At 36.6% G+C, this 246,968-nt stretch overlaps 38 protein-coding genes, 4 long non-coding RNA genes and 1 pseudogene across 90 annotated transcripts; 20 read left to right on the forward strand and 23 right to left on the reverse strand.

The window, feature by feature from the left end:
- Window positions 1-12,051: 12,051 nt before the first annotated feature.
- On the forward strand, window positions 12,052-13,681 carry LOC148167201 (uncharacterized). Of its 2 annotated transcripts, XM_088046957.1 has the most exons (3): window positions 12,052-12,290; window positions 12,342-13,291; window positions 13,369-13,681. In XM_088046957.1, the coding sequence occupies exons 2-3, from the start codon at window positions 12,351-12,353 to the stop codon at window positions 13,442-13,444; spliced, it is 1,017 nt and encodes a 338-aa protein (XP_087903083.1). In that variant the 5' UTR covers window positions 12,052-12,290; window positions 12,342-12,350; the 3' UTR covers window positions 13,445-13,681. The 2 variants fall into 2 exon arrangements, with proteins under 2 accessions (XP_087903083.1, XP_087903082.1); XM_088046956.1 differs by having other exon boundaries at window positions 12,342-13,681.
- A 2,363-nt stretch (window positions 13,682-16,044) lies between these two features.
- On the reverse strand, window positions 16,045-21,292 carry NfI (Nuclear factor I). 5 transcript variants are annotated; one of them, XM_088046953.1, is made up of 9 exons: window positions 21,023-21,292; window positions 19,511-19,666; window positions 18,624-18,999; window positions 17,683-17,748; window positions 17,467-17,511; window positions 17,257-17,412; window positions 17,008-17,207; window positions 16,620-16,961; window positions 16,045-16,560 (listed from the first exon to the last, which is right to left on the reverse strand). In XM_088046953.1, exons 1-9 carry the CDS (start codon window positions 21,101-21,103, stop codon window positions 16,189-16,191), a joined length of 1,794 nt encoding a protein of 597 aa, XP_087903079.1. In that variant the 5' UTR covers window positions 21,104-21,292; the 3' UTR covers window positions 16,045-16,188. The 5 variants fall into 5 exon arrangements, with proteins under 5 accessions (XP_087903079.1, XP_087903078.1, XP_087903077.1 ...); XM_088046952.1 differs by having other exon boundaries at window positions 17,467-17,562; XM_088046951.1 differs by having other exon boundaries at window positions 17,467-17,568.
- Window positions 20,337-21,066, forward strand: LOC148167203 (uncharacterized). Its single transcript, XR_015770853.1, has 3 exons — window positions 20,337-20,433; window positions 20,507-20,781; window positions 20,832-21,066. It is a non-coding gene; the product is annotated as an uncharacterized LOC148167203 (long non-coding RNA).
- Window positions 21,293-23,241: 1,949 nt separating the features above from the next.
- Window positions 23,242-29,352, reverse strand: LOC148167204 (E3 ubiquitin-protein ligase Siah1-like). 2 transcript variants are annotated; one of them, XM_088048288.1, is made up of 6 exons: window positions 29,097-29,351; window positions 28,698-28,750; window positions 25,039-25,326; window positions 24,815-24,990; window positions 24,279-24,535; window positions 23,242-24,229 (listed from the first exon to the last, which is right to left on the reverse strand). In XM_088048288.1, the coding sequence occupies exons 3-6, from the start codon at window positions 25,298-25,300 to the stop codon at window positions 24,049-24,051; spliced, it is 876 nt and encodes a 291-aa protein (XP_087904414.1). In that variant the 5' UTR covers window positions 25,301-25,326; window positions 28,698-28,750; window positions 29,097-29,351; the 3' UTR covers window positions 23,242-24,048. The 2 variants fall into 2 exon arrangements, with proteins under 2 accessions (XP_087904414.1, XP_087904415.1); XM_088048289.1 differs by lacking the exon at window positions 28,698-28,750 and having other exon boundaries at window positions 29,097-29,352.
- A 251-nt stretch (window positions 29,353-29,603) lies between these two features.
- Window positions 29,604-32,210, forward strand: ari-2 (E3 ubiquitin-protein ligase ari-2). The gene is made up of 6 exons (XM_088048285.1): window positions 29,604-29,677; window positions 29,730-30,030; window positions 30,077-30,325; window positions 30,373-30,623; window positions 30,670-30,964; window positions 31,394-32,210. Exons 2-6 carry the CDS (start codon window positions 29,743-29,745, stop codon window positions 31,802-31,804), a joined length of 1,494 nt encoding a protein of 497 aa, XP_087904411.1. The 5' UTR covers window positions 29,604-29,677; window positions 29,730-29,742; the 3' UTR covers window positions 31,805-32,210.
- Window positions 32,211-32,296: 86 nt separating this feature from the next.
- On the forward strand, window positions 32,297-33,982 carry LOC148167206 (lysosomal Pro-X carboxypeptidase). Its single transcript, XM_088048286.1, has 3 exons — window positions 32,297-32,434; window positions 32,488-33,051; window positions 33,103-33,982. Exons 1-3 carry the CDS (start codon window positions 32,337-32,339, stop codon window positions 33,917-33,919), a joined length of 1,479 nt encoding a protein of 492 aa, XP_087904412.1. The 5' UTR covers window positions 32,297-32,336; the 3' UTR covers window positions 33,920-33,982.
- On the reverse strand, window positions 33,903-35,982 carry rtet (major facilitator superfamily domain-containing protein rtet). The gene is made up of 6 exons (XM_088048287.1): window positions 35,221-35,982; window positions 35,014-35,172; window positions 34,778-34,960; window positions 34,483-34,732; window positions 34,267-34,434; window positions 33,903-34,218 (listed from the first exon to the last, which is right to left on the reverse strand). Exons 1-6 carry the CDS (start codon window positions 35,548-35,550, stop codon window positions 33,992-33,994), a joined length of 1,317 nt encoding a protein of 438 aa, XP_087904413.1. The 5' UTR covers window positions 35,551-35,982; the 3' UTR covers window positions 33,903-33,991.
- A 361-nt stretch (window positions 35,983-36,343) lies between these two features.
- Window positions 36,344-40,854, forward strand: Cdc14 (cell division cycle protein 14). The gene is made up of 9 exons (XM_088048207.1): window positions 36,344-36,504; window positions 36,774-36,897; window positions 36,947-37,212; window positions 37,262-37,468; window positions 37,724-38,042; window positions 38,092-38,230; window positions 38,286-38,567; window positions 38,617-38,745; window positions 39,627-40,854. The coding sequence occupies exons 2-9, from the start codon at window positions 36,822-36,824 to the stop codon at window positions 39,994-39,996; spliced, it is 1,788 nt and encodes a 595-aa protein (XP_087904333.1). The 5' UTR covers window positions 36,344-36,504; window positions 36,774-36,821; the 3' UTR covers window positions 39,997-40,854.
- A 259-nt stretch (window positions 40,855-41,113) lies between these two features.
- On the reverse strand, window positions 41,114-50,615 carry RhoGAPp190 (Rho GTPase-activating protein 190). Of its 8 annotated transcripts, XM_088048205.1 has the most exons (28): window positions 50,483-50,614; window positions 49,928-50,165; window positions 48,737-48,884; window positions 47,928-48,690; window positions 47,661-47,873; window positions 47,497-47,508; window positions 47,253-47,439; window positions 47,089-47,204; window positions 46,887-47,039; window positions 46,598-46,712; window positions 46,227-46,552; window positions 46,029-46,184; window positions 45,730-45,981; window positions 45,499-45,677; window positions 45,261-45,453; window positions 45,075-45,214; window positions 44,902-45,030; window positions 44,798-44,842; window positions 44,501-44,634; window positions 44,392-44,454; window positions 44,184-44,301; window positions 43,912-44,133; window positions 43,467-43,738; window positions 43,182-43,415; window positions 42,996-43,134; window positions 42,817-42,948; window positions 42,612-42,768; window positions 41,114-42,563 (listed from the first exon to the last, which is right to left on the reverse strand). In XM_088048205.1, exons 2-28 carry the CDS (start codon window positions 50,096-50,098, stop codon window positions 42,365-42,367), a joined length of 4,968 nt encoding a protein of 1,655 aa, XP_087904331.1. In that variant the 5' UTR covers window positions 50,099-50,165; window positions 50,483-50,614; the 3' UTR covers window positions 41,114-42,364. The 8 variants fall into 8 exon arrangements, with proteins under 8 accessions (XP_087904331.1, XP_087904327.1, XP_087904325.1 ...); XM_088048201.1 differs by having other exon boundaries at window positions 43,912-44,118; window positions 44,184-44,454; window positions 50,483-50,615; XM_088048199.1 differs by having other exon boundaries at window positions 42,612-42,762; window positions 44,184-44,454; window positions 50,483-50,615.
- Window positions 50,602-50,880, reverse strand: LOC148167210 (uncharacterized). The gene is made up of 2 exons (XR_015770912.1): window positions 50,744-50,880; window positions 50,602-50,693 (listed from the first exon to the last, which is right to left on the reverse strand). It is a non-coding gene; the product is annotated as an uncharacterized LOC148167210 (long non-coding RNA).
- A 3,261-nt stretch (window positions 50,881-54,141) lies between these two features.
- LOC148167211 (transketolase) lies at window positions 54,142-57,735 on the forward strand. 2 transcript variants are annotated; one of them, XM_088048100.1, is made up of 5 exons: window positions 54,142-54,403; window positions 55,694-56,029; window positions 56,083-56,851; window positions 56,903-57,169; window positions 57,228-57,735. In XM_088048100.1, the coding sequence occupies exons 1-5, from the start codon at window positions 54,279-54,281 to the stop codon at window positions 57,627-57,629; spliced, it is 1,899 nt and encodes a 632-aa protein (XP_087904226.1). In that variant the 5' UTR covers window positions 54,142-54,278; the 3' UTR covers window positions 57,630-57,735. The 2 variants fall into 2 exon arrangements, with proteins under 2 accessions (XP_087904226.1, XP_087904227.1); XM_088048101.1 differs by lacking the exon at window positions 54,142-54,403 and adding an exon at window positions 54,537-54,759.
- Window positions 57,736-57,801: 66 nt separating this feature from the next.
- LOC148167212 (uncharacterized) lies at window positions 57,802-69,756 on the forward strand. Its single transcript, XR_015770903.1, has 2 exons — window positions 57,802-58,414; window positions 69,663-69,756. It is a non-coding gene; the product is annotated as an uncharacterized LOC148167212 (long non-coding RNA).
- Window positions 66,388-66,784, reverse strand: LOC148167213 (uncharacterized). Its single transcript, XR_015770904.1, has 2 exons — window positions 66,690-66,784; window positions 66,388-66,509 (listed from the first exon to the last, which is right to left on the reverse strand). It is a non-coding gene; the product is annotated as an uncharacterized LOC148167213 (long non-coding RNA).
- Window positions 69,741-73,818, forward strand: LOC148167214 (trehalase-like). Of its 2 annotated transcripts, none has more exons than XM_088048098.1 (5): window positions 69,741-69,929; window positions 70,147-71,063; window positions 71,115-71,671; window positions 71,722-71,981; window positions 72,870-73,818. In XM_088048098.1, the coding sequence occupies exons 1-5, from the start codon at window positions 69,838-69,840 to the stop codon at window positions 72,997-72,999; spliced, it is 1,956 nt and encodes a 651-aa protein (XP_087904224.1). In that variant the 5' UTR covers window positions 69,741-69,837; the 3' UTR covers window positions 73,000-73,818. The 2 variants fall into 2 exon arrangements, with proteins under 2 accessions (XP_087904224.1, XP_087904225.1); XM_088048099.1 differs by lacking the exon at window positions 72,870-73,818 and adding an exon at window positions 72,040-72,832 and having other exon boundaries at window positions 71,722-71,986.
- Window positions 73,819-76,484: 2,666 nt separating this feature from the next.
- dop (microtubule-associated serine/threonine (MAST) protein kinase dop) lies at window positions 76,485-84,231 on the forward strand. 6 transcript variants are annotated; one of them, XM_088048216.1, is made up of 15 exons: window positions 77,003-77,384; window positions 78,189-78,268; window positions 78,316-78,491; window positions 78,611-78,719; window positions 78,770-78,954; window positions 79,006-79,297; window positions 79,350-80,086; window positions 80,138-80,208; window positions 80,256-80,483; window positions 80,532-80,759; window positions 80,804-81,096; window positions 81,146-81,233; window positions 81,282-81,667; window positions 81,718-82,047; window positions 82,096-84,231. In XM_088048216.1, exons 1-15 carry the CDS (start codon window positions 77,252-77,254, stop codon window positions 83,308-83,310), a joined length of 4,551 nt encoding a protein of 1,516 aa, XP_087904342.1. In that variant the 5' UTR covers window positions 77,003-77,251; the 3' UTR covers window positions 83,311-84,231. The 6 variants fall into 6 exon arrangements, with proteins under 6 accessions (XP_087904345.1, XP_087904342.1, XP_087904343.1 ...); XM_088048217.1 differs by having other exon boundaries at window positions 80,804-80,956; window positions 81,005-81,096; window positions 81,146-81,667; XM_088048218.1 differs by having other exon boundaries at window positions 80,804-80,956; window positions 81,011-81,096; window positions 81,146-81,667.
- A 100-nt stretch (window positions 84,232-84,331) lies between these two features.
- On the forward strand, window positions 84,332-98,879 carry Oatp30B (Organic anion transporting polypeptide 30B). Its single transcript, XM_088048220.1, has 10 exons — window positions 84,332-84,563; window positions 93,730-94,013; window positions 94,064-94,184; window positions 94,231-94,804; window positions 95,925-96,029; window positions 96,075-96,488; window positions 96,534-96,902; window positions 96,952-97,168; window positions 97,223-97,560; window positions 97,614-98,879. Exons 2-10 carry the CDS (start codon window positions 93,790-93,792, stop codon window positions 97,832-97,834), a joined length of 2,583 nt encoding a protein of 860 aa, XP_087904346.1. The 5' UTR covers window positions 84,332-84,563; window positions 93,730-93,789; the 3' UTR covers window positions 97,835-98,879.
- An 8,336-nt stretch (window positions 98,880-107,215) lies between these two features.
- On the forward strand, window positions 107,216-108,828 carry PRL-1 (protein-tyrosine phosphatase 4A family member PRL-1). Its single transcript, XM_088047195.1, has 3 exons — window positions 107,216-107,338; window positions 107,389-107,687; window positions 108,325-108,828. The coding sequence occupies exons 1-3, from the start codon at window positions 107,216-107,218 to the stop codon at window positions 108,434-108,436; spliced, it is 534 nt and encodes a 177-aa protein (XP_087903321.1). The 3' UTR covers window positions 108,437-108,828.
- A 31-nt stretch (window positions 108,829-108,859) lies between these two features.
- On the reverse strand, window positions 108,860-110,456 carry LOC148167218 (protein phosphatase methylesterase 1-like). Its single transcript, XM_088047194.1, has 6 exons — window positions 110,255-110,456; window positions 110,027-110,204; window positions 109,867-109,976; window positions 109,578-109,817; window positions 109,466-109,531; window positions 108,860-109,419 (listed from the first exon to the last, which is right to left on the reverse strand). Exons 1-6 carry the CDS (start codon window positions 110,428-110,430, stop codon window positions 108,903-108,905), a joined length of 1,287 nt encoding a protein of 428 aa, XP_087903320.1. The 5' UTR covers window positions 110,431-110,456; the 3' UTR covers window positions 108,860-108,902.
- A 1,047-nt stretch (window positions 110,457-111,503) lies between these two features.
- On the forward strand, window positions 111,504-113,486 carry LOC148167219 (uncharacterized). Its single transcript, XM_088047757.1, has 4 exons — window positions 111,504-111,720; window positions 111,761-112,255; window positions 112,305-112,434; window positions 112,480-113,486. The coding sequence occupies exons 1-4, from the start codon at window positions 111,517-111,519 to the stop codon at window positions 112,563-112,565; spliced, it is 915 nt and encodes a 304-aa protein (XP_087903883.1). The 5' UTR covers window positions 111,504-111,516; the 3' UTR covers window positions 112,566-113,486.
- Window positions 113,487-114,251: 765 nt separating this feature from the next.
- Fim (plastin-2 fimbrin) lies at window positions 114,252-119,821 on the forward strand. 2 transcript variants are annotated; one of them, XM_088047946.1, is made up of 5 exons: window positions 114,252-114,594; window positions 117,313-117,743; window positions 117,790-118,472; window positions 118,520-119,055; window positions 119,103-119,821. In XM_088047946.1, the coding sequence occupies exons 1-5, from the start codon at window positions 114,526-114,528 to the stop codon at window positions 119,271-119,273; spliced, it is 1,890 nt and encodes a 629-aa protein (XP_087904072.1). In that variant the 5' UTR covers window positions 114,252-114,525; the 3' UTR covers window positions 119,274-119,821. The 2 variants fall into 2 exon arrangements, with proteins under 2 accessions (XP_087904072.1, XP_087904073.1); XM_088047947.1 differs by lacking the exon at window positions 114,252-114,594 and adding an exon at window positions 116,221-116,358.
- A 4-nt stretch (window positions 119,822-119,825) lies between these two features.
- Window positions 119,826-120,679, reverse strand: LOC148167221 (peroxiredoxin 2-like). Its single transcript, XM_088047954.1, has 2 exons — window positions 120,343-120,679; window positions 119,826-120,298 (listed from the first exon to the last, which is right to left on the reverse strand). Exons 1-2 carry the CDS (start codon window positions 120,468-120,470, stop codon window positions 119,842-119,844), a joined length of 585 nt encoding a protein of 194 aa, XP_087904080.1. The 5' UTR covers window positions 120,471-120,679; the 3' UTR covers window positions 119,826-119,841.
- An 802-nt stretch (window positions 120,680-121,481) lies between these two features.
- LOC148167222 (UDP-N-acetylhexosamine pyrophosphorylase-like protein 1) lies at window positions 121,482-123,290 on the reverse strand. The gene has a single exon (XM_088047948.1). The coding sequence runs from the start codon at window positions 123,196-123,198 to the stop codon at window positions 121,738-121,740; it is 1,461 nt and encodes a 486-aa protein (XP_087904074.1). The 5' UTR covers window positions 123,199-123,290; the 3' UTR covers window positions 121,482-121,737.
- A 1,680-nt stretch (window positions 123,291-124,970) lies between these two features.
- On the reverse strand, window positions 124,971-131,410 carry Dcr-1 (Endoribonuclease Dcr-1). Its single transcript, XM_088047945.1, has 5 exons — window positions 129,920-131,410; window positions 128,817-129,869; window positions 128,560-128,770; window positions 127,911-128,516; window positions 124,971-127,862 (listed from the first exon to the last, which is right to left on the reverse strand). The coding sequence occupies exons 1-5, from the start codon at window positions 131,192-131,194 to the stop codon at window positions 125,617-125,619; spliced, it is 5,391 nt and encodes a 1,796-aa protein (XP_087904071.1). The 5' UTR covers window positions 131,195-131,410; the 3' UTR covers window positions 124,971-125,616.
- On the forward strand, window positions 131,407-134,227 carry LOC148167224 (palmitoyltransferase ZDHHC15). Of its 4 annotated transcripts, none has more exons than XM_088047949.1 (9): window positions 131,407-131,502; window positions 131,576-131,741; window positions 131,793-132,041; window positions 132,088-132,209; window positions 132,574-132,918; window positions 132,967-133,096; window positions 133,144-133,270; window positions 133,418-133,498; window positions 134,038-134,227. In XM_088047949.1, exons 3-9 carry the CDS (start codon window positions 131,906-131,908, stop codon window positions 134,135-134,137), a joined length of 1,041 nt encoding a protein of 346 aa, XP_087904075.1. In that variant the 5' UTR covers window positions 131,407-131,502; window positions 131,576-131,741; window positions 131,793-131,905; the 3' UTR covers window positions 134,138-134,227. The 4 variants fall into 4 exon arrangements, with proteins under 4 accessions (XP_087904075.1, XP_087904077.1, XP_087904078.1 ...); XM_088047951.1 differs by lacking the exon at window positions 134,038-134,227 and adding an exon at window positions 133,788-133,922; XM_088047952.1 differs by lacking the exon at window positions 134,038-134,227 and adding an exon at window positions 133,791-133,922.
- Window positions 134,228-134,547: 320 nt separating this feature from the next.
- Window positions 134,548-138,987, forward strand: Ca-Ma2d (Ca[2+] channel Muscle-specific alpha2/delta subunit). Its single transcript, XM_088047573.1, has 18 exons — window positions 134,548-134,745; window positions 134,792-134,873; window positions 134,922-135,032; window positions 135,100-135,334; window positions 135,379-135,510; window positions 135,556-135,678; window positions 135,725-135,975; window positions 136,019-136,247; window positions 136,300-136,436; window positions 136,484-136,663; window positions 136,713-136,787; window positions 136,830-137,206; window positions 137,252-137,397; window positions 137,448-137,938; window positions 137,987-138,229; window positions 138,279-138,535; window positions 138,588-138,816; window positions 138,861-138,987. Exons 1-18 carry the CDS (start codon window positions 134,657-134,659, stop codon window positions 138,948-138,950), a joined length of 3,477 nt encoding a protein of 1,158 aa, XP_087903699.1. The 5' UTR covers window positions 134,548-134,656; the 3' UTR covers window positions 138,951-138,987.
- On the reverse strand, window positions 138,942-140,679 carry LOC148167226 (ionotropic receptor 21a-like). Its single transcript, XM_088047574.1, has 2 exons — window positions 139,713-140,679; window positions 138,942-139,668 (listed from the first exon to the last, which is right to left on the reverse strand). Exons 1-2 carry the CDS (start codon window positions 140,402-140,404, stop codon window positions 139,032-139,034), a joined length of 1,329 nt encoding a protein of 442 aa, XP_087903700.1. The 5' UTR covers window positions 140,405-140,679; the 3' UTR covers window positions 138,942-139,031.
- Window positions 140,680-141,508: 829 nt separating this feature from the next.
- Window positions 141,509-142,736, reverse strand: LOC148167227 (ionotropic receptor 21a pseudogene; annotated as a pseudogene).
- A 303-nt stretch (window positions 142,737-143,039) lies between these two features.
- Window positions 143,040-148,901, forward strand: LOC148167228 (dual oxidase 2-like). The gene is made up of 21 exons (XM_088046982.1): window positions 143,040-143,187; window positions 143,245-143,445; window positions 143,494-143,655; window positions 143,703-143,884; window positions 143,933-144,176; window positions 144,220-144,914; window positions 144,964-145,139; window positions 145,186-145,310; window positions 145,361-145,549; window positions 145,597-145,728; window positions 145,778-145,980; window positions 146,026-146,531; window positions 146,576-146,818; window positions 146,867-147,090; window positions 147,136-147,366; window positions 147,413-147,506; window positions 147,552-147,762; window positions 147,812-147,932; window positions 147,980-148,209; window positions 148,255-148,689; window positions 148,735-148,901. The coding sequence occupies exons 1-21, from the start codon at window positions 143,100-143,102 to the stop codon at window positions 148,855-148,857; spliced, it is 4,815 nt and encodes a 1,604-aa protein (XP_087903108.1). The 5' UTR covers window positions 143,040-143,099; the 3' UTR covers window positions 148,858-148,901.
- A 741-nt stretch (window positions 148,902-149,642) lies between these two features.
- LOC148167229 (sodium channel protein para-like) lies at window positions 149,643-166,517 on the reverse strand. 17 transcript variants are annotated; one of them, XM_088046980.1, is made up of 31 exons: window positions 166,479-166,517; window positions 163,242-163,286; window positions 162,202-162,378; window positions 161,794-161,826; window positions 160,487-160,642; window positions 160,237-160,442; window positions 160,056-160,184; window positions 159,352-159,443; window positions 159,092-159,304; window positions 158,834-159,042; window positions 158,625-158,789; window positions 158,337-158,576; window positions 157,721-157,961; window positions 157,424-157,617; window positions 157,282-157,375; window positions 157,168-157,230; window positions 156,029-156,285; window positions 155,811-155,984; window positions 155,602-155,764; window positions 155,371-155,558; window positions 155,115-155,319; window positions 154,474-154,596; window positions 154,201-154,428; window positions 153,713-154,152; window positions 153,540-153,662; window positions 153,372-153,494; window positions 153,132-153,326; window positions 152,948-153,085; window positions 152,791-152,898; window positions 152,166-152,741; window positions 149,643-152,120 (listed from the first exon to the last, which is right to left on the reverse strand). In XM_088046980.1, exons 3-31 carry the CDS (start codon window positions 162,346-162,348, stop codon window positions 151,317-151,319), a joined length of 6,027 nt encoding a protein of 2,008 aa, XP_087903106.1. In that variant the 5' UTR covers window positions 162,349-162,378; window positions 163,242-163,286; window positions 166,479-166,517; the 3' UTR covers window positions 149,643-151,316. The 17 variants fall into 17 exon arrangements, with proteins under 17 accessions (XP_087903106.1, XP_087903102.1, XP_087903104.1 ...); XM_088046976.1 differs by having other exon boundaries at window positions 155,085-155,319; XM_088046978.1 differs by having other exon boundaries at window positions 156,029-156,306.
- A 1,328-nt stretch (window positions 166,518-167,845) lies between these two features.
- Window positions 167,846-169,410, forward strand: LOC148167230 (venom protease-like). 2 transcript variants are annotated; one of them, XM_088047570.1, is made up of 7 exons: window positions 167,846-167,974; window positions 168,019-168,122; window positions 168,166-168,299; window positions 168,362-168,477; window positions 168,525-168,702; window positions 168,749-169,154; window positions 169,202-169,410. In XM_088047570.1, exons 1-7 carry the CDS (start codon window positions 167,899-167,901, stop codon window positions 169,364-169,366), a joined length of 1,179 nt encoding a protein of 392 aa, XP_087903696.1. In that variant the 5' UTR covers window positions 167,846-167,898; the 3' UTR covers window positions 169,367-169,410. The 2 variants fall into 2 exon arrangements, with proteins under 2 accessions (XP_087903696.1, XP_087903697.1); XM_088047571.1 differs by having other exon boundaries at window positions 167,884-167,944; window positions 167,999-168,122.
- A 303-nt stretch (window positions 169,411-169,713) lies between these two features.
- On the reverse strand, window positions 169,714-179,782 carry LOC148167231 (atrial natriuretic peptide receptor 1-like). The gene is made up of 15 exons (XM_088047704.1): window positions 179,460-179,782; window positions 179,018-179,195; window positions 178,787-178,970; window positions 178,540-178,745; window positions 178,148-178,271; window positions 177,820-178,100; window positions 177,565-177,771; window positions 177,247-177,331; window positions 177,064-177,193; window positions 175,941-176,442; window positions 175,739-175,891; window positions 171,035-171,215; window positions 170,587-170,926; window positions 170,172-170,537; window positions 169,714-170,114 (listed from the first exon to the last, which is right to left on the reverse strand). Exons 1-15 carry the CDS (start codon window positions 179,694-179,696, stop codon window positions 169,890-169,892), a joined length of 3,399 nt encoding a protein of 1,132 aa, XP_087903830.1. The 5' UTR covers window positions 179,697-179,782; the 3' UTR covers window positions 169,714-169,889.
- A 1,752-nt stretch (window positions 179,783-181,534) lies between these two features.
- Window positions 181,535-185,807, reverse strand: LOC148167232 (BOS complex subunit NOMO3). The gene is made up of 14 exons (XM_088047895.1): window positions 185,727-185,807; window positions 185,539-185,676; window positions 185,391-185,490; window positions 185,217-185,345; window positions 185,016-185,170; window positions 184,806-184,968; window positions 184,516-184,752; window positions 184,297-184,465; window positions 183,985-184,243; window positions 183,753-183,940; window positions 183,527-183,705; window positions 182,762-183,478; window positions 182,522-182,715; window positions 181,535-182,469 (listed from the first exon to the last, which is right to left on the reverse strand). The coding sequence occupies exons 2-14, from the start codon at window positions 185,670-185,672 to the stop codon at window positions 181,596-181,598; spliced, it is 3,498 nt and encodes a 1,165-aa protein (XP_087904021.1). The 5' UTR covers window positions 185,673-185,676; window positions 185,727-185,807; the 3' UTR covers window positions 181,535-181,595.
- Window positions 185,808-186,158: 351 nt separating this feature from the next.
- LOC148167233 (very long-chain-fatty-acid--CoA ligase bubblegum-like) lies at window positions 186,159-191,224 on the forward strand. The gene is made up of 10 exons (XM_088047896.1): window positions 186,159-186,177; window positions 186,254-186,292; window positions 186,864-186,913; window positions 188,031-188,238; window positions 188,286-188,420; window positions 189,328-189,523; window positions 189,574-189,675; window positions 189,725-190,122; window positions 190,171-191,012; window positions 191,059-191,224. The coding sequence occupies exons 3-10, from the start codon at window positions 186,892-186,894 to the stop codon at window positions 191,130-191,132; spliced, it is 1,977 nt and encodes a 658-aa protein (XP_087904022.1). The 5' UTR covers window positions 186,159-186,177; window positions 186,254-186,292; window positions 186,864-186,891; the 3' UTR covers window positions 191,133-191,224.
- An 11-nt stretch (window positions 191,225-191,235) lies between these two features.
- ptc (protein patched) lies at window positions 191,236-199,299 on the reverse strand. The gene is made up of 5 exons (XM_088047893.1): window positions 199,180-199,299; window positions 196,109-196,635; window positions 194,478-194,958; window positions 193,804-194,418; window positions 191,236-193,143 (listed from the first exon to the last, which is right to left on the reverse strand). The coding sequence occupies exons 1-5, from the start codon at window positions 199,297-199,299 to the stop codon at window positions 191,347-191,349; spliced, it is 3,540 nt and encodes a 1,179-aa protein (XP_087904019.1). The 3' UTR covers window positions 191,236-191,346.
- A 2,029-nt stretch (window positions 199,300-201,328) lies between these two features.
- Arf6 (ADP-ribosylation factor 6) lies at window positions 201,329-203,643 on the reverse strand. 2 transcript variants are annotated; one of them, XM_088047897.1, is made up of 2 exons: window positions 203,551-203,643; window positions 201,329-202,962 (listed from the first exon to the last, which is right to left on the reverse strand). In XM_088047897.1, the coding sequence occupies exon 2, from the start codon at window positions 202,923-202,925 to the stop codon at window positions 202,398-202,400; it is 528 nt and encodes a 175-aa protein (XP_087904023.1). In that variant the 5' UTR covers window positions 202,926-202,962; window positions 203,551-203,643; the 3' UTR covers window positions 201,329-202,397. The 2 variants fall into 2 exon arrangements, with proteins under 2 accessions (XP_087904023.1, XP_087904024.1); XM_088047898.1 differs by having other exon boundaries at window positions 201,329-202,956; window positions 203,551-203,640.
- A 1,115-nt stretch (window positions 203,644-204,758) lies between these two features.
- Window positions 204,759-206,071, reverse strand: LOC148167236 (GILT-like protein 1). Its single transcript, XM_088047053.1, has 4 exons — window positions 205,952-206,071; window positions 205,544-205,889; window positions 205,320-205,493; window positions 204,759-205,272 (listed from the first exon to the last, which is right to left on the reverse strand). The coding sequence occupies exons 2-4, from the start codon at window positions 205,805-205,807 to the stop codon at window positions 205,033-205,035; spliced, it is 678 nt and encodes a 225-aa protein (XP_087903179.1). The 5' UTR covers window positions 205,808-205,889; window positions 205,952-206,071; the 3' UTR covers window positions 204,759-205,032.
- Window positions 206,072-206,412: 341 nt separating this feature from the next.
- Window positions 206,413-208,084, forward strand: LOC148167237 (ero1-like protein). The gene is made up of 5 exons (XM_088047052.1): window positions 206,413-206,514; window positions 206,561-206,809; window positions 206,856-207,656; window positions 207,703-207,839; window positions 207,889-208,084. Exons 1-5 carry the CDS (start codon window positions 206,413-206,415, stop codon window positions 207,938-207,940), a joined length of 1,341 nt encoding a protein of 446 aa, XP_087903178.1. The 3' UTR covers window positions 207,941-208,084.
- Nup188 (nuclear pore complex protein Nup188) lies at window positions 208,071-213,914 on the reverse strand. Of its 3 annotated transcripts, none has more exons than XM_088047051.1 (13): window positions 213,813-213,914; window positions 213,542-213,758; window positions 212,917-213,494; window positions 212,613-212,832; window positions 212,289-212,567; window positions 211,551-212,240; window positions 210,985-211,503; window positions 210,667-210,939; window positions 209,523-210,620; window positions 209,192-209,476; window positions 209,006-209,145; window positions 208,744-208,957; window positions 208,071-208,697 (listed from the first exon to the last, which is right to left on the reverse strand). In XM_088047051.1, the coding sequence occupies exons 2-13, from the start codon at window positions 213,659-213,661 to the stop codon at window positions 208,098-208,100; spliced, it is 5,016 nt and encodes a 1,671-aa protein (XP_087903177.1). In that variant the 5' UTR covers window positions 213,662-213,758; window positions 213,813-213,914; the 3' UTR covers window positions 208,071-208,097. The 3 variants fall into 3 exon arrangements, with proteins under 3 accessions (XP_087903177.1, XP_087903176.1, XP_087903175.1); XM_088047050.1 differs by having other exon boundaries at window positions 213,542-213,768; XM_088047049.1 differs by having other exon boundaries at window positions 213,803-213,914.
- Window positions 213,915-214,003: 89 nt separating this feature from the next.
- On the reverse strand, window positions 214,004-216,266 carry LOC148167239 (uncharacterized). Its single transcript, XM_088047425.1, has 7 exons — window positions 215,765-216,266; window positions 215,555-215,716; window positions 215,411-215,503; window positions 215,084-215,361; window positions 214,870-215,039; window positions 214,524-214,823; window positions 214,004-214,478 (listed from the first exon to the last, which is right to left on the reverse strand). Exons 1-7 carry the CDS (start codon window positions 215,814-215,816, stop codon window positions 214,088-214,090), a joined length of 1,446 nt encoding a protein of 481 aa, XP_087903551.1. The 5' UTR covers window positions 215,817-216,266; the 3' UTR covers window positions 214,004-214,087.
- Window positions 216,267-217,053: 787 nt separating this feature from the next.
- Ssdp (Sequence-specific single-stranded DNA-binding protein) lies at window positions 217,054-222,676 on the reverse strand. 3 transcript variants are annotated; one of them, XM_088047392.1, is made up of 12 exons: window positions 221,809-222,676; window positions 221,496-221,568; window positions 221,387-221,448; window positions 221,250-221,334; window positions 219,688-219,729; window positions 219,547-219,633; window positions 219,324-219,500; window positions 219,224-219,272; window positions 219,033-219,062; window positions 218,479-218,675; window positions 218,050-218,421; window positions 217,054-217,707 (listed from the first exon to the last, which is right to left on the reverse strand). In XM_088047392.1, the coding sequence occupies exons 1-12, from the start codon at window positions 221,862-221,864 to the stop codon at window positions 217,696-217,698; spliced, it is 1,242 nt and encodes a 413-aa protein (XP_087903518.1). In that variant the 5' UTR covers window positions 221,865-222,676; the 3' UTR covers window positions 217,054-217,695. The 3 variants fall into 3 exon arrangements, with proteins under 3 accessions (XP_087903518.1, XP_087903516.1, XP_087903517.1); XM_088047390.1 differs by having other exon boundaries at window positions 217,054-217,973; XM_088047391.1 differs by lacking the exon at window positions 219,033-219,062 and having other exon boundaries at window positions 217,054-217,973.
- Window positions 222,677-223,956: 1,280 nt separating this feature from the next.
- On the reverse strand, window positions 223,957-227,146 carry Alas (5-aminolevulinate synthase). The gene is made up of 9 exons (XM_088047881.1): window positions 226,831-227,146; window positions 226,621-226,775; window positions 226,467-226,574; window positions 226,207-226,420; window positions 225,361-225,545; window positions 225,110-225,309; window positions 224,882-225,059; window positions 224,371-224,831; window positions 223,957-224,323 (listed from the first exon to the last, which is right to left on the reverse strand). Exons 2-9 carry the CDS (start codon window positions 226,763-226,765, stop codon window positions 224,201-224,203), a joined length of 1,614 nt encoding a protein of 537 aa, XP_087904007.1. The 5' UTR covers window positions 226,766-226,775; window positions 226,831-227,146; the 3' UTR covers window positions 223,957-224,200.
- A 519-nt stretch (window positions 227,147-227,665) lies between these two features.
- On the reverse strand, window positions 227,666-230,224 carry MAPk-Ak2 (MAP kinase-activated protein kinase 2). The gene is made up of 7 exons (XM_088047651.1): window positions 229,996-230,224; window positions 229,809-229,948; window positions 229,695-229,759; window positions 229,443-229,649; window positions 228,952-229,027; window positions 228,693-228,903; window positions 227,666-228,645 (listed from the first exon to the last, which is right to left on the reverse strand). The coding sequence occupies exons 1-7, from the start codon at window positions 230,158-230,160 to the stop codon at window positions 228,427-228,429; spliced, it is 1,083 nt and encodes a 360-aa protein (XP_087903777.1). The 5' UTR covers window positions 230,161-230,224; the 3' UTR covers window positions 227,666-228,426.
- Window positions 230,225-230,293: 69 nt separating this feature from the next.
- LOC148167243 (FUN14 domain-containing protein 1-like) lies at window positions 230,294-232,041 on the forward strand. Of its 3 annotated transcripts, none has more exons than XM_088047653.1 (4): window positions 230,294-230,373; window positions 230,838-230,995; window positions 231,048-231,243; window positions 231,493-232,041. In XM_088047653.1, exons 2-4 carry the CDS (start codon window positions 230,838-230,840, stop codon window positions 231,670-231,672), a joined length of 534 nt encoding a protein of 177 aa, XP_087903779.1. In that variant the 5' UTR covers window positions 230,294-230,373; the 3' UTR covers window positions 231,673-232,041. The 3 variants fall into 3 exon arrangements, with proteins under 3 accessions (XP_087903779.1, XP_087903780.1, XP_087903778.1); XM_088047654.1 differs by lacking the exons at window positions 230,294-230,373; window positions 231,493-232,041 and adding exons at window positions 230,529-230,790; window positions 231,329-231,456; XM_088047652.1 differs by lacking the exon at window positions 230,294-230,373 and adding an exon at window positions 230,530-230,790.
- The last annotated feature ends 14,927 nt before the right edge of the window (window positions 232,042-246,968 follow it).

Here is a 246,968-nt window from a genome sequence, read left to right on the forward strand (position 1 = left end):
TGGACTTGTCAACGATTGCCACTATGATATATGGCTTTTTATTATAACCACGCATGAAATTACCCATCTGGAAAATTTTCGTGTTCTTGTTAATTAAATAAATGCTCGGGCTTGTTAGGATTTCATGTAGAAAATTGGCACCGGTGACAAAGACACGGAAATTTTTAGCGCCTGCCAAGCACGGATTTCGCAGTTAAACTGACAAAAATTTACAACACGCTTCATTTAGTAAAATTGTCGCAAAATTGGAAATTCACCCCATTATTCAAATTTTCCACCTCCCCCGAAAGGGATTTGAAAATAATTCTTTTTCCTTGTATAATAATTTTCAACCAGTTGAGGTTATAGCAAAGGATTTTAGTTATGGTTGTTTTATCGGAAATCTACAAAAAAGCTTTTGGATCAAAGTTTTCATTTTTACTTTCATAATACTTTAATAAGCGTCGAATTTACCTTGAATTTGAATTATCCGGGAAACGGAAGGGGGTTTAACGCAACACCTAATAATTTATTGATTTTAGTCTCTAATTGTTAAATTTTTTGCATTTATTTTTATTTTTAAAAACTGATAGAAGCTAGCCGCTTCATAATCAGGATATTTTTTTGTTGTTATTCGGAAATTTACCACTCCGTGACTTAAGAAGGTTGTATACAGGGTGTTATTGTCGTCACTACTAAAAGTTTCTTAAAATTGTATTTTTAAAACCTATTTTTGATTTTTTAAAAGATGTAACTTGCCAATTTTTTTTAAGTTGCCAAAGCACTGTCAAGGTGTCAAAAATATTTTAAACCTGCATAACAAAATATGTATTTGGCGTCAGTGTACATAATGAAAAAAATAAGTGAAAATTGCATCAGATACAATTCGGGAAAACCAAAAAACATCGGCAACATCAGCCACGTCAGAAAGAAAACTGATAATGTTTTTTGTTGATTTATTTATTTGATTATTTAATCACTTGATTTCATGAAATATTTTAGTTGTGATTTTGCCGGCTTCGGAAGCAGACCATTGTTTTACGGAAAGCGAAGTGAAAGTGAATCTCAAAAAATGGTTAATTTTGCAAACGTTGAGTTAACCGACATGATGTGAATTTACGGGGTGTTACATGGTGGTGTTGTGAAAATAATAGTGGTCACTTTAAACATCTTCTTTCATTTCATTCCTGGACTGGTGAAGATTTATCAACACGAAAAAGGTACGATTTCTTGTTTTTCTTAGTCAAATTTGATTTTTTTACTTATTTTCTGTTCGAAATTTGTTCATAAATTTTTCATAAAAATGGCAAGTTTCTAAATATTGCGTTGACAAGATTTGGAAAATACTTGAGAATTTTGAAAAACCGAAGAAGAAAACATTGTTTGTTCTATCGAGATCTATCTACCACTAATTTAATGCACTTATTTCTGTTACACCTTGTTTATAGACATGAAAAAAATGTGTTTGCCGTCAGTGTACCAATGCGACAGTTAATGAAAATTTGCTTCAGAAACAATTTGGGAAAACCAAAAACCGTCGCGAGGGTAAACTGTTTCAACAATTGGAAAATCTCGTTCAATACATTGCGGACATTAGTTTAAATAATTAGGATGAATTAATTAACTAGCATTTATGCCAAAATTGAGCTTTTCCATTTTTTTAAGTGAAAAAGTTGTTCCGGTCAACAACTTCAAATTTTGCAATTTTTTCAGTTAACACCCCTGTATATATTCATTTTTAATATTATGTATAATTTTAAAGTATTTGGAACAAAGAAATATGAGAAATCAAAAAATGGAGTTAGGATAATAAAATGAGCTAATTATAAATTGTATTTCTTTAATTCTTTCAACCCTTTCTTTGCCTCAGCTAGAAGTGTCATTAATCAGTGATGGCAGTGTTTTCGTATCCTTCAATTTCTTTTGGCTTTGGGGGAATAGTGTGAGGATTTTTTGTGAGTAAATTGATATAAGCCATAATAGATTACTTATATGGGCATAGAAGGTAATAATTAGTGGCTATCGGTTGGTTGTGTTTAAGTAAAGGTGAGAGCTTTTTATGGTAGACTTAGGCGGTCTTTGCAAAGAGACCCTGTAAATAATGAGGCTATGCGACTTACCACAGGGGGTATTCGAGACTTTACCCCAGGAGGGCGTATTCATTTCCAATCACCACTGGATACTGTTTTAATTTTCTATGAAGAAATATATTGTTTTACAGTACTCGAACAAGACAATCTAAATATTCTGTTGAAGCTTTTTCCAAGCTTTTCCATTACAGGAAGAAAAACTCTTGTCCGTCAAATGTGAGATTAAGTATAAGCTTTGATTTGCATTTTATTGATCATTCTCGAAAAAGATGCGGAAAAGCGTTGCAGGTAAACTGACAGTTTACATTAGGATTTGTACGGTCAGCTACTTTGACAGAAACATAAGTTTTAAGTCTACCGTCAATAGCGAGTCCGGTTTTTCTAAATCTACGCGAATCTAATCAACTTATTGAGTTTTCTGGCTGCGATGCAGACGCTGTTTCGGACAACTTTAAAGACTTTAAAAGCTTGTTTATGGTCCGCGTATGTGCTAGTAATAAATTTTTCTAGGGCAGTGTTAACTCACCCCAGAAAGAGGGGAAGAATTAATTTCAAAAATCCATTAAGTTCGAGTCTAACTATGAATTAAACACGTCGCAAAGAAAATCCTTTTTTTCAACGAAAGTAAACGATCCTCCCTGCTTTTGTGTACTTTACCTAATTTTATTTAGTTGTTATGCAAAAGAGCATGCATAAAATGCACCGGTCGCTATACAATTTGCATGCTTTCAAATTTCGAAAGGATAACTATGTGAGCGCTTCGGCCAACCCTCGCCAACACCGATTTAATCAGAATTTCGTAATTTTTGCAAAGCCGAAAAAGGGATGCTTATCGACGAACAACTCCACTGATAAAACTTCTTTTAAACACCGCTTAGCTCCCAACTCTGTGAGGGTGGATATGGACTGGATAATGTATCAATCAATCGGACATCAACTTTGCTCCATTTCTACCAACACTATAGAAATGTTAATTCAGACGAACGAGCAAGTTTTTACTTCGGAAGTTTTAGTGTTGTGACAGTTCGATATCTAGAGCGGTTAAGCTACTAGAACCTCTAGAATTTGATGTCATCAAGTGCCGTGATAAATGGGGCTATATTTTACTCAGAGACATAGGACTTTAGCAAAGATGATATCTTCCGCTACGCTTCGTCTTAACTCGGACAGTGGTTATTTACTGACCGTGCAATCTTATTTATAATTTATATATAGATATTATATATCGCCGCCATTCGACGCGCATTCATAAATCCGCTTGGTAATTGATTAAACAACTCATTTGTGCCGACGATTTGTGACAAAACATATTTGGATTGGCGTGTATACAGAAATTTTCCAGATATTCCCAGTTTTTCAACGCAGGAATTTCAATAACAACCGATTGATTAATAAAATTAAAAAGGGTGCGGCGAAATAAATCTGATTTTTGTTTAATTGTGTAAGATTCATCTGACGATGAGCGAGCAGTACTTGGAGCAATGTAATGCCATAATTAAGATAAATCTAAGGGCTCGGAGGTGAGGGTAGAGTGGGTCGGCAGTGTGGTGTCTAAGGGCACGAAGGGACCGGCGGCCATACGTCATAACAGCCACAATTCCATATTTCACGAGAACGATAGTGAGTTATTGATGAGAATGTATATGTAACACGCGTCTTCGTCGGCTTCCCTCTTCTTTTACATTGTTTCGCTCTCCTTTGTCACTAATACTCCAAAGTCTCGTGGGATTTGCAAGCGGGTTTTTCTAACTGTTCATAGAAGTTTAGTGAAGAATACGAAATTGACGAATCACCTCGCTATCAACACGTTCTCAAGAAAATGTAAATATGCGTGACACGGGGAAAAATCTCGAGGGTGGGTGTGTTTAGTTGTGAATATTAACTCATTAATATACATACAGCGTAAAATATTCTATGACTTGGGGTAACCCAATTCAAAATATTGATGGTTCTTATTTGGTCGAACGATTTAATTATGCCCGAGGACTTGAAGAGTTCAACTGAAAATGTAAATGAGATTCGAGGGGTTGAAAGGACTACAAGAGAACATCCTTCTGACCACAAGATAGATTGATTTTGTATTTATGGTAGCTCTTTAGAATAACGAAGCGTCATTGTTACTTTCCAGTATTGGAAATCAGAAGATTCACAAAGTAAGGGTTGCAGTTTCAGCTGTTACCCGTTTCTACCGCGCCATTTCACTTCGCCATCAATTGATTTATTTCCTCTCAACTTCCACCACCCTGGAAAAATTTACAATTTTCACTTTATTTAATTAACGAACCGAGTGTCTTCCAGCAACCCTTAAATACTAAGTGCTAAACCTTAAAAGTTGTCTAAGTAGCTTGACTAAATACCTTAAATAATTGATGATATTTATTGATTTATAATCCTCGTCTCATCGTTGTAGCGTTTTTCATCCATAATCAAGGCTCATTATAATAAAAATTCTATCGCTTTCATATTGCTTGGGAAGCAGCTGGAATAAATTAGGTGAAATTCTAATGAAGACATTACAATTTGCATGTTGACGAGATCTGTGAATCACAAGCCATGAGCACCTGTACTTAATGTTTTTGGTAACTGTTCCTCTCTTCAAAAATCCTCCTCGTAATTGCATAATTTTAATTGAATCGCCAGTGCCGTTACAGTTTCCTTTTATCTAATTATAACTGTCATCTTGTTCCGCTACCAAGAACACTATTTTGTTGATGGTAATAAAATTCGAGGTCATTTTTCACTTGCCTTCGATATTTTTGGACTGTTGTATGCAAACAAAACAGAAGTCACCCTACCAACAGAATTTCCCACTTTGTGTGGTCCATTCATCCTAGAAATAGTTACGTTCGTGCACACTGATATAAACTTATATAATGTTTCATGGTCTAATAAAGTGGAATTTAATTTTATTATAAGCTATGCTAAATTTACAGTCCACTTTTTTTTCGCTCAATCACTTCAGAATGTCTCGTCTGAATTGTTTTACACCACATAAATTATACGAGAACAGGAAATATGAAACACGTTCGAAATGTTTAAAGATCAATTATATGATGGGGTCTTTTCTATAAAATAAAAATTCTTGTTCACAAAGTAAGTCGACAAGCAACTACATATTAATATTGATTGATTTTCAAAGAATGCCGCTTACGGTAGGAGTGATTCCGAGCTATAGATCATTAGATCATTCTCCTGCTACTGCGATATGCAATAGTAATATATCAAAGTATTTTGACATGTGAAAAAGTAGTGGATACATTAATACAAGTTGGAAGTTTATAAATGACACTGTTAGAATATCCCAGTCACCAAATGTGAATTAGAATAGAATAGTTTATGGGTTGAATCTCCAAATATTTATTCTCATGTGATATAAATAATTCAGAATATCAGAATGTCTGCTTTGCGGGATTGCGAGATTAGTTTTTAATTAAATGACTTGATTTAAGCCAGATTTTGGATCATCAATTGACTGCTTAGTTATTATAAATTGTAAATCGATAAAGAATAAATCACAGACGCTTTATTTCCTTCAAATCCAGTCAATTAACGTGTATTTTACAATCAGCACTGCTGTTGTAAAGGTGTTTTAAGCACATGTGTTTTTATGTAGGGAGACGAGCTGTGCGTGCTATGGCATTCTAAACATCACAACACAGAACACCGCCAATAGGTCCTCATTAGGATGTTTACCTTAAACCATAATTCAACCTTGATGTCAAACTCCAAGCTCAATAAAACGTTATTACCACATTTATGAGCTGTCAAATACTCGAAAGATCTGTGTTTTGCCTTTTTGCGACCTATAATTACCGCTCTTCAAAATTTCCAGACTTTTCTAAAATGCCCTTCGTCTGAAAGAAAAATTATATGTAATCACACGACAGTGACATGTGACACCTTGAAATATGTGTCAATAAATAACCACGATATCAATCATTTTTCAACTCCAGACTCTATCATTATTTTTTAATATACCCCATTCCTCATCATCTCCTCAGGCACAATACCCAACTTTGCGCCGAATTCTAATCTTCTAATTAAATGCATTTTTGAATTTTTTACGACTCTAATCATTGAAGGGATGCTAAAACATCTAGAGCCGTTAGAACTTCTTGATGAGTCCTCGTAGCGCTCATTATAGGTCAATGTTCTCTCAATTTTGCAGGAGAAGTGAATGTTATTAGGTTTCATCTAGTAAACCTAATGATCAAAAAGATTCTTCCGTTGATTTATGCACGTAATAATTGAATATGGTTTTCAACTGATTTACTATTCTACACTGGACGTAATGGAGGATTAAACACATTAAGGTCGTATTCAAATATTTACACGTCCTCTTTTATCATTTTAATTGTGGCGACACAAATCATGTTTAAAGATCAGTCATTATCCTTTCTGGAATTTAATATGACTGCAAAGACCTGAAGTGGCGGAAAGCTCTTATGTTTTTATTTTTCCCTCAGGAACAGTTTTCCAATGCAACGTCCATTCGGCCTAGCTTAAACTAGTAGGGGGAAAATTTAAAGTGACAGCAGTGAAAGCGGGGATTTCTTAAGTCTGTCCCTTTGTCAAAAATATTGTTTGAATCCTACGTTATCCAAAGGAACGCAAAAATATATTAGAATGGAAATTGTGGAGGTTAACCAAAACTCTTTAATAACTTCTCTAGATTGATGACGGATATGACTTTAAAATGACAGTAGATTGCGACCATCTGGGTGGTCACTATTCAATGGAATACCGCACGTTCATGTTTAAATAATGACAAGTTTTATTTAGTTGGGACGAGAAAGGCTACTGTACTGATTTGTAGCTCCCAAGCACAAAGAACTCCATTTTTATATAACACAATATGATCGTTACTACATCGCGGACATTACAGAACAAAAACCAATTAGGCATCAACCCAAACAAACTTGCACTGATGAGTCTCAACGCCAATTTCATAGAAAGAAACATTGTCCAATGCATTCATGCGTGATGCATACCTTCCACTGTAATAAAGTCATAAAACTTGACTTGAAGAATTTCGACCCATAAATTGTGACAACCTTGTACCTTTACGTAAAAAACCAAACGAAAAGTCACTGCTCGCAAGAAATTAAATCACCCAACTTTTCTATAAAACTCATTCCTGTGAAATAAAATTGTGATTAATTTGCCGCCCGCGGCTGTCAACTACAACATAGTAACGCCAGAGAAAATTGGATAATTTACCAAAGCACCAGATCCAACACGACAAAAATTAATTTGTAGTTTTATTACCTATAATTTCTTCTTGTTTCATTCAAACCTGCTGTTTTTTACTAATTTAAACACATTTTATATGCGGCTAATGCGGCCTCCATGGGCGTGTGAACATTATGGGACCACCTTTTTCATAAACACAACAATAAGCTTGTAAAATTAAAAGTCGTACTTATTTAGAACAAATTTATGAACACTTATGAAAATCGATAGTACCATAATACAATACCTCTAATTTACACCTGGATAATCAGATATATTGATGTCCGGAATCTGCACTTTATCGTGAAAATATTAAAATAAAGATTTGCAAACAGTTTGTCCCCGACTATTTGTCCTTTTTCGTCCTCGACTTTTTAGCCCTCGGTCAATTCGTCTCCAGGATAATTTGTCCTTAGTTATTTCCTCTTTATGAAAATTCGTCGCATGCAAAATGATCCCTAAAAGCTTATTTGCTTGCATTCATGGTAAATAGACCAACTGAATGTATTCGCGGCCACATAATCCGCAATTTATTATCCGCACAGGGTTCGGTTAATTGTAGCCACCCCCAAAATTGTCTTTAATTTGCAAATGTGTTTTTTGTCTTCAATAGTTTAAACAACAAGTATTTATTTTACTGTTATTGCGCTCATTCAAAGTTAATTTTTTAGATGTTCTCTACATCTGATCATTAAAAATGTTCTCCAAATATTAAGAATTTACTACTTTTATCGCTTTTTATTGAAGCGGACATAGACAGGGTTAGCAAGGGCTTGATTTTAGAAGAAACAACACAAGCGGGAACACTAGGCCCCGACTGTTTCTTTTAACCCTTTCATTCATGCAATACAAAGTCGATTTTATTTTTGTTAAAAAGAGCATTGACCATTTCTCTGTTTTATGACTTTACCGAAGAGGAAATAATCCCTGAACATTGTAGAATATTCGAAAAATGTGCATGGTTAGTTTTTTCAGCGGATAGATTGTTGGGTTGAAGATCATAAACTACTTTATTCAACAATTCTTGGATTTGTTTTTGGGCTTAGGTTTTTGATTTTGTTACCACTTGCACATAAGTACTTTTTGACCATTCTTGTACCAAATGTATATGTTCTCGTATTTTTTATGTTGTTTTTTAATATTTAGCATTAGAATACATTATATTTACATTTATATATTGGTATTTCAAATATGTTCCATAGAAGTCCAAATGATGTATACAGGTTGGCTCACCTAAGATTTTCGAGCCCTATATCTTTGTTATTAGTGAACGGATTTTAATAACATTTAAAACAAATATTACTGAATACGTGAGGTAGAATTTGACATTAATTAAACTATTTTTAACGCTAAAAATGGATTTTTCCACCTTTTTAATGAATAAATGTATTCAGAATGTTTACTATCACGTCAAGCATAAAAAATTACAAAAAAAAAATGGCTGGATCCTTGTTTCCGTTTGAGAGAATTCGTCGATTTTGCCATTAAAAATATTTATTTTCTTGAAACAATTTAGTAATGATATCTTTGAAATAACAATTAAAAGCGTTGATTTTGTGCACTCTTGGTGACCCTGCTTTTTGACAAGTTTGAATTTCCACACATTTTAACAGTTTCAATTCATTGCAATAATTTCCAAAATATCGAAATAACAAACCATAATATAGACGGAATATCTCTCTGTACGTTGAAAGCAGTCATAATTTAAATGAGAAATTTCAAAAACGAGAGAATAAATCAGTTGTCAGGAAGTCCAAAATTGGCCATAGCCAGAGATGATTTTGTAGCTTTTGAAAATGTTGACTTAGTTTTTTGTCTTTTTCTTAGAAACTAGCCCAACTTGACGGTTGATTTTCAGCAAACGCCTGTTATTATTACCGCTTAATAAGATAAGTGTAATTTTAAATGATTTAAAATTGAATTAAAACAAATAAAATTTACAAGAAAAGGGTGTCAGCTGCAATATCAAATCAATCTTCACATTTTCAGTTATCTTGATTTTAAATTTTATTAAATGCGTTCACACATTACATAGCTCGAAAGTTTTGTTAGGTAGCCCATTCTGTATAATCGAGATTTTTGGCTAATTCGACAGGGAGCTGGTCCGATTATCCGTACATTACTGTACTACTTTAACACAATATTACTAGAATAAGACAATAAGAAAAATGAAAACTCGTGCCAAAGAATCCAAGAAAAAATTATATCACGAGAATCAGATATGTTAGGGATTGAGGAGGTCCTTTATCAGGATATTATCAATCAGGTTGAACTGTTTTTGTGTCACGATCGCTCACACGAATGGGTTTCATCATTACCATAACACAAACTACTCAGAACATAGCTGGTCGCTTTACAAGAAAGAGTTTACAGTTCTTCAGTAGTCATAATGAGTTGTATAAAAAGCCTTGTGCTATTAAGGAAGGACATTTGTAATTTCAGGGCAAATGCCAGAGTTGAGTCTAATAGTAATTTTAATAAAAAATTTCATTAATAGTTCCCTACTATGTAGTTTTATTTCAGAAATATAAATTAGTTTTTGTGCCATCTCTGGCTGGGTGTATTGTGGGGTGTAATGATCGAGGAAAGCATATATGTATATGATACGTATAATTGTAATTTATTTTGGTCTACAAATAGGAATAGCGTGATCAGATAGGAGTTACGAGGTCTCGCATGCACAGATGCCATCTGCAGATAAGGGTAATTAGCCGTGCTGGGTTCTAACTGTGTGTTGTGCGCCACATAAAGCAAGTTCCGATTCGAAGCGGACAAAGCGTTAAATCACAGCACACGGCCTAACGATGACCCAGCCCGGTGATCTAATATTATTTCCAATAATACGAAAAAGACCACAAAAAAAAACTTGGAAATTGCTTTGTTGGACCCACACATGAATTTGTGCTTTGGTTGTTGAGTAATTAGAAAGGAAATTAGCTAGAAGGAAGCTTACATTAGACATTTCGATGAATTATCTTCCCGTCAACATGCGACTCGAACTCGTTTCAAGAGTTTATTTAATGGTCTTGTCTCAGAATCTGCGCCGACACGAAAGAACCTTTGGGAAAATCATAATGTAACGCGCTCATGATTGCAGCATCGCATAGGTAGTCAACATATAGCTGGTCTAAATTGCAGATCAAAAAACGAGTATAATAGACCTACGATGACGGTAAGATATAGTGTGTCAAACCGTTCGAATTTTCATGTCTTTTTTTATGTAAATGCGTCGGAGCTTACAAAATAGACAACTGCAATGTTGTTTTTATAACAAGGTTCAGAACCACACGCGATCAATTTCAGAGTCGATCAGCTGCTCAGGGGGCAGACAATGAGAATTTATTGTTTTCGTAGCACAGCATCAATTAAAAAATTGTAATAACATCATCACTTTCTTCGAGTTTTTCCCTGAACTGAACGAGTTGCTTCGAAGATGCACGCTGCATTCCTTAATTTGATGTTACCGAATCGTTAAGGCTTGATTGTTATGGGTCATTATTATGTATTTAATGTTTTGCCAAGCAGGTCGTTTAATTTGTGTTGTGTAGAGTGGCCCGCATAGTTGAGAACGATTGTGATACAGTGGGCGTGGAAGTTCTTAGTGCCGCTTGCCGACCAGGTAAAACCTATGATTGCTGCTTACCTGACAGCTGGTGATCTATTCTCCAACATTAATGGTCCCATGTTCATTTAGTGCACGGTATGAGACGCACGTTATACTTAATAATATCACGATTTTTTACCAACTTTTTAAGTAATACCACCACTTCAAAAACGCGCTAATGGCGCTTGGTTCTTGTACACCCCAAAGACTTTTTTCGCACAATTCCAAAAAGCGAATTTCGAAGTTTCATTGTCTAAAAACCGCCATTAAAAAGCACAGCTTTTTTAATGGCACACACTGACATTTCAAACAGGTGGTAGGTACAATGTAACATTATTTACGACCAAGACCAATAATTATAACATAAAGCAAAATCACAAAAATGGCATAAACAATGTTTACTTTGTCATTCTTCATCCATAGAACAAAAGAAAATTTCCTTCTCTTCATTTCCATCAAATCGCAGTTTTAACATTCTCACCTTGACGTCTTTTTATCTCAAATATCTAATAAAAACTTAACTACAAACTTGCTGGAATCTAGAGTCAACGAAGTAATGGTGAATATGCGACTGAATGAGACATCAGAAAGCTCCCTACAGAGCTTGAATATAAGTTCCATAGTTTTATCGGCTGACTTAGCAGTCTTTTCAGCATGAAAATTACGAGTGAGAAATTTATCCAACATCCACGACCAAGTGCGCTGACAAATCTAATTTGTACATTACATTTACTATCCGTGTAAATACTCATTACTAGGAAGTGTATTAAAATTTATATGGAAACAGTTGACATTTTTAGTTACCTTTTATTTCAATGCTATTAAAACCGAAACGCATAAAAATTAACTAAAGAAGTTCAAAAAACTAAGCTTGATCAGTATAAATTATTCAGTTTTAAAACGCGGAGATTACAAAGCGTTTAGCTAAAACTGCGTTTCTAACTTGGGAAAGCGCTGAGCAAAAAATTATCTTTTTATTGTCTCCTAAACTTAATCTATTGAGATTATATTACTGCAAATCATAAAACTACTCGATGACACTATCTTATCGGTTGTCTGGACTTATCCTTCAAACCTCCGGACTTGGAAAAAGCTCAACTTTCATCGCAGTGTCGCCCTCTGACGGTGTTAAACTAGTTTAAACGTTACAGTTTTCTATGAAGATCAGCTGATCATGACAATATGGAAACGAAAATAAACAAATAGTAAAAACGCAATTTCATTGTTTATGTTCGTGTAAGTGCAGAATGAAGTGATTTCATTCATAAACAAAATAATCAGTCTCGTGTATGAGTTTGCAACAACTGCTTTGGTAACAATAGCTTGAATTAATGACAAGCAAACTGGTGACTGACAAAGAAAGTTAACATATTGTTACGTTACAGGTAAGTGGGTGCTTTTATGGACAGTAAAAAGAATTTCGGTGTTAATTTTAGATCTAGACAATGAGTAAGGAGAGTACTCCTGAATTAACAAAATCATGGGTCTTTGTGGACCAAGAAGGCCCTGTAAATGGAGATGCACCAAATACTAGTGGAGTGCAAGAAGTAGCTGAAGTTGAGTCTCATGTAGATTCAGATACAGACAGTATTAGCGTTATCAGTGAAAGTGGATGTTCCTACAAAACTGATGAAGAAGAATATACCGCAATTGAAGAAGTTATCAACAATGAACTTGAAACTATCAAAGAAGATGAGCCTCCAGAGTTAGAAACTCCAACTCAATTACCGACTGACATCGGCGCCGACATAGTCTTTTATTTTACAACAAGCCTCGTTTGTGCTTTGGCTCTACTATGTTTTTCATGCGCCATACAACGTTACCTCCAGGGAGATTCTAATGCAAATAAATTTGAGCATGAGCAAGAAGTCATATTTTCACAACTGAAAAACCAAGAGACCGTCCTTAAAGAAGAACCTTCCACTAAATTCACTTTTAAGAAAATCAAACATATTAAAACTGAGCAAATACCAAAAATTGCCAAATTAGAAGAAGAGAATTTGTCTGATAATAGCGCGGGGTACAAATACAAGATGAAACAGAAGAATTTCCCAAGGTGTGAACGCGAAAACTGCGAAAAACGCGGAAAGTACCATGACGATAAGCGACCTGACGATATTAACGAGAAAAACGAGAAAACCGACGATGAATATGATAAGAAAATAAAGGAACTCAGGATCAAAGAAGACTACTTAAAGGAGAAGGAGAAATTTTTAATTGAGAGGGAACACGCTTTGTTAAAGAAGGAAATGAAGCTAAACAAAGAGAAGCAACACACCAAGAACAAACATGACAAGAAAAGTTATAAAAGGGAGAAAGAGGAGGAAATTGAAGAACCCAAGACTAACGACAACAAAAATTCGAAATCCCAGAATAAAAAACGCAAGTATGACGACAAAAAGAAATTTACTGCTGAAAAAAGAAAGTTCTTTAATGAACAGGATAAAAAACGGAATATTTCAGGACAATGGTATATCAATCTGCACGAAGCAAGAGACAACATGAGACAAAAAAAATATGCTTATTTCAAAAGGAATAAAGCACATTGGTATTTTCAATGGATGGTAGATAGAGCACGTCTTCGTGGTAAATAATAAAATTTGGTTTTGAGTTTTTCAGTTTGTCGAATTTTGGTTTTAACTAACCCGCAATTATTTTTTTTTTTGTATCATTTGACACTCTCGAGTATTATTTCTTTGTATGAATAAGATGTGATATTTTTATTTTATAATTTTTAATTATACATACTTAAATTAGAGTTTGGGCTAACGCAAAATGTTGTTTTATTGAACCTTGAAATTTTGGATCTGAACGACAAATCGATTTGCTTGCATTTTCTAAAATTTGCTATCAATTCGTCTCATTGCCCCAAATATTTTTGGGCATTTGAATTCGATCTAACTAGGGGTGCACTAAAGTCGTCTACCTAATGAAATTCGACATAATTTAAAGATTATTTTAGGGTTACATATTTCAAATGGCTAAAAGATGACAGTACAAAAAAGTTTTTTATGGAACTGCTGTTATTGCAAATAACTACTTTAAATTAAGTAATCATTAAACCAATTCTATGACAAATGCATGTTTTATATTTAAGACGTTTTCTGTATGATATTCAAAATAGTTTTTTTAACGGAAATTTAGTCAGAGCCGGTACCACTGCACGTGGCCAATTCTACCGACTTTTTATTGGATTTTTTATCATAAAATGAGTTTTATGATTTTTCATCGAAAAAAGAAACGAAATTGACGCCTTTATCGTAATTTCTTAAAATCTATCCAGTTAACACGAATAACATCTGGCGTCGAAAGATATTTTTCTTAGCATGGAAAATAAAAATGTTCTAAGAGCGAGTTATTAAAATCCCGATTGAAAAGATAAAATGCACATATTTTGATAATCAAAACTTTCGAAAATGTGCATATTTCATGAAATTTATGCACAATTTGGTCCATTTTACGTGCATCTGCGTGTATTTTAGCAAATTTTCGTACATGGAAATGAAGTTTAAATTTTTGAAGTAATTTTAAAAACACTCTATGTAATAATTTATATTTATTTAAAAAAGATGCGATAAAGAAAAATTCAAAGTATTGATTTGAATTGGAAAGTGGAAATGAAGGTAAAATTAATAAATAAAAATCCAAAGTATTAAATAAACCCTCTGATTTATTCTTAAAATTAAGGTCATACAATCGCTTTGTTAAGCATACTACTTAATAATAATTGTAATAATAATAATAATTGTAGTAATAACCACTACTGACGCTTACACGTCCAACAATTGAATCAAAAATATCAATGGCACTGGTTAAATATCACCCGATTCTATAAGTATATGCGTAAGTAACAAATACTTTTTGTTATTTATTTACGTTATAATTGTAACATTGGAGTACATTAATAAATTTTCCAAATTATTAGATCTTCACGTGTGTTTATAAATAATAATCGGATAGAATTAGTAATTAAAAAAGCTTGAATTAGTTAAAAAATATCATTACAGACTTGGTTAACTATACTCGTTAGGTATTAATGTTTAAACTCTTAAAAGAATTGTACTAGAATTACGTATTAAATAAATAAGTCGACGGTGTATAGGTATAATAAGTTCGTTTCGTTTTAAATTTAGTATAAAAATCTAGCAATCTACAGTCGTACACCGAAGAGCGAATTAGTTTTATTGACTTGTGTGTTACGATGGATGGATGGTTGCACGATTCGATGGTATTACGTATGTCATGTAGTGTACCTACACATATCACATTGTTATATTTCTTAACCAAATAAGCTTTTTGCTAGTTTTCGTTCGTCGACAATGAAGGTCTAAAAATTTGTACTAGGGAGATTTAGGGAAGTAGGTAAACGAAATGCAGAGTGCCCAGAAGAGCAATACTTGTTAATCAGAGCGGAGGGATAGGTACATCAGTCGGGGTCACTCTGCCATACGCGACTAGAAATGAGAAGATAAAGGAGTCGGGATGAGCGTGACCTGGGGACGCCCGGGACCTGGACCTGTCCGACGCTCCCTTCGCGCTCCCTTCGCTCGGCCGCGGCTGCTTTAAAGGTACTCAATCACAGTAGATTTAACAACCTATCACGAGACGCCACCAGCAGTCGCCTGAAAAGACTAAGAGAAAATTTCCAAGTTGAATTTCAAAGTGAGGAGACTGTTGGTGCGTGGTGACGTAATATACAGTAGTATATAAATATATGTTATATACATGTGAACTATAATGCCATTTGGTGCAGCTGGCAACTCACGTATAGTCGTAATATACAGTTGAGCTGGCGTTGCGCTGTGAGCAAGCTCGGTTATAACGTCTCTAACTAAGCTACAGTAACAGTTTAACATTATTGTAATACTAAGGCACAGACCCAGCTCATTGCTTGTTCGCTCAACAAGCACTTTTGTGGAAGACAAGCATCGCTGGATATTCTACCCAACATAGGAACGGAATTGTAACTAAGTTGACCACCGTTTTCAGGCCGTTTTACTTTGGAACAAAGCACATCGACGTGTGTCGTCGTCGACGTGCTAAGTTCACAACAATTCGCTCGATTCGTAGGATTCGAACGATTCGCACAGCCTGACTCTGGTCTTGGCACCGGACTATAATAAGTACAAGTGTACAAGTATACAAGTAAACTATCCTACGGCGACTATGCTAGTTGAGCAGCCTAGTTGCGCACCGAGTCGCGAGAAATGATCAAAATCCAACATAATCGTTACACATAAATTGGCAAGAAAGCTGCAAGATCATAAGGCAGTTTGTCGACGATCACGGAGACTTCGGTGCGGTGGGTAGCTGATCGGACTCTCGAGGCCCAGAGTTCTCTAAGCCATCGCCCGCTTGAAAGAATCGCTCCGTATCGCACATTAGATTCGCACTGTTGCAGCACTGTCCGTGTTCGGAACTGGAAGTCGCCGTTGTTCCGTCGTCCATCAAAATGATCGCGTTGGACTCGGGGTTCGTTTGATGCGCTATCATGTTAAAGTCCTCTTGGTCTAAAGTGAAGAGCGGCGTGCTCCATCTGGGGATGCTGCTAGAACGCGGAGTACCTCTGGACGTACTCACGCTGGCCGAGTACATGCTGAGATTCGTAGGACTGATAACTCCAGACATCCCGCTCATACTGGGGTAGCTGAAGAGCTGCAACAAAAACGGCCGTCATTTTTTGGTTCTAGGGTCTCTCCTTTTACACTACCAACATGTCCCGGCTGCCCATGAAAGTGATTGAAGGAGTAGTCCCTGGTCGGCGAGTACGGACTGCTGGTGGGGACTGAATTCCTCTGACTTGGCGATTTGCGCCGTTCGTGATTTCCGGGACTGAGTGGCGGTGATGAGCTGATTTCTGGAACGTCATCAGCCGGCGATGCCTCACTGCAAGGAGGCGTTATACTCGCCGGCGGCGAGTTCGTTCCACTCAACGTCACGTCGCCGGTCGATCGAATTATCGCCACCGGTCTTGCCATAGGCGGCAACGGTGGCGGCGGCAACATCGTCGACGGAAAATACTGTGTCTTCGGACTCCTCGATATATTCGTTTGCATCTGCAATCAAATTATAGCAGCGAATCTTCACTAAAACGTGACTTACTTGTGCGTTTTGATTGTTGCTGTCGGTCTCTTGACACACAAACGTCACAAAGTCGGACAAGGTGGTGTCGTGACCGTTTTCGGGGTACTTTACTTGATTTTGGTGCTGATGTTGATGTTGTTCTGGACTATGTTGATAAAATATTGTACTTGGATTCTGTTGAGAACTGGAAGACACTAAAGTGGTGTTTTGAGGTATAGCTGAAAACCCAAATTTCTAACACCAAATGTCGTTGAATTTTTTACTTACAATAAGCTGCCGATACTACCATAGCGTCGACGGACGTGGCTCTATCGGCGACGACAGGTCCTTGTTCTGAGTAATTATTGCAATAGTAAGCTGGATGTTCTAATTTGACACTGTTCATCGTTGGTTGCGAATCCGACAATTCGTGCAATATAGAAGCTAAAAATGTTTAAAATTAATAAGAAATTTAATGCAACATTAAAATAAAGTTACATTTGGATAACTTCCATAATTCCTTTGATGAAAATACTCCTGTGGCTAATATAATGTCATTACATATTACACCGTTGTACGGATTGTGGGTGTAACCTGTAACTGGAAATAATTTCATTTTTAGTTTGTGATTCATTGATGTTTGCAAAATTTTACGAAATTGTTACCAATTACCTTACACTTCGTACCGCCACAACATTGAGTTACAATGCTCACCTTTATTTTTTCGATCGTCTTCTTTTTTGTTGTTATTATTATTAAAGCAAACTCCACTTAATATTTCTGAAAAAAAAATCTTAAATGTCACAGCGTACTCAGTAAAAGCGTGCATAACTAAGTATATAATTAGAAGTATCTACACGTGGAATTTATGTGGAAGATTTTGTCTCGTAAAACATACGATCTATTTTTAATGATAATTTTATGATGAAAACTCAGATGTTCTAGGACGCGTTGCTAAAATTCGATCTTCCTGTTCGTCTCATTTGGAACCACGTTGCGAAATTTAAAACCTTGTTGTCCAATTCAGAACCCTATTTTATTGTTGAAATCAAACAAATTAGAGAATGTTTATAGAACGGGATGAGATATAGCGTACAAAGTGTTTTACGCTACCAATTTAAATGTCTGGGCGAGTTTCCAAAATTCGCGAATAAGGCCGATTATTCCCTAACTCGTGTCAGCACATATCGATCGCTTGTTTTATTCAAAATAGTTAATATTTTAAAAGCTGGATTAATTAAAATAGCGAGCGAGAAGATGTAATGTTTTTTTTAACATTTTCCTTGACACAAGTTACGCTGTCCAAAAAAAAAACAAGCGCATTTTGGCATGTCTCCAATATTGGCATTCTCATGGCTGTTTATCAGATCATAAGATGCTGCGGGAAAAGCTGAGTAATTCGGTGACAAGGCGTCGATATGGACATAAATCGATTTCAGAGGAAAAGCACGAAGCGTAAAGATATGGTCAAAACGAGGCGATAAATTATAAATTTTCAGTCGTGATTGGAAAAATTATGTATAGTCGAATTGATTCAACGTGGTCCAAGAGGCGGAGCGTAAACTCAATCTGATTCCAAGCGAGTGGTGGCGCTGCTTGAATGAATAGTAAACAAGACTACAACGAGTGGTAATAAAAGCGGAGTGTTTATTTACCGTGGCTGTTGATGAAGTTGGCTAGATAAAGATCCAGTTCTCGCACTGACACGTTAATATGATATGGATTTACACAAAGTCCAGGTTGAGAACAGTCCGGATTTTTCTCGAGTCTTTCGCCATCCGTACTTTCGAGAGGTATTGCTTTGAAAAGTATCACCATAACGAGATCCAATCGCCAAACTTTATCCGCTTGTCGAAGACAGTCTATTCGGCGCATTTTGCCTTTTTGATCAGGATTGGAGAGCACACAGACCGCGGGACGCTTGCCCGTTATACTTAACACAAAATCTTCACGACATTCTTGTGTGATATCCTTCCGAAGCTTTCCCAGCAGACGGGAGGCCCATTTTTGCTTAACTTCCGCTTTTTCGTTCTGAAAAAAATCAACATTAGATAATAGGGCGCGTTGTCCTGTGGTTACAGCTCCACCCAAAAACCGGGAGCGAAAATGGAATAGTCGAGAGCGCATCCTAGTTTCAACGTTCTACGAACACACCTTTTCCTATTTTGAATGTTTTCATGTTTTCCCGATGATCAACAACGAATTCAAATGAGGCTGATTCTTAGAATATCAAATATCTACTTGTCCGAGCAACAAAAGATAATTTTAAATTTGTCGGTAAACAAATTTCGACGGACCAACTTGGGTTCACCTATTTTCCAAAAATACCCACTGACTTGCAAAAACTAATTTCGAAAATCTTAGAGTAAAATCAATGTCAATTTGCAAATGTTTCGTTTATTTTAATGTCAAAGCAGCAGTCCACTTACATAATAGCGTTGAAGTAAAAATAAATCAGCTCTTGAATAGCGACCGTAAAACAGTTATCAAAGGCATAGAAATTTGAAAAGCGCGAAAATGTTGATCGAGAAAAATCAAATACCTGTAAAGCTTCTTTGCACTGTCTCTCTTCCTCCAAAGACATCCGTTTTTCATGTTTTTTGTAGTATTTTCTTTTCGCAGCTTGGAGATTAAACCACGTGTACGAGAAGGACTTGACAAAAGGCAGGAGTGCCTCGATGAATGGGTGGAACTCGTCCTGGTAATACATTCATAGAATAAATTTGCTACACTGCGCTAATCGAGCGTTTACAGTATTATTAAGCAAAAACTTGACAAACTTTAGTAACGGAATTGATACACGTAAACAATGACATCTTTTCAAATGCTAACAAAAATGTCCCTCCGTCTAGAAAAAATCCGAAATCGCATCTTTATCGATTGTACGTAGCCCATGAAAGCTAGAGTAAATCAATTTAATTTATTGGCTGCAGCGAGTCTGCACCATTGTAGAGAGATGAACGTTTTCGAAACAGAGAGACGAAAATTGTCTACGGAATCTAATCGATATGGTTTGCATGATATTGCAGAATATTGCAGTTATGAAGATAGAGAAAATAAGGATGCAGCAGAGGTGGTCAAAATATTGTGTTTGGTGTGAATGTCGGGCCATCGGCGGCAATAACGGCACGTACGGTCACGTACAAACTTTGCATGCATATAACAACAACTGCATTGCACAAACAACAAACGAATGAGAATGTGTCGCGAAATGTGGCGACGTAGTGCATTTAAATTGGTGAGTCCGTCCGACGCCTCCAATGATCCTACAAAATAGCCAGTAATGCAAGCTTTAGATGTGGATGTCGCCGCCCCCAAAACGCCGCCACTAACTCTTATATTGCCACGTTCAGCCCTTTTGTCCTTAAGATCTAGGACTCGTGTGGTTCTAGCGTATCTATAGTTGAAAGCGCGCGCAGGAATGCACTGCAACCCTCGATCTAGAATTCAAGTCTGGTCTGGCAGGTTCGTAATAAAATGTTAATTACTAGCGTACAGGACGAAAAGATCGAATCAAGGATTTGTTTGTTTTGAATAGGATCGGGTGGTGGTTGGGTCGTGGCGGCGAGTGGTGCGATCACATGGTGCTGGTTCTATAGCACCAGCCGAGCACCGAGCAGATGGTCCTCGAGTTGTCTACACGGGATAGACGCGTTCGTCGTGGTCTTTGAATTCCGCCTATTTATACGAGTGTATTTTTAGCCGCTAGCGAGGAGTAGCGGTGAACTGTGGATTAACAAAACGAAAAGAGCAATGGAGGATATGACGAGCGTCCGAGCAGCAGAGCAGCAAACAATCACATCAAGACAACAGGTACGACGGTGCAAAGATGAACAAAAACAGAAAAGAAACGAAAGAAAAAGTTACAGTCAATAACAACCAAACATGTCAACATCGAGGACCTCAGCCAGGTCGGGCGGGGGTTCCCGCGGGGGTTCCCTATCCCGAACCAGCCGGAGTTTACAGAACAGAATAACACTCATGTTAATCATGTTAATTACATATCACGCATGACGGCGCGGGGGGAGTAAGGAGGGTAGCAGCGGGTAGGCACCTGTCCCGAGGACGGCGTCTGGAGATACGAGGACACATCGGGCTCCACCATGCAGCTGCGCAACGTGTCGGGGATGAACATTCCTCAGGTCACGTCACCGTCACCGGCTGGCGGCGCGCTGCGTGCCGAGTCCCATCACCAACGAAGGCCGCCGGTTACTGCGCCTTCCGCGACTTCACCAATTCCACCGATTCCACCAAGAGCACGAGAAGAGATTCGGGAGAAAATCGCACGATCTGCCACCAGCAGCTTCCTCATTGATTGCTTAATGCGCACTGCGGTCGCAGACGCGGACACCATCCACCGTCGTCCCGCAGACTGCAGCTGTAGATGTCGATAATTCGGCGTTCCGACGACACTCACTCATCACTAGAGTCTCGCACATGCACATGCCACCATCCAGCCGCGATCCACGAACCTCTACGTCTACACATACCCCAAGACCTAGGCTCTCTTCCACTGCAAATGTCCGCTTGCAGGACCCCGCTCTCGCCTCTCGTACGCTATACGCTATTAATAAAAGACGCGGGACGTCGGCAGCGCCGTATATATTTATATATTGCTACGACGCCAATGACGTTTCGTTGCGTCCGGGCGCTACCGTTGCCGTATCATGTTGTTTTTCCTCTGCCGTCATGTGCTGGTGTTGGTGCTGGTGCTGGAGGAAGCACTACCACACTTAGTGGCAATCGCGATCGACTGGTGCTGCCATCGACGGAACGCGGCGACGCAAACTACCAGCGTCGTAACGATCGCTGCCATGATGCAAATGCGAAATGCACCACCGCAGATTTACGCTTCTTGGCAAACGCTCCCAACTCCCAACTTGATTATACGTTGAGCTTAATACGTCGCGTAATACTTCGCGCCGCCTCCTCCTGCTACCTGCAGTATATGCTCCATGTTCCTGCTAATACTTTGCGCTAAACTTTACGACGACACCTATTTGACCCTAAATATCCTAAATACAAATTATGCAGTGCACGATTCTACTGCATGTGTCGTCTAAATTCTATTCCTAATACCGCAATTTTAATCATCACACCACTACGAATATCTATCCAATTGCGCTTCCTCATTTTTTTTTCTTTTCAACTTTACCAACTCCTAATGCGCTGACCTAAAAACGAAATGGGATACTTTTCATCCCTTTTTGCTCTCTACGCGTTCTCTCCCTCGCATTTTACAAACATTACTCTCAACGAAAACCAATTCCGGCCACATTACAATATTAGAGACCTTGACAGTCTCTGTTTTTCTTCGTCTCTTTTTCTTAATTTAGTTTTATGACATCATCAAAACATGCATAAAAATATTGATAAAAAATCAAAAATGAATTATCAGATTATTTTTAAACCTATTCGTCGACATTAAGGAATTTTATCATTCACGTTCGCTATGTAATTGTAATTACTCATTGCTGATGCAGTTATTTTTCGTCCTCAAGAATTGCTAAAACTGAGCCAAAAATTGTTTTTCTAAACGTTTAAATTAGAAAATCTGCATGTCGCACTATCCCTGCCTGCACTTTGACCAATTTATTACAACGAGAAATTTGACTTATAAAACACAGAGAATGCGCAAAAAATGACTTTTTTGTAACAATCAAAGCAGCAGCGAACGTAATTGTTCATTCATGTCAATCATAATAAATGCCGAATTAAAAAACTTTGGATTTTTTTTACAAATAAATGAAATAAGATCGTTTATGCAATGATTTTAAGTTATTATTGAGACGTCCACTTTCAGTCTTTACTAAACCCTTATGCTGATCAATACGCTTATTTTGGCAAGTGAAGAATTGTCAATCTTAGATTCATTTTCACGTAAGTAGAATTCTTTTTGTATTATACAGAGTGATCAATTGAATTATTTATTCAGTTGGCTTGTATATTCCAATCGTGTGTCTGAACTTGACATAAGAATGTCAAATTGACACATGTCGGATGATTGACAGATACTAAGACATACGTTCAGAGTTCAGAGTAGCAGCTAACTAGATAAATAATTCATTGGGATCAGGGTGGAATTTTAATGAAGGTTCGAGTTAAATAAAATCCGATTGATTACTTAACGTTTCTATTTTATGAAAATATTTTCTTTTACAACCATCATAAAATATCTGTCAATACATTTGTGAGAAATAGACAGAACCCTTGTGTAAGAATCAAAGACAAGAAAAAAGGTAAAGTCAGAGGAAAGAAGAGAAACAAGGATAGTTTACAAAGTTAAACAAAATTTATTGCATATTTTACAAAAGCAAAGGCTAAATAGGAAATTTTCGTAACTGAAAGAATTATGTTAGTTGTTAAAGAATAAATAGTGCTCCTTATTGTATTATACAAGGATAACTTTAACACAACTATTGAAATAATGACTTTTATGACCTAAAACTAAAAGCCATTTCGCAAACGAAGTTGAACACACATCAGTTTAATTTTGTTATTATAATCGTGTACTCTAAATATTAAATAACAAAATATAATGAAAAAATATATTACATATTCAAAATTAATACTAACTTAAACAAAAGAAACTACACTGTAAACTACATGTAGTAAAACAGCAAAACCTGCTACAGTCAAGTACTTATTAAGACAAAATGTAATTTTTATCACAATTTAATTGATGCTTATCAAGTTAAATTACTTATGTATCAAGTTATTCTTTGATGACAAATGTCAACACTGAGGTAATAAATCACTGAATTTACTGATTTTGATTGAAATTTATTATATAGTAACGAAAACTCCATTAAACACAGTCAGAACAAATATAATAATTAAATCTAAGGTTTAATATTGCCTATTTCCACAAATCAGCAAATGATATAATGTACTTTAAGCATTTACACAGTTGTTACATATTCTATTTTGTATGAAAAAAAAAGAAACTGTATATATGTTAATAAAAACAAAAGAATGACTCATCACACAAAAAATCATAAAACAATATAGTATAGGATATGTATGTTAAAACGTAAGTTCTAGTCGTTCGAAACAAACTAAAACTAAACTAAAAACTGTTTAGCATACTAACGAAATGGTAACATTAATACCCAAATTTCCATTATCAGCAAAGTGCTGGGCAATAGAATTATCAAAAGCTAAGCAATCGGATGCCATAATAGCGGAAGCGACCCCTTCATGGCTGGATCTCGGCATAGCTTCCCAGATAAGGCGTCTCCTATTCCCATTCAATTCCAACCTAAACCAAAAAAAAATTGATCATTAACACACTCCACAACTACACCAACCTGTAAGCGAAATGTTCAGCCTGTTTTCTTGAACCAATCAATTGAACGATTGCGAAAAATTGGGTGTGTCCATCATTTTTCTCCTGTTTCTCCAACACCAGCATGAAATGGTGACCAAAACAACTTTGCATCATCACCCAGTCTACTGCTCCGGCAAGATTGATTTCGGTTGCCAGAAAAACTATGTCCTCGCCATTCAAAGTCGTTATGTTCTTGTGTGAGTGTTGGAGGTGTACCATTACTTTATCCAATTGACCCTGGAAAACGCGTCTTAATTTTAGGAACGAACTCGGAGACAAAACCCAGGATTTGGTCTTCGACTCATGAAACAATGTGTCGTTAAAGTTAAATTTATTACCTCAATTGAGTACTTTAAGCCAAAACAAGAAACAAACGTAATATCTGATAAAAAACAAAGGAATACAAAAAATTTGAAACTTAAACCTAAGCAAAGGAACAAAACAAGTTTGAAACTTAACATCTAGAAATTTTGAACTTGATCGAAGTTTTTCCGTTCGTGTGTTCTATTCTTTTACCTGCCAAGAACAAGAAGCACCAGGACAGGGGCAGCTGTAGGGACGAAACTCGCAAATTTCCTCATGTTCGGCTTTCTCGTTCAACCCTAAAGACATTCTACATCCTGTGGACTTATGCTTGCAAGGAAACATGAGGTTATTTGCCACTTTTTCCATCGCCAAGTTCCGAATGTTCCCTAGACAAAAATGTTAAAACAGTGCGCTAGTAGAGAGATTAGGCTTACCAAGAGTTCCGCGACAAGTTGGGCAGCAAGACAATTTAGGACGACAACTAGCACAGACCAAATGACCAACTTGACATTGCATAATAGGGGGTAGGACGATCTCAAAGCAAACAGGGCATTCAAATAATGCAGCTAGTTCGTCGGTTAAAGTACCGGGAGTTGTACCACCGGGGAGAGTTGGTAACTGGCAAGTGGAGCTCGAAGAAGCGGAGGTTTCTCCACTGCTAATTCCACGTCGTTTATGACCTATTACTTGAGCCATTATGGCGAGGGGGCCTTCAATATTACCTAAAGACAAAAAAATTAATTAGTACATCAGCAATAGCAAATCGTACAGTAAGGTTTGAAGAAAACTCTCGGATTTTCGTCAGCATATTTCGTAATAGCTTGACAGATTAGCCCCTTAGTTTCGGGGTCCATTGCGGTTTAATGAACACAAGTTTAATTCGTAAAAATTCAACACGTGCTACTTCGAACGAAGACGAGAATCAACTGAACTTTTTCTTCAAAGTATGATGAATCAGGACGATGCGAGTTTTAAAATCAAAGAACTTAAGTCATATCAACACAGCGCAAGTCCCTCTTTTGGTTGAAACTTGCCTGTTACAACTCCGTTTGTTATTAGCAACTCCGCTACAGCGTCGACTAAATATTCGGGAACAGTAACTTTAATTCGTGGCATTTTGGAGACTGACGAAACAAAATTAAACTTTTAAAATTCGCGTGTAAAATGGCTGCTCATGCGCTTCTTTGACGACCACCCCGTTCCCGGCCCACCGGAACTACTGCACACACAATTGGCCATATAATATTTACCAGAAATACAAAATAGAAATGTTTAATTTACAAGTAATAAAGTCTGAAATTCATTGTATCAAATATTTCACACTTTTTAGGTGTCTTTGGCAAAAGAAATTTTCATGCCGAACTCTTTTGACTAACAATGGTGATGTCACGTGATTAGCTTCTTTTCAGAACTTGTGAATAGATGCTGAGGTGCCGGCGACTCCTTTGAAAGCTCGCATCAGTTTCCCGTATTTACAAGCGATTTAATAAACAAAGATATCGTAATAAATTGATTGGAATTTACCAGATTGAAAACTGGAAGAGCTGGGAAAATTTATTTCATTTCATCGACATAATTATTGTTCATTGATTAATGTATCTTTATGTAAATCAACCCTTACAAATTATTATTAAATAAATACCTGCCTTGAGTCTTCAGCTGGGAATTTCTTTTACGGCGCCCCATAACAAACAATTACCACAATTTTATTCACGAGTAAGAAAATTATTAAGGGGAAACAACTAAAAAAACAAAACCCCCCAAATAATGTCGAAAGTGTGAATTTTGTTGCCAACTGTAATAAGTGAAACAGCATCCTGGAACTTTTACCATAAATAAAGGATCTCATAAAAACGGGCAAAATAGTTATTATTAAAATTAAAAATTTGTTTCTTAATTACCGGTAGTTTGGCGTCGCGACGCTTTAAAAATGTAATTTTTAGCGATTTTCGAACGTTTGTGGATTTTTTTTCAATATAAGTGTAATAAAAATATTTTCATGTTCATTTTAGATTTTATGTAAATTGTGTTGTAAATTTATGACGTCACAACTGGAAATTACGTTTACACCAAACTGTCAACAGTTTATGTCAAAATGTCATCTATTCTTTAATCCGCTTCAGATTGCAACAAGTCTTATTTGTCGCTTTTAATTAACGATTTTAAGTGTCCAAAAAGTGACACAGGGTCGGCTTGATCAAGATTTGTTTTTAAAAAAATGAGTGAATTTTGCTTACGAAGTTATGATAATTTGGTGTAAACGTAGTTTGCAACTATCCCGCGATGTTTTTGAAAACGTTTTTTTTAAATTTAAACAAAATTACCATTAAATGCAAAAAAACTGAGAAATATGTAACACAGTTATGTTAAAAAATTGAATTTGCTACAAAAATTACACTTCCTAGGCGTTGCGACGCCAAACTATCGATGATAAATAGCAAATTTTTGAGTCGATTCTTGATACAGTCGACTCCGCTTTATTGGGACATTTTGTAAAAGACGGAATCAAATATAGGTAAAGTTTCTCCTCTTTATTGGGACAAAACATCGGATAATCGGGACAGAATGTTCTGGAATTCCAGATTTTCCGAGAAACAAAATATAAAACGCATTTTTCCAGAAGCAAAATATAATCAACTAGACAATTTACGACTTCCCACTAAGAATTTTTAATGTTTCGGAAGTATTTAAGCATTTTAACTAGTAAAAACATTGGCATTTAGTTTTTTTGTACAAATTATTTTTGTTTTATTTATAATGAAACGTGAATTAGGAAAAAAACATCATTTTCTTCGAGGTTTTACTGATCTCTGGTTTATAAAATAATTGGGACAAAATACATTTTGCCGATGTGTCCCTATTAGGCGGAGTCGACTGTAATTCAAACTGAACGCCGGCTTTCGTAAATTCGAACAAATCATGCATATTTACTACTTTTTTTAAAATAAGGTCAGGAACGTTTCATAATTCGAACAGAGGCCTTTTTACGACTTTATAATTTAATTTTTTCAAAGTAGTAAAACATTGTTCTTATATTTTGCCAAAACTCTTTAGCGAATCGTTCTAATGTTTTTTCTGTGGTTAATTTTCAAGTTTTGCCCCCTTAGTCTAAACTTTTCATAAAAAATGACTTTAAAACAGTCGAATTATCGATAATCGTTTTTCTAAAAACTCTCAAAAATCAACGTTAATTTTTCTCGGGTAAATTAAGATACCTAAAGACCAAAATAAGATTTTTACTTTTAATTAAATTATTATTAAAATGAGGGGTAACATTTTAAAATATTCTGGATCTGCAAAACTATGATCAAGAGTTTGAAAAACTAATTTGAATCGAATTTATTTTCGCCCATTAATGTGACTAACTACTAAAAAATTAGATAATTAAAAAACTACCTGTTCTGCTGTTCGGCTGTACTGATTTATTGCAAGAAAATTTGTAATGAACTAAATGACTAACTATGTATTAAATGTGTTTTATTGGCAACTAAATGGAACCAGGGGGCGCAATGTTACAAGGTGTGGAGGTGAGTCTTTTGAAATGAATTAATTTTTCTATTAATCCCAATGTTACTTGGCAGAGTTTGCATTATCAAATTAAAATTTTAAGTTAAAACGTAGTGAGTTTTTTACCTTGAACTTTGCTCTCTTGAGGGTTTCTTTTATTAAAGGCACAACTGGAATACTCACGTAGAAACAATCAAATTGTTATGTACATTTTTGTTGATACGCTTGATGATTCAAAGATTGTTACAAATCATTAGAATTGGTCATTAAAAAGGTAATGTGTCGATAAGGTGTTATGAGAGAGCAAATTAAAATTCTTTCCAATTACCTTTAATATGAAAATTTTTATTTTTTTGCGATTTCATTAATTACTTGCTAGTGCTTTTTTAAACGATAACGACTCAATAACAATTGAACATGTAACGTGTTAGAAATGTTAATGATTGGAAATTCGCCGGATATCATTTGTTTTAGTACTACCAACTGAAGAACAAATATCGTGGCCTCCCTGTAAACTAAATGTACCCCCAAAACCACAAATTTGAATCTACTTTCGTAATATTTTCAGTTTAAGCTGAAAACTTACCTTACAGAAATGATACTTATGCCCTCTTTTAATCCATCGTTTAGAATACTCCTCTAAAACACGCAAAGAAAGACGGAATTATTATTCATTAATCACTGAATTTTTTTTTTTTAGTAAAAATGCTTTGCGTAGAAAAGGTTTGTATTTTTGCTGGACTTTTTAGTAAGCTGGAAATATTTTTTCCCAAGCATTCGGCGAAGTGCGTATTTTGTTACTAAGGAACATGCATAGCAACTTTCTGGTTAGGATTTCAGGCTGACATGAGGGACAAATGGTGAATTTGGGAATCAGGTGGTGGTGCCATAAACGGGATTTATGCAAGACAACAGTGAAACGTGCAGTCATGTATTTAAACTAAAATTCAAACCAACACCACATTTAATTATTATTATCACTTACTTCGTTTATATAATGCTCCTAAGATTAATAATCATAAACAAATTATATCTTTAAACCGTCAGTACGAAATTTTATTTTTCGTCTGCGGATATTCGGTCGGTCCACCATAATTTACTGCAGCTTTTCCACACAAACAATTTTCCGAGCGAGATTTCACCAAAATGTTTCCAAACTCTTTACCAAGATTGACGCCATAATACACATTATGACAGCTCACGGTTCTGTAATGAAACTAGGAATTTTGGAAAAGTGCTTAGGGACTTTTTCTCGAACGACCAGATTTGGTCACCAAATCCATGACGTCACCGAATATAAAACCTTCAAAATGAAACAACTTTCGTGCTCAAAACCTCATAAATTCATTAATAAAGACGCGAAAATAATATTCGAATTGAATCAATCATTATTTACGTGTAGGATCATTAAACAACTCCGGAAAGTGGGTGGTATTGTGGTTCTCGACCGGAATCTACCACAGCTCGCGCTGAAATTTCACTCGGTCGATAACACCCAAGTTACAGTCTGTCGATATGTCAATGTCAATTCGTGTTTATTTTTACAAATGGCGGTGTCAGTGTAATGTAAGTAAACAGGTGATCAACGTCCTGAGAATCGAATTTTCTTACATTTTAGCAACAATGTGTTCATGATCAAGTTTTCGAATAAATTCACAACAATGGAAAACACGTTAAATTTGGGGTCGCAACTCGGAGAATCAGATATGGAATGTTCAGATAATGATAATGATTGTTTTGATGATGATGATTATTATAATGAACTCGATGATAACGACATAGAACAAATTGATCCAAGTAAATCTGACCCGGAGGTTTTTAATTACCAATGTTTGGGTGAGGAACAAGTGGAGCGACTACTTAATGAGAGCGTCGAATATTTAAGCTACAATCTTAAAATCACCCCTTCTTTAGCTAAAGTAAGTTGTCTTGGTAGAGCCACATGGTTTCTTATCATTTTTTAAGGTGTTGTTGTTGAGTCACCAGTGGCAAGTGAACAAGATTATTGAAAAGTACAGACAGGATGCTTCGGAGTTGTTGGTTACTTCAAGAATTAAACCACCCACAGCACCTGCTGCTTTACCAGTTTCAAGATATATCACTTGTCCAGTTTGCGTGGTTCTTCAACCATCTGAGAAATTTTTCAGTCTGTCCTGTGCACACTTATTTTGCAAGGACTGTTGGATTACTCATTTTGAAGTACAAATTAATCAGGTAATTTCCTTTGTTTTTAATTGAGGTACTCAAGTTTGTTTTACCAGGGAATTTCAACTGCTATAAGTTGTATGGCACGTGATTGTGTAGTATTAGTACCAGAGGATTTTGTTTTGAGGCACTTATCCCGCCCCAGTTTACGCGAGAAATATCAACAATTCACTTTTCAAGATTACGTCAAGTCACACCCAGAATTGCGTTTTTGCCCAGGACCCAACTGTCCTATTGTTGTACATAGTAGTGAAACTAAGGCAAAAAGGGCCATTTGTTCCAAATGCAAAACCGTGTTTTGCTTTCAGTAAGTTTCAAACACTGGACGTATTTTCTCTAGTTTTTTTTCCCAGATGTGGAATGGATTACCATGCACCCACTGAGTGCTCCATTATTAAAAAATGGCTCACAAAATGCGCGGACGACAGTGAAACTGCTAATTACATAAGTGCACACACCAAGGACTGTCCTGAATGCCACATTTGCATTGAGAAAAATGGTGGATGCAACCATATGCAATGTTACAACTGCAAACATGACTTCTGCTGGATGTGCTTAGGGGACTGGAAGTCCCACGGTTCAGAGTACTACGAGTGCTCCAGATATAGGGAAAACCCAAATATTGCTCACGAGTCGGTTCACGCTCAGGTATCTTATCTCTGCTAACAAAATGTTTTTTTTATTTGACAATACAGTAGAACAGTATATTCATAATTAAGGTAACTGAAAACTCAAGAGGCTGAGAAAATTTTGGGACCAAAAAAGAAATAAGTAAATGAAAGTACTGTATTTTTTACTACAAAAGAGTTACTTTTATTTAATATGTCTGTTAAGAGTTTATTGTTTTAATTTCTTTTACTATTTTACTATTTACTAAAATCGTTATTGTTAAGATGTTGATAAATTTTGTTAAAGTTTTTCTATAGGGTGATTATTAAAAACGCCTCATTTTTTTCGTGATATTAAAACCATTTTGCTGCTTTGTTGGCTAATTGGGGTAATTGTGTAAACCGAAATCGAATCCAACCCTGACCTTTAAGGGCACCTGTGAGAAACTAACCTTGTGTCTAATTTCAGGCTCGGGAAGCATTAAAAAAGTATCTTCATTACTACGAGCGATGGGAAAACCACTCAAAATCTCTAAAACTGGAAGAGCAGACATTGGAGACTTTGAGGGCACGAATTAATCAAAAAGTGATGGCTGGGGTGGGCACATGGATAGATTGGCAATATTTATTTACCGCGGCAAGTTTACTCGCAAAATGCCGTTACACGTTGCAATATACATATCCATATGCTTATTATATGGATGTGGGTCCAAGGAAAGAACTGTTTGAGTATCAACAAGCGCAGTTAGAGGCTGAAATAGAAAACTTGTCGTGGAAAATCGAACGGGCTGAGACGACCGATCGTGGTGATCTCGAAAATCAGATGGATATAGCTGAAAAGCGACGTACGACTCTTTTGAAAGACTTCCTAGATGTTTGATACTTTTTTTATTTATTTCATTGATTTTATCCAAGTTCTAGCCTTTCGCAATGTTGCCATTGTACGCTTTGGAGAAGTGCGAATATCAAGGCGGGTTTTGTGTTTTTTGTGTGTTAGTCAACGTAAAGTTTCTACAGTGTTGTAAGAGCTAGAATTCGGTTGTTTTGGTTTTAAGATACGCGTGCGCATTTGACGTACGCGTTGTTTATTGGAACATCATTTACGGCGCGTAATTACCGTTTATAAATTAAGTATTTTTATATGATAATGTTAGTGGTTTCTTTGAGAAAAGATGTGTAGTAAGTCACTTTGACTCTTGAAATTCTTGTCATCCCATTTAATACTTCGTGTAATACAACTCTGACTATATATTTTATTTCATCGCAAATAAACACTTCTAATTATATCATAGTAGTGTTAATTACCATAGCTGATAGAATCGGCTCTCCCCACTAACTCCAAATAACAATCTTATCCTCTCACTTATCAAGGGTCAAAGAACATTAGTTTTTGTCACCAGTTCAGTTACAAGATGAAGCTCGCGGTGGTTCTCGTGTTGTTACTCACCAAAGACGCCTTGTCTTACAATTACACAACAAAGTACATAGAACTTCCAGTCGACCACTTCAGGTAATCAAAAGAATGATAATTGAGTTGATTGACGCAATTGCTTTAAATTGTAGCTTCACTAACAATGCAACTTTTAAATTGAAGTATCTTATCAACGATAGCTTTTGGATTGACGATGGTCCAATTTTTTTCTACACAGGAAATGAAGGCACTATTGAAAACTTCGCCGAAAACACTGGTTTTATGTTTGATATCGCCCCCATGTTCAACGCCTTGTTGGTTTTCGCAGAGCACCGTTACTACGGTGATTCTTTACCTTTCGGGAATTCTTCTTTTAGCTCTCCGAGTCATGTGGGGTACCTTACATCAAACCAAGCATTGGCAGATTATGTCTTTTTGATTAACCACCTCCAGACGGTGCATGCACAATCCGGGTTTTTAAGTAAAGTTCCTGTGGTGGCTTTCGGCGGGTCGTACGGAGGAATGTTGTCGGCGTGGTTGCGTATGAAGTTTCCCGCCTCCGTCGTGGGGGCTATTGCAGCTTCTGCCCCCATTTGGCAATTCCAAGGCCTCACTCCCTGTGAAAACTTCAATAGGATTGTGACTGATGTCTATAAAGCTGCGATGGAAGACGGGGATTGCAGCGCGCCTTTGCAAAAGTCGTGGAAAGTTATTAGGTTTGTCAATTAGAACAGTTGGGGGTGTCAGGGCTGTTATTTTTTTTCTAGAAATCTCACATCGACTGATGCTGGTAAAGCGTGGTTATCAACGGAATGGGACCTGTGCACTCCTCTAAAAACCGCCGCTGATGTTGATGTCCTAATTGGTTGGTTTTCGGAAATTCTTATCAACATGGTAATGGTAAACTACCCCTACGCAACGAGCTTTTTGGCGCCACTACCACCTTACCCAGTCCGAAGTTTCTGCTATAGTTTAGACCAAACCGCGATTGTTGATGACAAGACTTTACTCACAACCATCGGAAAAGCTCTAGAAATCTACACGAATTACACCCAAACGACTAAATGTAATGTAATAAACCAAACGGCTGAAGCCTTGGGGGAAAACGGTTGGGACTTCCAAGCTTGCACGGAAATGATAATGCCAATGTGTTCGGATTCTAATGACATGTTTGAAGACTACGCGTGGGATTTCAATGACTTCTCAGCGAAATGTTTCCAAAAATGGGGTGTGCAGCAAACTCTTGCCGAGTTACCAATTCTGGAGTATGGAGGGAAAAGCATAGGAGCTTCAAGTAACATCGTCTTCAGCAACGGATTATTAGATCCTTGGTCAAGTGGAGGCGTATTAAGTAACGTCTCCTCGACGGTATCCGCGGTGATAATTCCAGAAGGTGCTCACCATCTTGACTTGCGAGGAGAAAACGCTCAAGATCCAAAGTCTGTGATCGCAGCTCGCCAATTTCATGTTAACAGTATCAAATCTTGGATCACTGACTTTTATTCCAACCGTAATACCGAGTACTTCAAAAAACTTTCGCCGTTTCACGAAATCAAGTATACACATCTTGCTATGACTACATAGATTTATTTCGTATGTGGTAACATTGTAATAAAAAATGTATAAAATAACAATACTGAGTTGAAATACTGTTAGTTAAAGCTTCCGAGTTAGAGACAACACCGGCCAGAGCAACCCCAAAGCCCCAGAAAGATATGTCACTTTTGAACCAACGCTCCAAAATGCGATACTTGCGAAAATGGGTCCCAACGCGCGGGCTAGGGCTCCCAATGATCGAAATATTCCCATCACAGTTCCTTTTTGATGGTCTTTTCCGTGTTCAGACGCCATCGTCATGATGCACGGGACCACCATCGCCGTTGCTGCAACGTCGTTATAATTCTGTTCTAATAAACGAACGTGGTACTTACAAACAGCGAAAAGGAACAATCCCAGGTAGAGTAAAAAGGGACCCTGGGCCAGCCCTACGCATATGAATGAAGGCACAATTATCCATAGTCCATATATGGCAGTTGATTTGATTTTTTGAGGAGGCAACCTTCTTACGTATCCTCCTTGAATTAAAGCCATCGTCAAGCCTGAGAAGTAATTTTAAGTTTGCTTGTCTTGCAGTCTGGGACTCTTACCTATACTGAAAAACATCCAACCCTGTTGCATTGAAGTATAGTTAAAAACATGATGTGTTAGGAATGTAAGAGTGAACTCCAGTCCGCTGTAAAGAAATAAATACACGAAATAGACTCTCCCTAGCCGCCGCAATTCGTATAATTCGGACAGTTTCAAATCAGTCACAGCAGTAAACTGGAATAAATCCTTCCAGTTAATAAAAGACGTTGCTGTATTCAAACTAGTCGTCAAACTTTTGGCACGTTTTTCCTGCGAAACAAAAATAAGCTTGGAGTTAAAACCGGTGGATCTCACCTTCGGTAACGTCTCCTTAAAAAATACAGCGAAATAAATTAAATCAGCTACAGAAAGGAACAGAGCAAATAATGCAGGTACAATAAACCAGTCTCCAACTTTTTTCTTCGCCCAGACAGCGAAAAACGCCCCGATCAAAGGACCGACGATAAAACCTAAAGAAAAGGCGATGCCAACGAAGGCCTGCAACGAAAATTTTCATTCTTTTACTATTTTATTTATATGGGGGCCTCTACCATTCCCTTCCCTCTCGTTCTGATGGAGGAAACATCGGTGATGATCGCCATACTCAATGACACGTTACCTTTGCTGAGCCCCCCAACAAAGCGCGCCAAAATAAATAAAATTAAATTGTTCGATAACGCCCATAAAACGTACGATGCTGATATTCCGATCTAGAGTTTAAATATTTAGTTAGAGGAAATTAAGGTTTTATTACTTACCAAGCATATCAGCATCACTTTTTTTCTCCCCACGACATCAGAAACAGCCCCCACAATTGGCGAGACGACAAATTGTAAAAAACTGAACATGGACCCCAAAAACCCACCGAAAAGAACCGAGTTGAATTTTTCCGGTGCTCCTACTAGTTCTTGGAAATATAAAATTTTGTTCGAGAGCCATGAGTACAACCCCATGCGGTCATCCGTTTTGTAGTATTCCAATAAAGAAGGCAGTAAAGGCAGGATCATGGTAAAAGCCAATAAATCCAATAAAAGCGATAGAAAAATAATATAAACCGTAGAATTCAGTTTCTCTACGTTTGGCGACATTTTTAACGTTTATGAAAGTAAGTGTAACTGGTGCACTTTCTAATCCTAGTTCTCGATTTTGAAGGTGAAGATTTATCACAACCGCATCACTAACATGGGGAATGTTCACCAAAAAACGGAAATTAACAATTTTTAGGGAAAACTACTATTTTTTACATCTTGAGAGATTTAAATTTTGAAACACAGAAAGAGGTTAACTAGCTGTCAGGTTGACAAATGTTATTTTTTTGTACACGTGACAGAAAAGATCTGCGCATGTGCACAACTTTCTTTTCGGTCAATTAGCATTGAATTTAAAAAACGGCGCCAAAACAGTCGGCACAGAAATAAACAAGAAAAAATAGGTAAAGTGAATGAAATCAATCTCTGTGTAAAAATGTGAAGAAGGTAAAACTCGAACTGATAAAAGTGGCGTCATTCTTTTGTCTGTGTCCATATCATATAAAAAACCGGAGCTGTGAAAAAACGTGATACCTTATAATTATTATAATTATTATGTAAATACTCGTTTTATAGTGCAGCAGCCCACGCAGGTTTTACTTGTTTGTTGTACATCACATTTATGACCTATTTTATTGCTTAAATTAAAATGTAACGACTGGTAACACGCAACAACCTAGGGATTTTTTTTCCGAAAATAACTAAACCGCATCAACAATAATGCAACCAATGCACTTTTTTTAGGATGTGGAGCAAAATTACAAACCCTCCAATGATTTTGTAGTTAGCAATATAAATTTATTGATATCAGAATCGCAGGTGATCGTAAAATAATCCCAATTTTTGTTTCAACCTGGTTTAAATAAAAATGTGTTGGTACGCCTGAAATCTCCACGGTCGCCATCTTAAGTCAGTTTTGTAGTGGTGGAATTTGTGTACCTGTTTGTTGTTAAACAAATATCAATGAAATTGTTTATAATTGTGCACGATCTTCATAAAATGAAATAAAATTATGTAAGTTAGAATGAACATTACTTGTGAACATTTTAATTGTTGAGTACGTAGTATGAAACATTTCTAACGGGATTTCTCCTTTATATTTTAAATTTATTTTTGTTTACTTTTGTTGTGACCGGAATAATAGTAGATGATTCGTAAATACCAAAAGTTTGGGTTGTTGTTTTCATATCCTGGTGTGCGACTTTCAAATTTCCGCCCACATTATAAAAACTGAACACCTACTTTATTGTGTAGGTTTCCCTCAATTAAAGTAATCTTTTCAGTACTTAGAATTGACGGCGAGAAACCAGTTCAAATTTCTAAGATCACATATGAAGAGGAAGAGGGCAGTCCCAAAAATGGAAGACTTTTCCAATATCCTAGTCAACACTGGCGAATTTATCCCAGGTAACCTCAATTTTGGTGTTTTTTCTATGTTTTGATTGTGTTGTTTTAGGACGTCTGTATTTTGTCACCTTGAACACTGATGTTTCTCCAAAAGCTACATCCTGTGTTCATTATTTCACTGTAAATACAGAAATTTGTTATGACAGCTTTTATAATGATTTTGGGCCTTTGAATCTTGCTATATTATGTAGATATTGTGGGAAATTGGACAGGAATCTAGCAGATGCAGCTTTACACAATAAAAAAATTGTGCACTACACTGGCCTTAATGACAGGAATAGAGTTAATGCAGCTTTTCTCATTGGGGCCTATGCTGTAAGTTCACTTGCCACAAAAACTGATACCATAGAGTTTTTTTTCTTAGGTAATTAAGCTGAATTTTGAACCAGAACAAGCCTATGAGGTGCTCACCAAAGGGTCTAAGAGAGATTATATTGAGTTTAGAGATGCCTCAATTGGCGATCCTTACACTTTGTCGCTTTTGGATTGTCTCAGAGCTGTGAAGAGGGCTATGGAATATGGATTTTTTGATTTTAATAATTTTGACTTCTTTGAGTATGAACATTATGAGGTAAGATATCAAAAGTAGGCGTTGGATTATTTTCACTCTACTGCGCTACAAATACAATTACCAAAGCCTTGACAATGCAAGTTAATTTTTTTATATAGATTTTTACAATCTAAACTTGTCTATAGAAAATCTCAAGGATGATTGGTAGATTCTTGCATAACTTGAAGTAGCGCCATGGCAACACCAATCAGGTCGCCGCTGCCATAGCAACGAAAATTACGTAACTTACGTCATAAAAACACCCTTTGTTTTTAGCGTGTGGAAAATGGAGATCTGAACTGGATAGTACCAGAAAAATTCATTGCGTTTTGCGGCCCCCACGATAAGTCTGCTATCGAGAAAGGTTATGCCATTCACTCCCCTGAGACTTATTTTACCTATTTCCGCAATTATAACGTCAGTACTATTATACGCCTAAACAAGAAGGCTTACGACTCAAATCGGTTTGTTCAAGCAGGATTTGAGCACAAAGATCTGTTTTTTATTGATGGAGGAATACCTAATGATCGGATTTTAAATAAATTCCTTTCAATTTGTGAAACCGCGAAGGGCGCTATCGCCGTGCATTGTAAAGGTATCGCTGTAATTCTTAAAAAAAATTGTTTTTATCAATCGAGTTGTAGCTGGACTTGGAAGGACCGGGACGTTAATTGCATGTTATATTATGAAACATTACAAGTTTACAGCGCAGGAGGCTATAGCTTGGATTAGGATCTGTAGACCGGGTTCGATTATTGCGCACCAACAAACGTGGCTTGTTCAGTAAGTTCAATTGAGATTTAATAGACAATCAAAACGTTTAACGGCACTTTTACAGGAAACAGAAACAGATGTGGGCGGCGGGTGATGAATACAGACAGAAAATGAAAATAGCAGCCCCTAAGAAACACACCATAGGAATATATGCGAGTGTGAACAACAACAATAAAGCTAAAACTAACGATAACGTCACTGGAATTATGAAGAAAGTGGATTGCATGGAAATCAACGACAGAGATGATGAGTTTGAGTCTGAAGAGAACACAATCACTCAAGGGGATCGTTTGAATGAGATTAAAGCACAAAGGGCAAAAGCAAAGCAGCCTTTGAATACAAATCTGTAAGAATACATTTCTATATTTGGATAACAATTAATTATAATTTTCCAGAACGGATCGTAAAACGTTTCGTTCCAAAGTTATTGTAAATACAACAACAACTTCACCTGTTAGAGTTGGGAGAATAGTTACAAACACAACTAAGAGTACAACTTCTACCACTAGAGTTTTAACAAAAAGGTTTGTTTAGGATTTTCACAGCTTTGTCGCTATGTTGTCGTTTTTTTTGTTTTACATAATTTACATTGGTATATCATCACAACTTGGCATGGATTTTTCTTCACATGCATGTTGAGTTTTTTACTTTTCCTATTCACAACATGGGAAAATATTGATACATTTAAGTTGAAACTAAACCAGTAATCTTTTCCACCAGCCATTTTTTAAAACTAAGTTAATCCTTGACATAGAACGATTGGCATTTCCCGGAGCACACAAACGGATTTCAAATTTCCAATAAGTAAGTCAATAATCGTAAATTCGTTGCAATTTTAGACTAAATTGAGTTGGCATGATCAGATTTTGTACTCGAAATTGTATTTTATCACTTCTAGATCTAACTTTGTTGCATATACAGAGTGATACAGTGCTTTTTGGGGAAGACGGACGGTTTGCACAATCCCGCCGACATTAGGACCAACTTTCACTGTTTTTGATGCAAGTTTATTAGTTCGAATATCAGCGGGATTACAAGCGTGTGATTTTGGAGCACTCTGTAGATGCAATGCTCGATTATGGTAGCAGAATCTCATCCAAAATTCTATTATTAAATGTGCTATCATATTGTGGCCCCGAAATTAGATACAATGAAGTAATTAGTGTTGAGTACCGCTGCTGGGTCAGCGTAGTAGGTTTGGTAAAAACTTGGTGAATAGCCGAATAGTAAAGGAAGCTATCAATAAGTTCCTGTGTGTGGAAACGTTGTGGTGGGTGGATTTGTAACGCTGTTAATTTGTTTTGGCGTAGTTTGGCGGTAGTTGTAGCGCATGGTTTACAGTGCACGGTCAGCTTTTAGCAAGTAAAAATGGAACTAATATCTACGCCGCGATTTTTTTTAACAGAAACGAGCTGAACGAAAGTCAGACAACACGGCGTTGCAGTCAGAGAAAAATCAACGCTTCCCTATTAGCCGTAGGCAAAAATAAAGTTCCGGAGGCAAAATGCATACCCAAGAAAAAAGAAAATTTAAGTTGGTTGCTTAAAAACGGCGCACTCACACACGAAACGAACTTAGCCAAGTGCAGTTCTGATCCTAAAGTTGAAAATACAGTAAAACGATGTAAAAGGACGCTTGCTTTGGAGAAAGACAAAGCAAGTCCTCATTCTGTTAAAGTGTTACGGCGGTCCCATGGACAAACTTCTAAAGACATTAATAAAAAGAATGACGGCAAGTTGCACTTACCGTCGGTTAAAATAAACAAATCTATTTAAAGTTGTATATGTTTTTAATGCTTGATAGATTTTAAAGTTTAACTAAAAAAACACTCAGTGTTAGGTACTTATGCTATGAATGTAATTAGATTAGCAGGGGCAGTATTATTTGTGCTTTGAATTTTTTTGTTGTTCATCCAAACTCTATAATTGTTTCTGAACAAATTAACTGAGTGTTTAAATTTCTTTTAAATATAAATGTAAATAATGTTAAAGATAAATACGTCATAGATGTCTATTTTATGTTAACTTTTGGACTGTTAATACAATGTAAACATTGTTTATAGATATTAGCTGTACACTTACATTTTTTACACACTTGACACTACATTTTTGTTTAATTATTCTTATACAAACTATATTTTTAATTCGTGTAAAATTTGCTACACGGCATGTTTGGGATTTTGGGTGCTAAAGATAAATTTAGACAAACAATGGAATTTGTTGCGTGACTTATCATTTTTTTGCAAAAAAACGTTTATTTATACTTTGATAATTTAATCACCACCAATATATTATTTAGTTAATTGTCGACTTTCGTCCGGGAATGATTGTGATGACAGAACGTGTTATTTTAGGGTGAAATACGAAAAGAAGTGAGTCGGTCTGCTGTTCAGTAAAGTAAGCGTCGATCTGCTGTTCAGTAAAGTAAGCGTCGGGATCATTGGTTACATGTCCAATAAACACATTTTGATGTCAATTCAAACACTAAAGTTTGCCACCGAAAACTCCAAACATTCCGTAGATTCACGTTAATTGCCATCCTAGTTTTAAACTTCATTCGTTAACTTATTACAAACCATAAAATTGTTTCCAACGTTTAAAATTAGTTCTCTTCAATATATGTTCATTGCTAAACTTTGTTGTTTTATTTCTTAGTCTTAGGTTTTACAAACGCGTCCCATGATTCTCCGTTTTAAAAGTGTGTAAACCAAACGACTTTGTAGCCAGAGAATCATAAAGTTTATAGAATTTAACACTCAAAGTTATAACCGCACTAAAACATTTGTTGCCGAGTTGGCCTTTATATACGTTACAAAATAAAATAAAAATATCTCTTCCAAAGACCATTGAAATTTTAACTGTGGCAGGAATGAAGAGGAATTGAAATCAGCTCTACGATAATAAAAAACATTTATTCTAGCATACAATTATTATTAGGCAGTTGATAAATATTGATACAAATCTTTCGTTACAAAAACAGAGTTTTAACCCTTAATGGGGCCATTACTGCATGATACAGCCCAGAAACGTAATCTACGATATATCCACATATGGTACATTGAAATTATTTAGAGCCTAAGAAACATATCTTCACAATTCATGGGTCTTAGTAAATGCAAAATAAAGAAAATGGTGAATGATATATACAACACCAAGACCCACAAGCCGTTAAGCGAATAAAAGCTTAAAACTATGTTCAGTCTGACCAAAGTCTGAAGCCAGAGCTGATCTGTTGTTCAATTCCTATTGTATACAAACATTTTTTTTTGAATTGCACAATACTTCATATTGCATAGATATACATACAATGAAAATATTAAATAAAATACTTTATAAATTACAACATAAAATATCACTTGAATGAGATTAGCTAAATAAAAAAAATCGAGTGCAGGGTGGCATAGGCCATCAACATCCAGACTAGAAATTAGCTTGGCACACCCCCGTTTTGTCATGCAGCGCATCACACGAATTTAAGACTCAGTTCCACACTCACTCTGGACAATATTTATATTGTACTAATCCAATTATAGTCAATTAGTAAAGCTGTTTTAAACTTCTCAATACCCAAGTTACTGTATAATACAAGTTCAATACTATCATAAAAATAATACAATGATAATAGGAACATTAATATTATCTGAGTAATGGACACGTAGCCATTGCCACAATCTCGTTGATATTAGGAGGGCAACAAATTTTTGAACGGATGTAACACTTACTACTCTAGAAAAGACACTAATAACTGAATGTGGGGAATTACATTAAACACAGATCATTAAATGAAGGCTTACATTCAAGCATTTTCTCAATTCCTCACATACTATTTTATAAAATTTTTCATACGACTACTTTTCAATGAAACGACCTACAATAATTGTAAAAATACAAATCACCACTGGTGTCACAAAAATTATTAATAAGGTATCACACAGTAATTATTAACATCTTTGGATCAAAAAAGTTAAGTCATGTTTAATTCTAAATGTACTAGTAACATCTTAAAATAATTTTTTGACACATCTCTACTGCAAATACATTAATTAGAAAATCAAGGCCTCTCCAAATATAACAACAAATGATGGAATGCCAGAAAATCAGATTACTACAGCAAATTGTGCGTTTTTGGCATGTTATTATATTACTAAACCATTACGAAAGCCTCTTTGCCACAGAACAGGAATGGGTATTGATTTATCATAGTTTGTACAATATCTTCCAAATATGGCCGCATTTGCTCAAATCTACCCATATCGCTGAATTCTATAGGTAACAACGTCGGCCACCAACATATTGCCAGATTCTTACTGTCCATGTTGTTCAGCTTGGAATTCTCAGCCACTCTGAAACTCTCCCATTACCATTTTCACTAAACAAACATTTAAACTTACTTCACAAAATGTTGAAACACAAATTTTAGAACTTGGAAATTAACCTTCGGCAACTTCTCCAACATACTACGCAAAGCAAGCAAACGGCAACTTCTATCAGTTTTCACTTCGACATTTCCCGTTGTCGTTGCCATCGGCTTGATCCTTGTACCTGGAACTTAAAATTATCGATCACAACATCAATCTCTTCTATTTTCAAAAATACCTGCAATATCCTCCAATTCGGACATGACCTCTTCTTCAAATAAAGGCGGCAATCTCTTTGACACAAAGTCTTTCAAAGCAGTGGCTACGGCGTTGACTGGGATGTCAAGTTCGTGGATATCAACATTCGGATCTAAACACGAATTTATAAAGTAATTTAATGTTAGTTAAAAGTCGTACCTTCATCAAACTTCTGGAAAAGCAAATCCACATGAGCTCTGTTACCCGGTACCCTATAGATCCCTTCAGATTCCAAGCCTTCACTCTCTATGAATTTCACGCACTTCTCCAGGAAAATGGGTATAAAATTATTTTCATTCTAAATATTTCAAGAGTTAGACAAGTTTGATGTGGAGTGATACGTACTTGAATAAAGTCAGACAGTTTCGATGGTGCGGAACCGAGCGAAACTGCCTTTTGTTTGATCTTTTGCTGTTTTTTCTTATCTCGCTCCTTTTCTTTATCAGCGACTTTGCGCAACTTCTCTTCTTTTAACCGGCGTTGCTTTTCAATCTTGGAGTCATCTTTAGCCTTTTGTTTCTCCCGTTTCCTGAGGAGTTTCTCTCTATCAGATTCCTTCATTTTTGGCAACACTCCAAACTGTAATCACCCAACTTAGTCCAAACTCGTTTAAATAAATGACAATTGTACCATTGGTGAATTATTGTCTCTAGGCGATGAGACATCCAAACTAGATTCATCATCGTGTATAATACCATAAGAATTGGGTTTTATTGAAAATAAATCAGGTGAATGCAACTGAATATTTAAATTATGGGTGTTATGCAATTCCGACACAGGCACGCGTTTCTTTAAGCTAAAAGATCGCTTTTGGGAAATTCTATTGCGGCTATCAGCAGTCCCCGTCCTTGCTTGCTCCACATCGCTTCCTTCCGATGAATCAGAGTTCGATTCGCTTCCAACTAAAATTTTTACAATAAAATTAAATTTAAGGGGTACTGATTCCACAAAAAGTTGTTGCACTGTAACACATAATAATTACGTGGCAATGGCATTGCAGTAAGAATTACAAACGAAATTCTCACGGTAATGACGCAAAATAAAATTCTCCAATAACCAATTAGTACAGTCTCACCATTAGTTTTGTCAGCTTCTAATTCTACATGAGACGTTGAATGCACCGACGGTAAAGTCAAGCCTCCAAGTTGTGGCACTCTCGGTGGCTGCACTGGAATAGCGGTGCGCTTTTTGCGCTGTCTTTTGTGGGTTCCCGATTTTCGATTAACCTTGGAATACACCTCGCTGGCTCGCTGCCTTCGTTCTAGACTACTCCACTCACTATCTGTATCAGAATACGCTAAAAAATTTATTACCAAAAATGCGCCGGCTTATATTTATCAGACTTACATGGTTGCCCCTTCTCCCGGCGTTGTCTCAACTTTGTTTTCCCACTAACAGCATCCTGCACCAGAGTGTACATGTATTCTGCATCTGGTGGGTACATGTTGTGAACCATATCTTTAACCTGCGCATATTCACATCCTAAATCAACTACCTCTGGAGTGGCTAAAGGAGCATTTCCAAAATTAGTATTGCGTATATCTTTGCCACTTACGTTCATCCTGGCTATGGCTTCCGTCACCACGGAATAATTTTTCAAGTTGAGTTTTCCGGGTTGCTGCAAACAAGCAATAACTCAAAGAAGCAGAAATTTACAAGCGTACTTTTAGCGTCTGTGAGATTCCTTTCGGCCGCGACTCTGACACTGTCACATGTCTTCTTCCAGTGGTAAAAGCATGCTGCCCGTAGTTGTTCCACGCACTGCCAGAAATTGACACCGGCTGATCGCCCTCACCGTCTATAAAAAGAAAACAAGCACTTTACCATATTCCAAAAAACACGTATTAATAAAAAGAAGTAGATGCCGATATAAATATAAATAAACAACCCAAAGAAAACGAAAGTATGAACATCTACAAGTTCTAATACTACCAACAATCACAACGTCATCACTAAATCACCTGAATCGTGAGTTGCTAGTGATTCTCTTGATCCGCTAATGTCGGCTGCATGAATTGATTACAAAACATTCAATTGTTCCGCAACTAACGTAAGTAATACTCACATGTGATTTCATCCAAACTTGTTTGTGACGCCGACAACATGGGGCCCCGCTTCGGTATTCTGGAAATTAAGTGATGATCTGGAGGTGCCGGCTCGGGTGGAGTTGTTGGTGGCGGATATACCTGGAAGCCTAAAACCACACAATAAAATTGAACAAACAGCTGACTTTCTCACCTTGATGAAGCAAGCGTTTTTTCGAAGTTATATCACCGTTTTCGTTCCCATACATGTAAATATGAGAGTATTTATCACTGTGGTCACTAGAACTGAGACGTTCGTCGGGGCCATTCAGTTCGTAGTTTTCACTACCGCTCCTAGAAAAAAATGTTAAAAATTCGGTGATATGAAGACACAACCCACCCATCATTGAGTTTCAACTGATAACTTTCATGTCTCGGTGGAGGCAATGGATGACCATGACGTTGAGATCGTGGATGTTCGAGGGTTCCTTCGCCACTGTCATCCAAACCCGATGGTTCCTCCATGTGGAATGCTTGTTCAATTTCCGGTTTCTTCTCCCACACTTCTTTGAAAAATGGTGTGAAAAAGGCAGCTAAAACCAAAAATCAACGGAGAGCCCCACACTAAAAAAACGTACTTTTCTGCTGATTCGATGACGATGTTGTCATGAAGTGCGCGTGTAGTCTATCAGCAGTGGCATTCCCTTCAGTAATCAAAAGATGGCTCAAGTCGTTGTTAAAGAACGCGTTCGCTCCACCGGAGTCAGTAACTGCCAAAATTTGAATCGGGAGATTCGGAATATTCATCGAAAACGCACTGAAATGAACAACATAAAACTAAAAAACTAATCTCGACAAACACAACGTACTTTAATGTGGCCAACGACGCTTTTCTTTTAGTGGAATAAACTAAAATGAAACCGTGAACGAGTTCATCGCGGAATGCATTTGCTCCATGGAATGACGAAACAATAACTTCAACTTTCCTCTTAGAATCGCCCAAAAAAGTCTCTAATATAATACTTCGTTCTGCCGATAAAAAGCAGCATTGGTGTGATAGTAGCGGTGCTAAAACGTTTTCTATTGAGTATGAATCACCGCAGAATGTACACATAATAATCCTGTAAAACAACGATGAGTGAGATTACGATAAGTGAAAAGCACTCACCTAATATCAGGTTCGACACATTCAATCACCGATTGATAAATATTTAAAAAACCTGCCCTATGGTGAATGCTCTGAACGAGTTGGTGTAATGCATCAGAAACTAATTGTTCTTCAGATATTTGGTCGAGACAAACATCCATGAAAGGACACTGTAAACTATAAGACAATTGTTTGATAGTTCGTTGAAAATTCACGTACCTATCAGCTAAACTTTGGCCTTCTTCTCTTAATTTTATCACATCTTTTTCTTCAATATACGAGTCTTGTAAAAACATTAAAACAATTGGTAAGCCTTGGAATGGAAGTTTGTCTTCCTGCTCTAAATTAGATAACAATGTCTTTTCTAAACTCTCCCGAATATATTCGAACGATTCTGCATTCGAATATACACAAAAGCTCCCATGTGGTACAAAATCCGCCGTTCTAAAAGAATTATGAGGCAAACTAACGTCCCCGTTAATAATTCTATAATCCAAACTGTAAAACTGACAGTCTATTTCGTATTCATCGTCCTCACATTGGGCCTAGAATCATGCATTAATACAAAAAATTGTACCCACAAAACATACTCTTATTTTAGCTGCCAAATTCTCAGCCAAGTTGTCTGCTCCCAGAATGAGTAGATGAAGCTGATTATTGTCTGAACTTATTAACCACTGGTTGCTGTGGTTCCAAGAAGAGGGTCTAAGAAAAAATCCCACAAATTAACAAATTGTCGGTCTAATTCTGCCAGCTGGCTAAAATGTTGTACGAAACACGAAAAAACTAGTGTGTCTAGTTGAATCTATCCGGTGCAGTTTACATTGAAATCACATGTGAAAAATACAAGTTTCGAACTAAAAGCGAATCAAACAATACCTGTGTGCCTTTGTTGCTAAGATTCTTTCTATGAGGGCATCCATACAATTTGGAAATGCGGGACAGTGCTCTCTAATTGGACAATGGATAAAACCTAAGTGCTGAAATAGCATAACTTTTCTATCTTGATCCAAACGATCCAACATCTTATATCTGAATTTATAAGTTTTAGTTACTTGATCGCACAAACATCAAAACTCACCTAAAGTCATCTTGTAATACATCAATAATCTCCTTAATATCGTCTTGAGTTATTGTTCCAGTTGGTGCAATACTTTTAAAGTGATAGAACAAATCCGCGTGTTCCAGAAGTAATTCCTGTAAAAACTACAATGATCTAACTGTTTTCAAATGAAGAGTTCCAACCTGAAAATTGTGTTTGGCGTTTTCTATGAGCTCTCTTTGGTGTGCATCATAGATCTGTTGACAGTCGTGTTCTGACAACGCTTCGAAACATTCTCTCCCCATGAATAAAACTCGAACCTCTGACAAGTGTTTCCCTGGCGTCACGTATCCAGTGTCTTCCAACAACTGTTTAAACTGCTTCTTCCACCTATAAACCGTCGAAATGTTGGTACCGAAAATTTTCAACTGTTAAACTACACCTCACCTCTTTGGCATCCTTTATTAATGAGTGAGCAAAAAGAAATAGGATTAGTAAATGTTGTTAGAGCCTTAAATTAATAACATAAAATATTGCATTATGGTTATACACAATAAAGCCTAAGATAAGAAACCAAGCCCCCAAAAACACAAAGGAACATTAAATCATACTCTAATCGTTTTTGCTCCTGTTGCAGGACATTTATGTGGTTTTTGAAGACAGTTTCAGCATCACTTATTTCTAAAACGTCAAAGGGAATCCGAGTTTCTTCATTATCAGACTCTAACTCGCACTCAGTCCATGGCATATCCTCCGGGCACTCATAAAAATATTGATTAAAGTCTGGGTGAGTTTTCAGGTACTGCTGGATAGATGGCCAATCGCTGAAAATCAAAATATTCCAAACTCTCCCGCCAAAAAAAATAACAATTTCTTACCTATCAGTTAAAGTATTGATATCAGGGACTAGTTCATGTAAAACATCAGGCAGCATTTCCATATAATGCGCAATGCGCTTAGCAAGTTGCTCATCTTTTAATTTTTTGATGTGTCTCCTAAATAATCTTTGAGTACCGTCTAATCCAAATAACTGAACAAAATAAATCCACTCTTTGTGGGAATTCAGCTTTTTCACGGTGTGAGACCAAAGCGCTCGACAGTCTGTAACGTGTAGTCTAATGAGTCTCATAAAAGCCTCACTAGCTACATCCATCAATTCCTTTCTTGCTCTTGCAGCTTCAGAATATGGTATAACTTTACATCTAACTTTACTTCTATCAATTATTTGTGCCAGTAACATAAATGCCAACTCAACATTGACGTTATCGTGCGATGAAGTTTCAATTAACGGTATAGCACCTTTGTATTCTTTCCTTTGCAATAACTTATCTGCTTCTCTGACAATCAACTCATTTGCGTCGTCATTCTTAGTAGTGACAAATACTATCGGTTTCTTTGTTTTAACTAAATTATTTAAAATTGCCGCAACTATTTCTACTTGTTTCTCTAAAGATCTGCTTGGCACAATACTGACATCAAAAACACAGACAAATCCGTCAATATTTAATTTTCCGTCTGGCAAAACTTTTTGTTCATATTCTTTCTCTATACCTAGCTGGTTCTTGCAGATATACATTAGTTTCTCAGCGGATGTGATCTTCGTCGCTGCGCATCGTTTTATATACGGCTCCATCTTCCCACCTGGAAGACCTCAAAAGTAAAGACTGTAATAAACACCGAACTTTACCTTTAAAGGGTTGGAATGATGCGTCATCTATAAATTCCGTCTGTTCTATTACACTGAATTGATAATCGATGCCTTCCTCTGATGATTTAATCACTTCTCCCCAATATAAAAAATGATCGTTATTGACGACGCGCCCGCTGAAGTCCGTCTAGCAAAAAAAATTCTATTGTAAAAAGTTTATACCGGCGGCAATAAAATGAAAATATATTATGAAATGCCACGTGTTTTATTGCTGGAAACTTAAAACAGAGAAGTAAAGCTTTTATACCCCTCAGCAGTGCACTGAAAATATAAAATTCCAAGTGAAAATGCAAATACTTCAGCCATGTTTATGATCTGAAAGTCTAGGCATTTTTTTTCATATATTGATAACACTTCAGTTAGTGATATTTAAACTTGTTATCTTTAAAATGGCAGTTTTTAGGTATCTTCGATTACACGTTACATAAGAAACAGTCCCAAAAAGATTAACTTAAGGTGAGTTTAATTTCAGTTCACTTTGTTACATATACAAAAATATAGCTAGTGATCGATTATTTTTTCTTTTTGCATCCTAATATGTTTTAATTTTGCTCAAAGTACGTAAAACAAAATCAATTTTGTGCATTTTTGTTGATGTTAAACCTGAAATTTATGAACTATATATGCACAAAACTGTTTGTACTGTATTGTCTTGTTAATAAAAGTTCCAATTTTCGCTTATCTACTGTTACATAAAACATGTGGTTCTCGATATTTTTCTCGTTATCTAATTCTTAGCACCAATTGTGCTGCTCTTTGAAAATAGCAAAAATCCATCGTTAAAATTCAGTTTAATACAAAATATCCACAGAGCGGTTATCTCTGTCGACCACAATCCTTTATTTACCAATAATTAGATTCATGGATTAACAAAATTGTTGAATCTATTTCACCAAGTTGCTGAATGAGAGTTCAGAGATGCCAACCACGCAAATTTCAATAAGAGATCGTTTCAACCTTCAAAAATAAAATAAAGACAAGCATCTAAATTTAGTGGATTAATTCGAGATTTCCTTAATAGTTGTGGTTTGTTGTTATCTCTGACAACTTGGTTGGCTCAGCTGATTTGAGGCCAAACAAAACCGATTTTTTTTTAGGTTATGCTGGAGGTTCTTCTAACGTGACAGGGTGCTGTGCCCCTGTATTGTCATGTTATGATTGTTTTTTTACCTGACTGAGGACAGAAATGTGGTCAACATTGTAGTCATCTGCGTGTGATCTCATGAAGCGGTTACAAAGACAAGATTTTCCAACTCCTGCGTGTCCTTTGTCCTTTTCCATGCCAGACAGGCCGACAACGGCCACATTAATTGTACGCACAGTCTCAGCTTTTCGTGCCATGTTGTAAATTGGCTTCTATCAACTTCTATGTGTCATAACGTTGACGATAAAAATTCATTTGAACAATCTGAAAATAGTGTTTTAAGTTGATTTTAATGATTTATTTACGTTAGAGTGTGAAATACCATGGAATCTTTGAAGTTTTCATGAGTTGGAAGTATGTAGGCTTGGGATTTGACAGGCAGATATTTAATCTAAATTGGACTACATAACGCGGGATGGTTATGACAATGTTGAATTGCGAATAATAAATAATAATGCAACGTCTTTCTCAATGTTAATTGTATGACAAGATGATTCTTGCAAAGGTGTCTGATGAATGTCATGATGAAAAGACAGTCAAAGACGGGAGACATGCAAAGGGCTTTACACACTTAAACTCACCTTAATATCCGAGATCAAGAAAATAGATTTTCGTGCTGGTTTAAAGCTCATTTTAGTCGTAACATGTGAAAAACAAGATATGCCATACCATAATTGACCTGTCACAACTTAATTGCATCAAAATTTCGTTCAGTTGAGGGCAAGGGCTCGAGATTGTTGATTTTTTTCGAGATTGTTATTTACGTGAGAATAACACATTAGATAGTAATATCTATAACAAAATATAACACTGTCAAATTCACATAACAGCCGACCACCCACCGCCTTAGCAAGACGCCATTACAGTATTGGGGGGAATGGGAGGAGAGAGAACGCTCAATAGTGATAGCACAGGCTACTGGGATTATGGCGGGCATTCCTGGGTTCCATGTGCTCAAACGGCTCAATTTTCCCTCATCTTAATCACGCAAAAATCCCAATCAAACCCCACATTAACTCCCATTCCGCAAAAAAACATCTTTAAGGCCCTCTTACTCGAATTTTCAAAAACCCTCGATAAAAGACAAAAATTCAAACTCGAATCATTTAAAACACAAAAAGGACATTATCACAAGGTTTTTACATAACATAAAAGACGAGCGATATAAACATTTAAAATTGTATTATTTTACTTGCAAGTTATTTTGGTAATTTGAAAAGTAAAACTTAAAATTGAACAAAGTACCATAGGGAAAGGTGGGGCAAAACGGACAGTGGGTATAGAAGCTCAAGTTCAGTAATTCCAAGAGAGATGGTGCTGCAATCAAAGGTAAAAGTATAGTTCAGCCACGTTCGTCTGAGCCACCATAAAATCATAAATAAATAATATAATATAAAAAATAGTTATCTGTCAGAAGCACAATTTCCTGAAATTATTGTACATGTAAACGATGAAAGTGACGATAGCGAAAGCGAGGTGGAGGATTAAATTTTCATTTGTATAATACAGAATTTTTATTACAACCCAATCTGCAAATATTTAAAATATCTACCTGATCTTTATTTACCAAAGCACCCTGCAATATAAGAATCCTCCCCAAACAGGCCAGCTGTCTGGTCGTCATCGTAAATCTGAAAATACCACGAGCTGTCCCGTTGCGGTCGCCCGCAAATGTTTATGATTTTATGGTGGCTCAGACGAACGTGGCTGAACTATAAGTATATGATAAGATTGATAAGTTATTATAATATAATACCTAAATAAAAAAGAAATAAACTAGAATTACAAAAATTAATTACTTGTTCTCAAGAGCATAAACTTACAAACAGCTTCAATAACCATTTTAACGAAACTTGAGAATTCAGTTTTTTCTGCTTGCAGTATAATTTACTGTTTACATTAATTGTTAATCAACCGCAGCGTTTCTGCATTCAGACCTTGACATTTCTTCGTTGAGGGCCCAATTTATTTTATTCAATGTTAAATATGACGAGTTCTACTGTTTGGTCCGCTTTAATTTTAAAATTTGGTGCAGAAAGCCAGCTCTCATCTGTTAGCACCAGATTTCATACGAGCTCAGAATTGTAAAGGCCATTTAAAAAAGTGCGTGATGTCATTACGTCGCCGAATTTCCGTTGACTAATAAAGCGTGACATTATTTCAGAAATTTTTGATTAGTACTCAGTTAAAGTATACGACAGCAAAGATTAGAGTTTGAAAAACGCACACCAAGAGCTCTCATTGCATATCTAAGAATAATATTCATTAAATAAACAAATTTTGAAAAAAAATATAATAGAAAAGAGAATTTATGCCTTCATTGATATTTTGGGCACTATTTTGGCCTATTATAGACAGCTAAAGTGAATTAATATTACACGCATTCACGCAGAAATAATTTATAATCATAAATAAATATGAAAATTTTACAGTGGAATTCAACATGCTCATTGCAGTGTGTCCTCATGTTTACTGAAAAACGGCAATTAAAAGGTCAACTAACTACTGAACTCGTGGAAATGTAACGTGAATAATCTTCGTCATTTGTAATTGCCACTTGTGAGAACTAGGTCTACGTTCAAATTTGTCTAGAACTTCAGAAGTTTAATTAAAATTTTACACGTCCAATCACAAACAATAATAATATCAATACAAGAGAAAATGAAAAATATTTTTTGATCAAGATTAGCGGACCCCCATTACTCTGTTGTATTATATGTTGCATATCTTACGGCGCAATTAATATAAATATTTGTAATTATTGTCACTTTCTTTAATTCATACAAACTCTCAGTATCTCATATTGGTTGTATCTATTAGATTACGTAACTTTAATTAGCATCTACTAATTTTATTAATGGTCGCTATGTCGGGACACTTTAAAAATCGTGACTCAGCAACGGCCGGAACTTCTCGCTTTTTTCAAGGATAAATAACAACAATAATTGTAGTTGCATTAAAGTCCCTTATGTCATCGTCAAATTGCATAATATCTGCACCACATAAAGATGTGGGATAACCATCAATTTTATAATTTCTTGTTTTGTTAGTAATTTTGTTATAAATAAATTATACGTACAGTAATTAAGCTCTCCCAGCATTAGAATTCGAAATGCATGTAATAAATTGTTACCAAATGCAGTTAACGTCGTGATGCTTTATACCGATTAGAGAATGGAATATTTACTGGATACTCTAACAATTATCTTAATAACTTGTTTTTTCTGTATTCCATGAATATGGAAATTTATTATGTTTATGTTTGGTTTAATTTTAGATCTTTGCAGGGGTTATGTATTATGAGTATATGATTAGATAATTTTGAAGTATCGTAGATCACTTTGAATGAGAATGATCGATTAAGATCACTTTACGTCTGTAATTATCAACAAATTTTTCCGTGAATTATGAAATTGAAATGAAGACACGCATTGAAGGTCTGGTTTATTGAGTTAACAAAATGAATTGGCATTATTTTTTTAATATTTGTAGCGATATGAAGACCCCTGCAAAGAAAACGATTTCGCAACTAAAAATAAACTTTAAAATTGTTTTTTATCAGTTAATTTTATAATTATTGCTATTAGTATCTCCAACAACTAAGTAACATCGTTCCTAATTTGTAGTACCCATCTAAAAATCTTGGTAAACATTTTCATTACATTATTAATGAATGAGAACAAATCCTGAATAATAATTTCGTATTTTTCTAGTAGAATTTGTAGAATTGTCTATACGATGTTAGATCTTCTAAAAAGCAAGCAAGAAAGACTTCTCTTGCCTCTTGTGAAGGTAATTGCTAATTAGTATTATTGGAAAATCTCTCTTTTACAATCTGCGAATAAACCTGAAGTATTAGTTGTGACGCAAACGTGCCCATAAAACAACGTAATATTAGAATTGTTGCAATTTCTGTAATTGGATTTGAAACATTTGAAAACCTGAAAGTGTACGCTCAACAGTATCGTCCAAGCGCCATCTGCTGGACGTAATCGCAACATTCGAAGATTTTTTTTGAAAACTTTTATTTATGCTTTGATTAAATACGATTGCGCATGCTTGTCGTCACGACGCGTCGTCGCTTTTCCAGTGATGACCATGATAACCTTGTCCGAAGGAAAAGAATGTGGAGGAGAAAGTGGAAAAGTTTGAACTTTTTCGTTAAGTCCACTTTAGGACTATCGTAGAGTTTGGTTACGTAATTGTTATCTGGTCCAGCTTCCAATAGCGTCAATGTACGTAACATAGTTTGATGTTAGCGAGGTCCGCATTGGCTGTCCCTCAAGGTGTGTGTACGCCTGCCATTTAACCACTTGTTGACTGCATGCTGGTGCCAAGTGATCGGGTTAGCTCCGCAGACCGGTAATTCTCTCGTCCATGTCCTCTGACATAATGGCAAATCAATACCATAAACTCGAAGCCAAAGCTGTCCAAGAGCTGAAGGACATTGCTAACAAAATCCGCATCCATTCCATCACTTCCACGCAAGTGGCAAAGTCAGGGTAAGTCTGAAAAATGTGCAATTACCAGTAATTACTCCACGTTTGCGCGGTCGGTCGGTAGTGGCGCCAATGTATAAGATTCGAAATTCCTCCCATGACCCAACACTTTTTTCCATTGATTGTTTTTGTGTAGATGGAGATAACTGCTGACCCAACTGATAATTAATTTCGAGTGATAACATCACAATATTTAACTCTCCAGTTTCTGGCAATCTTTCTTAGTTGTTTTTGAGTGGTCTTTCCGATTTATTCAAAATGCCGGCTCAACTTACTCAAGCAGATGTCAGAGCTCTGACTGATATTGCCAATAGAATCAGAATTCATAGTATTACATCCACCGCTGCTTGCAATTCAGGGTAAGTCACAAAAACCCCTTTTCTTCGAAACTAATTTTTAACATCCACGTGTTGTCCGAATTACATTTTAGCTAATAGAATATAACGTAGTAATTGTTAATAACTCTGATCAATTAAAATGATCGACCTTTATATGACTCTTTTGTCATTCATTTTATTACTTTGGCTGTCTTTTACTGTGGGTGATGCGTCCTTTGAATGTCATAGGTTGCCCCTTTACAATTGAAGATCAAATAAAGCACAAACTTTATAATCACAATAATTAACAAATAATTACATGATTCTATAGTAAACAAATCATGTTATGAATCTTCTGAGTTTACATGCATCGAAATGTTTGCTTTTTTCCGTGATGCATTACCCAATAGCCTGCATTACGCATCACTTTTTACAAACATGCGGCTACTATTTCCATACATACGTATCAGATTCCATTTACATACAATGCGTAGATAAGCTTATCACCGCTTGGACGTATTAATATTACACAATCGAGAAATTCCCACAGTTTTTAAGAATGAAATCGATCCCTCTGCGAAAAACTAGTAAAACTAATGTTTTCATAACTGATAACCAAAGTTACCGCGGGTATTATAATTTCAACAAATACCCACGGTTTTGTTTGTATATTAAACATGAAATGTTTAGCGAGCACAAATATACAAAATGGTCGGAAAAACGATCAGTAAAAGCGGTGGTACTTCCATGTAGATAGGCAGTTTAAAAACTTATCTCTGCGGTTTTTTAATTCGTTTAATCATTTACGACAAACCACTTATTATAAGCAGAGAAAATTAAATAGTACTGTGTTAATCAAACACTAAATCAGAAATAGCTTTGTTATTGTCTTTATGACCTTGGCTGTAAGTACGCTAACGTAAATCGAGATTTTTTTCTTTTGGAGACAATTTTTAATTCTTCGTTTCCTCTTTAGACATCCGACATCATGCTCCTCGCTCGCCGATATTCTCTCAGTTCTCTTCTTCAACACCATGCGTTACAAAATTTCCGCACCAAGAGACCCATCGAGCGACCGATTCGTCCTTTCGAAAGGTCACGCCGCTCCTGCATTATATGCAGCTTGGGCTGAAGCTGGTTTATTCCCAGTGGAAGATTTGAACAATCTAAGAAAACTAGGTTCTGATTTGGAAGGTCATCCAACTCCTCGTCTTAACTTCATTGATGTCGGCACTGGTTCTCTTGGACAAGGTTTGGCTATTGCTTGCGGAATGGCCTACGTTGGGAAAAATTACGACAAAGCTAGCTACAGGTGGGTTTCCGCCCGTTTTAATTTATTTTCTTTATTTAACGTGTGTTATGTAGGGTATATTGCCTTGTCGGAGACGGTGAGAGTGCCGAAGGATCAATCTGGGAGTCCATCCACTTCGCCAGCTATTACAAGCTTGACAATCTTTGTGTGATCTTCGATGTTAACCGTCTGGGACAATCCGAACCCACTTCTTTGGGTCATGACATCGACACCTACCGCAAACGCTTGGAATCATTTGGTTTTAACGCCGTTGCTGTCGATGGTCACGACGTCGAAGAGCTCGTCAAGGCTTTCCACGTTGCTGCCAGCACCAAAGGCAAACCCACCGCTATCATCGCTAAGACTTACAAAGGGAGGAACTTCCCGAAAATTGAAGACTTGGAGAACTGGCATGGAAAGCCTCTAGGCGATCATTCTGATAGAGTCGTGCAACATATTAAGGGTCTGTTGAAAAATACAGGACCACTTCAAATTCATCCCCAAAAGCCTTTAGTGGACGATGCTCCTAAAGTGGATATTTCCAATATCAAGTTGTCGTCGCCACCATCGTACAAAATTGGTGAAAATATTGCTACCAGAGTTGCCTATGGTACTGCATTGGTTAAAATCGCGCAATCTAACCCAAGAGTTATCGCTCTTGATGGCGATATGAAGAATTCTACATATTCTGAAGCGCTGAAGAAATTTGATCCTACAAGATACATTGAGTGCTTTATTGCTGAGCAAAATCTCGTTGGTGTTGCTATGGGTGCTACTTGTAGAGACCGCACAGTTGCCTTTGTTTCTACTTTTGCCACTTTCTTAACTCGAGCTTATGATCAGGTAATTCTACATGAAAAACTAAGAAGTATCTTCTTACCATTTTTATTATAGATTCGTATGGGTGCTATTTCTCAATCTAACGTGAACTTCTGTGGTTCCCACTGTGGTGTCAGCATAGGCGAGGATGGACCAAGCCAAATGGGATTGGAAGACATTGGCATGTTCCGCAGTATTCCTGGAAGCACCATCTTCTACCCTGCTGATGCCGTTGCCACAGAACGCGCTGTTGAACTTGCCGCCAATACCAAGGGTATTACTTTCATCAGAACAAATCGTCCCACTACAACGGTTATCTACCCCAACAACCACGTTTTCCAGGTACGAAAAAAATTCCTTGAGCCAATTGTTCCCAAATGCTAACCAACTTTTTTTGTAGGTTGGCAAAGCTAACGTGGTCAAGAAATCCAACAACGATCAAGTTCTCGTCATTGGTGGCGGGATAACTCTTCAAGAGGCCATAACTGCTGCCAACGACCTAAGCAAAACCGTGGGTGTGAGAGTGTTGGATCCCTTCACCGTGAAGCCCATCGACAAGGAGGGAATCATCAAAAACGCCAAAGAATGCGGCGGAAGAATTCTTGTCGTTGAAGACCATTACTATGAGAATGGTATTGGTGAAGCCGTGCTGTCCGCAGTAGCTGCAGAGCGTAATATCGCCGTAAAACACGTCGCTGTGCCCCGCGTTCCACGCTCAGGAACCCCAACCGCTCTTCTTGACTATTATGGCCTTAATGCTAAGCATATTGTCAATTATATCCAAGAAACTTTGAAGCTGTAATTTGTTAAAATTTTGACACTTATATTTGTAACGGATTTGGGTTGAAGGAGTGTAACATTCCATTTGCAATTTGAAGTTTTAATAAACTTTTTTCAAAAAAAAAAAATTTTATTTGGCCGCCCCCTTGGGAAGGGTTGTAGCACTGACCAACATGGTGCTTGCGCTCATGTGAGCGCCGCACATGACGTAACGTTTGAGGTTATATTTCCACGATGTTGTAAGCCGAGAACACAAAACCACAGCTGTGCACTTTACTCAAAATTTCCGCTATTGTAAGTTTTGTGACAAAACTGTGCCTGTTTCGTTGCATTTAACTTCCTACTTTTGTGACAGTCACGTCAAACGTCATCATTGCTTTACATTTCTAGAAAAAGTAACGCGATTTTTTTTAATTTCCTTTCGAACTCTTTGCATTTAACAACTATTCAAACGCAGAGCTGTGTTTAACAATTGTAGTTTTAACCATCGGAGCAACAATTTTTTTTGCAATGTTGGCTCAACTGTGCGTGATATTAACCGCGGCTAAATTTAACAGTAATTGAAATCTCGGTGGAATATTGGTATTAATCGCGCGATGGTGCTGGTGTAGCCCCCCAAAATTTATTTACTTGTTTACTACTGGTAAATTAATCGAGACAACAGGTCTGTAATTACTGTAATCCTCGGTCGCCCCTCATGAGTCTATTTGTAAAAAATCAGTGCACGTACTTCAGATTTCACCATATCCTCCACGGATACTTAAAAACTCCGAGTTATTCGCCAAAACTGAAGAAGCTCGATTATTGGTGAGTACACTTTTTAATTTCCGCTTAAAATGCAAAGGCTTACCCATCACGCTCTTTCACTGCAACGTTTTAAGATCACAGGTTCTAACAAATCACGAGACTTTACATAATCCTGAAAATGGTTATCTGGAAGTTAATCGGGTGATCTAAATAACTCGGGGTTTTCAATACCTATGGTTAGTCTAATATAACACGTGCTTTGACGTCACTTCCGACTAAAATATAAGTTTTAATTAAAATTAATTTAGACGTATTGTAACTGGATTTCTTTAAACCTGCGTTTTTGGAAAAAAAACAAGAAAGCTTACTTATCATAAAACCTTGATTTGAATGTCAACCGTGCACTTGACAAATATTTCATTAACAACAGGAAATTGTAATGTAGTATTAAACAATCATTCTATCAAAAGTGGCGATGGAAAAATGATCTCCGTTTTATTTAGTTTCAGATCCATCAAAATTTTGGCATAGAATCCGACCTAATTTTAGTTCCTGTTTCGTAATTCAAAAGCAGTCACAGTGACATTTTCGGTAGTTAAGATGATAATTTAAAGACACTCAAACTCGGAGTCCAATAAATTGTATTTTTTGAACAGGGCCAAGTTAAATTCGAACGCAATTTCGGAGTAATGTTTCATACAAAACCTTCGTTTTGCTATGGAATCTTTTTAAGTAAATACATTCTCAGGTGTTGCTTAATTACAACCTCACAATTAGAAAATTTATCTAGGGATAACTGTCTCATCGGTATACACGTGCTTGAATGCTGAATGCAATTTAATTTATTTATTACTATTTTTTTAATATTTGCAATTTATACCATTCTTTGTTTGTTTATTTTCCTTCCAGCGCTAACAGCAGCATTAAGAGTTGCAACTAAATTCTTCCTTGTGAATGACAAAGTGTTTATTTAACTATCGCCAAGACGTGTAAGCGGATTTAACAGCACGTGTGAGACATGACATTAATAGTAAACAGAAAATACGAAGAAATGTTTTATAAATGATCGATCAAGTGCTATAATTTACCTTTGTTGTGCTTTAACACACGAAAATTCGAAAAATTCACTTGCATATAAATAATCAAATAAATTTGTTCGGCCAGTTTTGACGTGCTAGTTAAACAGTGAGGAGTACTGAATCATTTGTCAAGCAGATTTCGCAAGGTAGGATAAAACTGAAATCATTTGCAGTTGTAGCGGTTTTTTATGGCGCAATATTGTTTAATTTTGCAACGAAATAGGCCAAAAATGGTAAACATCGGTGGTTGTTCATTAATAAACTAAATTAAATTCAAACAGATTTAACTTTCTCTTCGTCTTCGGCGTCTTCAGCTTCGCGCTACGTGAGATAACGCATGCACCCTTCAGGTCTATTTCACTTTAAATATGTTGTAAATATTTCGACTTGTTATCACAGGAGACGAATACATTTTTGATAACAAAACATGGCGATTTGTCATTTTACGACGAAATTGTTTCCGGGAATCCGAGCAAGTTTCATGAAATCTACACTTTCTACTAATGTATTTGTGTTATCATTATTACATAACATGCAAAAACCGTTGTACTGATCGAATGAATATATCAATTCCCCAACTATCGTTTTATCGAATAATCTGCGCAAATATTTACGTATTTTTATCAGAATTCGTTTTACAACAATTTACTATGGCTATTAAAACGAAATGTTGAGTGGTGAAATGATTCAAAATAAAATTCATTGACCTGAGTGGAAATTGCTGTTGGTTTTGCGCAGTCTACCAACTCTCGGCTAGACGTGGTACATTTCTATAATTTGGAGGACGAATCAGAAAATCAGTTATCAAGGGCAGAGGTAACTGGCGGTCATTTGCGTAAGATTTCCAAGGAAAATCACAAAGTAAACAAATGAAAATGTTAATTAAAACATGGAAGCAGTCACGTTGTGCTCCGAACCACGAAAAGACTTGTAAGGGTTACGTATTTATTAGGAATTTCAAAAACTAATCAATCAAAATCGGATCAGGGCCCTGGTAGGCTTAAAAATTTTCGCAACTTAACATGAATTTTCCAAAATTTAATCTCTTTAATCCAGATAATTATTGAGAAACCATTTATCAGTACATGTAGTATTAATATTATTGTCACCGTTTGATTCAGTACTAGTTTTTAAGAGCTTGAGTCTTTCGGGTGAGTTTTAGCAAATTAAAAGTGCGAAAAAAGTGGGCTTGGTGACAAGTTTTTAAAACAGGTTTATAACAATATGCTAATGTATAATGTGTTGCCTAAGTCTTCAACATTCCTATAATAAAACTGGTTACTATTTTGCACTATTCCGCAAATCATTGACATTGACCATAAAAAATAAAGATGAATGAATGTCGCCCTTCAGACTGTCAGGGTTGTCATTTAAAACTGGTATGTGTGAAATTTGATTTGTCACGTGAAAGTGATTTATTTTCCATTTTGAATTCATGCCAAATTCATGAATTTATAAATAAATTCATTGTTAGGAACCATCAATTATTAAACATAGTAACTACATTACCCGTGGTTATAATGTACTAATGCACCGATGCAAATGTTTCTATTTGCACGTGCTATTGAAGCATGCTGTCGTAAATAAGCGAATTTAATTGACGTAACCACGTAGAAAATTTCCTGAGAAAATAAACTAGTTCGTGTCATGGAAACCCTAGCAACGCTCTTAATGGTTAATGAACAAGTTGTTGGATTTTTAAAAAGTGGACAACCATGGTGGTTTTATCTCAACACACTTTTTGCATTATAAGCAATTAGGATCGGTTTTTCCCAGCAACTTTTGGGCATATGACTACAACGTGGGTTATTATTTTTTTTTATACAGACGCAATTTCTCCAGTGATTTCTATCTTGATACTTTAAAAAAATTATCAAGTTCGAGGTCAAAACTTGTTTGGGATGTTTACATGCGGCGTCATCTTAGTTTAAATATTTCGTGGTCCTATAAATTTATCAAGACTTTTTATTTTGCGATGTCAATAATAGTTAGCTTGACGACAAATTATATGTTTAAGATAGTAGGTTTAGTTATTAAATTTTTACGATGTGTAAATGGTTATGACTTGGTTTTATGAAGAATTTAGAGTTCTAACTTTGAAATGTTGACAAATAAAAAACGCGTGATAAAGTTTTATTAACGTTAATTCTAGTAAATTTCACAAAAACTATAAAATGATTGAAGTTTTTTCATGCATTACTAGTTCAAAAAGTGAAGGTCATAATCTTGCGAAAAAATTTGTTGTTGTAAAACGTTCCAAACTTTCCAACAAGACCAAATTTATTAAGATCCGATGTGTGGTTTTTAAAATATCGAACTTCAAGGACGGGGAAACTTATCAAGAAAAAAATTTAACGGTTCATCTCTATTGGGAATTCTGCAACAAGTCAAAATTTTTCATTGTACTTGTTAATAAAGCCTGCCAAAATTATTTCGAGCCTATGGAGTTTACTAGTGATTTGATCTTGAAATGATCACAATCTTAAAATATTTTTGGTGGCGTTACGTTTAAAATTCTTCAAAACAAAGTAATGAGGATGACAAAATTTCTTGGAAACAAAAGCAAATGAGACACTTGGGTACTTATTCACAATGAGCAAATTAAATAATCTCAAGCTTAACCGCAGCTAAACTCTATAAAAAACGTCATTCCCACAAACTCTGGTATTTTGTGGCTTGTTTTGATGTTTTTATAGTTGTGGGTGACATAATTATATAAATATTACGTTTGTTGTGATTCGGAACTGACACGAATTGTCGTTTGATTTGTTTTTTGAAAGACTTCTCTTGATCACTTCAAAACTACAAAAATAACAATTACTGTTTTTTGCGCTGTTCTAACCACAATAAATTGATTAAAGCGGATGTAATTACGCAATTTTTTCACTTTTATTTCATTTGGTTAAAGTATCGTTCAGTGGTATAAATCACTCAATAACATTTAAGGACCTTGAGGAAGTGTCTTTAACAACACAGACGACCTTGTGATTGTACACTATAATTTCAGACAAAAATTTTCTAAACTACGGGAAATGCTCTCATTTTCTTATTATTACGTCAGTTCATCTACGTCCTGTGCTAAAATTTACATATCAAAAATTAAAATTATATATTGCAATTATTTACACACAGTGGAAATTTTGCCAAGTTTAAGCCAGGTGTGAACTTTTGAAATTCCGCGAAGATCATTATTTGAGTTATCTTTTAACAACTTGATGAAATTCTTTAACATTGACACATTCTTGCAAACATTTGATTTTTTAGCTAATTTGGCCTCAATTAGAAAAGAATCAAAGAAATACGCACAATATTTGTTGTCCATCCATGTGCGCACATTTTAAGGTCGACAAAAACGCAGGGAAGCGCATAATTATCAGTATCACAAAACAAAGTGCTTTCAATGCAAATTGATACAGACATACACCACAATACACACTTTAATGAATCGCTTTTAGTAACTCATGTCATGACATCTAGTATAAACTAGTATTTACCTGTTAATTAAGAATCTCCGACACTATTATTTCACTACAAGCTGACGTCAAAAAATAATTCGTTTACAAAGATAAAAACACAAATTCGTGTATCTACATTCAGTAACACAAACATGTTTCGTGGAATTCATATATTTTTCAAGCCTCGTTCCAATATTTTGCGCAATGTTAAAGCAATTAGTTTTTGGTAAGTACAATTTAAAATTGAGTAAAAGCTCAAATGGTGACTCATTCGTGAGTTTCCCGACTTTTTTTCCGGTTAAATGACTGTCCAAAGTAGACACAGTACCGAAATAATTTGCCAATTATGTTCGTTTAAATAACTGACAATATGACACGGATCAATTGTAATCATTGCATTGTTTGTAAAGATAAATTATTATTCTTTTCGTCTGCTGCAATAGACCAGTGTTATGATGATTACACCTCATATTATAAACACTCAAGAGGTGATAATTTGTGGCGCTGTTTATATATTCGATGGTTTCGAATTTGATCTGGCCAACAAACATTTTTTCCGTCGACTACATAAAGTTCAATTGCCGTACTTGAATTAGGAAATGAATCTGTTCAATTCATGATCTGATTACCTCACATGATCTGTCCCAATCTGTGGCGTAACAAAACGTGTCAAAGGCTGAGCACGCCTCTGAAAAAATTCTAGAAGTTTGCAAAAATTGCACTCAGCTTGCAATTCCAATGAATTGCGCTTTTCACTGAATCATAGTAATACAATTTTGAAATCCTGTTTTCTTATGGGGCTTTAACGGATGCTCAGATTTGCAATATCATAGTATAGACAAGATAAGGTCAAGGTTAATCACTATAATTTATTTGTGGAAATTCTCGGCCAGGTGGAACGTTCGTGTACTTTGAACCGTCAACAGAAACTTGACTTTTTTACAGCGTGTATTTTATAAATTGTGTGGTTACTAGTTTCCGAGTTTTATCAATGTAAATTAGAAAATGGCCAATTTATATAATTTGTGGACTTCATAACGATAAGGCCAAGGCTAGCTGAATTCCTGCTTAAAAATTGCAGTGCCCATTTATTACACTGTACTATGGAAAATGCGAACTCATCATCTCAGCAATGATCAAAGTATCATTTTCATTATTGAACTAATCGTGGAAAGATCAAGAGGGCTGACGTCAGCGTCCAACAATCACACTTTTGAAATTGCAAATTTATTTTTAATGTTTTAAAAATGCTTCATAAAGTCACGATAACATTGCGAATAGCCGTCATAGAAAATGCTAATTTACTAAGCGTCATTGTTATGACAAAAACAAGGACTGCTTAAAAAATCGTGACTATTGTTATATACTAGCACTATTGTCGGCTGATACATATTTAATATAATTACAAAACAAGTCAGATCTTATGGTTTAGTTTTCGCTATGACATAATCTGACTTTGTCACGATGGGCTTCTGGTGAGAAGATATTTCAGTTTTTAAGTTTTGTGATTGAACGGTGCTTAAACGATAATTAGAAATTATAACTCTTTACAATAGCACAATGGTTGTAATTCCCTGTAATTATTCATGCACGTGTTAGTGTAAATTTGTGACTAGATAAAGCGATAGCAGCCCCCACCCTCAGCATATTCATTTCTCCTGAAATCAGGATCATCCACAAGCTGTCAATAATAAATTTACAGCAATTAAAAATGATAATGGATTTACCTGGTAGTCTTTTTCAGAATTTATAGTGTGTCAGAAATGTGGGAATGACCTTTATGTACTAAATTACCTGGAATATTTACAATAAGATAATTACCGGAAGGCACGAGTGACCGGTTTCGCTATGTGGAAATTTATCACTTATCACTTCTTTTTTCTTTTGATTTCCAGTTTTTAGAAACCAATCGTAGTTTTTTACTGAGTATTTACTTTAAATATTTATAACTGTTACTAAATGATAAAAATTATTTAAGCATCAATAAACAAATTTTAATTTAATTGTAAGTAATTCCAGCCGTATTTCCCTTATGGGAACTGAAATCTAAAGTTATAACAAAATATCTGAAGAACCAAAATAGGGACCCTAAATATTCTACAGGAGCTCAATTTGACAACAAATAACTGAGTTATGACCGATTAAATTTGCGGATAGTTTTAATTTTCGGGTTCCTACCTCTATTATGGTGTTGTCACTCAAATATAGGTCACATTGGCTCGACGGGTTATAATTTTTAGGCTACGTCGAAATTTGTGTTGTTAGCAATTTTACCATTATCTTTCGAACAGAATCCCCTTAATGATTCATAATTCGTGTGATGAGCCTGTTTACCTGGAATTCGAGGGTCATCGCGGCAATTTATGCTTATAGCAAATTGACAATATTTAAAACTGTTGTCGGAAAAAAGAATAAATAATGTTTTTCCATAAACAAAAAACGAGCAGAGAAAAGTGTATACAAATTATGTATTTTTGCTTTCACTCACGCGCTTTATCGCTACATAAAACCCAACAATTGGTATTTATAGGGTATTTCCAGCTTTTAGTTATTTCAGTGCAAAACATAAATTATGTGTGACGCAAATCATTTTACATGCGATTTTTGTTTTGGTGATGAAAATGAGAGCAGTGTTTTCGATTTAATGCCACCTGGCAGTTACCACAAAATTAAAGGACGAGTGTAATAAACCGTTGTTTATTATAATTAAATTTCGTAATGTCAAAATCTCTATCCATGCGTTACTCTCAAACTGGTACATATTTCACGTTTGAGTCAACCGTGTGAAAAAGTCATTATATAACAATCGAATTTACATTTCACTGTTGTGAAGAAAAACAAGGTTCTTGGTCTTGGCGTGACACAGACGTCATGGAGCATCTGTAGTTATGTATAGAAATAACTCCTGAAATATCAAGTGCTGATTGTTGTCACGTTATTCACGTAGGTGTTTTAAATACATTTGTTCACTCGCTAGAATTTGGGGTGTGTCCTTCAGATATCAGCTCTTTCATATCACTATGATCATCCCTGATAAAGGACAGCGGAATCTCCTTGAAAATACCATCAACATAAACAATAGATAATTAAAAACGATCGAAAATTCAATCTAACTTCCGTAGTGAGTTTCTTGGAAGTTCCATCATCGGCCTCCATATTCACCAGTCTTGACCCCTCGAGATTCAACACACCGCTCACGTCACGTTGTGTTCCAATAATATTTTTGGCATCCAACGAAAAAATCACGTGTTTTGAAAAATTCCAAGCTCGTTTTCGTGACTCCCATTTCTATTAGCAGCACATTGAATACAATGTGATATCTTCCTTGCACAATAATTAATTTTCTTTATCGCTGTATACCTTTTCCGGAAGAGTATGAGTGAAAGACACAGTTGAAGGGCAGCAAAAGCAATTATTTTGATTTATCGACAATGTTATCTATAGTTTACTTCTTATTGATTCAATAGTGGTACTAACCTAGATGCTGATTTTTCACCGCTTTTCTAATTATAATTAGTCGGGATTTCCACGTTGTTTTTACAATTTAATAGGTAGTTTTCTAGTTCAACACCTGCCATAATGAAGTTTATTTTATTTTCATTGCGCTGTATCTCTTCTCTACTGAAATTAACAGAATTAATTAATTATGACGACACTCATACTGTACTTAGTTGCACTTAATTTGTTACTTAAGTTAAGCTCAGCTTCAACGGAAATCCGCTGAATCTTGACTTTACCTGAGTAACATTGGTGCAGGTGAGGGAAGTTTCTCTTTTCATGACATAAAATTTAGAGAAATACCTCAAATATGTAGCCAAACAATGACCTGCAATTCCGGACGCACTTTTTCCAAGAAATCCGCGCCAAGAACGAACTAACCTCTTCATCAAGACCACTAAATCCAACGTTAAATATGTCTAGAATGAATGATCGGAATGCACTGTATTGCTTTAATTAAAATTAATAATTTCTAATTGAATAATTAATAAAAAACTTCTTTTGGTAAAAAGCACGTAACGGTTATAATTCAAACTAGTTACTTTGTACTGCCAACCTAATTAATCATGTAACCCTACAAAAATTTGAATAAATGTTTTGGATTTGGGCGATTTAAAAAAATAAACTGGTTAATTAAAGTGCTTTAGTAAGTTTTTGGTGGTTACTTCTAAACAGTCGACCAGTAAATACTTTTTTTTTAATTTTTTTAATAAATCTGGGGATACGCCGAAGTCACTAAAAATTATTCAACTGTTGGTAATCGACGCGGCGTGGGTGGCAAATTTAAATTCTTACTAAATTTGAGCAATAAAAACAATTTTCAGAAAAGGGAGTTTACGGAGATAAGAGTATCTTTATGGTTGGCATTTTTACAATGCTCATTTTGTAATAGAACAAATATTTTTCACAGAATAACTGCCATTAATATCGCTTTTGGTATCAGGGACAAGTAATTTTCAAGAAAAATTCCTGCATCGCGGTTTTTTATACTTTATTATCAATCGGATTCGAATAACAGGCAACTATTTCAAAATAATGAGTCATATTAATAGGTAACTGTTTAAATCCTTAACGTTTACCTCGGATAATAATCATTAATAGGAAACGATGAGTAAATGAGCATTGTCAAAGAATTATTATTGCAAATTGATACTGTTTCTACAAAGTAATATTTTTAATTTTTAATTATAACCATTGAAAGTTCTTCCTGCATACAATATCATAAAATTTCAAATATATGGGCATTAGAATATAATTAGCAAAATAGCATGTTCCAGTCCCCATTGTTGCAAATAACTCGAGAATGATTCATGAAGACAAAAGATTTTTTATAATTATAGACACCAAGACTTGAAATTGATGTTATAAAATGATTAGTCATCCACATATTTAGCATTAAATTTCAGACCAAACCCACTTACATTCCATTAAAGAGAAAAAGGTACGATTCGGTCATTTCTAAATTCAAACAGTCAGTTTTCAAAATCAATTAATCTCGAGTGGCAAAGAAAATCCATCAATCATAAGGTATGAAGCATTTTCAGCAGCTTTCAGCTCTAATTACTGTTCTTCACTTTTGTCTAGACAAAATGCGTTATATAAGCTGTCACAATGTTTTACAAAAGACGTAACTCATGAATTGATTTCATCAGAAACTTGACAAGTTTAATAATAGTCACTGCTTCTGTTTACCATTTTTAATGAACTGTGGAAACTTTCTGCAGTTGAAAAATACGAATAAGGGATTCAGCCTGCAAATTAACTCGATCAAAAATAGGTTTCCACAAACAAACGGAATCCTCCCAGGGATCAGTGACCATGATAACCTTTTAATTAATGAGTTGATTTCAATAATTTGCAGGAGACACAACAATATTGGGAGACTAATAAGTATCATGTAATGAACAGAGTTCGATTTTTCACAGCAAATTATGAATATGCAATGTGTTAATGTCGCAAACTTGTTAATCAAACCGCTTGAAACCAGTTAATTCTTTATTTCTGCAACTCAAAAATTGGGGATTTTTAAAAAAGCGCTAAATTAAAATTAATTAGTAGTTTGGTGGAGGTTGCGTGCAAATTCAAGTAGACGTTGCCTGACCTGATTTTTTATTAAAACATTCCTTTGGTCTAAACAACACATTTCTTATTTAAACACTCGAAGAAGTATTGTCTCCAATCACGCGCACTCTCCATGAATTCTTCACAATAACTACGTTTGTCAAGTTAAATAAAATCACTGTTTTTTCACACTGTTTGTTCTGATTCGTTACTATTGACCTTCTTCACGCGACAATTTGAGCATCCTTGACAATCTCAGTTAAATCAAAATTTAGTCATGTTTTTGTGCGAAAAGGAGTCCGGTCACACTTTTGGTGGATTTTGACCCCGTTTCTGTGCAGATTTCAAGGTTTTCAACTAAGTGAGTGATATTTAGTTTAATTAGAAGGAAGAAGTGCCCAACCTTGCAACGGGAATTTTTTGACCAAGTACTACTTTTTCTATAGAATTTAAGTTCGAAATTCGCAACATTTTCGCTAAACTCCGATCTATTTAGAAAGGTAATTCTGATTACATAAACCGATTTTGAATCCTGTAAAGCAGTTTGATTACGTCCGCGGTTTTTACTTCAAAAGAATTTTACAAGTGACGTAGTTTGAGATGATGTAATGAACGGATCTGATATCAGCAAATTTTGAACGAAACTAATCTACCTATTTTTTTATCTTATTAGGATATTAGGATAAGTAAAGTTCAGGATGATGAAACATTTCCGTCCATAGTCAAAAATCTGATCTTATGAGTGCTCATTGTTTCATTAATTATGTAGTTGAGTCTAATTTGCCTCTGATTCTGACTTAAGTCATTTTGCCTACTTTGAGTATTGCGTCATTTCGGCTTTAGTTCATGACTTGCATTTTCGGAATTCCTATGAAGTCTGTGATGGAGATGCCTGGGAGATCGTGGCGTGAATTCCAAGAGCATCCGGTGCATGTTTTTATAGGTTTTCCTTTTATTGTTGATCTAGCGATTTCTTGAACAGGTGACTAGCTTAAGTATTAAGTGGGTGTGTTCAACTTAGCCAATGAGACGTGGGGGGCTCGACTTTACGTCATAAAACGTCAGCGCATCAGCTGTTGCTCAGCAGCTATATCAGTCCGTTCGCCTTGCTTATTGCGGTTGTAGAGCTAAGTCATTCAGACGGAAGTGTCAGAAATACGCGAGCGTTGCCAGTGATTTTTTTTATTTATTTGGACAACGATTTTGTATCCACAGGAATGACCCGGAGAAATCTGTGTTTTCTTCAGCTACTGGAAATCGTCGGCTGAGTTGTAAAAAAAAACCTGGAAGAACTTACTCCAGAAAGTAAGAGTGACCAAATACCAGTGTGACTAACTGTGGTGGCAGTGCTAATACTTCAAGACTTTTAAAATAAAATAAATAAACAGACATGGAGAAAATTTTGTGTTGTGCGGTGGTGCTCAGCCTGGCCCTAAATTGCATCTGTGATGATCTATCTTCTTTATCCCCACCATGTGACAGGTAAGTTATTCTCACCTTGCAACTGCCCTTCCGTACCGAGGCTCTCCTTGACAGCAAGACCTTGTCCATTTCACTTCGGAATCTTGCATGTAGATGATAATAGGCACAATGCAAGTTGACATGGAGCTCTCATGTCAGGGGGCCAGGTTGAGCGGTACCATCTTGCTTAACTCTGGCTCACCCTTTTTTCCGGTCACTAATTCCAGAAATTTTACAGTGATATCTACTGCTACGGCCCTCTCCTCGATACTGTCCAAAGAGCAAAACTAAACAAAGATTCCAAAACCTTCGTCGACATGAAAATGAAATTCTCACCGAAAGAAACGCTCAGACTCTTCGATGAATTCATGGCAAGAAATAATAACAGACCTGATAAAATTGCGGTAAAGGGTTTTCTAAACGACACGTTTGAAGCCGAGGGACAAGAATTCGAAAAGTGGAAGCCTAACGACTGGACTGAAGCCCCTAAGTTTTTGGATAACATTGAAGATAAAGAGTTTCGAGCGTGGGCATCTAATTTAAATGATTTCTGGAAGGTTCTGGGGAGAAAAATGAAAGAAGAAGTGAAGGGCAACCAAGAACATTACAGTATTATTTGGGTTCCTAACCCTGTGATAGTACCTGGTGGTAGATTTCGGGAGTTTTACTATTGGGATTCGTACTGGATCGTGCAAGGACTGCTATTATCGGAAATGCACCACACTGTAAAGGGGATGCTTGAGAATTTTCTCTACATTGTGAAGCATTACGGACATATTCCCAACGGTGGTCGTATCTACTACCTCCAGCGATCTCAACCCCCTTTGATGATCCCGATGATTAAATCTTACGTGGAGTACACACACGATAGAGGGTTTGTCAAAGAAAACCTCCCGTTAATGGATAAAGAGTTTGAGTATTGGATCACTAAACATAACAAAACCATCACTTTCAACGGAGTTAATTACATCCTGGCGACGTACGGCGATCGATCGAAGGGACCGAGACCAGAGTCGTATTCAGAGGATGTGGAGGCCGCGGAACAATTCCGACATGACGACGAAAAAGAAGCTTTTTACGCAGAATTAAAAGCTGCGGCGGAATCGGGATGGGACTTTTCCAGTCGGTGGTTTATTGCCAATGCCACTAACAAAGGTAATTTGCAAAGGCTAATCCGGTGTTACGTAATAACCGCATTGTTTTTAGGCAATTTAACCAACACTAAAACTCGCTTTATTGTTCCGGTAGACCTGAACGCAATAATCTACTGGAACGCTGTCATATTATCTGAGTTCCACGAAATGGTGGGTAATACAAGCAAAGCTCAGTACTATGACAAAATAGCCAAAGAGTGGTTGGAAGCCGTGACGGCCGTCCTCTGGCACGAAGAAGTCGGAGCATGGCTTGATTACGATATCATGAATTCGGTAAAACGGGACTATTTTTATCCAACCAACATCGCGCCACTTTGGACTGGGTGTTACAACAAAAACGACAAAGACAAAATTGTTCGACTTGTCCTCAAATACTTGCAGAATAAAAACATCAATAGCAACAACCCCGGCGGAATTCCAACGACTTTCGAACACACTGGTGAGCAATGGGACTATCCCAACGCTTGGCCGCCACTCCAACACATAATGATCGTGGGGCTGAACAATACCGGAGATGCCGTCGCCCAAAGACTCGCCTTCGAAATAGCCGAAAGATGGGTGCGCTCCAATTATAAAGCATTTAAGGAGACTGACGCCATGTTTGAAAAGGTTGGTTAACAATTCGTTACTTTGAACTGTGATTATTTGCGGTGTTACAGTATGACGCAACCGTCTCGGGAGGTCATGGCGGAGGAGGGGAATACGACGTCGTGGTGGGTTTTGGATGGACCAACGGCATCATCATGGATCTGTTGGATAAGTACGCAAACAAACTCACCGTGGAAGATCCGCCGGTACCAACACCAAATCCAGTAAATGCACCAAATGCTTCCGATGCCACGACAACCACCAGTAGCGTCAGTCAGATATCCGCGGTTCTGATAGCGTTAATGGTATCATTAACGGCAGGATTTATAGGGTGAGGTAGGTCCAACTTCACCCTGGTGGTGACTGGATTCTAATGTTGTTTGTTTCAGATTTTTCTTTACTTGGAGTTCTTTTACATACCGTGATGACAATTGTGGTTTAGCCGTTGTGGTTAAATCCGTGATATTTATATTCTCGTCAATTGTTGCTTGTACTCCTCCGTTGTTATAACGTAGTCCAGGGTACAAGAAGATCAAATTATTTATTATACGATATTTAAAAGTATTATTCTCAGTTCCTCATAGGGTAGTGATTACTTAGTAGAGTAGGACAAACCAAATATAGAATTGACAGTGACTTCGTGCAATTGTGATTTGTTTTTCGTTATTAACTGATTCGAGTTGTTTGCCTGTTTTGTGGCATGTTAATGATCTGTTAGATATTTGTAGTAGTAAGATTTAATAAAAGATGATTTTCGTAATAAACCATTCCTTATCCTTATCCTCTGTGCTATTAACCATCAGAATGGACACTTTGGTGCTTCCATTATTAAAATAATTTTGAGTTACGTAACAGAAGTAGTCTTGCATGAAGCATACAAATACTAACAGTTAAATTTAATTGCAGTCCTTGAAGTTTCATGCGAATATAGACGCAAACAATCATTTTACTATCGATAAGAAGGTGTCGCCGACACCGCTTGACCGTCTTTTTCAAGTGAAATTTTAAGTAACTGTGGAGGAAATGCGAATTTGTGTGTAATTAACAATGTGTGAGACTCCCACACTCCAACTTATCCCACATAAGTTACACTAACCCCAAGTCTGCACTCCTTAATTCCCTTAATAACATAATAAGGGTCATAAATACTTTCGATTAGTTTAGCTTAGTCAGACAAAATCAATTTTCTATTCTCTATTTAACGATTTTCTCTGTATAGAGTGTGCATCTATAAGAGACGCAGTGGTCTGCAAAGTGCTCTCTCCATGAAGAACAACCAGAGACCTTCGAGGGCGCGTTACACGGAGCTCAAGAGTATATCATCGAAGCGTGGAAGGAGCAACAGATAAGTGTACGACCCCCTTTAGTGAGTGGTAATTAACGTGCAATTTCCTCAAAAATAGTTACTAAATAGATCTGAGAAACCCAACGACGTAATGAACAAAAACTGCGTGCTACTCTAGACTCTTGCAGTTTTTATTCAAGTTTGACGTAGAGCCTTCCTTGGATTTTAATTTAGAATTTTATGAAACGACGAAAGTGCCTACGTTAGACAAAATGTAAAGTAGTACAAGTACTGAAATTTTGGTTCGGTGTCATTAGTTTTCATAATCATTTTTGTACACTTGTATCTTCCTATTATTGTATGAAATGTGATATCTAAGTCATATCTTTTAAGAACTGTAAATAGCCATCTTGTAGTCACGTGTCTTCACCAATTGAGCATGCATGAAAGACAAACGTGGTTGTGATCGCTATTAATTTATTTATACTTTCGTGTGAATGCGTCATGAATTTATTTATTTGTCGACTTTTGTCGTTTAGATTTTCATGCCCAATTTCGTTGAGCCAAGTGACATTACAGTTTAAGATTCGCTTAGTTTTAACATTTATTTATTCAGATTCGTAGATTTTAAGTAGAGGAGTTTTGATTACAACGAAACTGACAGGAAGTGAGCGGTAGGATTAGTACTACCTTACAATTTGCGAACCAGCAAGATGCCAAATGTATAAAATAGTTAGAATGTAAATGCCAATTTGTGTCTTCTACTCAAAAACAATGTAAAATGATAAGTGTACAGAAATGCATGTTTCATGTTATAAAGCATTTGCTGTGATTCGAGTTCAAATATATTTGATAATTGTGTGAAAATAAAATCTTTAAAGTTTTTCCATGTTCATTTGACCCTTTCCGATCTTGCGAATTAACATTCTTTTCCGAAGGACATACAACTTTTATTATCTCACATCAAGTGAACTTTATGAAACCATTATGCAGTAATTTTTGCACTCTGGCTAAAAAACGACATTTTAACTCGAGGAAGTAACAATAGGTTGACCTTAAATTTTCTTATTTAAATTATTGCCCGGTCTATTTTTAAACATAATGCTTATATTATTAACCCTAATGTAATAAACAAAACAGCGTCACTTGTAAATTTTTAAATATAAGACCTCGTGAGCAAGGTTGATAAACCCATTCTGCTTCTTGCTAAAGAAATGAACAAAATCCTCCACTGTCGATTATAATTAATTTTTTCATTTGATATAATTACAGAAAAAATATAACTGACTTGGAAATGACCATCACGACGTTTTTAGAAAATTTAATTGGAGTTGGATTGTCCTTTGGTCGCTTAACTTTGCTAAAAAACTTCATAATCGGTTCTAGCATGCTGGAATGTTTTAATAACTATAACAATTATAGTAATAAACACGTAATTACCTAAGTTTCATTTTGCAAGGCCACATCATCTTCGATTGATTGTGGGAAATCCGAACGAGAGAGCACAAAAAAATTATGTCTTGACTGCAGGGCTGATTTTTGCTCTTTCCCCTTCAAAACCTGGTCAAGGCAACATTTTTTTGTAGCACAAGAACTGAGTGCCAAAACAATCACGGTTACTTTTACTTTTTTTCAAAGAATTTTACCTCAGTTTTTGCTTTAGCACACTCATGACCCATATAAGGGGCGTCAAAATTGAAACTAGTCCCATTAAAACCGCCAATTTCTATCGTTTATTTATTTTCAGTGTCCCATCGTAACTTTTCAAAACCACTTAAGGTACAAGTGGAATAAATAAATCTGCGGTTCTGTTTTACAAGTCCTAAGTTTCGTTTGTTTAAACAATGTCACGTACATAAACAGACACGCCGTGACCAACATTTTTCTCGTGAAAGAACCGGAAGGTGTTATCAACACGAGTCTAATTTCGCGGTCAACGCAAGTCGTCAGTAATTTCCCTAATTGATAAAGCTCCTTGGCGCAATCTGATAATCACTCTTTTCAGAGTTAAATTGGCGGAGGGTTAGCTGCGGAAGAGGTACACAAAGGAGGAATAGCCGTCACAAAAAAGGAGTAAAACGAGGAAATATTTTTGCAGGTTCAGCTCGGGACTCTCAATGCGAACGTCCAAATTTGGTATTTCGTCAAAAATTGAAAACAGAAGAAGGACCTCCAAATGAAGCTGCTAAAATGTAGAAAAAAGCAGAAAATGTAAACTTTTGATCTCTAGTTTTGTGTTGACATTTTTTGGTGGTTCATTGGTTCATACTTGTATAAGCCAAAAACACGATAAAAACATATTCACAAATGGTATCATCAACTCTTTAAGGGATGAAAAATATTCTAAAAATTTTTAATAAATTTAAAAATGTTGGTTCGTAATTTTGTTTTAAAGTTTTGTCGTTTGGCACAGATAATGAACATTTTAAAAATAGTAACTTCTCCAAATTTCATTGACATAACTTAAAAACTATCAAAAATACAAATTTTAATAACAAAAAGTTGAAAACATTTGGTTCATTTTAAAATTAAATTTTCTAAAATCTCGATTTCTTGTTCTAAAATTTTGCACTTTGGCATAGTTAATAAACACTTTAGAAATATTAATTTTCCCAAATTTTATTAACAGAACTTAAAAACTAACAAAGATACGAATTTTAATAATAAAAGAGTTGAAAACACATATTTGATTCGTTCTAAAATAATTTTTTCTAAAATCTTTATATTTTGTTCTAAATTTCTAGCGCAGCTAATGAACATTTTAGAAATATGTAGTAACTTCGCTAAATTTCATTGACATAACTTAAAAACAAACAAAAATACAAATTTTAATAACAAAAAATTTAATATAATTGGTTCGTCCTAAAATCAAATTTTCTAAAATCTTTTTTTTTTGTTTTAAAATTTTGCACTTTGGCACAGTTAATGAACACTTTAGAAGTAGTAACCCCTAATTTTAATAAAAATAGGTTGAAAATATTTGGCTTTTGGTGCATATAAAGGCGTCAGAGATGTTTATGTATAGAAATTTATGTCTAATTTAAGACCAAAAACATGTTGGCTTTTCGAAAATCATGTCATCAATTTCTAGTTTTGTTTAAAGTCAAATACAAAAATGAGGCGGGTACAAGACTTTTGAACGTTACTGTAATTACAGATACCAAGATATTTATCTTCCTTGATTAGTCATTACTGTATCGCTGTAATGTTACCCAACACCTTGTATAAATAAAATAAGATATCTTAAAAAACATTTAAATGCGCACTTGTTTTGTTCTGGAAAAATTACAGTTAAATTAGTTTAATATTATAAAACCTTTTCGTCTCCAGACCCTTCCATTCTAAAAATAAATTTAATTTTGCAGAATTGTTTTGTAGTTATGCAACCAATTATATGTTGATGTGGTGCGTGTGTTCGGAAAATTATCGCACCGAGGAAGAAGAGTAAGAAAAGATAAAGGTAAACAAGTAGATAAAAATAACTGCTAAACACGCAACAATGCTCCAGGGATTATTAATTTAAATAATTATATTAAAGTGACATGCAATTTAAAGGACTGGTTAAAGTTTTTTAAAATAAATTAAACATTTTTGTCGGACGATAAACACTAGAAAATTGTGCGAGAATGTTACAAGTATGATGGGTCAATATGGATATATTTCTGATTGGGGTAAGTAAAATTTTTTCACAAACAAGTGGACGTTGATAATTAGTATGGTCACACTTCCTTGAGAATTTATTGTAAATATTAGCCTTAGATGTGAGAAAGATTTGATTTCTTATCCGAGTTTGGTTGAATTTGGGTGTTTTTTTGGTTGTGGTAAGTTGGTGTTTACAATTTTGAAACTTGTCAGTCTTTATATGGTCATGTGACCAGGCCAAAAGTCTGAATTCGGTGACGTCACGTTGTTTTGACTTGTTTTTTTTTTAGGGTTAATTTGGGACGAAAAGTTTGTTTTTGTGTTTTTTAGGGCAAATAAATTAAATACCGACCGAGTTCCAACCTATATCTGGTATTGGTCGTATTTTTGACAAATGATGTCAGGGTTAGATTTGGCAACATATCAATGAAAGCGACTTTTAGGTGCGCGCGCAAAAGCTGCAGCTGTTTGTAGTCTTTGTCAGATTACGTAGTCACGAAATATTTTTATTTATGTCACTCGAATGGGCCGAAAATTCATAAAAACAAGGCGATGGCCCTTTTTCGGGGGATTTCCTCGATTCGTAACATTGTAGAGGAGTTGTGTTGTGACCATGTGTGAATCAATGTTTCAATTAAGTTCATGATATTCATTTTTGGATCCGGTTGTGATAGATGGAGGACAACAATGGAGCTAAACCGCGGGCACGTTCAAACTCTGCTAGAGTTTTGGTCTTTGACGAACCCCAGGACCGCCCCAAGTGGCCCCCGATAGCCCCCCCAGCAGCCCCCAAGCATGCACAACCAGGTTAAACATGATTCTCATCAAACGCTGTTTTTGCAATGTGCAACCACACAGGGTGCGACATTGCAAAAAACATTGATCAAAACAACAATTTTTACGTCTTTATAAACGTGCCAATGTTGTTGACTGAAACCGATCAACTGACGTTGAAGATGTCACAAACTTGAGCTTTATTTGTAAACATCTAAAAAAAGAAACGCTGTGTTAAGACCCACAATGATTTACTTTTGTTGGCTTGTGGCAACTTTGTTCTATGATAAGCTCGTTTAAATTTTGGTAATTATTTAATTATACACCAACTTGATAACTTAATGCTCAATTAAGATTTATTGTTTTCATTCAGAGTCCACGTTTGTGAAATCTAGACAAGGTTTTAGAACGCGTTCTTCTTATTCGTCCTCACGTTCCAATTTCTCCGCAAGTTTATTGAAAATTTTGTTTTCAAATTTAAAAAAATCGCCTTCAACTTGGCTAAGGACAACGAAACTAAAGAGGTGGCGTTGGCTCATGTCTCTTGTCAAATTGACATTTAAATCGTGCCACTTTTATAACTGTCTCTATCAATCATTCGAGCACTGGCCGTTACTCAGTCTAATAGAATTTACCAAAACATCAAAATGTTGAAACTTGGTAAGAACTTCTGCTCTCAATTCTTTAAGATTCAACCTGACTCTCTAGAATTCAGTCTTTGTCTCTTTTTATTTCGCGCATGTTTCGCTCAACAATGACCCAAATCAAGTAACACTCTTTGCTCATTTCTGTCAATCTTGTTTTGACCATATTAAACTCCCCTTGTTTCTAATTCAGATCATCACACGACACCGTCGAATTTGGTCCGAATAAGCTCAGCTCTAGGCAAGTCGGCTCCTTCATTATCGGTTAATATGGTAACTATACCAAAATTCTTTTTCACTTGGTAAAAATGGAGTTTTAGAAGGATGTTGGTGTGGGGCGCCGAAACAGCCGTCCTGCTGCAGTCCACCGATTAAGCTTCGTAGCCAACACATCTCCTGTACTACCAAGATCTCAGTCACCGATATGTGGCAGTCCCATTGATAGCCCCCGAACGCATAACAGTTTCATCAACTTCCCATTCGCGCCCATCAAAAGGTATGTTATACGAATTCATGTAACAGAATTCCTTTGTTGTGTAATCTACACCAACTCCTTTATCTGTTCGGTTTCTGTTACTTTCTTCTTTTATCGTTTTGTCTATCAATGTATTTTAGCGGGTCTTTCAGGATCGTCGCCGGCTCCCGTGGCGATGGAAGAAGGTGGTCAGTCGCCTCCTTACCATCTTCAGGCTATGGAACGACTCCGGGAAGTTCAAACATGTCCGTACGTATCGCGTCTCTTTCCCTTAACTCTGTCTAACTTCGGTCTTCCAGTCGAAATGTTCGAGTCAAGAAAGACTGCACCAACTGCCACACATCCCGACTTCTGATGATATGAGAATATTAACCCACCATTTCTCTAGCAATGAAAGTAACCCTTCCTTGCCTGGTGGTACTTACGACGAGAATTCCATCAGCCATCGCTCACCGCTGCATCGGCCCAGATCTAGAAGTCTTAGGTTTGTGGTTTGATTTATTTTACTGTCTTAGTCTGTGTGTTGGATTTATAGCAGTCCTAGCCGATCTCCCGTCATGGACAACGAAATTTGCATGATGAATGTTTTGTATAAAGAGAGGTTTCCGAAGGCCACGCAACAGATGGAAGAACGGCTAAGTCACTACATCGAAGAGAACAAGACGTTCGATTTTGGGGAAGATTGTGACTATCTTCCCATCGTACGGTTTGTTCATCATCAAGTTCTGGAAATGGCTCGCGATTGCTTACATAAATCACAGTCGAAATTAATCACGAGTCGGTATTTTTACGAGATGTTCGAGAACTTAGAACGACTCTTAACAGAAGTAAGAACGTCGACCCCACCCGTGATTCAATCTCATTTCTTTTTTTTTTTAGACAAAAGATAAGTCTGAAGAAGCTGGTAATCTAGTCACTGGTTTTATTAAAAAATTGCTGCTAATTATTTCGCGGCCAGCTCGTTTATTAGCATGTTTAGAATTCGACCCGGAAGAGTTTTATCATTTCTTAGAAGCTGCAGAGGGCGAAGTAAAAATTGTGCAGGGTATCAAAGCCGATATTCCCCAGTATATAATTCAGAAATTGGGGCTAAACAGAGATCCTATAGCCGAGTTGCAGGAAGAACTGCGCGACTGTAATTGGTCGTCGAACCAATCATCCAGATCTTCAGTTTGTTTGACTTCAACTCCAAGCACCAAGAAATCTCTGTCTAATCCCAACGAACAAGATTTTGAAGTCGTTAAACTGATATCGAACGGTGCATACGGAGCTGTGTATTTAGTCAAACATAAACATACACGGCAGCGATTTGCTATGAAGAAAATAAATAAAAACAACTTAATCTTAAGAAACCAAGTAGAGCAGGTGTTCGCCGAACGTGATATACTCAGTTTTGCCGACAATCCGTTTGTTGTTAGCATGTATTGTAGCTTCGAAACGAAGAAACATTTGTGTTTAGTAATGGAATATGTAGAAGGTGGAGACTGTGCTAGTTTGCTGAAAAACATTGGACCACTGCCACCAGATATGGCGAGATTTTACTTTGCCGAAACCGTTCTTGCGGTAGAATATTTACATAGTTACGGTATAGTTCACAGAGATTTGAAACCTGATAAGTAAGTCCTTAATTTATTAAAATCATCGAGTGTTCTAACTTTTCGTTTTAGCTTATTGATAACGGCTCTGGGGCACATCAAATTGACTGATTTTGGGCTAAGCAAAATGGGTTTGATGTCCCGTAAGTTTTTATAACACCCAAAACAGACAATTAAGAGAGTTTTTTAGTTGCTACGAATTTGTACGAGGGTTACGTGGATACAGAAGCTCGTCAATTTTCCGATAAACAGGTGTTTGGTACTCCTGAATATATAGCTCCAGAGGTTATTTTGCGTCAAGGCTATGGAAAACCAGTCGATTGGTGGTCAATGGGTATTATTCTCTACGAGTTTCTTGTAGGGTGCGTTCCGTTCTTTGGTGATACTCCTGAGGAACTTTTCGCTCACACTGTCCAAGGTACCACCAAAAAACGATTTTTTCTTAAATCAAACATTTTAATTATAGATGATATTGAATGGCCGGACAACGAGGATTGGCCGGTTCAGGAAGAAGCGAAGGATCTCATTAGTGTGCTCTTGCAACATTCCCCACGCGATAGGTTAGGTACAGGCGGAGCCCAAGATGTTAAAGAACACGTTTATTTCAATGGTTTGGATTGGAATTCGTTGTTGCGACAAAAAGCAGAGTTTGTTCCCCAGTTGGAACATGACGAGGACACTAGTTATTTCGATAGTAAGAACTTACAACTCCTTTTCTCTTCTAATCTGTTATTTTAGGTCGCATTGATCGGTACAACCATGAGTTGGAAGATGACACAGACGACACGGATGACTCTCCAGTTTTTGGTTTATTTTCCTCGTGCTCTCCCCAGTACCGCAAAGCCAACGTCTCGAAACTCTCAAGTTCGGATCCCGACAATTCGTTGGAAGGTATTAAAATAACAACCCCTATTGTAACAACACCCGATACTCCGGAAGTTCCAGACTTCAAGTTACGGCCTAGAGCTCCGATAAGTCTCCAAACTCCTGAAAGAGAACGACAAGAGATAGCTCCCATCGAACATAGAAAGGTTTCAGTGTTGATTTTTTTACCTATGCGTTTCTAATATTTTTTGACAGATTTCGTTGGACTTCGGGAAAACTATCAGTACTCCTGAATCGTCGCAAACTGACAGCGACGATGTGTCTCCACAGATCCAACGGAGGCGTAAGACTGGTCATTCTCGCGATATTCTACCCAAGTTCTCAATTTCAGTGGAAGATGAACACAGCAGTCTAGAGACTGGAACTTCGTCGTCGGAAAATCGGGAATTATCACCGTTAGGGCGGGTTCAACTTTCAAATAAACACAAATCAAGATCGGTTGTTAAAAGCGCGTCGACGTCAGGGTTGTCGTTAATGATCCCCTCTGACGAATTCCAAGCTCCGACTCATAATATTCATTCGCCGAGTGGAGGCGGAGGATCTAGTACCGCGAGTTCGCGTGACGCGTCGCCGTGTCGGGAATTATCACCTCTGGTTACCAGTTTAAAACCGCCCATCATCATCAGACGAGGCCCTAAAGGTTTTGGGTTTACGGTTCACACGATTCGTGTCTACTATGGAGACACGGACGTCTACACCATGCATCATTTGGTCATGGTACGACTCCAACTTCTCTTATTTTTCTTGGTACTAACTTCTACTTCCAGGCTGTTGACGAAGGAAGCCCAGCTTTTGAAGCAGGTCTGAGACCAGCTGATTTGATCACTCATATCAACGGCGAAGCAGTACAAGGTCTATACCACACTCAAGTCCTTCAGTTGTTGTTGAGCGGTACTGAACACGTGAGTTTGCGAGCTACGCCGTTGGAACAGACTTCGATTAAGACAGGGGGTCGGAAGAGAGAACCTGGTCAAAGCAAACTAGCAAAGAGGAGTTTACATCGGCAGAGGAAACAAAAACGGGATAGTGACAAGAGACGCAAAACTTCTCTATTCAGGAAAATCAGCAACAAAAGAGCTAGTGTTGAAATGCAGCAGGTTGTATTGACTGTTTTTTAATAGTTTTGTAACAAATTCGTTTTATAGATGGCTGCTGGGATTCAGTCCCCGATCAGCGTGACACCGAGTCGTAGTTTCCAGTCATTTCCTAGGAGTCAAGACAGTTCGTTCTCTCCCAGCACTATGCGAACACCAACTCCAGTGAATCGTTCGAATTTGACTCTGTCTGATTCTTTTAGCCAGCATTCCAGTTCTTCATCGCAGACAACATCGACGAGCTCTCCGAATGCGACCCCTGTTGCTAGTACTCGCAGTAATAAACAACATTATCAAAGACCATCGACTTTGCATGGACTTAAACATAAGCTCCATTCGAGTCCGTGTCCTAAGGCACTGCACGCAGCTAGTCCTTCTTGTTCCACAGCAGTACCAAACCGTCGTAAATCCGTGGGACATATACCATTGTCGCCTCTTGCAAGGACACCGTCTCCTTCGCCTCTCCCTGCTTCTCCAACGAGGTCTCCCAGTCCGCTCGCATTTCCTGTGGGCCATCAGCCAGGCAGCTCAAATACCACACAATCGTATAGTCCTAGTGCTGGGACAGCACCTATAACCGTTTGCAATCAGTCTAAAAAAGGCTTCGTCCGACCTAAAGGTGCAGAACCAGGATCTCCTTTATTGCGACGAGCACTTTCACCAGATCGCTTGCATCCGCGAAGTGCTGAGACCAAATGTTCAATTTCGCCTCTATGCTCATCGGGGAGTTCACCACCGGTGAAGACCCAAGCACGTGCTGGTAGCACGGTATGGCGACCAAATGCGCAACCAGAGAAAGAAAAAGAGGTTGAAACTGATGCAAATACTTCACAAACCATCGATATTGCTACCAGCACTGCGGCCACCGACAGCCGTCTTTCGTTGAATTTATCAGGACCAGGTGAACTGTTACCGAGAATTGCCGAAGAAAAGGATTCTCCTACAAATAACGGGCAGGATAACGAGAAAGATAAGAAATGTGATAAAACAGAAAAGAAACAGATGCAGCAAAAGGAAAAGAAGGAAAAAAACAAATGTGATAAAAACGTTGAAAGTTGCAATAAAAGTATACAAGAACCGACATGTAAGAAATGTGATAAAACAACAGAATGCCATAAAAGTACAGAACTTGAGAAGAAAAACAAGGAAGAGAAGGCACAAAAAAGCAAAAGTGATAACAAATCTCAGTCTACATGTGATCCATCTACAAAAAATATTCCAAGTTCTGTTAAAACGATGAAAGATTGTAACAAATCCGTTCAGTAATTTTAGCTTAGCATTATGCAACTTGCCAAAACTTGTTTTGTTCTGTATATATTTGCTTGAATATTTATAATTTGAAAACGCTCAGTCCCTATAGTTTCGTAAGCTTCTGGGGAATTATTTTTTTAACTGTACACTTTAACAAAAGACAACACATGCAGTATGTGTCTTAAAAATATACTCATTAATTAATTTCGTTACGTGTTGCGAGTGATGAGAAGCGTTTTAAATTTTATCAAAAGTATATGTATGTATATATTGTCAGGTTGATGTAAATTTCATTGAAATTATATTTCAAGATGTGTTATGATCTGTATAAATTGGGTGAATATTTATTAAAATGTCTGTATTTGTGTGTAAACAGATTAGTTTTTAACTACATATTTTGGAACATCCGCTTGGGTATACTTTCAAGACATCTATTTATTGGTGATGGTTTTAATTTGCAAACGCTTAAATCTGCAAAGATAAGATTTTAATCTGTTGTTGTCAGCCATGGTTAGCGCAATATGTGTCAATTCAACCATTTTTTAAGATTTCTAGTAAGTATGTGTTTAATCATAAGTGTTATGCACTGGCTATACAACATATAATAGTATAATTAACATGCTAGATGTTAGTTTTAATTGGGATCTCAAAATAAGCGTTTCTTTGCAAATGTGTTAGCCATATGTTTGTTACGTGTTTCTTTTTGTTCGTACGATATATAAATAGCTATATCTGTTTACAAATTAGTTTAGGATACCAGGTAATTTAAGTTTTGCATTACCGAATTTTCATAGGTACTTAAAGAAAAGAAATTTGTATTTATTGAAAGAATACGTTACACTACAAAAATGTTAGGATGTTACATATTAAATTCAGAGAATAATATATTGTATTGATTTTTTCAACAGAATTAAACGTCTTTTCGTTCATTTTAAATTGTGTTTGATTGGTTTCGCGGGGATTTTAGTTATTTTTGTAACCGGTGGTGCAGCACCAGCGTTCTTCCATTGTTCTCTTTTCCTTTATTTCCATCTCTCTCCTGCTACAGTTTCTGTCTGTGCACAAGTCTGCACAGACAGCTGTGTTGTCTCAACTCTGTCTTCGTGTGGTGCGTAAAAATTAATGTACATAAATAAACAATAAAATTGAAGAAAATGTATGAATTAAAAACTCTGGTTGTGTGCGTTTTGTGATACTTTCAATTGAGATATTTTATATAAATCCCTGGATAATCGAACAAGATTTAAGGATGCATTGACCTCCCATAAGTAAGTTTTTTATTATTGTTATTATCATCAATAGTTGAGAAATGGACAAAGAAGAGTCATCTGGTTTTAGCAGTGCGTGGTTTTTCTAAAACCTACTTTCTCTTTGATTTGCATTTTTGATTGACATGGGCTAATTTTAGGGTTCTGGGTGGTTCATGAATTTTCTAATTATACATCACCCACACAGAGTCTGATATTGACAAGTTTTGCACCTGTGTGCTACACCGTTTATCATCATCACCAAACCTGTAAAAGTAACGTTACTTAGCAATTAGAAATGTACCTAAATGCACCCATGGGGCCTAAACATATGTGTCTAAATATATTTTGGTTCACACCTCCTACTGCGTGTTTCCACACATTTTATTTATCTTTTTAATGAAATTTACCCGCTTATTGATTATCTAAATAAAGTGTCTTCCGCGAATCTTGTTGCTCCTTAAAAATAGTACAAACAACGGTACTGTGATAATGGTAATTTTCGAAAATCATTCTTTTTTTTAATTCAACTTTCACTGTGTAGCCCAACTCTGCGGTATCCCATCTACAGTAGGAAGCTTATAAATGAACAGCAATTAAAGAAAGTGTTTATAATAACAATGGCGTAATTATCGCATAAGATTACAAAAACTCGTATGTTATACTTTCACGCTGATTAAATTTGACGCTACATGCTGAATTTGATATGAGAGCAAAGGCTTCAGGATCGGTTTCAGTTTTGTCGGTACTTTTCTTTCTCGAATTGAGAGCCTACAATCCAAGCTAAATTTGTGTTTCAAGTTCCAGAATTAAGATATCTAAGATGTTTTTTTCTACTCATACTAGCGTAAGTAGGCATTTTTGCACAGACTACTTGCCTTGTAAGTACTAGGAAGGACTAGGAAGAAGAAATCGCACGGGTAAAACGCACGGCCCGTTTAGGGGCATTTTTTGAGTTGGCAACATAGCAATTACAAATTGGCATCTTTCGCCACCTTTTGCGTTAATAAAAATGATGTATACTAACTTAAGTTTACTCTGAAAAATAAGCGAGATATCGATATCAGAAGTTTGGCATAGTTTTAGTCATGATTTTTTTCGAAAATTTGCAAATTTCGACTGCAGAAAAATCAAAGAACTATTTCTTATGTAAAAAATCGCGAGAAAAACGATGGCGCAAACCGCATCTCAATATCTGAAATAGTTTCCGAGATATCAAGCACGAATTGTTTTGAACCTTCAAAAATTTGGCCCTCTGGCGACAATCCAAAAATTCAAACGGCCATAACTCAGTTATTTGTTGACGAAAATTCAAAAATTCTTATGTTTTTGGATTCAGCGTGACATTCTGCGTAAAATGAGACCCAAATTTGTTGAGTTTGCTTAATGAATAAACGAGGCATTGGTGAAAAACTGTTTTGAAAACGTCATTTTAGGGTGTATTTCAATCAATGTTTTTAAGATGAAAACGACGTTTACTAGCTTTGAATTTACATCAGTCGAAAGAGGAGCTCGAAATCTATCTACTGGCTAAATTTGAGATCGATCGGACAAATAGTTTACAAGCTATGGCCAAAAATAAAAAAAAATGAAAAATTTTCATCGATTGAGTCGGAATTTTTTTTCGCGAAAAATCGACAATCGAATTTTGGGCTTTTGATAGCATTTTCTAACGCAAAATGAGCGGAAAAAAAGAATGGCGCAAACAGTATCTCAATATCTGAAATAGTTTCCGAGATATTTAACTTCAAAAATTAGAAAAAATGAGGAAAAATTAAAATCAACATTCCGAAACTTTGATCGGCCATAACTCAGTTAATTGTTGTCGGATCTGAATTTAAATCCCAGATTTGAAATCTGCGTAAAATTCTGCGTACACTGATGTATAATAACTTAAGTTTACTCTAAAAATAAGCGAGATATCGATGTCAGAAGTTTGGCCATTGTTTTAGTCATGAATTTTTGCGAAAATTTGCAAATTTTGACTGTAGAAAAATCAAAGAACTATTTCTTATGTAAAAAATCGCGAGAAAAACGATGGCGTAAACCGCATCTTAATATCTGAAATAGTTTCCGAGATATCAAGCACGAATTGTTTTGAACCTTCAAAAATTTGGCCTTCTGGCGACAACCCCAAAATTCAAACGGCCATAACTCAGTTATTTGTTGACGAAAATTCAAAAATTCTTATGTTTTTGGATTCAGCGTGACATTCTGCGTAAAATGAGACCCAAATTTGTTGAGTTTGCTTAATGAATAAACGAGGCATTGGTGAAAAACTGTTTTGAAAACGTCATTTTAGGGTGATTTTCAATCAATGTTTTCAAGATGAAAACGACGTTTACTAGCTTTGAATTATACATCAGTCGAAAGAGGAGCTCGAAATCTATCTACTGGCTAAATTTGAGATCGATCGGACAAATAGTTTACAAGCTATGGCCAAAAATAAAAAAAATGAAAAATTTTCATCGATTGAGTCGGAATTTTTTTTCTCGAAAAATTGACTATCGAATTTTGGGCTTTTGATAGCATTTTCTAACGTAAAATGAGCGGAAAAAAAGAATGGCGCAAACAGTATCTCAATATCTCAAATAGTTTCCGAGATATTTAACTTCAAAAATTAGAAAAAATGAGGAAAAATTAAAATCAACATTCCGAAACTTTGATCGGCCATAACTCAGTTAATTGTTGTCGGATCTGAATTTAAATCCCAGATTTGAAATCTGCGTAAAATTCTGCGTACACTGATGTATAATAACTTAAGTTTACTCTAAAAATAAGCGAGATATCGATGTCAGAAGTTTGGCCATTGTTTTAGTCATGAATTTTTGCGAAAATTTGCAAATTTCGACTGTAGAAAAATCAAAGAACTATTTCTTATGTAAAAAATCGCGAGAAAAACGATGGCGTAAACCGCATCTCAATATCTGAAATAGTTTCCGAGATATCAAGCACGAATTGTTTTGAACCTTCAAAAATTTGGCCCTCTGGCGACAATCCAAATATTCAAACGGCCATAACTCAGTTATTTGTTGACGAAAATTCAAAAATTCTTATGTTTTTGGATTCAGCGTGACATTCTGCGTAAAATGAGACCCAAATTTGTTGAGTTTGCTTAATGAATAAACGAGGCATTGGTGAAAAACTGTTTTGAAAACGTCATTTTAGGGTGATTTTCAATCAATGTTTTTAAGATGAAAACGACGTTTAATAGCTTTGAATTATACATCAGTCGAAAGAGCAGCTCGAAATCTATCCACTGGCTAAATTTGAAATCGATCGGACAAATAGTTTACAAGCTATGGCCAAAAATAAAAAAAATGAAAAATTTTCATCGATTGAGTCGGAATTTTTTTTCGCGAAAAATCGACTATCGAATTTTGGGTTTTTGAGAACATTTTCTAACGTAAAATGAGCCGAGAAAAAGAATGGCGCAAACCGCTTCTCAATATCTTAAACAGTTTCCGAGATATTTATCTTTAAAAATTAGAAAAAAAGAGGAAAAATGAAAATCAACTTTCCGAAACTTTGATCGGCCATAACTCAGTTATTTGTGGTCGAATCTGAATTTAAATTCCAGATTTGGAATCTGCGGAAAATTCTGCGTTCACTGATGTATAATAACTTAAGTTTACTCTGAAAAATAAGCGAGATATCGATATCAGAAGCTTGCATAGTTTTAGTCATGAATTTTTGCAAAAATTTGCAAATTTCGACTGTAGAAAAATCAAAGAACTATTTCTTATGTAAAAAATCGCGAGAAAAACGATTTCGTAAACCGCATCTCAATATCTGAAATAGTTTCCGAGATATCGAGCACGAATTGTTTCGAACCTTCAAAAATTTGGCCCTCTGGCGACAACCCAAAAATTCAAACGATCATAACTCAGTTATTTGTTGATGAAAATTAAGGTAAGAGCGAAAAATTCTGTGCCACACGATAACCTCACTAATTTGTTGTTTTGTAGAATTTGTGTTTGTGGATTACAAATTCGTAAGTTTTCTTAGTTCCGTGTTTTTTTGTAAAATGCAACTTTTCAGATGTTCTGAAATACGAAATATACAAGAAAAAGTAATTTTCTTAAAAATAAAACTGCTAGCAGAAACCAGAAATTTTATTAGAGATTGACGTCGCATAACATGCATCCACCATTTTTCGAAGTTTTCAAAATTCATAATTTTCTTAGTGTCATGAAATTTTTGGAAAAACTTGCGTTTTTGAATATAGGAATATGAAAATAAAAGGAAAATGGCCAGATTACGTAAAATTAAAACTGCCAGCAGAAACCAGATTTTCTATTTTCAAGTGACGACGTTTTTGAAAATTTGTATTTTTTTTAGTTCCGTGTTTTTTTTTGGAAAATACGACTTTTTCGTATTCTGAAACACAAAATTTACTAGCAGCCAATTTCGCAAAATTAAAACTGCCAGTAGAAACCAAAATATTTCTTATAGAACGACGTCAAATAACGTGCATCCACCATTTTTCGACGTTTTAATAAAAATTCATAATTTACTTGGTTCCATAAATTTTATGGAAAAATTTGCATTTCTGAATATAGGAATATGAAAATAAAAGGAAATTGCTCAGATTCTATAAAATTAAAACTGCCAGCAGAAACCATAAATTTTATTTTTAAGTGACAGCGTTTTTGAACTTTCTTGAACTTTCTCATAACAATAATATTTTGTAACATTCAGAAAAGGAACTATTTTGTATTGAACTTAAACTCCACATGATTCCTGGATGCTAGTTGTGAAATGGATTTTAATGAAGCGTATCAAATTTTATCTTTTGCCACAAGCCGTCACAGATAATAAAATGTGAAATTTGCAATTCCTAAAGAATATTTCACTAAAATGTATCGGTCATCATATTTTTGTCGCTTTTGGTTTTGGAAGTGACTCTTTGTACCTAGTTCGTTTGTTGTTTGTCCAGCATCCGACTGGTAGCGTGGAATATGATCTTGTTATTACGCTAATATCAGTGCGCTTTGTAGAATTTTTCAATCTGGGTCAAACAGTGTGACATGCCGATAACAATATGTCAACAACTTGTAGATTAATTATTTTTCGTGTACACAAAACATCTGGTAAAAACGTTAATATAGTGTGACACAACTTGGCACATTTTCTTCAAAGGTAACACCCAACAACCTTGGTTTTTCATGCCATTGGATAGTTTTTCTTCGTTACCATATAAACTGATTCAATTAGAATAATAGCGTTGATGGAAAAACAAATCCATACATAAAATATTCCCCGATCGATATCCTTTCCAGAAATTCATATTGATACAGTTTGAACAAACAAAATAGAAGAAACTGTGTCGGTGTATGTACACAAATATTTTTACATAGTCGTTGTGACACAATTGGGGGCGAACGGAAGTGTTGAACACTGCTACTAAACTCTCAATTAATATTTATGTCTCAAAGGATTTCCACCCGAAATTCATGGCGATTTTTTTTATAAATTGACTCCACTATTGATTTCTCCTTTGTTACTTGGCACTGTGGGAATCCACCAGTAACTCTCCCACGAGGTATCGCAAGCGTTATTTATTTTAACTGGCGAAATTTTGAAATCCCTGGTGTGTTGTTAAAAGCCGAAATTCTAGATGACAGAATAAATTATTTACCTTGCATGACTTCAGCTCAATAAGAACGACGGAATTTGCACGTTTAACTAATAAATTTAACTCAATAGTTAATTATGTATTTTTATCCACGGCAATAAATCCAAATTCCAAAAATTTTACGAGCTTTGAGTACTTATGAAACAAAATTTTATTGTTCAGTTTCCCATATGTATGAAGCATAATTAAGAAAAAAATACATGTAATTTTGTCGATAATAAATATTTATTGAACTAAATATTATCCGGCAGTTCGAAATGTTTCCACCTGACGTAGCTCCATTTAGTATGTCGCACTCATAAAAATTACTTACATTTTGTAAAACATCAACTATTGATCAGTTCAGTAAAAAGTTGCTTCATCTTGGACAGTTTTGGTACGTATTTTTGAACTCCTCTCCAAATTTAGACTTCTAGTCCTTTTACTATTGTCCTAAAAAATCGGAGGTTGTCAATCAACGTGTTATTTGAAGGGCATAGTTCTTTCGAACCAATCATAACGACGATTGGAGCTAAAACTTGACCTTTCTTAATATCTTTGATCCGGTCATGGTTGGTGAAATAGCTGAAATGTCTAACTGGTTATTGTGGTATTTTTAGCGTCACCGTTTCAATCGCTGATTCTGATGATCAAACTGATGATCCAAAGAGTTTTCCACTTGGTTAAAAAGTTCAGTTTTCGTTCATGTTCAATTGTGCTTTCAGGGAAATTCTATATTCATTTAAACAGACAGAACGAGTTTTCAGAATTTTATTTTATCGTATTTTTGTATATTGGCAGCAATTCGTCATTCGTACTCGACAAATAATAGACTTTTCGAGGAAATTGTACGCCTGTGAAACTGTTTAATTATTTTTCCTGTATTCTCGCGAATGAAGGCTGCTTTTCAAACGAACCAAAGCAGGCTCATTCTTCCATTGGCCTCGCAACAACAAAATTTTGTCAAGACACCATTTGTGGACGCGAAACAAGCAAGCGATTACGTAGGCGCAGATTTGAAAGTTACAGTAAAAGAGGTGACTTTTAACATTTGAAATTAATCGCTTTGTTATTGTAAGCTTTTCTCATATAATCCGTTAAAAAAGATTCGCTTATCCGGACGATACCGCAAAGCGTAATTATTAACAGGAACCTATTGCATTCATTTCTCATCGTCTGACCTTCTTTGCTGCTTGTAACTGTACTTCAAACTGTGATTTTCACGAAACCACGATTTTGTTCTTTAGAAAATTACTCATACGTTTTAGCTTTCATATTTCGATTCACTCAAACTATGACCATTTAGTATCCACAGTTGCCGGCGTGGACATCGAATTCTTCGTGCTAATTTCGATCAATAGCGACTAGAGAATTTTGCAGAGGTCGAGGTCTGTTTCAGAGCTGGGGCTGCAACTCGACAATGCAGAATTCGATAAATGTTCGCAGCTCTAATTACCTCCACGCTAAAAATGTTAGTTCTTTGATGTTTAATTCCCATTGAGTACCGCTCGTTAACTGTTAAATCAACAAAGGCAAAATACATTTTATTCCGTGTGTAGAGTAATTTTTTGTAATAAAACGGGTTGGCAAATATCTGCGTCAGTTCCTCTAGTTATCTGACGAAATTTTAGAAAAAACTCTTGTTTTTCAGTGCAATAAAGTGAAAGTATCTATAAACATTGTGCTATATTATTTTAATTAAATTGGCAATGTATTTTCCTTTCATAAATTGGTTGACCTTGCACTAATAAAACGGTGTCGTAACAATCTGCAAACGTGTTCATTGAAAAAAAAGTGAAAAGAGGAAAGATCACTTTCTTCGTGCTTTAAGCAGATATTCAAAAATGCACAACTTTCACAGTTTTCAGCGATAAAAAATCTAATTTGGTGATATCAATTAAAACCAAATGAGGTATTTAAGTCTGTTATTGAACGAATTAACTTGAATCTTCGCTCCAGTGAACAAAGGAGAGATAATTACCACAGAAAAACTATAAATATTTAAATGCGATAATCACTCCGAATTTATTGAGTAAGCGACTTTCTCCGCGTCAACATGGTTGTTTTAGAAGATAAGGTCAAGACATGATAAGAGTCATTCGAGATTACTTTAGGTCTTTACGAAATTTTGTTACAATTAATTTATTACGGTGGTTTCTTACGTCACAATGCTTTCCAGCAGCCACTCTTGTGAGACATTAGTTATGTGACAATTTTTGTTGGAAAGTAATGCGCCCCTTGTAATCACAATATAAAAATTCTGTGCGGTTATGAATACAAATCCCATAAAATCATCCATTTTGGACAATATTTATGACCGAGATCCCGCAAACTTTACAATATTCATCACGGTCATCTCTGTTGGAAAAAAACTGTGTTGCTTTACAGAAAATCGATCGGAAAAGTCACGCGAGCTACTTTCCACATTTCAAGACACTTTCTGTGTCACAGAGCCACGGAAAACTAGGATCTCATATGTAAAATTAAAAAAAAAAAAGATTTTTTTTGTTGGTTTAATTGCGGTAAAATCGTTACCACGTTGTACAAATAAAAAGAGTAAATATTATTCGAAATGATGTTCGCGAGATAAAAATCAAACACCATTTTTAACAGAGGAAGCACGAATTACGCTCATAAAAAGCAAGGTTTCAAAAACAACATTCAACACAAATCTATTGATACCAAGAGTGTGAAATTAAACCCGCAGGTCTAATTTAATCGAATTCCACCCTGTATATTTACCCAATTTTCCGGTTCCGTGGTCCAGTGTAATTAAGATTTCTAACAGTGCGAATATCCAAAAGGGCCTACTTACTACCTTTCTCCTTTCTATTTTCCTGGCACACATTTCCTTTTTCATCGTTTGGCCTCCATTCCTTTCACGGGTTCCAAATAATTTATTTATTATTGAGCCATCAATTTCATCGAACGTCGTTAGTTACATTATCAGAAAATCTGTTGATCAGGAGTTTACAAGCACCGCGACACCACAAAATTCGATCAATAGTTAAAAAATGCATACTGTGGACGCGCAAAAACTGTTTTTTTAAACTGTGGAGGCATTTTCTCGTTTTCGAGGAGGTTATAAATCGAATTGTGTGAGTAAATTGGTTTCAAAGTCGAGGCAAATAATAATCTTCCAAGATATTATTTCGAAGCACCGGATTTGAGGAGTTTAGACGAGAGAAATTATCATTTAGAACACACTTCGATCGAAAGTAATTTCTTTGGAATAATTGTAGGGTACGTTCGTCGAGTTATTTACAGGATCAAGGTGATATTTTATTTAAAATAGAAATTTACTTGAAGTGGTGTTAGAAAAATTGTGCCAGACATAACAGCACCTGTCGACTAATTTCATCATGTGTTCATACTCATTACAGAAACTTTGGAATTCGATGTTGGCAGAATCTCAGTTCAGACAAATAAAACGTGAAGAAATTGGGTAATTTTGGAGTCTTTTCAACAAAAAACTTCTTTTGTTTTATGCTTGGTGTGGTTGAGTGGTTGTTGGTTGAAATGGAGCGTTGATGGTGCGATTTCCCCATTGATTATATCTTTCTGTTCCAGATATGCTCACAATGTCGAAATTGAGGCGTGACTGATGTGAAATAAAATCCGTCTTTAAAGATGACGGGTACGGCTTCTGGTGCTGCCAGCAATGGTGGAGGCGACGCTTCCACCAGCCATTGCAAGGGCCATCGAAGACAAGAGTCCATGTATGCGATGACAGGACTTTACTCTGAAAGTGTTCCCGAAGACAATGATGCGGCAGATACGAAATGTTCGACGACATTTTGTCATGATACCGTTATAAAATGTCACAGCCGCAACCCATCAGCCGGTTTTGATAGGTTTGGTTCTGATATTGTATCGGATCGTGTTTTCAATAGAGGTTTTATAGGGACAAAGCTGCACATGCCACGACATACTCTGATCCACCACCTGTGATATTAAGGGATACAAAAGAATGCGGAATCCTTAAGTGCCGACCCTCCTTCATTCAAAAATATGCAGGAATTAAGGTAGAACATATATAAAAGAGAGTGTCCTCTAAATTTTTCATTTCAGTGTTTTGTTTTTCTTTTATCATTCCTTGTTACTTTGCAACAAGCGTTAAGCTCCGGATATATCAATTCTGTGATAACAACCATTGAAAAGCGTTTTGAGATTCCATCGAGTCTTTCAGGATTAATTGCATCATCGTACGAAATGGGCAATGTGATAACCGTAATATTTGTTAGTTATTTGGGGAGTCGGCGCCATATCCCGGTTTGGATCGGAGTAGGTGCCGTTATAATGGGTGTTGGTTCTTTAATTTTTATGGTACCGCACTTTATCGGTGACGAAAATGTTGGTGAGGTGATAATAAACAATACAGACGAAAACATGTGTCGCGTTATATCAGTTCATGAAGAAGATATGGGATTGGGGCGACTTTCTTCAGGTCTATCCTCACCACCTTTAGCCCCTAATAATCTCAGGGGTGACAATTGCATTCAGGGTTCTCCTTCAACGACTGGACCAGTATTGTTATTCGTACTTGCACAATTGTTACTAGGCTGTGGAGGTTCGCCATTATTCACATTGGGAACAACTTACGTTGATGATCATGTAAGACCAGAAAGTTCTTCTATTTATATCGGTAAGTTATGTTTTACCATCTTAGCCCATGGAAATGTCAGAGTTCAGTCATAAATAATAATCACGCTGCAGGTTCACTAATATTGATCTTGGGGACTTAATGAAACTTTTATCGATTCACCTGCATAGTCATGTTTGCCACCTCACAAATTGTGTGTGGACCTAACGACCTTGCTCCTAGTTTTCCCATTTACTTCCACACATCATCTTAAATATTCAGACTATCTCCAGGCTTTTCGTCAAGGTTAATACAAGTCTCTATTTCGATTCTTACAAAATTTACAAGTTAACTACCGTGGATATTTGTAACACTGTTCCGTTAATGTTAATTGCTAGCTTACCATTATGTAAATTACATGTCACATAAAACAATCTCCTTTAGTCATTATGACTGACAATAGAACACACCTTGATCTACAGGGTGACTCAAACTAAATGTGTCAGATCAACACCGTGACGCGATTAATCGACGTTTAAGTGGCCATAATGTTCCTTTAGTGTAATTATATCTGAGGAAACCAGGAGAAACACTTTTGGAATAAGAACACACAAAATTTCACTTTACGATGTTATTGGTCTAATGTTTACAAAGAACTGACTGACTAATTCGATAACAAGAGTTTCAGATTCAATAAATTCGGAAAAACTTTTGACTTTTTATTACGTTTACATAACGAAATGTCGCAGGTTCCGATTCTAATAATAATCTTACATAAATTTATTGCAAAAACAGGATATTCTGAATTTACACATTTACGGCTTTCTCGTTGTAAAATATAAACATCCTTAATAATTCGCACAATAGTCGAAATGTTTGTATTTCGTGTTGCCAAAACTATTCTAAACAGACGTGTGCGGTCTCTTAAATTCAAACCAGTAAATGTTTACAAAGCTCGTATTTTGGAGAGATTTTGAATACTTTTCGTGGTGCCCCTGAATTTTTACACGCAATTGTATCAGAAATAGAATCAGAATTTCTAATTTATGCTTAGTAGCAAAAATAGATTTTTTTAACGCAGCATTGTGTTCCCCGTTAAGATAACATTTTTCACACGTCACTCTACAGTAATAAAAAAATACAAGACTTTTTTGGTCGCAATTTAATGTACTTTCCTTTTCAGGCTGTATGTACAGTATGGCCGCATTTGGTCCTGTCCTAGGATTCTTATTGGGCGCATATTTACTGTCTTTCCACATGGATTCTTTCTCCAAAATCATCTCAATAGGTACCGAAATGAATTGTTTGTTCTCGTCTAAATGATTGTTTTCAGATGCGGGTGATAGTAAATGGGTGGGAATGTGGTGGGGTGGCTTTTTGTTAGGAGGGCTCCTCTTAATTTTCGTGTCAATTCCTTTCTTCTCTTTTCCGAAAGTTCTTACTCATGAAAAAGAAAAAATTCGGTTAACTGAAAAAGCTGCCGCTGCAGGAAGTAGTACCGCCACTACAACCACCCCAAATGCACAACATGTCACAACCCCTATGACTAAAAATGATTCAGGGTATGGCAAGGACATTAAAGATATTCCTCGTTCGATGTGGCGTCTTGCTTGTAATCCTATTTATATAGTTACATGTCTAGGAGCATGTATGGAACTAATAATTGTATCAGGGTTCGTCGTGTTTTTACCAAAGTATTTAGAAACACAGTTTAGTTTAGGGAAAAGCCAAGCAAGTGTTTTCACAGGTAAAACCACCTTTTTATAACCATTTCTATAAGTTTGTTTTTAAGGATCTATTGCAATCCCGGGCGCTTGCATCGGGATTTTCATGGGAGGCTGTATCTTAAAGAGAATGGAGTTGCGTCCCAAGGGTGCCGTTCAATTCGTCTTAATCTCGAACGTGATTTGTTTAATTTGTTACGTCTTGTTATTTTTCTTGGGTTGTGATAATTTGAAGATGGCAGGGACAACAATTCCTTATTTCAACAGCACCCATGCTGAACCTTTCCAAGTGAATCTGACATCGGCGTGCAATTTTGGTTGTGAATGTAGCATGAACGATGTGGAACCAGTCTGTGGCAACAACGGCTTAACCTACTTCAGCCCTTGTCACGCCGGTTGTACGTCAACGTTGCGATCTGATTATACCAATTGTGCCTGTAAGTAGTTCAATACGAAGGGTTAGTAGATATAGGATCTTTCTTGTAGGTATTCACGGAAACATGAGCCTGAGTGGAACAACTTCGTCCGTAAATCTTGCTGCTAGAACCAACGGTGAATACGCTGAAGTCACCGTTGTTCCTGTCGCAACTGCTGGTCCTTGCAACTCGTCATGTCATACAATATATCCATTTTTGATACTCTTATTCTTTATGACATTTATAGTGGCTATAACACAAATGCCATTACTTATGATAGTTTTAAGGTGAGAATCAAACCAAACTATAATCATCGGTACTATTTATATTGATGATTTCAGATCTGTGAGCGAGGAGGAGCGGTCGTTTGCCTTAGGAATGCAGTTTGTGATATTTCGATTGTTTGGCTATATCCCGGCCCCGATCCTTTTTGGCAACTTGATAGATTCCACTTGCTTACTATGGAAAAGTACTTGTGGATCTAAAGGAGGCCGATGTTTGTTGTACGACATCGAACAGTTCCGATACAGATACGTAGGACTGTGTGCAGGGATAAAAATTCTTGCTTTAGGGATCTTTATGGTGGACTGGTGGTTGGTGCGGCGTCGCAAGCAACTTGATGAAGTCGGAGGAATCACGCCGAACGAAATTGTGGGGTCAATTATAAGCTTAGATAAGTGTATGTTTGGAATTCACACGATCTTGAACCGGTTGTAACTCATTTTTTTGCAGTATTTGAAGAAAAACCAGAGTCTGGTCATAAAAGGAATCTCAGTTCGGTGTCAACGTACGATTGTCCAACGTCACTGAAGCACAGAGGGGAAAATGAAAATGGTTCTAGCGGTACAGAGAATGAAATATTAACAGGCGCAGTTAGCCCTAATGATGTAAATATTAGCGAAGATGTAAAATCTCCAGTGGAAGAAGATAAGGAGGAAAGGCGACACACATAGACTTATTTTAAGTAACTTATAAATGCACTTACATCTTTAGTGATTCCTGCCTTAAAAACGTCTAGTTTTTAACAATTTGCTATAAATTTTACCGCGTAACGTAGTCGAGCAGTTTTACCTTTTTTAGTTCAATTTCTTTGTTTTATATGTTTTTATTTATTTACTTAAAGACATTAGTTCTAGGAGAATTGTGATCTCTCGGTCAAATTAACATGTATAAAATACTTTATTTTTATGACTTACTAAAAATAATTTATTATCAACATTCCAATGTGTTGCTAGGTCTAGACATGTTGTGTACTTATTACACTTAGTTTAACTTACGTATAATTAAATATTGCAATAAAACAGTGCCACATTATGAAATTCTATGTATAACTAATAATCAATTACCTGTAAGGTGATTATCAACACACATGTAGAATTTGTTTAAATTCAATTAACTCATAGAGGCCTATATTATATATTTAGTGCAATATATCTTGAAATTAAAGCACGTCTGTGGTTTCTGATGATTTATTGGAAGTAACGAATAAAACAAAATCTACAATGCTCAATTTTTTTCGGTTGTCAGCCCTTTAAATGGAATAGTTTTATTAATCAAAAGTTATTCAACTCAGATTTTTTTGCTATTTAAAGGGTTCAGAAATTTGAAATCCATAAATTCTATTTTGTCACGCTGTATCCATTTTTAATACAATATAAAAGAACTGGCTTGTTTTATTTCACAAAATTGTATTTCACTCATTTTCACTAGGTAGGTGTAGTCATTAGACTAGAATGCGCGTGCGCTGAAGACTAGTCACGCATGCGCATCTTTGTATACTTCTCAGCTAAGTAATGTTAGACACTACTTTGCAGAAGTCGTTAGAACTGAGCTTACCATCGACAATCACCAATTATGGGTCATTCTTTCTAACATATCGTAAATTATATCTCACAAATAACGATTTTATCTCTCTGATTGCTGAGAAGTAGAACTTTCCGCTATTTACTTTATTCTCAAGTCTGTAAAAGTTCTGTTACATATTAAAAATTGTTGACACGTTTGTCTTTAATTAAATACCACTTCTTTTTGGAAACAATAACGGATCTGTCGCAACAATTTCAGCTTACAAGGTGCAAAAACTGCTGACAAGTAAATTATTCGCATTTTGATGAGTAATTATAAAAAAGCCTGACTAGGTAAATTGGTTTGAGATAAAATGCACAATATTTCACAATATCTCGGAAAATTATATAATTTGTACGAAGGGTTGTCTAAACAGAAGGATGAGTAATCGTGGGCAATTCCGAGAATCCGATGCGCGGTCAATATTGTGACTTTTTACGCAGACTGTACAATATATTTAACTCCCAAAAAAAGAGAGTGATGGGGTTATACGCCCGCAATGTGGTAAAAAAGGAAAGATATTGTGACGTCACTAGGCCTTTGTCGTCATGTTAGATAGAGTGGGGGTGATTCTGACGTCAGTCGAAATTGCCCGAGAACCATCTTGCCCAGCCTATTAAAAGGTTTCTAACTAGTTTTGTGCAAACCGCTTTTGTGCCGTGATTATCGTTCTATCCACACTTCGTGGATTTCAAAAAAATTAACAAGTCAACCCTATTTTCAATGTGTATGGCTATTGTGGTAAGTAAAAAATATGTTTCTGAAATGAGGTCGCGTCGATGTACCATAACCAATAAGTCAAAATTTTGGCTAGTTTTTAAGTTCATGTTAAACAACATGATCTTTTAATAAAAGTTAAAAAAAGAAAGGAAGTTTCATTGAAGTAAAATTCATTAGTTCAGGCCACGTAATTTTACCGTGAGCAAAAATTAGGGAATTTCACGATGATAAGGAATTTTGCAACAATTTTATCGGGATAACTTGTGTATTTTCAAAGGTCACAAATGATTACAAAATCGCATTATTAAGGGTTCCTACCAGGGTTACGACAGGAAATTCTTGTTATTTTTTTACATGTATTGGTGTAATTGTAACTTTCATCTCCATTCTAGAGCTAACTTCTCTCATATCACTTCCTCGTTTAAATTAGTACCCTCCTGTATGTATAATAATTACACCCATAGCGTATATAAACCACGTGCTCAACTCAGTTGGAACTAAGCACTATTTCTGGTTCAACTGGCGCTGAATTTAATTCTTTCGTTAAAAATCTCTATAAAATAGAAAACGACGCTTTGAGTCCGCGATTCCACGATCATGTTGGGCGTCAATTTCACTAAAACCATTATCTGAATAGTATCGATCGTTGGTTATTTTCAAACGAATCCTTGGATCCAATTATATTTTAGTAGATTCAATACCGCACCTGTTTCAATTTTACTCGGAGATATTTTGTCTGGAATAAAGGTCGCCGCGCGCCAGACGCAAGGTTCAAAACCCTTCGCTTCAAAACCCAAGACTCCCAACCCCTGTCTGGTCACCATTCGGTGGTGTGGGGACGCTCCAAAATTCTCTCTCATTTTACATATCAGCTGATGGATGATATTCTAATCATACCTGGCCTAGTTTATTAACGGAATATACTGTCATTGTAATTAAGAAGAACGTGCAGTCGAATACTGTGCAAATTTTGGTAATGACCTGCTTTCTAAACCTTCAGCGTTTGACGATGGCGGAACTTCAGATAAGCCGTTCCACAATACATGCAGTACCGTACTTTTCAAACAGGACCGTTTTGTGGGGTATCGATCCTTTGTGAACGTTAAATCATCTCAGGACCGGATTATTTAACGATTTCTGGCGGAGAATTAAAAGTGGGACTATTTTGCGACGACCCCATTTTGTAAGATCGTTACAGTATTCTTCCACCTTACAATAATGATTAATAAAATGTAGAATGTCAGCTGGGGGCAAAGTTGACGACCTTTTCCATTATGCGTTCGATTTTATGACCACTCGGTTTTCTGCAGAAATGAAAATATCAGCACCCATAGAATTTTATGACGCTACAAAACCCCCTAATATTTGACAAGCTCATCTTGATTATCACTCATCGATATTCGAAACTGTACGAAAATATTTTCGCAATAAATCAGAATGTGGTAATTATAAATCCATCGGCGTTGAACGTGCGTTAATTTGTTATTTTTAAGAAGAATTTGTTTTGTTTTGAAACTAAGTAGCGCACAAGAATATTCGTTGCTCGTTTTTATTACAATAGATCTAATTCGTACCAAAAGTAAACATACAGGAATTGATTTTTCCCGTGCAGAATGAGGGCACAAGTTGAAATAAAAACTGTATTTTGCTGTTCGATATTTTGTTAGGGTTCAACGAACCTGCACGCGCAATCTTGCGCACCCTCCATTTAGGAGCGTGCGCCATTCTACATAAGAAATTCGAAGTCATGCAATTATGAATTCCCGTAAGAATTCTACTCTAATCCACTATTGTTTGCTACAATAAAAATTCGGTTTATTACATTCGACGCAATTTTGCAAGGTTGCACAAATATTTTCAAACTTTGGACGTCACTGTGTAAATACAGAAACGTGGATCCTGTCGCCACCATTCCTAGAAGTCCTAAATTTTACTTGGGCACATTTCCAATTTCAATACACTCCGTACAATCAAAGGTCATACTAATTACTCGACTACAATTGCATCAAAGAAAACGATACGACTTAGGAAAGACCTTGACGAAACTAAAACGAATTTCACGTTGTGCAACAATTTATTGAATCCCGCGACAAGTCTGCTAAATTCGCCCGATTTGCCTGGGTTTGTACCTTTAACAATCAAAATCGCAGCGAGGGCAACAACCCGGACATAGACAAAAAAGATCAATCTTATAATGACGCGACGAAAGTCTTGGAAAGTATTCGAAAAAACTCTAAAACTGATACTGCGTCAGCGATGTAAAGTTGTTTATACCTCTAGATTTATTTACATTTTCTTCACGTATTTACGGTCCTAGGAAAATTCGCCGACTCCATTTTCGCGCTGGCCTTGTCCAGCGGACGCAGACACGACACGTACAGGTGGAAGGAAAAGTGCCTGCTGCAGGTGGCCATGCAGGTCGAAATATTCTGTTGTTTTTATCATAATTTTTATGAAAATTGAAGTGTCTACGTCCAATCGTTTTCTGTTTTTTCTTAAATTTTGGCACCGCGGTTGTGGTGGTCTTGCCAGATCGCGAAGAAAAATGGTATTTGCGCATTCGTCCCAGCAAAATATGGAGACATGTGCACACTTCTCAATCATTCGTTTTCTCCACTGCCGGTGTCACATCACCACCGTAATTGTAATTACTCTAATTACATAGACAGGACACGTGGATGCTTTGAACCAATACCTGAAACGCTGACCTAATTAAAGCTTCATTTTCTTCCGAACTGTTTGTCTAAAAAATTAACGCAGGGTGTGTTTATAATAATAGAAACCCAGGGAAATCGAAGTGTCTATACAAAGTCAACTCCATTATACTCAAATTTCAAACAAAAACCGCAAGAGCTATAACTATACCGCGTCTTTTCACAATAACGTGCAAGTATATTGATTTTTTTTGTTATTGGATACCCGTTCTGTATTGTCATTACAATGTAAACATCGTTATTTTTGACATCGGATATCGGGATTCTGGAAACTTCGCTTAGAAAGGGCGAAAATTCCTCATTATTGGGTTCCCACTCCATGCAAACTAGTGCAGTAAATCGTTTGTTACAACAAATGACACAACTTGGAGACATATGTTGCGGTATTGTTATTACGGCAATGAAATCGTGTGATTTATGGAGACATGAAATGCAACAGTTTTATCATAGTTTTAAATTTAAGTCATTTTTAACCAACGCTGCCTAATGTTCCCAGATGGGTTTTTAGATAACTAGCAGCATTAGAGTATGACTCACGCCAACATTCCAGGCGTATCCACAGAAAAAATCGTAGATTATCTAAATACAGTTAACTTTTTACTGTAGTAATACCGCCGCCTCTTTGTCAAAAAATGTGCGTTCACTGGAAGGCTTTCAGATGGATGCTCACGCTTGATCATGAACCCACGAAATGGAGCACCTCGCAGTATTTTTTTACAAAGTTATCTCTCAAATCTGATCCAAAACGTCGCAAATTAGAGTAATTGTTCCAATTTACGATTCGCAGATCAATGAGCAACGAAATTGTTAGGAACTGTTAGTCTAGACGATCAAGATGTTTGCTCAACTAACAACACTTAAAATATAACAAAGATATGTATATCGGGCAATCTAGCTAATCGTCGTCACGTCAATCTTAGTGATTCCAATCTCTGTTGCTAAGGTGCATTTCATTTCGAGCGCCAGGAAACGCGGCTGTGCTTTCCCTTCAATAAAATTATTTCCTGTTGATCTTCACATGGATTTTAACACTTAAATAATTGCGTTCATGCTAATTAACTAGGTAAAACCCCGAGAGAATTAACTTTCCAACGCGAACAATTCATCGTTGTATACATTTACACTGACGGAGTAATTTTAGCACACCTCTTTACATCGGAGCAAAACAACATAAGCCGGATAGATAATTTATTAAAAATTAAAATAAACAACCGTTGGAATTCTCTTAATAGTATTTGCTAAGATAAGATGTTTTTTCAGTAAATCGTATCTTTGTATGAACTTGAACAATGATTTGTTTAATGTCACTGGCGATAACACAATTATTGTCTTGTGTAAAACTGTGTGGCAGGAAAGTGGCTTCCGTTCCTGCGGATGTCAGGCTAAAAACGGTGAGCTCGCTATGAACAATTAAAGCTATGAATAGAGTGTTAAAACTTCCTTTGGATTGAATCCATATTTTCAAGCTGTTTGTAAATTGTGCATGGAACATATAAATTATGTCTAATTCGATTTATGACTCGTATTTTGACCAAGCTGAAGAAACTAAAATTATCCGTGTCGCTAATTAAATATCGATTTACCCACATTCGAAGCAGCCCTAACACAATGACGCAAAGAATATATTACGCAAATTTAGAATATAAGAACTGTGACGACAATACAAACGACGTCATCTTTGCATTCAATTCGTGATAAAAGTCGTTGTGAATAGTCGATTGATCTAAAATTAGTTTGACTGCTATAAATTTAGCCTTAAGATCAAATGTCACGGACTTGAAGACAGTACAGTAAATTCAAACAAATATCATGCGATACATTCCTGAGCTTGAAGCTCAAAAACTGCAGTTTTTTAAACGATGATAAATACCAGATTTTGACATAAATGGATTACTCGAATCGCGGTGAAGTGGGTTTGATAAAATTTTGTTTCTAAAATTACGTAAAGCTTCAAGAGGATTTGTCCAAACTTTATCAGATGTCGTAAAATCGTGAACAGCATTTTACTAAAGGTCAAAATTGATTGAAGTCATAAAGCCCAAATTGAAAGCATTTTAATGAAAATTATTGCCGACGCAAAGAAAATACTTCATCAAAATTACTTTCAATTCAAACGAAGTTTCTAAAGTTAAATAAAATCAAGGGAAAGAAAACATATCAAATATTTGCACCATTTTTATTAGCTTTTCGCAATATCCTTTCAATTAATGGTAAAAATTGTTTTTTTTTTTGGTGTTATAACAACATTTTCGTCAATCTAGGATGAGCCAGACAGTTCAAATTCCATTGAAAAAGTGCTCTTTGCCAAAACAACATGTTTCCACCAATTCCTCAAATATTTTGTTTTGTGAACTTTCAGTTTCGCTCGGCAAATTTTGATTTCATTCCCGCTCTTTATCATTCGATAAGATTATCATGGGAATACCGCGTGCCTGTTCTGTCGGCGCCTAAATCCGTTCAGAAAAATTCAATAATTTAGAAAAACCCTTTCAGGCCTCTTCTATTTTTAACAATAGTTATGTAATAAAAGTCATGTATTGTTTTTCATTTCCTGTCGCTCCCAAGATCTAAATTACAATAAAACCCCATTATTTCATCATGTTTGTGACATTATCAACGATGTTATCTCTCAGCAAGTTTTGATAACGCAGTGAAAGCCCATTTTGTGACTACTTCCATTACTTTCTAAACGTTTGGAGGCCTAATTGAAGCAACAATTAATTCATTAAAAAGATATTAGTCTAATCCATCGTAAACTAGAAAGGAGCAATGTAAACCAAATTTAGGCGGTTTGAACGAGATGAATTTAAATCGTACACTTGAGGAATAAATTTCCGTGACAAAGAACGAAATCAGGTGAATAATAAAAGTTTCAGAATCAATCACAGCTAGACAAATAATTGTTGGAACATAATAACCTCTTGAGTATATCTAAAGTAAACATACAACTGACCTTACCAAATCTGAAAACTGTTAGTTTATTTTCTTATTGAACTGCGGCAATTGCGATAGAAATGAAACAGGAAGTAATTCGATATACTAAGAACTAAGTGACTGTTTTGACTATCTGTGTTATTATTTGCAAATATGAAACATTAGTAGGTGCCACAAGTCGATTGAAGACGGCGGCTATTGGTAATATAATACACTCTTTTCTGTATTTAAAATCACAGGTCTTTGCTCCTCCTAAAAATATCGGCATGTCCTTTGAGAGTCGCCAAGAACTCCTTGATTCTTGCACTTGCCAGACGAGCTTAAAAATTGTGAGCACAGATTATTGGAAAATCTGAAGCGCTTTCATATAAATAAATGAATCATCTTGTTTATTCATATTCTTAGAAATGAAGTCACATCTTTTTTGAATAAAAGCGAATACTCCTTATCTGATAACGTATTATTGTCGCGTTAATTAGTTCGTTTTCGCGACAAATAAACAAAGTACTCACTTTAAATAAAAGTTGGATGACGCGATCGGAAGGAGGAGTGAGGAGTACTATTTTAACTCTAACCTAGATCGGGCTCCGACAGCCTAAGGATAGTATACAAGTTGTCTCTGCTGCATTTACTGTAATGTGAAGTGACAACCCGAGAAAAGAACCTTTTTGATAATAGCAAAACGTCTTGAATTGTCAGTAAGCTCACCTTTCTCACAAAAAAATGATAACAACAAATGCCACTGAACTGCAAAAATAGCTAATGCTAGGTCACCACATGATCTTATTTTGTTTGTTTCTACGCAACTGTCACAATCGGTCAGTTTGTTTTCAAAATTCTAACCGAAGGCACGGTGAGTTAACGAAAATCATCATTTTTAATTCCCATTTAACCCTTTACTAATGGAGCGGAAAGATTAAACCCTCTTCACTTCATTAATCTTCGCATAGAAAGATCCCGATAGCGTTAAAAAATGAAAAGTGATGGGAAGGCACGTGGATCTTTACACAACCCGGAATTGTAAATATTGCTACCTGTTGCCTTCCAAGGACAGTCTTTATGACGCCCTTAATAATATATGGCCTCTAGGACAAACAGGTATATTTTATAATAAAAAAAATAATGACGTACATGAAAGTTATTGATTGTCGGAAATATTTGCGAAAAAGTCGCATGCTAATTGTATTTGTTAGATACGAGGAGGCGGCGTAACGACACGGGGGCGGACCGCGCCAAAAGGGCGTCTGATAGTGTTAACTAAGTCGATCGCCATCGCTTTTCTTGTGCAGTGAGAATTTGTTGTTGACGCAAAAAACACTAATTATGCTTATTGAAGGTGACATTGATTCCGTTGTCACGAGTATGTGTTTATATTAAAAGGAACGCTTTGGCAAGATTTCAAATGTTTTTTGGAAACCGTAATTATTATTTGTTGTTAAATGTGACAAGCGGTCTTCATAAACTTGCCGCTTTCTTAAATGATTTTACGCGTTGAACCAGTTTGGTAATAAAGTTATTAGCAATGTGTGTATAATTATAGTGAAGGCCAGATATGCAGTATCTATGTGATGTGGATCATCTTTGATTTTGTCTTGTTTTGTTGCAGTACCTTGGTGAGACAGTGCTCGCATACATGGAGTTCCATTTGGACAGCGCAGAATATTGCCAGGCTCAACACAAATAAATTAGAAAAAAAAGAGGGATTAAAAATTGAGAATTTAGTCAGCATCATCGCCATAGCATTGTTGGATTACCTCAACAAGAGCCAAATAAGAGTAGGTAAATTCGTAATTAGCTTAACACAGTTAAAAATAACGATTTTATTTATTTTAGTTATCTTCCCTACAATCTACTATATTTGCATAAGCATATCATCAAGTATAAAAATAGTGTACATAACTCAAAAGTTCTAGGCAAATTAATCTTATGTTAATTTATTTGAAAGACTGAAGTATTGCTTTAAACTCCCGATATAGTTTAAAGTATAATTTTGTGGAAGTAGTTTTTATAACTATACAACTTTGGCCCATAACAGAGGAGATTACCTTATTTGATCTCCAAGAGTGATACTCTGATATTCTAAACACATTTAGTGTTACTTTGAAAGTGTCTTGTTGTGAAATGAACAGTACAGCCATGCGTCAAAAAGACATAAGACCTGCTGCAGCTGAGATCGAGCACAAAGGATTCAGGTTTCTTATCACAGACAGACCTTCCGACCAAACTATTCATGTTTACATCCAGGTCAGCGACTAACCCATTATACTTTTCTCGTACTAATCAAACTTTTACAGGAACTGAAAAAGCACAGAGTTACTGCGGTAGTCAGGGTATGTCTACCTTCCTATAAAGTAGACGAACTCAATAACGAAGGCATCGAAGTTTTTGATTTGAGTTACGACGATGGTACTTATCCACCCAACGACATCGTCGATTCATGGTTCAAGATTTTAAAGAAGCAATTTCATGACAATCCTAATGCTTGTGTAGCCGTTCATTGTATAGCAGGCTTAGGAAGGGCTCCGGTAATGGTTGCTTTAGCTCTCATAGAATTAGGTCTTAAATATGAAGAAGCTGTCGAACTTATTCGAGAGTAAGTATACAAATGTATTTTTTACTCGCCCTTCAATAACCGAAACGTGGTCGATAATCCCAATCGCTACGAGGGCGCTACTTTACTATAGATATCCCTTATCAAAATCCTCCGTTATTTAAATATAACACATGTGCAAATATGTATATACAACACTTTTTTTAGTCTTTGTCTTTTATTTTAGCAAAACAAAAAACCGGGGACACCCTTATAAAATCATTGATTATATAAAACACACCATCATGTGTTATTTTTAGAGGGCCATCACCAGCACTGAAGACAATTCTGCTGATGACAGCTTTTCCGACAAAGCGTGCGGTAACACACGTAATTAAATATCATATAATTGTCCGCTGTAACTGAATATTGAAATTGATACAGCACAGTCTATTATATTTCAATCAAATCGGTGATGACTGTTTTTAAATCGATGGTTGCAATCCTGTAAAAAAATAATTGAACGCTTTCTAATAATAAAAACCGTGGGATGTTATCAGCGATCGATCAAACGGCGCCAGGAAATACCATATTGTTTACTTGTTTCAATTGTTGATTATAGTTAAGATCAATCAACATTCTTGTTCAAACTGTTTTTTATCTAGATAAGTGTTGTCTCAGTTACGTATTTTTGTTGCAGAAAGAGGCGAGGTGCAATTAATGCCAAGCAGTTAAGTTTCCTGGAGAGATACCGTCCTAAATCTCGGCTGAAACTGAAGAACGGACACAAAAACTCATGCTGCGTGCAGTAAACTGTCATTAAAATATATGTGTTCAATAAATTGCAAGAGATCACTTAACTCATATTTAATGTGTGAAATACCAAAAAAAATGCTTATTTTGTGTAAAGTTCTTTTGGCCAATTTCGAACTGTGAAGCAGGTTTTTAACATTACTGTATAAATGGTTAACACTTGGTTTTTCCGAAATTTTATCTTTGACGAGTCTGTTATTAGTTATCAATTGAAGGTGTTATTTATTGTATGTTTGAATTCATTGACAGCAGCTTATCATACTGAGTTATATTATTAATTCGTCATTTACCCTGCATTATGTTTTGTATATTATTGCAACCATACTGATCACCTAGATTTCACATTTTTAAGTAGACTTTCTGGAAAAATATATTTTATTATTATGGGTAACCGTTGTTTTTTTTCCCACCCAAAAACTACGTGGAAGAATATAGTTTTTATTGAAAAACAGTATTTGTACATAATTAACAACCAGGCATGGGGCAAGCCAACTCTATTTTAGCAGTGGCGATTTTTTGTTTCACCAAATACCCGCCGATAATCTCGGCGACATGTTGGGGTTGATCTTCATGTATAGCATGACCGGATTTTGCCAGCACTTGTAACTGAAACTTTCCCTGCATCTGTCCCACAGTCAAGGCAGTATCAAGTCCATGTATGTTGGCAAGTAGGAGCAATTTAGGTATACGGATATCTAGGAATTTTTGGGATAACCCTGTGAACCAACCAGTCCAAAAACGTTCTGTTTTACTCAGATCTATTCGCCAAGTATACTTAGGACCTTCTGGAGGGGAAAATGAATCGGTTTTAAGTGTCTTAGGCAAAGGAGGTTTGCCACAGTCAGTACAATTACTATCTTCTTCTTCTTCAGGAATTGTGCTAGCTGGAGGCGGCACTGTCTCTTTTTTCATAGGGACAGAGAGGTCGAGTTTAAGGTCCACTGTATCACATTCATTTGCTGCGAGATTTCCAGTTTGGATACTGAAATATTCATTACAGAACTAGTTTGGGGATTTTTGGATTTTACTTGATTATTTGACCTGGCATTGACACTTTAGCTGCTTCAACATTGTGGGTTTGACCACCACGATAACTGGAAGAAAAACCTCACTAATAATTTAATAAAAAAACGAGTTTACCTCCACTGGATTGCATGTTGGATACTTTTAAAAGTATTTGGTCTTCCTCTTAGAATACTTTGCATTGAAGATAGTGCATCAAGTGCAGTACCTTCAACTACATCTATCACACACAAACCTACAACTGATTTTAAAATCTGTGAACACTGGACAGCTATAGCACCCCCCATGCTATGTCCCACTAATACTATAGGAGGGTCAGTTTCTCCTAATATTTTTTTTAATACTTCCACGACGTCTCTGCAATAAATAATTACTATAAGAATAATCTAAAAAAAACTTTCGTTACTCTGCTAAAGTGTCTAAGGAGAGGTCATTATCATCTTTAGATTTCGTGTTCCCATGACCCCTTAAATCAATAGCTATAATCTGACACTCAATAGTATGGGCAATTTCCACCTGAAACCAAATCAATGCACGTCTCGTTGAAATAATTTTATGATATTTACAGCAAATAACGCCCAAGTTAGCCCTGAATATCCACCTCCATGCAAACAAACAATAGCAGGTCCTGAATTCCCCAATTTGTAAACATGAAATTTTCCATGATCAGTTTCAACATCCTCTTCGCTTTCAAAGTACTGAGACCATTTCACCGGGCTAAAATCTGGTTGGTTTCCAGTTAACCTATACAAAAATAGAAAGAACTTTGGGGTGAAAACTTCATTATTACTTACCCTGAACGTTTTACATTGCGTCCTAAAACAGCCTTGCGTAAATGACTCATTGCTATGAATGAATTACACTGGCTATAACACAAAAGTGATTTATTTTTATTCAATTCAGGACGGAACACAAAAACGCGATCTTTCCGTACCAAATATTTACTAACATGACATGAGAACAGGGACATAAACAGGGTAACCAATGGAAAATTTTGAAGGTTGTCAGAACCGCGTGGCGGAAATTTTAAACAGAGCGAAGAGAGGGCAGCACGATCTAGGTGCTAAATTATAGGCTTTCAAATAAAAAACTTGACTAAAATTTGATGTCTTTTATATGAACTTCATCCGCACTTGATGACACGAAAACTGTCATTCTGTTCAAATCATTAATTTGTTTACATAATTTTTGAGATAGAGCTTTCAAAAATTGTTTTTTTTTCGCAACTTTATGGCTCTGTTCCTTAAATATTTCGCGCATTCATGCTGAGTGATCCTCTTGAATTCCTAAGAAACTTGTTTTATGACTCACCCTCATTGCAGTGCATCTTCGTACCGTTAATCTAGTCGGACTACTAGTTCAGGTTTTTTACACCTTACTCGACATCCGGTCTCAAACTTGAATTTGTTTTGATGTAATAAACGACTTTTGTAAAAAACTTGTCCACTTTCACTGCTTGAATCCTGACTAAAATTAAAGAACGAGTTATCACGTCAATTGCGGATTTACAGTACAACTGGTTGCAATCTAAGCAATTATGTTTTCTGGCATTTATGTCCGTCACTTTTGTTTTTTTTTTGTATCTTATATTAGTCATTAAACAAGAAATTCTAAACATCTGGAATCCCAAAATTGAGAATTTGAGAGCCGGAAGATCTAACAATCAAAATACTAAAAACTTTAAATCGAAGGGCTAAGAACTAAAAATTGAAAACAAAATTTGAATCAAATACTTTTCGCTTACATCATAGTTATATTAAGCGATTAAAATTGTCTCGATTTAAAAAGATTATCTAGATATCCTAGATTTCATCATTCCTTGTTTATACACTTGGATTAAAATCTAAATTTATGACTCTCTTGTAATTTTACCGCACCGGTTGCTGAGGGGTGAAATTGCAGGATTCTGTATAAAACCGATTTCAATTTAAACGCAGGTGCTATCAAATACAGGGTTAACCAATTTAACACTTGATTAACTCCATGCGGCTGGGTTCCTTTCGTCCCGATAAGTACAGCATAGTTGGGAAATATTTCAGTTCCTCTTAGAACCGAAATGCAGAAAGCTGAAAAGCGTCTCCACTCTATTTTACAAAAGTACAAACAATCTGGTTTTACCAGAACCGATTATTCGAAACTTGATGTGAATGGAAAGATAAAGAAACATTTTGTTTATAACAAAACAAAAATAATTTTGTTCTCCGGACTTTTCCTGACTTTCATATTAGTTTCCCAGACCAACATACTAACTGATTCTTCGGTAAGTTGTAAAATTTGAGTTGTTCCAACGCAAATTTTAGTGTTTGTTTGACATGCCTTCTGACGCGTCTAAATGGTTTCGAGAACCCGAAACATGTAACATATGTGAGGGAGTAACAGCAGTGACAAAAGTAGAAAACGTTTCCATTGAGAATTTTAACAAGAATTTCATAACTCCTGCTAAACCTGTCGTTGTTACCGATGGAACAAAATTCTGGTCAGCTTCTAAGAGCTTCAGTTTTGATTTTTTCAAAGAACTTTACGTAACATCAGAAGGCGATGGGACTTCCTGTCAGTTTTTCCCATACAAAACTGAATTCAGATCTCTAATTGAAGCCCTGGAAATGGATCCAAAACGTGCCAGATTGGAAGAAAATCAAAAGCCATGGTACATCGGTTGGAGCAATTGTAACGACCGTGCGGGAAAAGTCCTGAGAGGATTTTACAATGTCCCGTATTTTTTACCCAATACTTCTGAGAATATGGCGTTGAATTGGATTTTTATGGGGGGACCAGGGCAAGGGGCGCACATGCATGTAAGATACATATAATAAAAAATATAACAACAGCTCGCGCTTTTTATAGGTCGACAATGTTCAGTTTCCTTCTTGGCAAGCTCAAATTCGAGGTAAAAAGAAGTGGCTTTTGGCACCTCCACCGGAGTGCTATTATAAATGTCAAGAAATGGAAGTCATCGTGGAACCGGGAGAAATAAGTATGTTGTCTTGATTGAAAACGTATATTTTGGGATTTTTTTCAGTTGTCGTGGACACCAATCGCTGGTATCATCAGACTTTTATTTTACCTGGAGAAATTAGCATAACTATAGGATCAGAATTTGACTAACTCTGCAAGGAATGTGTTTTCTGGTTTTTATCATTTTACGTATATTGTTTATCTTTTAAACTCCTATTATGCTATAATCCTATTTTATTGATAAATTGAAGCGGTAGAGTGTTTATAATCGATTAATTATAACCAAAAGTTGTGAGGTCAATTTAGTTTATTTCACATAGTTAACCTTAGGAACCAGAAAATTAACAATATGAGTAATAATTTTCTATAACTGTATTACTGCACATTTAATGATGTGAAAAATTTTAATTTAAATACAATAAGCAAAGTTAGTAGAAAATTATGAGAACCTTTCGGAAGAAGAGCAGGTGTTTGTCATTCTCTATTGGTATAACTTAGTAACATTTTTCTGCTAATAATTCATATTAATTAGTGTTATCGCACCACCTTCAGTGTTTTTTGTCTACTTTGGTGGAAAATAAGCGCGAGATAACAAATACAAGGTTATTAGAAAGTTAAAGATTCGGAGTGTGAATTTGACTAATTTTTCGAATTTTTAAGTCGATGAAGCTTCAAATAAGTTGTTTTATGAGTTCCAGTCCTAATTCTTTGTTTTTTCAAAGCTGATACGCTAGAGGTTTAACAAACAAAAGTATAAAAAACAGTCATAAACTGAATAAATATGTAATGGGTATTTTAAATGCCCAATACATTTATTAATTTTTAACGATTGAAAACTTTGTTTTAACAAGATTAGAAAAGAATTCTCGTGCTGTAAAATAGGTCAATCAGCAAAAAATTCAAAGCACGTTTTAATGTGATTTGAAACTTTAAGTACATAATATAACTTTTACACTTTACGATTTTTTGTGTATTAGATTTAATCATCGAGCCTGAACAATGAAACAATAAACAAGCACTGAAAATTTTATTTACAAGAACATAAATAACGGTAATACTTCCGCAATTTGAGTTTCTCAGGCGTTGTTAATTCTGGCTAATTAAGTTAAGTTGGCATTTTACAGCTTTGATATTAAATATTTACGACACTAGTTTTTCTGTAAAAAAATACAAATATTTAATAAATGTGTTTATTAGTAAGAGGCAGTCTTAATTTTCGGCGACATTTTTCTCGTTCTTTTATTCCGGTCTTACAAATCCCCAATTCAAAAATTATAAATCGCTTATTTTTGAAGAAAACCTAATTTATAGAGTACTCATTGTACGCAGAATTTCACGCACATTCCAAAACTGTGTAATCGAAATTTTCAAAGCTTCACCTCTCCGAAACTAAGACGAATAGAAAGATGCGATTTTCGCTGTGGTTTTTCTCGCACATTTGTTATAAATGGCAAAAGTCAGAAGTAATAAAAAATTACCACTATTTATCTACGTGCTTATTTAGAATAGCCAAGTCCTTTAAAATTGTGAAAAATAAAAACCTGATTTCTGTTTTTACCTCTTTTATGTTGTTGTCAATTAAAAAATGAATCTTATGGGCCCGAGGAGTTGTTATTATAATTTTTATGCCACGGTCGACCAAGCTACGTCGACTGAAATTTGTGTTGTTTTCAATTTTACCGTAATCCCCTTAAATAATTTTTTAAGTTGGCAATATTTTTGAATCCCCTTCGTTTCAAAACAATTATTTGGAGAGAGCACTGATAACGGTGAAGACAAGACAAAAAGCTTGTGACAATGATTTATTGGTTTTTTACGATGAACGTCACTGTTTTCTGTTGACATATGTCAAAGTCCAATGGTAGCTAATGCCTAAGTAAGAGCAGATAAAACTTGAAACGAAAGAATGTCAATGTCATGTGTCAAAGTAGGAGTACATATAGTTGATCGTTAATCGTGCGAACCATTGATAAACTAAAAACATTTAAAATGTTTCTGGGGCTTGCCCTCTTCGCTGAGTAATAAAACAAGCGAACACCATTCGGCGTCCGTTTCATTCTCCAGTCGGTTTTGTGTGTGTGTGTGTGGTGGGTTTGAACGGAATCGCAATATGGCTTCTTTGGATTTCGCAAAATTAACCCTTGATGAAAGGGAGGAAATTAAAGAAAAGTTCCTAGAGGTAATTGTTTGCGATTTTACACCTTTATATTAAAATTTTTTGATTGATTTTCCGACATTGCATTTCGGTTATGTTTTATGTTTACATCGAAACGTGACACATGTCTGAAGCAACGCCCAACATTCGTTCAGAAGCAATATTGTAGAATATTATCTTATCTCCCTGTATTTTGTGTTCAAAACTAACAATGACAAGATTATAACCTCAAGTTCTTAAAATTTCTTGACTTGTTCATGCATGAGTCATAAGGTTATGGAAGTTAGTCACGATCTTTTACTCTTCTGCGTACATAGATTTATTACTCCTTGCTTAATTTGATGATCTTATTTCACACCAGCAAAGCATGAAATAACTACAACATGTTACAGAAAATCACCAATTCAAATTAGCACAACTTGAATTCCCGAAAATCCGCCGATATTGTTTATCCTGTTTCGATAAACATTAAAGATAATATTTCGATCGATAGAAAGCAGCATTTCCTTAAATAGACACATTTTCGTGGTATCGATTTCAAAAAGCGCTTGTTTTCACCTTGAGTCATGTAAGGTGACGGAACTAAATTTCCTGCAAGAAAAGTGAAAAGCGAACCATTCCGCGGTTTCCGTTGTTTAAATTACCACGAAAATAAATATTTGATGCATAGAACTAGTCACATTTTCGCGGGAAACTTAAAGGAAAATACCGACTTACAATTTCCGTACAAATATTTATAACGTCGTTAAGTAATATAATCCGTACATTGACACATTACGCTTCTGCTAAATGTACATAATGATAACTTTTGTGTAAGCAAATCGTGTAGTTTTGCAATGTAACACTCAATAATGATTATTATCTCAGGATGTTGAAGCAAGTTTTATACAATCGCAAAAATCAATCGAATGAATGACTATCTTGGCCATTTTCAAAACGTATCAAATTATCTAATTAAGTGCTACTCGCAGCTGAGTCTTTTTAAACAATGAACAGATTTCCCATACGTGATTAATTGTGATTTTCCTGTGACCTACTGTTCACTAGTTCCCATACACGGCACGTCTCTTCCTCAAATCATTTTCCTTAAATAGACTTCCAAGGGAAGGTCTCTTTCACGAGAAGCGTGTTACACATCGAAGCTTGTTGGGTATTGACCCACAGATCTCTTACAAATCACCCACATGGCTGATAAACACCCACCAAATGACAAATGTAATCCAACACAATTCAAAACATTTTCATGAAAGATAAAATACTTTCCTTTGACGGAAATTTGTACAAGACGAGCAAGAATCCTTTGAAACTAAATCGCGGTGGAGATTAGTTATCACGGCATTGTGACGCAAATTATGTTTTATTAGGGCAAATTTCCTAATTACGTTACTACAATTAATGAATGGAGGTCTGAAAATCTTCATAGAACGTGTTGGATAAAATTACTTCAGTAACTTCTATAGATCCTAAAACGGGCTATGGAACCAACGAAATCGCACTGGTACTTCCGCTACGATAAAAATAAGAGTTACTTGATGAGTAATAACGGAAGTAGCGCCTTTGCCACCAACACCATATTCATGTTAGATTCAGTCATCTTAAGAACTCCGTTCCATTGTCGGTTTCATAGAGTTTAAAATTACTCTAATCCTGATAACAAAATCGATAACGGTTGATACAATATTGGAACAATTATACCAGTTAGTTGTTCACTGAGTGTTTGGTCGTGAGCAAACTACAAAAATGACCGGCGTAATTGACAAAGAGCACCTTTTGGAAGCTTTTCAGCAGGTAAATGAACTATTATTTTTGGTACTATTGCTGAAACAAACATCGGTTTGTCGATTTCGAAAAAAACGTGCACTTTTGATTAATTCGGCCCTTCTTCTTCCACAATATTTGTCACAGAAAATTTTTGATTTATTTAAATTATTGTCATGTGGACAATTCTGGGTAGTGGCTGTATCACACTATCAATTAATCACGTAATATTTTAGTGATACCGCGATAAAACGTCAAACCTTAAAGGCGGAGATAATGGGATTTCCAAGGAAGATAATGCAAACTAAAAAGTTTTCAAACACCAACGCCTAAATAAATTTTGTGCATCACAGTATCTCGTACCATTTCCTGTTTATGATAATTCCGTCTGATATTATTTCTAAACTAACCGCACCCCGAGTAGTTCCCTAAACAAATTCTATGAAAAAATAATAGTTTATAATTCATATAAAATGAGTCATAAATGCACGTGCATTTATAATTTGTACATCGGAAAAAGTTTTTGACTGGCCACACCTTGAATGACTTCATTTTCTGAAAAACAAAAACAGAATCTAAGGACAGTAATATTTCACCGTTGACGAGGTACTTTCAATTATCGCGACCCACATAAATTGCAATGAATATGCGGGAACTTGTACGTATTTAAATATAATCGTATTTGAACTTGACGTGGTGTCCTTGTAATAAAACAGCGGTGTTTATGCGTAAAAATGACGTTTATAGAATAAAGTTCCATTTTTCGGACCCATGACACACTTACATGATTCTTAATTTTATTTATCATAATTTTTAGTACTACAAACTCGATTATTCGAGAACGCAATACCGAAACATTTCGTGGATTGTCCAGTACAAGAAAATGCGATCTGCCGACCCACTTTTTAAATTAATAATAAAAGAAATAAAACAACAAACTTGTTTGAAAAATATTCATGTTTCTTACATTTTTTTTTTTGGTAGATTGACAAAAACGGCGATGGATACATCGACTTGAAAGAACTTCGAGATGCCTTGGATGCATGCGGGTTCAAAATTCCTGGTTTCCGGGCCCGTGCTATGGAAGAAGAGTTTAACCATGCCAATCGAACACAGATTCCAGGCAAGATGACACTTGAAGAATTCCAGAAATTGTGTAGCGATTTGAAAGCGAATGAAGTTGCGAGTACTTTTAAAATGGCTGTCACAAAACGAGAGAACTTGCAGCATCTTGGAGGTACATCGGAGGCTTCCAATGAAGGAACGACACATTCCGTTCGTGTAGAAGAACAGTTAGCATTCTCAGACTGGATCAATTCTAATCTTAGACATGATCCTGATTTGAAAGACTTATTGCCGATAGATCCTGAAGGAAAGTTATTGTACGACAAAGTCAAAAACGGGATATTATTATGGTTGGTATTATTGTTCTTAAGTGTTGAAATAACAGTTTGATTTCAGCAAAATTATTAATCATTCCTGCCCCGATACGATAGACGAGCGTGTAATCAATAAGAAGAATCTAACTCTTTATACAAAACTGGAAAACCTCACTCTAGCCTTATCGTCTTCCCAAGCTATCGGTTGCAATGTGATCAACATCGACGCACATAATTTGTCAAAAGGGACGCCGCATCTCGTGTTGGGTCTCTTGTGGCAGATTATAAGAATCGGTCTCTTTAATCAAATTACTCTCGAGCACTGTCCTGGTTTGACTACTTTGCTCTCTGAAGATGAAAAAATTGAAGATCTTATGAAACTGTCACCAGAAGCGATATTACTTCGATGGGTCAACTACCATTTGGAACGAGCTGGAGTTTCAAGACGGATTACCAATTTCCAAAGCGACATTACAGATTCTGAAGTTTACACTCATCTTCTTAAACAAATCGCTCCTCTTGAAGCCGATGTGACCACGGAAGCTCTCATGGAAAGGGATCTTCACCAAAGAGCCGAAGTTATGTTGCAACAAGCTGCCAAATTGAAATGTCGCTCTTTCGTTACCCCTCAAGATGTGGTCAATGGAGTCTACAAACTCAATCTGGCGTTTGTTGCAAACCTGTTCAATAATCACCCCGCTTTGAACGAAACAAACGGAGCTCTTGACGGCTACGAAACTGTCGAAGAAACAAGAGAAGAAAGAAGTAAGTTTCAATGGTCAACACTTGAAGTTTTTCATTGTTTTGTTTAGCATATCGCAACTGGATCAACTCCATGGGCGTCAGCCCACATGTCAATTGGTTGTATTCCGACCTCGCTGATGGCCTTGTAGTCTTCCAACTTTACGACATCATCAAACCTAACATTGTCAATTGGAATCGAGTCCACCGCAAGTTCACGAATCCACGAAAAAAGTTCATGGAGAAGCTTGAAAACTGTAATTACGCCATTGAATTAGGCAGAGAAATTCGTTTCTCGTTAGTTGGGATTGCGGGTCAAGATATCAACGAAGGAAATGTCACACTCACTTTAGCCTTAATTTGGCAGTTGATGCGAGCTTACACTTTGACAGTCTTATCCCAACTTGCCGAGTCCGGAAACCCTGTCGTGGAAAAAGAAATTGTACAATGGGTTAACACCAAATTGAGCTCGGCAGGAAAACAGTCTTCCATTCGTAGTTTCCAGGATTCTACCATCGCTGATGCTAAAGTAGTAATTGATTTGATTGATGCCATCAAACCTGGTGCCATCAATTACGATTTGATTAAAACCAGTGGTTCGGAAGAGGTGAGTTGTAGTGGGTGTAAGGATTATTTTTTTATTTGGAATTCTAGGACAATCTGGCAAACGCAAAGTATGCCATTTCAATGTCTCGCAAAGCTGGTGCTCGTGTCTATGCGCTTCCTGAAGACATCGCAGAAGTGAAACCCAGAATGGTAATGACAGTATTTGCATGTCTGATGGCTTTAGATTACACACCGAACATGGATTCACGCCGCGAGTAGTTTACAATTCATTGTTTATTTCACATATTCTTTAATCTTGTATTGGGTTCTATCTAATTTTTGATCCATTCATACTTAATTTGCGTAGTCTGTGATTGTAACGCATTCCAACTTTCAAAGTGTATATATAAGTTTTGTGTAATTTACACTCCTTTAAGGTGAAGTGCAATAAAATTATTTTGGCTGTAATGCTGTGACGTACTTTTCCAAATTTATTCACAAACATCATTCCCACTACAAGTATTATATTTTATAGTTTTGTATATTTTATACATTGTTCTATTAATTTATTGTGGCTTTTTTTGGGAAATGAAGTGCCATTTTAATTTCTAGTTAAGTTAGATGTAGACCAACGTAATTAAATTAAGACCCAAGTGTAAGTTTATAATTTTATAAATTAGTGAACTGGATTAAGCTGAGACACCTTGTAATTTCGGAAAACCATGGTCCAAACAAAGTTACCATTTCTGTCTAAATGCCTGAAGTACTCTCTTAATCCAGTAATAGTACTAATAGAAAAAAACTGTTTTAATACACACAATTATATACTTTCGAGTTTTATTTCCTCTTAATTAGTGTCCTCAAAAAAATCTTTGCTAGCTTCAACGTCCGGTTTCATAGTCTTTTTCCCTGGTGTCCATCCAGCGGGGCAAACTTCCCCATGTTCATCGGTAAACTTAAAAGCTTGCACCAATCGAAGGGTCTCATCAACTGATCGCCCAACTGGCAGATCATTAATCGTCATTTGTCTCAAAATTCCGTTACCATCGATTATAAACAACCCCCGAAAGGGCACCCCAGTCTCTTCGTCGAGAATCCCGTAATCCCGCGCGATTTTCATTGATTTATCAGACAATAGGGGTATATTCATAGACCCTAATCCTCCCTGCTTTCGAGGGGTGTTAATCCAAGCTAGGTGACAAAAATGACTATCAGTAGACGCGCCAATGACCGCAGTATCGATTTTTTCAAAGTCTGAAAAGCGGTCGGAAAACGCGATGATTTCTGTAGGACAGACGAAAGTACTGAAAAAAACGATAAACGGTAGATTTAAGAAAAAAGTACTCACAAGTCCAGTGGGAAGAAAAACAGGACGACGTATTGTCCTTTGAAGTCCTTCAAGCTAATTTCTTTGAATAATCCATCGACGACGGCAGTACCGGTAAAGGACGGAGCGGGTTTTTGCAAACTGACCATCTTGCTGGTTAAAGATCGACTACGATTTTTATAACGCCGGTTATTGATTCGGTTTCATAAAAGTAATTGACAGGCTTAATTATTTAAGAAGAGTGGAGGGCGAAGGTGGACAAAAAGTACATTAAAAGCAAGAGGTTGCCAATAAAAATAGATTGCATGTTTACGTAATGGAGAAAAAGCATTTATTGAATTAAATTAGTCGGGTTTTTGAGTGAAGCAACATTTCTAAACAATAATAAATTATACAATTGTCTATTACTTTGAGTACATGTAATACACAAAAAAAACTGTTACGATCACGATTCGTTCTAATAACTAAAATTAATAAAGGAATTGGAGAATATATCAAAAACAACTTTAGTAATTACGTTTTTCTTCTCGGATTTAATTTTACAAAATATTTGGACCACCAAAATCTAGCAAGAACTCGGTAATTTACGACCTTGCAAAGTTCGAGTTTTTTTAATCTCTAAATAGCGTGTATATTTGTTTGCCTACGCTTTGACTGTATTTTCTTCATACAATCACAGAAATATCCAGTGAAAGCTGTTTTGAAATGCAATATTTCTTACACAATTTCCTTCAGTGTTTACGAGATCATTTACAACAAACTGAGGAATTGTGAAAATAGTTTCATTATATTTTGTAATGTTGGTTGTCCACATTGAGACGTTGATTTTAAAACGAGCTGCCTATCTTCATCTATCTAGACCTATATAAAATATAATCCACATCTTTATGATTCAAAACCAAAGTAAACAATATTTATGTTTGTAAGACGACAACCTATCATAAATAAATAAAGCGTTCTACTTAAACATCCTGACGTTTTAATCTTAAAATCCTTTTGGGAAGTTTTGAATAAATTTTAGTTAGTTTTGAGCGACGTTTGTGGGGATGTATCGCGTACAATTCCTGAATACATAATTTTCAGAGTTCTAGACACACCTTTGCGTAGTCCTTGACCTTTCGGACACCTCGCGAATTCTTGGTCGAAAATAAAATGCAATATAGTACCACTTGTTTATTAAAAAAATATTTGAATGTTTACAATTCGTTTCACCGAACACCCATTTAAAAACAATATAACTTATAAATAAAACTAAATAAAAAGAAAGACGGTTGGATATCAACACTTCATCAGAATAGAATTTCTTATCAGTGTAGACAATAATATCTATGTCCTAAGTATACGTTATCAAAATAGATATAAATTAAAAAAGTTATTGCGGAATGATAAATGATTACACAAGGAACTTTGATTTGATCACATTTCTTCTTGGAGGACAGTTTCTGTAGTGTAGACTTTTCCTCTCACGCACGCTAAATTTTCACCAGCGTACGATAAAAGCGGTGAAATTTCAACAGTAACATTTTTGACAACGCCGCCAGCTGCTTCGATGTAACTTTTATGAAGAGCTAATAAGTCGCTTCTGGCAGTCGAAGGGCAGTCTTTTTTCTGGCTATCAGCGTTTTTCATCGCACTGAATTCCTTCTCTCTCGGTACTTCCCACGTTACAAATTCTTTGGAGAACTCAAAAACGTCGAAGACGAATTTTTCGATTTTGACACCACAAGGTTTTGTTGGTTTAACAAAAACCCCGTCTTCATTAACATGAGGGATTTTCTTTTTCGCAACATGAAGTTTCAAGTGTTGTTCGTGTTTGTACGCAACTTCTTCTAAGAAGTTCAGAGTGAAGACGTGGTTACAAATGTTGCCGGCGTTGAAGACGAGATCTCCTTTGTTGTTTGTTAATGCTGCGGTTTGTTCTGTGATTTCGCTGTATTCGACGACGCGGTAGCGACCATCGACGAGACAAACGACGCCCACGGCTTCAGATGGGCTGTCTTTTTTTACCACTTTAGCACTGCATTCAGCCTCTCTTAAGTGACAATAACCGAGGAAGACCGGATCTGCTACTTTTGTTAGGATGTTGTCGACACTATGAACGTGAACGTATTTGACGCCTCTTTTCTTCATGTCATCTAAAATTCCGTTGGAGGCTAAAGCGCGGTAAATACCACCATTGCCGTCAGGAGAAAGGGCAACTGAGGCTTTACCATCCAAGAGGATCTTCCCATCGAAGTCAAAGCAAGGAAGAAGACCTTGTTTGAACAAAACAACGTTGTTTGGGTTTAGACCAAAATAGTCGTTCTTCTCCAAAAATTTCGCGGTTTGTTTATCCGTAGGACCGCTTGTCATTATATACCAAGGAATGTTCCCATGAGTGCCTGTTCTTTCTTCGGCCAAGACTTGCAGTCTTCGGATTCTTTCCGCTTGGATTTGGAAAAGAGTTTTGCCGCTTGGGAGTCCCACTGAGTACATTCCTTTGGGATAATCGACTCCTAAACGGGTCCCTTGACCTCCAGCCATAAGCACAACTGCTACGGACCCTTTTCCTATGAGCTCCAGCCCGATGTCCTGGTACTCTCCTAGTAGTTTCTTCGAAGTCCTTTCTTCGGATTGATGTCGGGACGGTGGAATTGGCTTCATTTTATCATCCAAAAAAGTTTTCTCCAACTGCCCGATGTAACGATCCGCGCGGTCAAATAACTCATTGATCTTCTCGATGTCGATGGTGTTTAATTGCACCAGAAACTTGTGTTGTTCTTCTTCATTTAGATCGTTCCAGAAACGTAACACATGTTCTTGATTCTGCCGCGCTAATTTTTCCCGGATCACTTCAATTGATTGCATTTTGTCGGTGTGCGATTTGGAACTGTTCATTTCAAAATTATAGAATGTCAGGAAACATTAGTTGCCTTGACGCGTTCTTCGACACTCACTGCCGCACTGAATATTACTCTCGCTTTCGCACGGACGGAATGGTTGTTTTATTGAGAAATTATCAACGATCAAGATAACAAGACTTAGATTTTTACAATTGTGTACAAACTCACGTAAACCACTCTCACCAAAACAAGTCAAAAAATGTGGAATTACAAGTTTCGCGCGACCCACCCCAACAATTTTTTCAAAATATTGCACCCCAGTTTCGGTGCAGACTTTATCCGAACTGTTTACTCAATTAATAAAATCAGAGTATGCAAGAATGTGGAAAGGCTTAACGCTGCTAACATATCAGACAAATAAAGTGAAAGTTTAAATTAGAAATTGTAAACGTAAGGTCTCCTACTGACATTAAAATAACGGTATTAAACTTGTTTTACCTTTCCAACATGGATGACCTTGAGATGTTCAACGCCTTCCTCGATTTCGGGTTGGAAAATTCCGTTTTTTCGAAAAAGAAAAATGCATTTCATTGTTATACGCGCAAGTTTCTCAATTTCGCGGTCGATTAGGAAATACATTACATAAACAATCTCATTTTCGCCGAAAATTATCTGGCCGTTCCAATTATTAAAAATCATTGCGCAGGAAAGATTCTCATGCTAATTTCGTTACGAAATTTCGTGGATTTCGTTATCTTTGCTTAATATTTTAAAGGTGAAGCTACACAAAATGCAGCCTAGCAACCATTATATAATTCCCTGCACAAAAGCAACGCAGAAACGCATATTTCATTTATCTTGTAAGTGATATTGATTACACATTTTCTAAGGATAAACTTGCTACTCAAATTTCCAAAATGTGAGAACATTCCAGTAGCGGTACTTGAAGACAATAAAAAAATAAGTTGAGGGACATTGCTGATTACAGTTATCGATCTTTTAATAAATCAATGAGTGCAGTGGCGATATAATCAAAATATTGAATTTCGAATTTTTGAATGACTGAATCTTAAAAATATTTGCAATACGATAACAGCACTCTCACGTTGACAAGTTAGAGGAATTAAATCAATGCAACCTTTGTGTTTGCCCTAATTGAAAGATACCAACGATATCTAAAAGTGGCTTCGTAGAATATTCTATTGGAAAATTTATTAATCATGAAAGTACATAATTGTTTCAAAGAAGTGAATTATGAAATTGCTAATTAAATTTATAAAGTTATTAGATCAAAACGCTTGTACCAAATTCACTATTCGGAGCGAACACCGTAAAATTGGTATCGATTATCAAATCAATAAATTTTGTGATATGTCGTTATAAAAGTTATTAGTTGAACATTGACCTTGTTTAACTTCCGGTTGGTTCATTATAAAATTAACACTCGAAATAATTTTGTGCAATGGATTAAGTCCCACTCACTGCATAATCAAAAGCAAAAAGGTTGCTCCAAGGCTCCATTCTTATTTATGTTTTTTATATAGTTTATAGATCAAATAAAGTTATCAATCAATTAAATGCATTTTTATTATTTCTCGGTAGTACGACAATAGTACCACCTTGACTAATCAGTATTGTGCTGGTATTTTTACACTCTTGCAATGTTTATGGAACATTTTTTATAAAAATTTTTTACCTCGAACGGATGACGACAATAATCTGCTTTGTTGAAATCATATTTTTAGACAAATCTTATCTTAGAGGAAATCACGTCATTGCTAAAGCTAGGTAGTACTCTAGTCATAGGTGAAAGACGAAACAAACAGATTAAGAAGACTTTTTTATTACATTAAACACATTTTTTATAAAATGAACGAAAATTACAAGTACTCAAAAAGTACGTTAAAAATAATTATCTACATATAACTGAAATAAGATATTTGTAATAATAGTTAAATTTTCACTTCTATCACGAGCAGTATATCACATTTTTGAACAAATCTTAGAAATTAAAATGATAATGCACACTGTTGCAGTGATGAATTCCACAAAAGTAACACATCGAAATGAAAGTAAATAAATAGCAGCTGCCATTGCGACGTTTCGTAGAAGTAGTGCTAAAATCACAGATTATTGGGAATCTTTAAGGCCCATGTTAGACGTACGATCTGTTCGGTGTCTCGTAACCAAAAGAAAGAAACGAATGGAACGTAAAGATTTGCGAATTCTGAACAACGAGTTTGATTATTATGAGCTTATTTATTAACCTAGTGCAGACTTGACACGGTCGGTCTTTTGGGTTATAATTATAACACTTGCCTAGATAGCTAAATTTTAGACTCGTAATGCTAAACCATTAAGAGTGACTACCAACTAGTGCCCTTCGCGTGTCTGACAACACAAAATGGCTGGTGTTAATGGTTATATGAAGAAAATTATTTTAGTAGCGTTTTCGCGACAAAGTAATGGCACTTTATGTCTCATCAAGTTTTTTGATCAAGCCTCGTTTTTTCAGGTTTTTGAGCGCACATTTAGCAGCAGTGCATTTGGCGATACGGTAGTTTCTACCAATTCCTTTGAAAACACCTTTTCCGAAAACCTCAACGGTTACACGGACGCGTCTCCCGTCGGCGAGCTTTTCCGGCTTACTGAACTTGGCAGTTTCCGGCTCTAGCTCTAAAAGCTCCCGAATGGGAGATTTTGGCACTTTATTACTAAACTGCTCGATTTCTGTTTTCATCATGTTATAATACACTTTCCAAACAGCATCTAAGGACATTCCCGAATCTAAAAAGATAGCGCCTGCTACAGATTCGAAAACGTCTCCTAGAGCTTTAGGTACCTCAACATCCTCGACTTCTTCAGTTTCTACAACTAGATAAAGCTCATCAACGAGAGTGTGTCCGCTATCTTCTTGTAACCTGACAAACTTCTCTACGACTTCGTTTAGACTTGGTGACAAGTTTCGAAAGTATCGATGGAAACCGTTTCTCACAGCCAACGATGCGAAGATTGTGTTGTTAACTAACGCTGATCTCAAATCAGTTAAAGCTCCCGGCGAGTGCATCCTAATATCCTCATATAAATGTCTGGTAATCAAATAATCCAGAACTGCGTCCCCGAGAAATTCCAGTCTTTGATAACAATCAGTCAAAGTATTAGGCGAGAACGAAGCATGTGTTAAAGCTTGTAACAGGTAAGACCTGTCGCGAAATTTGTACCCAATGTGTCGTTCGAACACCTCGTAACCATCTAAGAGCAAATCCAAGTCTTCTTGAGGGTAAATTTTATGGTTAGACAGAGGGGACTTCGGTAAGGCGATCTCTCCATAAGTACCATCTTCTAATTGTGGAAGAACCTTAATACCCAACCATGCCATGAAAAGCAGAGCTCCGCGAGGCCCACATTCAATCAGATAGGCCCCGATTAGAGCCTCCACACAGTCCGCGATGCTCTTATCAGGAATACTGTGTTGTGTGACTAGGTTGTATGGAATAATATTGTTCAAAGACAACGCTTCGCCGCGTTCCCGAACCATAGAACAGATAGCATCCAGCGTCATATCTCTTGTAGCAGCCATATCCGCTACCGTCCAACAGTTTGCCGGAAACTGCGCATCGATTAAAGCTTCTTCTAGTTCCTTCGGGACGTAGAAACATGGAGGTAACCAGTTGTCATGAGGATCAAACTTCGTAGCGATCATGTACTCGCCCAAACCCTTTCTTCTGCCAAGTCTGTATAAGTTAAGATTGCTGACTTGCTTGGATCGTAAATGACTAAGTTTACCCTCGTGGACGTTCTCGTATTTAGAGTACAGGTAATTCGTGATGGCGTATTTCAAGAACGAATCGCCTATGGTTTCGAGTCTTTCAAGGTTGATACCGTCATTAGCATTCGACATGGTTAGAGCTTGTAGAAGCACGTTTGGACTAGGACCTGGATGTCGGTCTAAATTGGGTTGCTCGTCGAATCTAAAGCTCATATTTCCAGATATATCATACTCGTTGCTGCTAGTAGCCAGTGGGAGCTCAATCTCCAGTAGTTTCTTCTCTTCTTCAGATATAAACAACTTTTCAAAATCAACAATGTACCCGTTTGGAAGCTCAACTTTCTGGTTAACACTCGCTTCACACTCCGAATTTTTCTGGAAAACTTCCGTCTTCGACACCAAAATCCCTGACGATAGAATGTGTTCTTTGTTCTCTAAACACGCGTATTGGAATTCCTTCCGCAGTGCCTGAGTCAGCTCGCTATCATCCTCAACCTTCCAGACGTTGGAGTAGTCAACAAGTTCAAAATCGTCATCTTTTTTACTATCATCGTCCAGAGCTTCAGCAACGTTGTCTCCAGTGAATTCAATTCGGAGACCTCCCCATTCCGACTCTGAATCATCCCTTGAATACTCCGAATCAGAGAACGAAGAATCGTCGTAAGTGTTTTGAAGATCGAGCCAACTTGTTGGAGACGCGTATCGCACGACGGGAAAATTCGAATTACCATCGAGTTGAGCCATGTCGTTTGACCACGTCCCGATTTCGATCATATCGCCTCCTGCGTCACTATCTCCAGATTCTTCGTTATCAATCTCTTCGATTTCGTCGTCTTTGGGGTCTTCGCGCACGGGTTCTGTCTTTTCCTGCTTCTTTTTCTCTTCTTCTTTGGATTTCTTCAGGACGTCGGCCAAGGACCAGCCGAAGTTTAGAGGTTGCCACAGGAAATCTACAACGAATAGTGTTAGGATGATGGTCAGGATTCGGTTTATTGTACCTGGATCTAAATTCAGTTTGCCCAAATTCAACTCTATCGCGACTGTTCTTCTGATTTGATCCGCTAGAAGAAGAGCATTGATGCGGTAGAGGATGCAGGGTAAACACACCGCTTTGCGCCACAAAGAAGCAGTGAATGGATGAATGGCACACAGCTCAGGAACCAGAATTTGTTTCTGTTCCAATTTTTCTCTTTTGGCACGTTTCGTGGCTTCACTACTTGTCGGCAAAGCAACTCCTTTGCGATTGACATATCTCGGCGTGAGAAAATTCAGTCTGGCCGAAGTATGATCGACATCCAGGAGGTGTTGCTCTTTGTTTTGGATCTGAATATTATATTTTCGTAGATAATACTCTTCGAATGTGGCGTAGTCGGATCCAGGAAAATCTGACGATGGATTTAAGTTTGAACAGATTTCAGCAACGTAAAAGTATTGGGGTTGGTCTTGATTGCGGTACCAAGGCATCACTACAGCGTCTTTGTATTTTTCTGGCTCAAATTCGTAAGACTTTCGCACTTTTTCACTGACTATTTCGGGAAGAACGTTGAGGTTTTCGTAGATCAGGTCGATGAAGGCCCAGTCTACGAAGGTAGCACCGCTTGAATCTGCAAGAGAAATAGAATTTCTACGATTTTTAGAGTGTCTTACCATTAACCGTTGGCACAATTAAGTAGGGGTTTGTAGAAGCGTCGGGATTGAAGAGCGTTAAGTACTTTTGCAACCGTAGAACACTCGTAAACGTGTAATTTAAAAATTCCCTAATTTTAATTATCTGATTCTGTGTAACGATTATTTGTGAACACAACTGCAAGTCTACACTGACTTCACCAGACCTTGTGAAAATTGGGAAGGCACTTATCTAAAATAGACAGTAAGTTATGAGTACCATCAAATAACTTAAGTACCTTTGGTATTTCTTTTGAGGTAAGTATTCCGAAGCCCTGCGGCGAGTCTTCAGGAGGATAAATCTTCCGCCCTCTCGTGTTTTGCTCCTCTGGCAATGGACACGTCAACTTCATCACAATCTTGTAAAAATACGTTTGTGTTTCTACAATAGGGTGACAATGAAGCAGTGCATCTGCGACTTTCTTATAATAATACTGTCTTCTTTTGGTAGTCCCAGGGCGTGGATCCAAGTTTTCTTCATCCGATTCTTCTAACCCCGCATTGTTCCAGTCTTCTTCATTCGCTCTGAAGTTTTCTTTTCCGATGGGTTGTAGATTGTCATCTAATTCACCGGTTTTGTGTAAATGCTGGCAAATCATAAACGCTGCAGCTCTTCTGGCTAAAAGCGTGTTAACCATTGGTGGGCTTGTTATCAGTTTTTTAACCGGCGAGTTTATAGGAAGTCGCACCGAGCAAATGTAGCCATCTTCTGCTCTTTCTTCGTGCCAAATGGGGGTTAAACGCGTGAAGGTGTCGCTTGGTAACTTCGCGCAGTATCTATTCACGAGGGTTATGGCGTTTGACAAACAAACCGAATTTGAGCCTGGTTCCAGGGAAGGCTGATATGCTTTACATTCAGAAGAAATCACATCCGCTAGTAACTCTTCTTCTTTGCTTGGTTCTAAACTGTAGCACCGTTTTAATAAAGTATTCTCAACTTGATTGTACTCGGCCAATTTATCTACAAATTTACTAACTTCATCTTCGTTAGCTAATAAAAGAAAATGGGCTTCGTTAGCGCGAGCCCGAGCTTTACTATGGATATAGCTATGAAACGACTGAGGTAAATCAAAACGAATCACTAAATTACATTTAGGAAGATCACAGCCTTGTTCTAGAGCTGACGTTGCTATCATTATATTGCATTCGTGACTTCGATATTTCCGTAGAACTTCTTCTTGGCGTTTGTGCTCCGATTCCGCTTCTCGAGGTTCTCGCACTGGGTCAGCGATTTTATTCACAGAAAAAGACACGGCCACCCACCAGTATTCATCATCGTTCTTCGACATTACCTAAAAAAACGGAATTAAAGAAAGTCTTCGGTGAGAGCCTTGTTACTTACACACAGAAGAGCAAATAGCGCCTCTGCCTTATACCGGTTCTTGACGAAAACCAGCGCACACAGCATGTCTTCATTCTGTGAGCGTGCAATATATGGTCTTCTCGGTCCCTTGAAGTTCTTTCCTTTCCCTTTCTTGACGTCTTTTACGTCGGAAGGTTTGTCAGGAACTTCCGGTTTATCTCCCATTGGTTTAAACTGTTTGAGAACTTCAAGGAATCTCAGTACTTTGGGAGTTGAGTACTGGAGAACCTTTTCTTTGTCTGTAAGGTCTTGGAATTCAGTCTCGCACTCCGCTCTGATTGAGATCAAAACTGAAGATGCTACACAAAGAAGAAGGTAGTGCCTCTCATACGGAACTTTTACTTTAAGTTTTTCTATTTTGATAAGCATACTGTAGGCGGCTCTATCTGCAGACCAAGGTCCTAAATCATCTAGTATTTCTAAAAAATCGTCGAAAAGTAAAAGTGGTTGCTCTTTGGGGTCTGGGACTTGTTTCAACTCCTCGAGAAGATCGTCGTCGTAAATTTCACTAGGATCGTACCGGTGGTCGTATAAAAACTCTTTGCATGCGTTGATGATGGTTCTAATCTTTTCTTGTAAAGAACTTGGAATGTGTTTGGGACACTCGATTATACGTTCACGCGGACGACAAGATAAGCGTATTAAAGTGAGGATTTCACTAGAAGTATCAACTGTAGAACTCAGTAATTTTTCCAAGCGTTCAAGTTCGGCCTCTAAACGGTCAGGTTGCATCTCAGAACCCAAAAGTCCAGCAGTTAAACCCAGAATTCTCGGTTTAGAACCTTTAATTGCATGGTATCTTGCCATAATTTCCCTAACTAATGACTGTTGGCCTCCATACAAACAGTCAATAACCACAAGATTATAATTACTTAAAGTAATAAGGTTCTTCTTACATAGTAAGACACATGTTTCTGCAGTAGTTACAATGACATTCGCAGTTTGTAAGGAATTTGACTGCATATCTTCTTTATTCACACTAGCGACGCTCAAATCAGTTAAAAGCTTGACGTGCGAAGTCATTATTGGGACATTCTGAACGTCTAAAACAAACAGTGCCTGTTTACCGCCGGTGGGATGTCTCATATTGTAGGAAAATTCTTGAAGGAGTTTTATGGTTATGAACGCTTTGGCCGAACTTGTACTTGAACAGACGATTGTATTTCGCTTCTTGGAGCTATCCAATAGCTCCACTTGGTATTCTCTGGGAGTAAAGGTGTTTGTATAAACATTTTCATTTAAATAACAAGCCATGGATGATGAGGGTTTTTCGTGCGGTTAGAGAAATCTGTACATGTTCGTTGAGGTCATGACTACTTCAGTTAATACGAAGATAATTGTTTAGTTGAAATACACCCATTTTTAATCACTAAGTCCCCGTAATATCGGTACAAGAATGTTATTTTGTAAAACAACCAGCGCCGTGCAGACTGGACAATTCTGACAGTTGACAGAACAACAAACATTGTATCTACTGTTATCGTCACCGGAACTACTATTTTTTTATCTGGGTAATTTAGAATCGACGTATATTTGTAGTGATAGCATAGAAAAACACGATGGTAATAACAGACTTTAATAACAATTAATGGAATTTGTTCCCATAATGTGATTTTTATGAAAAACTGTTTGTAGTGATTGTCTGCGTTCGTAGGCCTAGTGTAATTGCTTATGTTTTGACGTTTTGACCTATGGTTTTCGACAGAACTGTGGATGTGTGCATGCCTGTGTTTGGTGTCGATGACCATTTAGACTTCTTTTAAAATTAAAAGATGTGAAAGAAATTATTTTGTGATGATTTGTACGTGTTTAGGTGACCATAGGGGCACTCTGATTGTTTTCTTTTTTCTAGGTTAAGTTGCACCCCGCCCCTTTGTGATGCCTGAAAGTGGACGTGTGCTCTAGATCTCGCCTTCGTAATGCCTCATCTCGTAGCGTATAAATAATCAAAATAGGAACGTAAAAATGGCAGGTCCTGCTGCAATTAATAACCAGGGACCATGCTTTTGGTGCATAAGAGCTGTTAAGTGGATACCTGTTTTCTTTATAGTACTCATTATAGCCTGGTCTTATTATGCTTACGTTATCCAACTATGCTTAGGTAACGACTGACTCATTTTTATTAAGGTCTAATCAATCAATTGCAGAGACTGTTAACTCCACCGCGAAAATGGTTGTTTACTTAATATTCTATCACATATTTTATCTAATGTTGTGCTGGTCATATTGGCAGACAATTTTCACTGAAATTGGACGCGTTCCAATAAAGGTAACAGCCCCTTTTATAAAAGTACAGAAAAACTGTTTTAATTTATTCATGTCACATAACGTCGGCTTAAGTTAAGTAATTTTTGAACAAAATGCGTTTTAAATTTTATAAAAAGATAACCGAATAGTACAGCGTGGATCCTTTTATGTGTTATTATTACAAAATTAAGAAACGTATTTTTATTCCCCAAAATTTTCAAATTCCAGATTTGACGACAAATATGTAAAAAATTAAGATTCTTTTACCGCGGTTAAAAAAATTCAAAATGGATTTAGCAACATAACGACCTAAGCCGACAATAAGGTTTAAATAACAGTTTTTGAGATGTTTGAGTCATGAGATTGGCATCCACTTTTTGTTTTAGTATAAAATAGACGAAGCCGACTACCGCACGTTGATGAATACAGAGCCCACAGAAGCACAACGCCAGCTCTTGGAGAACATCTCCAGACATCTACCAAACACAAACATAAACGTCCAAGGTTTTCCCCGCTTTTGCGAGAAATGTAAAATAATCAAACCTGATAGGACGCACCATTGTTCCGTTTGCGGGGAATGCGTTTTAAAAATGGACCATCATTGCCCTTGGATCAATAATTGTGTTTCTTTTACGAATTACAAATTTTTTCTTTTGTTCTTAGGATACGCTCTTTTTTACTGCATATACGTGGCATTGACGTCACTTCCGTATTTTATAGATTTTTGGAAAGTAAGTGGGTTGATTTGTGAGAATTTTCGCTTATAATTGCGTTTTTAGGGTACTTTGGAAGGATCAGGTAAATTTCATATTTTGTTTCTGTTCTTTGTTGCCATTATGTTTGGAGTCAGTTTGGTGTCACTGTTTTGTTACCATTGTTATTTGGTTAGTGAAAACAGGACCACCCTTGGTAAGTTAAGTGTTCTTTCGTTAATCTTCTTTAATTGGAGTTTGTAGAAGCGTTTCGTCCGCCCATTTTCAGGAGTGGACCTGATAAGCGAGGGTTTAATCTTGGTCGCTATAAAAATTTTCAGGAGGTTTTTGGAAATAATCCTAAAACTTGGTTCATCCCAGTGTTGTCTAGGTAAGAAGCTGCTTGTACTAACATTTTCCCACATTGTGTTTTTTTTTTTCTTACTAAAGTATAAAAACGTTTAATGCTGCCAGCACCTGTTCTGTTTGAGGCGTTAACGGGTGTTTTTTTTGCGACTCTGATACGTTATTTTTGTAGTTTGGGTGACGGTATTGAATTTCCTCTAAACTCTCGACATCAGGCGAATTCTTATCAGTCCATGGACAACACTCAGAACAGGTTAGATGTATGATTTTTAGCAATGCTCTAGCTGAAGTGCAGCAGTGTTAGTTATAATTGCGAAGCCTGATTTTGCGCATTATTTTATTATCTTACTAACTCACTGATCGTTTGTAATTTTGTTAAATACAATTTATACATTTTATTGTGTTATAAATATAATAACGATTGTAAATTGGTAATTGGCCGACTAACCTTTCATTTTTTTCACTAATTGTAGTCTGCATGTGCTTCTGTAATAGCTACTTATGTTTGGGTATGTTCAAAATACTGATTTTTTTTTAAATAGCAGCAATCGAGAGGTTGATTCAGAAACGAGCAAGCTCAACCCTGGACATATAATTACTTAGCTATTATTGAATAATGTGCTTATATGTTGTTAATAATCGTTAGTTTTTTTTGCAATAAACGTTTTTATAATTTAGTTCTGATTTTTTATAATTTCACTCCCAGAATTCGTTTACATCATCCTTTCAGCTAGTTACTGCAGCTTGATTTAATTATTTAGACATGTAAACTGTAATTTTGTTTCCATTTAGTTTAGGCGACGGTCACACTTTTCCTCAGCGACACATGGAAGAAGACAGGGAAGGACTTCTTCATCGTAACTTAGATGAAGAAGCCAACTATTGCGCTTGATGAGCTTCTCATGGATTACACCGAAACCATGCTTGTTCTTTTCTTTGTATTTGTCTTTTCCAACTAGATTAATATATAGTAGTTACGTAACTGTTGCCTTTTTAAACCCATTTCTCATAAAAACTAGTGAAATTTTTTGTGGGCAACAGTTGAAAAGTTGAGCCGGAAAACGATTAACAATCATTAAGAATTAGGATTAGATAATTAGAACAAAAAATGATAAACATCGTACGTCGTTAGGTGTATAATTGGTGGCCTAGACGCCCCTCAAATCAACAATAAAAATCATCTCGTAAAACACAGATCGAATATCTAGGAAGAGTTATAAACTCCCCAGAGATAATTATTTTGTTGTTGATGGATATCGAATATCTGTGATTAAATTCGACATTTTGGAGGGGGTCGATCTTCTTGATCAGTTCGGGCTAGGATACCTAGTCCATCTAAAAATAAAACAGTGTATTTTCGAGACCCACCATAATAAAGTAGGTCTCATTTACTAATGAAGAAAAATAAACGATGCTTTTGCAAAAGCACTTTCTTATATTTCTTGTGACTTTCTCAGTCACTCTATCCGCCGCAAACTGTAGCAAATTACAAGAAGAACAGTAAGTACTGTCGTCCGACTTACTAATATTAATCTCGCAATTGTAGAATTCAAAGATGGGCTAAAAAAATTGGAGACGACCTTTGGCAATTGGGAGAAGTTACGACCAAATTCAAAGAAATCGAAGCGGTATTGTTGATTATCAATAAAATCGTGAATAGTGACATGTCTTTTTAGAGCTACCTGTTTTTCAATGCCCAAGTGGAAACTAAAGATCTAGAAAAGCTCATTTATGAAGTTGGGGATGACATTGAGAGTATGATGGATCGCAAAAGTGACGCCATTAAGGTACATTTTCATGTTTCTTCAAAAAACATTTACAATTTCTTTCCGCGCTTCAATTGTGTATTTTTAGTGTATCTCCGAACGCGCGGAAAACGCTGCCGAAAACCGAGAATACAACAACTCGAAATTTCAATATTATAGCTCCAAGTACTCCAACCAAAGTGATGTACCATTACCAGAAGATCGAAATGAAACCGACACAATGTACTTGACAATGGAAGTCAATCACGACACTCACTTCTATAATTTAGCGGTTGATACAAGCAGAAGCTCCGTTCATGTCCCAATTAACATCTACGATAAACGTAAGTCTTTTCCGAGGTTTTTAGGTTTAAAATCGTGGTCGTAGACAAAGACCCGGCGTTCGCTATTCAATGGTCGGAGGAACTTGATGAAGTTTTCGTGCAGAATTACAATTCAGATCCTGGGCTCTCTTGGCAGTATTTTGGGAGCGCCTCTGGAATTTTACGACATTATCCAGGTTTGATAATTTTCTTTAAACTCACAGATTACAATAAGTTTGTAGCTAAAAAGTGGCACGAAATCGAAAAGGACGAATTTGATTGTCGGGTCAGAACGTGGTATATCGAAGCCGCCACCTGCACGAAAGATGTTATAATTATAGTAGACAACTCTGGTTCTATGGATGGTACATTTTGTTTACGCTACAGCTCAAAATTAGAATTATTTTTCAGGGATGGGTCGTCACATCGCTATTTTAACAGTTAATACAATTCTTGACACTTTCTCAAACAACGATTATATCAACATTTTGTACTATAGCAACGAAACTACGAATTATACAATCCCGTGTTTTAAAGAGCTTCTAGTTCAGGCTACGCCTGAGAATATAATAGCGTTCAAAGAGGCAATCGCTGATTTTTCACCGTCTGGAAAAACAGATTTGCCTCAAACTCTCCAACTGGCGTTTGATATTTTAGAAAGGGTAAGTCAAATCACGAAATTTCCACACTATGGTGTGTTTTCAGTACCGAGAGAAACGTGGTTGTAATACCCTCGACGAAGAAGGCAAAAGCAAAGCTTGCAACCAAGCAATCATGTTGGTAACTGATGGGTTACAAAGAAATCTAAGTGATATTGTTATGCGAAATAACCACTTCGACATTGGGAACATTCCGGTACGACTATTCACGTATTTAATAGGGAAAGAAGTGGTGAATGTCGATGATTTTCGATGGATGTCTTGTGCTAATCGAGGTAACAAACTAACTGCGGCACTAATATGTGTCAAGTTAAAGGAAGGTTTTAGGGTACTACGCCCAAGTACAGACGCTAGAACAAGTCACGACGTCGGTACTACAGTATATCAATGTCATTGCGAGACCTTTGGTACTACAGGCTGAAGATCATCCTATTTCGTGGACACACGCGTATGTTGACATGACTGTAAGTTTGTTTATATTGTCGATAGTTCTTAACAGAGAGAATTCTAGTATGACGACAAACAAGACGATCAGATTAATCTTCCCTATCGACTATTAACTTCAGCAGCGGTACCAGCGTTTGACCGAAAAAGTAATCGTAATAATGCCACCAGAGTCGCGAGATTACTTGGAGTTGCTGGAACAGACGTTCCAATTGATGATATAGAGAAGTTAACACTGCCTTATAAGGTATGAATTATAAGATACGAAGTACCATGAGAGTACCAATTTGTTTTAGCTCGGAGTCAATGGGTATGCTTTTATAGTGACCAACAACGGCTACGTTTTGATGCACAGGGATTTCCGACCCATGGTACGTCTAATTCTCTATATTTCTGTCTAATGTCTGTCTAAGTCTCAAGGGCACTTAAGACTGAACTACAACAGTATTGATTTGGTCGAAGTGGAACAGTTCGCTGGAGATTTGGAGCCAAGAGTCATTCCGCAACAGTTAGAGGAGTTGCGGAATAATATAGTCAACGGTTCTGAAGGAAGTATCCTGAAAACTCCAATCAAGTACCACTATGACGAAATGCGACGCGTAACCACCGATGATTACGATTTCTATTACGTTCCTTTGAACCAAACTCCGTTTTCTCTAGGTTTTGCTGTTCCTCACGACTACGGTCATTTTTCCCTTCAAGTTGAGGATGAGATAAAAAACGATAGACACAAACCTGGAGTGAAAATAACAGACTACTTTGTGTCCAATTGGAAGATACACCCAAAATGGTACCCACCAGACCAATTCAAGTAAATACTTTCATGATATTTTAGGGTTTACTGTAAGTACCATTACCTGGAGGGCCATGAGTTTGATACACCAGAAGACGAAATAATACATTTTTTGAAAAAAGTGAACGAGGACGATTTCGTCTGGGAAAAACAGTACGAAAGTACCGGCGCGGAGGAGCTGACAAAGGGTTGGTAGCTATGAAAACGTTTCTGTGATCTCTTTTGTTGACTCCTTTAGTTGACTGTGGGCGCAAAACCCACGAAGACAACGACTACTATTGTGACCAACATTTAGTCCAAAGACTAGTTTTTGACGCGAAAAACACCTTCGCCGCGTTTCAAGCGGACTCTTGGACAGAAACGGATAATTTGTTTAAACATTACAACACGACTCTTCGTTTTGTCGCCACCATGAGTGGTTTAACTCGCTGGGAATACATTTCAGAAGAAGTCGAAAATAACACTGATAAAGAGTTCGGAGAACTGCACTCAACAGCAATTGATGAAACGTGGTATCAAAGTGCTGTTATTCAACATCGATACAATATTGAGTCATTTGTATATTCGGTACCATTTACTTGGTCACCGGATGAAGATTTGTTGATAACTGCAAGTTATGCGGTTTTTCCAACGGATGCTGGTGCTAAAGCTCCTGGATGCGTTGTGGGTTTTCAATTTGCACACAAAAATTTTGTTGAGATTGTCCAGAATTTAACAAACACTCTTTCTGTAAGTTGCGAGCGCAGAACGAAAAAAGAATAATCGTCATAATTTTAGAATGAATGCGTAGATTGTGGGACTTGCGGCGGAAATTTAACGTGTTACATAGTTGATAGCGATGGCTATATAATCGTTTCGGAAGACTCCCGCGACACCGGACGCTTTTTCGGAGAAATCGAAGGCGATGTTATGAATTCAATGGTCAATCTTTCGATTTTTGAAAAAGTTACCATATACGATTATCAAGCGATTTGTGATCTCAAAGATGACAAAGTTAGCGACGCTAGCATTCTCTTCACGGTAAAGTTTCACCACGTTAACTTTCACGACTAATTTTACTTAATTTTAGCCAGTAGATTATGTTAAATTCTTAATTAATTGGTGCATAATGAAGTTATCATGGTTAGCTCTTGAAATTAATCTCCACAATATTTTAACTCCGTTCTACACTTTTGCTGCTGAAATCGCAAACGCGAATTCTGTTCCGAAAAAGAAAGATGACGAGAAGGATACCTTTTACGATTGCGAGAAATATCGAAATCTTTACGTTTTGCAACAAAAACTGTTCAACGAGGATGATGTCCCGGGAGAAATATCAGGTCCTAAGTACGAAGATTTTTTTTTTTTTTTTAAATAGATAGCATTGTGTGTTTTTTAGTTTCAGAATGTATTATCTGAAGAAAATCCCTCATAGCAACCTTTTGTTTGTGGCAATCAATGACACAATGCCAAGGGCAAAAGCTGACGAACTCAAGTCCCGCTACCAACATTCCACTACCCCTAAAAAAATAGAATATGGCGACGCCCTGAGTTACTCTTGTCAGAAACTTGATCTGAATAATCTTCCTAGACGAAGGCTTGCAGGGTGTTACAATGAACATCCTCTGGTACGAAGCAACGCGTTTTAATTTCATTTTAATTTTTTTTCCAGGAAAGCGAGATTAAAATCTGCGGCCAGTCGTCGACAATAAAAGTCAGCTTTATTGCAGCTACCGTATGTTTATTAAGTAAATATTTGTAAATATTGGAATGTGTTAATAAATTATTTTTCGATCTAACTTGTGAATTGTGCGGTCCTCAAAACTACAAATTTTTTTTTCGGTTACATGTCGTTTTTTTCTTCTAATTCTTCTTTGGTTTCATCGTTTTCGACGTTGATATCTCCAAAAATTTCATCAAAATTAAAAAGTCTGCTGATATGTTCTTCGATATCTTCCTCGACGTCTGGTTGGTGAACGATGCAGTTGTGCGATTCTTCTCTTTCTTCGTGGTTTTCTAGAGAATTGTATCGAAGAGAATCTAATTTTTCTCTTGGTGTCGGCGCTTGATAAGATCTGTGGTTGCTTTGGATGCTACTTCCAGAATTTGATCGTTTTCTTTTGCATAGATGGAAACATCCGCCCATCCATTCTGTCAATAGAGCTGCTCCTCCGAGAACAAAACCTATAGCCAAAAGAAGAAACATTCCTTGTGTGTCATCAAGTGTTAAAGCTCGATCTTCAGTAGACAAGCTTCGTATATTTTTTCCCAAAGAATTAGCCGCTAGGAGTTTTCCAGTAGCACGTCGAATCATTTCAAATTCAATGTCGTTTTTGAGTTTGATCATTATTCCGTTTTGGACTATTCTTAGGATGCCTGTATCCATAATTTTGCTGTAGAGAGCATTTTTGTTATAAATTATCCCAACTCCAAAAGGAACGAAGCAATGAGAAGAGATGTGAAGCAAGGACCGCTTGCTCCTGGAAAAAAAAAGCTAACTTGGAAAAAATAATGGTGGACTTACATTGTACTGAAGTTTGTCCGAACAATGTAATCTAGTTCTGATTTGGAGCCCAAAAAGGCGTACGGCCAAAAGAACGCTTTGGTAATATTTTTGAGACCTGATCTGACATCCGGAACCAGATCTACATTCTTTAGTAGCCTCTGAGTCGTTAAATCTGTGGCGTTTTCAAACCAGTGTTGCCAACCACCTTTGTTAAGAGTTCCAATTTGGTATCTACCACTTATAAGCTGTGCTGGTGTATCAACAGTAGCTGGATACACAGGAAGAGTAACAAAAGCAATAATAGAACCTGTATAACAAGCTGTTACAATAATCGTAAAAATCCAATAAAATCCAATTAGCAATCTCGTGGAATATTTATCACTTTTACTCCACGAATTTTTACTCATGAAACTGAAGGCGTTAGTGAAGGTTCCAAACACGTACCAAAACATATTTTCGACTTCTTCTGGACGCTCGATTATATGTCTAAGTGTGTGTTTATCGGAAAAAGCCAAAGGAAAAATCGCTATCAAATATACAATCGTAAGCGCCAACCAAACCCCCCAATGGAAAGGCCCCATTATTGCGCGATATTTAGGAAGAGCCGTCGACGTTAATGTAATAAAAGCGGCACAATCTTGAGAATGCATATAAGATGCGTCTATTGCTTTTATTCGTTCATCGGTGATGTAAAGACCAGCAATTCCCATGTTTGCTTTGGTCTCTTTAACTGAAGCGGTAACAGACTCAGCAGAACTAAAATATTTTAATTAGAGAAAATATTTCGTTGAAGAGACGCACCCTAATGAAAGCCAGTTTCTAGATTCTCTGTAATCTGTGGTGAAATTAAACATTTTTGCTAGCAAATTGACCAAGCGGATTTCGATGCCGTCCCACTGCACGTCGTAGTTTTCATCTCGATTTCTAAAAATATATAAAATTGGATCGTTTTAGACAGTATTTAAAGGATTTCAAGGTTTGTAGATCCGAAAAAAATGTTATTTCTTTAACAACTTCTGCATTTTGTAAATTTTTGGTATTTATACTGTGTAACAAAATTTTACAAAAGTCATATTTATCTCATTTAGAATATAAATATCATTTGTGTGAGTTGTCCCTAAGAAAAATAATAAATTCATTTGTTTCTCGTCTTTGAAATTAACAATTATATTCATAAAATTAAACAAAAGAATTAAAAAACCAATAATTATGAAAATAAAATGCTGTTTTACATTAAAAATTCAAAACACGATTTTTGTTCTTTTCCTTTTTGTTAGCAAATGGAAAATAACAGCAACCAAAAATTGCAGTTAGTGAAATGATCTTGATGTTCTCCAGATACTGTTTGTAAATGTCATTGACTTTTAAGACTCACGGATACCATGGCTTTAGACTCGAGGGGCAATTTCTACAAAAAAATTGAACCCTTGGCATAGCCGATTTGGAGATTTTAATGCCGAAATAGACTTTATACGCTTCCCAAAATTTTGTCGCGGAAATTATTTTGAGTTTTACTTATCTAATTGTTATATGTATAAAATACCCCCCTACGTAGATAAATAGATCCGCAAATAATTTACATTGTCATTTCCCACTTTTTAATCCGCAGTGAAGAAAACAGCGAAAACAGAATTTTTGAAAATATTTTTTTCTCTTAATATAACGACATTTTGACAAAACCAATGATGACATGTCAAAAAGTCCGTCATTTTTAACGATAAATATGAAAAAAATAACATAATTATTTGTGTTGTTATCGGACCGGGATAACATTCACCTATTGTTAAACAAATTTATTTTCTTTCCAATAAAATTATTTCCATATCACAGGAAGTGCTTTAAATTTGCAAAACCTTGAGCTACAATAAACATATTTCTATTTGTTTACGGACAAGAATTAAATACACAAGTCGACAGATAAAAACGAGTGATAGAGCGAGCATTAACGTTTTTAGGTCGAATGGTTTTTGCAGTCTTCGGAAAAAAGTGTTTAAATTCAGTCCCACAAGGATTGAATAACAGGTACTCCGGGGGTTTTTACCCCATTCGAATTTCGTTTTTTTTTGGCAGAATCATTATCTACATCGATGTCTGACTAGTGGTTAAAATTTTTGCACTTTATTCGGGCCACTCTGTATTTCCTATAAGAGGAAAATATCTGAAAATATAAACTACTTACTTTTCTATAACGTAAGGAGGCTGAGGAGCCACGCTAATGATAAATCTGTGCCCGGCAAATCCTTTCGACATTTTCCGGGGAAACAACTGGACGGAATTACTAGTAAAACTCCCGTTTCTCCACGACGTAAGAACTTGAGGAATACTAGATCCTAGCGCATCCGTGTACAACTTATGGGTGTACAAAATATATGGAAGTTCCTAAAAAAATAAATTATCCCCTTGGAAATCCCGGAGTTGGAAGACCTACAATATTCGAGAGAACAATTTTTTCCGATTTCGCAATCACCAATAAGTTCAAAAAAATTTGTGATTCTTCGCTCGCCAGAAATTCATGCACTCTCCATTGTGATGATTGCGCAACTATTACAACTTTATTAACAGTTTGTGGTCCTATTATGTATTTACATCTCATCACATCTTTGACAAAAAGGACGTAGTTGACACAACTGGCTGATTGTAGCAATAATTTTGGTACTTTGGTCAAGTAGTGATCGGTAATTTGTCCATGGAGGTACGGAATTGGAAACATTCTGAATAATCTTTCCAGTAAAAGATCTTGGCTCGTTTCAGTAAAAACATCGTAGAGAATCACAACCGTGCAGTCTTTTAATTCGTTGAGAGCGATCTTACTTAGTAAATTCACCAAAGATTTAGTTTGGTCAAAACGTTCTAAGCGGCGCAGGAATTTGTCTTCCCATTTCTGAAATTGCGATTTTTCATGGGATTTCTGTAACGCTCTTTTGGCTAAAAAGTGACTTTCTACTATTAGAAAACTTAGCAGGAAGGAGGAAATAAAGACACCTTTCATTGTAACGATTGATCAAAAGTGATCGCTGGTGATTTATATTTATTGAATTATATTATTTACTGTTGCGGTTTGGTTATTAAGACACGCAAGCTGGAGATGACCCATTTTATTATTCACGGTAAATGCCGAATAACTGATTATGTGGAATTTTAGTGTTTGTAGTTTGATATCATCATAGTCGTTAATAAATTAAGTCAAACCCAATTTGTTTGGATGAGCCAATGATCTAATTTAGCATATTTGCAGACTGTATTTTTAAACCTTAGTAAAATGGATAGTTTGTCTGAATTATCCGCATTTACACAGATAAAGGGGAAACCTTTCTGATAAGCTATCTCGCGGTTTCCTTTAATTTCGAACTGGAGCTTCCAGACAAAATTCAGTTTCCCGTGTAAGATGTTGTCTTTTTTGTAACAATGAAGTTGTGTGTGTTTTCTTTAGTTAGTTTATTTTTTACGGTTAATGGCCAAAATGTCCAAAATGTGCCCGTAGCTAATCCACCAGGTATACGTTTAGTGAGATTTCAAAAAAAAACAAAACTCCGTTTTTTTGGTATTTTAGTTCCTACAGTTGACCATAATGCAAAACCTTCCGGTTCTAACTGGCCGGGTGGTTGGGACAAAGATCGCAGTGTGTTAGGAGAATGGCTCCTTACAGGCTGCTGGAGTAACAATTGCGGAATAAGAGAAGTTACCGATATTGAATACGAAGGATACGATGGATGGTATAACAATATGGCACGTCCAGACTCTGGAGCCATTGGTAAAAAATCTAGTTAAAAAAATACGTAAAGAACATTTTTACTTTAAGATCGTCCACTGTTGCGACGATGGCCTGCGGCTTACGAAGATGGTAGTTATGCTCCCGCTGGTTCAACAAGACCAAATCCTTTCACTTTAAGTGACGATTTGTTAAAGGGAGAAACTGGTACTAAGTCTAAAGTTGGAAGAAACGCACTTTTTGTATTTTTTGGTATGCCAAGTTTTTTCCTAAACAAACTATTATCAGGTTGTCAACAGGTCAGCAAGTTGTCGAAGAGATTTTAGATGCTCAAAGACCAGCTTGTCCTCCGGAATATTTCAACATACCGATACCAGAAAATCATACATACAGAAAAGAAACAGGTCACACACAAATGCCTTTGTTAAGAACTCGATACGATCAAAGAACGGGTTATAGTCCCAACAACCCGCGACAACAAGTTTAGTGTAAGATTGTTAAAATTTCCTCAATGAGCAACTTCTTGTAGCTGAACGAAATTACACCTTACTTTGATGGTGGGCTTTTTTATGGGATAACAAAACAATGGGCGGATCAGTTGAGAACGTATGAAAATGGAACTGTTGATCCAGATGGACGACTCGCGTCGTCACACGATGGGCTTTTCCCGGCGTACAACACCCAGCGTCTTCCCATGGCTAATCCTCCACCCCCAATCTACCACTCTATGTTTATAAAATCTCACGAAACGGCTAAAGTTTCACGATTTTTCAGTAAGTTTTCCTATTTTAATCCCGAAACTAACACTTTTTCTAGAACTCGGGAATCCGCGCGGTAACGAAAACTCTTTTCTGTTAACTTTCGGCATAATGTGGTTCCGCTGGCACAACTACCTCGCTGAAAGAATTCGACACTTTCGACCGAAAGCTACAAGTGAAGAGATATTCAACGAAGCAAGAAAATGGGTGATTGCCACTCAGCAACAAGTTGTGGTCTATGAATGGTTACCTCAACTTCTTCTGGAAAGTCTTCCAACATATAATAAATATGATCCTAGTATAGATCCCCAAATCGATCAGTTCTTTCAATCTGCTGCGTTCCGATTTGGCCATACTTTAGTAGTACCAGGCGTATACCTACGAGACTACATCAGAAATGGATGTAAAAAAAAGTTTGAAACTTGGGGGAACGAAACCGTCCGCACGTGCAACTCATTTTGGCGACCATATGAACCGATTGTTACAAAAGAAGGAAATGGTACCGAAAATGTGATTGATATTGATCGCCTAATTATGGGAATGTCCGTCCAGTTATGTGAAGAAGAGGACCACAAAATTGTGGAAGATTTACGAGGGAATGTTTTTGGTCCCTTGGAGTTTCCTAGAAGAGATTTAATGGCAATTAATATTCAAAGAGCCAGGGATCATGGCATCCCTGATTTCAACACTGTACGGAAAGCCTACGGGCTGAAAAAGAAAGATTTTGCAGAGTTTAGTCACCTTAACCCAGAGGTTATATTTCTATTATTTTCTTACTGATGGTTAAATTTAATAATTTTAGATAATAGATACATTCCGAAATTTATATCAAAACGACAGCGACAATATTGATCTTTGGATCGGGGGGATTCTTGAAACAATGAATAAACCTGGAGAAACGTTTAGCACGATTATTAAAGACCAGTTTGAAAGAATTAGAAACGGTGATCGATTTTGGTTCGAAAATAAAGCAAACGGGTGAGATTATGAACTTAAAATCTAACAATATTTGAGCTCCTCGCAGTTTATTTTCAGAGGAAGAAATAAAGAGAATTAAAAACATTAAGATATATGACATTTTGATGGCTGTCACCAAAATGGATGCTGAGGACATACCCAAATTTCCATTTAATGTTGCATTGAAAACAGGTAAATCTTAACACGATAATTACAATAAACAAAATTTCATTAAACTTCAGATAAAAAATTAAGAGAGAACTGCACGTTAATTTCATCGACTTGTCGAAATTTAACTTGTTACCACTTAGAGCCGCTTACCACATCTAAACTGAATGAAAGCTGTAGTGTTGGAAGAACTTACGACTATTTTAACAATAGTGAATTGTCTTATATTCTGACTTTCACGAGTCTTGGAGCTGTCATCGCAGGTAAATATTCGAGAATTTTCCCTTAACACGTTAAACAATTATTTTAGGATGCTTCGGAGTCATCTTTTTGCTGATCAAAATAAAAAAAAGAGAATCTCATCTTCGATCAGTGCGAGAAAATGATAATACGAGAAACACATTTAAGAACGAAAAACAAGTTCACTATCCATTATTTGTCGGTTTGTATATCACACCATTTCTTCCAACTCTGCATATTATTGTTTCTAGTAAAAGAATGGTTGAGCTATAGAGTACCACCACGAAATGTCGTTATTATATTAAAAAACGACAGAAAACTCTTGGAAGTAATGTCACCAGCAGGCGAAGTCCTCCGTGCTATCGATCTTTCAATGTCAACCAAGAAAGTCGAAATTTACCACATCAAAGACGCTCCATATCTCATTATTAAGTGTAGTCATGACTACGATTTGGTACGCGGTCATTTTTAACGAACTAAACTAATTTCCAGATTTTAGGTCTTGAAGTTCGAAAGTGACTACTTAAGAGAAAACTTCATAAGCACTTTTGAACCATTTGTGACAAATTCTGGATTGACTAGAGAAAACATAACAACTTTCAACTTATCAACAGCACTAAAGAAAGTGCACACAAAAGAAGATCGGCAAGTTCTTCTCGAACGATTCTACCGCGTGGTTTTTGCTCAAGCTTTCAAAATAAAATATTCCGAAAAAGAACTATTACACGTTGACCAAAGTCTTGAAAAGGAAATCATTAACACTGAATTAACAATCACTGAGTTTGCTGAAGCCATGAGCATGCGTCCCAAGGATGAGTTCGTTAGACGGATTTTTGCTCTCGTTGATAAAGATAAGAACGGTTTTATTTCGTTTAGGGAGTTCGTGGATTTGCTAATCATTTTCGCCAATGGATCCGAAGAGGAAAAAGCGAAGCTGTTGTTTGATATGTATGATGTTAACGCCGTCGGATACTTAACTGAAGAGAACTTTATAGCGATGATAAAGTAGATCTTACTGTGGCACGACAATTTTTTACAGTTGGTTTTAGATCATTTTTGGCAACAGTTGGTGGTAAAGTTGAGGAGGATAAACTACAGACTACTATTCAAGGAATGATAGAACGTGCGGGACTTGGCCATAAGAAAAAATTAGATTTCCAAGATTTTCTCAAACTTTTCGGACAAGACATCAAAAGTCTCAGTAAGGCAAAACTTAACTTCAAAGGGGTGAAATCTCAGGATCGTCAATCGTACTTGGAACAAGCCCGAGACACCATTGAAAACATTTATGAGTATGATTGTTATTTCTTTCCGCAGTTTCTTTAATTTTGGTAATTCAGGAGCCGTCAGGAAATTCAAGAGCGTTTCCAAGGAGAAGTGGGACACCAAGCCAGAGACACGAGTAAAATTATCGACGAAAATCAGGCAGAATCCATTAAAACTCAGACTGTTAGCAACCCGAAATTCGCTTTTGTTAAATACATCGAACTAAAATCGAAAGAAATTTTCTGGTTGTCGCTTTACACCTTAGTTCTATGGGCTATTTTCATTGAGAGAGCTTACTGTAAGAGAATCATACTAAGAAGTTTTTATTAATTGTGTCTTTTAGACTACACGGTGGAACGAGAGCACTCAGGTCTTCGCAGGATTGCTGGTTACGGCGTCACTTTAACTCGCGGAGCTGCGTCGGCTATGATGTTCACGTATTCGTCCCTTTTGGTGACAATGTGCAGAAACACAATAACTTATTTGAGGGACACTGTGGCTAACAAATACTTTCCTTTTGACGCGTCTGTGGAAATCCACAAATACATCGCAATTTGGGCTTTTATCTTCACTGGTAAGTAAAATAATTCAATTGGAAACATTCATTGAGTTTTTTGAAGTTGTGCATATTATTGGACACGCCTTTAATTTCTACCACATTTCTACCCAAACCGCTGATGATTTAACGTGTCTTTTCCGGAACTATTTCCATGCGTAAGTTGAAGGTTACAAGGAATTCGTTGTAAGGCGTCTTTTCAGAACTCATGAGCTGCCAAAGTTTCATTATTGGTGCTGGCAAACTATAACAGGCTTTACTGGGGTAGTACTAACGATTATTTGGTCGCTTATTTACATTTTTGCGCAAAATATTGTGCGACGGGAGATATACAATTGGTTTTGGTACACCCATAATTTGTATCCTCTTTTCTTCATCTTTATGATTCTACACGGCACTGGAAGACTCATTCAAGTAAGTAAGATGGTAACTTGAAATTTCTTGTGATTTCTGGTTTTTGTAGCCACCTTTCACTCACTACTTCTTTTTGGGGCCTGTCATTCTTTTTACGATCGATTCTTTGATTAGTATCAGTCGGAAAAAAGTGGAAATTCCAGTCTTGCGAGCGGAAATACTTCCATCAAGTGAGTTATCCTTCCCAAAAACACTCGCGCAAATAAAGTTTTATTAGATGTCACCATGTTGGAGTTCCGAAAACCTGAAAACTTCCAATACAAATCGGGACAGTGGCTCAGAATAGCTTGTCTTGGATTAAACAAAAATGAATATCATCCCTTCACTTTATCGTCTTCGCCGGACGAAAACACTTTAACTGTTCATATTCGAGCAGTGGGCCCTTGGACCACAAATCTGAGAACTTTGTACGACAATAGGAACAAAGCTCAACTTAGTCTTCCAAAAGTAAGCCTCTTTGGGTCAAATCATAAAAATTATGAACGATTTTAGATTTATTTGGATGGTCCGTTTGGAGAAGGCCACCAAGATTGGAACCAATTCGACATTTCAGTCCTCATCGGCGGCGGAATCGGCGTAACACCTTTCGCAAGCATACTAAAGGACGTCGTTTTTAAATCCAACCAAACCCGGTGCAAAAAAGTGTATTTTATTTGGGTTTCCAGGACGCAAAAACAATTCGAATGGCTCGTTGATATAATCCGAGAACTTGAGTACAAAGACAGGAAAAACATCATTAGTTGCCATATTTTCATAACTCAGTTTTTTGAAAAGTTTGATCTGCGTACAATTTTCTTGTATATCTGTGAACGACATTATCAGAGAGTCTCAAATCGTTCGCTTTTCACCAACTTGAAAGCGGTGACTCATTTCGGACGCCCGAATTTTGAGCAGTTTTTCACGACGGTGTCTTCGTTGCATGATCAAGTAAGATTTTGTAATTGAGAGGTTTAGAACTAATGAAGTTTTTAGGTGCATTCTGTGGGTGTTTTTAGCTGTGGGCCTCCTTCTATGACGTCCAGTGTTGACTCAGCCTGTAATAAGTTAAACGGCGCTAAGTTTCAACGATTTGAACATCATTATAAAAACTTTTAACTTTATATTGTGCTTTATAATTATTATAAATGAGTGAAAGAACATGTTGGTGTTTGATTACAAAAACAAGAGAGACAATTTAAATCGAGATCGCTTTAATTCGCCAAGCTTACAAACTAAATTTTAATATATCAATAGCTACCCTAAAACAACGATTGCTTAGAAAAATTATATGTATATATCTATAATAATACTATGATTATTTTTATATTACATGAATGAGATGTCCAAATGCCAGATACAATATATCGAACACATTTTTAAGGTCTATGTGTCACCGGCTGTTTGTATTATTGAAAAAACTGAGGATTGCTGTTCTAATTTCTGCACAATTTTCCTATTTCTAGTTTCTACTGTGCACCCTTTGATTTTTTCAAGTTAATACAAACAACCAGTGTAAACATAATAAGCATGAAGTGTGTGCGAAAAAATATATTAGATGACGATAAAAAAACGTGGACACACTATAAACAGTAATAAAATGAATAGTGCAAAGAATATGATTTTGGAACGGTTTTGTTGGCCTTTATTTGATCTAACTTTGAACTGCAAACAGTGTATTGAGAAACGTATTTCACAATAACAATGTGTGCGCGTTTTAAACTGTGGTACCTATAAAAACAGATGCAGTTCCACCGATTATCTTACATTGGTTCATTGAATTTTGAAATGTAAAAAGCAGCTAGATAAATTTGTGGCTCATATAAATATATTTTTTATCACTTTGTGTCTCCGTTAATGGTGAGTGTTTGAATGAGCTGTTAGGCGAAATAATAACGAAAGTGTGTAAGGAAAAGTTTATTCATGGCTAGAACTGTACAAGAAATTTAAGGCCTGATACCAGCAGGTTGAATATCGTAGTGTCCACGGAATGTACTGTCTGGGAATAACAGTAGGGACCAAGAAAGATTATAGTGATGACAATACTAGACAATGATTAATAAAATTGCATAACCACGTCAAACAAACACTAACCAATTCCGTATTATTCATATAAAATTTTAACAATAATAATTATCTAATGAATTAATAATTAACAAAACATAACAGCTTAACTAAGAACGACAGTCTTTAACTGTTTTATATTTGCAATTTGTTTCGAATAAAAGTGTAGCGTATGCGTGACATTTTTTCTTCGCATTTTAAAATGATGGTAATGTCGGAAAGATGGTCCAGCCATGATTTAACTAAAATTTAACTAGCACGCAAATTGTACAAACCGTACCATCATCAAAATGCTTACCTTAAAATTAATCGCTAATCGTATTGAAGCACATGTCAAAAATAGTTACAAAAGTGCTATATTGCTCTTTAAAAAAACATAAAAATGTCACACATACAAATTTACAATCAGGCATACAAAATTTGTGTATATTTTTGCAAATTCAACCCATTGCCCCTCCCTTAGCGGTCCATGTAGCATGTGAAGATAGCTTGAAGATTAGCAATTGAAGAAAGCACCATAATTTTATAAACAACTGATATAACTTTAAAACAGTTCACTTTAAAATTTTTATTTATTGTTCCTTGACTCGGGCCCATTTAGAATATAAAACTGATTCGAGAAAAAAAGGCATGTTTTTGTTTTGACGATTTGTGCATGTTTACTAGTGTTAAAAAGAAATTTCAAATCAAAAGTATGCACTTTTCTCTGAATTCCTCTCGGTGCCACACCTGAATCATTATCCTAAAAACAAAACGGTAAATTGGCGTTGCTAATGTTTTTGGGAGCGACTTGGGAACGGTTGCTCTCAAAAGTTTATATACGTGTTAACTTTACTTGTTTTAAGGCTAATGGACTCAGGATACTTAAGCTTGAGAAGATCTGCGTGCAGAGTCTTTCAAGCTTTATTCTATTTGGTTGTTAGTTTGTAACGATTATGTACAGGATTTTACTCCTAGTTTTACAATAGTTGAGTTAATTGGTGATCCCGTCAATTCGAAACGATAGTGGTAAACAGTAGTTGTTCGAATTAACAGGATTCTGGACAGAAAACAAAATGTGTATAAAGTTTACATCAACTGTTTTTTATGAAAGACGAGTTATGTGTGGAATTTTCGGTTTCTCCAAACAACAAATGCTGGGACATCGTTGCTAGTTAGTTACAATCAAAAATTCAACAAAGAACTAGCCGTGGATTTACTGTTCATACAACTATGACCTGGATGGTTGTAGATTTAAATGCTATAGTTACTTGAGTATCGATAATAGCGATATGAGCAGCAAAAGCAGTTGACACTTAGTATACGATACCTTCTCCATCAAACTACACAGCACAAACTTAGTCCATGTGAGTTTTTATCTCGGAAGTATCCAGTCGCAAATGTCGCAGCTTTGAGTAGAATACGGAATTCGATGTATGTAAGAATGGAGTGTCTGGAATGCGGCCGAGATAAAAAAACATACAATCTCATCGTCGATCCAGCTATGGCGAGATCGAGGAGGGGCGGGGCCAGTCTCAGACTTCCGCGGACTTGGAGCTGATGCTGGGTGTACGACTATGTAACACTACTTTGTGCCCATTTTTGGTCACAAACCCGTCACTTTCCACCAAAACGGCAGTCTGATGGGCTTCTACCTCCCCATCTCCCTCCCCGGTGATGTCTTCTGTTGATTGCTCAGAAACGGGAGCACCACCACTGCGCTCTCTGTATTTCCGCCACGCGTTTTGGATCAGTCTTGCACAATATTCTTCGCGTTGCCGGAATAACGTTGAACTCACTTGTTCGTAACCAGGTTCGTTTTGTCGTGGTTGCACTTCACTGAGTTCTGCAGTTTCCTCAATTTCGTTGCCTTTTCGGGCAAAAAAGTCTTTAGTTAGCGCGTCTAAGATATCTACACAAAACATGAGGTCACCCTTGCAAATAGGAATGTCCATAGAGTATATTTTGTATTTGTTGGGTTTGTGGATTTGCAAAGGAGGCTCTAACACGTCGAACAAGTCCGAAACTTGATCATAACGGATATACTGTGTGCCATCGGGATCGAACTGCTGCCAAATCTCGTAGTACATATCGTAATCGTCATCGGTCAAACCTTCTTGTACATCTTCCGTAGCTTGCGAGTAATTTTCCAAAATCACAGCGATGTACATGTTGATGACGATGAGAAACGAAATCACGAGATAACTAAGGAGAAATGCGATACCAATCGTTGAATTCCCACAGTTTCCAGTCTCTCCTATCTCATTGTTCGGCAACTTACAGTCCTCTTCATTTATAATACCATCTAACACTCCATCCCAACCTGCAGAAGTTGACATCTACAACACACGGAATTATTTGTGTCGCATTTCACACATCTTTACCTGAAATAGAAGAATCATAGACTGTCCGAACGTCTTGAAGTTGTAGACATCATCCAATCCGCTTTTATCCTTTACGTGCATGAAGAACGACATTCCGAAGATAGCAAAGATGAACATGACCAAGAACAACAATAAACAGATGTTGAACAGTGCAGGCAGTGACATGGCTAATGCGAAAAGCAGTGTACGGATGCCTTTTGCTCCCTTCACCAATCGTAAAACCCTTCCTACTTTTGCTACACGTACTACTCTCAATAATGTCGGTGATACAAAATATTTTTCGATTATATCACTAAGAACCAAACTCAGGATGGAGAATATTACGACCACGGTATCAAATAAGTTCCAGGGCTCCGTAAAATAATGATATCGTAACGCAAAGATTTTCATGAGGCACTCGGTACTAAAAATAACGATGAAAATCATGTTGAGCGAGTCGAGGATCTTCGTAAAGGTTTCTTCTTGTTGATAATGATCCATTGTCATTGTTAGCATGTTCAGTCCAATAAACAACATGATTATCATATCGAACTTTTTGTCTGATACTATTTCGAAAACGATAGCTTGTGGTCTCCACTAAGAAAAACAGAACGTTTTTTAAGGGGCGATAAAAATAAAGACTCACCCTTGGTCTCGGAATTGCTTTCATCGGTTTCTTAGATCCCATTTTCTTCATAGCGTTGTAGTACTTCTTCTGAGCGTCCGTCATCATGAGAGCAAGTGAATCACCACCCTACAAAAACCGAATTGAAGTCCTCTGAACCACAGTAATAACCACAAACCTTTTTCTTCTGTTCATTAAAATTGTCAATGATGACACCAATAAATAGATTTAGTGTAAAAAACGATCCGAATATTATAAAAAATACGAAATATAAGTACATGTAAATATTAGTTTCTCTTATGGGCTGTTTATTTATCTGCAAAAAAGGTGTTAAATTGGTCAAACAAAACTATGAAACATACATCTCTAGAATCTATGGCGTCATTCATAATTTGAATCCAGCCTTTGAACGTGGCAACCTGAAACAGGCAAAGATACGCTTTCCCGACGTGGTCGAAATTCATCCGAGAATTTTCCCAAGTGTAGTTTTCAGCTATGCACGCGTTATAATCGGGAATAATTTCATAGCTCAGCGTCGTTTTATTCGCATCTACGCACTATTTTCCAATGTTAAAAAGTGTTGAATTTTATTATCAACTTACCTTAAAATATTTACCAGCAAACAACTGTACACCCATTATAGCAAAAATTAACCAAAAGATTAAGCACACTAGCAATACATTGAAGATAGATGGTATGGCTTGAACCAACGCATTTACAACAACCTGAAAGCAAAAGTCTTTGAAAGAACTGGAAGATTTCGTTCTTACCCTCATTCCTTGCATTCGTGACATCGCACGAAGTGGTCTTAGAGCTCGCAAAGTTCTCATAGTTTTAAAAGCTTGAATTCCACCAGCACCACATAAAGAGGCAATAAAGTTAATTAGTGACACCTAAAATCGTTCAAAATTATTTGTTGAAAGCTTCTTCTGACAATACTTACCATAACGATTACAAAGTCTAACCAGCACCATGCATTTGTAAAGTATTTTTGAAACCCTAAAGCTAACCACTTGATTAACATTTCAAAGAAGAATATCACCGTGAATATTCTGTCCATGTAATACAGAATATCCTGTAAGATCGGTCTTTGCTGTAGATAAACATCCTCCAACGCCAGCGCCATACTGCTGAGTAAAATCATCGTAATGACTGCGGTTTCAAAATATTTATTTTCTATAAGACGAAACGTTTTAGAACGGAGATTTCCCCAGCCTTGCCAGAATGGAGAATCCTCATCGCCAGCCAAAAATGGAAACTTTTTGTAACACGTGTCTGGAAAGCAATCAGCGGCGTATTCATCCAAAATAATGTCTTCCGCGTTTGCTACTACGATAATGTCAGTCAGAGGTCTTTCACTGTCGTATCGATCGTCTTCCATTTCTGTAAAAAAATCGTAATTATTGATGACTTTTATTGATTGTAATTAACCATCTTCAATGCCTAGTTCTTCTTTGCTCGCGTCTCTTTTTTCTTCGTGTTCATCCAACATATCAATGCTTCCTTTATGACTGTCTTCTTTAAACCTATTTATGTGGCTTCCATATGATTTATTGCTAATTTCGTCATCATCTAAATGTCCAATGAATCTGTGTTCGAGAATTGAATTTCCCATCGTTTTGCTCTTGTTGATGTTATTTTTACCGCGTTTAGGATCACCTGGAAGGCCGTAAAAAAACGAAGATTTCGAAAGTTTGTACGTACCATGCACTGTTAAATCCATGCCTGTGCCTATTGTTACCTCAAGCCGATCTTTTGGGCTCTTTTTTATCATACCATCCGCCAGAATTTCATCTGTGGATATGTCCAAACCACCATCCCTCACATCTAAAATTATATTATCAATGTAAAATAAGTCACATTAAAAACGATATGTTGGTTTTTGAACAGTTGGAATAAACATAAATTCGTCTAACTAGATCTGTCTCCCTCTGTCGAAAGCAAAAATAAACTGCTTGCTAATTTACGACCTTGTGAGTCAAAGTAACATGTCCACATGCAAACAAAAAGAGAATTTCTATCTGCAAACTAAAATAATTTTTGATAAGTTTTGACCTCTGTTGACTACGTTAGTGTTTCGTATTGCTACTTAAAGTTTTGACAGTAGTGTTATGTGTGACTAACCACTTTAGATGGAGTCGATGAATGTGCAAGAAGTATTGAAGGAACACTTACTAGGAGCAACGCAAACCGTTTTTATTTTGTTAAAATTTCGCCATCTAAAGTCGACATGCGAAATGATAATTTGCTCAAAATAAGCACTACAATTGTATAGCAAGCAAAACCAGCGAGCTATCAGATTGTTGGATAAAAACCTTGGTTCCAACTGTTGGACGGTCCCTCACCTGACGGCTGGTCGGATATTTGGTTGGTGAGCTTGAATCGGACCAGTTTTGCGATATGTAAAACGTTAGTTTTTGTCCACCTGGTAAAACGAGCGATTCTGACAAAGGCCTCTGCTATCTTGTTCGTGTCGTTATCGGCCGTGGGCGCTGACAAACTTGAAGATCCAAAGTTGCTCAAAAGCAAAGCTAAGAAAAGGTTAAGAACCTACAAGAATGTTAACTGAAGAAAAATTTTCTACCACCGATGTGCACGTACCACAAGATTTCCAATAACCACAGTGGCGAGGAAGAATGGAATGCAAGACACATCACCCACTAGCATACAGTCCCACATTGATTCTATCCATTCCCCGCATAACACTCTAAAGACTATCATAAAGGAATGCATAAAATCCGTGAAGTTCCATCTTGGAAGTTCGTGGTCAGGGAAGCGGTCAACATTGTCTACAACAGTCGAGTTAGAAAAGCACAAAAATGATTTTATTACCTGTGTAATTCTTTCCAAATAACTGCATACCCATGACTGCGAAGATAAATATGATAATACACAAGACGAAAGTCAGATTTCCTAACGCCCCCATGGTTCTACCCATGATGGAAATAAGTAAATTTAAAGTCGGCCAAGATTTCGCCAATTTGAAGACTCGTAACTAAAACCCGCAGTTTTATTAAAATCATTAGAAAGTGTTTTTTTACCAATCGAAAAGAACGCAAGACTGACAATCCTTGAACGCCTTCAAGACCAAGTTCTAACAACGACAACGCCACAATTATAAAATCAAAAATATTCCAACCCTCTTGGAAGTAGTATTTTGGACTCATTGCGACTAATTTCATCGTAGCTTCAATCATGAACGTTGCAGTGAAGAACTAAAAATTAAGATTAGATTGGAAATAAGTGGAAGGAAACATACATAATTTCCACTTTTGAGCGCTCTCTCCAAGTCTGGATCCATGTCGTGGTGATCCAAAGCCATGAAGAGTGTGTTCACGACGATGCAGAGAGTAATGAACAATTCGACGAAGGGATCAAACACAATCAGGGCTATGAAGTCCTTGATTGTCACCCAACATTGGCAACAATCCCACACGCAAAAGATATCTATGATTCTTAGTGTATATTCAAGAACACGTTCTTTTACTGTTGGCTCGTCCTCTTCGTTCTCATTAGCTGAGAAATAATAAACAGAAACTGTACGAAATATTAGTATAAATATAATTGACACACTCTTTTTTGGGAAAAGAGGTTTTGTGCAATGCAATAGTGCGACTGCCGTTCTTAACCGCTGGTTAAGTCAGTGTTGTCATCGCCGCTTTTAAAAGCATAAATACGGCGGAAATTTTCTCACGGTACCGTGGGGCAGCAGTTTCCAACCACAAAGCAAACGTTATAATAAAAAAATCTTTTTAAATAATGTAACTACAGCCTAAAATTTGTCTTTAAGCTGTGTTACTATTTGCTGAGAGGCTGAGAACCGCTGGAGTAATGTTGGGCAACACCATCGAAAATTGCTTTCGCAAATTTCGGTTAAGAACAATAAATGCTAATACGTGTTCTAGTAAGTGTTTACTAGAAGCTCATGCCGATAAATAGCAAACTTCGGCTTTAGCCAATACAGCAGTTATGCTTCTAACTAAATGATTTCAACACACAAAATCTAATTAGCTAATGAAGTTGATGAAGTTCACTCCTTAACTGTTTTGGTGTTGATAGCCTGTTTAAACCTTGAAACAATTAAGGGGTAATAGGCATGATGTCTAGCTAGGTAAAAAATTTAAGGGTGCTTTTATACAAAATGGAATAAAAAGTGCCAAACTGATTATTATCAATGTAAAATATGTAGCTTATTTACCTAGTAAAATTTCTTGTTAACATTTCCTCCATTGTACAAATGTAGTAAATATAAATAGGTATTAGTTTGAATGGTCTAGCAACACATGTTATGATGACAAAATGTGCGGTTGCTAGTGTTACTAATCAAGCAAATTGCGATGGTGTGTTGAGGTTTTTGTGGGGAATGTAGTTTTGGGGGTAAAAAAATATAAAAATTACCTCCACGGTCGCTGCCGCCACTCACTGCCGCTTGTTCGATGATGTCGTTCAAGACCATTACATCTAGAAAAACCAAGTTAATTCATATCGTTCGAATTCCATTTTGAAAATTACCTTTCATATCTACAGTTTGCCGCTGATTGCTATCAATGAAAGGATTGTCTAATTGCTTCCCTTTTGAGTCACCGAAATGCCCAGTTGGACCATCCTGTTTCAACAGAGTTAACTTTCTGGTTTCTTTTTGTATAAAACTTACGTAGTCTCCTCTGTGTGTTTTATTTCCCATTTCCATGTAAGGACTAGGTGTCGGACCATTTCTTTTAGATCGGCACCTCAGTTGACTTTCTTTCGTCATTACTTTCCCATTGCTTCCCAAACCGCCTAATAAATCTCCATGAGAAGTGTATGACATCCGTGAAGCATGTGAAGTGTACGATGAATGACGTGATCCTTAAGTTAGTTAGTCAGGTTAATATGATCGCAAAAGCGGTAATTATAGAGAGGGAGTCTCAATAATTACATGTTGTCAGTGAAGTGATGATAAGATACGTACCAAGACTGGCGTAATACATGGGTACGACCATGACGCCGTTTTCTTCGCTCATAGGTGTTACTGCGTTGGAGTCATCGGCGTATGGTAGGTGTTCTTGGGCATCAAGGTAAGTCGACAAGACCAGAGGTTTGCGATCACCAGGAGGAGGCGCCATGCGTCTTGTGTTCCGTAAGGTGAATTGGTGACTTCCTCGGGAACCTCTTCGGAGATTGAAGGGAGACCCAGGCAGACTGAGACTAGCCTGAATATGGAACAAACTCTACACATTGATGACAAAAAACTTCAAACAAAGCACGATACTGTGCCCCAACAAGCTGTGACTCTGTCATTCTTCACGGAGTCACTATTGCTTATTCCAGCCGCAGAAAGCAACCGCTGTGAATAGTGTGACAGCAAGGTTAAGAAAGAAAAGAAACAAGCCAAGCAAAAGTGGAAAATAATAGAAAAAGAGTCTCGACACTATAATTGTCATGATCTTTATTTGTAAGACATTAGTTGAAGTAGTTTGTAAGCAACAATTTACTAATTTCGATCTCTCAATAAATATCAAGACACTTACAGCGCTGACTTTCCGCATCTTGCTGAGATTAGTTGGAATTCTTCTTTGTTCACTCACGGAATCTAATCCTTCCGACCGAATGCTGATTTTCTCCTTGTTGTTATCATCCTGTCCATTGGGCTGGCCGACAAACAACTCGTAACTATGACATGAATAGTCTGATGATGATTTAATGATATCTTGACCCATGTCGCCGTCTGGACCAGGATGATGCGCTGCAGCCTCCAGTGCCGCCGCTCGGGCGTCCGCTCGAGCGTCAGCTCTATCTTGTTTCGCCTTAGCTTTCTCTTCTTGTTCCTAAATAAACACATAAATACATGCATGAAACTGTGTCACCTCATTTACCCTAATCGCATTTGCCTCCGCTTCCTCCTCATCTTGGGCTTTCTTTTGTAGCTCGTCGTACGACATAGCGACGATAGCCAAAATCAAATTAACTAAATAGAACGAACCCAGGAAGATAATGACGATGAAAAAGAGCATGTGCCAAGGTCCGGCCGATCTTAAAACCTAATAGAATTATTAGAGAATGACGACTCTGTGGAGACGGTTACCAGTTGGTATAAATTCTCCCAGTAGTCTTGAGTCATTAGTCTAAAGGCGGAAAGGAAAGCCCAACCAAAACTGTCGAAACTGGTGTAACCATAGTTTGGGTTTCCTCCGTATCCTTGGAGACACATGAATCCGGGTTTACACTGACCCGCTCCTGATGCGTTCCCACACAACGGTCTTTCGCCTTTATCTTCGTCGTAATACCAGTTAGCTACGAATTTCGTATTTAAATATTTATTTGGGGTTGGTAGACGACTTACATTCGTTGCTCATAAATCGCTCCCAATTCTCGGCTGTTAAGTTTCCCCAGGAACCATCTGTGGGGAATTGTTTGATACACTTTTGGGTCAGGACGCCCATATAAATTTGTAAACCTATCAACGCAAAGACGGACAGGGAAAACATTGTTAGAATTATCACATCTCGTAGATTTTTTACAGATTCTATAACAGCTCCAACGATAGTCTTCAAACCTGTTAAAAAAATTGTTAGGTCTCGGTCTAAGGAATTGGAATTTTACCTGGCACTATGGCGACGGTTTTTAGAGCTCGTAGTACCCTAAATGTTCTCAAGGCAGCAAGATTTCCAAGGTCTATACCCATGGTAACATAACTGGAAAATTTCAGACGTTTATCATCCAGTCGTCATGGAGGAGAGTAGCTACTAGTGTTACTAAAAGCTGTTATTATACGACAACAGTTTTACTCGAAATGCAAGAAAATTATTATATAAAACAATCTATGATCTACAAGAGTCTATCTTCTAACTTGAGTCAGAACTAATCTAGTCTAGTGTTTCCGATCTCTAGCTCATTGTAGAATTGTCAAAACGATCAACTACGAAATTTTCTACTCTTATGAATACAATGATAGCATCACAATAAACTCACTTGGAACGTTTTTAATTGCATAAAATTACAAACAATCTTTAAGCCAATGATAAAACGTTACTTAGCTGCGGGGATAAAGTTAAGAAGAACTAAGAAAAATTCCTGATGGTACAATTTTAAGTGAGAATAAAATTATATTTGAACGGTGTAAATGTACGTGTTTTGTCAAATCTTGTTCGTTCTAGCCTATTGTGCATGATTTTGTGCGTCTTCTAGCTTAGTTACAATTTTTATTACTTAAAGTTTTATAAGTGTGGGTGTATCATTGTTTAAAAAAACTCGAACTAATTAATCATTGAAGTCTAGAGAGTACTATCTAAGTCTAAGCTACTCACGCTAAAGCTATGACTACGAAGTCGAGCCAGTTCCATGCATCTCTAAGGTAGGTGAACGGTTGAAGAATAAAACCTCTCGCCATCACCTTCACAGCTGATTCGAACGTGTAGATGCCTGTGAATATCACTCTAAAACCGATAAAGTTATTTCCAATCTAAACTTAGCTTTCATTAAACTTACTCAGTTGATTCTACGGTGGGTGTGGTGGGCATAATCATGAGGATACAATTAACAAGGATTGTGGTGATGATGAAAAGGGAAAATAAAGGATGAACTAGAATATAAATGGCAACTCGACGGATTGGATTGAAGGGATCGAGTACCCACATAGCATTTGTGGCGCTAAATCGGAATATGTCCTTGCCTTTACTAACCACTACAAAAGTCTGAAAGACAGATTGAATGCCGATTCGAATGATATAATCCTTACCCTTTGGTTACTGTAAAAAGGGTCAATGTCTTCGAGTGGTGTACTGGCCAGTTCCGGAGGAAAGCCACCCTGAAAACGCGTTGGAAGCGGCAACCCTTGTTCCAGAGTCGCATCAGGTTGGGGGCCTTCATCTTCGTCCTCGTCCTCATACCGAATCTGTGTACAGAGATGTCAGTCAACATTTTAAAACACCTGTTTTGCCCAGAAATGCACTGCTTGGAGTGGGCCGATATTATTAACAACAGTGTCTTGTGTAAGATTAATGTAAAGTGTGAGCGTCAAGCGATTTATTTTCGTAGAATTTTATCCAGAATTCCAGACGAGCCGCTTTGTAAAATGTCGTGTTAAAAGACGTGAAAAGAAAGAATTTCAACAGAGCGCATGCAAAGAAGTGTGGGGCTAAATGGAATAAAACTAAAAATTTGTGAAACCATCTTGGCCCACCTTCCCCTAGGGAAGTCTTGTGCAGACTGCATAATGCGATTGTGAGTCAGTCGTGTTTGGCACAAACTCATCAAAAGTTCCTCTAACTCTATATTTTTGTTTCGTTGTTATAGAGCGAGCCCTGTTAACTCTGATAATTCGGTTTTCTTTCTCGAACACAATTAGATGCAACGGTTCTTTCGAAATGATTTTTTTTCTTTAAGAAAGCTGGGATGATGGAAAGTTAAAGTAAATTAAAGCGGCGTTCCCTTTCAAGCCGCAACTTTGTTTGATATTATTCGGAAAGCTAAATAAAGCTCAGTTTCTGTGCCGGAAACTTGGTGAAAAAAAGCATAGAGAGTGTAAAAGTTGAGTTGTGTACTGTTTGCCAGTCAGAACTGAAGCGTCAGCTAAGAACTCTATGTCCTAAACTGGATCAACAATAAAATAAAACGAAAGCAGGCCCAGCAAATTCAGTCATTCAACTAATATCAACCATGCTTTAACATGATGGTCCGTGTGTAATGGAATATAAAGACTATTTTTAACCAAAAAAATTGATTAGTTAAAAATAGTGCTCATCATTTATAGATTAAAATATTGTGTTGGTGTAACTCTGTTCTTAGTCAAGTGTGCGATCACTAGTAAAATTTAGTTAATGCACACATTTCCTAATGCAAAAGGTGGAAATGCATTCAACTCTAATCAAGCATTAACAAAATGAAGCATATGCAACTGACGATATGTAGAAAAGAGAGGAAAAGAGGAAACAGTAGTGTGAGCCTGTCTGGTGTTGGTTCCAGCTCTTAATTTTGAAAAATCGTCAGAGGCATTAATTGGCTAAAAAGCAACTCTTTGGAGCATTTTTAATCAGTAAATCTTACATCTTTTTTCTTTTTCCTTCGTCCAAAATTAGTCTGCAATAAAGGTTTATAGTTTAACATCGATAAGCACAACACTGCTTAGCTACACTACATCACAATGATTTTCACTGTGAAATATCATCATGAAGGTTGTCCATAACCCTCATAACAACCTCCACAATATTGTGATGAAATGGACGAAATTTTGGAGACTGTGCAATCAACGATCAAGCGTTTTTTTATTTCTCAAGCATGCCTCTCCAAGCACGGTTTAGTTAAATTCCTGTTTAGCACTCAATGGGGAGATGTGTATCAGCATAAATTCACCAATAATTCAATCCTTGGTCACAATCAAACAGGTGAATTATTCGTGTCGTGTAAATTTTTCTATCGGTGAAATGAAAGTGGAAAAGTTACAAAAAAATCTACCTCTCCTTGAGCTCTTTTCGCTTCGAGGTCCTTCTTCCTAGCATATTCTTCTGTGATTCTAGTCTCGATGACCGCAAGCGACTCACGTGTGAATGGACGGAATAGGCAGCGCTCCTCCTCGGACGATAAGTCAGAGGCCACGGACATTTCTCCTCGCGCCTAGGCCCCCACGATACCCTAGAAACAACAAAAAAAAGCAATAAGCGGCAGCTTGTGACAATCACAAACATAGTCCCAAGTGGTTGCAACAATCTCAATCTAGGGCTTCTATGCAACCTACTATGTATTTGTGACGTCTTTAGATTTCATTCATGGAAGCCTAGAATTCGGTGAAAACATTTCCCGACATACATAAGCTTTTAACGTGGAAGGTCATCCTTTTCCCACACTGTACATCCGCAGTGTAGAGAAAGACGGAACTAAAATTGATTACTTCCATTCTCCTCTCAAGGAGAGTGAGATGGAGAAAATGTAGCAGCAGGGTGGAGTCTACTAAGTTTATCTTTTTCTAGGCTAGAAGCTGATAGGTTGCATTCATACCTTAGACAGAGCTTTGTTTGATAATATTCGTTCATTGTGGTCTAAGATGATGGTGTCAAGTTTCCGGCGAAAATCGATGATAATTTCGGGTGGAAACATGTAGGTGGTAAATATAAATAGAAATAAATCCTTTGTGATATGATAATAATAGGCTCCAAGGACTCTAAAACAATCTAAATGTCATCACGGTTCTTGCAAAAGCTATTATTTTTGCGAAACCAAGGTTCACTTGACGCCAACAGTCTTTGGCTACGTTTCAGGTTTTACTTTTTCACAAAACACGCGACCTTGCTTCTAGATTTGTTCATATCTTCATTAATCTTTTATAAAGCGGAAGATAAATCGTAGCGGAAAAATCAATGCATTTAAATTCCTTGAAAAATGACTCATACCTCTTAAATTTCCCAAGGACTTAATAACAGTTTTGGTGACAATAACGTTTTAATTGCAAGAAAATCGATACAACATAAGCAATTTGCGGTTGCAACATTTATACTCACTCGTAATCAAATCGGGCAACTTTGGGGGCCAAAAACATTACTAACCTGAAAAGAAAAAACAAGTTAGGAACTGTTTGCATCAACTTTAGCAATATCAGTGTTAGTGTGGTGTGTGCGTCGTTGTCATTTGAGTAATTCATGACCTAATCGCAATATTGAGTTCTTGGGATATGAATGAAATTTCTTACGTGTAATTAATGCCGACCGTTCCCAGTGTAATAGCTCGAATTAATGTAATTTGCCCACAACATTTCCCTAATTATATTTGTCTGATCGATTTCCCACAAAACTAATGGTTGGGTTTTTAATATTCACTTTCTAGGAGTCGGCTGCATTTTATGTCAATTTTCACTCAGAGTGGCAAAATAAGAGATGTTTGGAATAAATTCCAAAGTCATATATCTACATAAACTATAAAACCGACCCTCGCTCCGTTATATGAAACACACCCTCTATATCATTATTTATTTATATGGCACAGAAAACTCTGGCGTGCACAAAAATAAGAGTGAATAATGTGAGCATTAGACAATTTTAAAATGAACCACGAAGGGGGCACTACGCCTTTTCACGTATTAAAACACTCAACAGGTTGTTGGTCTGTTGGACCGGAAAAGGCGGAATCACTCAAGCCAATGTTTATTAATTAAATTAAACTTGAATGGAATCGATGTTAAGAGAAAGGGGCTCAAATCCTCTACAAAGAAACAGGTCACAATTAATATCTCAAAATGAATTTCTAGCTTCAGCTCTCTTCATTTAGATGCTAAATTAATTTCATTTCGGTTTTCCAAGGCTCTGAAGAAGTTATTTTTACAGTTCTGACCCAACAACTCCAATTTTGTCGGATCTTTAGGACGTGTAATTCCATTTCACCCCAACTTTCAACGTTGCTTGGATTAGTCATGACTCACATAAAATTCCCCCGTGTACAACGGGAATTGTCAAAAGTAAAAATTCTACAAGAAGCGATATAAATCTAAACTGCCTCTTTGGTTCTAAAAAATCGTTTTTGTGAAAGGAAATCTAAAGTAGGTCATCGGCTGGACCCGACGCCTCCACCATTTTTCCGTGCAGCACGAAACTCCGCAAATCCATACTACTTCTGTTTGTATTATTACAACCCAACGTAAGAAAACAAGTGCAAGTATTTTGAGGTGGTTTCTTAAATATTTAACACAAATCGATTACTTTGAAAAGTGCTAACCGTGACATTAGGAACGTATTATATATTTATAAAGTTCTTCCCAAGTTTCGTTAAAAATCAAGCACATGTATTTATTTTAATCGAACTTAATCAAAACTGTTGGCTATAAATAGAACAGCAAGCTAAATCCAATAAACGTCAATTACTTACTGGTCAAGCCTGGCGTATAATTATACTTCATTAAGTTTAAAATGAATGCTCAGAAACAGTTTTGATTTATTTAAATAAATAGCGCGTTAGTTCGGCTTTTCCCATCAACTAAACAATACCTGAAAAGCGAACTCTCGATTCTGATAAATCAATAAATAAAGTTCCTGGTGACGTTTTTGTCCTGGACTAAAAATACACGCTTCAGTTCATAATTTTAACATTAAATTAATTGTGTCGTACATAATTCATCCTTCGTGATTTTTTAATTTCTATGCTGACGTTACGACCAATGGCTTAATTTTCAATTATATCAGTCAACATTTCGTCTACCAAAATAGAAGGTAATTTCATTCCAATACCATTTCATTACGCTCAGAACAATTGGATTAGTTTTTTCCAAAGCCATGAGATTAAATTGGATTAATTAATTTTCGTAATTGCAACCTCGGCTGGGTGTGCAACATTTAATCAGAAGAACACTTCACTCTTCACAAGCCTCGGAAATTTTCTCACGGAACTGCAAAGCGCTGATTTTTATTGTACAATAAACTGTTTAAGTATTCATTATTTGTTTATTCTGTTTACAAGTTATAAAGAAGCTGTTAAAGGAAATAAAGCGGTTAACCTGTCCAGGACAATTTCTCAGGTTTCTACTAACTCGGCGTTTTCTATGTAGATTTTTATCTTGATATATTTCTGAATAAATGAAACTCAACGATTGCAGAACACGTGTTTCTTATTAGCTTATTAATGTTATCAACCACGAATGCCCTTATATTAACATACACAAATTGGTTTGTTTACGAAATCAAAATGTAATACGAAACCAAACGTACTTGTGTCCAATGAAATCTAATTTCGCTCGAGCATTCCAACTTTTCAAGCTTTTATTTCACCCTACAAGGCGTGTCCACATTTTTTAATAATATTTTGAAACCACAAATTTGGCGTTAAAAAATAACACACCCTAAACCAACATTCAAATTTAAATTTTAATCTTCTCATTTTCTACGTGTGTCAACTGAGATTATAATCCAGGAAGTTTTTTATTAAACTTCATAAAACTCATCGAATAAAGTTAGAATTAATTTACTCGTTCAGAATGTCACCTTTAATTATATTGATTTTTGGTTGCCTGTGATCACTTTATTTGTTAATAACAGAACTAAATTCTACTCGCAATTTATTTCCACGAAAAATTCGCCCGCCTAAAGCGCGATGGAGGATTACTTGGTGATTTATTACTCCGATGTTCATTTCTGAGGATCGGAAAAATATTAAGAGTTTCAAGACAAATTAGGAAAGTTTAAATTGATTGGTGAAGGGTGTTATAAATCCTGTAGGTGTATAATGACAGTATATGATTATTGAACGTAAATATCGGTTTTTTTAAGTGCGCTGAAAAAGTTTCCTCATGGTTGAGTGCTTACAGAACCATAAAATTCATCGCCTTGACTCTATGAGGTCTTGCGATTTTATGTCGAAAGTTGGAACAGCCGAAAAGTGACAACGAGGAAGCCTTTAATAAAAACTACTTGAGCACGGAGAATTTATTTACAGAATTTATTAGAAGGAATGGTAGAGGCGCCTTGAAGATTTTTATTGGTTTTATCAAATTAATTTGACCAGGTTTCAGTGATAAAGGCACCAAAGAGACGAAGTTTTTGAAAGTGCAATTTTGGTGGATGCGCCGGGAATATGTTAACTATTTGAAGAAGTTTAGCTCTGTTGACTTGATAAAGTATGATTATGTTTGAATTTCAAGTAAATTTTCTGTCAGAAAATTAAGGTATTGCTGTCTGTTTGGGGAGTTGAAGGACTGTTGTGGGTAATGAAGAGTGTATTGTGAAAGTGAGTGAAAGTAAAAGGCTAAGACCCACCTGCATTGAGGTCTGTGAGAATAATCACATGGCACTGTTTCTAACATTGAAGATTGGCGAAAGGCGGTTTCATGGACAGCACGAGGACGAGGACGAGCAAGATTTTGAGCACTATATCAGTAACGGCAAACGACAAACGGCAACAACAACAGTGTAAGCACTGCAGAGACGGCAAGAATAAGCGGTTTAAGTGCTAGTTGATAAGTGTGATACAAGCTCGAGAGGGATTGTGAACGAGCCTTACAGTCACCCCTATGCGACAGAGCAAATCGATATTAAATAATGATCCACAAAGTTACCAGCAGATAATCCCAGAACTAAAGCCACTTTACTTACATCAACTTTGTTTATTTTGTATGTATGTCCTTGAAAAATCATGTGGGATGTTAGTCTTCATTTATTGCTAGTTGTGATACACAATGCGGAATCGACGGTAGGCTGGTCGCGACGAACACAGAACACATGCCGAAGACACTCGCGTTCATCGAATCCTGGGGGCATGCCGCATGTCGTGTTGTGTGCAAGGATCACACGCGTCTTCGCGCCCCCAGCACTACTCCAACTTGTGCTGCGTTCGCCATTTCTTCTAGGCTGCGCCGTCCATCTTGTAGACTAGGCTCACTGGGTAGGGACTAGGGAGGATGCGCGGAGGACGACTCCTCCAGTCCTTTCCACCTTCGTTGCTTTTACACCAACTACCACAATCTCAAAGATCTCTGCTATTATTCCCGACTTCACTACAGCGAATCTAGACGTTAAAGGCACTCTTTGCCTTCAATAATCTCTTTGGCGCCTCGAGTTCAAACCTGTGACGCACGTCCTTGCGATTGCGCCTCTTCCAATTATCCTTAACCCTTCTTGCGTTGCGAGACTAGCTGGCGCTGTGACGCCTCTGACGTCAGATGGTCAGTAATGTTGCGGAAAGCGTCGTCATGACGACGGTACCAACTATACTAACGCCAGATCGCCTAACTGACGCTCCTGAAAGTTGAGGCTTGAAATCGATAGCCTCTTGCAGGATTGCCAACACGGACGGTGCCAACTGAACAAGAAAAACAAAAAGAAAAGCGGAAAAGCTTTTTATTGGAATTCACCAGCCAAAAATGATCACCACGGCCTGGCGTGAGCCGGAAAAAATAAAAACAAAGCAGATTTATGTTCGGACGAAGAAACCGCTAACTGTCACAGCGACCTGCGGCTGTGAAAACTCTCTAACCGGAGTTTTCGGGGATTTCCGAGATTTTTGGGAAGATGGCGCGCGTATGTTAAATAATTAAGCGCAGATAATAGAGCTATTTTTTAATCAAAAAAATTCTTCCGTGCTGACCGTAATAATAATAATCACAGGAAATAACAAGATCAGGATGCTCTTATCAAAAAAATGTGTTAAAATTATTTCACTTTTAGTCTCAGTAAAACCATGAATCTCTCGGTGTTATTTCTCGTCGTTTTTTCAAACTTCCTGAGTGAGACTCTGACTATAAGTCTGAGATATGGTAATTACTCATGATTAACTTCAGGTCGCTTATTAATTTTGTAGACGAGGTTTTAGTGAACCGACCTAACATGAATCGAAGTTTTTCTCCAACGAATTTGCAACATTACCGTCGGAAGCGATATTTAGGCTTGAGTAAACGATTTAAGGTAATTCTATCCAAACTTGATACTTTTTAAAAATTGTTTTTAGATTAATAAACGATACCAAGAATGTGTTGCACCTGACGATGCGAAAGGCCACTGCAAACATCTAATTTTCTGTCCGATGGCAGTGCTGAAAAATGCTAAAAATGTTTTAGACTATCTTTGTGTCATTGAAAGAATGTACGGTTGGAATTTTATGCAAATAGTAGTGGTGTGTTTGAATAATTCTGAATAATTTGTAGGCATGTTGGAGTTTGTTGCCCTGACGATATCGCTTTAAGTGGGTTGGCAGGGTCCCAAATAATTTCAGATTTGCCTGGTGGTGGAGACGACTATGACAAAAACGACAATACCACAGGTGGGGAAATTATTCAAATTTTCCGTTGCGTTCATTCTTTTTTCTAGGGTGCGGAATTCCAATTTTGGGAAACCCCCGCGGTAACAATTCCATAGGCCAGCAGTGGCCCTGGATGGCCGCTTTGTACCGTCCGAAAGAACTAGCGCAAGGCTTAGAGCAACAGTTCTGCGGCGGTGCTATCATAACAGAATATCATGTTTTAACAGCGGCTCACTGCACTTTAGGGTAACCAATAAAAAGCCCCTCCAGGCTTTAAAACTAATAATTTTAGCCTGACTCCTGATGAAATCCGCGTCCGCTTAGGCGAATACAATTTCGCGAAACCGAATGAAACCCGCGTTCTCGATTACAACGTAGAATCAATCACGGACCACGAAGAATTCGACAAAGCAACCTATGCTAATGACATTTCAATTATTAAAATGAAAAGACCGACTAGCTTCAATTCGTATATTTGGCCGATCTGTCTTCCTCCGATTGACAGGGAATTCGAAGACGAAGTTGCCATCGTTGCTGGTTGGGGACAGATATATTACGCCGGACCCGTCAGTCAAGTCCTTTTGCATGTCGAAGTTCCAATTTGGAAGCTGGAAAAATGCGTCGCCGCTTTCCTTCAGAGGATCACAGAGAATAATATATGTGCCGCCGGCTATGATGGCGGAAAAGATTCATGTCTGGTAAAAATGAAGCTTTTAGTGTTTTATCGTCTACAATAAGATTTTAGGGCGACTCTGGAGGACCTCTAATGTTTCAACTTGAAAATGGCCGTTGGATTACCATCGGAGTAGTTTCCTGGGGTATTGGGTGTGGAAATAAGGGAAGTCCCGGGATTTACACGAAAGTCAGTAGCTACATTCCGTGGATTATCAAGCACACAATCGCTAAGTAACTGTCTTTTCAAGACGTAGAGTAAATAAAGGCCTTTGAAGTAAACGCGTTGCTTTATTTGGTAACACAAATTAATGTCGAACGTAGCAGAAGCGTTCCTTTCTCCTTCATCGCGTCTAATCCGAGCAATCGATGAAAGGGTCGCACCCTCAAGAATTTTTAACCCGGTTTGAGTGTGTAAATCAACGTCAATGAGTCGCTTTCTTAATTTTCCAGAAATTACGTCTTACATTTGACAGCGCGATGTGGGTGCTTTTATTCTAATTGGATTACGCGCGAGCTAAGCTCTTGTGCGAATGACATGTTGACAGACAAAGTTCTTGAAGAATTACGGAAGTAAAACTCTAGTCGCTTTAAAAATCTATATTTAGAACAATAATTAAAACAACCATAAATAACATATATGAAAATAGAGGAAACTGAATCACAAATCTGAACCTAATGTTAATTAGGTTTTGGTTCAATACTGTTTAATAATCCTGCCGGATAGAATAAAACCATTTCATCTTAAGCAGGAGGATTGTTCAGGCATTCGAATTGTACTCTGGGGGTGACGTTACAGAAAGCAGTGGTACCTCAGCTTCATCAATTTGATTTTGGAAATTCACTTCGTTTGGAGCTTTGCCGTTATTCGCCAATCGTTTTCTTACGTTGTTAGGTATGGGTGTGCTGGGAAGCTTCCCGGTTTTCAACTCGCCGCTTTTGTCGATTTCGCCATTAAGCCAATACGTTACCATCTTGCCCTTACCCTAAACCAATAAAGGTTCTTTGTTAGATCATTACAATACGTAGAGAAAAAAAAGTACCTTGACTTCCACCTCGCCTCGTCGCTCTATATCGAACGTTCCGAACTCGTCTAAGACTTTTTTGGTCGCCGGACTGATGTGTATTCGCAGTGGAACTCCATTAGTTTCCATCCTAGAAGCTGTGTTAACAGTGTCGCCGAAGAGGCAATACCTCGGCATCTTCAAACCGACGACACCAGCAACACAGGGTCCAGTATGAATTCCTATTCTCAATTTCAGGATTTCTTCCGGTCGGTGTCTAATTTTGAAAGTTTCGACTGCCTTTAACAGCGCTAGCGACATTCTTGCAATTTCTCGAGCGTGTTTGTTCCCATTGCGGACGGGTAAACCCGACACCACCATGTAAGAATCTCCGATGGTCTCCACCTAAAAACACATTTCAATCCGCGTTTCTTCAACTTACAAAAATAATTACTTTATAGACATCGAAGTTTTCGATGATGGAATCAAAACAAGTGTAGAGATCATTCAAAAAATCGACAACTTGCAGTGCACTACTGTCTGCAGAAAGCACAGTGAAGCCCACAATATCGCTAAAATGTATGCTAACATTTTCGAAGCTTTCAGCTATAACGGATTCTCCAGTTATTAGTTGTTGCGCAACGCTTTTTGGTAATAGTTGATAAAGCAATTCTTCGCATTTACGTTTCTCTTCTAAATAATCCGCCGTTCTTTCTTCCACTAATGACTCGAGGTTGTTTGCGTATTGCTCCATTCGCGCGAGAAGGTTGTCAAAAAAATTTCCATCGGTTTCTCTGAAACATAATTTCGTCAATTTCACATTTAAATCGCCGCTCCAGCTTCTGCAGTAATTGCATTTATTACAGCGTAATGCAGGAACGACGACTTTTGCCATGACGTACTTATTTATATGCTTCAATCTATTTTTGAGGGATGAAAAATCCGGTCTATCGGCGGCGTCTTCAGACCAACATTTTTTCAACAGTAAAGCCACCTCCTCCTCGCATATTGCTTCCCCCAAAGATGGTCGTAGTGGTTGGCCCCCATTTGCATCTGGTCCCTTACGAACAGCGTCAACTTTTTCTACGGAAAAGCGCAAAACAATATTTATTTCCAGCGACGCAGCAACGCAAATAAACCGAAAGAACACCAATTGTCTACTGATCTAATTAAAGATTCCGAATTATAATTAACGCTGGAAATTAATTGAAACTCCTACATAGCACGGGTAATATTATTAGCGCAACTGAAAAATTCATAATTGCATTTTATTTAGCATGCTACTGACATGCAAATATATTTTAAAATATTCGATATTCAATGACAGCCTGGAAACAATAGAAATTGAATGCAATCATCCAAAACGTTTAACGCTCTAGAAAACGAAACAAAGAGAGATAATATTTCATAAAAACATCCTGGCGCATCCACCATTTGCAACTTGTTTCAGTTAAATTTCTAAAGCATATTTTGCTGTAAAATAATGCACGAAATTCATAACAAGTTTATATTTCTTCAACTAAAAAATTAAAAGGTCATGACTTCAACCGTCATACATTAAAGAAAGCTTGGAAAAGTTTGAGATTAAATAGAGCAGCTTTATGGCAGTAGTGGCAGTTATACCAAGAAAATTGGGCATCAAGCCAATTTGATGAAATAGTATTGACCTCAAACGACGGCGGAAATTGAACAAGCCGAGATTTTTTATCACCGACGTAATTAAAACATAAACCGTTAATCGTTTTTTGAAACCTCGCTTTTCAGAAGTTAATACCCAGAATTAATTACTCAAAATTTCATTACAGTCCTCATCAAACGGATTTTCCCAGCAATCAACGCTACTTCTTGATGAAAAGGTGTTAAAGCCTCAAAAGATTCTTAGGATAAGTTCTTAGAAAATCAAATATTTCAACGTCTTCTCAAACTAGACTCCCTTTAAATTAAAGATTAACTTTCACTGCTCTGTTAAAGCCGACATATTTAGGGTTTCCTTCAGATAAATAAGGTATAATTAAATAATCACACGACTGCTTATTATTAATTAAGGGGTGCCGTAGCAAATATCAATTACTGTAACATATTATCTCGGTGGAGATTCTATGACAAATTAATAATTAAATTAAACACAAGACGGGAGAAACGTACTGGAGCGGAAATTAATTCCAAGCATGTTCTATACCCGGATTCGATTTGCGGCTCCACTTACACCATTTATATTCATTGCAAAAGTCTCCAATGGTTCATGTGGCTGGACAAAAAAAAAGTGATGACAACTTTTCACCAAAACAAAACTAATAAAAACTTCAAGGACAGAAAAAATCGGAGTCTCCCAAATTAAGTGTTTCAAGTTACAGCCTCCCGCTTTAATTGCTCAAATTGAAATTCTTCTTTAAAAAGTTTTAAGACTCAAAAGAAAATTTTTATTGTGAATTTTAATCAATGTGGTTGTCGAAGATACAAAGCAGAGATTGGTGGCTGCGTTGCCTTTGGCGGTATCAGAAGCTTCTTTGTGAGAGTTTTAATTGTATAGTTCGTCTTGCACCCACTCTTCAAAAATCAGACTTAAAAGCAATTAAAAAAATACATTTACTACTTGAAATAAAATCTGTTTTGTTTTAGTTTTTCCAAAAGGAAAACAGTCACTTTTTATAGAACTCGCGACTTTTAATTTAAATAAATTATGCGGCTGTGAAAGAAGCGCTTATTTATAAGCGAGCTACTCATCCGCAGACAGAATATCTTATATTAAGTATTCCAGAAGTGAACAAAACTGGAAGAAATGTTTACGGAATTTCCGAAAGTAATTTGTAGCTAATTTTCCAAAGTTAAACATTCAAGTTTCCAAGCGTGAAGTTTAACATCAAAAACATGCGAAAGCGTGGGAAAAATTTTTGTGAGAAAATGTTGAAGGGTGCATGCAATGATTTACTTAAATGTTTGAAGCGGTCTTCTAGAATAGCATTGCAGTTATCACAATTAAGAGTGCAATGGGGCCGCCGGACTTCCAGGAGAGGACTCACGGCCCTCCTCGGCGAAGAGTTGGAGTCCATCTCCAGCCCAGAGTTGTCCGACGGAAGAGTCAAAGACATGTCATTTGCACTTGCCATGTTGTTTAGATTTTAGAACATAGCAAACGTGCGAGTTTCAGCTGTCAACTACCGTCGACGGTCGACGTCCTACTATCATTTCAACATTTTCAACTGAATCGGTAGTCGCAACTTCCACACTTTGAGAAATCAATGTTCCTGCGCCGGTCCATTCTAAGGCGCTGCTGAAGCTGAAAGCTCACTCAGAGAAAACTGCCGCAAATCTTGTTGCTGCGAAATCTAAATGTTATCCCGCTGACACTACTTATGAAATATGAAAAGTATCAGCTTCTGATAGTGACATTTAAAGCGTCAAAACAACTGATTAAGCAATTCATTTCGGTTTGACTACTTCAAGATCAAAGAATCTCCTCGGGTGGAAAATTTACTTCATACAGACATCCAGTTTCCGCTCCAGATAAAACTCTTGTCAATTTCAGTTTGCGACACATTTCCGTTCGTTCAACAAACTAAAAAAAAGTCACAAGCTCGACGCGAAACTTCTATTTTCCGTGAACTTAACGTGTCATTTTATGTCATAAAATGTTTACCAAACTCAGATTTTATAACAAAATAAATCTCCGCGTTTAAACGCTTTCGATTCGCATTTAGTGAACACGCTTTTTCAACAACAAACACTTTTATTTAATGACAATAAAAGTATAGAAAAACGCTGTAAATAGACGACTCACGGAGATACATCAGTTTCCCGCAGAGAATAAGGTCATGCAGTCCCTACAGGCTTCGACCGGTAGAAAGAAGTGCAGTCAGAAACTTTTCCTCAACATTTCTCCCATGAAAGATCTTTCAAATTCAATAGTTGCAGAAATTACTTCCACAGCATTAGATACAAAAGGCTACAATATAAAGAAATACCTCTCTTTCAAAAGCACCAAAAATAATAGAAAGCCATCATCTTCTGACTGGGTTTCATTCCTGTTATTATAGCTACAATAAAAACTTTTTCTCATAAAACTGTTTTTAAAACAAATCTTTCTTTGACATCAACTTGCAAAGAGGCGAGCCTAAAATTTAAAAATACGAACGTAGCAGTTTATTGGAAAATTACAACCAATTGACATTTAAAACGGCCAGGCGCATCCACCATTTTAGCACGGGTCATAATTTTAACGACTCATAACTATAGTGCGTAAATTAAGCTCGCCGGAAATATTTCTAAATGTCGTCGTAAAAAGACAGTTATGTATGAGAAATTTGCAAACACAACCTTTAAGTGCGAAAATGGTGGATGCGCCAGAGCTGAAGCTGCACTAAATTAAGAAAAATCTGAGCCGGTCCACCAAAAATTAAGCAATTTATGGCCACATATACGTTTCAGAACAAACTTAAAAAATTCAGCTTTAATCGCACAAACTTTTTTGTAAATCAAATTATCGAAAAGTTTCCAAGTCTGCGGTAACGAACTGGAGGTACAAAAAACAGCAAATACCTATTCTCGCCAAAGTCACCACAAATAATGATATAACTCGTTAAAAAACTTCCCTACAACACGAAAATTCGCAACATTTTAAAAATTTCCCAAGAGAATAAGGAATGACGAAAGAAACCATTCTGAATTCGGCTTCGCCAATTTAAAGAAGCTCAAAGAACCCAACTAATAACGTGTCTCCTTTATAGTCAACCGGACAAAAAATCGACGCTTCAAAAGCAAAAACTATCAGACGAATTATTGCATGAAATAATTTAAAAGACGGGATTACGACAGGGTGATCCCTGTGCAATGTAGACTTTACTATAAAGCTCCCATTCCGAGAATAAATCACTGCATTCGAGTAATGTTGTAATGATCGAACTAACAAATCCGCTAATCGTTGCAAACATTTCATAATAAAGTTAAATCCAGGCGAAAAGAATATGTTTGAAGACATAAAAGATTATCCAAACCATAGTGCGAAAAAATCAGTCAACCGTAAAATCGAATTTTATGTATGGCAAAGTTGTGAATTTGTTCTCTTGATTTAAGGGAACTGCTTTTATTGTTAATAAAGTTTTCGTTAAGCTGTGCTTAACACACTTCCTACTATTCAGAGTTGCAATAAAACAGAACTCAGTGGCTTAACATCATTTGTTGCTTCTTTGCACCGTGTGAAATTATCATCATCAAATTAACTAAATGTTTGGAGTTATTTTAGAAGGAATTCTTCTTAATGCGTCTGTTAATAACAGCAACTGAAATTAATTAACGCTGAAAAGCAAAGTTTTAAACTTTGCAATTTCTCGCATAGTGACGATATTTTAGTGTTTCTCTTTTCAATACAACACGCTTTTTCCAAGTGAAAGTAATTAAACATTGTTCACTGTACTTCGTAATTGATTTCACCGAAATGTTCTCGTCATTTGGGCCGAATTTGTACCGAGTTCTGTGTTTCGTAATCAGCAAATGCCCAAAAGGCAATCTCTCTAAGTGCACCTAATTTGCAGATTTAATTTAACGACGAAGGTGGTTTTAATTAAACATTCCGTGTTTAGATTTTCGGAAATTTAGCAAAAAATATCTACCTTGAGCTGTCTTGAATTCGTCTAAATGGAAAACGCCTTGACGCACGATAATTTCATGCATTATGATAGCGAATGAGTATACATCTCCTTTTTGTGTTCCTTGGTCTGGAGGATCCTCCATTTTTAGAAGTTCTGGCGCAGTCCACAACCGCCCTAAATTTTTATTCGGTTAAAATGTTTGAATTTATTTCGACTTTCTTACTCTCCCAGTAACTGTGGAATTCTTCGTCCTTTTCGACTTCATTTGAGTGTCTCCTTAAAAAATTCAGTCCGAAATCGCTTATTTTTACCACGAACCTACTATCCACCAAACAGTTCGTTGATTTTAAAGCACCATGAGATTTTATCACTGAGTTGTGTAAATAATTCATACCGCGAACGATATCCATAATTAAGGACATTTTAAAAGTACTATCGATTTTGACGTTTTCATTTTCTAAAATATCTTGCAAACTACCTTTCGGGCAATATTCACTTAAAATACAGTTCGGAATGTCTAAACATGCACCGTAAAATTTCACTAAATTCTCATGCGATAAGTCCTTCATCACTTTTAGTTCTATTAACTGTTCACGCGTGAGCTCGAACTTAACATCCTCCAGATATTTAACGGCCACTCTAATTGCCTTGTAGAAACCCACAGTTGTGTACAATTGCCGATCGCCTGCCACGCTTAGACCATCAACCATCCCATCTAAGTAAGTCTGAAAAGCACCAAAAGAAAAAATTACACTGAATAATATTGTGTTGTGCAAAATACGTATAAATTCACTGGTTATATAACACCTCGTTCATTTCAACCTGAAACTTGAATATATTCAATTCCACGAATGTGCGAATTTCCGTTAAGAGAAATCAGTTTTTCCCGCTATTTCTGCATTTGCTTTATTTCGATATTTTCCTATTTGTCAACACCGGAAAATTTCTCTAGTCGAGGAAAAGACTTCCAAATGAAATCGGCTTATTTAATTTAGAATTCATGAAAATGCTAATTAGGCGAAATCGTTTCATTTCTCCCCTTCATCCAAGCAATCAAGGCAGAATTGGCCAAGGTGAAAATGTTTTAAAATATTTAACGTCTCCGCGTTAATAACGTGATAGATATTTAAATATATTTTTTTTGAAAAAATGGTGGATGCGCCAAATCAATTATCTTCAAACAAAACATCTGAAAGTTCTCGCGCCGATATTAACGAGAAATTAATTTTCAGGCTACCGCTCTAAAAACCGATAAAATCATTTAGATATTTATTAAGGTTGTAACGTGCAACGTACTTTGCACACAAATTTAATTATTACATATTTAAAAATTTAAGTGATCATACAAGCTGGCTTCCTCGGCGCAGCGACGTTGTCGATTGGAAACTACTTCTTGGCTTAATCGGAAGAAGCACTATATCGTCATAATTGACTTTCCAAGCCATGGAATAAATGGCTCTCTTGAGTTTGAAATGTCTGAAAAATAACAAACTTGAAGAATTTCTAATTAAAACGAAGCTGCGACATACCTGTATAGTATTATAGCGACGATCAATATTCCTAGGCACAATACCAAAATGAGACTAATAAGTAGGATTTTCTCTGTGTCTAGCGCTAGAACATTTCAATACATTAAAAACGCCTTATCTTGTTTGTCGATTTATAGCCTATTTTCCTAATAATAAAGTTATGTCAATAGCTGTGATTGGAATCTCGGTGGAGATAAAGAGATTTTAATCGACAAACACACGGAACTTGACAAATGATTTACAAGGCGCCATAAAAAATAAAACAATACAACAAATTAGATTCTACAGTACGTTAAATCGAGACAAAAAAAATCTTACTTGGACATAGCGACATGTCATAGCCGCATTTCGGGGTATCAGAAGGATCTCCATGTAACCAATTGACGTTCCAAGAAGAAATCGTTTTATTCTCATTAGTATACACAGCCACTACGTTGTACTGATCTGAAGAATTCATTTGGAGTAACGCGTACGAAGCGACCCGTTGTCCGTTACAATTAATTTTTACATTTTGTCCATTTCTTCCTGGAAAAATAAAATTATCTCTGATGATATCTCAAGTAAAAAATAAACCTTTGAACTCAGCTCCCATCATATTTTTGACGATATCATATCCTCGTGGTGTATCATTTTTATTGTGATCATGATAGTCTATTAATGTTTTGTTCAAAGCATAGACATAAAGTTGCATTCCATCATACAAAGCATCAAGATAAATTGAGCCTTTTTGTTGATTAGCAACTCTGCTGAAATTAGTTTCAGCAAATGGTGTGAAAGTGAATATTGACCGAAATGCTATTTTTGCGATGTCATTGTTCTCAATGTCGTTAGGATCATACCATGGGCGAGAAGGGCTAAAATTTTAAGGATTAATATCGCCGCGAGTGAAGTCTACCCTTACTCATGATTAGTATTGTATGTTTCGAAATTAAAAACTGTATATTCTCCACTTTCCATCATATTCATTTTGTAGGCATCTATCGCAAACTTTCGCAATTTTTTCGAACTTGTACATGTGAGGATTACTAGAAAAAGAGTAAAACTGTTTTAATTTTCATTGTTGGCTGAGAAACTCGAACTACACTCCAAAAATACAACCCTTGATGGTAATTAAGTAAATCAAGAGCACGTAATTAATAATGCCAAATCCAGTGCTTTCCTGCCAATATGTTTGACTAGTTATTCGATAGGCACTTGTGCTGTTCATTTTGCTCGTAGCCTGAACCAATCAATAGAGAATGTTCTATTTTTTAGCTCCGGGTCCCGGACAATAATTATGAAAATGTCACTTACTTCCATAATTAACTCCCACGATTTGCTCGAGATAGTACCGATAATCTTGGTTCAACAAAACCAAATCCCCGTCTTGAAAGTCCAACTTTTCTACATTTTTAGCTTCTTCGACTACACTTTCCATGATAAACTTACACGTGTTATCTCCCGCTAGTTCAACTTGTTCATCTTTTTCGTACATAAGCGCAATTTTCTTCCACTGGTACCTATTTAGATGTTAGTTGCAGTTTTAAAGTGGCACTCTTACCTCTCCATCATTAAACGAAAAAATTCTCCAAAAGATCTAAAATCGGTTGGACCTGTGTTAATAGTCATAAAATACTCATTAGAGCATTTCGTTTTTTCTGCCGAGAAGGCGTAAGTAAATCCTCCGGGGGTTAATACAGGCATGCCGTTGAATCCCAAGTATTTTGCGATTCTTGAAACGCTGGCTAAAAGTATTTTATGATTGTAAGTTCGTGTTTAAGCCTCAACGTACCAAGACAGTAATCGCAAACTGGACCTAGGATAAAATGGGCATGTTTATTTGCCATTTTAATTAAATTGACGGTAGCAAATTCCTGTTTACACTGGTCATCGTAATACTCGACAGTAAAATTAATTGATGGTTGTAATTGATCACTTTCATTTTGAAAACTAGCCAAAGTAGTGTTGACCTGAAATGATGTTTACTGAGGTCTAATTTCATAAAAAAAAAAACAAAAAATTGCGTAAAATAAAATTACCGATTTCTAAAACATTTCAACAATCGTACACAATGTTTTTATTACTCTCATAAGTGGTTAAGATTTCTATGATTCATTCTTTTTGTTCAGATTGTTTTAATATCTAAGATAAACTAAGATAGTTTAAAAGTATTAATCGAACGTTTTATTTTTAACTCAATTTTAATGACTTTAACAAAGTGAAAAATAACAAACCTGAGCAATGTTAACAATGTAATCTCCTCCTGGAATTATAACCGCTACTGTAATGCTACAGTTGTCCAAACTCTTACAAGTATCATAAAGATTTTGTTCTGCTACCTCATCGTCTTTGCATGGTTCATTTTGGTACTGACAGTTTGACAACGGCCAAGGAGGAATTTGAAGAATTGTGGTATTCCACTCATAAGCTGCACCAACTTTCAAGATCAACAGAATCCCAATTAAAAACATAACTAAGTTTCACACCGAAGTACAAGAGAAAAGCTTACGATACCAATTAACGACCCGCACTCAACGCATTTTATGGAAGCAACGAATATACTAAGTTTCGATACTCGCCGATAGCAAGTGTAGATAGTGCCGCCCGCGCAGATAAACAGATAATTTCTATAATAAAAGTGGTCTATTTTGTGAGATTTCATAATTGAGTATTAGCATCGGAGCCAAATTTTAAGATGAATCTTAGCCAGCGCGCTCTTCCCGATTTGCTGTAGCGCGACTTGCGGACCACACTCTAATCAAATTTTCTCAAATTGTACCAATAAAAATGCATTGGTAACAGGCGCTTCTTTAAATTCAATAAGATTTTAAGAAGAAGCTCTGGAAACGCGATGTAATGCATGTTCCGATTCGCCATTTTAACGTGCCAAATCCAATTCCGGCCTTCGTTTTTTGTAGAAAAAGAACTTATTGATTGGTCAGAGCGGATCCGCCTATTGCTTTTTTAAAACTAATAAAGGAACTATTCCGTTTTTGCGCCATGGCAATTAAATGCTATTCGCTGGCAATAAAATAGCAATTATGGTTTTTAATAAAGAAAGCATATGGGGAAAATAATTGTTTTCATTATCTTCTCATAAAGTTACATTTCCCAATTTATTAATTATGAATAAATAATAACAATAATTATTTTTATTAAGTGTTTATGCGTCATTCACGCAATATGAACGGAAGCTAGAAAAACATTTTCGTGATAAAGATAATATTTAATATTTTATATACCCAATAATATTTGTTTTCATACATTCTACAGGTAAAAATAATCGATTCTTGTCTTCACCATTTAATTTTTCCACTGTGAAAACAAATTATAGTGGGTAAACGTTCGGCTCTATTTTCAAAATTCACAAAAGTGGATGCTTTCAGAAATCATTATTTATTTAGGACTTGGAGAGAAGTAGCAGTCAGATTACGTAAAAGAAGGCCCACGTGAGACCTCGTTGATAAAGCATCAAACGGCGGCAATCTATCACAGGCCAAAGAAGTTTTAATTTTTTATCATTTTATCAGAGATTTGAGCCAAGTCGTGAAATTTATCAATGAGTATCAAAATTTGTGACGTCACTTGGGAACGCGAAAAACTTAAATTTTCACACTCCAATCTGTACGTCTGTCTAACTTATCGATGATTTCTGTGATAATTGATAAAAGTTATCAGTAGGTAGTGTCAGAGCTGCGGTTAAATTTAACTTCGTTCAAAACTTGAAATTAGTTTGTGGCTGTAATTTTTACTTTTACTAAAACTGACACATGTAATAAGCAAACAGCGTCAAATTGAAGTGAGATCTAATCGTTTCCCGGTCTCCACATATTGCCAATAAAGTTTCCCATCCCAAGTTTATTCAACCTCCAAGTCTGCGAACTATGCAACCAAAAAAGCACTCCGTTGATCAACTAATAACAAAAAACAAAGAAAATTGTATGTGATTAATTTCATGTTTGTCGCATGACAGCGTTAACGGTCATTTTTAACTAGATAAATTGCGATATTTCCGCACTATTTCATTTTATATAACATCCAAAGTAGTAAAAGAAACATTCACTGCGGCATTTAATTTTTACTAGTCCAATAAAAGTAAGAAATGTGTTGCGCGACTGCAATCAATATCACGCTACATTGCAATTAAATGTAAAATTCAAACCAATTTCTCGTTCTACAGCAAAACCACTGCTTGGTGGCTTCAAGTACTTTATACAGCAATCTACAATTTTGTTCTTGCTGTTTATTCTGGGGTTAAATCAAACTCTGTTGCTCCCGGGTAAAGGGAAACTTAGACAGAAAGACACAGTTTTCTTTAACAAAACTTTATTAACACACTTTACACCAGTTTTATAGACATAAAAAATCTATTACAATTTTTTCGGTTTTGGTTTTCGTTTCACAGCGTTAATACTTTGTACAATTTGATCTATATCGTCGTTATCTCCAGAGTAATCGGCGGTGGCTGGTTTTTTGCTCGCCGAATTTAAGAAATCGGTTACGTAACTACCCAATAATTCTTTAAGGAAATAACTAACTTTATCAATGTTGTAAACAGCACACATTATTCCGAAAATTAAAACTAACGTCCAGACAGACGTTTGTTTGATGTCTTGTTCTATCATATTAGCTTTAACTACGAAATCCAACTCTACATATTTAACAGAAGAGTTAGCAACAAAGAATTCGGGCTCAGGTTCGAGTTTGTTGTTTAAACTAGATTCTAGGTGTACTGAGTACGTTTTACCATCAAGTGGTAACGGTGGAATTTGTACCAAAACTCCCTGATTATAATCAGCAGTAATAGAAATAGAAGAAGTGTCGACTCTCCCTGTGTAGACTATTCCTGAGCCGGAACTCTCGCAGACTACTTTCAAGCGTAGACTCTTGTAGTGCTCAGGATTCTTCGCGTACACCTTCACAAGCAAGTCAAAATGAGACATTGGCCGGAAAATAACCAATTGCAGTCCGGTGACGTCTTGAACAACTCGTTCGACATGAATGACTTTAGGGGAGCTTCGTTCAATCGCGTATTTTCCAGCGAGACTATTTCGCACTGTTATATCGTACGAACAGTACGGCTGAAGTCCACGAATGCGGAACTGTCCTGAAGGTTCTGATGTTGATTCTTCAGAAAAATGGCTGCAGTTTCCTACTCCCACGGCCACCACCGCTGCGTTTTCTTCAGGCTCGCGGTTGAGGGAGGTTATTTGACCGTAGGCGCTGTAGGCCACCCTTTTTCCGCTGAAAATGGAAAAATTCACGTATGCTAATTTAGAAGGGTAGTTTTCCTTACACCAATTTGACATTGACGGTCTGTCCTTCATCAACTTTGATTATTTTGGAAGTGGGCTCAAAACTGTACTCTTTCATCATTGGCCGCAGGAAGTACTCGCCAGGACTCAACGAATGGAACGTGATTTTTCCAATTTCGTTAGTTTGAAGATTGCTTCTGTAGCTATCGCCTCCAGACAACGACAATAAAGTTCCCTAAAAATTACGTTACTTACAGGCACAGTTATGATTTCAAAATTACTTGTAAGGGAGTGTTGTCGCTTTTATCCACGACATCAATGACAATCTCCGCAAGTTTTTGTGCAAGAAAATCTCCAGCTTTGTTGGGACCCACCAGAACGTAAGAGTCCTTCTTCGCGGCGATTTTGTACGACTTATTTTTATCCAACGGTGGAAATTTGTACTTCCCGTGTTCGTCTGTTTCGGCCATCAAAGTGTCGGAGTTTTCTGTTTCTACAGTCACCAGAACTCCCTTAAGTGGTGGGATGATTTTACCTTGGAAAACCACCCCTAAGACACCTTTGAACTTCGCACCTAAGTTCTCACAGTCGGAATTCCCGTTGATTGATAAAATCGGAGGAGTAAAATACAAAATATCAGACTGTGGTATTATCACTGCGGATTCGCTAGGACTTAGAAGCAGCTCAATTTCGTAACCGTTTTTCCCAAAAATCAGAGGCGGAGTTGTGGATTTCGTGCCGTCTATGTTAATAACAGCGACGACATCTCCGTGTTTCTTCTCAGATTCTATACTGAGGGTGACTCTGTGTTTAAGTGCGTTCAAAAATATTTCATTGACTGTAGCATCGGTATTGTATGATACGATGTTTGACTCGTAACTGTGACAACTTTCGAGTTGGAAGTTATACGCTCCGGCTTTTTCCAAGCAGTACGGTAATTTACCTTTATTGATCTTCACGACAGTTTCTTTGGATTGAGGCGAGGCTTTGTACGTCACCTAGATACAAATAAATAAATTTTGAGTTTCTCTGGGTTAGTTCCGTACCTGAGTATCGTGCGACGAAACAAAAACGACCGAATATCCCAATTGAACAAAAGTTGGAACTTCCACGTTGATATTGTTGACGTTAACAGTTTGTTTGTTGGATTTCCAGCACAGTTTGTTGTCGCTCAAGGAAACTTCGTAAATTCCGGGATAAATGTCCGAAATCTTGTACGAATCGTCTAAAAACCAAAATTAAAATTTTGCCTAAGAGGTACTTTTTCTCTACCGATGATGTTGATTACGAATTGGTTTTTCTCAGACTCGCCCGCTGGTTTCAAAATGGCCTTCAAGCCAACACAGTCCTTTTTGCTAAGACATTGAATTTTACCAGTCACTGTTGCTTTCAGCTGGGAGAAGATAATACTGGCGGTTTGTTCAGAGTCGACTTCAATCGTTTGAACCTTGGGGAAAAACCTAAATTTTCATTAGTTTGAAAGGACTGTGATCAAAGAACTTACTGCATTCCTTTTTGGGAGTCAGCGCTGTCTACTACAACTTCGACGTTGTATTTTCCAGGACTCAAAAACTCGCAGAATTGTCCTGTATTCATATCTGACAAAGTAGTGGCGATTTTAGTACTGCCTTGTTGAGAAAACGTGATAGTTTGGGTTTTATCACTGATTACAGTTCCACAGACTTGGGATGACGAGGGGATCATATCGGGAAGTTTGCTATTGGGGTTGATTTTTAAAGAGACTTCTTTGAACCGGAAACCATCTAAAAATAAGTCACGTACAGTAAAATGTTGTTTCCCGTGTTAAATTTATTACCTGCTTCCACTTGAACGTCATATGTGCCAGCTTTGAGTCTTTCAAGTTTGTAAACTCCATCTTTATTAGTTTTAGTGATTTGGTTCCTATTTATGTATATTTTAGCGTCGGGAATGGGCTTACCTCCCGTTGATTTCAACACGCGTCCGTTTATATTAAACCCAATAATCTAAAAAGCGTAATTTTAGCCTAAAAGTCCGCATAAAATCGTATACAAACCTCGAAATTCTCCCTAAGTTTGACGCTGTTGTGTTCAACAGTGAACGGAATAGAATCGGGTTGGTAATAAATATTTTGTTCGTTGTAATAAAGAGTAACAAAATATTTTCCATAGGGGACAGCACCAAATGTAAAAATGCCCTGCTCGTTTGTTTTGACATGGCAAATTGGTTTTCGTGAAGACGACAAACCCGGCAATGGAGATTTATCACAACCGTCGACTTTAACATCAGTGCCCTGTAAAAACAACATACAAGTTGTTTTAAAATAATTGTAACATCTTCACTTACAGAAGACTGTGAAAATAGAACAATAATAGCATCTCTGATTGGTTCTCCTTCGTCCTTGACAGCACCAATGACGTCATAGCCTTGTATCAGAAGACTTTTTGGTGGCAACTCTGTATTTCCTTCAGCTACAACTACAGTGACGCTCTCTTTCCATACTTTCCACCTTAAATAAAAAATTGTACAAAATGAATGACAAAATCGGGAATTTACTTTGAGTTAGATATCCTAACAATATAGCTCCCTGGATATACAGGGGTGAAAAAAAAGGTGCCGTCTGTGCTAGTAACAGTTTTTCTAACTTCTGCGTCTGATTTCAATTCGATTTCAATGCCCTCAGGTCCGATATTGCTACCCAAACTTTCAATCTGCAAGAATTGTTTTATTGGGTCACACTGACTACCTTAAAATTACCTTTCCAGTAATTCCAAACCCTTTAAAATTAAAATTTATGTCTTTTCCTTGGCTACATAAATCAGACACCCCATCTACAGCTAAATCAACTTTTGTGGGGGTAAAACTCCAACCAGGGGGTGGCTCCAGCTACAAAATTTTTTTAGCAAGGGAAAATCTGACGTTTTACCTAACCTCTAAAATATAGTCGCCTTTATCGTAAAGAGGGACGAAATAATACCCATTATTCGGGGCGCAATTAATTTTATCCTTCAAAATCCCCTGTTTTGTTAATCTGAAATTATCATTGTAATTTTGGTTGATGAGTCTTCAAGAAACTTACAATTTTACTTCCACTTTGGAAAAATCGATGGGAACATGACTTTTCACAAAGCCTCCACAGCCCAAGATATTTTCTGACACAATTTCCAATGTAAAATGACATAAAATGAAGAAAAGAATATAAACTTTATTCATTTTTCTAAAATTAATTTATATATTTAAATTATCACATCCAGAACGTAACGTAACCTGTTAATCGGCAGGATTGCCACCGCTACAAAAAAAAAGATAACCAGAACGCATGCCTGTGCTTTAGTGGTGGGAAAATTGAATTTTCAAAAAAATTAAAATATAATAAAAATATATATAAGATTACATTATCACAAGTGGGACCTTGAGTTTAAATAGTCATTATTTATAATTATCAATATACGTCAAAAATAGCATTGCGTACTGAAAAACCACAAACGAGGAAATTTGAAATTATTTTTGCTGTGAACATATTAAAAAAAGTCACGTTTCGTTCACATTGCTAATTTGCAAATAAAATGACTAAGCCGAATAAGTGCTTTATCTTTTACGTACTTTTGATATAATTGTTTATATTTTTATCTCATTTCACACCTTAGTAAGATGTACTCAACGTGAATATTTTTGCAGTTTGTGTGTTTAGGCATTTAGTTGTGAATCCGAAGAATAGGTATGTACATGCTCTTTTAGGTCATGGTTGAGGTCACTTGTGATAAGAACCAAATTTAAGCTTATTTCTCAATAAGTTTTCAGCTTCGACAGCACTCGGTTGTTCTTATTTTCTGGTAAGTGTTATTCTCTGCAAAGTCATGACCTTCATCAATGTTAAGTGCAATTTAAAGCAACACATAACATTCCAAAATTCGGTTTCGCTTTACCTGTCAAAATCTGCCAATTCCGGCTTAGATTTAATTTAAAATCCACAACAGTTTCATTCATCAAGGACACGCGAAGATAAATTCCTGGTTCTAATTGAAGTTTTATTGACACCAGATGGTTACAACTTTACGTCGCCTAATTTTGAATTTTTACGACACTGTGATTTCACTTTTTTTCAATAGTGCAACTTACTCGTGCTAGATTTGGGTTCAAGTGCATCAAAACTTACTTAAGTAGGAGAAGTAGAGGGGCATTGATTGGTTCAAGAAAGTACTTAGCAAACTACAACGTTAGTAGTCACATGTTGATGCAACCAGCAATGTGTTAAAACATTATTTAGTTAAATTAAATGGGTGCGAAATAAAAAATTAAACGAAACGTGTACGTACAGAACAATTTATTCCCGGTTTTGCAATTATTGTCTATAAATCAATTTTAACGGGTTTTCCTTATCCTACAATAATTAATATGTTTTAGGTACGTTAATGATTGATAACTCTTAACAATGACAACGGAATTTATCAACGGTGAGTAAAATATTTTCGTGTAGAAATTAGAGAATACCGCTCAGATTTCCGAGACAGCTATTTTGCAAAACGCTGAAAACGCGGAATTTTACGTCATAATTGCGCTGAAAAAGTGGAACTCTAGCAGTATTTCATAAAATTCAATGTTTCTTTTAATTTATTGTAAAATTATAATTTCAACTGAATTTTTAAATTCATAAAATTATATGGACGTCGGTTTAGTCGGTCAGGTAAAATTATGATTCTACAAAATTAACAATTGGGACCGATTGCAGTACAATTATCCGCATTTTACATTCAAACAATTTTCAATGAGTTTTTCTGCTTGATACACAAACGCATAGTTTCACAGAGAAATAAAACAAAGTTTGGTATTGGGTTTCAGAGTTGCATTCCGTCTATTTGTCAACATTTTTTTTCTTGGCACGCAATGGTACAAAGAATTTATAACCTATTAATTAATTCTCAGTTTACATTAAAAAAAAACAGTTATTATTATTATTGTTAAAATGACTTCCTTTAAACTCAGCGATCCCACTCTCCCCTAACGGTTCAATTAAACTATTTTTAGAGCGATAGTACGTTTTCGTGAATATTTATACCCAAGCAATGATAATCTTAACAACACTTTATTATAATTGTTAACTTCGACGCTGCTTCATTTCGGTACCAAAAAAAGTCCAAATTGGAGCGCGTATCCTCAGTGCGCAAATGAATGGATGATATGACGTGTTTATTTTTTACATACAATAAGTGAACCTTGAAATTTCAAGTAAATTTAGGTAATTTACATGTGTTTTCGCAAAATTGGGCTTTTCAATATTGTCAAAATTTTTATTGGAATATTAAAAAAAATATATCGGTACAGCCGAAGTCACCCTGAAAATGTTTTTTTAGTATGTCGTTGACGTCTTACGGGTGTAACCTTTATTCAAAATAATTTTATAGTTCCTTGCTTAATGTTGTCAGTAATTTATTCGTTACGGTTCCACTTACCACAAGCGCGATAGAAAAATATGTGATAAGCAGTGTTCCCGATTATGATTCTACTAGTCATGATAGTAGTGATCAGACCAGGTTGCTCGATACAAATCGATGACTCAATCAACTGATTTAGGTCCAAACCAAGTTTTACCTGCTGATGATCTAACAACAGTGAAAGCTGATGGAGTTGTACGTCTTCGAATTCCCGAAAGCGGGAAAGCTATCGAAACAATTGCTCCGATTTCCGTCCCTGGACTCTTGAAACAGATTAGTGAGAAATATCCCAATCATCCCGCGTTGGCCTACAAAGAAGGGGGAAAATGGAAGAAAATAAACTACAAGTAAATATTATCACACCGCGGAATAGAACGTATAGCGTGACTTTTAGGGAGTACCTGGAGAGTGTCAGGACGTGTGCTAAGGGATTTATCAAATTAGGGCTCGAAAAACACGGTGGGGTTTGCATTTTGGGGTTCAATAGCCCAGAATGGTTCATTTCGGACCTCGCGGCGATATTCGCCGGGTGAGTATTCTAAGAATTGTAAATATTGATATTGATAAAAAATGGAAAGTGTGTTCGTGATAATGATAACGGTGACACATGTGGTGTTTTAAATGTCCTATTATACGCAAACATAATAAAATAATAAATAAGACTTCTCTAATCTAGAAAGGATTACATAGCCGTAACACATGGCGAAAATCTCTAAATTACAAGGTAGACATGGAATGATTATGACACATGGCAAAAATATCTAAATTACACGGTGGACCTGGAACTATTATGCAATAAGAAATAAATTCGGAAATATGCTTCAAAGAATGAACAAGCTATTCAGATCATATTTCTTTCCCTTTAAATCATTTATTCATATAATTCCTCTACAATTAAATATATCCCGTCATTAATTCGTAAGGTTGACATGTTGACTTGCAATTATTTATAAATTAGGTACAATTTTTTATCAAGTCATTCCCATGTTGAAAAGATAACATAAAACGAAAAAGTGGTACTTTAATGTCCTTGTAGAAATTGATCGTATATTTGTCGCTCGTCCACCTGTTCATGGTTTAAGGTCCATTTCTTATCTTCTATATGTTATTGAATATCGCGTTCTAAGGTTCCAATGTACACACCGGAAAATCAGAGTTTTGCATTCTCGCATTGAATTGTTTTCATTCTCACGTCTTGAGTTTCAGCAATTTTTTTTCGAACTTCTATCTTATATAAACTCAGAAGGTATAATTTCCTCCAACCTTCAAGCCATGGATGATAGTAAAATCAATAATAACGCAGATAGCAAAGCCATTACGCCTTATTTTTGAAAGCTTTTTGTATAACTGATATAGGCTTTAATCAGTCGGCTAATCAAACGCAAAGTTAATGAAATGAGTTAATGAAAAAAAGTTAATGAAATGAAACTTTCTAGCGGGATAGCAGTCGGAATTTACACTACAAATTCAAGTGAAGCTTGTTTCCACTGCCTTAACCACAGTAAAGCCAATATTGTGGTCGTTCAAGATCAGAAACAATTAGATAAAATTCTTGCTGTAAAGTCTCGCCTTCCACACCTCAAAACCATCATTCAGTACGAAGGCGAACCAACGACTCCTGGAATTATGAGTGTGAGCATCTTCCCCGAAAACTAAACTTCAATACATTCTTCGTTTTTCAGTGGTCCGACCTTATGACAATTGGTCGAGACCAAGGAGAGGAAGAACTAGACCAAAGAATCAAATCTCTCGCTGTTAACAAATGCTGCACGTTAGTTTTTACAGTAAGAAAACGTAATTTGAAATTTCATGCCGATCTTATTTTTTTAACAGTCAGGGACCGTGGGCAAGCCAAAAGCAGTGATGTTAAGCCATGATAACCTCTTATGGGACGCCTTATCCATAACCGAACGCATAGACCTCAAAATGGGCGAAGAAATTCTTGTCAGCTACTTACCACTAAGCCACGTGGCAGCTCAAGTTGTGGATATTTACATAGTTATGATGAACGCAGCTTGCGTTTACTTCGCTGATCCCAATGCTCTGAAAGGTACTCTGGTAAACACGCTACAAGAGGCACAACCTACCAAGTTCTTAGGAGTACCAAGAGTGTGGGAGAAAATCCACGAAAGAATGATGCAGATTGCGGCACAGAACAGCGGACTCAAAAAAATGTTAGCGACTTGGGCAAAAAATCAAGCTCTTCAGCATCATCTTAACAGAATAAAAGGGTAACTACTAAAATCCTAAAATACGTCTAAATGTCATTATTTCTTCAGGAACCATAGCACCAGTTGGAGTTACTACCTCGCGAGTGCTGTTATTTTCAAGAAGATTAAACAAGCCCTCGGATTTAATCGTTGCTCTTTGTTTGCATCCGCTGCTGCACCTCTGGCGGCAGACATCAAACGCTACTTCTTGAGTCTTGATATTCCCATAATGGAGGCTTTTGGGATGTCAGAAGCCAGTGGAGCTCACACTCTGTGCAATTTGAGTTCATTCGGACTTGAAACAATCGGAATGTCTTTGCCAGGGACCAAAACAAAAATCTTGAACCATGAAGACAATCAAGGTGGCGAAATCTGCATGTATGGTCGTCACGTCTGCATGGGATATCTGGAAGACAGCGAAAAAACCAACGAGGCTATAGACTCAGACGGATGGTTACATTCTGGAGATTTGGGGAGAGTTGACGAAAAAGGCTTTGTTTACATAACTGGAAGACTTAAAGAACTTATTATAACTGCCGGTGGTGAGAATGTGGCACCTGTACCAATTGAGCAGCTTATCAAGGCTGAACTTCCGCACATTAGCAACGCGTTCCTTGTTGGCGATAAGAAAAAGTTTCTGTCTGTTTTACTTACTTTTAAGACAGATGTAGATCCTGATAACGCAAGACCGTTAGACACTTTAGTAGCAAGTGTACAGGATTGGCTGAAAAGTTTAGGTTGTCATGCTAACACTGTCAGCGAAATTTTAAAAGCAGGACCTGATCAGAAACTCTTGCGCGCACTTCAAGAAGCCATCGACCGAGTCAACTTACAGGCTGTGTCCAACGCCCAAAAAATACAGAAATTGGCGATTCTGCCGGTTGATTTTTCTGTAGTTACAGGGGAACTTGGTAAGAATATTGGGAGTTGGAAAGTTTTATTGATTTTTTTTTCTAGGTCCGACTTTAAAAGTGAAGCGAAACGTGGTGTCAGCGAAATATACAGATATTATAGAAAAAATGTATGCTTAATAATTAAGTTTAGTAAAAAGTGAGGTAGGAAAAAAAAGTCTGATTATTGTCAAAATATTCTTTACTTAAAAATAATATAAATAATACCTTGAGTATAATTTAAAGTTAGAATCCATCTTACATCATCTCTTTAAATAAATAAGTGAATATGGTAAGTATACATATATGCAATATAGACATATTTTACATAATTTTCTTAAATGGTAACAAAATGCTAGCTACTGGGGCACGGTTCCGCCTCGGCACTACTATCGCTACTGTCTAAATCCTTACAACATCGACACTGCTGTCGTCGTTTACACTTCGATCTGTGACATTTGCTACACTTAGGTCTATATACAGGGGCAACTAATTCTACCTTAATATTAGCAGTGGCGGTTACTTTGGTTGTGTAAGGGCCACTAGAACTCGATTCTGGACTACTGTATTCTACAGTAACTTGTGGCTCGACTACAATACTCTGATTGCAACTTTCTTCAGTAATAGTCGTAAGACTAGGCTCACGCGTAGCTTTTGCACAAGTGTTGCGACGAGGCTTAGGATAGGTTGGGGTCCGAATGGGTGGCGGAGGTGGTGGAGGCGGTGTGGGAGTAGAAATTCGGTCATTATGTTCTAACTGGTACAATTCAGCCTTGGGACCGGCGATTAAAAGGAGAATGGGGAAAAATACTAGCGAGTTTATAGTTGAACTGCACAAGGACACGAGTAGTGCAGAGAAAAAATGACACTGTATGAATTCAAACTGGGAAGTAACTAATACTGAGACACATACAAATAGTCCAAAATCACCTTTCAATATAGGTTCAGCGTACAATTCTAACGACATTTTTAATCTCCGTTCGGAATTGCCTAAGGCACTTAAAAAACCTGTCAATAATAGAAAAACATTTCGGCTCACTATAATAAAATGGAGCGCACCTATTGTTCCACTTAAAGCGTTTACATTCACCACACACATCAATAACATACAGATGATTATGCTGAAAACAGAACACCAAAGTTTTGTCCACTGTACAAGAGTACATGCTACTAGAACTGCTGCCAGCAAACTAAGTACGAACTGAACAGCTAACAAATGGTCTAGTAGTAGGAACTGATTAAAATAAGCGAATATAAGTCCAACGGGGTAGTTTTTTAAACCGCGTTGATTGAATTCCTCCGAGATTTCTTTAATTTGTTTTAAAGTTTCGATTATTTTTCCCGTACTCTTCAGATTCTTGAGGTAGAATGGCATTTGAGTATAAACAAGAGGTCGCGACTTTGGAATTTTCAATTCATATTCAACCTTAGAAGTATAATGTTGACAAGGTTTAGGTGTGAGATTCGCTCGAGAACTTGAATATGACATCTGGTCATAACTATTCCAGATCGTCAAATAATTGTAAAACGCTTTGGGATCTATAATACCATCGGTTACAAGTTGTTTTTTATAAATCAGACTCTTATCTACTGGGTACTCAACAATACCAGTTTGTGCTAACAATTTGAAAGCTAATACTGCCTTTTCGGTAGCGTTAGGAAACCACTTTTCATTATTAAGAAAATTATTTTTACGATTAAAATCAAACTCTTGCTGTAAATCGACTAAAAAATCTCGGAAATTCGCCAACCAAAAGTCGTTCATATTCAAGCCCCCATTCGAATCCTTCAAAACATGAGGTACATTAGTTAATGAAGAGTGGTACTCATACAACAACGGCTGGTTCAAAGGATATTCCAACTCAGTCGTCACCAAGTAGAAATTATAAAAACCAAAGAATTTGTTTTGAGCTTCTAAATATTTGTACTCCTGCGTGTTCTTTGGTAAAAATGTCGACAATCTCACGTCAAACTCCAACTTCAGTCCGTTAAAAACGCAAAAAATTATCAACACTGCATAAGTCAGACACAAAATCACTTTTACGATCGGCTTTATCAGCACTGATGTGAAGTAACGATCCGCTAACCACGTTAGAAGACTCTTCTTCTGTTGGCAGATGACCTCAGCGGTTAGCAGATTCTCCCCATGCTCCTAAAAAAATAAAAACAAAGTGTTAAAAAAAAACGCGAATCTACACCAAAGACTTTCACTAAAATGATCGTGCTCAAGTTACACGTCAGTTGGCTGACTGACGATTCAGAGATCATTTTTCTCCGCTCTGATTCTCAACATCGACGCAGTTTTGGCGGTGGGCCTTTCTATTTCGACAAAGAAATGTTTTCATTTGTTGATTCGATTTTTCGGAGGACGCAACTGTGACTTCTTTCATTAATTAGGAGTGATGGCTAGACTCATAAAAACTCCCAGTAAATTTCCACGATGACAATAGAGCTGTCGCGTATTGATTTGAATTAGTTTTTAGTTAAAAATAATTAATTGCGCAATTATGAAGACAATCGATTATTATACAAAGTATCAGTATAATTGTTATGGTATCAGCATGTTTGTGATTATGATGGACTGGAATGATAAGTATGTTCGAAATAATTACGTGAAATTAAAAAAAAAACAAGGAATTTAAAGTATCTTGTCTAAGCAAATGAAGCGACCTTCCCGTGCTCGTTCTTGATGAAAATGTAGGGGAAGTTAATAGAGATGGTGTAGAATCGTCGAGCATGGGCGAATTGGCGTATAAAATTAAAAGTTTTTTTGAGAAATTCCGACATGGTCGAATAATGCCTAAAAACTTACCGGATCATTATTGTTGTTCGTGGGAGGCTTAGGCTTGGTCTCGTTCCGGAAACACGGTACATCAGTCTTTCGACACCGCTGTTCGAGGGCCAAGAGCGAAGGGAACACAATAAGCAAAGCGGCACAATGGAATATAACTAGTACCGCACATTGTAAACAAAAAACACGTAACGCCGGTACGGGTAGTACGGCAGCCGCTAAGAACGCAGCGGAATTCACTAATGCCGCCGAGATGATACTTGGACCCGTCCTTTGTAGCACTTCCGGTGGCGACAAATTCCTCATGTGTGTTGATAAAATAAGGAACATTTCTCTCAAAGCGAGTCCAACAGTAACAAAAGGTAACACATGTGTGCTGAGGAGGTTTATCGGAAGTCCAATTAAGCTGCAAACGCCCAACGCCGCCGCGGCTGAACTTGCTAAAACTATCACTCCCAACGCAGCCAAGCTCGAATGTGCCACCCACCCATACACCGCCGCCACTACTAACACCACCCCCAACTTCACCACGTCCGTTTTCGATGCCTCCTTCAACATTTTGTTTAGATTCGCCGTGGAAAACGTCACGAACAAGTACGAAGAAGACTTTTTGCTTTTAGTCAGACGCTCCACCTCCTGGAAGACAAAACATCATAAATCATACAAATCAAAAAGTAAAGCTCGGGTATCCTTACATTTGCGAACTTTTTCTGCCAGGCGTTCAGCACCGTACTTGCTTTTTCTTGATTCCAACCTATGTGGTGAACTTTATAGTGTCCAGACCAATATTCGAACAATTCATGTTCGCCCATTAATTGTACGACTGTTTGTAAAGCTTTGGCATGTTTTATGTGACCAGATTTATTTTTAACAACCCCGCCAACAATCAAATCCTCGGGCCAGTGCATGTACTTGGCAGCAAAACCATAACAACCACTGGTAAGTTCAGCACCAATGTCCAAATTCATAGTTGAGTTGTAATTTGGTGCCGTCACTGGACATTCTGGATCTCCAGGGTTCAAACAGGGCTTTTCTTGATAAGCGGTCGTTATTCCAGCACGCTTGAAATAATCCTCTAAAGAATGATAGTCAAACTGGGCTACTTTCTGCTTCATCTCCGAAACTAGCTGACTGGGATTGAGATTGGTCCACTTCAATTGCTGACCTGTGCTATATCTACAAAAAATCATAATTAATTAATAAGTATTTAACTAATGATTTTTTTTTTGTTGCCCTGAATATCTCTGCGGAGTTCTGTTTTCAAGACCATAGTTTCGAATATATTCTTGAAAGTACTAAATTGGCTCTGGTTTTTATGATTTTGGCGTATTTTATATTTTAATAATTTAGACTTTGAGTCGGCTCTTCAGAACACGAATTATAATAATTTAAAAATTTTAAAGTTTAACAAGTTTTTTTTTTTTTTCTTTTTCAACTTCTATGTACATTAATTAACCACTCAAACGAAACAATTTTTAATAATTTCCAACAAAAAAAGATATTTATGAATATACTTGTTATTTCTTTTCCAATTTTACCGATTTTTAGTAAAATATGAAAATCAAGATTAAAAAAATCAGAGCCAATCTTCCAAAACCATCCATGAATTGTTGGCATAGAAGTATTCAAAATCACTCTTAGATCAAGGGCAACAAAATCATTGTTGACCAGTGTTATTGATTAACAATTAACTAAAAATAAATAATAAATTTGGATAGAAGCTCGAATAAAGAAATGAAGTTCGCAACTACGGTCGCAGTTGCGCTTTCAACATTTTTAGACCTTGAGAGAATTGATTTAAGATTGAAATTAATAAATCCAATTGACAATAACAAATTTACAAAAGATGTGAAACTAATTCCAGGCATTTGTTGACGTCCTTGAATTAGTCGTTTTTATTTATAACGAGAAATTATTAAAGATAATTAAAAAATTGTATTTAATTACAATCGGTTGCAATTGATGTTGTTTTTGTTAATTATTGAGGTGAAGACTTTACACATAAATTGTACAAACGGAATGTCAATAAAATGAAGCAGATGGCTTTTTTAGTGACCGCGATAATTGTTGAGAAAATATTTTTTGTGCGTTCATCGTCGTGAAATATTTAAGGACAAAAAGTATGTTGTTAACAAAGTAATAAATTTAAAAGTTAATAATGCAAGGAATTTTTTAAAAATCGGTTGATTTATGTGTCTTTGATCTCGTCTTTTTAGTGAATACTGAGTGGACGGCGATTGCGGTAGGTAGGTATATCTGGCTTTTTATAAAAGGGCAGATGTTTCACCTGTGACCACCCTAAAGCTTAGCCATTTTGTGAACTTACGGTATATTCACAGGATAATCGGGTCCGAGCAGCTTGGAACCTTCCCAAAAGCAATCAAGAGCCGTGACGATAGAACAGGGCATCATATTTTCGAAAATCTGTTCAATATAATGAGCATCAAAGTTAGGAATGCTAGGTGCTTGGCAGAAGTCTTTGAGGCGCCAGGTGATATCGTACATCGTGATGGTAACCTGCGTGGCCTTTTGGATGAGCGCCAAATGCTCTAGGAGGCCGTGAGGATGTAAGAGATCGACGTCGGAATCCACGCCCGTTTGAACAATCATCTGGTGCGTGGACAACATCTCCTGCGGTGTAGCCTCTGCCCCAGAGGACGGTTCTGCCCACAGCAGCTCGATGTCCGAATGAAAGGCCATGCTCTTGAGACCCACCGAGAAGGTGGCGATGGCTAGAACACTGACGAAGAGGAACTTGCCAGCGTGGGTCTCGAGGATGCGGCCCAGGGAGTGCAGCTGCCGCTGAATTCGGCGACGAACCCACAGAATGCCGCGGTCTCCGTTCGCTTTGCCCTGCAACAGAGTATACCATGCAATGGACCACCCAAGAAGCGGCCTGACGTCACACGGACCACCCAAATAGCATACATATGGATACGGCAATCTCCGCCGCACTTCACCGCAATACCGCATAGACTGTCCTTCTAGGAAGGATCGTCCAACGCTAGAGGAGTTCAAACTACCCACAGACTCGACAGCACCGATTCAACAATATTGCCAATCACTTGTCATTCTTGGACCCAACAGACACCGCTACAGACCATAATTCACGGCTGTCACATGTACCCCGCAAAGAAAACATCCAAAATGACCAACAAATTCTAATCATCGAGAAACATAAAAATATTGTCAGCTACGTATTACGCCCGATCAATCTTCTTTCTTTTTACTCCTCCAGACAAACTGTCAAACAAAACGAATGACTTGTAGTTCGTGCAAAAATCTCTTAACTAAACCAAAAATTGGATAACAATTGCATATTAAATTGTCATTTTCACGCTTACTCATTAACAGTGTATTATTTGTAAATGTCTGCAGTGCCAACAAGAAGGAAATCATTTATTACGCTAAAAGTTGGACAACTGCCAGTGGTAACAGGTGAAAAAATATCCTACACTTGATGACTCCAACAAAAAGATCTCTTCTGAGAAAGAAGGAAAAATAATGAGCACCTACGTCCAATTAGGAATTTCAGATAATAACAAATGACTTTCGTCTGCAACGCAAGTTACCCCACTTAAACTGTTTTAATTGCAACAACAGAGAAATAAAAATTTCAAAAAAATAAACGGAAGCTATAAGAAAAGACCAAATATTAGTCTGAACGTCATATTTTTAAAGTTTCACGACCCAAATTTGCAATTAACAAGTATTTTCGTCAAGCAATTAACAACTAATAAGAAAAAAGGAACATTTTAGATACCAAAATTTTACAAATGCTTTTGGTACATATAAAATTTATTTTCCACAATTTAGTCACTAAATCATTAAATAAAAAGTAAAAAACAGCCAATTAGGTAATTTCCAAAATTCAGCTCAAAGTAAGTTGTTATGTCATTTGGCAAAGTTATGTTAAAAAAACTTGAAGAGCCTTTTCGTTCTTAATTGAACACGTCTGCAGAAGTGATAAATTAAATCGGCGTTCTTCCCTGGAATACCGCTTTGGGTCGGCATTGCATAATCGAATTTACATAAATAATTTCTCGCAAATGTTGTGTCACATTAACTAGTTCCACAAAGAAGAGGAAATATTTTAATTGTAGGAAGTTAGAGCGTTAAAATGTTCAATGGTTATAATGATCGTTAATCGGGTAACGACCACGGACACTTCTTAATACTGTCGGCTCTTTCAAAAAGAACGCCATAGGCGTAGGCGAACTGTTTTTTAACGGGGGCAGTAATTATATCGAGTTATTCGAATTGTTGGTAAGATAAAGTTTGAAAAGTTCGAAGTCCGAGAAAAATCTACCGATCCAATATGCCACCTACTGAGTAAGTTGACGGTATTGTTAAACAACAAATGACGGTTAAAAATTTTCGGGAACAAAAGTCTTTGTAAGATATCTTTTCAACTGAAGAATTTTTGAGAGGGGTTATTTTCTCGGTGTGACGACTCAATCTTTTCAGGTAGCTGCAATGGTTCCGTAGGCCGCTTTCGGCAAAGCATTGTGGAATAATTTTGAACTATACTCGGAAATAATAGGAAATGAATATTATAGCCGGTTTTATAGTTTTAATGGTAACTTTATGAATGGCACCTGAGGTCAATGGAATTCCGGAGAAATATAAAACAATAATAATAATAACATTGTTGGGGATATAGAAAAATGAGTGTGGCAGCTGAGAGGTAAATATGTAGTAAAATCCGTGTTTACAGTCGGAAAGGACAATGGCCTCCAAGAGTAACGTGTCAAAGTTAGAGGTTTTAATTTGTTTGAAAAAGATTTCATCTGATTTTTGTATGTGAATAAAGAATTGTTCCAATTCCATAAACGTTACGGAATGTTTTGAATATTAATGTAGTATGAGTTGTCTGCGCTAGACACGTTATAAGATTTTTAAGTGTCGGTTATAATTAATTGTGTAGGTCATAAGATTCGTGGCGAGATATGGATGAGTGACCTGCCGATGTCGGTGGGATTATTTCTGATTGAGGTTGTATATTATTAGTCTGAGTGAAACTGCGTGAGCGTATGTGAGTACGCACATATGACATGAATGTACGAAGGGAGTACGTTGATGTAGGGTGAATGAAAGGGAGATTTTATACGGGGTGGTTGGTTGTTTCGAGTTCCGGAAACGGATAGAGGGAGGGGGCGGCTCCGGGCGCGGCCGGGTGCGGGGTGCGGGCAGGTAAGCTAAGCAGCTAAGCTAGCTGCGGACCACACACGCAGCTCCCCCGGTGGTCCCACCAAGGCTAGCGTAACACGGCACATCGCCCACCAGACCGCAATCAAGTCTCAGGTCTGGCCCAAATCATCTATCACACCTGATTCGGGCGGCGCCGACATGGAGGCGCCGCCCCCAGTCGACGGCGAAGAAGTCATGCAAATTTACCTGGTCCAGCTGGTCCAGCGCGACGGCGGCGTCGACCCATCCCGGTCGGGTGTAGAGATCCGACTCGTGGCGCTCCTTGTCTAAGAGATCCGGCGACTCCAGCGGCGCCGTCGAAGCCATCCGGTGGTGTCAGGCCCGAGCTCTAGGCCTCGCCAAAACGCGCATATCACAGAACACGGCACTGTTAGGCACTGTGCCCATGGCAGGCACCCTAGGCCTTCAGCACGGAGAAGCACCCTATAGTCCTAGCGCGTATTTGGAACATGGTTTAACATCTGCCGCCAGAAGCTGATGCCGGATCCGGAAGAACTCGACTCGACACAGTACACTGCTACAACGACCAACAGTACCAACACACACCGACGGACCAAAAGACATTTAACGAGTTGTAAATAAACAAGGTGACACGCAGCGACAGCAATGCACCTCGGTACACTGAGAAGTTGAGGAACCGACTGCTGACTTGCTAAAGCGGGGCTCATGTGCTGTTCGCTGTTGGCCGTTCATTGTAATCGCAATGCCTTCGCCTTGGGTCGCTCTCTACAGGCGACCGGCGTCGAGTTTCTCCGAACGAAGACCACCCACAGTATATGTTTAGAATGTAAATTCTCCAAATTACATTACTTATGCTTTTTTTTGTCACCATCATAGGATATACAGCCATGGTAAATGGTAATAGACTTCATCCATCCCACTAGACTGATAATCTTAACACCGATGACACTTAATTCACCCCTTTCTTTTTCTGTCCATCTTCAATCTTCAACTTCACAAGACCAACCATACAAAATACTGCTAATTCCTCACGTACTTAACTCGCGGACGTAATTAATCTCTTAATATATTCAAGTGTTTTATTTCATTATGCAATGATTGTAATGACGATTTACCTCACACAGACTGATGTTTGCTCTTCGTTTAGAATGAAAATATAAAACTCTTTAAAGCGCTAATAAATTAACATAATATTGACGACGACGGCGACTTTCAAAAGATTCTCGATAATTAGTATGACTTCCGCTTGCTAACATACAAATCCACCAGAATTACAAATTATTACGCCAATCGGTCCTCATTTTTTCATAAACCCAAAATCTATTACATTTTATGTACACGACCATCATTGAAATCACCAACAAAATTTTGATTATCGCAAAAAAAAACACTTGCTGTTGTAAAAAATGCACACCACACAACAATCTTCCAAATTATAATCAACTAAATCAACTAAACTTATCAAAAACAACCAAATAACTCAAAAATATACTCACCACGTCATGCTCAATTATTTTTTTGGCACACTAAATACTTTACCAGACACTTATTTTTACTAAAAAAAATCTTAACGAAGTACCAAAAATAAAATAAACATTTTTCATTTTCAACTGTGACAAAAGCAAGATATTTCGGTGTGTACCTCATTTATATTTTTTAGTTGGATGGTATTTTTATCCAGCATCATTATAAACAAACACAGGAAAATCCTGCTGTTTGTATGACAGTACGTATTAAACAATGTGTCAAAAAACAAACTGGGGCAAGTTGTTTTCAGATTCACAACGAATAGTTTTATTTGGGAGCTAAAATGATTTTTTTTTTACTCCAAAGAATGCTGAATGGAAACTGGTCAATAAAAATGCATGTTAATATTTAATAATTAATAATACAAACGGGTAATGTTTTTTCTTTATTTTTTCGACTCTTTCAGGTAGGAAAACGACGTTCTCAGATGAAATTCTCCCTGATCAAATTGTTTTTTAATATAAACAAATTTGATAACCCATGCTCTGTTATGTATTGTTGGTTGCATACAACAAATGTTATTAAATTTAAAATTAGTGGATTTTCCAGTTTCTGACTGTTTAAAATACTTCTCTTTTATCGCCAATAGTTTTGCTAAACATCGCGTGTTTTATGGGTGTTAAAATCAATAACTTTCGAGTTTTAATAAATAGAAACGTGATTTTTTGTTATTAAATGGTGTGATTGATAAAAGTGTGCATACTTACTTCCTTATGACTCATCGGCGCCTCGCCCCATTTGAAATTTAGGGACACCTATATGTAACTTATGTCACGCTTTGAATTATAAAAATTTGCTCAGTTTCACGTACAGTTTTTTGGTTTTTTGTAACCAACCAAACGCAGCATAAATTGATTTAAAATTTATTTGAACCATACAATATTCCGTAACCGCTATCAACAATATATGGCCACTGATACAGAAGTTACATACTCAAAAATAAATTTTGAAAATGTTGAAATTTAGACTATTTATTTAATTTAAGAGTGCTTCACAATACATTTTTACAAAAGCAAGCAAAATTAATGCACAATTGTTCCCAAATTATCACTATCTAATAAAATCGAAATGCCAATTTGTAACAAAATATCTTGTCTAAAAATATATGGATTTATTAAATACATGTAACAGAAATATTTTTTTTAACAAATTTATAGCAAACAATGATTTTTTTTATATAAAAAATTAATTAATTTCTGTATTAGCTCTAGGAAGCTGTGCACCTTCAAAAAAAATTTGTTCTACTTTCCTCAATACCCTAAAATATTATATACAATTCAAGTTCTATTAAATAAGTGAGTGTACAATTTTCAATTGGACGTTTTAAGCATCGTGACTTTGTTGTTTTGGAAAAAATTGAAAAATAGCCACATAAATTGAATGAATTGATGCAACATAAATTTTAGGTGAAACATGAAAGGCTGAGAAATTTCTTATATCTATTCAGTCTTGAGTTACATAAAGGTATTTTTGGTAATATCTATTAAGTTGCAAAAAATCAAATAAGGAAATGTAATAAATATATGTATTTAAACGTAATGAGTGATTTAAAAATAATTGAACAGATGTCACCTAAAAAATTGTCACCTATTTTCATCATTTACAGTTTAAATAATAAATAATTACTAGGTTGGTATGCATACATGTAAAGAACACGAATTTTTCAACGCTCACTTTTTAAGTTTTAAATGCAGCAACAATATTTTACAATATAAAACAATTAATGTTAATACATAATACAATTGAATTTATTTACAGAATATGTGAGGTATTCTTCAAGGATTTATGAAAATCACAACCATCCTAGAGATAGGCAGTTGGAATGTGTATTGACACGAGTTCGTTCCTGAAGAATGTCCTCTAACTAAATAGCGCTCCACTGCAGTCATGTACTAAAATAAATGTGTGCTGGGGTGCTATAACTTGTGGTTGCTGGTGAGCCATGTCAGGCCTTCATATAGGCCGTCCCCAGTGGTGGCACAAGCAGGTTGCACATACCAGTTACGATCCCGGATCCGGGTGAGCCCCAATTTCTCCTGGATCTCATGGGGCTTCATCGCTTCCGGCAAGTCCTGTTTATTGGCGAAAATGAGTATTATTGCGTCCCGCATCTCGCGGTCGTTGATGATCCGATGGAGCTCTTGGCGCGCTTCATCAATACGATCGCGGTCTGCACAGTCCACCACGAAAATCAACCCCTGAGTCCCGGTGTAATAATGGCGCCACAAAGGTCGGATCTTGTCTTGTCCCCCGACATCCCACACATTGAACTTGACGTTTTTATAGGTCACAGTCTCCACGTTGAAGCCGACTGTAGGGATCGTTGTCACAGATTGCCCCAGCTTCAATTTGTACAGAATTGTAGTCTTGCCAGCCGCGTCCAGACCCAACATCAGAATTCTCATCTCCTTGTTGCCGAAGATCTTCGACAGTAACTTTCCCATGGTACTGGAGGGCCCTCACACCGGTCACCACCTAGAACTGCCCCACATTACGTTTTATCCTTTTAACCTCTTTAATTCCCGTTTGCCACTTTTGACAGGTACACATGTCATCGGATAATTCACAGGCGACTTCTTTCAGAGATTCAAAATTTGACTTTGACAGGAAAGACCGAGACCGACATAGGCGTGTAAGCACTAAACTATGGCGGGTCACCTAACGGAATTAATCGATGCGCCGCACCGTCTTTCGCAGCCCACTACACACCCTCTCACAAATACCTACCATCAAACATTTACAATTTCTACAAAAACGAGCTCATTAAACACTTCACACACCAATTTTGCTCCATATTGCTTTGCTAGTTTGCCACTTTGCCGGCCTTCGAAGGGGCTGCGCGTTGCAGTGGTTGTGTCGTTCGCATGTCGTTCGTATTCGGAATTTTAAACGTCAACTCCAACGTGACACGTACTACCCCATATCTCTCTCACACTATAGAAACACACATCAATCCCTCTCTCTCACACGGACAAACCTAGTGTGACGTCACCACCTCGCGGAAATTTTATTCTTGCAAAATTTACCAACCCATCAAATTTTTAAAACAAATAAAAACGACTTAATCACCTCCTCAAACACTTTCTATTCCATTACACCTTCAAACATAATTTTCCTTCACCTACGCCCTAATTCCTCTACCAACTTTTTACAAAAAAAAACTTTTATCACTGCTATATTTCCCCGACGATTCAATTTACTATCTTTGCTCAAATTATTATTAGAAATGTTGCCGAGAACCATTATCAAATTGATAAACCCACACGTACTGATGTCTTTAGCTACGCCAGCAAAATATTTGCCAAATTAGTCTCCAAACTAAATAAACATACCTAAGCAAATACCCCCAAAAATACAATAAATAAAATCAAGATCACATAAATCAATGGTTTGATGTAAATATTGCGTGTTTTTATTATTTTACACAACAATCGTAAACACAAAACGAGGTTACAACGAAAATATCGATAAAATTCTCTCCCGTTAAGTACCGCTCCAAGTTTATCTCAATGACATCGATTTCGTCTGAATTGTTCTACACTTTGTTTGCGTATCAAACCCGGAAAAAATTATTTGCAGGCCTAGCGAGTTATTAAAAAAAGCCCCAAAACGCTCTCATTTAAAAGAGATTTTTTGAAATAGTTCAATGACCATAATTGAGTTTTTCTCCGAAAATTAGTACGCGTTCGTGTTTTCTTATACCTACAATAAGATAAAGTAGGTCTACCTAAATACCTACATTGGAAGTAGTCGGAAGTATTATTGATACTAAGAGATGCAAGGACTAACCACCAAACACAGTTGCCACGAGCAGAAAATTGAAAATTTTCAACTGAAGAAAATTCCTGTTTAATCTGAGTTAACTAACAAGCAAAAAACAATAAAATAGTTATATTGTTCCATTTTTTTATGACTCAATTGAAAAAACTATTTTAAAAGCAAGCAATAAATCATTTACGAAACATTGGAATGTCCTGAAAATAATTGATAATAAAGATTGGATATAATTCGCTCGATACTTACAATTTGAGCGGTGCTTTTTTAAAAGTTTATACCTACAAATTATCACTGTCATTAAAGGTCCGCCAAGACCAGGGAACCATTTCGATTTTAAACTACATACCTACATGGTAATTAAGAAAAAGACGTTTACTATTGGCGGGTTTAAAAAGCCCGCGTTGGTGAATAAAACGACCAATAAGAACCGGTTTTTAATCACCCGTTTAAAAATTCCCGCCCAAATTTTATTATGAACTGAAAAAAATAGGATCAGAAAATTTGTAGCAACGGTAAGAAAACAATTTATTGTTTACAAATAATTTACAAAGGGCTTGCATAAAATTAGAAAGAATTATGCACGTATTTTGATCAGTAAACTTCAACAAAAACTGCGTTTACAGAGTTACCTAATCTTGTTAAAAATAAATTATGGTTTCAAACATCACATCACACTGAGAGTTGACTTTATATCACAAACATAATAAATGCAAATAACGATTAAGTAATTTTATTTAAAATGGTTTTGATCATAAAAAAGTTTTGATGCTGCCTCTAGCCACACTGAGTCGGTTTGTTTTCAAGAACCTGACAAACTGAGTTTAGCAAGTTCTTTAAAATAGCAGATTGGGACACAATAGATTGGCTGCCATTGAGTTCAATAGTTGGAATGAAGCTGACTGCAGGACTAAGTGAATGGGTCCTTTCACCATAAGCTTTTAGAAGGGCGGTTCCACGGTCTCCATTGGCGCATTCGCCAATTGGATTATAGTCAATTCCTAGCTCTTGACCACACTAAAAACAACAATTAGAGTTGGTAACAATTCAAGTTATTCTGGTACTTTCTGTCCTGCATCATCAGGAATCATGTTATCGGCAATCATGCAGGAAATGTATTTTACTCTATTTAGCGGATTTTCTACTAAATCAATAACACAAGCGTGAATTTTGTTGGCGTAACATTCAAGTGCATCGTGCTGGCAGTAAAAATTTATTTTACCATTGATCTCCACAGTCTGAAAATTATGTAACATTTAAATTAGATTTATATCGTGATAAGACTGACCTTTGCTTTTCCATACGGTACAAAATCGATAATGATATAATCCTTTAGATTATCGTACACTGGAAGTATTTGATGGTTTATGAAAAATTTTGAATCTGGACATAGAGCTTCGTAATAAACTGAAACTTTAACTTTTTGAATAGGTTCCCCGTTGTCGATTTCCGCATATTCGGGACTTAGCGAAAATATTGCAAAATATTGGAAACATTTATATAGAGCAACTATCGCCAGAAACAAGAATAATAATCTATACTTCCCATTCATTCTTTTGTTACAGCATAGTCCGAGAATGTGTCGACACGCGAAAGTTGCGTTCAAAGACTACAAAACTTTGGAAAGCTAGAATCTAAATAAAATAAATAAAACAGAAAAGCTCCATAAATATCTTGATAACTTCACTAAACTCACCACAAACACCCAATTGCACGAAAACAGTTGATTTCATTAAACAAACTCGATTGTAAAATTGTAAATTCCACGAGTTTACAAACAATTTCTTTCAAATTTTGAGGTTATAATTTTTGACGTGACGGTGACAGATCGATGGTGACAGCTGTCAGGTTATTAAGCGCGAAATGTAAACACCTGTATTTATTTCGACTTTTTCATTCAAAATCGTGATTTAAAAAAACTGACAGTTATGTGATTTCAACGAACAAAAAGTGGGTTTTAAATTAGAATCGCTGGACATTTTTTTTGAGGTTAGATCAGTTTCATTCATGGCACGTAATTGTCTGTACTTTGAGACCGTTTCGTCACTAAAACCAAAAACAACGACGGTCCCATTCATGTAATTAATATTTCATCACCGCCCCCTTTCAGGTCGTGGTTCCTAAATTTCACTGAAATGATCAAATATTTTGAATAGGATGTTACTGAAGTACGATCTCGTATTTTTCACGCTGTTGCTTGTTCTCAGTTGTTGTTTTGGTTATTTTGGTAACATTGTCGATGACGATTGTTTCTGCCAGGTAAATTTGAGTCGTTTTAACGCCGAGTTAAAAATCGTGTTTTTAGCTTCATGGGAAAATCGACGACTGCACGTGTAATGTAGATACAGTAGATCATTTCAACAATGTGAAAATACATCCGAGATTGCGAAGTTTGCTCCATAAGGGGTATTTTCGCTTTTATAAAGTCAATTTGCGGCGCCCGTGCCCCTTCTGGTCTGACGACAGTCGATGTGCTATGAGGTACTGCCACGTTGAAGCCTGTGAAGATAAAGATATTCCAGCTGGGCTAAAAGGCAGAGAAACTAAAGACTTGGTAACGTAAACCAAAAATCAGTTAAATAGTATCATTCTTTTTTTAGTATTTGAAACAAAGCTGTGAAGACGATCATAACGAGAAGCTTAGCTACTTAAATACCACCATTAGTGCGAAAGTTCAGGAAGACATCGCGCTCTGGAGCGCATACGACGATGCCCAAGACAACTTTTGTCTTCTGGAAGACAACGACAGCGAGTCAGAGTACGTGGATCTTCTCCTAAACCCAGAGCGATTCACCGGGTATAAAGGAAAATCCGCTCACAAAATCTGGCACAATATCTACCTCGAAAACTGCTTCAGAAACACAAAAACTGACAATCCGTACATCCAATCTTCGAAACTAAACAACATGTGTTTGGAAGAAAGAGTTTTCTATAGAGCAATTTCCGGTCTCCACACCAGTATCAACATACACTTATGTGCCCAATATTTGCTCTCTGACGACAGTCTTACTGATCCTAAAGGCAAATGGGGCCCCAATCTCCACGAATTCCAACGCCGATTCTCTAAGGAAACCACCGACGGAGAAGGCCCCCACTGGTTACGCAACTTATATTTCATCTATCTACTCGAATTACGAGCGTTACAGAAAGCAGCGAATTATTTAGAAAAAGAAGAGTTCTATACAGGAAACGAACCTGAAGACTGGGACACCCAACTTGCCGTTAGAGACTTAATAAACGTAGTAAAGAAATTTCCGGATCATTTCAACGAAAGCAGCATGTTTACCGGAAGCGAACAAGCCGAAAAACTGAAATTCGAGTTCAAACAACATTTTCGGAACGTTTCTAAAATTATGGACTGTGTAGGATGCGATAAATGCAAACTTTGGGGAAAATTACAAGTAATTTAATCCAGTTTTTCTAATCGGTATTAAAATCTTTTTTTAGACCCAAGGTTTAGGAACCGCGCTCAAGATCCTCTTTTCTGGGAAATTCGACGAAGGCTCGGATCTAACGGCGTTGAATAAGAAAACCTTTCAATTGCAAAGAAGCGAAATTGTGTCACTTGTGAACAGCATCGGAAGGTAATAAAAAGCGATGATGATGAAATAAATCGGACAAAACTGTTTTTAGGTTGTCGACAAGCATTTACGAATTGGATGAGTTTCGGCAAATGTTACGATAATTAGAACCAATTATTACATAAATAAATTGTTTTTTGCGTGGACGAAAATCGATTGTGGCGGGACCACACTTTCAGATATCAAAACTGAGTTTGTTACTATGTGTATCCAAATATGTACGCAATAAATCTATTTTTTATAAAAAATATTTTATTAACTTTAATTAGAAAGGTGACAAACATTAATTAACCATTGCGAAACCACAAGAACAAAATTATTATCAGCAATATCGTTATAATCTCCATCTCGAACTTTTGTAACCATGTATCGTTTGATAATATTCGTTTCGCTTTGTGACAAAGATGTGGTACTCGATCGCGGCGTCGCTACCATCGCATTATATTGTTCGCTAGTCCTTTTTCGCACAAATTCGTAAAAGAATTGTATTTCCGAGCTTAATTCGCGTTTATACGAAAACAACGCTTCCTCGTTAAGACTTCGCATGGTGTAGAAAATCTCACATGCTAGAAAACTCATGAGAGATTCCAACGAGTTTTTTACCATGTGGTAATCCAACTGGGAAATTGCCGACGTTGTTCCGGAAAACTCAGACATATCGTAATGAAGGAAAGAACTTAGCTTCTCATTAGGCAAATCATCGCTTCGCTGCATAAAAATCATAAAACCGATGTGCTTTTCATACGTCGCGGTGCAGTACTCGAAGATTTTTCCAAGATTCTTGACTTTGATGTCCTTTTCCAATTCCGTGAGGGAAACCTGGCGGTTTCTTGGGGTCGCTGATGGAGTTTCCGGGGAAAGCTACAACCGAACAATGTACCAATTTTTTAATCGAATTCTAACAAACCTGATTTAGAGTTTTGCAAAGATAATCGGCTAAACAAAGCAGAGTCCCGTAAGTCAGTTTTGACGTAATCGGCAATTCGAATCGTGGGACACTAAAATCATTATCAACCAGTAATGTAATATGCTCCATTAAATGTTCGACGTTCATTTGGGCAATAGGATCCGGTTTTGTTTTTCTCAGACAGCTGCATGCCCAGTAAATAATTTCTGTGAGCCTAAAAGACAGTCAGTCATTACAGAAAAAACACAAATCAATGTCTTACTTGTTTAGAACGGAGATCAATAAATCCGTGGGGGCGCAATTCATGATCGCTACTTGTTTTCCATGAATGGTGTAGAAGTTTATCTTTTTGTAGCCCAAAATCGAGAGGACCGACGCGTTGACTGTGGTCTTCATTCCCTCCTAAATTTGTTTTTATTAGGATAAATTAATTAAATCACATACTAACCATCAACAAGTCGTACGAGTGCGTGTGGACAACGCGCCACTGAGGCATCTGCTCAAAAACGATATAAACTAATTTTAAAGCCTCGCAAACCAAAGTCAGAGCGGTCATATCCACTGTGAATTTAGTCAACGAGATGATTTCCATCAGCAACTCGTCGTGTTGTGTGATCAAAGAAAAACAAGCCTTGAAAATAACCCCGCCAAGATTCTCCATTAGAATTCGGTTCAGTTTGATCAAAGTGATGAAAATAAGCCACCATTCTTTGATGTTGACGGGAAGTCCAGCCTGAAAAACACTATGAAGATGGTGGTGATCGTTTGAAAAGTCTTACAAAAACAGCTTCTCCGACGCTAATGGTGAGACCCGGTGGACGCACTTTGTAGTAAAACGAAAAGAGGTCGATTGCTAAAAAGTCTTTAATTAACGAAGATTCCGCGTAGGAAATCATGAAATCGATGGCGAGTTTCGCGAATGGTAATGTGGCTTGGTGTTGCATCATTGAACACACAGAATTCATGATATTTTGAAGATAATTGCGGTAATGGAACCATATACCAATATCTTTAATATCTTGAAAGGCTAAGGCTGAGTTACCGATGAAAATTATGAGAAGCCAAGGCTTCAGACTCTTTATTTTTTCCACGTCGTCTGTGATATTCCAGACTTCGGACAGCAAGTATTCGTATTCGTAATCTATGATGCCTCCTAGAGGATTTAAAAACATCATCAAAGCTCCAACGTCCTCAGTGAAAATTTTTTTCATATCAGTGAGTGTCCGGTTGATCAGAGACAAAATAGTTTCTTTAATTTTAGAGGGAAGGTACTTATAATAAGCATTCAATGACTTCATGAAAGTTGTCAACTTATTAACAACATCTTTTTGTTGTTTCTCATGTACCGGCCAGGTGGTGATTAACATCAAATATAACTGAGCCCACATATACATAGTTACCATATTACCAAAACCACCTTCAGGGATGTTCAACCCGTCCAGACACGAATGAAGTAGAATATTCTTAATATTGTCATTAAAATTGTTGGCCATAACTTTCTTTGCCAAGACCAAGAACTCTATCCACGCGCCCAACAAATCAAGATTGCTTTTGGAACTACTTTCTGATGATTTTATTACGAACTCGATCCAACTCTGTAGACGTTCTTTATCGTTGAGGAATTTCTCCATCGTTTTTATGAGGTTTTCTTCAACGTTGTCGATGTTAGAGCCTATTTCTAGGTTCATAATTTTTAAAATGACTGTGTAAACTTCCAGTTCTTGGACATAATCACAGAAGAATGGATCGGCCATCACGGGCCAGAAGTCTTTGAGATTTGCAATGTTCTCGATTAGGTTCTCTCGGTGATTTAGCCACAAATTGTAGAGCAGGCGAAGAATGCCGAGTTGAAGAGGATTCTTAAAGTACTCATGTGACTGAAAACAATATTTGTAGTTTTGAATTTAAAATATGACGACAAACCTTTTTGATGTTTTGCAAGTAGTCGACCATAAAGTCACTGACGCTGTCGCCGTTAAACACATCATTTTCTGCCCCATCCCAATACATAAAACATTTTAAATTGAAGAACGCGGCAGTCATTCCATTTTGATTTGAAATGCACGTATGAATGAGGTCGATAATCGCAATCTTCACTTTTTCTTCTTCTAGAGGGTCTCTAAGTCTCTCCAAAAATAAAGACTGGACCTGATAGTGATCCAACTCCAAAAGCGCAAGTAACGGAATGTACTGATCCTAAAATAGTGTGAATTTTAAGTGATAAACTAAAGAAAAACGAACCTGAGCCAACTTTTCTAAGAAGCGGCAAGACAGCTCGGCGATAACCGAACTATAAGAGTTGGTGAAGTACGAAGCCACTGGTTTTACGATAAACGAGAGTCGATCATCTAAAGCACATTTTCCGAAAGTCTTTCGCTGGTTCATGATGAGCAACAACAGGGCTAACTGCATTCTTATGCATTTCAATCGATCCAACGATCGTCCGTTCGTCCAGTTAGACTCTCGTTCCATTAGATACATCAAATGGTATTTTTCTTTGATGAACAATCCCAAAAATGACTCAACGATGTAGATGTTGTTAAGCAGAGCGTGTTGACACAAATAAAAAATCTGTTTTTCGGCATCGTTCAACTCCTCAACGTCTTTTTGTAAGACGTAATGAAAAATCTTTAAGCACCCCAAAGTTATTTGAGTTTTTTGGTGCTCGTCTTTATACGCCCAACTCTGATGTTGCAAAAACACAAAGTTGAATAAATAAGCAACTCCTGACAACTGGAAGTTTTTGAACTGGAATTTCACCTAAAACGACAAGTTAAAATAGTAATCGTGTGGTTTTGAAGTCGTACTTTCATGATGTTGTGAAGAATTTGGATGTACGTCAACAGGAGATTGTGGTCTTCTTTAAACTCTTCTTCTTGAAACAGTTTTATAAAAATCGTGTCTTCAAACACGTACTGGTTAAACAGAAGGTTTTTCACGTCGTTATCGATGAAATCACTTCGTAACTTCGGAAAAAACACTTTCCATACAATTTCGGGACACGTATCAAAAAAAGTACTGTGGCGATGTAACATCAACGCGTTCTGTACATCAAAATACGATCGTATCAACTCAAAATGTAACAAAGGGCCGTCTAAATGCAACAACATTTTGTTTAGTTTGTTGATCATTCTATCAAGACCCACGACTTTTAAGTCCATGTCCACACAGTATGTGATTCCTTGTGTGACCACCCCGTACCCGGCGATGACTTTTTTGGCAAGATCTTCATCGAATTTTCGTTCAGCTACTCCATTGTTGATGAGACTGAAGATTAGATACTCGAGATACATAAAATAACTGTAAAATCCTCTGTATTGTATCAAATGTTTTCCAAAGATCGCGTACGACCGAACGGCGGTATTTATCGGAAATACAATTAGGTCGCTGTCAGGGAACGCAGGGTGAGGTCGCCTCAAAACTGAAATTTCTTCTTGTGGTACCGTCCATGTCATATCAGATAAGAAAGACGGGATGTTATTCAACAACGTTATAGTCTAACAAAAAAACTAATTAAAAAGTAGTTAGGAACTCCGCGAACTTACTTCTTTGTATTGTTCAGGATGACCAAGTAAAGTGTGAGCAATAGCAGTAAACGATGTGAAATCATAAGGAAATGCTTCAAGAGCGATCTCTACTAAACTGTCCAAACCGTTGCGGTTTTTCAGGCAAATCGCACACAACTCGCGGGATTTCAGAAATTCTGATAGAACTCCGATTATACCCGGCGAAGTGTAAAGAGTCCTACGGTCATCAAACATTAGGCAAAGTTCGTCCATCATTTTGTGGCATGCTTTTAAAACGATATCGCCAACAGCACAATTCTAAAAATTACGTTATTAAAGGAAGTTTCGCCAGTTTTTTACCACCTTAAAAATATCAGATGATAGGAGTGACTGTAATAGAACGAATGGTTGTCTGTTGAACAATTCTACAATTCTGTCAGCATTTTCGACTTCTGGTAATGATTTAAATCTGAGGATTGACCAAGCTAAGATCACAAGAGCGTGACCAGAATTCAAATGCAAAGCAAGCAGGGAATCGTGGAGATCTCGAGAGTTTTCCCAAAAATCACTCATGTTTTCTTCCCTGAAAAAAATCGCTTTTTTATACTTTCCAATGACATAATATTTAGTAAAAAACGGATGTAAAACAAGAAATCGGAAAACTCACCACAAACTTTCCAAAGCAACAAAAAAACATCCAATTGCACTATACATAAGTTCTTCTAAATCCTCCTTTTTTGCGTATTGACGTAATTCATAAACACTCGGCGTTGTACTAAAATTGTTTTGAATAAACAACTTTAAAAGTTTAGATAACTGTGCCGTGGCGAGGGGTTTTTCTTTAATTGCAAGACTTAAAACCATTAGAATTTCGCATTGCTCTCTTATATTCCGGCACAACCAATTTTCTAAATACACGTTTTTCTCATCAATGTTTTTAAAGACTTCACTTATGAGATTTTCAAATTGTTCCATCAAACTGTCTTGTAAATCTTCTATGTCAATGGCGTCCACAAAATCCTTGTACTGTGGCTTGAAATCAAAATCTTTATGTAGAAATTCAAATATGTTTCTCCAGGTTTTCAAAAGAAACATTCTTTCAGCTGTATAAAAATTCCAAATACTTTCTTTTAGATAATTTGTGGTTCCTATTCTTGTTATTTGCCAAAATTCTTTGATTTTACCGTAATACTCGAACATTAAATAATTACACATGATTGCATAAGCAATATTGGAATCCAAATTCTAGAAATAATACATGAAAAAAGTGGATAAATCAGTTTTTAACCTACAAGATCATTGCTCAGTTCATGAACAAATTCTTTCATGTAACTACTCATGTCAGAGTCTGAGGAAACCCAATCATCATAACCCTTTTTTGTGTAGGGCTTATAGTACAAAAGTCCGTCCATAAGCTCATTTTGAGTGAGTTTTAGAATCGTTGCAACAATTTCTTCTGTTACGTTCTGGCTGTACCCAGAAACAGTTTGGTGTATTTTCTTCCAAAATCTGAGAGAAGCTTTATCAAAGAATAATATTTCGAAAGTACTTACGGAGTGCTACTCATGTTTTTACACTATAAATCCCAGCACAGACACAATAAATGAAGACATTTTAGAAACTTAAAAAAGTGAGGTTAAAGCGGTTATCTGTTTGTAATCTAGGGATTTTGTAGTTTGGACGGAATACCAACATCTTACCAACGCGGTGTTGTGTATTACTGATTGCCTACATTTCTTATTAATTAATAAAAATTATTTAGTAATTAATATATTCGTTAATATATCACAATTATCAAAATACAAACTCTGTACATATAAAATAAAAAAAAAGCATTTTCATTTTTTAAGGCTGGGAAACATTCTAGCTTTATGCGCAATGATTTTAGGCTTCACCAACGGTTTAGGTTTTTCTAAATTCGCGACTCTTTCTAAAACGCTGTTCCCCAAAGCAGTGTTCCGTTTTTCTCCCTTTTTTGTCTCCTCTTTTTCTTCTACTTCGCGTTCTTTTTTTGCATTACTCGGAAGCTTAATTTCGGGAGTCACAAATTCCTGATAATCCGAATCCTCGTCTGGTTCTGAGAACGAACTATCGTGTTCCTTTTTCGGGTCCTGGATTTCATCATAAATAGAAGATTCACTGGAACTGTCTTCTTTTGGAATGGCAGGCAACTGAATTTTCGGTTTTAGCAAGCGCGGGACCACCACGTCATGTCTGTTTTTCTCTATTCTGAAAAATCACTGTTAAAAAGTATCAGAACTGGAGTAATGTTACTTTAAGTTTTTGGCCTCCACAATCGAATTTACAGGAAGGTTGACTTTTCTTGTCCCGCCGTTTAATTTAGGGTTGTTTTCGGGAGAAACGAACTCCTGGTACTCTTCATCTTCGTCTTCTTCTGAGAATGAGTTCTCTCGCGATGAGGATTTCGGATCCTCCACTGGATCATAAATAGAAGATTCACTCGAGCTTGTTTGCTTTTGTGGAACGGAAGGTAAAATCGGTTTGGGTTTTATAAAGCGGCGAGCTGGTAAATCCGGTGGTTTCTGTAAAACGACGGTTTTTTCTGGAGAGGACCTACAAAAAAATACTCAAATCTGTTTTTTTGAAGCGTCTGAAGTACCTTGGAGGATTATTCTCCTCGTTTTCGTCTGTTTGGGAGTGAAATGGAATCGTATCGTAAGTCTCCGAAAGATCGTCTTCATCCACGCAAGTTTGATTATTAAGATTCTCGTAACAACGAGTCATACGAGAAGTCCATTGAAGCATATCTTTGTGTGTCGTAGCTACAAACTGGAGAGAATTATTTCTCGTAAATTTCCACTGATGTAACTCACGTAGTACGACTTTCCTTTACACTCTCCAGCGGTACATGTCAATTCGAAATCTTGAGGAAGATTTTTAATTTGTTTGGGTACAACAGCCTGAGCTTTGTAGTGTTTTAAATGTAAAGCTTGAACGGGTTTCAGATCTTTTTCAGTAGAATAAATCAAGAACCAGTCGTCGTGGATACCCGCATATATTCGGCGATTTTTTTCGAAATTCAGAATAATTTTGTATTTCCAAAATAAAGTTCCGCATTTAGTATCATGACTCATTTCTCTAGCTGGCAGTTCTACGAAGGCACAAGTAATGGTAAAGTGAGTAAAATTCAATTTTATTACCTAAATATGGGTTCGGTTTGTTTTGAACCACCGCTGGTGTGATTGTTTCATCCACTGAAGAATAAATATCTTTTTTATCTTCTTCACTTTTCACTATAAAAGCCTTGCAAAATATACTCAGCAACACAGTACACTTTTACTTACCTGCTTTTCTTTCCATGTCCACATACGCCCCATTGTCGTCCGAAAGTTTCGCAATTTCTTGTAACTGTTTTTTCGATCGACCGATTAATTCGTCTGCTTGTTTTCGCCCGTACGGCGACAGTTTTTGATAATTCGATCCATCAGCCAAAAATTTGCAAATATCTTGAAAAAGCGACAGGAAATCAGTACGAAAGTCTTTCGATTGCTTACCGTTTAATAATTTGTTCAAGTTTGAATATATCTCGTCGACTTCAACAGCCATAGTCTGTGGGTACCTACTAATTTAGTAAATTAAACACTTGACTTAATTACCGTTCAATTGCTACAATAGCTCAACACATGTTGAAGAAAGTACTGACTGAATCCGGCACTAAAACAATTTTAGCGGCTCCCGCAAAGCCAAATCACGAATTTTTATTTCGGTGCGGAGGGAGTTTACACGATTTTTTATGATACAAGACCTTAATTTAGGATGTGTAGCGCTGGTATTTTACACTATGTATCACTTATCTTTTATATAATCCCCGCCCAGTGCACTTCCTTTTCTACAAATATGCACAGTTCGTTCTTAAATTGAGTTCCACGAGAATCTTACTTTAACAGAACGCAGAATTTTTGATTTAAAGAATACTATGGATATCTTCGATACACTTGAAGAACTTATTTCTTGAACGATATAGATAAGATCCCGGAAAATCGCCATATAATGTTTACTATTCACACTTATCTTTCCGCTAGTCCTTTAATGTTAACAATTCAACGCTTATCAAGCATCAAAAATTGCAGAACAAACAAAGGCGCGGAAATGTGTTCAAATCGAGCATTTGAAAATTGTGTAATCGAGTAGCAAAAACATTCCAATAACACTAGTCTCCAAAACAAAACAAAAAAATCCTCCTATTTATTACGCATATTTTTTATAGATTTGATACTCCTGAATAAATTAATTTAACAAAAAAATATGTATTACGTATAGTTATATTATTGGGTAATGATTTTTTTAAAATAATACTGCTCTAAATTCAAATAATAATTTCAATAACTGAAGAAATACTCGCCTCAAGACACAAACAAATATTTAAAAATAGTATATTAAAACATCGAGTTTCATAAGGCAAAATTTAAGGCACGAATCCAAGTTTATGCGAGTTTTATAAAAAATGAGTGCGTTAATGGCCTTATGAACGAGTTTTCTATACTATTTTTTTTAATTTGCTTTTGTAACAGAGCTATTCCTGCGTTCGTTTTCGATGCTATAATAGCTTTGTTTCCGTAGCAACGTGGAAATGTTTAAAATACAAATTCGGAAAAAAATACATACGTGACAGCAAAAAAATGCAAATCTATAATTAGCACCCTAAACTCTTCATATTTATCATATTTTTATTTTAAGGATTTCGTTGCAGACCAATGTAATAGCTCTAAAATCAACATTTTTTTATAGTAAAAAATGAGAGAATGGTAGTTTGTGAAATTGGAGTTGTAGGTATTAAAAAAGCTAATTATCAACCTTTTAATATTTAATAAACCATACAAAAAAAAGCAATATAGATAAAGAACTCACTTGCACAATATTGTTTATCCAGTTCATCAAAATATTCACTCAAATCATTCATTCATAAAATAATCTATCTTTTAAATATAGTGTAATATATTAAGAACAAAATATATAAATTAATGAAATTAATAATTGAACTTACTGATATACATAATTAAGTTTTTTGTTTTTGTAATTTTTTTGGAGAAATTACAGTTTAAAACATAATAATAGTTTTAATGGAGGAGGAATCAATCCCCTTTTTGCACTTGTCTATTGCATGTACACATAAAAAGGTGAAGAAACAACATTATAGGCCGGAGCAGATCATAGAGTGGGGTTGAATGAAAATTGCAAAACTTTGAAATGAATAAACTACGTGGTGAATGATGTTAAGTAGTAACCGTCTGCCCTACACCATCTGCAACCTGCTCCGTGGAGGAATGTAGACACATGCAAGTAGTACTTAGTATAGAACAAACACAGAACGCCGTGAATACATCCAACCTAGCCTAGACTGGTGGACAAGTAGGTATCAGGAACTCGAGAATTTATTACACCAAAGTACAGCCACACAATGTCCTTATCTTCTTATATTCAGCTTTCAAAGGAAAATCTGCAAAACAGAAAACATTCATGACTAGTAGTAGTCAAACAGTTGTAAATGGGCGAGCTCGCAACGATGAGGGCAGGAAGAGCTGAGCAGACCACCGCCCGGGTTAGTACAGGTTAGGTAGGAAGAGAGGCGTCCACCAGCCAAAGAGGCCAGCGAGGGAGTTATTGTATGAAATACTCAGGGTGGTCCGAGTCTTTCTCAAACCTCTTGGCCTCCTCTTGCATGCTCTCTTTTATTTTCAAAATAGCAGCCGATTCCGTTTGGTCCTGCAAGGAAAGCGACCTTTAGTGGTTAAGTGTCAGTCTACAAAGCGTAAGCACCGGCCATCGCGTTGAAACTCACGTTTTCTCCCGGTCCTCCGAATCCTCCCAAGTTATAATCTCCCATGCCGCTGCCGCTGTCTTCTCTGGGCGTCCCAGGGCCTCCGTTAGCGGGTGAGTTTTTCATTCCATCCATACCATCACCGTTTAACACTGGACCCATTGAATTTGGGCCCATCGGACCCATGGGACCACCCTCTGGGCCACCGCCCATTTGAAATTCGCCTGGCATATTCCCTCCCACCGCCGGTTTCATCAAAGTGTACATGTTTTCACCACCAGAATTCGAAGAGTCTTGCGGGCTCGGCATTATAGGAGTTCCGGGACCAGGAGGACCGGCTGATCCCGGAGGACCTCCGTAATTGCCCGGTGACGAGGAAGAGTAGTTCATTGGCTAAAAGAAAAAACAAAACGTCAGCACTAATTAACAATTGATTGTATTTAAACTTACTGTAGACGTGTTAGGTTGCCACTGGGGTCTTCCACCAGGGCCTGTCATTGACATTGGGGGCATGGGACCACCTGGACCTAAACTGCTGTTAGGTGGTGGACCCCGTAAACTAGGGCCGTATGTTCCTGGGCCCAAAGGACCCATCGAAGGTCCTCGCGGCGGGTTCATTCTATTCATAGGGTTCATTCCTGGAGGGCCTAATGAAAAACACATAAGCATTTGCACATTTAACGGATTGCATATCATGTTTAGGACGTACGACACCAGCATGCCAGCACTAAATATGAATCTATGTAAGTACAGATATAGAGACCTGTATTCCAATGATTATTTTAGGCGACCAAATCTCCACTTACATTTGTGTAAGTAAGACAAAGAATGGTTTTTAACAATATACAATGATCCAAAACCTGATTAAGTCAGTGAGGATGACTGTTAGACAGTACTAAAAGAAATCGACTAAAGTGTGTTGGATCATAATGTGAGTGATAAGCAAAGCAAGCAGAAAAGTGTATGCGTATGGGTGTGTGATGGTGAAGGAGCGCATTGCCTACCTTGCCAACCTACAAATTCTCCGCCTTCACCTGGAGACAGAAATAGATGCATTACATGAGGCATATCATGAAATTGCTTCATGCTTGTGCAATTCTTTTTTACGTTATATTCATTAATATTATTATTAATATTATATTAATATTATTATGGTCCATAAAATTGATTAAATTAGAAAGAAGCAGATCTTTACCTTGTCTTGTGGGGTCCATATTATTCGGCATCATCGGTTGTCCAGGAGGCTACAAAACCACTAATGAATCACCACCAAACAAAAAACTACCAAAACTTACTCCATTAAAATCACTTCCGATTTGAGGCATCCTAACTCCCGGCCTAGGCCCTGCCGGATACCTTGGACCCATAAAAGGTTGTGTGGACATCATTTGAGAATGCGGCGGCGGGGGTTGCGAATGGGGCGAAGGTTGACTCGATGGATGTGTTGGAGGTGACGGCCTCATCGTTGAATTCTAAAACCATCATCAAACATTTTTACTTCAATTTTCCAAAACTCACCGGAAAAAATCCAGGCGGAATGGGACCACCCGGCATTCCATCTGCTGGCGGCATTTGTCCCAGAGGACTCGGTGCTGGACCAGTATTCTGTACAAAAAATACCCATAAAAACTCCAAGTTACACAAAAAAAAAATACTTACGTGCGCAATTCCGTTAACCCCGTAACCAGAATTGACGAAGCCCTAGCAAAAAAATAGGTATCAAAATATGGCGAAGAAACTACAAACACGAAATTGCGTAGCAAGTCTCACTGGAACATGTTAGAAAAAATCTCAGCTAACGGTTAGTTCTACATATGCGCTCGGATAACAAAACCCGCGCTTGCATAACTGTTATGTGTTTTTCGCACCGTTTTTCGATTTCCATCACAAGAACAACGGCAATCGACCCACTTTGAAAAAAGTGATAACACATACAGAGTCTTCGCAGAACAACTGTAGCAAAAATAACACAGCCCCACAAAATGTACAATTTAATCAATTTTGGTTTAAATTTACGATTTTCTTAAATAATGAAATTTTAAACGTTTCTTTACACTAGTTATTGCGGTTACAACGACTGCAGTCTTCTAAACGATGTTGCTCTGACATTTAATGCTATGGTTGGTAAAGTAAACATCGATTTTTAAAGAATTTGAAGACATTTAAAAAAAAATCTGAAATACAGTATTGTTTTAAAGCTCGTTTAAGCTGAAATTTGACATCAAAGTAGCCATTTTTTCAAAAACTAGAACTGATCTTGAAAAACTGATACTGTTTCGTAATCAAAACGCCCAGTATATCCAGAAACCCCTTTTACATCTTTGGAAAAAAAGTACTGTTGCCCTGTGTAATTATTTAAGAATTTTTTGAATTGTTATTTAATTTTTTGGTATATACAGACTGTCCCAGAACTCATGACCCATAGAGCAAGGAGGGTGCCGACAGCAATACAAAAGGTAAATTTTAAAACAAAAATTTATTATGTTTAATATTATTAGCGACACCGAAATGTGAACGATTTTTTCGTTGTCATGGATTTTTCTCTTAATTTCCATAATGTAAACCAGGCTTTGAGCAGTGACGTTTTTTTTTTATTTTCGTCTAAATATTTTATATTAGCTATACAACTCGTACTACCGTTTTTTCGTCTTAACTCGATTATTTTTTGAGCTAAAAAATGTTTGTTTCGAAATTTTGGTTCAGAATGGTTGCCTCCATAAGCCTTTTTTCTCTGGATCGCGAGTTCTGGGACACCTGTATATTTTCGACTCAAAAATTGTTAATTAAAGAATTTACTTTTTAATGTGTTTTTTCTTGGTTTGTGTGGTAATAGTGTAACGTGGCCTTTGGAAGGTGTGTAAAAAATATTAACGATTGGAATATATCGTACTTTTAGTGTGGTAGTTATGACATCTGAGCGAGATTCGAAATTAAAATCCCCTACTTTCCCGCGAGTGAAATCAATAAACGGTTCGTCTCCCCGTCCGCCCGCAACTGGGGTTATTTGGAACGTAGATTTGCGTAGATTTTTTGTAAACCAAAAAAAACCGTTTAATTAGAATTGTTTATAAAAATGACCTAATGAATTGAACAAATACACCTGGTCAAGCGCGTACTTGAAGCAGCGTTGCCATGCTCCAAAGTGGAGTATTGATCCATATAGGACTAGCGCTAACAGCACAAAACGTGGATGTGGTATTGGTTGAAATAGTTATACTCACATAATCATGAAATGCTTTTGCTTCTGAAGAATGTTCACAAGTGTCTCTCCTTTCAGGAGCGGCGCAGTATAAATCCCAAAAAACACTAAAAATTTCATGACAAAAATGACGGATGTGACGAAAATGTCACCACTTACCACCACCACGAGTGAAGGAATCCTGGGGGTTCTCCTAATGTTATGTTCTTCTCCCACCGTATCTATAACGCGGTTTTTAATTAAAATTAACAAAATTGAAAAAACTCACCTCTGAGAGAAAGGTTTGTGCTGCCTTTTGTGCACCAATGTGAAGTAAATATTCATATACGTATAAAGCCAACCTGCACAAGAGTTTGGTTTAGTATTATGAAAAGTGGGGCGCGTGTTATTGTTTTGATGTGTCCGAAAAGGGTGAGAAATGACTCGCGGGGTTGTTACACGAACATAAACAAAGTAACACCACGTGGGTTTACATGTTGGCCCCAAATAGGGACGTGTAAGTGGAGCAAAAGCCCAAATTATGTAAAGGTGACATCAACTTCCCTATTACAGGGTTGTGTATTGTAGGGGGCTGCACTTACTTTTCTCGTGCTTGTGCATCGGACGGCACTGTTGATCCCTTTCCTTTAGCGTACATTTTGAAAAACAAAGGAACACAGAGCTGTTCTTAACCTACATACAATCAAATGTATTACTTCAACTACTTAAAAATTAACTATTTGAGCGAACACGCTGGTTCTGTGTGACAAGAGATCCAGTTCATTGTAACTTCGGCTGGTTCACCTGCACAAGCCGATCAGTTTTTCGTAATCACCATCACTTGGAAATATCTACAACTTGGCAAAACCCGCGTACATCGAAAATACAACAATACACACATTAAATTCTTTCGACGCCGCACGCAAAATTCTCACTAAGATATTCTCAACTGCGCATGCGCTCCTGTCCCGTAGCCTACGTTGCCATAACACGTTACCATAATGACTCTCGTACGATTTTTACCACGAACTTTCCGTAAAATTCGATTGATGGCTTCGTGATTCTTAAAGCGATACTTGCTTTTTCATTTCATCCCGAAAAAAGTTCTTTCGACGCTTATTTTCCCTCAAATGTCGTCGCGACGTACTGATAACAAAAAACTCTACGCTGACATTACTGGCAACCGCGGACTTCTCGATGTCGGATGTACCGATATTTGACGTTTGCGCATAACAAGGGGGCGGGATTACCGTTCACTAAAAATACTATCAACGATGCCAAATTAAAATTAGCAACAAGCAACAACACGAGATACTACGCGCTGTTGTTCACTCTACAAACAACACTTTATTTGCAACAACGCGTGCCACTTTACCAAACGCTACAGCGCTGTTTCGTTTGTTTGTTGTTGTCGGTTGACAGCATCTACACCAGTGACCCTCAAACTTGGGCGACCCAAATAAACACAAAAAATTCTGAGTGAGAAAACTCTACTTCCTATTCTACGTCGTCTTCGTAAACCTAATTACTGACGAGCTTTCTAATTCAACTCGCACTGGTTCAAACCGTTCACCATTTTGGAGTTTTTTTAATACTTTATGGTTTTCTGTATCGTAAACTTGCGATAAAAGCCACTTTCAACTGTTTAAACCCGCCAAAATTCGAATGAAACGTCAAGCTCCAAAACCCGCGAAATTTGAAAAACAAAATGGCGGCATTTTCATTTTGTAAAAAAGAGCGCCCCCAGAAAACCGGGTGGCCAAATCAGAGCGCGATCGAACCCCCCCTTATCAGTAATTAATTATGATAGGGCGAACGAGGCGGAGCAAGATAATGGTGGGGCAGAGTGATCTTGGCGATAACTGCAATTTTGTCCAATAAATAGATAATCCAGTTTGGATCGCGAGTCCCACCAAATAAGACTGTTTTCGAAAATCTAATATTGAATCGGCCACTGCGGTGAAAAAATTATTGTCGTTTAGAGCGAGGCTTTGCTATTTTCATTTCAAGCTCTTCAACGCAATTCACAATTTGAAAAGAAACTATAAAATCGTGAAAAGCATTGCGTAATTGCAAGACATTAATAGACCAAATTGCGTTGAAAATTCCAATTTGAACAAGTTTTTCATGCAACGATGACTATAAAATTTTATGAGCGTTTTATTGAGAAATAGGTACATAAATACTTCAATTGTTGAATTTCCCAGAAACTTAAAGACTCCAAAACGTTGAAAAGGTCATAATCATAAATCGGTGGTTTAGAAATTTTGGCCAGTTCTTTAATCGTTTAGTTGATCCCTTTTAAAAGTTTAATGTCGGGGTTTTATTGCCGATTTACGTAAAAGCTCAAAAAACATTCATCAATTATTGCACGTGCATCCATTTACGCTTTTAAGGCACTAATCAGTAATCATTTAACGGACGTGGGAAGTTCAAGGGCGTTTGGTACCGAACAATTAACGCAAGATATAATTCTTATCCTTATCAGTATAGAAATAACGTAATACGCGTTACGACTATACTCATATAAAATTTTCTAGAAAAAGTAAACCAAATAAGCCCGACTTTATTGGAAACATTAACAAAAATATACATATAAAATATAATACTTACAATTAATAAATGTCACCTTTGAAGTGTCCCGGTTTTCTGCAAATCTGAATAAATTAAGATATAAAAAAGAGCGTAACGACACTGTTGCGTAGTAGCTTAAATGGTTATTATTCTTAACAGATTTATTGCTTCCGCGCTGTTATAAAAGCAAAGTTTATTGTACTTCCAGAAAATGAACATTATTTAAAGTTTATACCCAAGGAAAATAAACCATAATAAAATTAGAATCTACTTATGTTTCAGGAATGAGATACCGCGTCCTAAGTGAAAAGAAACCTGTTTACTGTTTTTAATTCCGCCCCCAAGGTCCCTATATAATAAAACATTCGATTGACAACTGTTCTAGACTAACATTTCTTCAATCGCAAAATACAGTGTGTATTACACAACACCAACTAATTGTGGACAATTCGGAATATCACAAGAAAGATCTTTAGCGCACGCTTGTCGGGTTCTGGACTCGTAGTAATCAAAGAGAATCGGTTTCTGGCAATATTGACATTCCTGTAACAAACATGATAACTCCTGTCGTCCCAGACATAAAAACTTACTTTTCCACATTCTAACCCTGTAAACGGCAAATCCAAGTGGTTCCAAACTTCTTTAAGATCACCCACGAGAGTGTCCATCATTTCTCTCGTGTGGTGCGGTGTAGGAGCCAATCTCATCTTCTCCTGGCCTCTAGCAACCGTCGGGAAATTAATAGCTTGGATGTAGTGACCTTTTTCCTTCAACAAAGTGTCGCAAACTGCCCCACATTGCACCGGATTTCCGATTTTAATCGGAATAATATGACTCGGAGTGTGCTCAACTGGAAAACCGTTTCTTAACAGATTGTTTCTGAGGTACTTCACGTTGTCTTGGTGGCGTTCTCGCAACGCTCTTCCTTCATCAGAGGCCAGAATTTCGATGGCTTTGTGAGCACCTGCCAACACTGTCGGCGGTAAAGAAGTAGTGAAAATAAAACCAGCGGCGTAAGAGCGGATCATGTCGACCAGAGACGCACTTGAAGCTGAAAGTGTACATGAAAACGCTGCGGCAAAATGGTAATTGATATAGTACCGATGTAGCCACCCACGTTCCCGAACGCTTTCCCTAAAGTACCGGAAATAATGTCCATTTTGTGCATTTTTCCATCGCGTTCTCCGATTCCGGCGCCGTGGTCACCGTACAAACCCACGGCGTGGACTTCATCAACGAAAGTTAATGCGCCGTATTTGTGGGCGATATCGCACAGTTCCTGAAATACAAAAATAGTAACCTAAAGAACGGTTTCGGGGATTTGATTACCTCTAAAGGACAGACGGCTCCGGACATGGAGTGAACAGTTTCAAATGCTACGATCTTAGGAATGCCCTTATCAACCCCTTTTAATAATTCCTCCAAGTGAGCAGGGTCGTTATGTCTGAAAATGTGCTTCGGGACTTGGCTATTGCGAATTCCGTAGATCATGGAAGCGTGGTTGCCCGCATCGGAGAAAATATGGCAACCTGGAGGAATAAAATTAAAGGTAAGAAGACTTCGGTTAAAGTGTTATTTACCTGGCAGAGTCTTCGCTAAGGTGAAGAGTGTGGAATCATTGGCTACGAAACAAGACGTGAATAACAAAGCTCGTTCTTTGTCATGCAACGACGCCAACTGATTCTCCAGTTTCTCATGGAGAGTTGAATTTCCGGCGATATTCCTTGTTCCTCCAGCTCCACTTCCGTACGTTTCCAGAGCGTTTCTACGGAAGATCGAACGTCAAAAATTCTCATTTTTGCCGATATACCGAGTGATCTAATCATTTTTAAATAAAACACTCCTATTGGCCACGTAATGGAATTGATGAACCCTTCTTTCAGTCTATTTTTGGATCAAATGCTTTTTCGATTTTGTAAAAACGAAAACCAAAAGATTTAGCATTCGATTCTTTTATGTGTTGTAATTTCAGAATGAAGAAACATTCTATTTTTAATCTACAAGTTTTCAGATCTCAGATTGAACGACAAATATGTGAAAAATAGAGATTTATCGACCTCCATCTAAAAAATTCTAAATGGACTTAGCAACTCAACAACCTAAGCCGACGATATACGTTTATAACAGTTAGTGTTATGGATAAAAAAACTGCAGTTTCAGAAAAAAAAAACTAAAATAGTGTAATGGTCATTAATTTCGCCGACCTATGAACTTTAAATTGGCCTTCCTGATAATGCAAAATCATGAACCGGTTTAATTTGCATACAATTGTTTTTAGCGCGGCCCCGTCATGACTGTCAACTTCATATAAAAAAGTCGCTGCGTAATGATGATAACGTGTTTACGAATCAATGATTATTTTCAAAAACGTGATAATTTCCGTATTTAATTATGTAAGATTAAGCCTCGGGACTTTTAGAACATACCTAACTGCCTCCTTGACCTTTGGATGGCATGACATTCCCAAATAATCGTTAGAACACCAAACGGTGATGGGTTTTTCACCCCAGGAATATTCCAGAGCACTTGGAAATTGTCCAGGACCCGCCAATCTGTTGACTTTCTTGAAAATCCTGTAACTGTGTTCTTTTTTCTTCTTCATGATTTGTTGGTGGAAGAACTGATCATAGGCAAAGACAGCTAAAACGGCGATTTTAGAAACATTCTGATGGTTGTAATAACTTACAGTCATCACTCTTCATTTCAATGGTATCATCATTTTTCACTTCTTTGATCACACCATTGACTTCTTTCAAAAATGGACAAGGACTCTCACTTTTCTGGGCCGCCACAGCTGTTGGGGATAATGAGAAAAGTCGTTTTGACAAAATGAAAATTACCTTGATTTGCTGCTAGGTCTTGCCCAGCAATGGTAGTCATCCCATTGGAAATAACGGGGCACTGATTCCCGTACATTTTAAGCAAAATCCCAGCATAGTTTTTCACGTAATTTTGACTCAGTCTGGTTAAAAACGGACAGGGCATTTTGAGTAACCTACAAAATTGTTATGTAACCTCACTTATGACACTAAAATCGAGGAATTACTTACGATAGGGTGACAACGTTTCTTCTGAAAATCTGGTTAAATAGTAGAAAGTGGTTTCTACTGATGTAGGTCAATCAAGTTTTGTAATTTTTCCACCTAGTCTCGCAAACACACACGTTCCACTGCGCGACTAGACTCGTACAAATGGAAAGGAACTTGATAAAATGTAGATAGAACTTGGGACTCAAGTGTATTTATATCAAGGGCTATTGAATTGGCAATAATCAGAAATGTAATGCTGATTTAAATGTCATCCTTATTGTCGTGAAACGACAAATCAGCGAAGTTGCAAATCAAACATTAATCAGCAAAGTTTGGCCAGTAATCTCACATGACAAAAAATGATTTGCGCAAGCTGTAATTTAGTGATTATATAATTTGATACGAGGCTCCTCCACACAATTTTCCATTCTAGTTCAAATCTTATTAATCCGATCACCTGACGAATTATTACATAATTAAAACAAAATCGAAACTAAATTTGCCTAATCAGCAAATAATTACAAGTTCATGTTTCTTTAGAAAGAAGAAGTTCAGAGACTCGGATGATTTGTCTTTAAGTTACAACTGCAGTAAATTTGAAAAATATAGTTTCGAGAAAAACGCGTTTAAAGATAACTTTGTTATAGTTAATAGCTGTAATAGTTTATTATACTAATAGCTATAACGCAAAAACTGTTTAAAATATTTATTTGAAATTTTTGTATGTTATTTTTAAAGGTACAGACTAAATATGCAAAAAATATAATTAAGGGTTGTGCCCCTTAATTATAGCTAAATTTGGAGTAACTGGCTCCTAATTAATTAGAACTTTGAGGGTTGAAATAAAATCCGCCTCTGGTGGCATGTAGCACCAACTCGTTCGTTTATTTCTCAAAATAAATGTTATTACAATTAACTGTAACATCGGAATATAACTACGATTAACTTGGGTTAAAATGACGTGATGAACAACTTTTGATGATTTATTCTCTAATTACGTTTTTCGAATATAATTAATTCTATTATACTGAGTTCACGATATTTCAATGTCGTTTTAAACACATTTAAATTACTCTATTATAACAACGTATTTGAACAGATTATCTTGAAACGTTCAAAGAACGTCTTACGTATCAAAAGTATAGTAACTTACGAACATTCCTTCTGTTGTAATTGACAACCGTACATGCAAAATTTACAACCTTATAACCTTTTACCACGCGAGTGTAAAGTCTTCCGCTAATTAAGTCTTGATCTAGCCTCAAAGTGTACAGAAAATAAAGTTTAATAGCGCTGTAATTATACTAAGCAACAAATTATTTAAATAAAATACAAGTTTTTAATACTTCAACGTGGCTCCATAATTTTGGACAGAAAACAGAAATGGACGTAATCACTGTTTAACCGCGTTATAAAAAATAAAACAGTGTTTCTATAAATATCATCTTACCTTCACTGTTTCACGCGGAACAAAATAACAAACATAAATTAGTAACAGTATTTAAAATAATACTACATCAATTTAAAATGTTAAAAGCTAAATTGAATTTAACAATTGCAAATAAAATAGCCACTAAAACTTATAAAGGCACTGTAGTAATATCAGTAATGAGGTTACTACTGCTCTTTTGTCAGTTGATTGGTTGAACGCTTGCGTCTTTTATTTAGCAATGGATTATTTGAATTCTCCAGTGTCTTAATTTGTACTTGATCATAATCCACTCTCATCGTGGCCAACGAGCGCGTCATTTCTTCTTGAACTTCAGGCCACATTTCCTCACCTTCTTTCAACATCTTATGTGTATGCAAAGGTGTTTGAGGAACAGCTGTATATTGCTGGAAAATCACACAGAAATGAAAATCGTCGTAAAATAAAACCTTACAGCAATCCATCTGTTACTCATCACTTGATCTATAGCTAGGCGCTTGGCTGGATCAACATTTAGCATTCCATTGATGAGATCTTTAGCATCTTGACTCACATTCTGCCACTCTGGATTTGGGAATGTATACTGACCCATTCTAATCCTATTTTTCATTCCAGGAGAAATGGCGAGACCGTGGTTGCTGTAAAATGGAGGAAAACCACACAACCTGGAAGATAACACTAATAAAAAGAATCAAGCTTCATTAGTGACATACAAAATGTACATGATTACTCCAAGCGACCATATATCACAGCTTTTGTCATACTTTTCAGGTCCTAACACTTCAGGGGCTAAAACAAAAAATTCAGAGCACAGCCTATATAAAGTCCTGCTCATTGCTATCAGTCCACTCTCCTGTGTATATTTTCGGAAGTTCTTGGGTGTAAATCAGGCTTTCAATTCTTTAGGGAGAAAATTAGGGGAAAATTAAAGGTGGCGATTTTTGAAGTCAACACGTTGTTAAAGTTGATTGTATTAATCAATAATTAATTAAAGATTTGTTGCAAAAGAAAGGTTTCAATTGAGATTTTACAAGTTTTGGCAATCTTGCGTAAGACGATTAGCTTCTACGCATCCACTGTTGCGTTAAGGTCAAATGCTTGTGCCGCCAATTGATAAAAATCGCCAAGGGCTGCTACCAACTTAACTTTTTAATGAGTGGACTGATAGTTATAAGCTCTGGTTTAGTTATGATTGTTCACAAACCAACATAATATGGCGTATAGCAAGGGGTTTGTAAAGTGTCCTTGATGAGAGTCTCTTTAGCAAAACCAAAGTCTGTTAGTTTAAGTACACCATAAGTACCCTTCTTGGAATACAACAAATTCTCTGGTTTTAAGTCTCTATGTGCAATGTTGTTATCATGGAGGTACTTCACAGCAATACAGATTTCATGCATGATTTGCGCAGCTTCTACAATAAAAACTCAAAAATCAGTAAATTAAAGATTGTGAATACCTCGTTCGGTAAATGCCCCATCAGGTTTATCTTGGATTCTTTGAAACAGTTCACCACCCTCCATGCTGAAACATAACCTCAAAATCTCAATTCTTATTGGAATTTCTACAATACCATTCCATTACAACCAGCAGACATGTACTACTATTGTATTTATTCTCGTAGACATCGATAATATTGACTATATGACGGCACCCACTGGCTCTCCAGTGTAAATCCACTTCTCTTCGAGCTTTAATGCTATCAACAAGAATCTGCAAATTTCAACATGTATTTGGAACAACAGAAAATTAGTTCCAACCTTCAAGGCATATTTTTCCTTCGTGGCTTTCGAAAAGCATTGGACAACTTTACCGTTGATTCCTAAACCTAGAACCGTTTTTGTAATGTCGTAATCGTCTGTAATTGGGGTTTTTTTCGGCGTGCGGACATTGTGTTTTACATGACTCCTGTCTTCTTTACTCATTGTACTCGAAAAAAATTACAAATTATAAAACATGAAGGTTGATAATGAAATTTCTTATTTCCACTCTTGTTTACTTAGTACTTGGACTTTTCAAAGAACCAACCGGAACCAACGACTGACAAGTGACATTTCATGACAAATAGAGGATTATAAGTGGGACAGTTGCTAGCACTGATAGAAAACAGTATTGATAAACACCGATTAATTTAACAGGTAATTTTCCTCTTCCTTTATTTCTGAGAGCTACATTCTCACCCTGAATCCATCAAACAATAACTCATAATTCTTCCTTTGAAATCGGTACAAAAACCGCTAATTTCCATCCACAGTTTGAAATTTTCACTTCGCCAATATCCCTTTCTTCCGGCTGTGGTTACAGTTGGTATCTTTTCGGTACTGTAACCACATCCTTTCTCTCATGATTTTGACAGGTTGAGAGATTTTCTCAGGGAGAAAAGGGAGAAAATATCGAACGCATACGAAAGTGTCCTTTGCATTGGTCGAGTTTGTAAAAAATATAATGCGCTCTTAATACCGGTGACGCAAGGTTAATACTAAAAGAAATCTAAATTTAGATGTGGTGTAATTTTTTGTAAGCTCGATCGTCGTCATCCTTCAAGTTGCACCTTCGTAAGTTTAACAATAAAGAAAAACGTGGGAGTCATTTTCTTGTTTAGATGCCTTTAAAGAAGTCTGCAAAGAACCAAAATAATAAAGAAATTGCCACAATGGACGATGTTGAAGATAAGGCGAAGTCGTTCTTAGAAAAGTTCTTTGGGGATGTCAGTAAAATCTCAGCCACTAAACAAATTGCTTTGGGAACCAGCACAGGATGGTTTGTCCTTCCACCAATTATACTAATTTTTCCTCATTATTTTGTTTTGAAGGGTCACTGGTTTTTTGGCAATGAGAGTTGGAAAAACTGCAGCTTTGGCCTTAGGCGGGGGAATAATTTTGCTCGAAATTGCGAACGAAAAAGGATACATTAAAATCAACTGGGATAAAGTTCAAAGTAACTTGGATAAAGTTGGAGATAAAGTGGAAGAAAAGATCACTGGCCAAAGTCCTGACTGGATGGATAAGGTAAACTTTGATTTACAATTTGAATTTTTTCCTTACATGTCTTGGCCATTGAATTGAAAGGAAATTATTTTTTCGCCCATTTTAGGTAAAGAGATTTGCTCAAACCCATACAGCTTTTTCAAGTGGTTTTATTGGAGGCTTTTTAATTGGTTTAGCAACAAATTAAGACAACATTTCTTGTTAGTTTATGTTATTAAAGTATTGTAAAAACTTTGTCATATTAAATTATTAAGACAAACATTTTAACAGGTGGAAAAGTTTGTGGATAGAAAAGCTGATAAAGCAGACAAACTTATTAGAAAGAATCAACAGAAAGCCAAGTCATGGTATGCAAGTTTAATTGGAGAATCTGACTGTCAGCTTAAGGAAGTTCACATTTTCTTAGTTTCATTTGTCGCTGGAATCGCCATCGGAATTGGAAGCGCATAATTTTAAAGTTACCATCTTTTTAACCTACAAGTTAATCTTCACTTTATGTGTTTATCCCCAGTATTAAAATTAAATGCAAATTCTTAGTTATAGTCACGAATTAATAAGATCTGGAATGTTTGGAGAATTGAGATACATATATTTAAACTAGAATTTTGAGTGCTGGTTGTTTGTTTGAATTTTCATTATATAACGTGAGCATACGTTTACTTTTTGTTTATTATATTTACATAGCACTCAATGTATTCTTATTTTTCATAGTTGTGATATCTGGTATTTTATTTTTACGTAGGTTTAGTCAAGTTAAGTAGTCGCGTCTTTGTAGACAGATATGTCGTATGTATTTAATAAAGTTATCCTTAAAAAGTTGTTTTATTCTTTTTTTAAATCACCCGCCAAGAAAGTACTTCCATGATTGGATAGATTTCGTACGAGTTAGAAATATCAAGAATCATTAAAAAACTCATTATTGGCATAACAACGAAAGAAGAGGCTCATACTAACAGAGTGGCAGATTTTTTTTCGATTTTTAAGAGAGATCTAAGTGTTTTTTTTAAGTTTTAATACCTTCACGTTTCTATAGGTTGGTATTGGTTAGTTGTACTGGCTGCCTACCACTAGGTAAGGTAAGCACCACGTGACGAAACCGTTACATTTCATTGGTTGCATGCGAGAAAGATACTAGCGGGATTTTTAAATAAATTTAAATAGTAGATATTACATTCTGATCTGGATTAAATTTACAGCATTAAATCTCAAAAGAGTACCGACTGCGTTAACTATTTTTTTTGTTTGTTTAGGTATTGTGGTCATCTGGGCCAGAGTATAGCTGGACACGACTTCTGATGAAGGGGTTTGAATCGCTCCACTTCAATTGACTTCATTTGGTGTGTTGGAGGAACGTCGGCAAAATTGGTTTCTTCATGTGACGTCTTTACAAACATTGTGTTAAAATGAGATGTAAATTTATATGTTGAAACACCATGTATGAAATAAAAATGAAAACTTATTTTGTTTTTTTTAATTATAAAAGACTAAAGAATGTTAAAAAAATAATGATAAGACTGATCCGAAAGCGTTTATTGCATAAGCAGATAAGTAAAAAGTGAGAGTTTGGAAAAGATAAGTACGTATATGTATGTATTATAATGAGAAAAACAAATACATTATTTTAACAAAAGTTAAGTTTTTGTAAACATAAGCCTAGAAAAACAATTTGCACAACAAAATTATCATTAAAGTAAAAATTTATAAAATTATCCCGGCGCATCCACCATTTTCCAAAATAAATTTTAAAATAAAAGTTATTTAATGAATGTTGCTAAGAATCTTTTGGAGTAAAGCAGCCTGTGCAAGACAAAACCAGCATGAAATGAATATTTTTCATATATCAACGCACACATTTTTATTTAACTTACTATGTTTGCTTTCCAAATGTAAATAAAATCTATTTCTTGAAAGTATCTAATTCTCGTTGCCTAGTGAACTTTAGTCATCTTGAAATGATCGTAAAGTTTTTTAATTACTAATCAATTTAAGAGTTAATATGGCTGTTAACATAACTGTTGATCAAAAATTATCAACATTATGAATTTTAAAGGACGTCTGAAATTGAATTCTCAATTTTCAAAAATAATAAATTTTTGATATTAAGTATAGGCAACCAATAATACAGATTAAAATTTAATTTTTTTTTATCATTCAAAAATCGTTTGTAATTTGAGAATAAGATAATGAAAATAATAGTGATCAAAAAATTTCGTTGTTTTAATCTCATACGTGCTTCTAATCAAAACAAAAAAAAGTGCTGACATACAAATACTTAAACCAAACTCCAGAAACTAATTTACGCGTATTAACTTTCAGTTGTTGCATTGACCTGAAATTTTTTGGAAATGCGTGCTTCAACTTGTCTAGATAATTTCTTACTTTTTTTATGGCTCAGTAGAAAGATTTTCATAGTCGCCGCCAGTTGTCAAATAAAAACCAATAGCTGTGTTATTGTTATTATTATTATTATCATTGGTGAGGGCAGCAATTCACTGCCTGAGGCTACTGATGTCATGCTCACCCAATAGGATCGGTCCAGAAGCCAGACACCCCTTCCACAAGGTACGCTACTTTTTAGCGCCAAAGTGGCATTTTTTAATGTGATCTGGTGGTGATGTGTCGTGATTTAAAAATTAATTAAACATTTAACGAATTAACGAAATTGTGCATTCAGAAGGCTGTTTACTTTTACTGATGATTCGCAAAGGTCGTGGAGTCAAAATTTTCCAAAGATCTTTTCGAAAGAGACGCCGCTTTGAGAAAAAAACGTTTTTTCCAAGGTAAGACTCCAGTTTTCTCTTTGTTTAAACGCTAATTTCATCCCTGAAAACGCTTTTCTTCAATTCAGTTGTTGCTAATTGCCGGTTTATCCCATTTCCTACGCGTTTCCGGAAAAACGAAAAACTCTGCATTTCTCTTCATGTTTGCTTTTTGGACCACATCCGAAATAAAGTTGCATTTTAGTAATCTGCCGAACATTGAACGTGTTTCTAATCAAAACAAAGGTGTAGATTCACAAACACTCTAACCAATCTCCAGAAACTAATTTGCGCGTATTAAATTTCACTGGTTGTCTTGACTTGAGATTTTTTGAAAATGCTTGCTTAAGCATGTCCAGATAATTTCTAACTTCTTTGATGGCTCAGTAGAAAGATTTTCATAATGGCCGCCAGTTGTCAAATAAAATCCAGTAACAGTGTCATACTTATTAATATTATTATTATGAGGGCGTTAATTCACTACCTGACGCTACTTGACGTCATGATTACCCAATAGGATCGGTCCAGGAGCCAGACACCCCTTCCACTAGGTACGCGCTTTTAAGCGCCAAAGTAGCATTTTTTAAGGTGATCTGGTAGTGATGTGTCGTGATTTACCAATTAATTAAACAATTAACGAAATTGTGCAGTGCCATTCATTAAGAAAGCTGTTTACTCTTATTGACGATCCGCAAAGGCCGAGGAGTCAAAATTTTACAAAGATCTTTTCGAAAGAGACGCTACTTTCAGAAAAAACAGGTTTTCTTTAAGGTAAGAGTCGTTTTCTTATTGCTTAAACGCTAATTTCATCCCAGAAAACGCTTTTCTTCAATTCAAATGTTGCTAATTGCCGGTTTTACTACTTCCTACGCGCTCCCGGAAAAACGAAAAACTCTGCATGTCTCTTCATGTTTGCCTTTTCGACCACATCCGAAATAAAGTCGCATTTAATTGATCTGTGCCGAATATTAATACAATTTCTCTAAAAGCAATGATTGATTCCACGAATTGAGCGAGCACTTCCGGCGTATCCAGACATTCTGGAGGTAAAAAACTGGTTTCTAGGTGCGAGACGACAAGTCGATTTGCGATGAAAATTGCTCAAAGCTAGATTATTTCAAATTAACCAAAAAACGTCTCAAAATTTTCCGTGCTTGGATTAATTGTGCTTTTCCTTGTTGGCAGTTTTGTCTGAAGGAATGAAATGGACAGAAATTTCTTTGATTTCCAAAATGTGGATGAAAAAACATCGAAGGGAACAACAAACTCTCAAGGTGGGACTTGAAGCTTTAGCAGTAAAAACGACGAGTTTTCCTTCCAGAAAAGTCTTTGTAGGAAAATTCTAAGCATTCTTTCATGGGGGTGGTTTTGTTTAAATTTTACAAAGTGTGCTCCAAGTGTGTTAAAAGTTGTTAGTGGTTCCTCAGTGTAAGTTTGGAGATGGTCCTTCGGTTCCTGTCCTAAGACGACGGAGCGGAGGGTCGGGATTTAAAGGGTAGGTTCTGAATTTTCTCATCATTATTAAATTATATCTTTTGTATTACAGTAGATTTGTACCTTTGAAGAAGATGTCAACAGTGGACTTCGAGGGATATCAAGAAAACCGACAAGACGCAAAGTGTTTGTGGAGTGCTCGAAAATGTCTCCAAAAGTGTCGAATGTGTCAGTTCTCTGCGCTGGTTGTGTAAAAATAATGATTAGTGCCGTTAAATCAAAGTTCTGTGCACACTTGGAGTTGAATCCTGAAGTACATTCCATGAGAATATTGCCGATGGTAAGCATTTTAACTTATACACTTTCCCATTATTCTAAGTTAGTCTGATTTCAGTGCGGCGGTGTATTGTTGGTTGCATAAGATGGTATCGCCACGCACACCAATCCAAAGAAGATTGAAAATATCTTCAGCTTCTTGATAATGTTCAACTCAAAAAGTGAAGAAATTCTATCAGAAATGTTTCATCCAACTTAGCTTTTCTGTCGGCTTTCAACAGTTCCTCTGAGAATCAAAAATTCATGGATATGCTGGAGACGACAACAAGAAAACTGGTAATTTTTTCTTTTCAGAATACTCTTCATAACTCGCGTTCGTGGGGTGTTTTTAAAAACGAAAAGTTTCGGAAAGTTTTGTGTATCTTTTAGTGCGGGCAGTTTTTTTAAGTTTTCTACAAAGTAATTTCAAAGTGATTTGCAAATAATAATTAATACAGTCGTAAATAATTCAAAGTTGTGAGTGGTTTGTTTGTGAGTGTCTGTTTGGAAATGGTTTCTGTTCCATGACGATACAGCGAAGGGCCGGGATTTAAAGGGTAGGTAATCTTCGTTTTGAATGTTGACATTTACTAATTTGGGTTTTCCTTATTGCAGTTTGTTCGTATCTTGGAAAAAGATGGCAACGCTGGACCTCTAAGGAAATGAAGAACATCATCCAAAGGTTTGAGATTTTTTTCTGCGCATTTCGAAATATTCGAAAATCGGTTTCGCTTGCGCACTCTGTGTTTAGTGAATCTGGGGAAAATAATGAATTTGAATGGAAGAACAAATTGGTAAGTCTCAAATAGGTAAGTTTTCAAAAAAAAAATACTTGACCAAGTAAGTACTGCTGAGAAAAAGTGTATAGTGGAGTCGCTAATTATTTTTTTCTGGTAGGAGATGGTTTCTGTCTCATGATGTTACAGCGGAGGGTCGGAATTTACAAGGTAGATCATTCTGAATTTTACCATATAACAAATTGGCAGATGGCAACTGTGGACTTCGAGGGAGATGAAGAAAATCGACCAGAAGCAAAGTTTGATTCTAGTTTGGCGCAAAATGGATTGTTGGTTGCCTAAGAATTTATCTCTACGGATAGCATCCAACAGACGATTGGAAATCTCTTCAGCTTCTTCACGATGTTCAACTCAAAAAGTGAAGAAATTTGATCAGAAATGTTTCATCCAACATAGCTTTTCTGTGGGCTTTCAACAGTTCCTTTGAGAATTAAAAATTCGTGGATATGCTGGAGACGACAACAAGAAAACTGGTAACTTTTTCTTTTCAGAATACTCTTCATAACTCGCGTTCGTGGGGTGTTTTTAAAAACGAAAAGTTTCGGAAAGTTTTGTGTATCTTTTAGTGCGGGCAGTTTTTTTTAAGTTTTTTACAAAGTAATTTCAAAGTGATTTGCAAATAATAATTAATACAGTCGTAAATAATTCAAAGTTGTGAGTGGTTTGTTTGTGAGTGGTTTGTTTGTGAGTGTCTGCTTGGAAATGGTTCCTGTTCCATGACGATACAGCGAAGGGCCGGGATTTGAAGGGTAAGTAATCTTCGTTTTGAATGTTGACATATACTAATTTGGGTTTTCCTTATTGCAGTTTGTTCGTATCTTCGAAAAAGATGACAACGCTGGACTTCTAAGGAAATGAAGAACATCATCAGAAAGGTTTGAGATTTTTTTCTGCGCATTTCGAAATATTCTCAAAGTCGGTTTCGCTTGCGCACTCTGTGTTTAGTGAATTTGTGGAAAATAATGAATTTTAATGGAAGAACAAATTGGTAAGTCTCAAATAGGTAAGTTTTCAAAAAGAAAAATACTTGACTAAGTAAGTACTGCTGAGAAAAAGTGTATAGTGGAGTCGCTAATTATTTTTTTCTGGTAGGAGATGGTTTCTGTCTCATGATGTTACAGCGGAGGGTCGGAATTTAAAAGGTAGATCATCCTCATTTTGAATTTTACCATATAACAAATTGGCAGATGGCAACTGTGGACTTCGAGGGAGATGAAGAAAATCGACCAGAAGCAAAGTTTGATTCTAGTTTGGCGTAAAATGGATTGTTGGTTGCCTAAGAATTTATCTCTACGGATAGCATCCAACAGAAGATTGGAAATCTCTTCAGCTTCTTCACGATGTTCAACTCAAAAAGTAAAGAAATTTGATCAGAAATGTTTCATCCAACATAGCTTTTCTGTGGGCTTTCAACAGTTCCTTTGAGAATTAAAAATTCGTGGATATGCTGGAGACGACAACAAGAAAACTGGTATTTTTTTTCTTTTCAGAATACTCTTCATAACTCGCGTTCGTGGGGTGTTTTTAAAAACGAAAACTTTCGGAAAGTTTTGTGTATCTTTTAGTGCGGGCAGTTTTTTTTAAGTTTTCTACAAAGTGATTTGCAAATAATAATTAATACAGTCGTAAATAATTCAAAGTTGTGAATGGTTTGTTTGTGAGTGGTTTGTTTGTGAGTGTCTGTTTGGAAATGGTTCCTGTTCCATGACGATACAGCGAAGGGCCGGGATTTAAAGGGTAAGTAATCTTCGTTTTGAATGTTGACATATACTAATTTGGGTTTTCCTTATTGCAGTTTGTTCGTATCTTCGAAAAAGATGGCAACGCTGGACTTCTAAGGATATGAAGAACATTATCAAATAGGTTTGAGATTTTTTTCTGCGCATTTCGAAATATTCGAAAATCGGTTTCGCTTGCGCACTCTGTGTTTAGTGAATCTGTGGAATATAATGAATTTGAATGGAAGAACAAATTGGTAAGTCTTAAATAGGTAAGTTTACAAATATAAAATACTTGACCAAGTAAGTACTGCTGAGAAAAAGTGTATTGTGGAGTCGCTAATTAATTTTTTCTGGTTGGAGATGGTTTCTGTCTCATGATGTTACAGCGGAGGGTCGGGATTTAAAAGGTAGATCATCCTCATTCTGAATTTTACCACATAACAAATTGGCAGATGGCAACTGTGGACTTCGAGGGAGTTGAAGAAAATCGACCAGAAACAAAGTGCGTTTATGCAGTGCTAGAAAATGTTTTAAAAAGTGTCGAATGTGTTAGTGCTGAGTGCGGGTTATTTAAATTAGTGCGGTGGAAATCTGTGCTTGTGGTAAAAATAATGATTTGTGCCGTTAAATCAATGTTTTGTGTTGGTGTTTGTGTACCCTTGGAGTTGAATCCTGGATTACTTACCATGACCATGTTGCGGAGGGTGCGGAATCCAAGATGGGTTAAGTAGTTAATTTTTGCAGTTTTTCAATCAATTTAATTTATTCTGATTTCAACCCGCTAACATGCAATGTTGGTTGCCTGAAGAATGTACGTCCCGGACATTAATGGAAAATTTGGAAATATCTTCGGCATTCTTTATGATGTTCAACTTTAAAAGCGAAGCCTATCAACTTTCAACGGTTTCTCCAAGAAATAAGTTTGGTGTCTGCTTCGTTTGAATAGTGAAACCGTTGGCGCGTGTAATGTGTTTTCTGGGATTTACAGGGTAAGTTATTCTCGTTTTAAATTTTGCCATTTAATAATTTGATTTTTCCTTATTGTAGTTTCTTCGTATCTACGAAAAAGATGGCAACGGTGGACTTCGAGGGAAATGAAGAAAATCGACCAGAAGCATAGTGTTGGTGCAGTGCTCGAAAATCTGTCAAAAAAGGTCAAATGTGTAAGTGCTAAGTGCGGGTTTATTAAATTAGTGTGGTGGAAATCTGTGCTTGTGGTAAAAATAATAACTGGTGTCGTTAAATCAAAGTTTTGTGCACACTTGGAGTTGAATCCTGAAGTACATTCCATGAGAATATTGTCGATGGGTAAGTAACTTAACTGATACAGTTTTCCATCATTCTAAGTTAGTCTGATTCCAGTGCGGCGGTGTATTGTTGGTTGCATCAGATGGTATCGCCACGCACACCAACCCAAAGAAGATTGAAAATCTCTTCAGCTTCTTCATAATGTTCAACTCGAAAAGTGAAGAAATTCGATCAGAAATGATTCATCCAACTTAGCTTTTCTGTCGGCTTTCAGCAGTTCGTCTGAGAATCAAGAATTCATGGATACGCTGGAGACGACAAGAAGAAAACTGGTAATTTTTTCTTTTCAGAATACTCTTCATAACTCGCGTTCGTAGGGTGTTTTTAAAACCGAAAAGTTTCGGAAAGTTTTATGTGTCTTTTAGTGCGGGCAGTTTTTTTAAGTTTTCTACACAGTAATTTAAAAGTGCTTTACAAATAATAATTAATACAGTCGTAAATAATTCAGAGTTGTGAGTGATTTGTTTGTGAGTGCCTCTTTGGAAATGGTTCCTGTTCCATGACGATACAGCGATGGGCCGGGATTTAAAGGGTAGGTAATCTTCGTTTTGAATGTTGACTTTTACTAATTTTGGCTTTCCTTATTGCAGTTTGTTCGTATCTTTGAAAAAGATGGCAACGCTGGACTTCTAAGGATATGAAGAATATCATCAAAAAGGTTTGAGATTTTTTTCTGCGCATTTCGAAATATTCGAAAATCGGTTTCGCTTGCGCACTCTGTGTTTAGTGAATCTATGGAAAATAATGAATTTGAATGGAAGAACAAATTGGTAAGTCTTAAATAGGTAAGTTTACAAATATAAAATACTTGACCAAGTAAGTACTGCTGAGAAAAAGTGTATTGTGGAGACCCTAATTATTTTTTTCTAGTAGGAGATGGTTTGTGTCTTGTGACGTTACAGCGGAGGGTCGGAAAGATGGCAACTTTGGACTTCGAGGGAAATGAAGAAAATCGACCAGAAGCAAAGTTTGATTCTAGTTTGGCGCAAAATGGATTGTTGGTTGCCTAAGAATTTATCTCTACGGATAGCATCCAACTCGAAATCTCTTCAGCTTCTTCACGATGTTCAACTCAAAAAGTGAAAAAATTTGATGAGAAATGTTCCATGAAACTTAGCTTTTCTGTCGGCTTTCAACAGTTCCTCTGAGAATCAAAAATTCGTGGATATGCTGGAGACGACAACAAGAAAACTGGTAATTTTTTCTTTTCAGAATACTCTTCATAACTCGCGTTCGTGGGGTGTTTTTAAAAACGTTTCGGAAAGTTGTATGTATCTTTTAGTGCGGGTAGTTTTTTTAAGTTTTCTACAAAGTAATTTCAAAGTGATTTACAAATAATAATTAATACAGTCGTAAATAATTCAAAGTTGTGAGTGGTTTGTTTGTGAGTGTCTGTTTGGAAATGGTTCCTGTTCCATGACGATACAGCGAAGGGCCGGGATTTAAAGGGTAAGTAATCTTCGTTTTGAATGTTGACATATACTAATTTGGGTTTTCCTTATTGCAGTTTGTTCGTATCTTGGAAAAAGATGGCAACGCTGGACCTCTAAGGAAATGAAGAACATCATCAGAAAGGTTTGAGATTTTTTTCTGCGCATTTCGAAATATTCTCAAAGTCGGTTTCGCTTGCGCACTCTGTGTTTAGTGAATTTGTGGAAAATAATGAATTTTAATGGAAGAACAAATTGGTAAGTCTCAAATAGGTAAGTTTTCAAAAAGAAAAATACTTGACTAAGTAAGTACTGCTGAGAAAAAGTGTATAGTGGAGTCGTTAATTATTTTTTTCTGGTAGGAGATGGTTTCTGTCTCATGATGTTACAGCGGAGGGTCGGAATTTAAAAGGTAGATCATCCTCATTTTGAATTTTACCATATAACAAATTGGCAGATGGCAACTGTGGACTTCGAGGGAGATGAAGAAAATCGACCAGAAGCAAAGTTTGATTCTAGTTTGGCGTAAAATAGATTGTTGGTTGCCTAAGAATTTATCTCTGCGGATAGCATCCAACAGAAGATTGGAAATCTCTTCAGCTTCTTCACGATGTTCAACTCAAAAAGTAAAGAAATTTGATCAGAAATGTTTCATCCAACATAGCTTTTCTGTGGGCTTTCAACAGTTCCTTTGAGAATTAAAAATTCGTGGATATGCTGGAGACGACAACAAGAAAACTGGTATTTTTTTCTTTTCAGAATACTCTTCATAACTCGCGTTCGTGGGGTGTTTTTAAAAACGAAAACTTTCGGAAAGTTTTGTGTATCTTTTAGTGCGGGCAGTTTTTTTAAGTTTTCTACAAAGTGATTTGCAAATAATAATTAATACAGTCGTAAATAATTCAAAGTTGTGAATGGTTTGTTTGTGAGTGGTTTGTTTGTGAGTGTCTGTTTGGAAATGGTTCCTGTTCCATGACGATACAGCGAAGGGCCGGGATTTAAAGGGTAAGTAATCTTCGTTTTGAATGTTGACATATACTAATTTGGGTTTTCCTTATTGCAGTTTGTTCGTATCTTCGAAAAAGATGGCAACGCTGGACTTCTAAGGATATGAAGAACATCATCAAAAAGGTTTGAGATTTTTTTCTGCGCATTTCGAAATATTCGAAAATCGGTTTCGCTTGCGCACTCTGTGTTTAGTGAATCTATGGAAAATAATGAATTTGAATGGAAGAACAAATTGGTAAGTCTTAAATAGGTAAGTTTACAAATATAAAATACTTGACCAAGTAAGTACTGCTGAGAAAAAGTGTATTGTGGAGACCCTAATAATTTTTTTCTAGTAGGAGATGGTTTGTGTCTTGTGACGTTACAGCGGAGGGTCGGAAAGATGACAACTTTGGACTTCGAGGGAAATGAAGAAAATCGACCAGAAGCAAAGTTTGATTCTAGTTTGGCGCAAAATGGATTGTTGGTTGCCTAAGAATTTATCTCTACGGATAGCATCCAACAGAAGATTCGAAATCTCTTCAGCTTCTTCATAAAGTTCAACTCAAAAAGTGAAGAAATTCTATCAGAAATGCTTCTTCATCCAACTTAGCTTTTCTGTCGGCTTTCAACAGTTCCTCTGAGAATCAAAAATTCGTGGATATGCTGGAGACGACAAGAAGAAAACTGGTAATTTTTTCTTTTCAAAATACTCTTCATAACTCGCGTTCGTGGGGTGTTTTTAAAAACGAAAAGTTTCGGAAAGTTTTATGTATCTTTTAGTGCGGGCAGTTTTTTTAAGTTTTTTACAAAGTGATTTCAAGGTGCTTTACAAATAATAATTAATACAGTCGTAAATAATTCAAAGTTGTGAGTGGTTTGTTTGTGAGTGTCTGTTTGGAAATGGTTCCTGTTCCATGACGATACAGCGAAGGGCCGGGATTTAAAGGGTAGGTAATCTTCGTTTTGAATGTTGACATTTACTAATTTGGGTTTTCCTTATTGCAGTTTGTTCGTATCTTCGAAAAAGATGGCAACGCTGGACTTCTAAGGATATGAAGAACATCATCAAAAAGGTTTGAGATTTTTTTCTGCGCATTTCGAAATATTCGAAAATCGGTTTCGCTTGCGCACTCTGTGTTTAGTGAATCTATGGAAAATAATGAATTTGAATGGAAGAACAAATTGGTAAGTCTTAAATAGGTAAGTTTACAAATATAAAATACTTGACCAAGTAAGTACTGCTGAGAAAAAGTGTATTGTGGAGACCCTAATTATTTTTTTCTAGTAGGAGATGGTTTGTGTCTTGTGACGTTACAGCGGAGGGTCGGAAAGATGGCAACTTTGGACTTCGAGGGAAATGAAGAAAATCGACCAGAAGCAAAGTTTGATTCTAGTTTGGCGCAAAATGGATTGTTGGTTGCCTAAGAATTTATCTCTAGGGATAGCATCCAACAGAAGATTCGAAATCTCTTCAGCTTCTTCACGGTGTTCAACTCAAAAAGTGAAGAAATTCTATGAGAAATACTTCATCCAACTTAGCTTTTCTGGCGGAGTTCAACAGTTCCTCTGAGTATCAAGAATTCTTGGCTTCGCTGGAGACGACAAGAAGAAAACTGGTAATTTTTTTTTTTTCAGAATACTCTTCATAACTCGCGTTCGTGGGGTGATTTTAAAAACGAAAAGTTTCGGAAAGTTTTATGTGTCTTTTAGTGCGGGCAGTTTTTTTAAGTTTTCTACAAAGTAATTTCAAAGTGATTTACAAATAATAATTAATACAGTCGTAAATAACTCAAAGTTGTGAGTGGTTTGTTTGTGAGTGTCTGCTTGGAAATGGTTCCTGTTCCATGACGATACAGCGAAGGGCCGGGATTTAAAGGGTAGGTAATCTTCGTTTTGAATGTTGACATTTACTAATTTGGGTTTTCCTTATTGCAGTTTGTTCGTATCTTGGAAAAAGATGGCAACGCTGGACCTCTAAGGAAATGAAGAACATCATCCAAAGGTTTGAGATTTTTTTCTGCGCATTTCGAAATATTCGAAAATCGGTTTCGCTTGCGCACTCTGTGTTTAGTGAATCTGGGGAAAATAATGAATTTGAATGGAGGAACAAATTGGTAAGTCTCAAATAGGTAAGTTTTCAAAAAAAAAAATACTTGACCAAGTAAGTACTGCTGAGAAAAAGTGTATAGTGGAGTCGCTAATTATTTTTTTCTGGTAGGAGATGGTTTCTGTCTCATGATGTTACAGCGGAGGGTCGGAATTTACAAGGTAGATCATTCTGAATTTTACCATATAACAAATTGGCAGATGGCAACTGTGGACTTCGAGGGAGATGAAGAAAATCGACCAGAAGCAAAGTTTGATTCTAGTTTGGCGCAAAATGGATTGTTGGTTGCCTAAGAATTTATCTCTACGGATAGCATCCAACAGACGATTGGAAATCTCTTCAGCTTCTTCACGATGTTCAACTCAAAAAGTGAAGAAATTTGATCAGAAATGTTTCATCCAACATAGCTTTTCTGTGGGATTTCAACAGTTCCTTTGAGAATTAAAAATTCGTGGATATGCTGGAGACGACAACAAGAAAACTGGTAACTTTTTCTTTTCAGAATACTCTTCATAACTCGCGTTCGTGGGGTGTTTTTAAAAACGAAAAGTTTCGGAAAGTTTTGTGTATCTTTTAGTGCGGGCAGTTTTTTTTAAGTTTTTTACAAAGTAATTTCAAAGTGATTTGCAAATAATAATTAATACAGTCGTAAATAATTCAAAGTTGTGAGTGGTTTGTTTGTGAGTGTCTGTTTGGAAATGGTTCCTGTTCCATGACGATACAGCGAAGGGCCGGGATTTGAAGGGTAAGTATTCTTCGTTTTGAATGTTGACATATACTAATTTGGGTTTTCCTTATTGCAGTTTGTTCGTATCTTCGAAAAAGATGACAACGCTGGACTTCTAAGGAAATGAAGAACATCATCAGAAAGGTTTGAGATTTTTTTCTGCGCATTTCGAAATATTCTCAAAGTCGGTTTCGCTTGCGCACTCTGTGTTTAGTGAATTTGTGGAAAATAATGAATTTTAATGGAAGAACAAATTGGTAAGTCTCAAATAGGTAAGTTTTCAAAAAGAAAAATACTTGACTAAGTAAGTACTGCTGAGAAAAAGTGTATAGTGGAGTCGCTAATTATTTTTTTCTGGTAGGAGATGGTTTCTGTCTCATGATGTTACAGCGGAGGGTCGGAATTTAAAAGGTAGATCATCCTCATTTTGAATTTTACCATATAACAAATTGGCAGATGGCAACTGTGGACTTCGAGGGAGATGAAGAAAATCGACCAGAAGCAAAGTTTGATTCTAGTTTGGCGTAAAATGGATTGTTGGTTGCCTAAGAATTTATCTCTACGGATAGCATCCAACAGAAGATTGGAAATCTCTTCAGCTTCTTCACGATGTTCAACTCAAAAAGTAAAGAAATTTGATCAGAAATGTTTCATCCAACATAGCTTTTCTGTGGGCTTTCAACAGTTCCTTTGAGAATTAAAAATTCGTGGATATGCTGGAGACGACAACAAGGAAACTGGTATTTTTTTCTTTTCAGAATACTCTTCATAACTCGCGTTCGTGGGGTGTTTTTAAAAACGAAAACTTTCTTATAGTTTTGTGTATCTTTTAGTGCGGGCAGTTTTTTTAAGTTTTCTACAAAGTGATTTGCAAATAATAATTAATACAGTCGTAAATAATTCAAAGTTGTGAATGGTTTGTTTGTGAGTGTCTGTTTGGAAATGGTTCCTGTTCCATGACGATACAGCGAAGGGCCGGGATTTAAAGGGTAAGTAATCTTCGTTTTGAATGTTGACATATACTAATTTGGGTTTTCCTTATTGCAGTTTGTTCGTATCTTCGAAAAAGATGGCAACGCTGGACTTCTAAGGATCTGAAGAACATCATCAAAAAGGTTTGAGATTTTTTTCTGCGCATTTCGAAATATTCGAAAATCGGTTTCGCTTGCGCACTCTGTGTTTAGTGAATCTGTGGAAAATAATGAATTTGAATGGAAGAACAAATTGGTAAGTCTTAAATAGGTAAGTTTACAAATATAAAATACTTGACCAAGTAAGTACTGCTGAGAAAAAGTGTATTGTGGAGTCGCTAATTAATTTTTTCTGGTAGGAGATGGTTTCTGTCTCATGATGTTACAGCAAAGGGTCGGGATTTAAAAGGTAGATCATCCTCATTCTGAATTTTACCATATAACAAATTGGCAGATGGCAACTGTGGACTTCGAGGGAGATAAAGAAAATCGACCAGAAGCAAAGTGCGTTTATGCAGTGCTAGAAAATGTTTTAAAAAGTGTCGAATGTGTTAGTGCTGAGTGCGGGTTATTTAAATTAGTGCGGTGGAAATCTGTGCTTGTGGTAAAAATAATTATTTGTGCCGTTAAATCAAAGTTTTGTGTTGGTGTTTGTGTACCCTTGGAGTTGAATCCTGGATTACTTACCATGACCATGTTGCGGAGGGTGCGGAATCCAAGATGGGTTAAGTTGTTTTATCTTTGCAGTTTTTAAATCATTTTAATTTATTCTGATTTCAACCCGCCAACATGCATTGAAGAATGAAGAATGTACATCCCGGACATTAATAGAAAATTTGGAAATATCTTCGGCATTCTTTATGATGTTCAACTCTAAAAGCGAAGCCTATCAACTTTCAACGGTTTCTCCAAGAAATAAGTTTGGTGTCTGCTTCGTTTGAAAAGTGAAACCGTTGGCGCTTGTAATGTGTTTTCTGGGATTTACAGGGTAAGTTATTCTCGTTTTAAATTTTGCCATTTAATAATTTGATTTTTCCTTATTGTAGTTTCTTCGTATCTACAAAAAAGATGGCAACGGTGGACTTCGAGGGAAATGAAGAAAATCGACCAGATGCAAAGTGTGTTTGTGCAGTGCATTGAGATAAAAAAAATCCACCAGAAGCATAGTGTTGGTGCAGTGCTCGAGA

The sequence above is a fragment of the Gnatocerus cornutus genome, chromosome 10, assembly GCF_029298725.1.
Source record: "Gnatocerus cornutus isolate USDA-ARS CGAHR chromosome 10, icGnaCorn1.1, whole genome shotgun sequence".
Lineage (NCBI taxonomy): Eukaryota > Metazoa > Arthropoda > Insecta > Coleoptera > Tenebrionidae > Gnatocerus > Gnatocerus cornutus.

What these genes read in the sequence shown, in the direction of transcription:
- LOC148167201 (XM_088046956.1), top strand. Translation starts at nt 12,351, where the DNA reads ATGAGTAAGGAGAGTACTCCTGAATTAACAAAATCATGGGTCTTTGTG.
- NfI (XM_088046951.1), bottom strand. Translation starts at nt 21,103, where the DNA reads ATGTTCATCCCCGACACGTTGCGCAGCTGCATGGTGGAGCCCGATGTG. An exon ending in ATTATGGAAGTTATCCAAAT is followed by an intron (nt 17,413 to 17,466) that starts GTAACTTTATTT and finishes AAACATTTTTAG; the next exon opens with CTTCTATATTGCACGAATTG. An exon ending in GGTAGTATCGGCAGCTTATT is followed by an intron (nt 17,208 to 17,256) that starts GTAAGTAAAAAA and finishes TTGGGTTTTCAG; the next exon opens with CTATACCTCAAAACACCACT.
- LOC148167204 (XM_088048289.1), bottom strand. Translation starts at nt 25,300, where the DNA reads ATGGCTCAAGTAATAGGTCATAAACGACGTGGAATTAGCAGTGGAGAA. An exon ending in AACTTGTCGCGGAACTCTTG is followed by an intron (nt 24,991 to 25,038) that starts GTAAGCCTAATC and finishes ATTTTTGTCTAG; the next exon opens with GGAACATTCGGAACTTGGCG. An exon ending in GTGCTTCTTGTTCTTGGCAG is followed by an intron (nt 24,536 to 24,814) that starts GTAAAAGAATAG and finishes CGCGTTTTCCAG; the next exon opens with GGTCAATTGGATAAAGTAAT.
- ari-2 (XM_088048285.1), top strand. Translation starts at nt 29,743, where the DNA reads ATGATCAAGTTTTCGAATAAATTCACAACAATGGAAAACACGTTAAAT. An exon ending in AAAACCGTGTTTTGCTTTCA is followed by an intron (nt 30,624 to 30,669) that starts GTAAGTTTCAAA and finishes TTTTTTTCCCAG; the next exon opens with ATGTGGAATGGATTACCATG. An exon ending in ACGAGTCGGTTCACGCTCAG is followed by an intron (nt 30,965 to 31,393) that starts GTATCTTATCTC and finishes GTCTAATTTCAG; the next exon opens with GCTCGGGAAGCATTAAAAAA.
- LOC148167206 (XM_088048286.1), top strand. Translation starts at nt 32,337, where the DNA reads ATGAAGCTCGCGGTGGTTCTCGTGTTGTTACTCACCAAAGACGCCTTG. An exon ending in CTTCCAGTCGACCACTTCAG is followed by an intron (nt 32,435 to 32,487) that starts GTAATCAAAAGA and finishes TTTAAATTGTAG; the next exon opens with CTTCACTAACAATGCAACTT. An exon ending in AAGTCGTGGAAAGTTATTAG is followed by an intron (nt 33,052 to 33,102) that starts GTTTGTCAATTA and finishes TTTTTTTTCTAG; the next exon opens with AAATCTCACATCGACTGATG.
- rtet (XM_088048287.1), bottom strand. Translation starts at nt 35,550, where the DNA reads ATGTCGCCAAACGTAGAGAAACTGAATTCTACGGTTTATATTATTTTT. An exon ending in AAGTGATGCTGATATGCTTG is followed by an intron (nt 35,173 to 35,220) that starts GTAAGTAATAAA and finishes TTTAAACTCTAG; the next exon opens with ATCGGAATATCAGCATCGTA. An exon ending in ATTGTTCCTTTTCGCTGTTT is followed by an intron (nt 34,219 to 34,266) that starts GTAAGTACCACG and finishes ACGACGTTGCAG; the next exon opens with CAACGGCGATGGTGGTCCCG.
- Cdc14 (XM_088048207.1), top strand. Translation starts at nt 36,822, where the DNA reads ATGAAGAGGAAGAGGGCAGTCCCAAAAATGGAAGACTTTTCCAATATC. An exon ending in CACTGGCGAATTTATCCCAG is followed by an intron (nt 36,898 to 36,946) that starts GTAACCTCAATT and finishes GTGTTGTTTTAG; the next exon opens with GACGTCTGTATTTTGTCACC. An exon ending in TTGAGTATGAACATTATGAG is followed by an intron (nt 37,469 to 37,723) that starts GTAAGATATCAA and finishes CTTTGTTTTTAG; the next exon opens with CGTGTGGAAAATGGAGATCT.
- RhoGAPp190 (XM_088048198.1), bottom strand. Translation starts at nt 50,098, where the DNA reads ATGGCACGAAAAGCTGAGACTGTGCGTACAATTAATGTGGCCGTTGTC. An exon ending in ATCATTCCAACCCTTTAAAG is followed by an intron (nt 48,691 to 48,736) that starts GTAAAGTTCGGT and finishes GAGGTCTTCCAG; the next exon opens with GTGGGAAGATGGAGCCGTAT. An exon ending in CAGTTGAAACTCAATGATGG is followed by an intron (nt 45,215 to 45,260) that starts GTGGGTTGTGTC and finishes ATTTTTTTCTAG; the next exon opens with GAGCGGTAGTGAAAACTACG.
- LOC148167211 (XM_088048100.1), top strand. Translation starts at nt 54,279, where the DNA reads ATGTCCTCTGACATAATGGCAAATCAATACCATAAACTCGAAGCCAAA. An exon ending in ACGCAAGTGGCAAAGTCAGG is followed by an intron (nt 54,404 to 55,693) that starts GTAAGTCTGAAA and finishes TTTCCTCTTTAG; the next exon opens with ACATCCGACATCATGCTCCT. An exon ending in TACGACAAAGCTAGCTACAG is followed by an intron (nt 56,030 to 56,082) that starts GTGGGTTTCCGC and finishes TGTGTTATGTAG; the next exon opens with GGTATATTGCCTTGTCGGAG.
- LOC148167214 (XM_088048098.1), top strand. Translation starts at nt 69,838, where the DNA reads ATGGAGAAAATTTTGTGTTGTGCGGTGGTGCTCAGCCTGGCCCTAAAT. An exon ending in TTATCCCCACCATGTGACAG is followed by an intron (nt 69,930 to 70,146) that starts GTAAGTTATTCT and finishes GAAATTTTACAG; the next exon opens with TGATATCTACTGCTACGGCC. An exon ending in TTAACGGCAGGATTTATAGG is followed by an intron (nt 71,982 to 72,869) that starts GTGAGGTAGGTC and finishes TTCTCTGTATAG; the next exon opens with AGTGTGCATCTATAAGAGAC.
- dop (XM_088048214.1), top strand. Translation starts at nt 77,252, where the DNA reads ATGGAGGACAACAATGGAGCTAAACCGCGGGCACGTTCAAACTCTGCT. An exon ending in CTTCATTATCGGTTAATATG is followed by an intron (nt 78,269 to 78,315) that starts GTAACTATACCA and finishes ATGGAGTTTTAG; the next exon opens with AAGGATGTTGGTGTGGGGCG. An exon ending in GGACACTAGTTATTTCGATA is followed by an intron (nt 80,760 to 80,803) that starts GTAAGAACTTAC and finishes CTGTTATTTTAG; the next exon opens with GTCGCATTGATCGGTACAAC.
- Oatp30B (XM_088048220.1), top strand. Translation starts at nt 93,790, where the DNA reads ATGACGGGTACGGCTTCTGGTGCTGCCAGCAATGGTGGAGGCGACGCT. An exon ending in AAAAATATGCAGGAATTAAG is followed by an intron (nt 94,185 to 94,230) that starts GTAGAACATATA and finishes TTTTCATTTCAG; the next exon opens with TGTTTTGTTTTTCTTTTATC. An exon ending in TTACTTATGATAGTTTTAAG is followed by an intron (nt 97,169 to 97,222) that starts GTGAGAATCAAA and finishes TGATGATTTCAG; the next exon opens with ATCTGTGAGCGAGGAGGAGC.
- PRL-1 (XM_088047195.1), top strand. Translation starts at nt 107,216, where the DNA reads ATGAACAGTACAGCCATGCGTCAAAAAGACATAAGACCTGCTGCAGCT. An exon ending in CTATTCATGTTTACATCCAG is followed by an intron (nt 107,339 to 107,388) that starts GTCAGCGACTAA and finishes AAACTTTTACAG; the next exon opens with GAACTGAAAAAGCACAGAGT. An exon ending in GCTGTCGAACTTATTCGAGA is followed by an intron (nt 107,688 to 108,324) that starts GTAAGTATACAA and finishes TTTTTGTTGCAG; the next exon opens with AAAGAGGCGAGGTGCAATTA.
- LOC148167218 (XM_088047194.1), bottom strand. Translation starts at nt 110,430, where the DNA reads ATGTCCCTGTTCTCATGTCATGTTAGTAAATATTTGGTACGGAAAGAT. An exon ending in TAACTTGGGCGTTATTTGCT is followed by an intron (nt 109,977 to 110,026) that starts GTAAATATCATA and finishes ATTTGGTTTCAG; the next exon opens with GTGGAAATTGCCCATACTAT. An exon ending in ATGCCAGGTCAAATAATCAA is followed by an intron (nt 109,420 to 109,465) that starts GTAAAATCCAAA and finishes TGAATATTTCAG; the next exon opens with TATCCAAACTGGAAATCTCG.
- LOC148167219 (XM_088047757.1), top strand. Translation starts at nt 111,517, where the DNA reads ATGCAGAAAGCTGAAAAGCGTCTCCACTCTATTTTACAAAAGTACAAA. An exon ending in GGCAAGGGGCGCACATGCAT is followed by an intron (nt 112,256 to 112,304) that starts GTAAGATACATA and finishes CGCTTTTTATAG; the next exon opens with GTCGACAATGTTCAGTTTCC. An exon ending in CGTGGAACCGGGAGAAATAA is followed by an intron (nt 112,435 to 112,479) that starts GTATGTTGTCTT and finishes GATTTTTTTCAG; the next exon opens with TTGTCGTGGACACCAATCGC.
- Fim (XM_088047946.1), top strand. Translation starts at nt 114,526, where the DNA reads ATGGCTTCTTTGGATTTCGCAAAATTAACCCTTGATGAAAGGGAGGAA. An exon ending in AAAAACGGGATATTATTATG is followed by an intron (nt 117,744 to 117,789) that starts GTTGGTATTATT and finishes GTTTGATTTCAG; the next exon opens with CAAAATTATTAATCATTCCT. An exon ending in AGAAACAAGAGAAGAAAGAA is followed by an intron (nt 118,473 to 118,519) that starts GTAAGTTTCAAT and finishes TGTTTTGTTTAG; the next exon opens with CATATCGCAACTGGATCAAC.
- LOC148167221 (XM_088047954.1), bottom strand. Translation starts at nt 120,470, where the DNA reads ATGGTCAGTTTGCAAAAACCCGCTCCGTCCTTTACCGGTACTGCCGTC. An exon ending in TTTTTCTTCCCACTGGACTT is followed by an intron (nt 120,299 to 120,342) that starts GTGAGTACTTTT and finishes CGTTTTTTTCAG; the next exon opens with TACTTTCGTCTGTCCTACAG.
- LOC148167222 (XM_088047948.1), bottom strand. Translation starts at nt 123,198, where the DNA reads ATGAACAGTTCCAAATCGCACACCGACAAAATGCAATCAATTGAAGTG.
- Dcr-1 (XM_088047945.1), bottom strand. Translation starts at nt 131,194, where the DNA reads ATGGCTTGTTATTTAAATGAAAATGTTTATACAAACACCTTTACTCCC. An exon ending in CGCTATTTGCTCTTCTGTGT is followed by an intron (nt 129,870 to 129,919) that starts GTAAGTAACAAG and finishes CCGTTTTTTTAG; the next exon opens with GTAATGTCGAAGAACGATGA. An exon ending in AATTGTGCCAACGGTTAATG is followed by an intron (nt 128,517 to 128,559) that starts GTAAGACACTCT and finishes TTTCTCTTGCAG; the next exon opens with ATTCAAGCGGTGCTACCTTC.
- LOC148167224 (XM_088047949.1), top strand. Translation starts at nt 131,906, where the DNA reads ATGGCAGGTCCTGCTGCAATTAATAACCAGGGACCATGCTTTTGGTGC. An exon ending in TTGGACGCGTTCCAATAAAG is followed by an intron (nt 132,210 to 132,573) that starts GTAACAGCCCCT and finishes TTTTTGTTTTAG; the next exon opens with TATAAAATAGACGAAGCCGA. An exon ending in ATTTTATAGATTTTTGGAAA is followed by an intron (nt 132,919 to 132,966) that starts GTAAGTGGGTTG and finishes TTGCGTTTTTAG; the next exon opens with GGTACTTTGGAAGGATCAGG.
- Ca-Ma2d (XM_088047573.1), top strand. Translation starts at nt 134,657, where the DNA reads ATGCTTTTGCAAAAGCACTTTCTTATATTTCTTGTGACTTTCTCAGTC. An exon ending in AATTAACATCTACGATAAAC is followed by an intron (nt 135,335 to 135,378) that starts GTAAGTCTTTTC and finishes TCGTGGTCGTAG; the next exon opens with ACAAAGACCCGGCGTTCGCT. An exon ending in ACGCGTATGTTGACATGACT is followed by an intron (nt 136,437 to 136,483) that starts GTAAGTTTGTTT and finishes AGAGAATTCTAG; the next exon opens with TATGACGACAAACAAGACGA.
- LOC148167226 (XM_088047574.1), bottom strand. Translation starts at nt 140,404, where the DNA reads ATGGGAATTGCTGGTCTTTACATCACCGATGAACGAATAAAAGCAATA. An exon ending in CGGACAAACTTCAGTACAAT is followed by an intron (nt 139,669 to 139,712) that starts GTAAGTCCACCA and finishes TTTTTTTTCCAG; the next exon opens with GAGCAAGCGGTCCTTGCTTC.
- LOC148167228 (XM_088046982.1), top strand. Translation starts at nt 143,100, where the DNA reads ATGAAGTTGTGTGTGTTTTCTTTAGTTAGTTTATTTTTTACGGTTAAT. An exon ending in TTAGTCACCTTAACCCAGAG is followed by an intron (nt 144,915 to 144,963) that starts GTTATATTTCTA and finishes TAATAATTTTAG; the next exon opens with ATAATAGATACATTCCGAAA. An exon ending in CTCAACTTAGTCTTCCAAAA is followed by an intron (nt 148,210 to 148,254) that starts GTAAGCCTCTTT and finishes GAACGATTTTAG; the next exon opens with ATTTATTTGGATGGTCCGTT.
- LOC148167229 (XM_088046964.1), bottom strand. Translation starts at nt 162,348, where the DNA reads ATGTCCGTGGCCTCTGACTTATCGTCCGAGGAGGAGCGCTGCCTATTC. An exon ending in TTCGTAGTCATAGCTTTAGC is followed by an intron (nt 159,444 to 160,055) that starts GTGAGTAGCTTA and finishes GAAATTTTCCAG; the next exon opens with TTATGTTACCATGGGTATAG. An exon ending in AACCGTCGCCATAGTGCCAG is followed by an intron (nt 159,305 to 159,351) that starts GTAAAATTCCAA and finishes TTTTTTTAACAG; the next exon opens with GTTTGAAGACTATCGTTGGA.
- LOC148167230 (XM_088047570.1), top strand. Translation starts at nt 167,899, where the DNA reads ATGAATCTCTCGGTGTTATTTCTCGTCGTTTTTTCAAACTTCCTGAGT. An exon ending in GCTTGAGTAAACGATTTAAG is followed by an intron (nt 168,123 to 168,165) that starts GTAATTCTATCC and finishes AATTGTTTTTAG; the next exon opens with ATTAATAAACGATACCAAGA. An exon ending in GCGGCTCACTGCACTTTAGG is followed by an intron (nt 168,703 to 168,748) that starts GTAACCAATAAA and finishes TAATAATTTTAG; the next exon opens with CCTGACTCCTGATGAAATCC.
- LOC148167231 (XM_088047704.1), bottom strand. Translation starts at nt 179,696, where the DNA reads ATGTTTTTAATTGGGATTCTGTTGATCTTGAAAGTTGGTGCAGCTTAT. An exon ending in AGTTTGCGATTACTGTCTTG is followed by an intron (nt 178,971 to 179,017) that starts GTACGTTGAGGC and finishes AAATACTTTTAG; the next exon opens with CCAGCGTTTCAAGAATCGCA. An exon ending in CGTGGGAGTTAATTATGGAA is followed by an intron (nt 178,272 to 178,539) that starts GTAAGTGACATT and finishes CTCTTTTTCTAG; the next exon opens with TAATCCTCACATGTACAAGT.
- LOC148167232 (XM_088047895.1), bottom strand. Translation starts at nt 185,672, where the DNA reads ATGAATAAAGTTTATATTCTTTTCTTCATTTTATGTCATTTTACATTG. An exon ending in GTTAGGATATCTAACTCAAA is followed by an intron (nt 184,969 to 185,015) that starts GTAAATTCCCGA and finishes TTTTTATTTAAG; the next exon opens with GTGGAAAGTATGGAAAGAGA. An exon ending in ACCGTCAATGTCAAATTGGT is followed by an intron (nt 182,470 to 182,521) that starts GTAAGGAAAACT and finishes TTCCATTTTCAG; the next exon opens with CGGAAAAAGGGTGGCCTACA.
- LOC148167233 (XM_088047896.1), top strand. Translation starts at nt 186,892, where the DNA reads ATGACAACGGAATTTATCAACG. An exon ending in TGGAAGAAAATAAACTACAA is followed by an intron (nt 188,239 to 188,285) that starts GTAAATATTATC and finishes CGTGACTTTTAG; the next exon opens with GGAGTACCTGGAGAGTGTCA. An exon ending in TGTAGTTACAGGGGAACTTG is followed by an intron (nt 191,013 to 191,058) that starts GTAAGAATATTG and finishes TTTTTTTTCTAG; the next exon opens with GTCCGACTTTAAAAGTGAAG.
- ptc (XM_088047893.1), bottom strand. Translation starts at nt 199,299, where the DNA reads ATGGCTTCGACGGCGCCGCTGGAGTCGCCGGATCTCTTAGACAAGGAG. An exon ending in GATTATCCTGTGAATATACC is followed by an intron (nt 194,959 to 196,108) that starts GTAAGTTCACAA and finishes GATTTTTTGTAG; the next exon opens with ATATAGCACAGGTCAGCAAT. An exon ending in CGAACAACAATAATGATCCG is followed by an intron (nt 193,144 to 193,803) that starts GTAAGTTTTTAG and finishes TTATTTTTTTAG; the next exon opens with GAGCATGGGGAGAATCTGCT.
- Arf6 (XM_088047897.1), bottom strand. Translation starts at nt 202,925, where the DNA reads ATGGGAAAGTTACTGTCGAAGATCTTCGGCAACAAGGAGATGAGAATT.
- LOC148167236 (XM_088047053.1), bottom strand. Translation starts at nt 205,807, where the DNA reads ATGAATGGGAAGTATAGATTATTATTCTTGTTTCTGGCGATAGTTGCT. An exon ending in TACCGTATGGAAAAGCAAAG is followed by an intron (nt 205,494 to 205,543) that starts GTCAGTCTTATC and finishes CATAATTTTCAG; the next exon opens with ACTGTGGAGATCAATGGTAA. An exon ending in CTGATGATGCAGGACAGAAA is followed by an intron (nt 205,273 to 205,319) that starts GTACCAGAATAA and finishes TGTTGTTTTTAG; the next exon opens with TGTGGTCAAGAGCTAGGAAT.
- LOC148167237 (XM_088047052.1), top strand. Translation starts at nt 206,413, where the DNA reads ATGTTACTGAAGTACGATCTCGTATTTTTCACGCTGTTGCTTGTTCTC. An exon ending in AACTTTGGGGAAAATTACAA is followed by an intron (nt 207,657 to 207,702) that starts GTAATTTAATCC and finishes ATCTTTTTTTAG; the next exon opens with ACCCAAGGTTTAGGAACCGC. An exon ending in CTTGTGAACAGCATCGGAAG is followed by an intron (nt 207,840 to 207,888) that starts GTAATAAAAAGC and finishes AACTGTTTTTAG; the next exon opens with GTTGTCGACAAGCATTTACG.
- Nup188 (XM_088047050.1), bottom strand. An exon ending in TATCATCTGATATTTTTAAG is followed by an intron (nt 212,568 to 212,612) that starts GTGGTAAAAAAC and finishes CGTAATTTTTAG; the next exon opens with AATTGTGCTGTTGGCGATAT. An exon ending in ACTTGCAAAACATCAAAAAG is followed by an intron (nt 210,621 to 210,666) that starts GTTTGTCGTCAT and finishes TATTGTTTTCAG; the next exon opens with TCACATGAGTACTTTAAGAA.
- LOC148167239 (XM_088047425.1), bottom strand. Translation starts at nt 215,816, where the DNA reads ATGGCTGTTGAAGTCGACGAGATATATTCAAACTTGAACAAATTATTA. An exon ending in CTTGAACAAATTATTAAACG is followed by an intron (nt 215,717 to 215,764) that starts GTAAGCAATCGA and finishes CGCTTTTTCAAG; the next exon opens with ATATTTGCAAATTTTTGGCT. An exon ending in GTAAAGGAAAGTCGTACTAC is followed by an intron (nt 215,040 to 215,083) that starts GTGAGTTACATC and finishes AATTCTCTCCAG; the next exon opens with TTTGTAGCTACGACACACAA.
- Ssdp (XM_088047390.1), bottom strand. Translation starts at nt 221,864, where the DNA reads ATGTACGCTAAAGGAAAGGGATCAACAGTGCCGTCCGATGCACAAGCA. An exon ending in CAAAAGCATTTCATGATTAT is followed by an intron (nt 219,730 to 221,249) that starts GTGAGTATAACT and finishes TTTTTTTGCTAG; the next exon opens with GGCTTCGTCAATTCTGGTTA. An exon ending in AGAATTTGTAGGTTGGCAAG is followed by an intron (nt 218,676 to 219,032) that starts GTAGGCAATGCG and finishes GTTTTTCATTAG; the next exon opens with GCCCTCCAGGAATGAACCCT.
- Alas (XM_088047881.1), bottom strand. Translation starts at nt 226,765, where the DNA reads ATGCCCTGTCCGTTTTTAACCAGACTGAGTCAAAATTACGTGAAAAAC. An exon ending in AAGGTCAAGGAGGCAGTTAG is followed by an intron (nt 225,546 to 226,206) that starts GTATGTTCTAAA and finishes GATCTTCCGTAG; the next exon opens with AAACGCTCTGGAAACGTACG. An exon ending in CAGGGTTAGAATGTGGAAAA is followed by an intron (nt 224,324 to 224,370) that starts GTAAGTTTTTAT and finishes TGTTTGTTACAG; the next exon opens with GAATGTCAATATTGCCAGAA.
- MAPk-Ak2 (XM_088047651.1), bottom strand. Translation starts at nt 230,160, where the DNA reads ATGAGTAAAGAAGACAGGAGTCATGTAAAACACAATGTCCGCACGCCG. An exon ending in AGGAAAAATATGCCTTGAAG is followed by an intron (nt 229,949 to 229,995) that starts GTTGGAACTAAT and finishes TGAAATTTGCAG; the next exon opens with ATTCTTGTTGATAGCATTAA. An exon ending in TGGGGCATTTACCGAACGAG is followed by an intron (nt 229,650 to 229,694) that starts GTATTCACAATC and finishes TTTTTATTGTAG; the next exon opens with AAGCTGCGCAAATCATGCAT.
- LOC148167243 (XM_088047653.1), top strand. Translation starts at nt 230,838, where the DNA reads ATGCCTTTAAAGAAGTCTGCAAAGAACCAAAATAATAAAGAAATTGCC. An exon ending in TTGGGAACCAGCACAGGATG is followed by an intron (nt 230,996 to 231,047) that starts GTTTGTCCTTCC and finishes TTTGTTTTGAAG; the next exon opens with GGTCACTGGTTTTTTGGCAA. An exon ending in GTCCTGACTGGATGGATAAG is followed by an intron (nt 231,244 to 231,492) that starts GTAAACTTTGAT and finishes ACATTTTAACAG; the next exon opens with GTGGAAAAGTTTGTGGATAG.